Below are 277,028 nucleotides of genomic sequence, written 5' to 3' on the forward strand. Positions count from 1 at the left end.
GATCCTTAACTCAGTTAAGGGTTTGTTTAAAACAAAAGGAAAATGTACATACATTTCTTTTAAAAAGGGACTGTTAACATTTTTCCACATAAGTTTGCAGTAAATTTTATAAAGGGGAATTCTGTCATATTTGTATTTTTCTTCATCACAATAAACTCTTTTCATTCACTATGTTTTAACAGTGAAGGACTACAGCTAATATGGATTCCAATACCATTTTCTTCTAGTTTTCAAACTTTTAAGCACTGATTTACTTGTGCCTAAACAGAATGCTCCTCCAAATATCTGTAAAGCATACTGAGAAGCAAGCCTATTCAAGGCTCATCCAATTTTTCTGGCTCATCTTGATTCAGTCTCTTTCAACATTCACTCAGTTATGTCAAGTTTGAGGACTGTCCTTGATCTGCTGATTCTTACAGGAAGCAATCCCATTCCAAGCACATCTCGTTTGCTTGGCACTACCAAACCCTTATATTGCTTTAAGTTCTGATAAGAGGAAGCCATGTACCAAATTTGATGGTCCTAGCTCTGACCGTTTTGGAGGAGTTCTTGATTGAACAAAGAGACGAACTCTAAAACATACAGTACAAGATGTGGAGAGCTTGGATAGATTTCATACCCAAAGCTAATTTGAAAAACTAGTAAGCAATGGAGTCACGGTGCTTAAGACCAGAAGGGACCACTGAATGTTTTTGTCTAGCATCCTGAAGAGGATGTTGATTTCTCTCAGTCTTCACTCTTGTATTGATGATAAAGAGAAATGAAACATAATGGAAATGCCTAACAAATACACACATATATAATATTTATTTCATTTCAATTTCAGAGAAACTAAATAAAGAAATAAGTAAGTGTCATTCTCCTTCCTCTGAGAAGTTTTTGTACAAAAATTGCATCCTCCCATGGAAGTTTGTTCAATTGTGTGGAGCTGTTTGCATTAAATTTAACTTTCAAAATTGTTCCGAGAGAATCCCTTTTCCGTTTGTTTGCTGGCAAGATTTTTTATTAGTACCATTCTTTGTGGAGCTTGGGGGTTGTTTTTTAGTGTAACTTTTTAAAATGCAGGGAAAGACCAAACCAGATGAATTTCCTACCTGAAAAACGGTGGGCAATTCAGTCATAGAATCACAGAGTGTAAGGCCAGAAGGGATGATGAGCTCCTCTAATCAAGTGATCTCCAAACAGTGGGACCCACCTCCTATGGGTACATGGAGGAATGTTCGGGGTGGGGGCAGGCGAGCTCACATGGCAGTGGGGAGGGAGCACCACCCACTCCCACCCTGCCCTGAGCCCAGCTTCGATCCCAGGCTAAATCTGCACTAGATGTAGAAGTTGACCACTGATGCACAATTTTAGCGACACCATTTAGCCGCGGTCAACTTCCATGTCTGTCCACATGGCGGAAGGTTGATGGGAGTGTTTCTCCCTTCAACCTTACTTATTCCCGGCCTCTCACCAGGAGTAGAGGGTTCGACATTGACCTCTGGGAGCGTCATTTCATGCACGCGCAAAATGAATCTGAGCGTGTCGATCTTCCACCGTAGTGTGGCTCTCACCGCACCCACGGTTCCCCTCTGCCCTCCAGTGCAGCTCCTGCACCAGTTGTAACTCTGCTCCTGCCCATGGTCTACTTTCAGCCCAAGCTCCTCTGCAAAGCCAGCTGTTCAGTAGTGAGGGTCGGGGCACAAAATGATTCCATTACTGGAAAGGTGGGAAGTGCGGCAGGACAGGAAACCCTTCGACACCACTGGTCTAGTCTGAAGTCCTTCAGAGGAGAGTGCATAGAAATAATTCCTCAGTCTTAACTGTTGCAGTGACGATAAAGGAAAATAAAACATAAGAAGAGAGAAACTGCTGATGAACGCATGTGTCTCTTTAATCTGTAAGCAAACTATACATACAAATTGGTAAGTGCCATTATCCTTCCACTGCCAAGAAATGTTTTGTACCAAATCAGATTCTCATGTGAGAGCTTGTTTAAATTTTCTGGAATGTTTTTAATTTCAAATTTAACTTTTACAGTTTTGCTGCAATACTAAACATTTTATGTTTGCTCATGTAGTGTTGTTTATTCAGGTATGTGCTTTTCTTTTATGGAAGGGGTTGGTGTAATTTGTTAGAATCAGAAGAAACACTCGAATGGAGAGATTTCACACCAGAAGTGTGAAAGTCACAGGGTTTAAAAGCAGAAAGGACAGTTGGTTCCTCTCATCTTATGTCCTGAAGAGGATGATGAATTCTCTCATCCTTCACTGTTGCTCTGACAACAAGTAGAAATAAAACTTAAGAAAAGAGAAATGCCCAACAAAAATAAGTATTTATTTCTCTTTCATTTTACAGGAACAAATTCAAGAAATAGGTAAGTGCCATTATCCTTCCTCTGAAAGCAATCGTTTGTACCAACTTAGAGCCTCTTGAGGCTATTTCTTAATAGTGGATGTATTCTTTGCTTTTAAATTAAATTCAAAAATTGTTACAGAGGAAACCTTTTTGTTTGTTGCTAATTATTATTATTATTATTATTATTATTATTATTGGGTTTGATTGTTAATGTAACTCTGTAAAACGTGGGGAAAGACTAACCTGGATGAATTTCACAGCAAAATCTGTTTTGATAAATTGATAAGCAATTGAATAGTAAAGTACATAGTGGGTAAGCAAATATGGCCCAGGAAGAATTGTGGGAAGACATTGGCACACAATCAGCCCCTGAGATGATTAACGCCCCTCCACACTACCAAGTAGGCAAGTAACAAACCAGATGGTAGCTGGATGATAACCTATACCCAAAGGCTGCCAGCTCGCCTGGCTGTTAAGCATCATCATACCTGAATCAGAGTTTTTGCGCTTGAAAATAAACAGGTTAGCGTCATAGCCAGGTGAGATGTTAGGCTAATTCTTCAGTAAAGATCCATCTTGAGAGAGAGGTGCTCCTGCAACCCAGAGGAGGGTCTGATGAGCGTATAACTATCTTTTCCCCTAGTGTATACATTTGTACAATATTGAATCATTCCTGCAACACTAGTTCAGATCAGTTCGGATCTCTAATGCTGTGGTTGTTTTCAGGGTGAAGAGGATCTGTGGCAGCTGTAGAAAAAGGTAAATAAAGATCCTGTTTTGTCAGTGCCAAAAAGCAGTTCCCAGAAGGCATCGTGCCTCTTTTTCCTTGACTGTGGGAGTGCGTGTGATGGTTCAGGACAGACCTCCTTCAGGGCACGTGATTCAGGTTTGATGATGCTGAAGTGGGTTCAGTGCCTACGTCCCATCACACCATCATGAATCTGCCTCTTCTTGTATCTGTTCTCTCTGCTTCTCCACCACCTGCATCTGCACTGCATGGGCGACCGTGTCCGTGAGTGGGAGCTGTAGCAGATTCCACTCATTTACAGCTCCTGGGGGATACGCACCTCCACAGCCGCTGCTCCAGGGGTGGAGAGGAAGGGTGATTATCGCCCTGTGCGGATGTGGCCTGTCACCTCTCTGTTCTCCCCTCTGAAGAAAGCCATGAGCTCTGCAGTGACCCCACCCTGATGGGGTGAGCAGGGTCTGTGTCTGGGGGCGACCCCTGCCTCAGACTCAAGCACGGGGACACAGCCTGGATCACAGCCAGGGGCTGGCCTGGGGCCCTTATACATTCTGGGGAGCTCCTGTGAGCAGAGCTGGGAGCTTGTTTCTTTTTGCCTCTCCGCATCCACCCTGATCCCAGCCTGCACCTGTCCCTGGTACACAGAACATCCTGGTTCTGGTTAATCTGTCTCTGGTACACAGAACATCACTTTCTCCTCCCATCACTAGTGTGAACCTCTCCCTCCTTCCACCAGCCGCCTGTTCTACGCTCCCCCTCCCCCAGCAATGGTTAATTAGCCACTGGGAGAATGGGGGTGGGACCGAAGAACAATGAGCATCTATGTGCCTTGATCAACTCTGCCTGCTGCCTGACCAGCACTCCTGCCAGAGAGCAGGGTCAAGGCCCGGGAGCTTGCTGGGCTTGTTCTGCTCCACCCACCCAGCACTCCGGCCAGGGAGCGCAGTCAGGGTGAGGGATCTTGCTGGAGCGCCGGGTAGGTGCAGTGGGACATGCCTGTGCCCTGGACCCCATTCCCATGACAGAAGCATGAGGAGTCGGGGAGAGACAGCAGGCGGAGGGGGGGGAGGAGCCCCACATGTTCTGTCCCAGGGCCCCAAAAATACCTAATTTACACTTCTCCCCCAACACTTGTAGCTTCTGTCTCATTTCTTCATCACCCCTCTTCCCGTGTGTTAACCCCTCCTGCCCTGCCCGAAGCTAATGGACTCTTCTGCTGCCACTGCTGCTGAGCTGTGATATTCGGGGCAGGTTCTATCCTGGCAGTGTGTGGCCTGTTATTCCCTGAGCTGTGACATTCCCCAGCAGGCCGGGTGCAGTGGGGAGGCCCCAGAGCAAAATCCAGCCCAGGGGCAGCTGGGACACGGGGGGATTTAAGGGGTGTTGGGGAGAGGGGAGCTCTGCCAATGGTCACTGAGTTGTACCATTGGCTGGGACTCCCCGAGTCTCTGGTCTCTTCCCAGGGAGAGGTGGGGGCAGGAGGGGAAAGATCCTGAGCCACAGGCCTGGCCCAGCTGATCCTTTCACCCTGTCCCTGACCCGTCCCTGCCTGTGAGTGACTCTCCCCAGCCCTGGGCTGAGATCTCAGAGCTGTTGGGCACAGCCTGGGGGAAGGAAATTCCCTGAGTCCCTCTCCAGCTGGGTCTGATTCTCTCACTGACCCATCAAACCCTCCTCCAGGGCTGAGCTCTGCCCCTCACGCTCTGATTCTCTCTCCCCTACAGTGAATGTGACTCTGGATCCAGACACAGCTCATCCCGACCTCGTCCAGTCGGAGGGTGGGAAAAGTGTGAGATGGGAATATATATGGCAGCGACTGCCCGACAACCTGGAGAGATTCGACACTGTGCCCTGTGTGCTGGGCTGTGAGGGGTTCACCTTGGGGAGACATTGCTGGGAGGTGGAGGTGTGGGATGGGTGATTCTGGGCTGTGGGGCGGCCAGAGAGTCTCTGAGCAGGAAGTGATGGATCAGCCTCAGCCCTAAGAGTGGGGGGATCTGGGCTGTGCTGTGGTGGGGGGGTCAGTTCCAGGCTCTCACCTCCCCTGAGGACACCCCCCTGCCCCTGCGCCAGGCCCCCAGTAGTATCTGGGTGTGTCTGGACTGCGACCGGGGGCGGGTGACATTTATTGATGCTGGTGCCAAACCCCTGATCTTCACTTTCCCGCCAGGCTCCATCCCTGGGGACACAATCTAGCCCTGGTTCTGGATGTGGACAAAATCCCAGCTCCGACTGTGTCCCTGAAATTAGCCTCTCTAGCCTCACATACCCCAGTCTCTATGACCTTGGAGGATTTCCATCTACCCAGCTTCTGGCTCATCACCACTATGACCCTTTTGCAATTTGTGTATCTTTTGCTGACAGTTCTGTCGGGAGAGGCTTTACAACGTTTGGCCCCTCCACACAGAGCCAAATGTGAGGAAACCCCCTGTGACGAGACATCCCTTGTACCAGTGCTGAATAGAGGGGAATAAAAACTTCTTTCGATCTGCTGGAAATGCTTGTCCTAATGAACCCCGTTAGCCTTCTTGGCTACAAGGGCACATTATTGCCTCATATCCAGCCTCTCATCCACAGTAATCCCCAGGTCCTTTTCTGCTGCACTGCTATTTAGCCAGTCTGTCCCCAGCCTGTAACAGTGCTTGGGATTTTTCTGCCCCAAGTGCAGGACTCTGCACTTCTCCTTGTTGAACCTCATCAGTTTTCTTTTGGCCCAGTCCTCCAATTTGTCTAGGTTACTCTGGACTCTCTCCCTAATCTCCTGTTACTCATTCCAAATCTCGTGTACAGCCAGGGAAGCCCAAGAGATGCCGTCAGTGTAATTCCACCAATCCCGTGAGGAACAGCTGCCCATTGCTGCGGGGGAAGGACAAACACCCAGTAACTCATGGAAATGCTGGGTCCCAGACTGTGGCTACTTACCATCTTGTTTGTAAAGCTGGAACAATGGAATTCCCTCCACAGGGGAAAGGTATGAAGAAGGCCTTGGGATTCCTCCATCTCTGGTCTTCGGCCTGCCTTGGAAATTGCCTGAGGGCTTCATTCGCGGGGCAGCCCCCCAAGCCCAACCACTGCAGGACACTGGCTCCTGCCTCTCCTCTACCCAAGTGGGTGAGGAATGCAAGACATTTTATTTAAGGCACTTCTGGCTCTGCTATTTTGAGATTCCCCACCCCTTACCCCTGCATCTCCCAACCACCCTCATTGCAAAACTATTTCAGACTCCCCTCCCAGCTGGCTGTTCTCGGCTTTGTCATCTAGGAATGCTGCAGTGTTGAGAACAGCAGAGCTAAAGAATGAGACCACCTGTGGGTCAGATAGCCAGAGAGCAAGGGGGAAAAAACGGGGTTGGAGGGAGAGAGCGTAATCGGCACCTACGCAAAACCAACCTCTAAATCTCAACAAAAAAGCAGTCAAGTAGCACTTTAAAGACTAACAAAATAATTTATTAGGTGAGCTTTCGTGGGACACGAAAGCTCACCTAATAAATTATTTTGTTAGTCTTTAAAGTGCTACTTGACTGCTTTTTTGTTTTGATAGTATATAGACTAGCACGGCTTTCTCTCTGTTTCTAAATCTCAGTACAGCCCCTGTGAATTTGGAGCATCTGGTCACCTTGGAGGTGGGATTTAACAGCCCTATTAAGAATTAAGGCTGAGCTGGTTGGTTTGTTGCTGGTCTCTCTAAGCCAGGGGTCTGAAACCTGCATGCAGCTCTTTAAGGACTTATTTGTGGCTCCCAACACTATAATTGCAAAGCAAAAAAAAAAAAAAAAAAAACCTCAAACCCTCCTGATTATTTTTGATAAATGGTGAACGTCCTGCAGTAAACATGTCTCGCATTACAAATCATTGGATGTGGGCTAGTCTTAAAATAGGGGTTACAAAAAATATGGTTTGATGTTATCTATTAAGCATGGTCTTGTGGTCACATGCTTTGTGGCTGCTGAATTATTGAGTTTTTTACCAAATTTAAAAAATGGCTCTTTCTGCTATCGTGGTTGTCGACCTCTGGTCTAAGCCTTCTGGCTGCCCCAGCATCATCTTTTCAAATGCCAGCAACAAAGCTTGGAAATGGCTTCCCTTCAGCAAACCAAAGCCGGAGTCTCGCCCCAGCAGAGGGTGGAAGGCGCTGGCGGGGGGTTAACAAACCAATCGGCAGCCATGCTGCAAACGAACAGACCAATGGAAGAGAGGGAGCCGTGTGAGTCTGTAGCTTCACAAAACAGGCCTGTAGACCTTTGAAGACTCAGAATGATTTATGAGGTGATGAGCTGTCGTGGGACAGACCCGCTTCTTCAGATCTGGAAAATTCCCAAATAAACACTCCGAACAAAGGACCAGAGCCGAGAATCCCCCCAGCCAGAGCAGCCTTTGTGAGAACCAGGCTTTGGAAATACAGATTGTGCTTTATTTTAGTCTGTTTAGTCTGTGAATTCACCACCTCCTCTTAGACACACAGCCCCCCTCCTGCAGGCTCAGCAGCACAAGGGGCGGGGATGTCCCTGTCAAGCCCCACTGACCCTCCACACCGGCACAGGGGCTGATGGCAGGACCAGAGACCCAGCAGCACAGTTCCAATAAAATTAGGGTGACCGTGTTTCCCTATGCCAGATGTGGGATGGGGTGGCAGGGGGAGACCGCACGGGCAGATGCCCTGCAGTGGTCTCCCAAGCTGTCCTGTGGAGGGGCTGCCCAGCACAGCTGGGGCATCAGGTCCCCCTTAAAATCTGAGAGGTGGGGACAAAACACACTGACCCTCCTCTCTAACACACCCTCCTTAGCTCTATGGCAGGGCCCCAGGCTCCCTCACCTGTACTGGCGGTCAGTACATGCTGCATGTGCTATCTGGCCAGCTTCCGATTGGTTTTAGGGGAAAGGGAAGTGAATAAACAGGACAATTTGCTTTTGGACACCTGCCTAAAATATGGGACTGTCCCCGTGAAAACGGGGTGGACGGTCACATTAACTAAAACCTCCAGGGCGGAAATTCCCAGCAGACTCCTTCCTGCCCAGCAAACTTCCTGAGCCAGCTCCAGGCAGGGAAGCATTGCCAGCTGCTGCAAGCGGGGCTCCGAGTGAACTCAGGAAATTGAATCACATGCTGCTCCCCAGCCTGGAGAGAGCCCTGGCTGCAGGGAGCCCTGTAGAAAGGTTCCAGGATGAAGCTACGTGTCCGATCTGTCTGGAGGATTTCACGGCGCCGGTCACTCTGGAGCGTGGGCACAACTTCTGCCGAGGCTGGGAGGGGCCTGGCACAGCCACCTCCTACCCTCAGTGGCAAGAACCTGAGCAGCGGAGAAACCTCCAGCCCAACCGGCAGCTGGCCAATGTAGCAGACCAAGTCAAACAGCTGAGTTTGCAGGCACCCAAGGGAGCAGGCAGGGACGGGGTGTGTGGGGCGCTCCAGGAGGCTCTGAAACTGTTCTGTAAGGAGGACCAAGGCCCCCTCTGTCCGGTTTGCCACCTGTCCCGGGCTCACCGAGCTCACAGGTCAGCCCCCATAGGGGAAGCTGCCCAGGAGGGCAATGTAGGGAATTGCTGCTTTGCCTGATGGCAATAACTTTGCATTTTAATTACAGGTTGATTTCACGACCAGGTGCCTGGCGCACAGGTATCTGCAGCATTCAGCTCTGCAGAGCCAGCACCCTGTTAGCGATTGTAACCGCTGTGGCACCTCCTGCTGGTCACATGGAAATTAGTTCGTCCAGCCTCCAGAGCACCCTCTGCTGGCTGGTGTCCCACCCGCTGTTCCTTAGCCATTTATTCTCCACCTTATATCAGGATTCACATCCTTCCCTGACCACAGAGCCCTTCTCTCAAGGTACTGCCCTGACACAGTGCCCCACACTTCTGGGGTCCTCCCCTCCCACAGATTCCCAAGCCCCCTACACCCATCTTGCCTCAGTGACCCACTGCCTGTCTTCATCTAGCTTGTTACATCCAGGAAAACTGCCATCTACAAAGGCCGCTCACCATTGGGATGGGGGTTGGACCTGCTACCTTCTGCTGCCCCAGTGGCTGTAGTACCCTCAGGCCTTGTTTCAGGCCTAGCCAGAGCTCCCTGAGTCACCCTGTTTTATCCCAGCACTGCTCTGCCCATGGTACAGAACACAGCTCTATCTTTCCCCCTCCAGGTCAAGACCGAGAGTATGGGCCATCCATCTCTTTTATACAGCCCTCTTGGGCTCTGATTGGCTGTCACAATTCTTCTCCCCCCTTATTGGCTCCCAGGACAGGCCTCTCTCAGGGCTGTTTTTAACCCTTTCTCTACCAAAAAGAAACCAAGCTGTCCGGTAGCATCTTAAAGACTAGCAATTGTATTTATTAGGTAATGAGATTTTGTGGGTAAGACCCACTTTCTCAGATATTTTCTCTATCAGTATATGTACAGAGCAACCGCCCTGCCACAGATGCGCTGTAAAAAATAAATGATCTTTCAGAGTGGCTAGAAAGGCCAAAAATTAAAAAACACAAACACACACAAAAAAACGAAAAAAACCCAAAAACCTTTTAAAGATACCTGACAAGGGAAACTTTTATCTGAGAAGCCCAGCTCCCCCCTGGAGGAAGGAGGGCACTTGTTATGGAACAGAAGCTGTGAAATGATCCCCCACCTCTGCAAGGCCAGAGAAGGGGGAGTTACAAGCTATTGTTGTTATCACTGATCTGTGTCATAGAGTTAATTAGTTTTATGGGGATCGCAGCTGGTCCTGTAGCTCCCCAGTGAGCTCACTGCTCTGAACAAAACACCCTGGGGGACAATTTCTGCCCTGAGCAGGTGGTAGATAAAGTAAATCTGTGTGATGGGAAACTGAGGCAGAGAGAGGCAACGGACTTGGCCAAGGCGAGACAGCACATCGGTGGCAGAGTGGGGTATAAACTGCCACTTTTCCAAGGCCAAACACCACCACTTAACCACTAGGCTATTCTACCCTGCCCTTAATTGAACTAAGCGGTGATAAGGTGCAGCCGTTAGGAGGGAAAAACGCCTTGACAAAGGCTCCTAGCCCAGCAGGGAGAGGAGGGTCCCACCGGGATGCATGGGAGCAGCAGGTCAGGAAAGTGAGACAATGGAGCAGAAACATCTGCTGAGCTCCCATCACCTATGTGGTGAGTGCCACGCCACCAGTCCCCCATATTTCCCCAGTCCCTCCTACCATATGATGGGGTTTGGGGTGGACACCCCACTCACATCATATATGCCATCATGTGCCAACAATGCCCACAGGCTTTGTATATTGGACAGACTTCAAACTCTCTTAGACAAAGAAGTAAATGGGCATAAAACAGACATAAAAACACTCCTGGGTCACAAATCTGTCAGCCAGCACTTTAATGTGGTGGGCCATTCTGCTAATGACCTCAAAGTCTGTGTTTTACTGACAAGGACTTTTCACAGCTGTTTGAAAAGAGGGGCTGCTGAACTCTCTTTTATATTCAAATTCGACACATTAACACGTGGTTTGAACAGGGATAACAATTTTCTAGCTCATTATAGGGGCTCTTTTACATACTTTGCTTTATCTAATTCTTGGCCTCCCCCCTCCTTCTGCCCCTCTGCTCTCTGATTTGCTCACCTTGATAATAATTTTTCTGATTTGTCAACCTTGATTACTATTTTTGTTCTCTGTGCCTTAAATATTGAGTCTGTTCTGGTATGGTTATGGTCTGAAGAAGTGGGTCTGTCCCACGAAGGCTCATCACCTAATAAATTATTGTATTACCCTTTAAAGTGGTACTGGACTGCTTTTTTGTTTTCATAATATATAGACTAACTAGCATGGCTGTCTCTCTGTTACCACTCTTTCCTATGGATGGGCTGGCTCTGGGGACCTTTACCATGGACTGGGACAGTGGGACAGCTTCAAACCAGGCATCTTATGGGGTCTGCCCTGGTGCTTAGCTCAGCTCTGTTCAACCAGTGAAGTCTCCAGGGCTGAGCTCTCAGTCCAGATTTAAACCCTGGCTTGTATCCCTTAGTTTGTTAAACCTTCTCCAACATGGCTTGGTTGATTCCTCCCCGTGTGACTCCAGTGTCCTCTTATGGGCTGTACAACTAATCACTTCACAAATACCAATAAAGCCGGGTGAGAACTGAGATCACGCTCCCATTACTAACACACCTGACCCTGAATTGGTAACAAGTTGGACTACTGCACACTCCCAGTCTGAGTTAATGAGGTTTCATCTGCTTGCTGGCCTTGATGTCACAAAACGAACAGGACTACAGTCGTCTCGGGTGTGGGGTGGAAAAGCACCCAGGTCTCCACCCCTGTTGTCTGAGTAAACTCTTCCCCGATCATTTCTCTTTCCTTAGGAGAAAATCCAGGGCCCTTTGAAGACTTTGAAAGAAGAGAGAGAAAAGCTGCTGGGATTCAAAGCGGCTGGAAGGGGAAAAGCCGGGAGTACCTGGTAGGTGCCCTTTGCTATGACCAGTCTCCTGCGTGACCTTGGCGAAGGTGTGACAACGAGCTTCTCCGTGATCGTTGGAATAATTTGCCTGGGGAGGTTGTGGAATCTCCATCAGTGGAAATGTTGACGAGCAGGTTAGATAGACACCTATCGGGGTGGCTTAGACAGTGCTTGGTCCTGCAGACAGTGGACTGGACTCGACAATCCCTCGAGGTCCCGTCCAGTTCTGTGATCACGGATTGCTGGGTGAGAGACATATATAGACAAGCCCTAAGCTTCCACTGCAGGGGATGAGCTGACCTCTGGCCCTTGTGGCTTTCCCAGAAATCCCCCTTAAGAGAACCGAATGTCCCCATGAAGTGCTGGCTGCTGCGTCGGCTCCTTTTGGGCATTAACACGTTTGTTGCTTTTTTATCCCCTGGTGTTTCTGTCAGTCTCTGGCCTCCGGCTGCTGCGGTAGGAATTCCCAGAGGCCATGTGGCATGGAGTCGGGGGGGGGGAAGGGGCCCTGCACGCCATCCGTGGGCAGAAGTGACGCTCACTCAGCAGGGGAACAGCGGGTTTATTAGCTACCAGGGCGCAGCGTGGTTGTACAGAGGAGTCAGCACAGCTGGCAGAGGCAGACATTCCAGTTCATGCTGGGGAGAGGAGGCCCTGAGGGAGCTTGGCTCCTCCTTTGTCCCTCTCTCGCCCAGCCCAGACTTACCGCTTTCCAACTCCCAGTTCCAACTCAAACCCCTCAGGTTTCACCTTCCCCTTAGTCTGCAGCACAGCGGTGTCTCCTGGGGTTACCCTCAGCAGCACCCCCCACACCCACTGTGAGCCACACGTACAAGTGATGGGGTTCAGGGGTCCCTGAGCTCTGCACTCCGTCCGCAGGCAGGAGTGACTCTCACTCAGCAGGTAGAACAGGAAGTTTATTAGGAGACAGAGGCCCAGCTCAGTGCAGAGGTGTCAGTACAGCCGGCAGAGACAGTCATTCCAACCCCTCTTGGGGAGAAGAGCCCAGGGGTGCCCCATCTGGGATCTAGCTTCCCCTCTGCACAGGCTGGCTGCCTTCCCACTCTCCCCCCAGCTCCTAACTGCCGCCTCTCATTCAAAACCCAGCTCAGCTCCTCCCTGCTCTTTGTTCAGGTCAGAGGTGTTACCTGTCCGCTTCGGTTACAACCCCAGGGGGTCGCCCTTAGCCGCTGGGAGCTGCTCTGCCTGTCACACACACATCCAGGCTGAGTCTCACACACACACATCCCACTCCATCAAAACACATTTCCCCCAGTACATCCCACCATGAACAACCGAACAGGCTGACCATGGTTCTGTCTACCCTTAAATGTTTAGAGAGAGAGAGAGAGAGAGAGAGAGCGAGCTTACAGACTAACAAATTTTTGGAGCATCGGCTGTCATGCATCTGACGAAGTGGGTCTTTGCCCAGGAAAGCTGATGCTCCAAAAATCTGTTAGTCTCCAAGGTGCCACAGGCCTTCTCGTTGTTTTTCTGGATACAGACAAACACAGCGACCCCTCTGATACGTGTGTGTGTGTGTGTGTGTGTGTGTGTGTGTGTGTTTTCACAACCTTGAACCACAGAGCTACCAGGCAGTCAAATGCCAGCGTAGACAAAGCCCATTACAGGCAGGGAAGCATCTCTGCAGAGTGACCCAGGGGCCAAAGCAAGACCTTGGAGAGAATTTGCTGCCTGGTGCCCACAGGACAGTCAGATGTCAAAAATCTCAGGTTCTTTAAAGGTCTCCCTCCTGCACCCTCAGCTTCTCCGTGACAGGGCCCCAGGCTCCATCTGTGCCCCTGACCAGCCCTTCCCCTGTTTTCATACAGAAACAGACACAAACCAAGAGGCAGAAAATCGTGTCTGAATTCCAGCAGCTGCCGCAGCTCCTGGAGGAACAAGAGCGACTCCTGCTGGCCCGGCTGGAGAAGCTGGAGGAGGTGCTTGTGAGGATCCAGAACAACAACGTCCGTGAACTCTCTGCACAGATTTCCCACCTCACTGAGCTGGTTGGTGAGACGGAAGGGAAGTGCCAGAAGCCGGCGAGTGAATTCTGCAGGTGAGACAGAATAAGAATTATCCCAGAGCCCTCTGATACGTTCACATCGATGGACAACTAACTACCTCCACGTCAGTTATTCTGGCCCACAGGTGGCCGCCAATAAACTCCCCCTCACCTCCCAGCACCTCCCCACATACCACAATCAGCTGCTCCCCTGTGTGCATAAGGGAGGGGAAAGATGACGGACAGGTTGCCCTGGCTAGAGGGTGCAGAGACGGAGAAGGCACAGGAGGAGGTGTGATGCTGGGGGAAGGAGTGGATTGGTGGTGGAGCTTGGCATTCAGTGTCTCTTGGACACCTGGAAGCTGGCGCCGGGTGGTAAGAAATATCCCAGCTCCCCACACAAAGAAGGGAGACTCCTGAATCATAAGCCCTGGGGTCCAGCAGTCAGAGATCTCAGTGTGACTCGTGGTGGGCATTGCTGAGATGTGACTGTTGTGCTTTGCAGAGTTACAGACTCAGAGCCTCCAGAGATGGCAAAGTCCCATTAACTCAGGGACTCCATGGCCTTGGGGCCAGGGCAGGGTCTCTCTCCACAGGACTGAGTGCAAGCCGAGTGAGCCAATGGGGAGAGAGAGGGAGGATTTTGAAGTGAGGGGGGCTTTTTTTCATCTGTCCAGAGCAGAGAGAGGGACCAGGATGCTTAATCCTAAACGGACCTAATGAATCCAGTAAATATCCTGGCCGCAACATAATCTGGACATACAGATATGTAAGTAGAAAGGAAATGCTCAGTTAGACGCTATCAGGTTATTTTTATTTTGGGTTTGGTGTGCGACCTCTTAGGCTGGTTGATAGATATTTCCCTTGTACACTGTAACCTCTAAACTGAATCTCAGGGAAATAATGCTCTGTGCTCTAACCTTGGTTTTTAGTTGTTTGGTAACAGCGAGCAACCAAAATTGCAATTTCTTGGTATATTTTAATCTTTTATTAATAAATTGCTTTTTTTAGGCCATGATTTGATCCCTGTGTCCTAAAGAAAGGTCTGTGTATATCCATGCCTAGACCAAAAGGTCTGCTATCATACTGCAGCTTAATTTGTCCTGCACCTGGGACGGAAGAATCCCAAGCCTTGTTGTGGGCTGGGGAATCGACTGGCTAAGCAGCAGTACAGCGGAAAGGGACCTAGGGGTTACGGTGGATGAAAGGCTGGATATGAGTCAACAGTGTGCCCTTGTAGCCAGAATGCTAACGGCATATGGGGGTACATGAGGAAAAGCATTTCGAGCAGAGCTAGAGATGTTGTTGTTCCCTTCTATTTGGCATTGGTGAGGCCACATCTGGAGTACTGCACCCAGTTTTGGGTCCCCCAGGATAGAAAGGAGGTGGATGTGCTGGAGCAGGTTCAGCAGAGCGCAGCAAAAATGATTAGGGGGCTGGAGCGTGTGATCTGTGAGGAGCGGCTGAGGGATTTGGGCTTGTTTAGTTTACAGAAGAGAAGACTTAGGGGTGATTTAATAGCAGCCTTCAACTCCCTGAAAGGGGGCTCTGAAAGGGATGGAGAGAAACTCCTCTCAGTGCTGTCAGATGGCAGAAAAAGGAGCAATGTTCTCAAGTTACAGAAGCAGAGGAGAAATGGCCCCCACCGGGGTGGGGGGAGCTCTGCCCCTCACACTCTGGTTCTCTCTCCCCAGCTGGCTCCAGGCTCGGTCCATGGATGGGAAACGCGTGAGCTGGGGGGACACAGGGCTGGATCTGCGCGACACCCCAGAGAGATTTGACCCTGAGTTCTGGGTGCTGGACCGTGAGGGGTTCATCTCGGGGAGACATTTTGGGAGGTGGAGGTGGCCACAAAATTCTGGGACGTGGGGGTGGCCAGAGAGTCTGTGCAGAGGAAGGGATGGGTCAGACATAGCCCTGAGTGGGGGATCTGGGGTGTGGGGGGCAGGTTCAGGTTCTCACCTCCCGTGACCCCCCTGCCCCTGAGCCAGCCCCCTCCAGCAGGATCCGGGTGCATCTGGACCGCGACCGGGGCCAGGTGACATTTATCGATGTCCTGATCATCTCTTTCCTGCCAGGCTGCCTCTCTGGGGAGCGAATCCGACCCTGGTTCTCTGTGCTGTGGTGGGGGGTCAGGCTCCAGCTGTGTCCCTGAGCCACCAGGGGAGGACACAGAATTAATCAATCAGCATCTGGCGGGAAGCTCCATAGCATGTGGGAACGTTTTGTACCGCTCCACCAGGTTGGATCTAAGGAGAGGCTGTGGGATTTGGGCTTATTTAGTTTGCAGAAGAGAAGAGTGAGGGGGGATGGATTGCAGCCTCCAACTTCCTGAAGGGGGGGCTCGAAAGAGGATGGAGAGCGGCTGTTCTTGGAGGTGACCGACGGCAGAACAAGGAGCGATGGTCTCAAGTTACAGAGGAGGAGGAGTAGGTTGGGTATTAGGAAAAACTATTTCCCCAGGAGGGTGGTGAAGCCCTGGAATGTGTTACCTAGAGATATGATGGATTCTGCATCCCTGGAGGTTTTAAGTCCTGGCTTGACAATGTCTGAGGTGGGACAATTTAGTTGGGGTTGATCTTGCTTTTGGCAGGGGGCTGGACTCGATGACCTCCTGAGGTTCCCTTCCAGCCCTAGGATTCTATTCTTCTGTGATGCTAAGGAATGAAACCAGGACAAAGAATGGCGAAACCAGGGGTGATGAACACCAAGAAGGAGGGAAAGAAACAGGGAAGGGAAGCAAGGGGTAGAAAAATGAGTAGAACAGACTATAACAGAAAAGGGAGATGGACAAGGAACAGAGATTTCTCACACATCACTGAAACTGAGGCTGTCGCTCCTTAATTCCCTTTCTTAATGCCTGGCCATTGGTGCTTTTTAGGGCGTTCTCAGCAGCTGGGGATTTCCTTGCCATGCACAGGACTCTGTAGAATGACGAACACCTCAGCCTGTGCAGCACAGGCCTGGTCTGAAGCCTGAGGCCGAGCTAACGCTCGACAACATATGGCTAGCCTAAAGCAGTGTGAAGCTGTGCGCAAGGGGCAGGACCCCGCAGAGAGAACTTGGCACAAACAGAGTGAAAAACACTAATCGGTAACAGGCCCGTGTGCAGAACAGTAATTGGTGTCAGTCATGAGTTGAAATCACATGGGACCACCAGCTCATTAAAAAAGACCTCGGGACCCAAGCCTCACAGATACAGACTCAGGTTCAGGAGCACGTCTAAAATGACAACGTATCAGAAGGGTCTCCGTGTTAGTCTGTGGCCACAAAAATGAGAAGTCCTGTGGTACCTTATAGACTAACGCATTTTTTGGAGCATCAGCTTTTCTGGGCAAAGACCCGCTTCGTTAGATGCACGCAGCTGACATCTGACGAAGTGGGTCTTTGCCCACGAAAGCTGATGCTCCAAAAAATCTGTTAGTTTATAAGGTACCACAGGACTTCTCGCTGTTCAAATGATAGCATGATGGAGAGAGGTGAGCTAATCCAGGGGTCTGCAGCCTGCAGCTCCAGGCTTTCTAAGGACTTCTTTGTGGCTCCCGATGGTATAATTGCAAAGTGGAAAAAAACCCTCCTGATTCTCTTTGATAAGCGGTGAATGTCTAAAAGCCCCAAAATGAACCACTCAAATCTAAATAGCAAATGATAATCTGATCTCGACACACTGGATAACTGCTGCTAGTGTCCTCCAGAGAGAGAGAGAGAGAGAGAGATGGTTCGGGAATCAAAGTCAGTGGTACAAACACACACACACACACACACACATACAGTGTGAGGACATAGGCTATGCAAAAAGTTTGTGAACATCATGCAGTAAATACGTAGCACATTACAAATCACTGTGCGCGCACTGGTCTTAAAATAGGGGTTACAAAAAATACAGTTTGACGTTATGTATTAAGGATCGTCTCACATTCACATGCATTACGGCTCTTGAAGTATTGAGGTTTTTTTACCCAATTGGAAAAAAAAGGGCTCTTCTTGCTATTTTGGTTGCTGACCCCTGGGTCTAATCAAACCACGAGGTACCAGGTTGGTAACCTGACAATGGCAGCGGGTGGTAACCTGATACATACATATTAACAGGTGTGTTGTGAGCAAGACACAAGAAGTCATTCTTCTGCTCTACTCTGCACTGGTTAGGCCTCAGCTGGAGTATTGTGTCCAGTTCTGGGCACTACATTTCAAGAAAGATGTGGAGAAATTGGAGAGGGTCCAAAAAGAACAACAAGAATGATCAAAGGTCTAGAGAACATGACCTACGAAGAAAGGCTGAAAGAATCGGGCTTGTTTAGTTTGGAAAAGAGAAGATTGAGGCGGGACATGATAGCAGTTTTCAGGTATCTAAAAGGGTGTCATAAGGAGGGAGAAAATTTGTTCTTCTTGGCCTCTGAGGATAAAACAAGAGGCAATGGGCTTAAACTGCAGCAAGGGAGGTGTAGGTTGGACGTTAGGAAAAAGTTCCTAACTGTCAGGGTGGTCAAACAGTCGAATAAATTGCCAAGGGAGGTTGTGGAATCTCCATCTCAGGAGATATTTACCAACAGATTAGATGAGTGTCTATCAGGGATGGTCTGGACAGTACTTGGTCCTGCCAGGAGGGCAGGGGCTGGACTCGATGACCTCTGAAGGTCCCTTCCAGTCCTAGTGTTCTATGCTTCTGTAAGCAGTGAGGTGTGATTTGTTTGTACCTGCATATAAAGAGGTGTGTTTGAGGGGGACAGTCTTTGTCTGGGGAGAAATGGAAATCTCCCACAGACTGAGTCAGTCCGTCATGGCGGTATACACACACACTGGTTCCGTAGAGTCTACTGGCAGCTGGCCTTTGTGCTTTGCTTGACAATAAACCCAGCCCGGCGCCGTCGATCCTTATCTGGTCTGTGGTCTTTGGGGGCCCTCTCGGGGGGTCTGATGGGGGTCATTGGCCCACATCACTGAGCACACACGCAAGCAGCCTTCTGGTTATCATCATGGATGGAGCCAGGGACTGGTGAGGACACCACGGCAGTAAATCTATCAAAATGGATTAAAGGGTGTTAAGGGCCATGGACCAGGACCACCTTCAGCTGGGGACTCTGGGCTGCAGTCACTAAAGCCCCTGTGTTCCCGACTGGGAAGAGGGAGGGAAAGACGACCAATGCGAGCTGCGAGGGCGGGGGTGGGTCTTGCAGGGAGACACCCCAATCCCCTGCCCCAGTCCTACACCCCTCCTGCAGCCTAACTCCCTCCCGGACCCCCCGCAACCCAACCCTGAGTCCTCTCCCACAGCCTAACTCCTGGCCAAACCCAACACCTCCCCACTTCAACCTCCAGCCCTGAGACCAGTCCCAAACTGCAACCCCCCTGGCCTAATCTTAGAGGCATGCCCCGCCCCCAGGCTCCTGCATCCCAAATGCCTCATCACCAGCGCCATCACAGAACCTGCAACCCCCCTCAGTCAGCACCCACACCCACCCTCCAGCTTTACCCCTTCATTTTTCCTCCTCGCCACCCCACCCACGGCCTAATAGCCCCAGGCCTCCATTTGGCCCTGGCCAGGTGCTGCGGTTCTAAAAACTCCTGCCTACTGCCTTTCACTGTCCTGCTTTCCAGCCACTTACCATCAATGGAACTGTTCTCCTTGGTTCCACTGTCATGTCCCAGCTGCACAGGGTGGGGATAGAGTCCTGGGACTGGCTGCCTGATGGAGTTGTGTTTCCCGTCCCACCCACCCCACTCCCACCGCCAGGGAATATGGCATCTTGCGGAGAAGAGGTTGGGTTTTACTTAGGTGGGTCACACCCCAGCCTGTGCACAGCCCTGTCAATCAGGAATTGCTCAGCTGGGTGCTTCGGGGAAGTGGCTGGCTGCATGGGGAGCAGGCCATGAAAGGACTGAGGTGTTTGCAGTGCTGAGTGTCATGGGGCCTCATGTTTGGACAGCCACAAAAAAAAAAATATCACAGGAATAGACCCTCAGAGCTGAGCCACGTGCCTCAACACCTCGCACAGGTGCAGAGGATGGGGGGGAAGTCCTCAAAAGGTTACCTGAGTTTAAAAAGTACCCCAAAAGTTACTTAAGTAAGAGTACCCAAAAGTTACTTGAGTAAAAAGAACCCAAAACATAGCTTAAGTAAAAGTTACTTGCATTTTTAAAAAGGTGCCCAGAAAGTTACTTGAGTAAAAAATGTGTCCACAGGTTACTTAAGTAAAAGCACCCAATCATTGCTTGCATAAAAGTGCCGCTGCTTTGGGAAGAATGTACTTAAGTACAAGTCACCTGTGTCATCTGGAAAACTACTTGAGTAAAAATATATGCACATCTGTATTGTACTCAAGTACCCAGAAGTGAAAGCATCTGCAGTTTGGGTCCAGTAACTTTTGGGTACTTTTCCCACCTCTGCCCAGGGGTGAGCAAACATTTTATGTCAGGCATAACCGTAGCTGCAATTAGCAGCACTGCCAACCCCCGCCCAGCCTGCCTAATGGACTCCAAACCGATGGAAATTTCAGTTATGTTCGCATAAAAAAAAAAAAACCATGGGCAGGTGCAAAAAATAAGTCTGGAGAATATAAAAACTTCATTTATCGGTCCATAAATGTGAATACACAGATGGCAAAACAGTAACAGAGTTCGAGCTTTTTAATGAGGTGGATGAGCCTGAGACCTTCCAGCCAATCACGTTGCACCCTCCTTACGAAATTACATGCCCGCCCTTGCCCTGGGCAATGCCGGCTGCTTACAGGACAACTCACAAAAGCCAGAGCAGGGGTCGGGGGAGTCATCAGCGCCATCCAATATGATTTGCCGACAAAGGGTGGGATGTTCTAAGCCCTGCCCCCTCCCACAGACAGGAGCCTATCCCTGGGCTGCTAAGGGCAGGGAGCCATCTGAGCCAGCCAATCAGAGATGCTGACAAGGGGGCAGGGCTTAGAACACCCCGCCCCCTCTCACAGACAGGTGCATCAAGCTGGGCTGCAGGGGGCGCCTGTCTCTGCTCAGCAACCCGCAGGCGGGAACCCAGCACCTGACGTTAGGGGGCTCAGGCGCCCAAGACTGGAACGAGTCCGGTGCCTGCCTCGTGCCACGCACAACAGGGGAGGGGAGGAGGTGGCCGATTTGGTGCTGTCATCTGCCATACACCTGAGACCACCACCCTGACCCCCTGGTTACAGCCCTGAGCTGGGCCATGGGAAAGCCAGGCTCAGTTCTCCCGCCCCACTATCTGGAGTAGCCGAGGTGCCATGTTCCCAGCAGCAAAGTTGGGGCAACCCTGGGTTAATGCTACCAGCTGCTCCATCCCGGCCCCTGAGGAGGGCAGAACACCTAGAAGACGGCCTCTCCCCAGCCTGGGAAGAAGCAGGACTAGAACCCTTCTCCAGGCAAAAGGAGCAGCCCTGCAGGGAGAGAGCGCCTCTCCCTACTCCAGGGACAGAGCCCCACAAAGGGACGGGGCCGCCTGGAGGGGCAGCCACCTCTCCATTCATGTCTCTGACTGCTGCATTTCAGACCCGTAGAAAGGGGGCCTTTGTGCGATCGCTTTCCTGCCTGGCCCAGCCCTTTCCTCCATGTCTAGCTGCAGTTTCGGAAGGGTAATTTATCATATCGCAGAACTGGAAGGGACCTTGAAAGGTCACCAACTCCATCCCCCTGCACTCATGGAACGACCTATCACCATCCCTGGCAGATTTTGTTTAAATCTAACCTGCTCCTAACCCTTGAAAGGCCCCCTCAAGGGCTGCACTCACAACCCTGGGTTACAAGGCCAATGCCCTAACCGCTGAGCTATTTCCCTGGCTGGAATTCCAGACGCCCTGGAAAGGCGCCACTCTGGCTGGGCACAGATGGGCCTTTAAGACCAGCAGCTGCCAGGGCTCGGCAGGAGCGGATTAAGAACAGAAACAATTCTCTTTAATGGCACAACAGAAAGGTGGCAGGTCATTCTTATTTTAAAATGAACTGAAGTGTCATTTTACTACGCATCCTGACGAATAAGGAGCATGAATACAGTTTCCAGCATGAATATGCTTTAGAGCATAACTAATGAGGTTACATTAATATTTTAATATATTGGAGGGCCCTGGGACAACAGGGGGTCTTAACCTTTACTGCAGCCTGCACCCCTTTGGTTCTTAAAATAAGTTCATGCACCCCTTATGAAAAATGGAGGTGGAGAGAGTCTATACATGTTTAAATGCATATTAAATATATGTAAACTAGTTTCACTTTATTTCTCACCACAAATAACAGTACAGCAGGCATACAAGAGTACACAAGGACTAGCCAGAGATGCTGCAGTTTTACTGTGTCAGTAAACTGTAAGTGACGCACCAACGTTTAGCAGCTAACTGACTCAAACAAAGCCTCTGCACTGCCCCATCATCACCTGCACAGGCGTCAAGAAATACCCTGCCACGTGGCGGTACGCTGTATTTTGTAGCCAGAGGATTTCACTACAATTGGTTTAAAAACTTGAAAGTAAATTTTTGTTTGTATATTACAGGACTCGTTAAAAAAGGTATAATGTTAATAAATACACAGGTCTCAGGAAACAAAGTAGTTGTACTTACGGGCCTGTGCTTACTTTGTAGTTTTGATGATTTACCTTCTAAGAAAATCTGGCATCTCACACCCCCAGAAAGGGCATCACCGACCCCCAAGGGGTGCGTGCACCCCAGGTTAAGAACCACTGCTTTACAGCATGAATATACTTTAAAGCATAAATAATGGTTACCTTAATATTTTAATACATTGGAGGGACCTGGGACAATTCAGGGCCCCCCAGTATATGAAAATATTAATGTAACCTCATTAGTGATGCTTTAAAATCTATTCATGCTTCTTGTTACTCAGGATGCCTCATAAAATGACACCAGTTCATTTTCAAATAAAATGACCTGACATTTCTTTTGTTCCGTGACAGCAAATTGTTTAAACAACATGGAGTTAGGGAGCCGGGAGGCCCCTCATCCCTGGGGGCCCTGGAGCAGCGGTCCCTTTTGCCCTCCTGTTACTCCGCCACTAGGGCTCAGGGATCTAACCCTGGAGTCACCACTGTGGCTGCGAATCTCTTCCTGCTAGAACCGATTCCAGCGATCCATCTCTTCCAGCCAGCTCCTGGGTCTCCGAGCTTCGCCTCTGTGTGTCTGGCTTCTGTCAGACGTGCAGGCATTAAAAAAGGCCGTGAGCGTCTGGCCCAGGGGTTCCTGGCCAATATTCGGTGGCCTCGGAGAGCAGCCAGCGCTGCAGGGGGCTGTTCTTTTTCCTAAAATAATGAATTACCATTAGGGGAAAACAAAAAATATGCCCCACCCTGCCAGCTATAGATATATCCTGCATTCTTAGGCCTGCTCCAGATCTGAGGTAGTGGGTCTTACCCACGAAAGCTCCTTCCCTAATAAATGAAATTGTTAGCCTTTAAGGTGATACAGGACTGCTTGGTATTCTTCTGGAAAGCTACAGACTAACACCGCTATTAGTTGTCAGGGTTGGGAGGGAATTCTTCCGGGCTTATCCACTGCCTCCGTGGAATGGGACAGCAGAAAGATCTGAGTCCTTGCTCCCACCCACTCCACCCAGAGCCTGCCTGACCTCAGAAACTCCCTTTCTACTCTCCCCGCCATAATCCCGACGATGCTGGGCCCAGGATTCCTGAGGGGGCTCAACCCCTGTCGCAAAGTAGAGATTGTGGGGATTTTCTTCCCCTTGTTACGTTGCACGCATTTCCTACTGCCCTGTAGTATCCCTGGGTGTGGGCCTCAGTCCGCCTAGACGCTGCACCAATACCTAACAGCCGATGGGAGTTCTGAGCGGGATACTTTCTGCATGGATCACCCAGGGCCTCCCTAAACTAAGCCCAGGAGGAGGGGCCTGGCATTTTTAACTGGGCAGCTGGGAGCGGGGCAGTCTGAGCTGGCTGGGAGGAAGGGGAGAAGGCCAGGGCTCCGTCTTGGGGCCCCCCTTCTCCCCAAGACAGATTGTGCTGATGGCTTCTGGTTGCTGTGGCGACAACTCAGTTCTACGCTGTGTCCCTGTTGCCTAATGACCCTGCCGTCAGCCCCAGATACTTCAATTTCACGTCCCCCCCCACTAGGCTTGCGGAATTGAATCCCAGAAGATCAACCCTCACTTTGAGGGGTGGAGGGCTAGAAAGGAGAGATGATACAGCTCTCTGCTGCTAGGATAGAGGTCTTAGTCTCACCCTATCCCCATGAAGTAGCAGAGAAGTTAAACCTCCACATTTTACTGCCCCGCCTGTGCCTTTTTCTCCAATTGTAGCCCGCACAGGAGCAGAAGTACCAACGCTACCTGCTTTTCAGCCAGATTATCTTGAAACTATTTGGGAATGAGTCAATCTGGCTGCAAGGGGGGAAAAAATCAGATGTACCCACGGTCTGCCTACTGGTTGGCCCTCCTGTAACCACACCCCTGCTTCGGCCTCCTAGTCGGCTACCCAGTTAATGGGAAGGGAGGACAGAAAATCTGCTTCATCATGTAAAGAAATCTACCAAAACTAAAGGATCAGGCACATTACTCACCAAGTTAATGCATAATTCAGTTCTTTCCCAAATACACACTGACAGCCCATTCTTATTAATTCAACTAAGGTTTATTAAAAGAAGAAAAGACACAGAGCATTGGCTAAAAGATCATTGTACGTACAAAGCTGACCGGCATCCTTAGGTCTGTTTCACTGTAGCGATGTTGGTTTAGAATTGCATGGAGCCCTTGTCAGAGTCACGTCCTCATGCTATATTGTGTCCATATATCCAGGCAGTCCAGATGGGACTGGAGAGGTCAACTTACAACTCCAACTCCCCCTAGATAAAGCTTACAAAGGTCTAAGGTAAAAGGATCAGATCCTTCATAGACACTTCTGCAGCCTCTCAACAGCAGTGTCCTTGGGTGAATAATAAGTTTTCAAACTAACCTTCTATCTTCTAAACCTCGCAGAGAATTAAACAACATGGATTAACATAATTATCCACAAAGCAGTTCATAGTCAGTTTACCACAAAGTATACAGATATATACGTATCTAGGAGGAGTTCTTGAACAAACAGACTCACAGACGGACAGACACACTTCTAAAGTATATAGTAAGATGACATCATTACATCTAAGATTAAGCTAACCATTAAAATTTCCTTCTGACTTCTGAAGTAACAAAATACATTCCTGGACAGGAACCAGCTATAGGTAAACACAGATTACTACAATCACTATCTTCTAGGGCTTTTAGGGATTAAAAAAAAGAGCTACCACTACCAAGTTAGATATGCAGCTTCCTCTTATCATAACTCATCTCAAGGTCTGGGGTTGTTTGTGCCAGGAAAAAGGGAAGTGCTTGGAATGGAAATGTTTTCCATAACATGGAAAGGGATGGTCCAGTGACCAGAGGGGTGCTGTACTCACAGTGACCACTAGGGGCAGCAAGCCCAGAGGACACATACTGCCCAGTGACCACTGTGGTAAGGGGGGGTGGGGGGGGAGGAGAAAGCTGCTAACAGCCACCATCCACCCAGGGAGAAGGTAGAGGGGAAGGAGAACGCCCCTACCAGCTCACCCCAATGAGGCATATATATTAAATCCCAGAAGACTTACTCGGTATCACCCAGGTCCTTCAGGACAGGGGGCTCGTGGGGATGGGAGCTCACCCCTCCGCACTCCTCCAGCTGGGGACGGAGCCGACAGGATCTGTTTCTCTCCCTCCTCCTGGGGTGTGGGATGGGGCTCCTGAAGGCCTTTCTCGTTCCCCACTGTGGGGCCCAAATTACCTGATGTGTTATAATATATGATCCTGGTTGAAATTTTTCTCTCAGTCCAGGTACTTAGGGCGTCTCACACCTGTGTGAATTCTCCCAGGTAAAACAACGGACTGATCAGTTTCTGAAATTAATGCCAGTCTTAGCATTTACAGGGTCTCTACCCAGGGCAGGTAGCCTGATGTTGGGAAGGGCTGATCTGTTTTTGAAACCTTTCCCACAGGCACTCCCGAGGGTCAAATGCCTGTGTTGACAGGCTGATATGGAGCAAGAGCTGACCTGCGAATGAAACTTCTACAACAGTCCAAGCACGGATGTGATGTCCCCTGGTGTTTATGATGGCTTGACCTCTGTATGAAACTTTCCTCAGAATCCAGTCTCATATGGGGTCTCTCCCCCAAGCGGAACCTCTTATGGGTTCTAAGATTTCATCTTTCTGTGAAACTTTTCCCACAGTCCAAACACTTTTGGGGTTTCCTTCCTCTGCATTGGGCTTGATGTTTACGCAGCTCTGACCTCCTTAAGAAACTTTTCCCACAGTCTAAGCAGTTATGGAGTCTCTCTCCTCGGTGGATTCTGATGTGAAAAAAAGGGCTGACCTCCATTTGACATTGTCTCTACATACTAAGCGCTTACGGGATCTGTCTGCTGTTGTTTGATCACCTGTTGTTTAGCAACATCAGACCTTATTAATTTTTTCCAACAGTTTTAACATTTACGGGTTCTGCCTCCTATGTGGATTGCTCGATGCTGCATGAGGTCAGAATTGCGTAAGAAACTTTTCCCACAGTCTAAGCACTTCATGGGGTTTCTTTTCTTCTCTGCTGTGTGGATGTTCTGATCCGAAACAAGGACTGACCTCCATCTGAAACTATTCCCACAGTCTAAACACACATGGGGTCTGTCTGCTGAGTGGATTCCCGGATGCTTAATAAAGTCCGACCTCTCTATGAAATCCTTCCATGGTCTAAGCCCTTACGAGATCTATCTGCTGTGTGGATAGTCTGATGTTTAGCAAGATTAGCCTTCCGTATGAAGCTTTTCCCACACACTAAGCACTTATGGGGTCTCTCTCCAGTGTGGATGGCCTGATGTTTAACAAGATCAGACTTCCGTACAAAACTTTTCCCACACTCTGAGCACTTATGGGGTCTCTCACCCGTGTGGATGGCCTGATGAACAGCAAGGTCGAATCTCTGTCTAAAATCTTTCCCACACTCTAGGCATTTATAGGGTCGCTCTCCAGTGTGGATCTTTTCATGTAACTGGAGGGCTGACCTCCGTATGAAACTTTTTCCACAATCAAAACACTTATGGGGTTTGTCTCCTGTGTGGATGGCCTGGTGGTAAACGAGGACAGATTTCCGTATGAAACTTTTTCCGCAGACTAAACACTTATGGGGTTTCTCGCCAGTGTGGACACCCTGGTGTCTAACAAGATCACACTTCCGTATGAAGGTTTTCTCGCAGTCTAAGCACTTATGGGGTCGCTCTCCTGTGTGGACGGCCTGGTGAACAGCAAGGTCGAATTTCTGTCTAAAACCATCCCCACAGTCTGAGCACTTAAAAGGTCTGTCTCCTGTGTGGATTTTCTGGTGTGAAACAAGGTGAGGCTTACGTATGAAACACTTTCCGCAATCTAAACACTTAAAGGGTCTGTCTCCTGTGTGGATGGCCTGATGGTTATTGAGATCTGACCTCTGTATGAAACTTTTCCCACAGTCTAAGCACTTGTGGGGTCTCTGTCCTGTGTGGATGGCCTGATGTTTAACAAGATCAGACTTCCATTTGAAACTTTTCCCACAGTCTAAGCACGGATGGGGCCTCTCTGTTGTGTGCATTTTCTGATGCGACAAAAGGTGGGACCTCTGTATGAAACTCTTCCCACAGTCTAAACACTTATGGGGCCTGTCTGCTGTGTGGAAGGCCTGATGTTTATAGAGCTCTGACCTCTCTACGAAACTTTTCCCGCAGTCTAAGCACTTATGGGGTCTCTCTCCTGTGTGGATGGCCTGATGAAGGAGGAGGTCGAACCTCTGTCTGAAAGTTTCCGCGCAGTCCGAGCACTTGTGGGGTCTGTCTTCCGTGTGGATTTTCTGATGTGAAACAAGGGCTGACCTCTGGACGAAACTTTTCCCACAGTCTAAACACTCGTGGGGTCTCTCCCCTGTGTTAGTCACCTCGTGCGTGACAAGGTGTGACCTCCATTTGAAATTTTTCCCACTGTCAAAGAACTTCTGGGGTCTCTCTCCCACGTGGCTTCTCTCATGAGCCATCAATGCTGACTTCCCATTGAAATAGTTCTCCACCAAATGACTTCTGCCGTGGCTATTCAGGTCAGAGTGGTTATTGCTGCTTTCCCCATGGGTTAAGCCTGGAAGGGGTTGCTCTTCCGTACTTATTGTCTGAGTCGTAACAAACTCTGGTCTCAGGATGAATCCTCTCCCATAACCAAGCCACTCATGGTGGTTCTCTTCCTTGAGGCTTGTCTGCTGGGCTGAGGGATAATCGTCTTCTTCCTCACATTTAATAGATCCAGCCATTTGCTTCAAAGGGGGGTATCCCAGCAGCCTCTCTGACCTGGGCCAATTTCCCCAGGCCGCTCCCTGTTCCAACCACTGGGAAGAATCCCCTTCAGCTCTTCCCACCAAGGTCCCCTCTGGTCCCACTGCCCCAGGGACGTCCTGCTGTTCATTCCCCTCCTGCTTCTCACTCGCTCGCTCATCACCTGCTGGGAGGGAGAGACAATCCAGACAGGAGTCACTGTGCTGGGGGAAAGAGGAACAGCCCCAGGGGAAAACACAACACCCTGAAGCGTCACAGGCTGAGCAAATGGATTCTGCCTCCACTTCCCACCCGAACACTCACAGGGAAAGAAACTCCTGCAGCTCCCAGGGCAGGGAGAGCTGTGAGCAATATCTTCTCACTGCAGCCCAGCCCTGCGTGAGAGGAGGCAGAACTCAGGGCACTCACTCACCCCACAGTTTTGAGATGCTCAGCTTTTCCCTTCGTTCCCCAGATGGTTTCTGGGTCAGTCCTCACCTGTACCGGTGCCTCCTGGGATCTCTCTTTCCTCCCCAGCCTGGAGATCAGACACCCACGGCTCTTCCCCTGCTTCCAGCCGGGCGATCAGCTCCGGTTTGGGAACGGGGAACCCTGCGCAGGGGGGGAAATCAGACCAGATCAGGGGGTAGGGAGGGTCGAGAGAGCGTCTGTCACAAAGGACATTCCCTGAGTGGAACCCATCCCCAGGCTGTGCTGGGAAACCCAAGAGGGTGGGACCAGGGTCACTGAGCCCCCTGGGGAGATGCCGACATCTGGGGAGAGGAAGAGAATTCTGATGGCCTCGGTCGGCGTTCCCAGGATCTGGACAGTCTGGGGCCGTGATCATACACACAGCTTTGCAATTAAAGTCTTGCCTGCCTCTAAACCTGCAGAGCCCAGAGCCCTGCCAACGGCTGGAGCCAGGCCCAAGAAAGGTGGGGAACAGGGATTCTGCGTGCTAATGAGAAACAACAAACAAAGGAAATGCAAAGCTTCTCCGCCTAGAAACGTTAAGGGATCAGGAGAGGATGATTCAGCACGACCATGAGGTTCTGGCACCGGGTCTCACTGCTGAATGGGCGGAGACGCCAGCCACAACCACAGGACGTCTGTGCACGGTGGAACAGATTCTTACCCCTTCCACCTGACCGGGGAAGAACCTGCCCAGTGTCACACACACGCAGACCCCGCGGCTGCTAATCCCCGAGAGGCCGGGACGCCCTTACCCAGCGAGGTCACCGCCTGGTAGTTCTCCTGCATGACGGCCCTGTAGAGGGCTCTCTGAGTGGGGCCCAGCAGCGCCCCCTGCCCCGGGGGTGAAATACACAGCCACCTCCTCGAAGGTCACCGCCATCCAGGACTGCCCAGTGCTGCATCCCCCAGCCCCGCTCTGCTCTCACCAGCCATGTTACGCCCGCCCCAACCAACCGGGCCAGGGATTACCTGGGGCAGGGCAGCAGTGGGGTTAAGGGCAGCAGCATGGGGTCGCCTTCCCTCCATTTCCCACCCACCTGCACTCACGGCCACGTCACACCCTCATGGTGCACTGAGCCCCACTTCTCCACGGGTAGTTGGGAACCCCTGTGGCCACTGCCAACCGTCACACCTTGCCCCAGGTCATCCTCCCTGCTCATGGCCACGCTGCAGGGCCCCCAGGAGAAAGGAGCCTTGGGCAGCCACTGTACCTGTTCCTATGGACAGGACGGCTCTGCTGGCCCCTGAAACAAGAGTCCCTCACTAGCAGTCATGGGGAAAAACAAAAGCCACGGAGAGAGTTGGGGAAGTAGAATCGCCCCCCCGAGCCTGATCAGAGGAGCCAGAAGGCATCAGGAGGTGGGCAGAGAGATCCTGCCCTTCTCCCTCTGCGGACGGGATGAAGATCTGCTCACAGGCCTTGCACCTACTAGAATCATAGAATAAAAGAATCATAGAATGCTAGGACCGGAAGGGACCTCGAGAGGCCATCGAGTCCAGCCCCCTGCCCCAATGGCAGGACCAAGTACTGTCTAAACCATCCCTGATAAACATTTATCGAACCTGTTCTTAAATATCTCCAGAGATGGAGATTCCACAAGCTTCCTTGGCAATTTATTCCAGTGTTTGATCACCCTAACAGTTAGGAACTTTTCCTAATGTCCAGCCTAAACCACCCTTGCTGCAGTTTAAGCCCATTGCCTCTTGTTCTATCCTCAGACGCCAAGAAGAAAAGTTTTCTCCCTCCTGCTCATGACACCCTTTTAGATACCTGAATTAAATTGGAGATACACGTCTCCGAGAACTGGAAGGGACCTTGGGAGGTCACCTAGTCCAGTCCTCTGCCCTCTTGGCACCATACCTCACATCTATTTACCTCAACCCCTAGATGGCCTCCTCAAGGATTGAACTCACAACGCTGGGTTTAGCAGACCAATAATCAAACCACTGAGCTATCCCTCCCCCCAGAGCAGCACCTCTCAGGCTGTGTTCTGCCCCATGCAACAAGATGGTCCATGGAAAAGGTTTGATGCTAGCAATATTTTTCCTGCTAAAACATTAAACATGAAATTACATGCACGCCAAAAATACAAAGGTATCTGAATAGCATTTAGATTGCAGGTATATTAATATCTATAACACATTCACAATACTATCGTTATTATGCGATTCACGCCGAAACAATCTAAGTTGATTCAGATGGTTTCGGCACAAGTCGTGTTCAGAGAAATCACCGATGCGCCGGACAAAGTGGGTCTTTGCCCATGAAAGCTTGCGCACCGATAAATCTGTTTGTCTGTAAGGTGCCACAGGACTTGTCAGGTTTTTTTAGAGAAATCACAGGAGGCCACACCTGATATGAGGATTGTTCCTAATATTAAACAGCTTTGGGATCAAAACATGCCAAAACACGCTTCCCGGTGAAAAATTGTCATGTGTGACTTATTTTTATTTTCCAGTAGTTTTCTGTAAAAATAAGAAATTTATAAAAACAAAAAATTTAAAAATATTTTTCCAGCTCTAATTTGTTTTGCATTTCTTTTTCATAAAAATGTTCTTTAAGCTCAAAGGAAGGACAGTCCTTTTTTGAGCAATACTATATCATCCTTTTTTATTACTGTCCAAAAGAACAACACTAATCTTCCTTCCTTCGGCTGTTATGTTCATATTCTGGTTTGGGTTGTACTTAATCTTTAATTTTTAACCTTAACCATAGAGTTGCCAACTGATCTCCAACCAGGAGGACGTTAGTTGTTCATTCGGATGATTTTCTCTTGTTGTTTTTTGTTCTTTGTAAAATAAAATGTTTTAAAAACTGTAACTCTTTTAAATCAACTTTTGAGCATGTGGTAATTTCAGTATGAAAACCTTCACGCCCCTTCCCACAAACGTTACACTAGACAGAGGTTACGAAAGGAAGCAGATCTCTGAGCCACAGGGTGCGTCTATACTTACGGGGGAAGGGGGTGATTTTGCACATGTGGAAATGCAGCAAAATCCATCTCTCTGGGCTCAGACCTCGACCCTCGCACTCCAAGCTGGCGCAGGGAGAAAGGGATGGCGGCACAAGCCCGAAGACATCTGAGCTACACCGTGGAACAAAGTCGATCCTGATACATCGATACTAGCTACATTAATGGCGTGGCTAGAATTGCAAAACTGGGATCGACTTTGAGCCCTCGGATAGACCAGGCAACAGATGGGGACAGAATCCCGACAGCTTTCCTCTGCATTTCATAGCAACTGCTGTCTGATAGGCTCAGGTTACAGCCCTGAGAGGTTGGTCCATTTTCCCAGTACTGTCCAGAGAGGCTGGGTCCTGTTTGAGAAATTGGGGTCTGTGACTTCCCAACCATGGGCATGCTCAGAAAATCAACTCGTTTCTCACCCTGTCTCCTCCTGGCCCCCCCGTCCCCCCATCTAGCAGCTTCCTGACTCTCTCCTACCTGCCATGGCCTTTCTCCAGCTCCTGGAAAATGGGATGATCTGGAGCGAAGTCTAGACGTGTTTCCTCAGCCTGTCAGGGCAAGACGGGAAAAGAGGAGGTGTCAGAAAGGGTTGGAGTCTCGTCTCACTTTGGCCCACCCCAGCTCTCCCCCTGCAGACAGGCACTGGGTATGTCTACATTAGACAGCAGATTGACCTGGTCCTGGGCCACCTTCCAGAGTTCGATCTTGCACGCCTGGTAGATACATGCAAAATCAAATTACTAGGGGTCAGCAGTCAACCCCTGTACCTCTCGACACGGGTGAAGGCAGCCAGGTAAGCTGATTGCAGATAAATTCGTAGGATCCTAGAACACTAGGACTGGAAGGGACCTCAAGAGGTCATCGAGTCCAGTCCCCTGCCCCCTTGGCAGGACCAAGCACCAGCTAGACCACCCCCAAGAGATGTCTGTCTAACCTGCCCTTAAATATATCCAGTGATGGAATTCCACAACCTCCCCAGGCAGTTTATTCCAGGGTTTAACCACCCTGACAGTTAGGAAGGTTTTCTTAATGACCAACCTAAACCTCCCTTGCTGCAGTTTCAGCCCATTGCTCCTTGTCCTGCCCTCAGAGGCCAAGAAGAACAATTTTTCTCCCTCCTCCTTGCAATCCTCTTTAAAGTACTTGAAAACCGCTATCACGTCCCCCCTCAGTCTTCTCTTTTCTAAACTAAACATGCCCGGTTCTTTCAGTCTTCCCTCATCGCTCATGTTCTCTAGACCCTTCATCATCCTTGTTGCTCTTCTCTGGACCTTCTCCAATTTCTCCACGTCTTTCTTGAAATGTGGTGCCCAGAACTGGACACAATAGTCCAGCTGAGGCCTAATGAGTGCTGAGCAGAGCGGAAGAATTACTTCTTGTGCTTTGCTCACAACACTCCTGTTAATGCTGCCCAGAAGCATGTTTGCATTTTTTTTTTTTTGCAACAGCATCAGCCTGTTGACTCAGATTTACCTCGTGGTCCACTGTGACCCCTAAATCCCTTTCTGCAATCCACTTACCTAGTGTGGACCAGGCCGCTATGATTTGAGGACCCTGCCCAGCTGGGAAGAGACCCAGGGAATTAATTGCCCCCATGGCAGACCCCTCCCAGCAGAACTCAACCCACCAGGTCCCTCTGAGACCTCCCGTCACAGCATCTCTGAGCCCCCCACTGGGAAAAGAGCAAATCAAAGGGGCCACTTGGGGTGTTGCCCCCACAGTGTCCGTCAACCCCCCCCACCCCGGGGTCCCCTCCCCCATCCCAACAGTGCGGGGCTCCAGCTGGGTCAGCCACTGGCTTGTCCTCTCTCAGCTCACCCCTCTGCCTTGGGGGTGCAGGGCTGGATCCAGGCCGGGCTGGGAGCTGGGGACCCCCGGCCACACGTACTGCTCCTGGTGCCCCTTCCAATGTCTCCCCTGCCCCTTTTCCTCGTCTCCCCCCTGCCTGCGAGCAGCTGCGCCTGTCCCACGGACATGGGCCTTTCCTCTCATCTGGCAGATCAGCCACTGGCCCTGGCTGGGCCCATGGGGGTCACAGACACACGGGTGGAGGGCCCAGACCTAACTCACTGGCCAATCCCTGAAGGGGCCCTTTGGACAGCACCACCGTCCTGCCCAGCTCCAGCCCCTTCCCCAGGTCTCTCCATCACCTGCAGCCTCCGGCTCAGGGGCTGGGGCTGGGCAGAGCCCGGGGCTGGCACCGACCCTGGAGAACGCGCCCCCGGGGCTGGGCACAGAGGAAGCAGGACAGTTCTAAAGCCTTTCTCCGAAGACAGAGTGTGCCTCAGTTTCCCCCCCGTGTGACCCCTCGCCCCCCCGCATGCGAAGGTGGGGGATGGGGGCGTGTGGTCACCCCAAGAGGACAAGCAGCAGCCGGAGCCCTTGAGCGCCCCCTCGCCAGCCCCAGATGCTCCCTTCACTGCGGACCCCGCCCCCCCCCCCCTTCCGCGCTCCCCTCTGCCCCCAGCGCCAGGAGCGCGGCCCGTGGGCCCAGGGGCGCGGGGCCAGCGGAGCTCCCGGAGCAGCAGCCTCCGCTCCCCGCAGCGCGGCCCGGGCCCGGGGCCACAAACAGCGCGTGCGGCTGCCGGGCCCGGGGCGGGGATCGCAGCCAGCCCGGCGGGGACCACCCGGGGCCGAACCCTCCCCCTGCAGCCCGCCCGCCCGAAGGCACCGGGCACCGGGCACCGCTCCCGGGGCTGGGCCGGGGGCTCTTACCTTCCCCCCGAGCGCTGCCCGCCCTGGGCCAGGGGCAGGGGCAGGGGCTGGGCCGGGCAGGGCCCTGGCCAGGCTGGGGGCGCTGCCCGCCCGCCCGGGGAGCGGCTCCCGGGGAGCAGCGGGACTGGCCCGGCTGCGGCTGCGGCTGGAGGTTCCCCTCTCCCGGCTGCAACCAGGGCTCCGGGGCCCCGCAGCAGCCCCCGCCCGCCCGGGAGGGAGGGAGCCGGGGAGCAGAGGCCCCGCAGCGGCTGCCGCTCGCTTCCTGCGGCCGGCCGGGGGCAGCCAGCGATCGCTTCCCCCCGCGGCTCCGGCCGCCCCTGGGTCCTAGCGAGGCTCCCGCCGCGCAGAGAGAGAGACGCGCGGGGATGGGCTCCCCCTGCCTGTCTCTCGCTTCAAGCTCCGGAGGCAGCGCGAGGAGAGCGGCGGGCCCAGGGCCGCGCAGGGCGGGTGGCTCGGAGCGGGGCCCGCGACTCCCCGCTCCCCCCACCTCTTCTTTGTGCCATTGTCCAGCCCCGCGACCCCGACAACTTCAGTTCCTCGTTTAAAGCAAACACAAAAACTTGCTGTAAAAATGGTGTTCAGAATTTAGAAATAAGCACCAATAGTTTCTCCTGGCCTCGTGCAGGGGCCTGGTGCAGCCCCAGCCGCCCGCCCGCCCGAGCCCACCGGTGCCAGAGCCACCCACCGAAGCTCACCAACTCCCCGGCCCTCACCCACCCGTGTGAGCGCTGAGCCGTGTGCTACCCGGGCCTGCCCAAGCCCTCCCAGCCACCCATCCGAGGCCTTCAGCTCCCCCAAAACTAGGCACCACCAGTTCCCCACTCCTACCCCATCCTGCTGCCCTGACCCAGCCCCCCATCTTCCCCCCTCACCCCAACCCACACACACACACACACCTTTGCAGGAGGCAACCAGCTCCACATGGGCCTTAGCCGGCTGCCTGCTTTTTATAGCGGCTGCGCCGGGTCGCCCATGGAAATTGGCAAGGGCTGATAGCTGGAAGCAAAGGCCGGCTCTTTCTTGGGGGGCCTGGGTTGGTTGCACCCCCCTGGAATGTCTTTACCTCCCCCCCACAGTTTGGGAAACCATGCCCTAATCCCTGCCATGACAACAAGGTTGGGGTTAAGACCTCTGCCCATCCTGGGCCCAGCTGTAAGGACACGGCCTTTTTCTGTAACCACTTTGAAAGGCCTGTAGCCATTTGGGAAGTCTAAAGCCTCAGGCCTTCACGGCCAGCAGACGGAAAGAGCAGCAACCAGTAGCTGAGACACAGGCCGTCGTGGGCTCACCCCCCTTCTAACACAGTGTCACGCCCAGCTGTTATAGAGACCCTGTGCTGAGAGCACCCACAGGCACCAGGCAAAGAACCAGGTCCCCCGCTGGGGAAAGAAAACTGAAGTTTGACAGGGTTTGTGCGGCTGGGGGAACAGTTGGGGGTGTGGAATCCTCAGTCGGTGGTTCCGTTCCTCGCTTTCTCCCGCTTTTCGGAGGATCCCTCTGGCTCTGAGCGGTGTCTCTCTGTTGTGTCGTGAATGTGGCGAGGGGTAAAGCAATGACGGTGCTGTGCTGCGCCGGATTGGTGAAAGAATTCGGCTCCAGTACATCAGGATTGGTCAGGAAATTTGAGGCGTGTATTGGGTTAAAGTTTCGCTAGGCAGGACTCAAGTGGCACTATATAAGCTGGGACGCGAGAAGAAGACCAGCAGACTCAGGGGGAACCACAGGCCCCAGGGATGGGGCGATGGAGAAGGTGTTAGGTGCCTCCTGGATGGGCTAGAAGTTCCTCCATAGTTACAGGCTCCCCAGCCGGGACAGGTGGCCCAGCAATGGCTTTTTGAGTGACGGCTTCCTGCTTCTATCCAAACAGTTGCAGGGAGACATCCTGCAGCAGCCCTGGGCATACCAGTGCACAGGGCTGAGTAGGGGTACCCGAACCCGCAGCCCCTGCCACTCCTGCTGGCCTCAGGGAGATGCTGCTGGCAGCCCAGTGTGGTTACTGCCACCACCGCCCAGGCATCTGGCCACAGGAAGCCACACCTAACCCCTAAGCCCAGCGCCCCCAGGTCCCTATCTTGAGCCCCTCCTCACCCCCAAACCTCTTATTCCCTCACCCCCCTACCGCCTGCCCTGACTCCTGCTCCTCCAACACCGTAGCTTCATTCTGTCTGTCTCCTACCCCAACCCCAAAATAAAGTGACACCGAGTACAGTTGCAAGTGATTGAATACGCAAGTTCTTACCCAAAAACACACCGACGACCCCTTTGTATTCCCTCCACTCAGATTTATTAAAAGAAGAAAAGACGGAGAGAATTGTATAATAGATCAGCCTACGTGCAGACACAAACAGAGTCCTGCTGGCAGCGTCGCTGTCGAGTTCGTGCTTTGGAATGGCGAGGAGTCCCTTTTGGAATTCAGAGATCGGGGCAGTCCAGACAGGGTTGGAGAGCTCCGTCTCCCAGCTCCAGCTTGCCCCACATACAGCCGCAGAAGGGCTGAGAGGACAGGATCAGGTCCTAAGGAGACATTTTTGCTGACTCTCAAGACCACGATGGCCTTGGGTGAACAACTTCGGAATTAACAAAACACATTTCCTGGGCAGGAATGACAAATCAGTGGTGTAAGGTCAACAAATCACAGCCAGCTACAATCACTATCCTCTAGGGCTTTCCAGTGACTAAAAATGAATTGTGATAAGCAAGAGAATACCTTTTCCTTCCATGTCCTCTCTCCCAGAAGATTCCTCAGCTCATCATAAATCTAACCCTCCTCTCTACACCATAAAGTCACCCCAACATGGAATCTTTTCCCGCAGACAAGCACAAAGGAGGGGTCTCTCCTACATGGACAGATGGAGGTGTAACAAGGTCAGACCTCCTGAAGAAAGCTTTTCTCCCAGCCCACTCACTTCCGGAGTCTCACTCTTGTGTGGATTCTCTGATGGAAAACAAAAGGCCGATCGGTTTCTGAAATCTTTCCAGCCGTCCAAGCGCACACAGCACGGAGGGGCAACTCAGGCTATGGGGCGCCACATGAGGGGCCGCCCTTCATCTCAGTGACCGCAAGATTGTCATAACAAAGAGGGTTTCCCGGGACGGGGCAGTTTTGCTGACTGCCCTTACAGCGTGCCTAGAATTTGCAGAACGCGCTGATGGAACTGGAGCAGCGCTTCAAGGGGAGGCAGAGGGAGCCCACGGCTCTCACAACGTTGTGGGCCATCTGCAGGGACCTCACTTCCCATGCCCTCGCCTGCTGCGCTTGTCACTTTAGTGACACTGGCAGGAGGAAGACTCTGCAGACAGAAACCAGCAGAATAAGGCAACTCCATGCATGGGAAATGGTCAGCAAAAAGTCTTCTGGGTCACGTACAACCCCACTGTGACACAAGGTGAGCACCACTGAGACACACGGTCCCCCCTACTGTGCGGACTCACTGATGTTTATCCAGCTCTGACCTCTGTATCAAGCTTCTCCCATAAGCCAAGGACATTTGGAGTTTCCCTCATATATTTACATCCTGATGCTTAAGGAACCCTGACTTTTGCACGAAGCCTTTTCCACAGTCAAAGCACTGATGGGGTGTCTCTCCTGTGTGTATCGCTTGATGAGTATGAAAGGTTGACCTTCGTATGAAACATTTCCCACATTCCAAGCACTTATGGGGTCAGTCTCCTGTCTGGATTTTCTGCTCTGAAACAAGGTCGTCCATCCATATGAAACTCTTTCCTCAGTCTGAGGACTTACGGGGTCTCTCTCCGGTGTGTATGGCCTGATGATTAAAAAGGGCTGACCAGTCTGTGAAACATTTCCCACATTCCAAGCACTCATGAGATCTCTTCCTCATGTGTACCGCTTGGTGTCTCAGAAGGGTTGATCTCCGCGTAAAACATTTCCCACACTGCAAGCACTTATGGGGTTTCTCTCCTGTGTGGATGACCTGATGTGAAACAAGGGCTGATTTTATTGTGAAAGCTCTTCTGCAGATTAAGCACTTGTGGGGTCCCTCTCCTGTGTGGATGGCCTGATGGCTTTTCAGGGATGACTTCTGGGTGAAACACTTCCCACAGTCTGAGCACTTATGGGGTTTCTCTCCGGTGTGGAAGGCCTGATGATTCTGAAGGGCTGACCTTTTGGTGAAACTCTTCCCACAGTCAGAGCACTTATGGGGTCTCTCTCCAGTGTGGATGGCCTGATGATTCTGAAGGGTTGACCTCTGTGTGAAACTCTTCCCGCAGTCGGAGCACTTGTGGGGTCTCTCTCCAGTGTGGATGGCCCGGTGAGTGAGAAGGCTTGACTTCTGTATGAAACATTTCCCACATTCCAAGCACTTGTGGGGCCTGTCTCCTGTGTGGATGGCCTGATGTGAAACCACAGACGATTTCTTGGCAAAACCTTTTCCACAGATTAAGCACTTGTGGGGTCTCTCTCCAGTGTGGATGGCCTGATGCGTGACAAGGCCTGACATCGACCTGCAATTTTTCCCACAGACTAAGCACTTATAGGGTCTCTCTCCTGTGTGAGTGGCCTGATGGCCAATGAGATTTGACCTCTGTTTGAAACTCTTTCCACAGTCTGAGCATCTGTGAGGTCTCTCTGCTGAGTGGATTGCCTGATGATTTCTGAGGGACGATCTGGTTATAAAACTCTTTTCACAGTCTGAGCACTTATGGGGTCTCTCTCCGGTGTGAACTGTACGATGACTGAGACGTTGATATATGCTTCTGAAACATTCGCCGCAGTCGGAGCACTTGTGTGGTTTCTCTCCTGTGTGGACGGCCTGATGATTCCGAAGGATTGACTTCTGTGTGAAACATTTCCCGCAGACCAAGCACTTATGGGGTTTCTCTCCTGTGTGGACGGCCTGATGTGAAACAACAGATGATTTCTTGGCGAAGCCTTTTCCACAGATTAAGCACTTGTGGGGTCTCTCACCAGTGTGGACGGCCTGATGCGAAACGAGGCATGATTTCTTTATGAAACCTTTTCCACAGACTAAGCACTTGTGGGGTTTCTCTGCAATGTGAATTTTCTGGTGTGAAATAAGGATGCACCTCTGGGTGAAGCTTTTCCCACAGTCTGAGCACTTATGGGGTCTGTCTCCAGTGTGGATGGCTTGATGGTTTATGAGGTGTGACCTCTGTATGAAACTTTTCCCACAGTCTAAGCATTTATGAGGTCTCTCTCCTGTGTGGATTGTCTGATGGTATATAAGGTGGAACTTCTGTTTGAAACTCTTTCCACACTCTAAACACTTATGGGGTCTCTCTCCTGTGTGAACAGCCTGATGGTTTTTGAGGCTTGACCTGTATATGAAACCTTTTCCACAGTCTGAGCACTGATGGGGTCTCTCTCCTTTGTATCTTGTCTCATGTGTAACCACCGCTGACTTCCCAATCAAACTGTTCCTACCCTGAAGGCATTGAGGGTGTTTCTCTCCCATTTGGCTTATCCCAGCATTATGAAGATCTGAGCTATTAGTGAATCTCTCCCCAAGCTCCAAGCATTGAGGTGGTTTCTCCTCTGGACCCACTGTCAACATTGCCATCTGCTGTGGTCTCCGAATGAAGCTGTTCCCATCACCGAGCCATTCATGGCATTTCACATCCTTGGGGTTTGTCTGCTGGGCGGTGGGATCCTTGTCTCCTTCCCCAAATTTAACAGATTCATCCAGTCGGTTCAGTAAGGGGTATCCCAGAAAACCCGGCAAATTTCTCCAGGCTGCTTCGTGTTCCAGCCACTGGGAAAAATCCCCTTCAGCTCTTCCCACCAATGTCCCCTCTGGTCCCATTGCCCCAAGAACGTCCTGCTGTTCATTCTCCTCCTGCTTCTCACTCGCTCGCTCATCACCTGCTGGGAGGGAGACACAATCCAGACAGGAGTCACTGTGCTGGGGGGGAAAGAGGAACAGCACCCGGGGAAAACACAACACACTGAAGCGTCACAGGCTGAGCCAATGGATTCTGCCTCCACTTCCCGCCCAAACAGCCACAGGGAAGGAAACTCCTGCAGCTAGCAGGACGGGTGGAAAGAAATGTTCCTTCTCATCTGCTTCATCCATGGGCAGAATACATTTTTATGCACACGTAGGTATGTGCTCAATGGCACCACCAGCGGAAATACACAGCGCTGTGGGCGCTCTGCTGGTTAGCTGGGGGCATTGGGATTTCTCCTGAGTGGCCGCACAAGGTCTCAGCTTACAGGGAAAACTGGTGGAAAGCTGTGAGCGATGTCTAATCACCACAGCAGGCCCTGCAGGACAGGAGGAAGAACCGAGGGCCAAGACTGAGACTACGTTTTTGGAATCCTCATCTTTGTCCTTCATTCCCCAGATGGTTTCCGGGTCAGTCCTCACCTGTGCCAGCATCTCTTGGGTTCCCTCTTTCCTCCCCAGCCTGGAGATTGGACACCCACGGCTCTTCCCCTCGCTCCAGCCGGGCGATCAGCTCCGGTTTGGGAATGGGGAACCCTGAGCAGGGGGGAAATCAGACCAGGTCAGGGAGGGCTGAGACATCATCTGTCACAAAGGACGTTCCTTGAGTGGAACCTGTCCCCAGGCTCTGCTGGGGAATGGAGAACCCAACAGGAGTCCCCAGGGGAGAGGCCGACGTCTGGGGAAGTGAGGGGAACTTTGATGCCCAGAGTAGGAGTTCCCAGGATCTGGGCAGTCTGGGGGTTTCTGGCTACACTCATTCAGCAACACAGTTAAAGCCCTGACTCTTTCTCACCCTGCCCAGCTCAGGGCCCTGCCTGCGGCTGGAGTTAGCCCCAGGGAGGGAGCTGAACAGGGTTGTGTATGCCCGCGAGAAACAACCCTGCCAGGGCAACGCACCACTTCTGCCCCGTAACAATCAGAGGGGCGGGGATGGCTCAGCATGTTCGTCGGGCTTTGACACCAGGTCCATTGCAGAGGGAACGAAGGCACAAGTTGCTCTCACACAGTGGCTGTGCCCTACAGAACCCATTCCCCTCCCATCACCAGACCGGAGCCGGGAGCGCAGCCCCGACACGTTACAAACACCGCGAGGCCGGGACGCCCTTACCCAGCGAGGTCACCGCCTGGTAGTTCTCCTGCATGACGGCCCTGTAGAGGGCTCTCTGAGCGGGGCCCAGCAGCGCCCCCTGCCCCGGGGTGAAATACACAGCCACCTCCTCGAAGCTCACCGCCATCTGCAACGACCACAGGCCCCCGCTCAGTGCCTGCGGCACAGCCAGAATCTCACCGGCGGTGGGGAAGAAAAACTCCCAGGGAGCTCTACGAGCTGCAGAGCTTTAATATCCCACCCAGCCCGGTCAGAGCAGCCGCTGGGATTCCCGGGGGTGAGGGGAGGAGGCGAGAGCTCCTCAGAAGGGGAAAGGCTTGTCCCCTTCTAGCCAGAGACTCATGGGAAGCAGAACTATGAGCCCCACAGCTTCTCCTCCTGGGGGTCGGGCTCCAGCCTGGGAGCCTGGACTATGTTCCCAGCCCTAAGCAGGGGGCTTGAGAAGTGGGGGACTGTCTATCCTCTCACCCACCAGCCAGCTGCACTTGGAGAGCCACAGTGTAGAGTCCGAGCCTGGCTGACTCCCAAAAGACCCCCCACTTGAACCACAGCTGATCAAAAACTGGGAAAAACCAATGAAAATGCAGCGGGTGGGGGGGGACACCCCTAAACCTCTGCACTAAGCGGGACGGCATTTAAGGAAACTTCTCCAGCCTCATTTGCATCACAGATGGGACAGACCTTTGGGGGCCTAACTCACAGGGTGTGAATTCTTGGGATTGCCCATGTGTCTCGGAGTTCTGTACTTAGGCAAACCGCAAAATGCCATTGAAATATCCTTTTCCCAGGAGTCGGTAGCAGGTCCTCGGGGAGAGGTTTTTTTTAAAGGGTTGAAGCTTTATGCTGGTGTCTCCCACCTGGGAACTTCTGGCCCTCAGTCAATATTTGGGAATGAAGTTCTATACACCCGTGGGACACCAGAAGATGCTTTATGGCACTGGGTAGTGACAGAAGAGGACCCAAATCCTAACGTCCAGGGCTCTGCACATAGGAACCCGAATCTTAGCTGCCAGAACCCTACACATGGGAGCCCTAACCCTAGCTGCCAAGGTTGAAACCCACAGGAGTCCCAGCTAGGGTCCAGTGACTCTAGGCCTGGAACCAGTCCCTGCAACAGTCCTCGCTGCCAACTCTGCTCACGTGTTTACACCAGTGACGTCATCACAGGACCTAACACCAACCACATCATCAGGGCTCCTTTACCTGCACATCTACTAATATAACATCTGCCATCATGTGCCAGCAATGCCCCACTGCGATTTACATTGGCCAAACTGGACAGTCTCTCCATAAAAGAATAAATGGACATAAATCAGACATCAGGAACGGTCATGTACAGAAGCCTGTGGGGGAACATTTCAATCTCCCTGGACACTCAGTGGCCGATTTAAGGGTGACAGTCCTGAAACAAAAAAATTTCAAAAATCAAATGGAGAGAGAAGTCTCTGGGCTGCAATTTATTTGCAAATTTGACTCCATTAACCATGGATTAAACAGAGACTGGGAGTGGCTCGCAGTTTACAAAGGCAGTTTCTCTGCTCTGGGTGCTAATAGCTCCCCATTAGACTCTGACAAAGGCTCACATCCCCTGTCTGATCTGACTTGTTTTTTCCTCTTTTGATAAGTGCTGTTGATACTGGGCCATTTCCACCTTGCTGAATAGACCTTGTCAGCTCTGGCCCTCACTCTTACTGGGACCCCACTCTTTATATACCCCTCTGAAACCACCCCCCCAACTGATGCATCTGATGAAGCGGATCTTTGCCCATGAAAGCTGATGCTCCAAAATATCTGTTAGTCTATAAGGTGCCACAAGACTGTTTGTTGTTCTCGAAGCTACAGACTAACACAGCCACCTCTCTGATACCAGCTTGGGTTGTGGTTTCTATTGTTGGCAGCCTTGGGACTGGTGTTGGGGTTCCTGTGGATGGGACCATGCAGGCTAGGGTTGGGGTTCCTGCTCATGGAGCCCTGGGAGCTGGGGCTAGGGTAGGGTTCCCATGGGACCTAGCCTTGGAGTTAAACACCGGAATAAGTTACCTAGGGAGGTGGTGGAATCTCCATCACCGGAGATTTTGGAAAGCACGTTAGACAGACAGACACCTATCGGGGATGGTCCATATGGCGCTCGGCCCTGCCGGGAGGGCAGGGAACTGGACTTGATGACCTCGCGAGGTCCCTTCCGGTTCTAGTGGTCTGTGGAAAGAACGACTGGATCCCAGCTGGAGAGGGGACAAGGGACAGCGGCTCGCCGCCAGGGATGAAGGGCTGGTGGCGTTATGCAGCCATAGAAACTGGGAAGCGGATTCTTCTAGACACCGTGTGAGCATTATTAGGGGGGAAAGCGGGTTCGTTGGTCCCTGTCTCCTTTAGCAGCTCGGTAACAGCTTATCCAGGGAGAAGAGGGGCCCCGTGTGCCCTGGGAAATGGGAGCTCAGAGCTCGGGAAACGGGGGGAAGGAAAAGCCCATCTGATTCCCCCGCCCTCGGTAGCTTCCCGGGGCGGGGATCGCAGCCAGCTCGGCGGGGAGCAGCCCGCGGCCGAACCCTCCCCCTGCAGCCCGCCCGCCCGGGGGCACCGGGCACCGCTCCCGGGGCTGGGCCGGGCTGGGCCGGGCCGGGGGCTCTTACCTTCCCCCCGAGCGCTGCCCGCCCTGGGCCAGGGGCAGGGGCAGGGGCTGGGCCGGGCAGGGCCCTGGCCAGGCTGGGGGCGCTGCCCGTCCGCCCGCCCGGGGAGCGGCTCCCGGGGAGCAGCGGGACTGGCCCGGCTGCGGCTGCGGCTGGAGGTTCCCCTCTCCCGGCTGCAGCCAGGGCCCCGCGGCCCCGCAGCAGCCCCCGCCCGCCCGGGAGGGAGGGAGCCGGGGAGCAGAGGCCCCGCAGCGGCTGCCGCTCGCTTCCTGCGGCCGGCCGGGGGCAGCCAGCGATCGCTTCCCCCCGCGGCTCCGGCCGCCCCTGGGTCCTAGCGAGGCTCCGGCCCCCGCAGCGAGGGACCCACCGGGACGGGCTCCCCCTGCCTGTTGCTGTGTTACGCTCAGACGGGCCCATGAGCAGCATCTGCTCCGGGGCTTCTTTGCCAGGCGGGGCCCAGGACTCCCCGCGCACACGCCCCCCCCCGCTTGCTGTCACCCCTCGGACAAGGGGCGAAGGGGTCCCCGCTCCCGCCTGTGCTCTTTCTGCTGCGGCCCCTTCCCTGGGCAGAGCCGAGAGAGCTCCCGGAGCGGGGCCCCCCCAGCCCTGTCCGACCCCCGTGGGGCTCCTGGATGTGGTGATGCTGGCGGCTTCCCTCCCTCCCTCCCTCTCTCCCCGGGTGCCTGCTACCAGGGCTTCTCTCACCCACACACATTTCTTTATCCCTTCCCCACTCAGGGGCACACACGCCTTCACCCAGTCCCTGGGGCCCGAGGATTGAGCCTGGTGTGGGATAGCCCAGTGGGTTGAGCATTGGCCTGTTAAACCCTGTGTTGTGAGCTCAATCCTTGAGGAGGCCATCCAGGGATGGGGCTTGGTCTTGCCAAGGGGGCAGGGGACTGGCCTAGCTGACCTCCCAAGGTCCCCTCCAGGAGGCATGTATCTCTAGTTATTATTTAAACTCCCACCTTTACCCAGTTCCTAGGCCTGTGTTTCCCTGCAGGATCTGTGCCACTGAAAAAGCCTTACACAGTGAGAGTCTCATTCTCTATTTATTTGCAGCTACCAACAAGGCAGAATACAGCCTAAGCACTCAGTATTATGCTCACCAAGGCAGGCGGCCTTCCCCTGTTGGGCCAGTCAGCCTCTGGCTGCTGGTTGCTGCACCTCAGGGGCTGGGGGGGCCTTGCGAGCTGAGTCCTCCTTAAGGTGTTCCTTCTTCTTTCCTTCCTGCTTTTCCCTTCTTGGACCCCAGCTTAAGTAGTGGAGCTTGAGTCCTATTTAGCTGCACCTTGACCAATTATTTTAGTATAATTTTACTAACCAATCATAACCTACTGTAACAGAATTACCTAACCAATCACAACGCACCACCTTACCTGATTTACACCTGGCCCAATTAATTATGCAGGAGACAGGAGTAATTACAAACCAGACAGATTACACAGAAAACAGTGGGAAAGTGAAGACAATCATCATAGAATGAGGATTCTGCAACTTCAGCCATTGAGAAGTCGTTGCTTGCCAGACGCGAGGCTGTTCACTAAGGTTTCTTTACCCAACTTGAGATGTGTTTCTTTATCTGATAACAGCAGGCAGCATTCGCATGTGGTCTCCCTAACAGCCTGATGTGATACTAGTGTACTGAAGTGTAGATGGGATGGGATGTATGTGACCTGTAGCTTCACCGTTAATGGCTGTTGGAAAGTAACAGAGAGAGAGTGGTGTTAGTCTATATACTATCAAAACAAGAAAGCAGTCCTGTAGCACTTTAAAGACTAACAACATAATTTATTAGGTGCTGAGCTTTCATGGGATAGACCCACTTCTTCAGACCATAGCTGTACCAGAACAGACAGGTTGTGGGAAAAGCATTATACAGAGGTCAGAGCTGCAGGAGCAAAAATATAAACACATATTTTAAAAAAATGAATGAAAAATTAATATAATTTTCACTGTTTATTATTTATTAACAATAATAATAGTATATAATCTTGATATTAAATGCTTAAGTGCCTAATTTATTGTTATTACCTTAATTACAATGTAACCAGTAGAATTTTAACAGTTGTAAAGTTTCTTTATAATTTAAGGAGTTGAATATAAGTTATTTATTATGAGTGTACTTTATAGCTTCCAAACAACTAAAGAGAGAGCTAATAGGAAGGGTGACGTTTCACATCCCATAGCAACTTTATGTCAGAAGGAAAAGAACAAAGTTTTATCCTCAAATCTAGTTTTTGACATTTAATCTCTTTCTATATTTATTTTTGAAGAAACCCAAGGATGAGAAACTACTTTCACACATATATGTTGTGATGAAAGAATTTGACTGCTTTCTCAGGTAAATTTGAATATTCATATAACTCAAACAAAAATCAACCAAGGAGAGTTTATCAAAGCTCTCTTTTAAGGAAGAGTCACAGGAAAATTCAATTAATGAATCCACTTCTGATGCATTCAGTTGTAATATTTCTTCATTTTCGGTGTCAACAGTCCAGATATTAGTTTTCTAAGGACCGATATTTTTTTTTCAAAGGACCGGTACTGGGCTGCGAATGACACTTTGGGAAATGTTAACGTAACTACTTACATAAGGCAGGGTTAGGAGGCTATGCCTAGAGAGAGAGAGGATATCTCGCCACTCCATTGACCTTGAACTGATCTGAGGTCCCAGATTGTGATGGAAGCCAGGGATCCAGAGGGCAGGAGACAAGCAGAGCCCCAGCATGATCAGGCAGATGATGATGTCTCAATGGAACTGATGCAGACTTTACATCCAGGCATTAGTACAGTCCCTTGAGCAAGGGTAGGGGTTTTTGTAGAGACAGGACAATGGTTCAAGAAGAACACTGGATGTGTTGATGGGTAAACAGAGGTGAGACAATAGAGGCAGATCATGCCTGGCTGGGGTGATGTTCCTTGAAGGAGCTCACAATGCAACTAGGCAGTTTCAGCATTTTGGGTATCAATAGGATCCAGGACTAGAATGGGGCTGACAATGATTCATTTGGGGGTGAGCAGGCCCGGATTCATTAGCACCTGGAGCAGAGGTTTCCCATCAGGCAGTGCTTCTTTGCTTTTGGTACCCCGCAGCTCAGCGGGGTTCCTGCTTTGGAAGAGCTGTTCTCCATTTATTATGCTGATGCAGATGTCTGTCTGTTCCGTCTTCAATGCAGATGAGGCTGGGGGTGTTTCCTTAATCCAATCCCCCTTGTTGGTGGGATTTAGGGGTGTCCACCCCTGCCAGTTTCAGTGCTTTGTCTTTCATTCAAGCAGAGACATGGGGGGCGGGGTTTTGTTTTCCATGACAACAAGAAGCCCTGCATGATGCATCTGATGAAGTGGGTCTTTGCCCACGAAAGCTGATGCTCCAAAATATCTGTTAGTCTATCAGGTGCCACAGGACTTCTTGTTGCTTTTGAAGGTACAGACTAACTCGGCTACCACTCTGATACTTGCTTTCCATGAGTGTCACAACCTGGCTCCCCAGGGCACAGGGCTGATAGTTGGTCCTGTGTTACGGAGCTGTTAGGTACCACAAGCTAATGCCAGGCTCATGTTGGAGATGACCCATCACTCATAGTACGGCTGAATGATAGAGGTTTGGCCAGGCTTGGTCGTAGCAGGATCAAGCCTGAAAATGCCAGGGCTTTGAGTCTCTGTTCTGACCTGGTCCTTGGTATAGGGTTGAGAGAAGCTAAGGCAGAGAACTGAGAAACTTGTTTGTTCAGTTCTGAGCGTACTTTGAAGAAAATGCTTACGTGTAAAAAATCTTGTAAGGAGGCTCCCTAGAGGAGTTTTAATAAATTGGCTAATTGGTTATTCCCCTCCATTCGGCACTGGTGAGGCCACATCTGGAATATTGTGTCCAGTTTTGGGCCCCCCAGTATAAAAAGGATGTGGATATGCTAGAGCAGATTCAGTGAAGGGCAACCAAAACAATTAAGGGGCTGGAGCACAAGACAGATGAGGAGAGGCTGAGGGATTTGGGCTTGTTTAGTTTACAGAAGAGAAGACTGACGGGAGATTTAATAGCAGCCTTCAACTTCCTGAAAGGGAGCTCTTAAGAGGAGGGTGAGAAACTGTTCTCAGTGATGTCAGATGGCAGAACAAGGAGCAATGGTCTGAAGTTACAGAGGGAGAGGTGTAGGTTGGATATTAGGAAAAACTATTTCCCCAGGAGGGTGGTGAAGCACTGGAATGTGTTACCTAGAGAGGTGGTGAATTCTCCATCCCTCAAGGTTTTAAAGTCCCGGCTTGACGAGGTCCTGGCTGGGATGACTTAGTGGGGGTTGATCCTGCTTGAAGCAGGGGGCTGGACTAGATGACCTCCTGAGGTCCCTTCCAGCCCTGTGATTCTGTGATTCTGTGGCTAAGTACAAGTCCCTAACATCGACAAAAGGAAGGAGACAGTACTGCAGTCTGCCTCTGAGACAAGGCCTTTTGCACAATTAATTAACTGCAGGAATAAATTTGAGACCTACTTAAGAATCTTAGACTCCTACGGCTGGAAGGGAGCTCAGGAGGTCACCGAGTCCAGCCCCCTGCCCAAAGCAGGACCAACCCCAACTAAATCATCCCAACCAGGGCTTGGTCAAGCCGGGACTTCAAAACCTCCAGGGATGGAGATTCCACCACCTCTCTCAGCAACACATCCCAGTGCTTCACTATTCTCCTGGGGAAATAGTTTTTCCTCATATCCAACCTACACCTCCCCCTCTGTAACTTCAGACCAAGAAAAGGTACTTGGCGTGTGTTACTAGTTGAGGCGGGCACCCTCCTGGCTGTGTTGGCAGTGAGATAAGAGCCTGTGTCCATAAAAAAGTTTCAGCTATGAGCCCACCAAAGGAGGCCAGCATATTTGTAAACGAAAGGTGTGTTTGGAGCAATAATCTACCCACCACCCCAAGGCATAGACAAGTGTTCTGTTTGTCTTTCAGAAACGTGGGAAAACCAACCCATCCTTCACTCTTGCAAGCCTTGGGAGGCAGGCCTGTCCTCGCCTACAGACAGCCGCCAACCTGAAACAAATTCTCACCAGCAGCTATGGACCACAACACAGTAACTCTAAAGCTGGAACCAATCCCTGCAACGAACCTCACTGCCAACTCTGCTCACATATCTACACCAGGGATATCATCACAGGACCTAACATCAACCACACCATCAGGGGCTCCTTTACCTGCACATCTACTAATATAATATCTGCCATCATGTGCCAGCAATGCCCCACTGCAATTTATACTGGCCAAATTGGACAGTCTCTTTGTGAAAGAATCAATGGACATAAATCAGACATCAGGAACGGTAACAGACAAAAAGCTGTAGGAGAACATTTAATCTCCCCGGACACTCAGTAACAGATGAAAAGTAGCAGTCCTATGACAAAAAAAAACAATTCAAAAATAGACTGCAAAGAGAAATTTCAGAGCTGCAATTCATTTGTAAGTTTGATTCCATTAACCAAGGATTGAACAGAGCCTGGGAGCGTTTGGCCCATTACAAAAGTAGTTTCTCTGTTCTTGATGTTCACACCGCCACATTAACTGCTGATAATGGGCCACATCCACCCTGACTGAATAGGCCTTGTCAACTCTGGCCCGCCCCTTGACTAAGGCTTGCTCTTTAAATCCTCCTCTGCATCTGACAAAGCAGGTCTGCCCACGAAAGCTGATGCTCCAAAACATCTGTTAGTCTATAAGGTGCCACAGGACTTCTTGTTGTCTTTGAAGATACAGATTAACTCGGCTACCTCTCTGATACAGGAAAATCTGGTATTTCCTGAAGAACAACCTAAAACACCCTGGATCCTCTGCGCCTACAAACAGTGTGGTGTTGTATTTTGTGATTGTGTTTATCTTTTTTGGAAGCATTGTTCAGTTGTGTATATTGCTGAATATACATGGAGGTTCACAATACTTCAGGCCACGCAAAACCCAAACCAAGAAGAGGTAAAAGACACTGCAGGTATAAGATTCTGCCCTGAGTGTTTCAGAGTCATGGCTTCAGCTTTCCACTTTTCCGTCAAGGCCGTGTGTTATCTGATTGGTTGCTAGTAAGGAGGCATTATCAGCTACTCCTTTAACTGGCCTGACCTTTGAGGGAGGGGTTTTTCATGAGTATATTAAGCTCCAAAATATCTGTGAGTCTATAAGGTGCCAAAATACACTCACAACTTAACAAAGAAGTTTCCCTGTTCTCAGTCTTAGCCTCTCTATACCCCATACAACGTATCAGGGCAGGACTGAAACCCAGAGCCCTATCCCTTTCAGGCTGGATCCTGCTACGACCGAGGGTATGCACAACCTTAAAATGTTCCTTCCCAGCCAATAAGTCGGAGAGTTGGCTATTCAATCTCTCTCCTTACTCAGTCATACGACGACTGCTGGGCATATATGTTTAAGACAGAATATTTTCCCAACCTGCCCCTCACTGCGGGGAGCGGAGGAGAGATCTTTTTGGTGGGGGGAGTAAGGCAAGAACAAGCGGCTTATTAGGAACACAACGGAAAAGCAGCTAACACCTGCTTTGTAAAACAAACCACTCCCCACACACCGAGCTCTGCCAGGTGCTGCTAAGTTTTTGCCAGTCTGTAACTCACCCCACCCGCAGATCAGATGGGCAGGGAATGAGATGGGCTCAGATTCGGTTTCGGTCCAGCCGAAGATCCCTCACAGAGACGTCTTGTTGAGATAAACTGCGGGTCAGAGTCAAACGCCTCTACACCATCTTCTACAGGCATTACAGGTCTTATCTGCAGCCTCTGCTGTACAGCATGAGCTCCATCCTGCCACACTCATCGGAGCCAGCTGAGAACGGATTCCCCACTCCTCGGCTTATACCGTCCCTGCATTACCTGGGGTTCAGGCTGGGTGTAGGCTCTGCAGATTCGAGTCTGCTGAGGTTGGGCCCTTTGCTTTATTCAGCCTCCTGCTCCTGGTTGCTATCCCCCCCTCAGAGGAGGAGGTGGCTCAGATGTTCCCGTCCCACGTCCCAGTCCTTAACAACTAACCGCCAGAGCGTAACGGCCTCAGCTTTCTTAACTGTATCCAAGAGGCTGAGGAACAGCCCGCACCAGGCCCAGTCCCGACATTACCTGTGGCCCGAACAGGTGCTTACTGCAGCCTCCAGGAGTTCTGCAATTTCTTGTGGTGACTGCGGGAGTTGCCCCTTCTCCCACCCCACCGGGGGAGCCCCCTGGCATGATGCCCCATCGACAGGACTCCACCGGGAGGCGGCCGGCCACCGCGGAATCCCCTCCAGCAAAGCAGCCCCCAGCTCCCTCCTTACTCCGCACTCCCGGCTCGCCTCTTCCCGCACTCGGACGCTGCGATTCCGCAATTCGTGTCCAGGAGGCCGACACGTCACCTCGCAGGGCCAAGGCCAGACAGGATTCTGGGCTCGGCTTCAGCCCAGTGGACTTAATGGACTTTATCACGCTTACGACGCGGCTGAGACACGGCACTTCCCAGGGGCACACGCGCAAGCGCAAAGCACCGCAGGGCCGTGCTCGCCATGGGGCAAGAAGCCCTTTGGAACGCTCACGTCCCTTTCTGCCGTGGGGAGACCCGGTCCCAGAACACCTCAGCCCAGGGCCGTGAGGCACGTGGCTCCCGCTGCGGGAATCCGGGGCCCCTCCGAGGCTGTAAGTCCCCGGTGAGACTCACCGGGGCGGGACCTCAGAGAGATTTTCTCCCTTCGGTTTCCTGGGTGTGTGCGCCCTGGCTCAGCGCCACGTTCAGCGTTCTCACGAGGCTGAAGCCAAGAGTGCCCCGTTGCCTGGTTTCCTCGGTTCCCAGCTCAAGCGCAGCTGTCAGGGCGGGCACAGCCGGCTGGTATTTACGTTTGCAGGGCTGAGGGTGTAACAGGCCGTAACACAGGGACGGGAGCTCGGCTGCACTCCAGGAATGGAAGTTTCCGCTTTTCTGCGCGGGGGCCTGCAGGATGCTGCTCAAGGCCCGCGGACAGGCCTGCTGGCGTGTGACATGACACGCCTCCGGCCTTCTCCGCCCAGCCCCCCACGCGGTCACTATCCTCTGCATGCTGACTGCAATTGGCGCTACGGAGATAGGTTCTCTCTACCAGCGTCTCCGACAGGCGACGTGTTGTACGCACGCTGTGCCACGGTCATAGGAGAGGGGTCAGAAGGGGGTTGAGTCCCTGTCACACCCCGACTCCCCCCGGCTCTCCCCCTGCAGACAGAGGCTCTGATCCTAGGACTGCCCAGCTGGGAAGACACCCAGGGAGTTTATTACCCCCGGGGCAGGCTCCTCCCAGCAGAACTAAACCCACCAGGTCCCTCTGAGACCTCCTGCCACAGCATCTCTGAGCCCCATGCTGGGAAAAGAGCAAATCAAAGGGGCCACTTGGGGTGTTGCCCCCACAGTGTCCGTCACCCCCCTGGGTTTCCTCCCCCACCCCAGCAGTGCCGGGCTCCAGCCGGGTCAGCCACTGACTTGTCCTCTCTCACCTCCTCCAGCTGGTCCTCTGAGAGTCCCTCTGCTCAGGGGGTGCAGGGCTGGATCCGGGCCAGGCTGGGAGCTGTGGACCCCTCTCCCCACGTACTGCTCCTGCTGCCCCTTGGAGCTCGAGGAAGCAGGAGTGTTCCTGAGGTTTTCTCTCAGCACTGAGTGTGCCTCAGTTTCCCCACCTGTTCCCCAGTGAGCTCTAAGTGACCACATGGTTGCGGTTGAGAGTCCCTCTTAGGAGAGCTGGGACCAGCTGCAGGATTATTGCCTTTTCCTGTAGCCACACTGGGAAGTCTAGAGCCTAATGCCGTCATGGCCAGCAGACTGAAGGAGCACTAGCTGGGACACAGGGAGTTACAGGCTCACATTCCCTCTAAGACAGTATCGCTCCAGGCTGTTACAGAGACCCTGTGCTGAGAGCACCCACAGGCACCAGGCAAAGAACCAGGTCCCCCGCTGGGGAAAGAAAACTGAAGTTTGACAGGGTTTGCGCGGCTGTGGGAACAGTTGGGGGTGTGGAATCCTCAGTCGGTGGTTCCATTCCTCGCTTTCTCCTGCTTGTTCGTAGGATCCCCCTGGCTCTGAGCGGTGTCTCTCTGTTGTGTCGTGTATGTGGCGAGGGGTAAAGCAGTGACGGTGCTGTGCTGGGTCAGACTGGTTAGGGAATTTGGCTCCAGTACATCAGGATTGGTTAGGAAATTTGAGGTGTGTATTGGGTTAAAGTTTTGTTAGGCAGGACACAAGTGGCACTACATAAGATGGGGTGCGAGAAGAAGACCAGCAGACTCAGGGGAACCACAGGCCCCAGCGATGGGGAGGAGGTGTTAAGTGCCTCCTGGATAGGCTAAAAGCTCCTTCATAGTTACAGGCTCCCTGGCTGGTACAGTCAATCCACCCATTGATTTTTGAGTGATGTCTTCCCACTTTTATCCTAAAAGTTGCAGGGGGACGTCCTGCAGCTGCCCTGGCCATAGCAGCGCACAGGATTGCATGGGATATCCGAACGTTCAGCATGGATTCTGTCACCGGGAGCCATCGCTGTCTGACAAGTGTGTGGCCCTGCTACCAACGCCTGGGCACATGGCCCCAGGGAGCAACTATATCTCCTTGCTTACTCTCACTCTGTCTCCCACCCCACTCCCAAAATTCAAGTAAAAGCAACACTGGGTACAGCTGCAAGTTAATAAATACACTGGTTCTTACCCAAGGACACGCTGACAGCCCATTCGTCTTCCCTCAGCTCAGATTTATTAAAACAAGACAGAATTGTGTCAATGATCATTGTACGTACACACACACACAAAGTCCATTGGTCAGTTTCACTGCAGAGCTGTTGCTTTAGAATCGCAAAGCGTCCCTTTCAGAGTGCAGCTATCGGGGAAGGCCTGATGGGATTGGAGAGTTGTCTCCCAGCTCCACCCCTCACCCCCCCACATAAAGCCAAAGAAGGGCTGAGGTGACAGGATCAGGCCCAAGGACACGTTTTGCAGCCTCTCAACAACACGTGAACAGCTTATGAATTGACAAAATACATTTCTGGACAGGAACAGCAAATTAATGGTGTACACAAATCACAGCCAGCTACAATTGCTATCTTCTAGAGCTAACAGGTGGCTAAAAATTAACCATGATTAACCATGCTGTTAAGCAGCAAGAGAATACCATTTCGTAATATGAGCCCTCTCCCAAAAAGTTCCTGACTTAATCATAAATCTAACCCATTCCGCCCTACTCCAGAACATCATCCAAACATGGAATCTTTTCCCACAGACCCAGCACACAGGAGGTCTTTTTCTCCATGGACGGCCGGAGGCGTAACAAGGTCAGGCCTCCTCCTGAAAGCTTTTCTCCCAGCCCACTCACTTCCAGAGTCTCACTGTTACGGGACAAGTATCAGAGAGGTGGCCGTGTTAGTCTGTATCTTTGAGAACAACAAGAAGTCCTGTGGCACCTGCTAGACTAACAGATATTTTGAAGCATAAGCTTTCCTGGGCAAAGACCCATGCATCTGATGAAGCGGGTCTTTGCCCACAAAAGCTTATGCTCCAAAATATCTGTTAGTCTAGCAGGTGCCACAGGACTTCTTGTTGTTCATTGTTATGTGGATTCTCCGACGGAGAACAAAACACCGATTGGTTTCTGAAATGTTTCCGGCTGTCCAAGCCCTCATAGCAGGGAGGAGCGAGCCGGGGTATGGAGCACGTGGCATGAGTGGCCTCCCTTGATCTCAGTCACCACAAGACTGTCGTAAGGAAGGTTTCCCGGGATGGGGCAGTTTTGCTGACTGCCCTTAGAGCGTGCCTAGAATTTGCAGAATGCGCCGACGGAACCGGAGCAGCGCTCCGAGGGGAGGCAGAGGGAGCCCATGGCTCTGACCATGTTGTGGGCCATCGGCAGCCACCTCACGTCCCCAGCCCTCGCCTGATGTGCTTCTTGCTTTACTGACACTGGCAGGAGAAAGACTCTGCAGATGAAAACCAGCAGAATGAGGCAACCCTGTACGTGGACAACAGTCAACAAAAGTCTTGTGGGCTCATAGACAACCCCACTGGGCCACAAGCTGAACATCACGGACACATGTGGTCCCCACTCGTGTTCCTCCAGCTCTGACTTCTGTATAAAGCTTTACCCACAGACCAAGCACATATGGTGTTTCACTCATATATGTATGCCCTCATGCTTAAGCAACCCTGACTTCTCTATAAAACGTTTTCCACAGTCGAAGCACTTAAGGGGTTTTTCAGCTGTATGGATGGCCTGATGGCAAACCAGGTCTGATCTCCATTTGAAATTTTTCTTCGCTATGGGTTTTCTGATGGCTAACGAGGGCTGATCTCCATTTGAAACTTTTTCCACACTCTAAGCACTTATACGATCTTTCTGCTGTGTGGATTTTCTTGAGTGAAACAAGGTAGAACCTCCATTTGAAACTTTTCCCAGGCTAAGCACTCACGGGGTCTCTCTCCTGTGTGAATTCTCTCATGTGAAACAAGGGCTGACCTCCATATGAAACTTTTCCCACAGTCCGAGCACTTATGGGGTCTCTCCCCTGTGTGGAGCCTCTGATGTGAACCAAGGGCTGATCTCCATTTGAAACTTTTCCCACAGTCTAAACAGGTATGAGGTCTCTCTGTGGTGTGGACTGCTTGATGAATAACAAGGGCTGACTTCTGCGTAAAACATTTCCCACACTCCAAGCATTTATGGGATTTCTCTCCTGTGTGGACGGCCTGATGTGAAACAAGGGCTGATTTCTGTGTGAAACCTTTCCCGCAGATTACACACTTGTGGGGTTTCTCTCCAGTGTGGACGGCCTGATGTTGGACAAGGCCTGACCGCCATATGAAACTTTTCCCACAGTCTATGCACTTATGGGGTCTTTCTGCTGTGTGGATTTTCTCATGTGATACAAGGTAGGACCTCCATTTGAAGCTTTTCCCACACTCCAAGCATTTATGGGGTCTTTCTGCTGTGTGGATTTTCTCGTGTGAAATAAGGTAGGACCTGTGTGTAAAACTTTTCCCACAGTCTAAGCATTTATAGGGTCTCTCTCCAGTGTGGACAGCCTGATGTTTTAAAAGGCCGGACCGCAAAATGAAACTTTTCCCACACTCTACACACTTATGGGGTCTTTCTGCAGTGTGAATTTTCTCATGTGATACAAGGTAGGACCTCCATTTGAAACTTTTCCCACACTCTACGCACTTATGGGGTCTTTCTGCTGTGTGGATTTTCTTGTGTGATACAAGGTAGGACCTCCGTATGAAACTTTTTCCACAGTCTAAGCACTTATGGGGTCTCTCTCCTGTGTGGATTCTCTGATGTGAAACAAGGGCCGATCTCCATTTGAAACTTTTCCCACAGTCTAAGCAGTTATGGAGTCTCTCTCTGATATGGACTGTCTGATGAATAAGAAGGGCTGACCTCTGAATAAAACATTTCCCACATTCCAAGCATTTATGGGGTTTCTCTCCTGTGTGGATGGCCTGATGTGAAACAAGGGCTGATTTGTGCGTGAAAGCTTTTCCACAGATTAAGCACTTGTGGGGTTTCTCTCTGCCATGGATGGCCTGATGTTTAACAAGGCCTGACCTCCATTTGAAACTTTTCCCACACTCTAAGCACTTATGGGGTCTTTCTGCAGTGTGGATTTTCTCGTGTGAAACAAGGTGGGACCTCCGTATGAAACTTTTCCCACACTCTAAACACTTATGGGGTCTCTCTCTTGGGTGGACGGCCTCATGATTAATGAGAAATGAATTCTGTAAGAAACTATTTCCACCGAACACTGAGAACTTATGGAGTTTCTCTCTGGTGTGTATGGCCTGATGGGTAAGAAGGTTTGACCTGCGGGTGAAACATTTCCCACATTCCAGGCACTTATGGGGTCTCTCCCCTGTGTGGATGGTCTGATGCGAAACAAGATGATACTTACGTAGGAAACTCTTTCCACAGTCTGCACACTTATAGGGTCTCTCCCCTGTGTGGGTTTTCTGATGTGAAACAAGATGATGCTTATGTAGGAAATCTTTTCCACAGTCTGAGCACTTATGGGGCCTCTCCCCTGTGTGGATTTTCTGATGTGAAACAAGATGAGGCTTAAGGATGAAACTTTTTCCACAGTCAGTGCACGTATAGGGTCTCTCTCCTGTGTACCTTGGCTCAGGTGTAATGAGAGCTGACTTCAAATTCAAACTCTTCCCTCCCTCAAGGCACAGAGGGCGTTTATCTCCCCTTTGGCTTCTCCCGAGGTTATGAAAATCTGAGCCATCAGTGAATGTCCCCCCAAGCTCCAAGCATTGAGGTTTCTCTCTAGGACCTACTGTTGGAACTGCAATCAGGTGTGGTCTCAGAATGAAGCTGTTCCCATCACTGAGCCATTCATGGTGTTTCTCTTCCTTGTGGTTTGTCTGCTGGGCTGTGGGATCCTTGTCTCTGTCCTCACATTTAACAGATTCAGCCAGTTGCTTCAAAGAGGAGTATCCCAGCAGCTTCTCCGACCTGGGCCACTTTCCCCAGGCTGCTCCCTGTTCCCAGCACTGGGACAAATCCCCTTCAGCTCTTCTCACCAAGGTCCCCTCTGGTTCCAGTGCCCCAGGAACCTCCTGCTGTTCATTCCCCTCCTGCTTCTCACTCGCTCGCTCATCACCTGCTGGGAGGGAGACACAATCCAGACAGGAGTCACTGTGCTGGGGGAAAGAGGAACAGCCCTGCCTTGGGTGAGAAGAGGCAGAATTCAGGACACTCACTCACACCACACTTTTGGGATACTCGGCTTTTCCCTTCACTGCCCAGATGGTTTCTGGGCCAGTCCTCACCTGCGCTGGCACCTCCTGGGATCTCTCTTCCCTCCCTGGCCTGGAGATCAGACACCCACGGCTCTTCCCCTCGCTCCAGCCGGGCGATCAGCTCTGGTTTGGGAACAGGGAACCCTGCGCAGGAGGAAATCAGAGCAGGTCAGGGGGCAGGGAGAGCTGAGAGAGTGTCTGTCATTCAGTGAGTGGAACTTGTCCTGGGGATGAGCCGGGGAATGGGGAACCCAAGAAGATGGGAATGTGGTTCACTGAGCCCCCTGGGGAGGGGAATTGTGACACCCTCAGTAGGAGTTCCCAGGATCTGGGCAGTCTGGGGCTGAGCTCAGACACAGCTGTGCAGTTAAACCCCTGCCTGCTTCTCAGCCTGCAGCAGCCAAAGCCTTCCCACAGCTGGAGCTAGTCCCGAGGAGGGAGGGGAACAGGGACTCTGCGCGCCAACGAAAAACAACACAGACAGGACAGCACACGGCTTCGCCGCCGAGCAACCGAGAGCGGGCGGGTGGGGATGGTTTGGGACGTCCCTGAGGTTCTGACACCGGGTCTCACTGCTGAGCGGAGGGAGATGCCAGTCACACCCGCAGGGCGGCTGTGTGCGATGGAACCCACCTGAGCGGGGAACACCCTGCCCAGTGTCGCACACGCAGACCCCGCGGCTGCTAATCCCCGAGGGGCCGGGACGCCCTTACCCAGCGAGGTCACCGCCTGGTAGTTCTCCTGCATGACGGCCCTGTAGAGGGCTCTCTGAGCGGGGCCCAGCAGCGCCCCCTGCCCCGGGGTGAAATACACAGCCACCTCCTCGAAGCTCACCGCCATCTGCAACGACCACAGGCCCCCGCTCAGCGCCGCTGCCCCGGCCCCCGGCCACACACGAACCACCGGGAGCCCCCGGGAAGGAGAATCCCGGCCCGGCCCGGCCCGTTCCCAGCAGCCGGGGGGCGTCAGGGGTCGGGCAGAGAGACCCTCGCCCCCCTCCCCGCAGCAGAGGGGCCGGGCCGGGTCCGCTCGCTGGCGGCCGGGCGCAGGGGGGCGGCGCGGGGCCAGCGGAGCTCCCGGAGCAGCAGCTTCCGCTCCCCGCAGCGCGGCCCGGGGCCGGGGCCACAAACAGCGCGTGCGGCTGCCGGGCGCGGGGCGGGGATCGCAGCCAGCCCGGCGGGGACCACCCGGGGCCGAACCCTCCCCCTGCAGCCCGCCCGGGGGCACCGGGCACCGCTCCCGGGGCTGGGCCGGGCCGGGCCGGGGGCTCTTACCTTCCCCCCGAGCGCTGCCCGCCCTGGGCCAGGGCCAGGGGCAGGGGCTGGGCCGGGCAGGGCCCTGGCCAGGGTGGGGACTGGCCCTACTGCGGCTGCGGGGCGGGAGGGAGGGAGCCGGGGAGCAGAGGCCCCGCAGCGGCTGCCGCTCGCTTCCTGCGGCCGGCCGGGGGCAGCCAGCGATCGCTTCCCGCCGCGGCTCCGGCCGTTCCTGGGTCCTAGCGAGGAAGCCTCCGCCTAGGGAGAAACCCACCGGGATGGGCTCCCCCTGCCGGTTTCTAGCCTCAAGCTCCGAAGGGACCGTCGGGAGCATCCGGCCCAGGGTTTCTCAGCAGCACAGTTGTTCTGGGCCTCAGAGCAGCGACGCTAACTGGAGGGAATATTTTCAGGATTTTCATCGAATTTATTGTATTTGGAGGGGGAAATCGCCGCCCAATAAAGATACAACCTGAGTCTGAAACGAGTTCAGATTTTTAAGTATTACCCACACTTCTATTCCATCAGATTTCCAGTCCAGAAACCCTCCTCCTGTTACCACACCCATTCGTCAAAATATGAGTTCCCATAACCGAACCATCCATGACCCCAAGAGAAATTCAGTACTCGCTGGCTCTGTGACATTTTGGACTGTCTCTCTTTAGGATTATTTCTTATCCCTGTGATCAATATTGCATATTACTTAGAATAATAGTTTTTCCTGCATTAATATTTTTAATTCACCTGACTATTGTTATTTCTGTGGTTACACTTAAATGTGTTTATTTTTATGTGATTATATTTTTATTTATTATTATTTATCCTTTTATAAATTTTCTGAGATGGCATATATTAATTATATATTAATATACAATATATGGCTTATGCTCCAAAATATGTTAGTCTACAAGGTGTCACAGAACTTCTTGTTTTTGAACATACAGACTAAATCGGCTACTTCTCCGATATATATTAATGCTGTAACATGCGTACTATCCTGCAATTAATGCTCAATTAATTGTACCTAGGCATCCTTCAGTCTGTGTAGACTATGGATCATGCCCTTTGTAACTCCATTTGCAGCGTTGACTGTGACTGTGGAGGCCCACACGAGAGTGACAGTCCTTGTTACATCTGCTGCATATGTAGTGGGTGTCTGGCAGGTCCTTGCTGTCCTTTCTATGGGCTCGCTTCTCCTCTGCCAGATGTCTGATCTTCATCTCGCCCTTCTGAAGGCCCATGTGTAGTTCCTGCTTGCAGCTGCTGCGGTCGTCTGCCAGCTCTTCCCAGCCATCTGGGTTGATGTCTACCTCCTTAAGGTCCCTCTTACAGAGATCTTTGTAGCACAACTGGGGGCGTCTGGGAGGTCTTTTGCCAGAGGCTAGCTCGCCGTACAGGATGTCTTTTGGGATCCTTCCATCATTCATCCTGTGGACATGGCCAAGCCAGCGGAGCCACCGCTGCCTGAGGAGGGTATGCATGGCTGGAATTCCAGCTTGCTCGAGGACGGCATTGTTGGGCGCTCTGTCCTTCCATGATACCCCAAGAATGCACCTGAGGCAGCACAAGTGGAAGACATTCAGCCTCTTTTCCTGACGGGCGTACAAGGTCCAAGACTCACTGCCGTAGAGGAGGGCGCTGAGGATGCAGGCTCTGCAGACTTGCATTTTGGTGTGAGCGTACAGCTTGTTGCTATTCCACACTCTCTTGCTAAGTTAAACGTACCAACTCTCGGTTAAAGAGCTCTTGTTTTGGCAGAAATATGCTGAACAAACTGATGTGTTAAAATTCTAAATATACACAAATGATATAATTAACTTTTTTTTCCTTCTTTATAACATAAATATATCATAATAGCACCTTTGTTTTGAACGGAGGGACTTTTCTAGTCTAGGAGGGATTTTTGCATGCAAAAAGTGGGAAATTTCACACGTCTGAATTGGAATCACTGTCTCATAGTCGGCCACACCCCAGGCTTCTTGTGATCACTTGGACAAGGGGCTAAGGGGTCCCCCCTCCCTCATGATTTCTCCTTTGGCCCCTTCCCTGAGCAGCGCGGAGAAAGCTCCCCAGAGTGCAGATACCTAACTCCTGTCCTAAAACAGCACAAGGTTGGGGTTGAACCCCCTCGCCCCCTGGAATGCTGGGCCAAGCTGTATGGATATGGCCTTTTTCTGCGGCCACATTGGGAATTCTAAAGGTAACGCCCTCATGGACATCCAGATGGAAAGAGCAGCAGTCACTACTGTGAAGCAGGCTCACATTCCCTCTAAGCACAATGTCACACTGGGCTGTTAAAGGGACCCCGTCTGAATAGCGCCTGCTGTCATCCGGGAAAGAAACAGCTCTCCAAATGAGTAAAGAACACTTAAGTTTGACAGTGTTTGACCGGCTATGCAATAGCTGTGGGTGTGGAAGCCTCATTCTGTGGTTACCATCCTCATTTTCTTATTCTCTGTGGGTGTGATCTCTCTCTGGTCCTTCGGGTGTATGTCTGGGTACATCTGTTAGTTAATGAGTACTCCAGTTCTTACTCAAATACTCACAGACAGCCCATTTGTATTAGTTAAGATTTATTTAAAAAACCAAAGATCATTGCATGTGCAGACACAGAGTCCTGAGGTCAGTTTCACTGCAAAGTTGTTGCTTTAGAATTGCAAGGCGTCCTTTCCAGAATTCACATATCAGGGCTGTCCAGATGAGATTGGAGAGCTCAGCCTCCCATCTCTAACTCCTGATCCCCCACGTACAGCCGAAGAAGGTCTGCAGTCCCAAGGAGACATTTGGCACCTCTAAGTAGCACACCAAATTTGGGTGAATAATTTATGAATTAACACAATACACATCTGCACAGGAACAACATATTAGTGGCGTGAGCTCAGCAAATAACAGCTGGCTATAATTACCGTCTTCTAGGGTTGTCTAGTGATTAAAAATTAATTGTGATAAATCATGCTGTTAAGCAGCAAGAGAATACCATTCATTTCCATGACCCCTCTTCCAAAAGCTTCCTCAGTTAATCATAAATCGAACCCTCTCCTTTCTACATCATAAAGTCACCCCAACATGGAGCCTTTTCTCACAGACCAAGCATATAGGAGGGGTCTCTCCTGCATGGACGGCCTGAGGTGTAACAAGGTCGAACCTCCTGAGGAAAGCTTTTCTCCCGGCCCACTCACGTCCGGAGTCTCACTCTTGTGTGGATTCTCTGATGGAAAACAAAAGGCCGATCGGTTTCTGAAATCTTTCCAGTCGTCCAAGGGCACACAGCACGGAGGGGCAACTCAGGCTATGGGGTGCCGCATGAGGGGCCGCCCTTCATCTCAGTGACTGCTAGATTGTCATAACAAAGAAGGTTTCCCGGGATGGGGCAGTTTTGCTGACTGCCCTTACGGAGTGCCTAGAACGTGCAGAACGCGCTGACGGAACCGGAGCAGCGCTTCGAGGGGAGGCAGAGGGAGCCCACGGCTCTCACAACGTTGTGGGCCATCGGCAGGGACTTCACTTCCCGCACCCTCACCGGATGTGCTTGTGGCTTTACTGACACTGGCAAGAGAAAGACTCTGCAGACGGAAACCAGCAGAATAAGGGAACCCTGTGGGTGGGCAACGGTCAAGAAAATGTCTTTGGGGGCTTACGTACAATCCCACGGGGCCGCAAGTTGAATGCCACAAACTCACATGGTCCCTGCTCCTGTGTGGACTGACTGATGTTTATGCAGCTCTGACCTCTGTATAAAGGTTTTTCCACAGTGCAAGAACCTACAGTTTCCCTCCTATATGGACTGCCTGATGCTCTCTATAAAACTCTTCCCACAGTCTAACCAATTATGCCGTCTTTCTGCTGTGTGGATTTTCTCACGTGAAACAAGGTAAAACCCCCATTTGGATCTTTTCCCAGTCTAAGAACTTACACGGTCTCTCTCATGTGGATTCTCTGATCTCAAATCAGGGCTGTTCTCTATCTGAAACCTGTTGCACAGTCCAAACACTTATGCATTCTTTCTATTGTGTGGATTTTCCCGTGTGAAACAAGGTTGGACCTCTCCTGGAAACTTATGGGGTCTCTGTTCTGTGTGGATTACCTGATGGCTTAAGAGGGTTGATCTCTGCATGAAACTCATACCACAATCAAAGAACTTAAGGTGGTCCCTCTCCTGTGTGGATTTTCTGAGGTGAAACATCTTGCCTTCTCTAGGAAACTTTTTCCGCTGTCTGAACATTTACGGGGTCTCTCCCCAGTGTGAATTTCCTGATGCTTAAGAAGCTCAGATCTACTTAGGAAACTTTTCCCACGGTTTCAGCACTTTGTGAGGTCCCTTCCCCCGTGTGGACTACTTGATGCGTACGAAGTGTCGACTTCCGTGTAAAACATTTCCCACATTCCAAACACTTATGGGGTCTCTCTCCTGTGTGAACAGTCTGATGTGAAACAAGGGCTGATTTTTGTGTGAAAGCTTTTCCACAGATTAAGCACTTGTGGGGTTTCTCTCCAGTGTGGATGGCCTGATGTGTGACAAGGCCTGACCTCAACATGAAACTTTTCCCACAGACTAAGCACTTGTGGGGTCTTTCTCCTGTGTGGCTTCTCTGGTGTGAAACCAGGTGGCACACCCGTATGAAACTCTTTCCACAGGCTAAGCACTTATGAGGTCTATCTCCAGTGTGTAATGCTTGATGTGTGAGAAAAGTTGACCTCTCTGTGAAACTCTTTCCACAGTCTAAGCATTTATGAGGTCTCTCTCCTCTGTGAGTTGCCTGATGCTTTATAAGGTGTGATCTCCTTATGTAAGTCTTATTACAGTCTAAGCACTTATGGGGTCTCTCGCCTGTGTGGATTTTCTGATGGGAAAGAAGGACTGTCTTCTGTATGAAACTTTTTCCACACTCTAAACACTTATGGGGTCTCTCTCCTGTGTGAATGGCCTGATGTATAGTGAAGGCTGACTTTTGAATGAAACTCTTTCCACAGTCCGAGCACTTATGGGGTCTCTCTCCGGTGTGTATGGCCTGATGGGTAAGAAGGTTTGACCTCTGTGTGAAACATTTCCCACATTCCAAGCACTTATGGGGGCTGTCTCCTCTGTGGATGGCCTGATGCGAAACCAGGTGAGACTTCTGGATGAAACTCTTTCCACAGTCTGAGCACTTGTAAGGTCTTTCTCCAGTGTGAATTGCCTGATGCTTTTTGAGGCCTGACTTCTGTATGAAATCTTTCCCACAGTCTGAGCACTTATGCGGTCCCTCTCGTGTGTATCCTCTCTCTTGTTTAATCCGTGCTGACTTCCCATTCAAACTGTTCCCTTCATCCAGGTATTGAGAGCTTTTCTCTGTCCTTTGGATTCTCCCAGGGTTATTAACACCTGAGCCGTTAGTGAATCTCTCCGCAAGCTCCAAGCACTGAGGAGGTTTGTCTCCAGGGCCCACAGCTCGCTGTGGTCTCAGAATGAAGCTGTTCCCATTCCTGAGCCATTCATGGTGTTTCTCTTCCTTGGGCTTTGTCTGCTGGGCGGTGGGATCCTTGTCTCCTTCCTCACATTTCATAGGTTCAGACAGTTGCTTCCTTGAGGGGTATTCCTGCTGCATCTCTGATCTGGGCCAATTTCCCCAGGCTGCTCCCTGTTCCAAGCAGTGGGAAAAGTCCCCTTCAGCTCTTCCCACCAAGGACCCCTCTGGTTCCATTGCCCCAGGCATGTCCTGCTGTTCATTCACCTCCTGCTTCTCACTCGCTTGCTCATCACCTGCTGGGAGGGAGAGACAATCCATACAGGAGTCACTGGGCTGTGGGGAAAGAGGAACAGCCCCAGGGGAAAACACAACACCCTGAAGTGTCACAGGCTGGATTCTGCCTCTACTTCCCACAGGAACACTGACATGAAGTAAACATGGGGAGGAAACTCCCGCAGCTAGCAGGACAGGCAGAAAGAAATGTCCCTCTTCATCTTCTTCACCTGTGTGCAGAATAAATTTTTATGTGCACGAAGGTATGTGCTCATGTGTACCACAATTAGAAACACCCAGCACTGTGGGTGCCCTGCTGGTTAGTTGGGGCCATTGGAAACTCTCCTGAGCAGCTGCAGAATTGCATAGCTTACAGTGAAAACTAATGAAAAGCCGTGAGTGATGTGTGCTCACTATACCCGGCCCTGCAGGACAAGAGAAAGAACCAGGGGCCACTACGAAGACCACACTTTTGGAATACTCAACTTTTTCCTTCATTCCCCAGACGGCTTCTCTGTCCGTTACCACCTGTGCAGGTGCCTCTAAGAATGTCTCTTTCTTCCCCAGCCTGGAGATCGGACACCCACGGGTCTTCCCCTCGTTCCAGCCGGGCGATCAGCTCTGGTTTGGGAACAGGGAACCCTGCGCAGGGAGGGGAAATCAGACCAGATCGGGGGCAGGGGAAGCTGGGAAAGCGCCTGTCACAAAGGACATTCCCTGAGTGGAAACTGTCCCCGGACTGTGCTGGGGAATGTGGAACCTAAGAGGACAGGAACAGTATGACGGATCCCCCCAGGAGACAGGGATGTCTGGGGGGAGATAGGGAATTGTGACTTCCATGTTACCATTCAGAGGCCGCATTGACTCTCACACAGTTCTGCAGTTAAATCCTCCCTATTTCTACACCTGCAGAGCCCAGAGCCCTTGTCAGGGCTGGAGCAAGTCCCAAGGAGGGAGGCGAGCAGAGACTGGGTGTGCCAGTGAGAGGACAATACATGGCTTCTCCGCAGAGAAATCTTCTATGAGGGTGATTTAGCACCTCCATGAGGTTCTGACACCGGGTCTCACTGCTGAGCGGAGGGAGATGCCAGTCACACCCGCAGGGCGGCTGTGTGCGATGGAACCCACCTGAGCGGGGAACACCCTGCCCAGTGTCGCACACGGGGACCCCCCGGGCTGCAAGTCCCCGAGGGGCCGGGACGCCCTTACCCAGCGAGGTCACCGCCTGGTAGTTCTCCTGCATGACGGCCCTGTAGAGGGCTCTCTGAGCGGGGCCCAGCAGCGCCCCCTGCCCCGGGGTGAAATACACAGCCACCTCCTCGAAGCTCACCGCCATCTGCAACGACCACAGGCCCCCGCTCAGCGCCGCTGCCCCGGCCCCCGGCCACACACGAACCACCGGGAGCCCCCGGGAAGGAGAATCCCGGCCCGGCCCGGCCCGTTCCCAGCAGCCGGGGGGCGTCAGGGGTCGGGCAGAGAGACCCTCGCCCCCCTCCCCGCAGCAGATGGGCCGGGCCGGGTCCGCTCGCTGGCGGCCGGGCGCAGGGGGGCGGCGCGGGGCCAGCGGAGCTCCCGGAGCAGCAGCTTCCGCTCCCCGCAGCGCGGCCCGGGGCCGGGGCCACAAACAGCGCGTGCGGCTGCCGGGCCCGGGGCGGGGATCGCAGCCAGCCCGGCGGGGACCACCCGGGGCCGAACCCTCCCCCTGCAGCCCGCCCGAAGGCACCGGGCACCGCTCCCGGGGCTGGGCCGGGCCGGGCCGGGGGCTCTTACCTTCCCCCCGAGCGCTGCCCGCCCTGGGCCAGGGGCAGGGGCTGGGCCGGGCAGGGCCCTGGCCAGGCTGGGGGCGCTGCCCGCCCGCCCGGGGAGCGGCTCCCGGGGAGCAGCGGGACTGGCCCTGCAGCGGCTGCGGCTGCGGCTGGAGGTTCCCCTCTCCCGGCTGCAGCCAGGGCTCCGGGGCCCCGCAGCAGCCCCCGCCCGGCCGGGAGGGAGGGAACCGGGGAGCAGAGGCCCCGCAGCGGCGGCCGCTCGCTTCCTGCGGCCGGCCGGGGGCAGCCAGCGATCGCTTCCCCCCGCGGCTCCGGCCGCCCCTGGGTCCTAGCGAGGAACTCACCCTCCTCTGGGCGGGCAGCAGCCGGGCCGGGGCCGGGGGTGCCTCAGAGCGGGGCCAGGCGGGGCCCAGGACTCCCAGCGCACCCCCACCCCCCGCTTGCTGTGACCCCTCGGACAAGAGGCTAAGGGGTCCCCACTCCTCCCTGTGCTCTTTCTGCTCCGGCTCCTTCCATAGGCAGTGCGCACAGAGCTCCCGGCGTGGGGCTCCCCCAACCCCCTGAAATCCTGGGCCCCGCTGTAAGGATACGGCCGTTTCCTGTAGCCACCCGGGAAAGCCTGTAGCCATTTGGGAAGTCTAAAGCCTGAGGACTCCTTGGCCACCACGGGGAAAGAACAGCAGCCCCTAGCTGGGACACAGGGAGTCACAGGCTCACATCCCCTCCAACAGACTCACACCAGGCTGTTAGAGACCCTGACTCCTGCTGCTCACCCAGGGCCCTCTCTCCTGCCTGCCACTCCACCCCCCAAAATAAAGAGTTAAAATCCCAGGCAACACCAGGTCCATCGGCTAGTTAATAAACACACCGGTTCTTACCCCAAGACACGCTGACAGCAGATAGGTGAGATCAGACCAAATATTTATTAGAAGAAGAACGGCGGGAGAGAATTGTGCAAAAGATCCTGGGAGGCGCAGCCACAACCAGAGTCCTTTGGTCAGTTTCTCTGCAGGGTTGTGGCTTTGGAAGGACAAGGAGTCCTTTTCAGATTTCAAAGATCAGGGCACTCCAGATGGGTTTGGAAAGCTCAGCCTCCCAGCCCTGACTTCCCCCACCTCATCCAGCCAAAGAAGGGCTGAGATGACCACAGCAGGTGCCAAGGAGACAGTTTGCAGCCCCTCAACTGCACGCCGCCCTTGGGTAAACAACTTATGAATTAACAAAATATATTCATGAGTAGCAACAACACACAGGTGGTGTTGGAACATAACAGCCGGCTACAAATGAGAGCTCTAGAAGATGGGAAGTGAGGAAAGATTAATGGTGAGTATTTATGTTGTGAAGCAGCAAGACAATTCTGTTTCTTTAGGTGCCCCTTCTCCCAAAAGCTTACTCATAAATCCAACCACCTTCTCCCTACACTATAATGCCATCTAAACATGGAGCCATTTCCCATAGGCCAAGCATGTAGGAGGTGTCTCGCCTGTGTGGACGGCCGGAGGTATAACAAGGTCGGACCTCCTGAGGAAAGCTTTTCTCCTGGCCCACTCACTTCTGGAGTCTCACTCTTGTGTGGATTCTCCCACAACAAACAAAAGATTGAGGGGTTTCTGAAATCCTTCCAGCCTTCGAAGCACTCACAGCAGTAAGGGGCAATGCAGCTTATGGCGCGTGCCACCCTTCGTCTCAGTGAGCCACAAGATTGTCACAATGAAGAGGGATTCCCGGGATGGGGCGTTTTGCTGACTGCCCTTACAGCGTGCCTAGAATGTGCAGAACGCACTGACGGAACCGGAGCAGCACTTCAAGGGGAGGCAGAGGGAGCCCACGGCTCTCACAACGTTGCGGGCCATCGGCAGGGACCTCTCTTCCTGTGTCCTCACCGGATGTGCTTGTCGCTTTACTGACACTGGCAGGAGAAAGACTCTGCAGATGGAAACCAGCAGAATAAGGGAACCCTGTGGGTGGCAACGGTCAAGAAAACATCTTTGGGGGCTTATGTACAACCCCACTGGGCAGCACGTTGAACACCACAGACTTGCGTGGTCCCCGCTCCTGTATGGACTGTCTGATGTTTATCCAGCCTCTGTATGAAGCTTACCCCACCGGCTAAGCATGGATGAAGCTTTCCTCGTACATGTATTCTCTGATGATTAGGCAACCCAGCCCTCCATATAAAAGTTCTTCACAGTATGAAACTTATAGGGTCTTTTAATTGTCTGGGATGTCTCATGTCAAATCAGGACTGATCTCCATTGGAAACTTTTCTTCCATATGGATTTTCTGATGACTAACAAGGACCGATCTCCATTTGAAACTATTCCCACACACTTTACATTCATGGGGTCTTTCTGCTGTGTGGATTTTCTCATGTGAAACAAGGTTGGACCTCGACCTGAAGCTTTTCCCACAGTCTAAGCACTTATGGGGTTTCTCTCCAGTGTGGATTCTCTGATGTAAAATGAGGGCTGATCTCCACATGAAACTTTTCCCACAGTCCGAGCACTTATGGAATCTTGCTCTGGTGTGGACTGCTTGATGAGTAAGAAGAGCGGATCTCTGTGTAAAACATTTCCCACATTCCAAGCATGGATGGGATCTCTCTCCTGTGTGGACGGCCTGATGTGATATAAGAGCTGGTTTCTGTGTGAAAGCTTTTCCACAGATAAAGCACTTGTGGGGTTTCTCTGCAGTGTGGATGGCCTGATGCGTAACAAGGCCTGACCTCCACTTGAAAGTTTTCCCACAGACTAAGCACTTATGGGGTCTTCCTCCTCTGTGGATTTTCTCATGTGATAAAAGGTTAGATCTCCAGATGAAACTTTTCCCACAGTCTGAGCACTTATGGGGTTTTTCTCCTGTGTGGATTCTCTGATGGTTTATGAGGCATGACCTCTTTATGAAGCACTTTCCACAGTCTAAGCACTTATGGGGTCTCTCTCCAGTGTGTAATGCCTGATGTGTAAGAAGGGTTGACCTCTGTAAGAAACATTTCCCACATTCCAAGCACTTATGGGGTCTGTCTCCTGTGTGAATCTTCTGATGTGAAACTAGGTATGACCTCCGTAGGAAACTCTTTCCACAATCTGGGCACTTATGGGGTTTTTCTCCTGTGTGGATTCTTTGATGGTTTATGAGGTATGGCCTCTTTACAAAACTCTTTCCACAGTCTAAGCACTTATGGAGTTTCTCTCCTGTGTGGATTTTCTGATGTGAAACAAGGTTGGACACCCGTATGAAACTTTTTCCACAGTCTAAGCACTGGTGGGGTCTCTCTCCAGTGTGCGTTTCCTGATGTTTAAGAAGATCAGACCTACTTATAAAACTTTTCCCACAATCTAAGCACTTGTGAGGTCTCTCTCCGGTATGAATGGCTTGATGAGTACGAAGTGTTGATCTCTGCGTGAAAGATTTCCCACATTCCAAGCATTTATGGGGTCTTTCTCCTGTGTGGACGACCTCATGTGAAACAAGGGCTGATTTCTGTGTGAAAGCTTTTCCACAGATTAAGCACTTGTGGGGTTTTTCGCCAGTGTGGACAGCCTCATGTTTAACAAGGCATGACCTTGATATAAAACTTTTCCCACAGACAAAACACTTATGGGGTCTGTCTCCTGTGTGGATTTTCTGGTGTGAAACAAGGTTGCACGCCCGTATGAAACTCTTTCCACATTCTAAGCACTTATGGGGTCTCTCTCCAGTGTGTAATGCCTGATGAGTACGAAGGGTTGACCTCTCTGTGAAACTTTTTCCACAGTCTAAGCATTTATGAGGTCTTTCCCCTGTGTGGATGGCCTGATGGCTTATGAGGTTTGACCTCTGTATGAAACTCTTTCCACAGTCTAAGCACTTATGAGGTCTCTCTAATGTATGGGTTGCCTGATGCTTTAGAAGGTCTGAAATATTTATGTAACTCTTACCACAGTCTAAGCATGTATGGGGTCTCTCTCCTGTGTGGATTCTCTGATGCGAAACAAGGCTAGACTTCTGTATGAAACTTTTCCCACATTCTAAGCACTTATGGGGCCTCTCTCCTGTGTGAATGGCCCGATGGCCCACGAGAGCCGATTTCTGTATGAAACTCTTTCCACAGTCGGTGCACTTATGGGGTCTCTCCCCGGTGTGTATGGCCTGATGGGTAAGAAGATTTGACCTCTGTGTGAAACATTTCCCACATTCCAAGCACTTATGGGGGCTGTCCCCCGTGTGGATTCTCTGATGTGAAACAAGGTGAGACTTCTGTACAAAACTCTTTGCACAGTATAAGCACTTATGGGGTCTTTCCCCTGTGTGAATTGCCTGATGCTTTTTGAAGTCTGATCTGCGTAGGAAACCTTTTCCACATTGGGAGCATGTGTGGGATCTCTCTCCCATGTACCTTTTCTCATGGGCAACCAGTGCTGACTTCCCACTCAAAGTGTTCTCTCTCCCAAGGCATTGAGGGTGCTTTTCTCCCATTTCGCTCCTCTTGGCGTTATGAAGATCTGAGCCATTCGCGAATGTCTCCCCAAGCTCCAAGCACCAAGGAAGTTTTTCTCTAGGTCCTACTGTCTGAATTGCAATCTGCTGTGGTCTCAGAACGAAGCTGTTCCCATCACCGAGACACTCATCGTGATCCTCCTCCCTGGGGTTTGTCTGCTGGGCGGTGGGATCCTTGTCTCCTTCCCCATATTTAATAGATTCAGTCAGTTGCTTCCTTGGGGGGTTTCCCGGCAGCCTCTCCGACCTGGGCCAATTTCCCCAGGCTGCTCCCTGTTCCCACCACTGGGACAAATCCCCTTCAGCTCTTCCCACCAAGGTCCCCTCTGGTTCCATTGCCCCAGGGACGTCCTGCTGTTTATTCCCCTCCTGCTTCTTGCTCGCTCGCTCATCACCTGCAGGGAGGGAGACACAATCCAGACAGGAGTCACTGTGCTGGGGGGAAAGAGGAACAGCCCCAGGGGAAAACACAACACCCTGAAGTGTCACAGGCTGAGCAGTTGGATTGTCCCTCTGCTTCCCACCCAAACACTGACACCCAAACACTCCTAAGGTAAGAAACATGGGGAAGTAACTCCTGTAGCTGACAGGCGAGGTAGAAAATGTGGGAACGTATCTGTTGACTATACCCTGCCATGCATGAAACCAGGAAGAACTGAGGGCAACTACTGATACAACATTCTTAGAATTTCCAGCTTATCCCTTCATTCCCCGGATGGTTTCCGGGTCAGTCCTCACCTGTGCCGGCGCCTCTCAGGATCTCTCTTTCCTCCCTGGCCTGGAGATCAGACACCCACGGCTCTTCCCCTCGCTCCAGCTGGGTGATCAGCTCCGGTTTGGGAATGGGGAACCCTGCGTGCGGGGGGAATCAGACCAGATCAGGGAGCAGGGAAGGTCAAAAGAGCGTCTGTTACAAAGGACATTCTGTGAGTGGAACCTGTCCCTGAGGTGTGCTGGGGAACGGGGAACCCAAGAGGACAGGAACAGCGTCACCAAGCCCCCTTAGGGGAGGCAGATATCTGGGGAGGTGAGGGGAATTCTGATGCTCCAACAAGGTGCTCCCAGGATCTGTGATCTATTGAGACACCCAGTTCTGGAGTTATGCCCCTGCCTGTGTCTAAATTGGCACAGCCCAGATCCCTCCTCACAGCCGGTCATTGCCAGGGGCTGGGGCGAGCAGACATGGGAAACACCACTCACAGGGGCCCCCTGTGTCTTCCCCACCTTGAAATCTAGAGGGGTTCCATGAGGATCATTTCTCAGGCCCATGAAGCTTTAAAACCCATCCCAGAGAGCAGAGACTCCAGCCTCTCAGGGGGCGGCTGTGTCCCATGGAGCCTATTCCTGTCCCCTCCGTCGGACGGGGGAAAACCTGACCAGGGCCAGACATGCAGCCCAGGGGGCTTCTTTGAAACAAAGGGGCCAGGAGGCCCTTACCCAGCGAGGTCACCGCCTGGTAGTTCTCCTGCATGACGGCCCTGTAGAGGGCTCTCTGAGCGGGGCCCAGCAGCGCCCCCTGCCCCGGGGTGAAATACACAGCCACCTCCTCGAAGCTCACCGCCATCTGCAACGACCACAGGCCCCCGCTCAGCGCCGCTGCCCCGGCCCCCGGCCACACACGAACCACCGGGAGCCCCCGGGAAGGAGAATCCCGGCCCGGCCCGGCCCGTTCCCAGCAGCCGGGGGGCGTCAGGGGTCAGGCAGAGAGACCCTCGCCCCCCTCCCCGCAGCAGAGGGGCCGGGCCGGGTCCGCTCGCTGGCGGCCGGGCGCAGGGGGGCGGCGCGGGGCCAGCGGAGCTCCCGGAGCAGCAGCCTCCGCTCCCCGCAGCGCGGCCCGGGGCCACAAACAGCACGTGCGGCTGCCGGGCCCGGGGCGGGGATCGCAGCCAGCCCGGCGGGGACCACCCGGGGCCGAACCCTCCCCCTGCAGCCCGCCCGCCCGCCCGGGGGCACCGGGCACCGCTCCCGGGGCGGGGCTGGGCCGGGCCGGGCCGGGCCGGGGGCTCTTACCTTCCCCCCGAGCGCTGCCCGCCCTGGGCCAGGGGCAGGGGCAGGGGCTGGGACGGGCAGGGCCCTGGCCAGGCTGGGGGCGCTGCCCGCCCGGCCGTCCGCCCGCCAGGGAACGGCGGGATTAGCCCGGCTGCCGCTGCGGCTGGAGATTCCCCTCTCCCGGCTGCAGCCAGGGCTCCGGGGCCCCGCAGCAGCCCCCGCCCGCCCGGGAGGGAGGCGGGGAGCAGCGGCCCCGCAGCGCCGGCTGTTGCTTCCTGCGGGCGGGGCTGAACCCGCCCCTGCTCCCCAGCCCGCTGCTTCTGGGTCCTAGCGGGAAATTATCGCCACCCGCCCCCTATCCCACATTTGGCGCATGCGGCATCTCCCCCGCCGCCAGCCCCCCGCGCTCCCTCTCCTCGGGGGGCTGACGCTCCCCCAGGTCCCAGCGCGGCGCTGCCGGCCCAGAGGAGGATGAGTTCCCCGCTAGGACCCAGGGGCGGCCGGAGCCGCGGGGGGAAGCGATCGCTGGCTGCCCCCGGCCGGCCGCAGGAAGCGAGCGGCAGCCGCTGCGGGGCCTCTGCTCCCCGGCTCCCGGGCGGCAGGGCTGTGGCTGGGATGGAGCCAGCTCAGGTAAGGGCTGGTCAGGGAGCTGCTGGGATGCAGGGAGCAGACGGGGGGTGGGAAACCTGCTGATTTGCTGAGCAGGCCCCTGGGTGGGGTGTGACCGTCCCCCCATTTCACAAACAGGGACCCAGCCCCCCGAGGGCAGGGCTGGGAGAAGGGGGCAGACCCCCAGGGCTGTGACCTGGGCCCCCCAGCCAGCGGTGGCTGTGAACACAAAGGGAAGCTGCGGGGATCCTGTCCCTGTGCGTGGCTCAGAGCTCTGCATCCCACCCCCTGCTCTGGCTGGTGGGTGTGTGGTCAGAGCAGACCCGGCCCTTGTCCCTCTGCTGCGGGGAGGGGGGCGAGGGTCTCTCTGCCCGACCCCTGACGCCTCCTGGCTGCTCTGAACAGGCCGGGGATGGGATTATATTTTGCTGGATCTCCCCGTGTTTTCTTCCCATCTGTACTGGGCCTGTGGCTGGAGCTGCGGGCACTGAGCGGGGGCCTGTGGTCGTTGCAGATGGCGGTGAGCTTCGAGGAGGTGGCTGTGTATTTCACCCCGGGGCAGGGGGCGCTGCTGGGCCCCGCTCAGAGAGCCCTCTACAGGGCCGTCATGCAGGAGAACTACCAGGCGGTGACCTCGCTGGGTAAGGGCGTCCCGGCCCCTCGGGGACTAGCAGCCCGGGGGGTCTGCGTGTGCGACACTGGGCAGGTTCTTCCCTGGTCGGGTGGACGGGACAGGAATGGGTTCCATAACCCACAGCTGCGGGATGAGGGAGACTGGCATCTCTGTGCCTTCTCCGGTGGGTTGTAGAACCGCATGGACTTGCTCACTGGTCCTCCTGCAAACTCTCTGGAGGTCAAGGTGGAGAAGCCCCGTATTGCCCTATTCACCTCCCTGCTTGGGGCTAACTCCAGCTGTGAGGCAGGATCTGGGCTCTGCAGATCTACAAAGAGTCGGGGTTTTACTTCAGAGCAATTTGTGTCATCAAGGCTGTGGAGAGCACAGATCCTGTCAGAATTCCCCTCCCCTCCCCAGACCTCGGCCTCTCCCCACGGGGCTCAGTGACCTTTTCCCGTGCTCTTGGGTTCCCCATTCCCCAGCACAGCCTGCAAACTGGTTACACTCAAACAATATCCTTTGGGACAGATGCTTTCTCAGCTGTCCCTGCTGCCCTGATCTGGTCTGATTTCCCCCCATGCGCAGGGTTCCCCATTCTCAAACCGGAGCTGATCGCCCAGCTGGAGCGAGGGGAAGAGCCGTGGGTGTCCGATCTCCAGGCCGGGGCGGAAAGAGAGATCCCGAGAGGAGCTGGCGCAGGTGAGGACTGACCCGGAAACCATCTGGGGAAGGAAGGAAAAAGCTGAGAATTCCACGAATGTTATCTCAGTAATTGTCCTTGGTTGTTCCTGGTCTCATGCATGGCAGAGTATAGTCAATGGATATTCCTCGCAGTTTTCCACCTATCCTGTCAGCTGCGGGATTTACTCCTCCATGTTTCTTACCCAGTGAGTGTTTGTGGGTCAGGGTTTGGGTGGGAAGCGGAGGGATAATGCAGCTGCTCAGTCTTCGGTGTGTTGTGTTTTCCCCTGGTGCTGTTCCTAGTGACTCCTGTCTGGATTGTGTCTCCCTCCCAGCAGCTGATGAGCGAGTGAATGAGAAGGAGGAGGGGAATAAACAGCAGGACGTCCCTGGGGCAATGGAACCAGAGCAGACCTTGGTGGGAAGAGCTGAAGGGGACTTTTCCCGGTGCTGGGAACAGGGAGCAGCCTGGGGAAATTGGCCCAGGTCGGAGAGGCTGCTGGGAAACCCCCCATTGAAGCAACTGGCTGAATCTGTTAAATGTGGGGACGGAGGCAAAGATCCCACAGCCCAGCAGACAAACCCCAAGGAAGAGAAACGCTATGAATGGCTCAGTGACAGGAACAGATTCATTCTGAGACCACAGCAGACTGCAGTTCCAACAGTAGGTCCTGGAGAGAAACCTCCTCAGTGCTTGGAGCTTGGGGAGAGATTCATTGATGGCTCAGATCTCCATAACCCTGGCAGAAGTAAAAGGGGAGAGAAACAGCCTCAGTGCCTTGTGGGAGGGAACAGTTTGAATTGCAAGTCAGTCGTGATTCCACAAGAGAGACGATCTACAGGAGAGAGGCCCCATAAGTGCCTACAGTGTGATAAAACTTTCATAAAGAGATCAGCGCTGCTATATCATCAGGCAATCCACACGGGAGAAAGACCCCATAAGTGCTCAGATTGTGGAAAGAGTTTCATTCAGAAGTCTCGCCTTGTTTCACATCAGACCATCCACACAGGGGACAGCCCCCATAAGTGCTTGGAATGTGGGAAATGTTTCACACAGAGGTCAATCCTTCTTACCCATCAGGCAGTCCACACTGGAGAGAGACCCCATAAATGCTTGGACTGTGGAAAGAGTTTCATGCAAAAGTCAGTGCTCCTTAAACACCAGGCTGTCCACACAGGAGAGAGACCCCATAAGTGTTTAGAGTGTGGAAAGTGTTTCAAACAGAAGACAATCCTTGTTTCTCATCGGAAAATCCACAAAGGAGACAGACCCCATAAGTGCTTAGACTGTGATAAGAGTTACATAAAGAGATCAGATCTTATAAATCATCAGGCAAACCACACAGGTGAGAGACCTCATAAATGCTTAGACTGTGGAAAGAGTTTCATACAGAGGTCACACCTCATAAACCATCAGGCCATCCACACAGGAGAAAGACCCTATCAGTGCTCAGACTGTGGGAAAAGTTTCATTCGGCGGTTCAACCTTGTTTCACATGAGAAAATCCACACAGGAGAAAAACCCCATAAGTGCTTAGTCTGTGGGAAAAGTTTCAGAGTAAGGTCATGCCTTGTGACACATCAAGTCGTCCACACAGGAGAGAGATCCCATAAATGTTTGGAATGTGGGAAATGTTTTACACAGAGATCAACCCTTCGTACACATCAAGCTCTTCACACTGGGGAGAGACCCCATAAGTGCTTGGAGTGTGGGAAAAATTTCATAAGGAGATCTGAGCTTCTGAAACATCAGGTAATACACACCAGAGACCGACTCTATAAGTGCTTAGACTGTGGAAAAAGTTTCTTATGGAAGTCAGTTCTTGTTTCTCATCAGAAAATCCACAGAGGGGACAGCCCCCATAAGTGCTTGGAATGTGGGAAATGTTTCACACAGAAGTCTATCCTTCTTATTCATCAGGCAATACACACCGGGGAGAGACCCCATAAGTGCCAAGTCTGTGGAAAGAGTTTCCTGAAAATGTCAGCAGTCATTAAACATCAGACCATTCACACAGGAGAGAGACCCTGTAAGGGCTTAGACAGTGATAAGAGTTTCATGAAGAGATCAGCCCATATAAATCATGAGGCAGCCCACTCAGGAGAAAGACCCCATAGGTGCTCAGACTGTGGAAAAAGTTTCGTTCGGAAGTCCAGCCTTGTTTCACATCAGAATATCCACACAGGAGAAAAACCGCATAAGTGCTTAGAGTGTGGGAAATGTTTCACACAGAGGTCCACCCTTCTAACACATCAGGCAATGCACAAGGGAGAGAGACCCCATAAGTGCTCAGACTGTGGAAAGAGTTTCATAAAGAGATCAGTCCTCATAAACCATCAGGCCACACACACAGGGGAGAGACCCCATAAGTGCTCAGACTGTGGGAAAGGTTTCATACAAAAGTCTCGCCTTCTGTCACATCAGAAAATCCACACAGGAGACAGACCTCATAAGTGCTTGGAGTGCGGGAAATGTTTCACACAGAGGTCAATACTCCTTACTCATCAGGCCATACACGCTGGAGAGAGACCCCATACATGCCTAGACTGTGGCAAAAGTTTTATGCACAAGTCATCCCTCATTAAACATCAAGCCGTCCACACAGGAGAGAGACCTCATAAGTGCTTAGACTGTGACAAAAGTTACATAAAGAGATCAGAGCTTATCAACCATCAGGCAGTCCACACAGGACAGAGACCCCATAAGTGCTCTGACTGTGGAAAGAGTTTCATACAAAGATCAGCCCTCATAAACCATCAAGCAATCCACACAGGTGAGAGACCTCATACATGCTTTGAATGTGGAAAGAGTTTCATACACAGGTCTGACCTCATAAAGCATCAGGTCATCCACTCAGGAGAAAGACCCCATCAGTGCTCAGACTGTGGGAAAAGTTTCATTCGGAGGTCCAACCTTGTTTCACACCAGAAAATCCACACCGGAGACAGACCCCATAAGTGTTTTGTCTGTGGGAAAAGTTTTATATCAAGGTCATGCCTTGTTAAACACAAGGCCGTCCACACCGGAGAGAAACCCCACAAGTGCTTAAGCTGTGGAAAAGCTTTCACACAGAAATCAGTACTTGTTTCCCATCAGGCCATCCACACAGGAGAGAGACCCCATAAATGCTTGGAATGTGGGAAATGTTTTACACAGAGGTCAACCCTTCATACGCATCAGGCTGTCCACACAGGTGAGAGACCCCATAAGTGCTTGGACTGTGGGAAAAATTTCATAAGGAGATCTCAGCTTCTTAAACATCAGAAAATGCACACAGGAGACAGACTCCACCAGTGCTTAGACTGTGGTAAGAGTTTCATAAAGAGATCAGAACTCATAAATCATCAAGCTGTCCACATGGGAGAGACCCCATAAGTGCTCAGACTGGCAAAAGTTTCATGTCGAGGTCAGACTCGTGTTAGCTGTCAGGCATTCCCTGCAGAAGAAAGATCTCATAAGTGCTTAGATTGTAGAAAAAGTTTTACATGGAGGTCAGGGTTTCTGAACCATCAGGCAGTCCCTATATGAGGGAAACGTCATACGTGCCTGGAGCATGGGAAAAGCTTTATACGGAGGTCGTAGTGGGAGACTCAGTGGTGTTCCGCATGCAGCCCAATGGGGTTGTACATGAGCCCGTAAGACTTTGTTGACTGTTGCCTGCGCACAGGGTTGACTTATTCTGCTGGTTTTCATCTTCAGAGTCCTGCCAGTGTTACTAAAGCAACAAGCACATCAGGCGAGAGCACAGGAAGTGAGGGGCCTAGTGATAGCCCACAACATTGTGAAACCCTCTGCATTCCCTCAGAGTGCGCATATATCACATAAATATCTTGTGGCACCGGCTGCTGCAGAGCCCGGTGTACCCTTGAGCTGGCTTTCAGGTGACTTTGTAAAGGAGAAGCAGTTGGCATTATCTTCTGCAAATTGTAACCAAACTTGTTTTTCTGGGGGCAGGCCCACAGTCATGCAGGAGGTTGAATTAAAGTATGGAACTCCAGCTTCGTTAATACTGTAGCTTGAGTCAAGACACTTTCATTCGACCTTCCGTGCCTTCTCTGTCGCTGGTAATCAATGGGAGCAATCACTCATCCTGACTTCCATTACTCTGAAAGAGTATCACCACCAACATGGGCCCCCTGTGAGTTCATTTTCACACGTCCCTACCAGACATGTGAAATCAAACTCCGGAAGATCAACCTCGCAACCGTCGACCTTCCTGTGAGTGTTGTGTAGCCTGAGGCCTGGTCCAAAGTAGATCCCAGATACGCAATTCTAGCCACGTCATCAGCGGAGCTAGGATTGACATATCAGGATCGACTCTTTTCTTTTGTGTAGATCAGGCATCTTCAGGCGCGTGCCAATGTCCCTTACTCCATGCGATAGCACATCCTTTTCAAATACGATAGCAGGGAGTGCCATGGTTGATGGCCAAGCCCGGAGATTGATTTTGACATGCGGCAAAATCAATCCCTGGAAGATGGATCACAGCCCGACGACTGCCCCAAGTAAAGACATACCCTGTGTGGTTGGTGGTACAATAAGTCAAATTGACTTCAGTTGTACATTGTAAAGATTCACTGTGTTTTATTTTTGAATACAATTATTTGTTCTGTACCTAATTCTACATCTCTAAGTGCAGTGTTCATGATAAAGACATTGTCATATGGTACCTGCGTTCGGTGAATTAAAAAAAACCAACAACCTATTTTGCTTATTGGGTGCCAGGTTTTGGCCTTAGACACAAATACATAGTGATGATTCTATTTGGCTTTTGTGTTCCAGTTGAGATTGATGTATTTGAAAATGTGTGAAACCTCAGAAATAACGAAAGACGTGGTATTCTCTTGTCGCTTACCAGCATGATGAGTCACGGTTCATTGTTAATGACTTGAAGGCCCTAGAAGGCAGTAATTGTAGCTGGCTGTGGTTACCTATATGTGGCCCTTGTGCAGCAACGTATTTTGTTAATTCATAGAATCATAGAACACTAGGACTGGGAGGGACCTCAAGAGGCCATCGAGTCCAGCCCCCTGCCCCATGGCAGGACCAAGTACTGTCTAAACCATCCCTGACAGACATCTATCTAACTTGTTCTTAAATATCTCCAGCGATGGCGATTCCACAACCTCCCTGGGCAATTTATTCCACTGTTTGACCACCTGACAGTTAGGAACTTTTTCCTAATGTCCAACCTGAACCTCCCTTGCTGCAGTTTAAGTCCATTGCTTCTTGTTCTATCCTCAGAGGCCAACAAGAACAAGTTTTCTCCTTCCTCCTTATGACTCCCTTTTAGATACCTGAAAACCGCTATCATGTCCCCCCTCAATCTTCTCTTTTCCAAACTAAACAAGCCCAATTCTTTCAGCCTTTCTTCATAGGTCACATTCTCTAGCCCTTTGATCATTCTGGTTGCTCTTTTCTGGACCCTCTCTAGTTTCTCCACATCTTTTTTGAACTGCGGTGCCCAGAACTGGACACAATACTCCAGCTGAGGCCTAACCAGCGCAGAGTAGAGCGGGAGAATGACTTCTCGCGTCTTGTTCACAACACAGCTGTTAATGCATCCTAGGATCATGTTTGCTTTTTTTGCAACAGCATCACACTGCTGACTCATATTTAGGTTGTGGTCCACGAAAACCCCTAGATCCCTTTCTGCTGTAGTCGTTCCTAGACAGTCTCTCCCCATTCTGTATGTGTGAAACTGATTGTTCCTTCCCAAGTGGAGCACTTTGCATTTGTCCTTATTAAACTTTGTCCTGTTTACCTCAGACCATTTCTCCAATTTATCCAGATCCTTTTGAATTGTGCCCCTATCCTCCAAAGCAGTTGCAACCTCTCCTAGCTTGGTATCATCTGCAAACTTAATAAGAGTATTTTCTATGCCGATATCTAGATTGGTGATGAAGACATTGAACAGAACCGGTCCTAACACAGACCCCTGCGGAACCCCACTTGTTATACTTTTCCAGCAGGATTGAGAGACATTAAGAACTACTCTCTGGGTATGGTTATCCAGCCAGTTATGCACCCACCTTATAGTAGCCTCATCTAAATTGTATTTGCCAAGTTTTTTTATAAGAATTCACAGGGTAAAAGGGAACACTAGCATTTCAATTAAACTTGTGTGTAATGGTGTCATGGTATAGATCTGTATCTCTTCAAAGTTTGTGGTAAATCTACTCTGAACTGCTTTACAGCAGCGTTTCCCCATTTTATTTGGCCATGTAAACCTTTTAAACTTGAAAGAATTTTGTGGAACCCCATTCCCAGGCTCTGTCCCTCTTGGCCCCCAAACCCACCCCCCTTCTCCGGGTTTTACCTGCCTCAGCCCCTAAATCCACCCTCCTATCCCCAAACACTACCCCCCATCCCACAAACCCCCCCCCCACCTGAGAATTAAACCCTCTCAGCCTAACCCATCTGTGGCGCTGGCTGGGGAGCCTGTGGCAGACAATGATGTGAGCCCAGCGGAGGGAAAGGGGGCATGAAGATGTTCAGCTGGGAGGGCTGAGCTGAGCCACACCCGCCGGAGGGTATGTCCACTTGGGGAGCAGGTTGAGTGAGGGGCTTTTTGTGTCCCCCTTCCACCGCCGCTGAAATAATGCAACTCAATTCCGTTGATTTGTGGCCAGATCCCTCCCACCGCCCTGCTGGACATTAAACCAATTAAATTTCGTTCCATTATTTCAATGGTGGCAGGGCCAGCAGCCGCAAAGCAGACAGCTTTTGGAATGGGATTTTCTCACAGAACCCTATTTTCCCTGCAAGGAACTGGGGGATCCATGGAGCTGCATTTGAGACCCACTGCTTTATGCTACTCTCTGTCGTTTAATTCCCTGTGCTGTTGAGGAAACAGGTCACTTCAAAAACCAGTCGTTCGGCCAACAACTGCAAAAATGTCTCCTTGGGACTCGATTTTGTCGCCTCAGCCCTTCTTTGGCTGGGTGTGGGGTGAGTGGGAGCTGGGAGGCCGAATCTCCAATCCCACCTGAACTGCCCTGATATTTGAATTGTGAAAAGGACTCCTTGCTATTTCAAAGCAACAACTCTGCAGTGAAACTGACCGAAGGACTCTGTGTCCCTACTTACACAAGTCTGTCTGGCCTTTCTTCTTTTAATAAACCTTAGTGGGGTTAATATGAATGGGCTGTAAGTGCGCATTTGGGAAAGAACTGGAGGGTTTATTAATGAGCGGATGTACCTGGTGCTGCTTGGGTCCTTCACTCTTTATTTTTGAGGGGTACGGTGGGATGCAGGACCGAGGGCCCCGTGTGGAGGTGCAGGAGTCAGGACAGGAGGTTACATCATAGAATCGCAGAATCCTAGGGCTGGAAGGGAGCTCAGGAGTCATCTAGCCCAGCCCCCCTGCCCAAAGCAGGACCAACCCCAACTAAATCATCCCAGCCAGGGCTTTGTCAAGCCGGGACTTAAAAGCCTCTAGGGATGGAGATTCCACCACCTCTCTAGGCAACGCGTTCCAGCGCTCCACCACCCTCCTGGGGAAAGAGTTTTCCTAAAATCCAACCTACTCCTCCCCCTCTGCAACTTCAGACCATGGCTCCTTGTTCTGCCGTCCGCCACCACTGAGAACAGCCTCTCTGCAGCCTCGTTAGAGCCCCCCTGCAGGAAGGCGAAGGCTGCTGTCAGATCGCCCCCAGTCTTTTCCTGTGCAAACTAAACAAGCCCAAATCCCTCAGCCTCTCCTCATAGGTCATGTGCTCCAGCCCCTGAATCGTTTTTCATTGGCTTCCCGGTGGGCCCAGGAGTGGTGGTAGGAGATGTTCTGGGAATCCTGGGCCCAGCGTGGCCCAGGGTCGCTGTGCTGCTGAGCCGCCCTGGGCCAGACGCTCTGCAGAATCTTAATGCTACAAACGCCCAGGGGGAGCCACAGCGCTTTGGGTCCTTCCCGCAGCCGCCAATTTCTCGCTAGGACCCGGGGGCGGCCGGAGCCGCGGGGGGAAGCGATCGCTGGCTGCCCCCGGCCGGCCGCAGGAAGCGAGCGGCAGCCGCTGCGGGGCCTCTGCTCCCCGGCTCCCTCCCTCCCTCCCGGGCGGGCGGGGGCTGCTGCGGGGCCCTGGAGCCCTGGTTGCAGCCGGGAGAGGGGAACCTCCAGCCGCAGCCGCAGCCGGGCCAGTCCCGCTGCTCCCCGGGAGCCGCTCCCCGGGCGGGCAGCGCCCCCAGCCTGGCCAGGGCCCTGCCCGGCCCAGCCCCTGCCCCTGCCCCTGCCCCTGGCTTAGGGCGGGCAGCGCTCCGGGGGAAGGTAAGAGCCCCCGGCCCGGCCCGGCCCGGCCCAGCCCCGGGAGCGGTGCCCGGTGCCCCCGGGCGGGAGGGCGGGCGGGCTGCAGGGGGAGGGTTCGGCCCCGGGCTGCTCCCCGCCGAGCTGGCTGCGATCCCCGCCCCGGGCCCGGGAAGCTGCTGCCGGGGGGGGCGGGGAGCCGGTGCCGGGTTAAGTGTCGGCCCGCCGGGGTGCCCAGGCAGCCGCGGAGCAGTCACAGCTGCCCCCGGGGGTGTCCGCAGGGAACTACCCGCCCCCATCCCCGGGGGAACAGGTGGGGAAACTGAGGCACGCTCTGTGTTGAGAGAGACCCTTAGGAGCACTCTTGCTTCCTCGCAGACTAAGGGGAAGCAGGAGTAAGAAGTGGGGAGTGGGGGTCAGCTCCCAGCCCGGCCGGGATCCAGCCCTGCACCCCCTGGGCAGAGGGACTCTCAGAGGACCAGCCGGAGGAGGTGAGAGAGGACAAGCCAGTGGCTGACCCGGCTGGAGCCCGGCACTGATGGGGTGGGGGAGGAAACCCAGGGGGGTGACGGACACTGTGGGGGCAACACCCCAAGTGGCCCCTTTGATTTGCTCTTTTCCCAGCGTGGGGCTCAGAGATGCTGTGACGGGAGGTCTCAGAGGGACCTGGTGGGTTTAGTTCTGCTGGGAGGAGCCTGCCCTGGGGAGTAATTAACTCCCTGTGTTTCTTCCCAGCTGGGCAGTCCTGGGATCAGAGCCTCTGTCTGCAGGGGGAGAGCCAGGGGGAGTCGGGGTGTGACAGGGACTCAACCCCCTTCTGACCCCTCTCCTATTACCCCTCTCACCGGACAGGCTGAGCACCCACGTCTAGACTTGGCTGCAGATCGTCCCGTCTTCCCGCCACCAGAGCAGGCCCGTGGCTGGGATGGAGCCAGCACAGGTAGGGGCTGGTCAGGGAACTGCCGGGCGGTGACAGACTGTGGTAAACCTGCTGCTTTTCTGAGCAGGCCCCTGAGTGGGCGAGACCTGGCAGGGCTGGGGACGGACAGGATTCTGGGATTCGCTCCAGCGCAGAGCCGGGGTCGGGGCCGTCGGGGAGGATGGAGCCCACCTGCTGTTTATGCCAGCAGAGCTCCAGGCCTTGCCGGGGGGTGCACAACGAACTGGGAAGTCTCCCCTCTTCCTCTCTGAGGCCTGCAGCGGCGTCCCATGACGCTCTGCCCCTCGGCGTTGGCCCGGTCCCGCCCCCCCGGTGCAGCGTGCGTAAAACACGTCGCCTGTCGGAGACGCCGGTAGAGAGAACCTATCTCCGTAGCGCCAATTGCAGTCAGCTTGCAGAGGGTAGTGACCGCGTGGGGGGCTGGGCGGAGAAGGCCGGAGGCGCGTCATGTCACACGCCAGCAGGCCTGTCCGCGGGCCTTGAGCAGCATCCTGCAGGCCCCCGCGCAGAAAAGCGGAAACTTCCATTCCTGGAGTGCAGCCGAGCTCCCGTCCCTGTGTTACGGCCTGTTACACCCTCAGCCCTGCAAACGTAAACACCAGCCGGCCGTGCCCGCCCTGACAGCTGCGCTTGAGCTGGGAACCGAGGAAACCAGGCAACGGGGCACTCTTGGCTTCAGCCTCGTGAGAACGCTGAACGTGGCGCTGAGCCAGGGCGCACACACCCAGGAAACCGAAGGGAGAAAATCTCTCTGAGGTCCCGCCCCGGTGAGTCTCACCGGGGACTTACAGCCTCGGAGGGGCCCCGGATTCCCGCAGCGGGAGCCACGTGCCTCACGGCCCTGGGCTGAGGTGTTCTGGGACCGGGTCTCCCCACGGCAGAAAGGGACGTGAGCGTTCCAAAGGGCTTCTTGCCCCATGGCGAGCACGGCCCTGCGGTGCTTTGTGCTTGCGCGTGTGCCCCTGGGAAGTGCCGTGTCTCAGCCGCGTCGTAAGCGTGATAAAGTCCATTAAGTCCACTGGGCTGAAGCTGAGCCCAGAATCCTGTCTGGCCTTGGCCCTGCGAGGTGACGTGTCGGCCTCCTGGACACGAATTGCGGAATCGCAGCGTCCGAGTGCGGGAAGAGGCGAGCCGGGAGTGCGGAGTAAGGAGGGAGCTGGGGGCTGCTTTGCTGGAGGGGATTCTGGGGTGGCCGGCCGCCTCCCGGTGGAGTCCTGTTGATGGGGCATCATGCCAGGGGGCTCCCCCGGTGGGGTGGGAGAAGGGGCAACTCCCGCAGTCACCACAAGAAATTGCAGAACTCCTGGAGGCTGCAGTAAGCACCTGTTCGGGCCACAGGTAATGTCGGGACTGGGCCTGGTGCGGGCTGTTCCTCAGCCTCTTGGATACAGTTAAGAAAGCCGAGGCCGTTACGCTCTGGCGGTTAGTTGTTAAGGACTGGGACGTGGGACGGGAACATCTGAGCCACCTTCTCCTCTGAGGGGGGGATAGCAACCAGGAGCAGGAGGCTGAATAAAGCAAAGGGCCCAACCTCAGCAGACTCGAATCTGCAGAGCCTACACCCAGCCTGAACCCCAGGTAATGCAGGGACGGTATAAGCCGAGGAGTGGGGAATCCGTTCTCAGCTGGCTCCGATGAGTGTGGCAGGATGGAGCTCATGCTGTACAGCAGAGGATGCAGACAAGACCTGTAATGCCTGTAGAAGATGGTGTAGAGGCGTTTGACTCTGACCCGCAGTTTATCTCAACAAGACGTCTCTGTGAGGGATCTTCGGCTGGACCGAAACCGAATCTGAGCCCATCTCATTCCCTGCCCGTCTGATCCGCGGGTGGGGTGAGTTACAGACTGGCAAAAACTTAGCAGCACCTGGCAGAGCTCGGTGTGTGGGGAGTGGTTTGTTTTACAAAGCAGGTGTTAGCTGCTTTTCCTTTGTGTTCCTAATAAGCCGGTTGTTCTTGCCTTACTCCCCACCCCGAAAAGATCTCTCCTCCGCTCCCTGCAGTGAGGGCAGGTTGGGAAAATATTCTGTCTTAATAGTAACGCTGTCACGAGGAAGAGTGTGGCTTTGTGTTTGTGGTTTGTACTCATCTTGTTCAGTTGTGCATAACGCTAAGTGGCAATGAATGCACACGTGGGGTCACAACACTTCAGGCCAGGCAAGGCCCAGAAAAGAAAATGCGAAACCACTGTGGGCGTAAGATTCTCTTCCAAGTGTTTTAAAGCCATGATTCCGGCTTCCCGCTTCTCTGCCCAGGCGATGTGTTATCTGGTCGGTTGCTCCTTATGACGCATTATCAGCTACTTCCTGGTAAAACAGATGCCAGTAATCTACAAAAAACTGGCAGGGCCACCGTGGCATTTTAATGTCTTGCAAACCCAAATGCCTAGCAGCTGCCTGGACTGCAGTGGAAGAACAATACAATGGGGCACTCTCTGAAATGCACCCTGGCAGGCAAAGTAAAGGGAAAGTTTTGGAAGATACAGCTCAAACCTGGAGCATAAGCTTTTGTGGGCAAAACCTGCTTCACCAGGTGAAAGAGGTCTTTTGCCCGCAAAAGCTGGTGCTCCAAAATATCTGTTCATCTATCAGGTTGTTCTCAGAGATACAGACTAACATGGCCACCTCTCTGATACTAAAACCTGGGTCTCACATTAAGTTGTAATGGTGTCGTAATGCTTGGATTCTGTGCAGGAAGACCGTTCTCCAAGCCGTACTGTCAATGTGTATACCTCTCACACTGGCCACAGCTGTCTAGCATGAACTGTAACCCTGCAGGATGCCGGTAGGCCCATCACCGCGAGCCAGTATCCGCTTGCAAGCGTCAACCTTGGGGTAGCCGAACCTATGTGAACAGTTGCAGACGGCTATACCCTTGAATTTCATTGTCATTATACAAATAAAGAGGACAGCTAACAGACAAATTAATATTAGGACCTAGGTGGGAACCAGGACAATTAACCAGTGAGAGAGGAGAAGTGTGATTAGCAAAAGGCATAACAGATACGCTGCTATTTCTACACCAACTTGCAGCGTTGCTACTGTAACCCGAAGGGTGACCTTTTGCTTGTGAGAGTCGATGTACGGGATGCTGGCTCATGGTGATGAGCCCCTTGCAGGAGTGTGCGGTGTTCCCGTTGCTGCTGGACAGCTGGGGCTGGTGGCACTTGTGTAGTCCTTGATGGTCTGGCTTGGAGAACTGTTTTTCCGCAAAGAATTCAACCGTTACAGCATCATTAGTTATGCAGATGTCTTAATTGGAGAAACATGGACCTGTTTAAATGCCCTGTCCTGGAAAAGTGTTAATTATTATTAGCAAGGACTGACTGCTTTCTTTACTCCTAGCTCATTTGTCTATGAACTCAGTTTGAACCTGGTGCCTCGGACCAAGCTGTCTTAGATGTATTACAGGTTGTCGGCGTGGAAGACGTGTTTCATTTTGGCCACACCAAATTCATTTGCTTGTTCAGGTTTTAGCTGTATCTTCCATAGCCTTCCCTTTAATCTGCCTCACAAAGTACCCTTGAGAGAGGGATTTTTCATGAGGTTGATGGATTTCCATCGGACCAAGCGGGTCTTTGCCCACAAAAGCTTATGCTGCAAAATATCTGTTAGTCTGTAAGGTGCCACAGGACTTCTTGTTGTTCTCGAAGATACAGACTAACTTGGCTACCCCTCTGAGACTTGAGGGAGGGTGTCGTTAATAGACACTGCACCTGTTCATTCAGGCAGCTGCTAGGCATTTGGGTTTGCAGGAGTGAAAAATATAGTGCCGTGCCCTGCTAGATTTTATTCATAGGTTACCAATGTCTGTTTTACAGGGGGGTTCACGATAATGCCTCCTTACTAGCAACCAACCAGATAACACACGGCCTTGTCAGCAAAACGGAAAGCTGAAGCCACGACTTTAAAGTAATTGGGGCAGAATTTGATACCCACAGTGTCTTTTACCTCTTCTGGGTTTGGGTTTTGCCTGGCCTGAAGTATTGTGAACCTACATGTATATTCAGCACTATATATGCAACTGAACAGTGCTACCAATAAGATAAACACATTCATAAAATACGAAACCACACTGCTTATGGGCACAGAGGATCCAGGGTGTTTTAGGTTGTTCTTCAGGAAATACCAGTTTTTCCTGTGTGTCTGAAAGACAAAAAGAACATTTTTTCTACCCCTTGTGGGAGTGTGTAGATAATTCCTCCAAACTCTCCTTTCATGTACAAATCCGGTTGCCTGCTTGTGTGGGCCCAGTCCTGTTTTCATAGCTGAAACTTTTTTTTATGGATACAGGTTCTTATCTCACTGCCAGCATGGCGAGGAGTACCACCCACCTCACACCTCTGGGTACCTTTCCTTGGTCTCAAGCTACAGCGGGAGAGGGGGAGGTTGGATATTAGAAACAATTATTCCACTGCATGGGTGGTGAAGTGCTTGAATGCGTTACCTAGAGAGGTGGTGGAATCTCCATCCCTGGAGGTTTTTAAGTCCTGGGTTAACCAAGCCCTGGCTGGGGTGATTTCATTCAGGTTGGTCCTGCTTTGGGCAAGGGGCTGGACTCGATGGCCTCCTGAGCTCCCTTCCAGCCCCAGGATTCTTGCGTAAGTCTCAGATTTATTCCTGCAGTTAGCTCATTGTGCTAAATGCCTTGTCACAGACCAGGCAGGCTAAAGCAGTGTCTCCTTCCTGCACGGATGTTCGGAACTTGAAAGCCAATGTATTAGAAGCCCTCTCGGGGAGCCTCTTCACAGGAGTCTTCACGCTTCAACATCGTTTCCAAAAATGCACTCACCAGCTAACAGACAAGTGTCCCTGTTCTCTGCCTTAGCCTCTCTGAAACCTATACCAAGGACCAGGTCAGGACACAGGCTCGAAGCCCTGGCCTTTTCAGGCTGGATACTGCTATAACCGAGCCTGGCCAATAATCAGAGAGTTGGATACTAAACCTCTCTCCTTAGTCAGCCATACTATGACTGGGGGTCACCTCCAACAGGAGCCTGGTATTGGCATGCACGGTGAATCTACTCTTGGGTGACTGTGGCAGCTGCCCCTTCTCCCATCCCACCGGGGGATCCAGCCAGCACAATCCTGAGGTCTGCAGGAGGGCCTGCTGGTGTATCACATGGCAGTGGGGTGTGACTGTCCCCCCATTTCTCAAACAGGGCCCAGACCCCCGGGGGCAGGGCTGGGAAAACGGGGCAGACCCCCAGGGCTGTGACCGGGGCCCCCCAGCCAGCGGTGGCTGTGAACACAAAGGGAAGCTGCGGGGATCCTGTCCCTGTGTGTGGCTCAGAGCTCTGCATCCCACCTCCCGCTCTGGCTGGTGGGTGTGTGGTCAGAGCAGACCCGGCCCTTGTCCCTCTGCTGTGGGGAGGGGGGCGAGGGTCTCTCTGCCCAGCCCGTGACGCCTCCTGGCTGCTCTGAACAGGCCGGGGATGGGATTATATTTTGCTGGATCTCCCCGTGTTTTCTTCCCATCTGTACTGGGCCTGTGGCTGGAGCTGCAGGCGCTGAGCGGGGGCCTGTGGTCGTTGCAGATGGCGGTGAGCTTCGAGGAGGTGGCTGTGTATTTCACCCCGGGGCAGGGGGCGCTGCTGGGCCCCGCTCAGAGAGCCCTCTACAGGGCCGTCATGCAGGAGAACTACCAGGCGGTGACCTCGCTGGGTAAGGGCGTCCCGGCCCCTCGGGGACTAGCAGCCCGGGGGGGTCTGCGTGTGCGACACTGGGCAGGGTGTTCCCCGCTCAGGTGGGAGGGACAGGAATGGGTTCCCACGCGCCCTGCGGGTGTGACTGGCATCTCCGTCCGCTCAGCAGAGAGACCCGGTGTCAGAAGCTCCTGCCCGTGCTAAAGGATACTCGTGGAACCCCTCGGGAGTTCTCTGCGGAGAAGCCATGTGTTGTCCTGTGATTGGCACACCCAGTCTCTGCTCACCTCCCTCCTTGGGACTAGCTCTGGGCTCTGCAGGTTAAGATATTGGAAGGGTTTCACAGCAGAGCTGTGGGAGTGTCAGCACGGCCTCTGAATGCTCATGTGGGTGCCACAATTCCCCTCCTCTCCCCAGGGGGCTCAGTGATCCTGTTCCCATCTCCTTGGGTTCCTCATTCCCCAGCACAGCCCAGGAACAGGTTCCTCTCAGGGAACGTCCTTTGTGACAAACACTCTCTCAGCCCTCCCAGCCCCTGACCTGGTGTGATTTTCCCCCCCTGCGCAGGGTTCCCCATTCCCAAACCGGAGCTGATCGCCCGGCTGGAGCGAGGGGAAGAGCTGTGGGTGTCTGATCTCCAGGCCGGGGAGGAAACAGGGAACCGAAAAGACATCGGCACAGGTGAGGACTGACATAGCATCCATCTGGGGAATGATGGGAAAAGTTGAGAATTCCCAAAGGGGGGTCTCAGTAATTGACCTCAGTTCTTCCTCATATCCTGCAGGGCCCAGTGTCGTGAGCAGACATCGCTCACGGCTTCCCACCAGTTTTCCTTGTAAGCTGAGCCCTTGTGCGGCCACTCAGGAGAAATCCCAATGCCCCCAGCTAACCAGCAGAGCACCCACAGCACCGTGTATTTCTGCTGGTGGTGCACATAAGCATATACCTGTGTGCACATAAAAATTATTCTGCACATGGATGAAGAAGATGAGAAGAAACATTTCTTTCTGCGTGTCCTGTTAGCTGCAGGAGTTTCCTTCCCTGTGACCTCATGGGAAGTGGAGGCAGAATCCATTTGCTCAGCCTGTGACGCTTCAGTGTGTTGTGTTTTCCCCGGTGCTGTTCCTCTTTCCCCCCAGCACAGTGACTCCTGTCTGGATTGTGTCTCCCTCCCAGCAGGTGGTGAGCGAGCGAGTGAGAAGCAGGAGGGGAATGAACAGCAGGACGTTCCTGGGGCAATGGGACTAGAAGGGTCCTTGGTGGGAAGAGCTGAAGGGGATTTTTCCCAGCGATGGGAACAAGGAGAAGCCTGGGGAAAGTCGCCCAGGTCGGAGAGGCTGCTGGGAAACCCCCCAAGGAAGCAACTGGCTGAATCTGTTAAATGTAGGGAAGGAGACAAGGATCCAACAGCCCAGGCGACAAATTCCAAGGGAGACAAACACCACGAATGGCTCGGTGACGAGAACAGCTTCAGTCTGAGACCACTGCAGACTGCATTGCCAGCAATAGGTCCTGCAGAGAAACCTCCTCGGTGCTTGGAGCTTGGGGAGAGATTCACTGACTGCTCTGATTTTAATAATGCTGGGAGAAAACAGAAGGGAGAGAAACGCTCTCAATGCCTTGAGGGCAGGAACAGTTTGAATGGGAAGTCAGCCCTGGTTACAGATGAGACGAGGTACACAGGAGAGAGACCCCATCAGTGCTCAGACTGTGGAAAAGGTTTTCTACAGAGGTCGAGCCTGAAAATCCATCAGGCCATCCACACAGGGGAGAGACCCTATAAGTGCTCAGAGTGTGGAAAGAGTTTCATCCAGAAGTCTCGCCTTGTTTCACATCAGACCGTCCACACAGGGCACAGCCCCCATAAGTGCTTGGAATGTGGGAAATGTTTCACACAGAGGTCAAACCTTCGTATTCATCAGGCCATACACACTGGAGAGAGACCTTATAAGTGCTCCGACTGCGGGAAGGGTTTCATTCAGAGGTCAAACCTCATAAGTCATCGAGCCGTCCACACGGGACAAAGACCCCATAAGTGTTTAAAGTGTGGAAAAAGTTTCATACAAAGGTCCAGTCTCAGGAAACATCAAACAATTCATACAGGAGAGAGCCCTCATAAATGCTTAGACTGTGGAAAGAGTTTCATATATAGGTCAGACCTCAATAACCATCAGGCCGTCCACACAGGAGTCAGACCTTATAAGTGTTTAGACTGCGGAAAGAGTTTCATACAGAGGTCCCACCTCATAAACCATCAGGCCATCCACAGCGGAGAGAGACCCCATAAGTGCTCGGACTGTGGAAAAACCTTCGCCCAAAGGTCCATTCTTGTTTCACACCAGAAAATCCACTCTGGAGAAAGACCCCATAAGTGCTCAGTCTGTGGGAAAAGTTTCAAATCCAAACAATGGCTCGTTAAGCATCAGGCCATCCACACAGGATTGAAACCCCACAAGTGCTTAGTCTGTGGAAAAGCTTTCACACACAAATCAGTCCTTGTTTCCCATCAGGCCGTCCACACAGGAGAGAGATCCCACAAGTGTTTGCAGTGCGGGAAATGCTTCACACAGAGGTCAGGCCTTCATACTCATCAGGTCATCCACACCGGTGCGAGACCCCATAAGTGCCTGGACTGTGGGAAAAGTTTCACACAGAGGTCAGTCCTTCATACTCATCAGGTCATCCACACAGGGTCAAGACCCCATAAGTGTTCGGACTGTGGGAAATGTTTCAGAAGGATATACGAGCTTCTTAAACATCAGGCCATCCACACTGGAGAGAGACCCCATAAGTGCTTGGACTGTGGAAAGGGTTTCATACACAGGTGTCGCCTTGTTTCTCATCAGAAAATCCACACAGGAGACAGACCCCATAAGTGCTTAGACTGTGATAAGAGTTTCCTAAACAGATCAGCCCTCTTAAATCATCAGGCAATCCACTCAGGAGAGAGACCTCATAAATGCTTAGACTGTGGAAAGAGTTTCAAACAGAGGCCAAACCTCATAAGCCATCAGGCCATCCACACAGGAGAGAGACCCCATAAATGCGCAGACTGTGGAAAGTGTTTCAAAAACAGGTCAAACCTCATAAACCATCAGACAGTCCACACAGGAGAAAGACCCCATAAGTGTTCAGACTGTGGAAAAAGTTTCAAACAGAGGTCAAACCTCATAAACCATCAGGCAGTCCACACAGGAGAAAGACCCCATAACTGCTTAGAGTGTGGGAAAAATTTCCTAAGGAGATTTCAGCTTCTTAAACATCAGGCCATCCACACTGGAGAGAGACCCCATAAATGCTTAATCTGTGGAAAGAGTTTCATAGAGAGGTCCAACCTTATTTCACATCAGAAAATTCACACAGGAGAAAAACCCCATAAATGCTTGGTGTGTGGGAAAAGTTTCACACAGAGGTCAACCCTTCGTACTCATGAGGCCATCCACACTGGAGAGAGACCCCATAAGTGCGCACACTGTGGGAAGAGTTTCATCCGGAAGTCAGCCCTTAGTAGTCATCAGGCCATTCACACAGGGAAGAGACCCCATAAGAGCTGACTGTGGAAAAAGTTGTACATGGATGTCAGGGGTGCTTAAACATCAGGCAGTCCATATGTGATGGGAACGCCCTTGGTCTGTGGGAAAAGCCTTATACAGAGGTCAGAGCTGCAGAAACATCACTGAATCCAAACAGGAGTGGGGGGAGCATGGGAATCAGTGGTGTTCAACTTGCAGGCCAGGGGGGTTGTATGTGACCCCCAAGACTTCTTGCTGACCGTTTCCCATGCACAGAGTTGCCTTGTTCTGCTGGTTTCCGTCTGCAGAGTCTTTCTCCTGCCAGTGTCACTAAAGCAACAAGTGCATCAGGCGAGGGCATGGGAAGTGAGATCCCTGCCAACGGCCCACAACATGGTGAGAGCCGGGGGCTCCCTCTGCACTGCTCCGGTTCTGTCGGCGTGTTCTGCAAATTCTAGGCACGCTCGAAACGCAGTCAGTAAAACTGCCCCATCCCGGGAAACCCTCTTCATTATGACAATCCTACAGCTCATTGAGGTGAAGGGAAACCACTCATGCCACACGTTCCAGGACCTGGCTTGCCCCTTCCTTCTGTGAACGCTTGGATGGCTGGAAAGATTTCAGAAGCCGATTGATCTTTGGTTTCCATCAGCGTATCCACGCAAGAGAGGTTCAGGAAGTGAGCGGGCTGGGAGACAAACTTTCCTCAGGAGATCAGACCTTGTTACACCTCAGGCCGTGCATGCGGGAAAGACACCTCCTACGTGGGTGGGCTGTGGGAAGAGATTCCCTGTTTGGTTGACATTATGGTGTAGGGAGGAGGGGGTTAGATTTACGAGGAACTGAGGAAGCTTTGGAGAGAGGAGGCATGTCAAGAAATGGCATTCTGTTGCTGCTTAACGGCATGAATAATCACGATTTGTTTTTGATTACTTGACAGTCCTGGAGGACGGTAATTTTAGCAGACTGTGGTCTGTTGAGTTGACCTTCCTAGAGGTTTTTGAGTCCTGTCTTGCCGTGGTCCTGGCTGGGATGATCTAGTTGGGGTTGATCCCGCTTTGGGCAGGGGGCTAAACTTGTTGACAACCTGAGGTCCCTTCCAGCCCTAGAATTCTATATACCATGAGTACCTTGTTCCTGTCCAGCAATGTATTTTGTTAGCTCATAAATCAAAAGGAAATTCTGATACTACTAAACTTGTGTGTAACCATGTGATTGTTTAGGTGCGTATCTCTTGAAAGTTTGTCATAAACCTTCTATGAACTGCTGTACGGGGTATTATTTTCATGCCTTTCATTTAATTCCCTGTGCTGTTTAAGAAACAGAACGTTTCTTCAAAACCTGTTGAGAAGCTGCAGAAATGTCTCCTTGGGACCTGACCCTGTCCTCTCCGCTCTCCTTAAGCTTTGTGTGGGGGGAGTTGGAGCTCTCCAATCCCACCCAGACTCCCCCGATATTTGAATTCTAAAAAAGGACCCCTTGCGTTTCTAAAGCAACATCTCTACAGTGAAACAGACCAAAGGACTCTGTCCGGGTCCCTACGTACAATGGTCTTTTACACAGTTGTCTCTGTCTTTTCCTCTTTTAATAAATCTTATTTGAGTTAATAGGAATGGGTTGTCAGTGTGTCTTTGGGTAAGAACTGGAGTCGCCTTCTCCTTGACGGTCTTCATGTTTTTTTAAGTCCCGGCTTGACAAGGCCCTGGCTGGGATGACTTAGTTGGGGTTGATCCTGCTTGAAGCAGGGGGCTGGACTAGATGACCTCATGAGGTCCCTTCCAGCCCTAGGATTCTATGTCACCCTCCTGTTTGTGAGTCTGTTGATGGCTAACCAGACTGATTCTGGAGCTGCAGGCCTTATCGCAGAAGGGGCAGGTGTTGGTAGCTGTTGGAGGGGTGCAGGGTAGTTTTTGACACTCTTTTCTTCTTCTCCACCTCTCCTCATCTGCGCTGTGGAGGGACCTGTCGAATTGTGCCACCCCCTCTCAGACTGCCCCTCTCCACTGGGAACGGTCCTGAGCAAGGTTCTCCCAGATGTCAGCACCGGTGCTGAACTTGTTCACATGTGCCTTCAGCATGTCTGTGAGCGGTTCCCACTGATGGCAGGGTGGCTTAGTGCCTAGGCGCCGTTGCCAGGGTCTGGGGCCCAGGGTGTGGGTCTTCAGCCCCCTCCCAAGAGGCTAATGGATAAGTTTGGGGCGTGGCCCTGAGAATCTAGGTTCCCCTCCAGTGGGAGACGGGCTCACCCCTTTGTGCCTGGTGGAGGGGCCTGAGGCTCTTCCTGCAGGCAGACGACCAGGTGGCAGCTCTGGCTTGTGCCCTGCTGCGTCAGAGCCAGCTCCTGCCTCTTGGCTGGTCAGCCCCGAATTGGGCTGATTCCCGTCCTTTTATACTCCTCCAGCCTCACACTGGCTGCAGGCGAACTGGGGTGGGGCTGGTTGGGCCAACAGGCCTTGTTTAACCCCTGCCCTGCCTGGCCTTCCTCTCACACTCTTACAATGTCCTCATCTTGCTTCCGCTGGCCCTCAATGCTCCTCCGTCCTTCCTCCAACTCGGAAACCAGGATTTCGGGAGGCGCCAATCAGACACCCGAACCGCGTGACCAGTCCAAGGACGTTGTTGATGACTGAGAACAGCTTCCTGTTTGACTCTTCCAGGACACTCGTGTTCCTGCGCCTGTCCTCTCAGGAGATCTTTAGGATTCTCCCAAGGCAGCATGGATGATAGTGTTCAGGTGCCTTCAAGAGATGCTTGTGTGTCGTCCAGGTTTCGCACGTGTACAGCAGGGGTGGAATAACCACTGCACGGTACCCCAGGAGCTTTAGACATCCCGGTTCTCGCAGGCCCTTGGTCTCGGGCGGGCACAAGTGGAACGTGCAGAGGTCAGAGGAGGCTGGGTTAGTGGAATTCATTAACTGGCGGGTGCATCTGGGGTTGCTTTGTTCTTTAACTCTGCTTTTCGGGGCTGGGGAGGGAGGCAGGAGTCGGGGTGCAGGAACCAAGGCGGCGGGGTGTGGGAAAGGACTGGCTCAGGATAGGTAGCTAGGGGATTGGGACTAGGAGGTATGGGTGACCCCCAAGACCCTGTGCCAGGGCAGGTCCACATTAATGGCATCCACAGCATCCCAGACTGGCAGGGGCCGGTACCCTGATGCTGCCCTGGGCGGTGGTATGCCCAGGGCTGCTGGAGGACACCTCTCCGCCCTGCCCCCCAACATGCTCTTGTGGGCCAGCAGGGGGCTGGGCCAGCGAGGAGCTCCCAGCCTCTGAAGCTGCACTGCAGACACGGGGAAGCACCTACTGGGGGTGCGGGGAGAGGGGGGGCAAAGGAGGGAGGGAAGCCTAAGCCCCGGGCCAGAGCCACGTGGAGGGGCAGGGAAGCCCCTTTCCCCAGCAGGAGCCATGGGAAGCGGGGGAGGCCTCTAGCCCTGGTAGCAGGCACCCGGGGAGAGAGGGAAGCCGCCAGCATCACCACATGCAGGAGCCCCACGGGGGTCGGACAGGGCTGGGGGGGTCCCGCTCCGGGAGCTCCCTCCGCTCTGCCCAGGGAAGGGGCCGGAGCAGAAAGAGCACAGGCGGGAGCGGGGACCCCTTCGCCCCTTGTCCGAGGGGTGACAGCAAGCGGGGGGGGGGCGTGTGCGCGGGGAGTCCTGGGCCCCGCCTGGCAAAGAAGCCCCGGAGCAGATGCTGCTCATGGGCCCGTCTGAGCGTAACACAGCAACAGGCAGGGGGAGCCCGTCCCGGTGGGTCCCTCGCTGCGGGGGCCGGAGCCTCGCTAGGACCCAGGGGCGGCCGGAGCCGCGGGGGGAAGCGATCGCTGGCTGCCCCCGGCCGGCCGCAGGAAGCGAGCGGCAGCCGCTGCGGGGCCTCTGCTCCCCGGCTCCCTCCCTCCCGGCCGGGCGGGGGCTGCTGCGGGGCCCCGGAGCCCTGGCTGCAGCCGGGAGAGGGGAACCTCCAGCCGCAGCCGCAGCCGGGCCAGTCCCGCTGCTCCCCGGGAGCCGCTCCCCGGGCGGGCGGGCAGCGCCCCCAGCCTGGCCAGGGCCCTGCCCGGCCCAGCCCCTGCCCCTGCCCCTGGCCCAGGGCGGGCAGCGCTCGGGGGGAAGGTAAGAGCCCCCGGCCCGGCCCAGCCCCGGGAGCGGTGCCCGGTGCCCCCGGGCGGGCGGGCTGCAGGGGGAGGGTCCGGCCCCGGGCTGCTCCCCGCCGAGCTGGCTGCGATCCCCGCCCCGGGCCCGGCAGACGTGGGCAAGGGGGGACCCCGGGCAGAGCGGGGAGCCCGCTGCAGCGGTTGGAAGACTGGGTGTGTGTGTTGGGTGTGTACGTGTATATGCGGGTGTGTGTCTCGGGGGTGGGGGCTGTTGGCCTCAGAGGGGCTTTTCCTCCTCCCTGGGGCAGCACCGCAGCTCCCATTCCCCAGAGCTGTGTCCTTAAAGGCCCAGAGCCGGGCAGAGCCCCTCAGCAGCCCTCCCTGTGGGTCTGAATGCGGTTGTGTGTGGGCGCCCGCCTGGTGGGGGGGTGTGAGACATCACACCCCAGCCGGGGCACATCACACAATTCACTCCACCCCGGGGGTCGAGAGACTGGGCTGGGTCTCCGGGTCAGAGCTTTGGCCGAGGGTGTGGGCACTGGTGTGGGGCTGGGGATGAGGGGTCTGGGGTGCAGATAGGGCCTTACAAAGGAAGCACGGTCTGTTACCTCTGTGGTGCATAGTGATGGCCGTGGCAGTCAGTCTGCGACTGGGACAGGTACAAAGGTGTGAGGTGTAACGGGGGTAACAAAAATACATCAAGTTGGATTAATACAGTGAGGTATCCGAGGGGGAGCCGGATTTGTCTGTCGCCGCAAAACCGAGAAGTCCTGGGGTACCTTAGAGACAAACAGGTATTTTGGCCCATAAACTTCCGTGGGCAAAGACCCGCTTCATCAGATGCAATGTTTGTGGTCTTTTTGCGTGGCCTTTGCCCACGAAAGCTGATGCTCCAAAATATCTGTTAGTCTCTAAGGTGCCACAGGACTGCTTGTTGTTTTTGCAGATACAGGCTAACACGGTGGCCCCTCTGATACTTACAGATTAACAGATCTGTTAGTTCAGGGGTCTGTAAGGACTTCTTTGTAGCTCTGGACGCTATAATTGCCAAGGGAAAAAAAGAAACAGCTCCCGATTATTTTCCGTAAATGGTGAACGTCTAAACGCCCAGCAGTGAACAACTCCTATCTAAATAGCAAGCGATATGTGATCGCGAAACTTTGGATAACTCCCCATAGTGTCATTCCGGAGAGAAAATCGGGAAGACAATGGTACAAACACACACAAGTCAAGTGTGAGGAAATAGAATGGTGAAAAGTTTGTGAGCGTCCTGTGGGAAGTATGTACATAGACCCTCGATTTGCATGAGAGTTACATTCCTGGAAAACCAAGTGTAACTTGAAATTCGCGCATGTTGAGTTGGGAACGGAGAGGGCCCAGCAGCCAGGAGCAGGGGATCCCCTTGTTAAGGGGAAGAGAGCCCTGGGGTGCCACCTCTGGGTGGCGATGTGGGGATCCCCATGTTAAAAGGCTGCTGGCTGGCTGGCTGTGGGTCAGCTCAGCCGTTGGCGTCGGGACGTGCCGGGGAGGCGATCCCCCTGTCAAAGGGGAATGGATCTTCCCCTCAGTGCCATTGCCGGGGCTGGGGTCGGGCTCCCCCTGTGATGGCACTCAGGGGAAGATCTGACTGTCACAGCTCTGTTCCCGGGGGATTGCCTCCCCGCTCGCCTGTGTGGCAGCGACTGGTGCCTCTGCTTGGAGCCAGCCAGGTGCCCCTCCAATGACACTAGCATGAAAGCCACGCGGGTCGAATGGGTGTCTCTCGAGGGTTTGCTGCAGCGCACGGGCTACATGCAGGGCTGATCTTCAAGTCTCCTGCACCGTCTTGGTGTCTGTGTCCGAAGCGGCATTGGAAGTTTTCATTGGTGGCCAGCCACGGCCCCTCCGTAGCTCACCGGAGAAGGGAGGGGGTCACAGTTCGGACAGGAGGTGGGTGTGTCCCCGAGGCCCCGGTGGGGAGCTCTGAATGGAGCCCGGTAAAGCAATTCACTGGCTCTGGCCCTTGGACGCCTCTGCTCCCGATGCCTGGAGGGAAGCAGAGGGTTTAGGCACTGCTCCCGCCCCCTTGTGAAATCTCTCAGCTCCCTTTGGCCGGTTTATGGCCAGGGGTCACCCAGGTAAGTCTGGCCAGAGCCTGTGACAGGCACTCCAGACCCTCTGTCCCCCAACTCCATGGAATCCTAACCCTCTGCCCCCCACTGCAGCCATGTCCGCCATAACCCAAATCCCTGCCCCCTGCCACGCCCCACAGAATCTTAACATTCTGCCCCCCTGCATTAACCCCCATATAACTCAAACCTCCTGCACCGACGCCCCCTCCCAGACCCTGCACCCCAACCTCCTGCCCTAGATCACACCCCAACCCCCCTGCACCCCAGTTCCTTGCCCTGGCTCACAACCCCCTTCTGCCCCGGGCTGTAAGCCAGCCCTAAACCCCCTCCTGCTCCCATAGCCTGTATAACCCAACCTTCTGCTCCTCCTCCTCCCCCACACCCCCTGTCCTAGAGCCTGCACCTCAATCCCCTGCTCTAGGTTGCAGGCCAACCCACCCCCCGGGCCAGGTCCCAGCTGCCTCAGCATCAATAACCGCGGGCTCAGTGCCCGTTGGTGTCTGACGCCTCCCTCACTATTTCCTTCCGTCTCTCCCTGTCCAGTGCGGAGCGGCTCAGTTTCTGTAGACTGGCTCCGCACCAACCTACCAGATCATCTCCCCACTCTCTGGGGGCGTCTCCTCTCCTATTTGAACCGTCCGTTATGCCAGATACCAGGGGCTTGATTTTCCCTTCGTCGTTCATTCCGCAAATAGGCCCCAATAGTTGTAGCTTCCGTTTTATAACCTTCTGCAGCAGGTTCTCTTTGGCTGTATCTTCCTATAGAATTCCTCACTGGTGCCCTTCTGCAGCCATCCTAGTCTCGGAATCTTTCCAAAACGACTCCTTTCGAACGCCAATATTCTTCTTTTCGAATCTTTCCTTATCACCCGTGTCTCACTTCCCTACAACGTGCTGCTGAAGACGCACGTTTTCAAGACGTTCAGCTTCGTTCCTAAGCAAATCGCTTTGCTTTTCCGGATCTGATCCATCGCCTTCAAACTTGCTCTTGCTTTCGCTAGTCTAGTCGCTCTTTCCTTCTTACAGTCTAGATCATACGTTGAATAGTAACAGGGAGGGAGCTGTGCTAGTCTATCTACTATCAAAACAAAACAGCAGACCAGTAGCACTTTAAAGACTAATGAAATAATTTATTGGGTGATGAGCTTTTGTGGGACAGACCCACTTCTTCAGGCCTTCTTAGATCATACATTATGTGGCTCCCCGGTTATGTGAACTTCTCTACTTTTTCTAGTTCAATACTATCGACATGTATCTTCCTTTCTATTTCCTTACCTCCAAATACCATTGTTTTTGGTTTTTTGACGTTCATAAGAAGTCCATACCTCTTCCCTTCTTCACTTAGCACCTGCCCCGTTTTTGCTAGCTTCAGCTCATCTTCCTCAATGATAGCGGACCACAAGTTAAATATGAGTCAACAGTGTGATGCTGTTGCAAAAAAAAAAGCAAGCATGATTCTGGGATGCATTAACAGGTGTCTTGTGAACAAGACACGAGAAGTCATTCTCCTGCTCTACTCTGCGCTGGTTAGGCCTCAGCTGGAGTATTGTGTCCAGTTCTGGGCACTGCAGTTCCAGAAAGACGTGGAGAAATTAGAGAGGGTCCAGAAAAGAGCAACAAGAATGATCAAAGGTCTAGAGAACATGACTTATGAAAAAAGGCTGAAAGAATTGGGCTTGTTTAGTTTGGAAAAAAAGAAGATTGAGGGGAGACATGATAGCAGTTGTCAGGTATCTAAAAGGGTGTGCTAAGGAGGAGAGAGAAAACTTGTTCTTCTTGGCCTCTGAGGATAGAACAAGAAGCAATGGGCTTAAACTGCAGCAAGGGAGGTTCAGGTTGGACATTAGGAAAAAGTTCCTAACTGTCAGGGTGGTCAAACAGTGGAATAAATTGCCAAGGGAGGTTGTGGAATCTCCATCTCTGGAGATATTTAAGACCAGGTTAGATAGAAGTCTATGAGGGATGGTTTAGACAGTACTTGGTCCGGCCAGGAAGGCAGGGGGCTGGACTTGATGACCTCTCAAGGTCCCTTCCACTCCTAGCCTTCTATGATTCTATGATAACTATGTCATCTGTGAACCTCAAGTTGTTAATTATTTTCCCATGCAGAGATATCCCTTCTACCTCTTCTTTGATCTTGCCCATCGCTCGCTCCAGATGCGTGATGACACAGCTGCCTCCTGCACCCCAATTCCCTCCTCCGTCCCCTCCTGCACCCCGGTTTCCTACCTCATGCTCCCTTCTGTGCCCAACCTCCGCTCCAAACCCACCACTTCCTACGTTAATATCATGGACGCGTCCGGCCCTCGACCGCTTACGGAATTCAAGGGGTGACACCCGCCGCATCCCAGGAGTAGTGCATCGCACGCTCACCAGGGCAGGGCATGCAGGAGGACAGGACACATGGGTGATGCTGTCCTAGCTTGGCCAAGAGAAGGGCTTTATATGTGGCCGGGGAAGCGGTGCAGAACAGATCTTGTCAGCAGAGAAATTAGGAGTATTAACTCGGTCCCTCGTGAGGGGCAGCACCAGCCCTGGGCTCACCCCACCGAGGCCCCAGACAGGAGCCTGACCCACTTCCGGCCTCGGTCACGCCCAGCCCCACTGCGTTGCGATTTGTCTTCTCCCCTGGCTGGTGAGTTTGGTGGTGGCCCCCATGTATCTGTGACCCCCATGGGCCCAGCCAGGGCCAGTGGCGGATCTGCCAGATGAAAGCAAAGGCCCACGTCTGTGGGGCAGGTGCTGCTGCTCCAAAGCAGGGGTGAGACGAGGAAAAGGGGTGGAGGAGACATTGGAAGGGGCAGCAGGAGCAGTACATGGGGAGGGGGATCTCCAGCTCCCAGCCCGGCCCGGATCCAGCCCTGCACCCCCTGGGCAGAGGGACTCTGAGAGGACCAGCCGGAGGAGGTGAGAGAGGACAAGCCAGTGGCTGACCCGGCTGGAGCCTGGCACTGCTGGGGTGGGGGGAGAAACCCAGGGGGGTGACGGACACTGTGGGGGCAACAACCCAAGTGGCCCCCTTGATTTGCTCTTTTCCTAGCCTGGGGCTCAGAGATGCTGTGACGGGAGGTCTCAGAGGGACCTGGGCGGTTGAGTTCTGCTGGGAGGAGCCTGCCCTGGGGAGTAATTAACTCCCTGGGCGTCTTCCCAGCTGGGCAGAGTCCTAGGATCAGAGCCTCTGTCTGCAGTGGGGGCGTCGGGGTGTGACAGGGACTCACCCCCCTTCTGACCCCTCTCCTATTACCCCTCTCACCGGACAGGCTGAGCACCCACGTCTAGACTTGGCTCCAGATCGTCCCATCTTCCCGCAGCCAGTGCAGGGCTGTGGCTGGGATGGAGCCAGCTCAGGTAGGGGCTGGTCAGGGAGCTGCTGGGATGCAGGGAGCAGACAGGGGGGTGGGAAACCTGCTGATTTGCTGAGCAGGCCCCTGGGTGGGGTGTGACCGTCCCCCCATTTCTCAAACAGGGACCCAGCCCCCGGGGGCAGGGCTGGGAGAAGGGGGCAGACCCCCAGGGCTGTGACCTGGGCCCCCCAGCCAGCGGTGGCTGTGAACACAAAGGGAAGCTGCGGGGATCCTGTCCCTGTGCGTGGCTCAGAGCTCTGCATCCCACCCCCTGCTCTGGCTGGTGGGTGTGTGGTCAGAGCAGACCCGGCCCTTGTCCCTCTGCTGCGGGGAGGGGGGCGAGGGTCTCTCTGCCCGACCCCTGACGCCCCCCGGCTGCTGGGAACGGGCCGGGCCGGGCCGGGATTCTCCTTCCCGGGGGCTCCAGGTGGTTCGTGTGTGGCCGGGGGCCGGGGCAGCGGCGCTGAGCGGGGGCCTGTGGTCGTTGCAGATGGCGGTGAGCTTCGAGGAGGTGGCTGTGTATTTCACCCCGGGGCAGGGGGCGCTGCTGGGCCCCGCTCAGAGAGCCCTCTACAGGGCCGTCATGCAGGAGAACTACCAGGCGGTGACCTCGCTGGGTAAGGGCGTCCCGGCCTCTCGGGGATTAGCAGCCGCGGGGTCTGCGTGTGCGACACTGGGCAGGGTGTTCCCCGCTCAGGTGGGTTCCATCGCACACAGCCGCCCTGCGGGTGTGACTGGCATCTCCCTCCGCTCAGCAGTGAGACCCGGTGTCAGAACCTCAGGGACGTCCCAAACCGTCCCCACCCGCCCGCTCTCGGTTGCTCGGCGGCGAAGCCGTGTGCTGTCCTGTCTGTGTTGTTTTTCGTTGGCGCGCAGAGTCCCTGTTCCCCTCCCTCCTTGGGACTAGCTCCAGCTGTGGGAAGGCTTTGGCTGCTGCAGGCTGAGAAGCAGGCAGGGGTTTAACTGCACAGCTGTGTCTGAGCTCAGCCCCAGACTGCCCAGATCCTGGGAACTCCTTCTGAGGGTGTCACAATTCCCCTCCCCAGGGGGCTCAGTGAACCACGTTCCCATCTTCTTGGGTTCCCCATTCCCCGGCTCATCCCCAGGACAAGTTCCACTCATAGAATGACAGACACTCTCTCAGCTCTCCCTGCCCCCTGACCTGCTCTGATTTACCCCCTGCACAGGGCTCCCTGTTCCCAAACCAGAGCTGATCGCCCGGCTGGAGCGAGGGGAAGAGCCGTGGGTGTCTGATCTCCAGGCCGGGGAAGGAAGAGAGATCCCAGGAGGTGCCAGCGCAGGTGAGGACTGACCCAGAAACCATCTGGGGGGTGAAGGGAAAAGTTGAGTATCCCAAAAGTGTGGTGTGAGTGAGTGTCCTGAATTCTGCCTCCTCTCACCCAGGGCCAGGCTGTAGTCAGCAGATGCCGCTCACGGCTCTGCCTGTCCTGTGAGCTGTGGGTGCTTCATTCCCCTTTTTTCTAATCTGTGAGTGTTCGGGTGGGAAATGGAGACAGAATCCATTTGCTCAGCCTGTGACGCTTCAGGGTGTTGTGTTTTCCCCGGTGCTGTTCCTCTTTCCCCCCAGCACAGTGACTCCTGTCTGGATTGTGTCTCCCTCCTGGCAGGTGATGAGCGAGCGAGTGAGAAGCAGGAGGGGAATGAACAGCAGGACGTTCCTGGGGCAATGGAACCAGAGGGGACCTTGGTGGGAAGAGCTGAAGGGGATTTGTCCCAGTGGTGGGAACAGGGAGCAGCCTGGGGAGATTGGCCCAGGTCGGAGAGGCTGCTGGGAAACCCCCCAAGGAAGCAACTGGCTGAATCTATGAAATGTGGGGAAGGAGACAAGGATCCCACAGGCCAGCAGACAAACCCCAAGGAAGAGAAACGCCATGAATGTCTCGGAGATGGGAACGGCTTCATTCTGAGACCACAGCAGATTGCAATTCAGCCAGTAGGTCTTGGAGAGAAACCTCCTCGGTTCTTAGATCCTGGGGAGAGATTCACTAATGGTCTTCATAACCCCGGGAGAAAACAAATGAGAAAGAATCACCATGAGCCCCGCAAGGGAATGAAGCGTGGGAATCGCCGGTTAGTCCTGATGTTACCTGAGACAAGCCACGCAGGAGAGAGACCCCATAAGTGCTTAGACTGCGGGAAAGTTTTCAAACGGAAGTCACACCTTGTTTTCCATCAGTCCAGCCACACAGGAGAGAGACCCCACAAGTGCTTAGACTGCGGGAAGAGTTTTATGTGGAGATCTGAGCTTGTTAAACACCAGGCCATCCACACAGGTGCAAAACCCCATCAGTGTTCAGAGTGTGGGAAAAGTTTCACCTGGAAGTCAGCTCTGCTTTCCCATCAGGCTCTCCACACGGGAAACAGACCTTATAAGTGCTTAGACTGTGGGAAGAGTTTCACGTGGCGGTCAGCCCTTCTTTCCCACTTGGCAATCCACACAGGAGCCAGACCCCATAAGTGCTTATACTGTGGAAAGAGTTTTATACGGAGGCCCGAGCTTGTTAAACATCGGGCCATCCACACAGGAGAGAGGCCATATAAGTGCTCCGTGTGTTGGAAAAGTTTCATAAAGAGGTCAGCCCTTGCTTTACATCAGGCCAGACACACCGGGCAGAGACCCCATAAGTGCTTAGACTGTGGAAAGAGTTTTTTACGGAGGTCTGACCTTATTAACCATCAGGCCGTCCAAACAGGAGAAAGACCTCATAAGTGCTTAGACTGTGGGAAAAGTTTCAAGTGGAGGTCAACCCTTGCATCACATCAGGCCATCCACACGGGAGACAGACCCCATAAATGTTTAGACTGTGGGAAAAGTTTCCTATGGAGATCAGCCCTTCTTTCCCATCAGAACATCCACACCACAGAGAGACCCCACAAGTGCTTAGACTGTGATAAAAGTTTCAAATGGAAATCAGCCCTTGTTTCGCATCAGAGAATCCACACAGGAGAGAGGCCCCATCAGTGCTTGGACTGTGGGAAGAGTTTCATCCGGAGGTCTGGGCTTGTTAAGCACCAGGCTGTGCACACAGGAGAGAGGCAGCATAAATGTTTAGACTGTGGGAAAAGTTTCAAATGGAAGTCAGGCCTTGTTTCACATCATAAAATCCACACCGGAGATAGACCCCATCAGTGCTTAGAATGCGGAAAAAGTTTTATACGGCGGTCCGAACTTGTTAAGCATCAGGCCGTCCACACAGGAGAGAGATCCCATAAGTGCTTAGAGTGTGGGAAAAGTTTCGCGTGGAGGTCATCCCTTTGTAAACATCAGGCCGTCCACGCAGGAGACAAACGTTCAAAGTGCTCAGACCATGGAAGAAGTTTCATGTGGAAGTCAGAGCTTCTGAAACATCAACCATTGCCCACTGGAGTGTTACCCCATGTGTGACGGGACTGTGAAAAGTTTCATGCTGCAGTCAAGCCTTCTTCAACATTAGCAGTCCACAACAGCTGGGGCATCCCAGGACTGTTTGGATGGTGGCTAATATTTCAGGCATAGATTGAAACATGGGGGATCTAAACTTCTGTGACTCCTGGTGGAAAAATATTCTAAACTTCTAACCCAATTGACCCATATTCAATTTTTCAACACATATTAGACTAGTTTGTAAATGGTAGTTGAAGCCATTCTGTATTAGGTAGATTAGGACTTTGATATGTAAACATGTCCTGTTTAAAAATGGAAGAAAGTGCAATTCACACCAAAAAATGAATCCTGATTTAAAAAATTGAACTCAATGAATCACACTGTCAGACAGTAAAATACCAGTTGAAATGTGGTGGGATGTTTTTCGGTGTTTTCTAATGTACTGATTTGTATTACAGCAAAAACTGGAAAGTTGTAACTGAGGCCGGGTCTGGATTAGACCTTCAAGTCGATTGGAGATACACAATTCTAGCTCTGGCATTTGCAGAGTTAGAATGGACTTATCTACAGTTGTCTTGCCTGGCCGTGCTCACAGAGGGAGGTCGATGCCTCGAGATATTGAGAAGGACGGGGTCGACCGCCAACCCCACGTAGTTCTATTTCATGCAACCCCCCCAACTTTCCATGTAGTGAAGATGTACCCTGAGGGTTGGGGTGTCTACAGGCCCTGCTCCTCCATCCACAGTCAGGTGTGACTCTCCGCCAGCAGGTGGAAGAGAAGATTTATTCATTGTCAGGGGTACTGGATAGAACAGACTTAGCACATGTCAGTAGAATCTATTTTGGGAGAAGAGGGCCTAAGGGGGGCCAGAGTCAGGATCCTGGCCCTCTGCCTGCTTCCCTGCTTAACTCACCCAGCTACCTCCTCCCAGCTCACCAAACCAGGCTTCTCCTCCAGCCTGTCTTCTGCTTCAGGCTAACGGTGTCACACCTGGCCCCACCCACCTCCCTGCTCAGGTTGGGTAGGGGATTGGTCTTTGCATTCATGTCCCCAGCTGGCCCAGCCTCAGCAAGAGTCACACCTGGAATTCCTACCACAATCTAGGTATTGGTCCAGTGTCTTGGGAAACTGAGGCACGTGCCCAGGGTTACGATAGGATGGTAGAATTCACATGCAAAAGTGTACAGGGCTCAGTTTATATTTTTTTCCCAGCGATTTGCCCTGGAAACGTGAGAAACGAAACCGTAATTTTCAGGCCATCTCCTACCTGCGCTGTCATGCAAGCTCTGTATCACGGCAGGGTAAATTAAAAACATGCAATCTTTTTGTGACGCAGCCTCCGTCTGCTCCCCGCAGGGTGCGATTCTTTGGTTAGCCCCGTCGTCATTACATGGCGTGTCACACAGCTCTTCTGGAAGTCTGTCGGTGACTCTTAGGGGTTGTCTGGAGGACCCTATGTACACCCTAGTCCTGCCCCAACATCAGCACACATCATGGGGTGACCATCTCATTTTTCCCAGGACAGTCCCTTATGTAAGCTGTCTCACAAGACCCCCGACTTTAAGAAAAGGGGTAAATTGCCCCATAGGTTGTGGGGCTTACTCCTTTCCTCTATTTCTTCTTAGACATCATATTATCCCTCAGAGCCCTTCAGGCTGAATTGCATTCATGGGGCAGGGCAGGAGGTCCCTGTGCCACAGAATTCATTCAGAATTCAGTCCTACAATGAAACAATTTCAAAAATAAATTGGAAAGAGAAATTTCTGTGCGGCAATTCATTTACAAATGTGAGTCCATCAACCAAGGATTGAACAGAGCCTGGGAGTGGTTGGCATCTCTGCTCTTGATGTTCACACCTCCACATAAACTGCTGATAGTGGGCCATTTCCATCCTGACTGAATAGACCTTGTCAGCTCTGGCCCTCCTCTTTAATGAGACCCTCCCTTTAAATCCTCAAACCGCCCTCCACTCATGCATCTGACGAAGCGGGTCTTTGCACACGAAAGCTGATGCTCTAAAATGTTAGTCTATAAGGTGCCACAAGACTCCTTGTTGTCTTAGCAGAATTCATGTTTTTAATCACAAATAATCTTGGAAAATATTAATACAGGTGCAACCTCTCTCGTCTGGCACCCTCAGGACCTGGCCGGTGCCGGACAATGGGAGGTTAATATTGTCCTGCTTCTCTGTGGGGCAGCTGCCCCCTTCCCCGCCACCCCACAATGGAGCTCCGCGGTGGGGCAGCTGCCTCATTCCCTGCTGCCCCATGCCTGGGGGGGTTGGATCCCACTGCCAGGGAGCCCCTCCACAGGGCGGGTGCCCTGTTCCCCGGCGTGGCAGACCCCAGTGTGGGGCGGGGGCTGCGTTTCTTGCCCCCCTCATCAGCCGGGAGCCTGTAAAACTCCTGTTCCCCACACACCCCCCACGCCAGGAGGTTGCAACCCCCTGCCCCCCCCCCGGGGCTGCTGAGCCCCCATCCCCGGTGCCTCACCGTGGGGCGGCAGCTCCCCCCCATGCCTGGAAGCTGGTGCCCTGTGTTTGCCATCGGTCAACGTGGTCACCCCACGGCGCGGCTGCTCCCCCCGGCCCCAGCGCGGCGCTGCCCGCCCAGAGGAGGGTGAGTTCCCCGCTAGGACCCAGGGGCGGCCGGAGCCGCGGGGGGAAGCGATCGCTGGCTGCCCCCGGCCGGCCGCAGGAAGCGAGCGGCAGCCGCTGCGGGGCCTCTGCTCCCCGGCTCCCTCCCTCCCTCCCGGGCGGGCGAGCGGGCGGGGGCTGCTGCGGGGCCCCGGAGCCCTGGCTGCAGCCGGGAGAGGGGAACCTCCAGCCGCAGCCGCAGCCGGGCCAGTCCCGCTGCTCCCCGGGAGCCGCTCCCCGGGCGGGTGGGCGGGCAGCGCCCCCAGCCTGGCCAGGGCCCTGCCCGGCCCAGCCCCTGCCCCTGCCCCTGGCCCAGGGCGGGCAGCGCTCGGGGGGAAGGTAAGAGCCCCCGGCCCGGCCCCGGGAGCGGTGCCCGGTGCCCCCGGGCGGGCGGGCTGCAGGGGGAGGGTCCGGCCCCGGGCTGCTCCCCGCCGAGCTGGCTGCGATCCCCGCCCCGGGCCCGGGGGAGCTGCCGCCGGGGGTGCGGGGCGGTGGGAGCCGGGGTCTCGGTTCCCCCCCGCCCCCCACGTGCTGTTTGTGCTGCGGGGAGCGGCGGCTGCTGCCCCGCTGGGGTCAGGGCGAGGCCTGGCCGCACTGGGGGGGACCAGCGGATCCGGGGAGGGGGCGCCTGTTTCCGACTGGTAGGTCCCTGCTGCGAGTGGTGGGGAGAAGGATCTGTCCCTGCCCCAGCCCTGAACCCCTTCCTGGGGCTTAAGAGGCAGCGGTGCCCTCAGGGGGATCTTTGCTCCTCTCCCCTCTTGTATCGGCCCAAGGCCTTATTTCCAGGCACCCCCATAAATCTCTGGTCACCGCGGTGATTGTCTTGTTCTCCGATCATCTGCACCCCTAAAGCTTCCAGCTCTAACCCCTCACTCTGTTCCTGCCCCCTTGATTCCTCTTGGGGTCCACTCTGGCGGTTCACCCCTTTCCCCTATTTCTGGGGTTCCCACACTGTTCAGCATCAGGCTCCCCTCCTGCCCCCACCCCACCTCTTCTTTGCCATCATTCAGCTGATCTTTAACAAAAAAATTCAGTTGTCATTTGAAATAAACACACAACTGGGTGGAAAAAATGTTATTTAAAATTAAAAATAAGCACAAATAATTTCTCTCGGCCACCAGTGGTTGCCTGGGGCAGCCCCAGCGGCCTGAGCTCTGTGCCGGTCTCCAGAGCTGCCCAGGTCAGCCACCCACCCGCCTGAGACCTGTGTTGCCAGAGTGACCAGCCAGCTGTCCACTTGCCTGCCTGCCACCCAAGCCCCACGCAGCTAGGGCCAGCTGCCCACCCCTCATCCCAAGTCGCCTGAGCCCCACGCTTCTGGGGCCAGGGCCTGAGCCCTGTTCTGCTGGGCCCAGCTGCCTGGGCCCCACAAGTCCCACAAGCTGGCTGGCCACCCCAGCCCTGCGAGTTGCCCACCCGAGCGCCTCCCCTGCCTTCCTACAAAGCCAGGCACCCCCAGTCCTCCAGCTAACCCCATCCTCCTCCTCCTGCCCCCAACCCACACTCACTCTCATTTGCAGGAGGCAGCTAGCTCCACGTGGGTCTTTGCCGGCTGCCTGCTTTTTATAGCGGCTGCACCGGGTCACCCACGTAAAATGGCAGGGGCTGAGAGCCGGAAGCAAAAGCCGGATCTTTCTTCAGGTGGGGGGAATGAATGTGGGGGGGAGCTGGGTTGCCTCGCGCCTCCCTGGAAGTTCTTCACGCCCCTCCAGTTTGGGAAACCCTGCCCTATTTCCTTTTAAAAATGGGAGCCTTGTAGGCTGAACCCCATTCTCCTGGTGCGCTGCGGAATTCATGCTTTTCCTAGCAAATAATCATGGAAAATATTAATACAGGTTGAACCTCTTTCGTCCGGCTCCTTCCAGACCCGATAGGTGCCAGATGAGAGAATTTGCCAGACCCCGAGAGGTCAGCACCGACCAGCACAACGTTTTCCAAACCGTGTTCCGTGGAACACTGGCGTTCTGTCTGATGTCAGCCGGTGTTCCGTGGAAAATTTCGGTGCTCTTGACATTTTTACTTCTAATTATCAAATAAGAAACAACGCCTGCATCAAAAATACCAAGGTATTTGAATAGTGTTTAGATTGTCGGTATTTTTATGTTTATAACCCACTCAGGCTATGTCTTTTGAAAGGGGGATGCTTTTGATCACGCGTGGCTCATCTACATGGGGTCCTTTCTGAAAGGACCCCGCACACTTCCAAATCCCCTTGTTCCTATAGACGAATAGGAATAAGGGGATTTGGAAGTGTGCAGGGTCCTTTCGAAAAGGACCTCGTGTATATGAGCCGCACGCGATTGAAAGCGGCACTTTCGAAGTGCCGTGGCTGCCATTTTGCTAATGAGGTGCTGCATATTCATTGCAGTGCCTCATTAGCATATCCCCAAGTGTCTCATTAGCATCCCCCTGGCAAAAGCGGGAGGCTAGTGTAGACATAGCCTCGTGATAGTATAGTGGTTATTGAAACAGCTGCAAAAACACTCTTCCCATTCAAAAGGCATCAAAGGTTCCTTATTTTTATTTTCCAGTTGTTTCCTATAAAATAATTGATTTTTAAAAACACACAGTGTAAAACTTCTTTTCCATCCCTAATTTGTTTTGCATTTCTTTTCCATAGAAATATTTTTTAAGCTCTAAAAATTATTTGCTGCAGACCCTCTAAATGGCCCTTTAGCTCTAAGGTAGGACAGCCCTTTATTGCACAATATTGTCCTTTCTATGACTGGTTTTCACGTACCTCAAAGAGGGTTACAAGGAGGAGTGAGAAAAATTGTTCCCCTTAGCCTCTGAGAATAGAACAAGAGGCAATGGGCTTAAACTGCAGCAAGGGAAGTTTAGGTTGGACATTATGGAAAAACTTCCTCAGTGTCAGGGTGGTTAAACACTGGAATAAATTGCCTGGGGAGGCTGTGGAATCCCCCTCACTGGAAGTCTTTAAGGGCAGGTTAGAGAGGCATCTATCAGGGATGTCTAGATGGTGCTTGGTCCTGCTGGGAGGGCAGAAGGCTGGACTCATTGACCTTTCGAGGTCCCTACCAGTTCTAGTGTTCTCCGATTCTATTTTTGTACAAAAGAACGACACTAACCTTCCTTCTCTTGGTCGTTAAGATAAACGCTTTCATCTGTGGCACTCTATTATCCAGAACTCTCAAATCACCAACATGTTAACCATGAGTAAATTTTAGTTACATTTGCGTAAGTACAGTACAGTGTGAGTAAATACAACTAAATAAAACCACTCCAGTACGGCTGCATCTACACTCGAAGCATCTGTCTACAGAAGTTACTGTCGGAAGAGATGTTTCAGCAAAGCTTCTGCCAACAGATCCTGTGTATGCATAAAAATGGATCCATCTTTTGATCCACTTCTGTCCAGGAAAGGGCCCCCCGGAGCGTCTACGCTGCTTTTTTGCCGACAGTTTCTATCTACAAAATGCAGTTGGTGTGTAGATGCTCTGCGAGTTTTGGCTACAAAACCCCCATTTGGTCTAGAAATCTCTCTAGTGTAGAATGTAGGTTTGCAGTGTACAGTACTGTTGTTGGTAAATAAAGCACCCTGCCTACATTTTTGTTTGTTTCTTCATATCTCATCTTGTTTCTCTTTAGTGCTATGCATTGCTAGGGATACCTCTCTATTATCCAGAATATTTGAATATCCAGCAACCTCCCAGTCTCATGACTGCTGGATACGAATGCATTTACTTTACACTGCTGTTTTGTTTTCTGGGTTTGTACTTAATCTTTAATTTTTATCCTTAATTATAAGGTTACGAACCGTCCTCCTATCAGAAGGACGTTGGTTCTTCATTCAGATGATTTTCTCTTGTTTCATTCTTTATAAAATGAATGACATCTAAAAACCCTGCCGGACCAGTATGGGTGTGTTCCGTCAATATATTTCAAGCCCAGCAGTGTTCCATAGCCAATTTCACGTGGGAAACACTGCAAACGTATTGTTCTTGGATCTCTGTATCCAGCACCCCCGTGTGTTTTCTCCTGCCCTGCTGGTGTGTACAAGTTGACCTCCAAATAGTCACTAATGGCCAGAAGTTCCAAGGTTGGAGGCACCTAGATCAGGGAGGGGTAACCCAGACTAGTGACCCATATCAGAGGGGTATCCGTGTTAGTCTGTATCCACAAAACCAAAGCAAAATCTTGTGGTGCTTATTGGAGTTAGTAGGTGTGTGGCCAGTGAGTGGACTTGGCCTTTCTCCCTCCGCTGAGGCGGGCAAGGATCTCTCTGCCCAAACCTCGATGACTCCTGGCTGCTCTGAACAGCTGGGGATGGGATTCTACTTCTTTGGATCTCCCAGTATTTTGGCGGGATGGTGGCTGGGGCAGTGGGCACTGAGCGGGGGTCTCTTGTTGTTGCAGATGGCGGTGACCTTCGAGGAGGTGGCTGTGTATTTCACCCCGGGGCAGGGGGCGCTGCTGGGCCCCGCTCAGAGAGCCCTCTACAGGGCCGTCATGCAGGAGAACTACCAGGCGGTGACCTCACTGGGTAAGGGCGTCCAGGCCCCTCGGGGATTAGCAGCCGCGGGGTCTGCGTGTGTGACACTGGGCAGGTTCTTTCCCAGTCAGGTGGGCGGGACAGGAATGGGTTCCCTCGCACACAGCCGCCCTGTGGGTGTGACTGGCATCTCCCTCTGCTCAGCAGTGAGACCCGGTGGCAAAACTTAACGGATGTGCTGAATCATCCCCACCCGACTGCTCTAGATTTCCCGGCGGCGAAGCCGTGTATCATCCTGTCTGTGTTGTTTGTCACTGATGCACAGCGTCCCTGTTCACCTCCCTCCTTGGGACCAGCTTCAAGCATGGGCTCTGCACATTTAGAGATAGGCAAAACTTTAATTGCAGAAGCGTGTGAGTGTTAGCAAGGCTCCAGAGTGCCCAAATTCTTGGAACTCCTTGTAAGGGCATTAACATTTCTCCCCTGCCTCTCCCCAGGAGGCTCAGTGACTACGTTCCCGTCCTCTTGGGTCCCCCATTCCCCAGCGCAGCTCAGGGACAGGTTCCACTCAAGGAACGTCCTTTGTGACAGATGCTCTCTCAGCCTTCCCTGCCCCCTGATCTGGTCTGATTTCCCCCCCTGCGCAGGATTCCCCATTCCCAAACCGGAGCTGATCGCCCGACTGGAACGAGGGGAAGAGCCGTGGATGTCCGATCTCCAGGCCGGGGAAGAGGGACAGAGCCCAAGAGGCACCTGCCCAGGTGAGGACTAACAGAAATCCTTCGGCCAATGAAGGAAAAAGTTGAAGATCCCAAATATATGGTGTGTCCTCAGTTGCAGGACCTGCCTTCCTCAGGTTTCTCTACTGTCAATGTTTGGGTGAGATGTAGAGGCAGAATCCAGTGGCTCAGCCCGTGTCACTTGAGTGTGTTGTGTTTTCTCTTAGTTTTGTTCCCCTTTCTGCCCAGTACAATGACTCCTGCCTGGGTTGTCTCTCTCCCAACAGGTGATGAGACAGTGAATGAGGAGCAGGAGGGGAATCAACAACAGGACGTTCCTGGGGGAGGGGAACCAGAGAGGGCCTTGGTGGGAAGAGCTGAAGGGGATTTTTCCCAGTGCTGGGAACAGGGAGCAGCCTGGGGAGATTGGCCCAGGTCGGAGAGGCTGCTGGGATCCCCCCCAAGGAAGCAACTGGCTGAATCTGTGAAATGTGGAGAAGGAGACAAGGATCCCACAGGCCAGGAGACAAACTCCAAGGAGGAGAAACACCATGAACACCTCAGTTATGGGGAAGAATTCATTCTGAGATCGCAGCTTATGACGATTCAAACAGCAGGTACCAGAGAGAAAGCACCTCAGTGCTTGGACCGTGGGGAAAGGGCCAATAATGGCTCAGATCTTAATAACCCTGGGAGAAGCCAAATGGGAGAGAAGCCCTATCAATGCCTTGAGGGGGAGAACTGTGTGAGTTGGAAGTCAGCACTGCTTCCACATGGTACAAGCCCCAAAGGAGAGAGCCCACATAAGTGCTTGGACTGTGGGAAAAGTTTCAAACGGAGATCCACCCTTGTTTTTCATCAGGCTGTCCACACTGGCGAGAGACCCCACAAGTGCTCAGACTGCGGAAAGTATTTTCTCTGGAGGTCTGACCTTGTTAAACACCAGGCCATCCACACAGGAGACCGACCCCATAAGTGCTTAGAGTGCGGGAAAAGTTTCAGATGGAAGTCAGCTCTGGTATCACATCAGACGGCTCACACAGGAGACAGACCCCATAAGTGTTTAGACTGTGGGAAAAGTTTTATATGGAGGTCAGCCCTTGTTTTACATCAGAAAATCCACACAGGAGAGAGACCCCATCAGTGCTTAGATTGTGGGAAATGTTTCATACAGAGGTCAGAGCTTGTTAAACATCAGGCCATCCACACTGGGGAGAGACCCCACAAGTGCTTAGACTGTGGGAAAAGTTTCATAAAGAGGTCAGCCCTTGTTTTACATCAGGCCATCCACACTGGGGAGAGACCCCATAAATGCTTAGACTGTGGAAAGAGTTTTATAAGGAGGTCTGACCTCATTAACCATCAGGCCGTCCAAACAGGAGAGAGACCCCATAAGTGCTTAGAGTGTGGCAAAAGCTTCAAATGGAGATCAGCCCTGGTTTCCCATCAGACGACCCACACGGGGGAGAGACCCCATCAGTGCTTAGACTGTGGAAAAAGTTTCCTGTGGATGTCAGCCCTTCTTTCACATCAGAAAATTCACACAGTAGAGAGACCCCATCAGTGCTTGGACTGTGGAAAAAGTTTCAAATGGAAGTCAGCCCTTGTTTCACATGAGAGAATCCACACAGGAGAGAGACCCCATCAGTGCCTGGACTGTGGAAAAAGTTTTATACGGCGGCCCGACCTTGTTAGCCATCAGGCAGTGCACACAGAAGAGAGACCTCATCAGTGTTTGGACTGTGGGAAAAGTTTCAAACTGAGGTCTGCTCTTGTTTCACATGAGAAAATCCACACAGGAGAAAGACCCCACCAGTGCTTAGACTGTGGGAAAAATTTCATATGGAAGTCAGCCCTTGTTAAACATCAGGCTGTCCACAAAGGAGACAGACCCCGTAAGTACTTAGACAATGAAAAAAAATTCCTATGGAGGGCAGAGTTTCTTAAATGTCAAGCCGTCCATGCAGAAGAATTAGCCCACGTATGAATGGACTGTGAAAAATATTTCATACAGACATCAGACCTTAAACATCAGTCAGTGCACACTGGAGGGGGGACCCCATAACTGCTTGGACTATGGGGAAAATGGCACACAGAGGTCCTCTGCCATTAAACGTGGGAGAAATCACACAGGATCTAAACTTCTGTGACACATGAGCCAAAAGTGTGATGTACTTCTAGGCTAACTGACCCTGATTCAGCCTTTAAAGATATGTTAGACAAGTGTGTAAATGGTATTTGAAGCCATTCCACATTAGATTGACTAGAACTTTGTGAAGTAAACTCGTATTGTTAAAACAGGGAGAAGAGAGTAGCTGTTGATTGATCGCAATCATGATTAACTCAAAAAATCAATTATGATTTGAAATATTGATCTCATTGTTAAACAACAGAATGTCAGTTGAAATTGTATTAACTGGTTTTGGATGTTTTCTCTAAGCTTTCAAAAATTTTGATTTCTATTACAGCAAAGAATAGAGTAGTTTCTGGGGCATGGTAAAATGGTCCCACCTCCGGTCAGAGAGCCTTTGTGCTGACAAGGGAGGAGGCAGTCTCAGGAAAGGAGAACATACAAACGGAGAAGAGGAAAATGATCCCATCGTTGAGACCGTCCTGCCAGATGACAATGGGGTATTCTCTTGCACTGATGCTACCTCTGCTGGGGAGGGAACTCCAGGTCCTAGGAAGGAACAGAACGTAAGAAGGGCCAGACTGGGTCAGACCAAAGGTCCATCTAGCCCAGTGTCCTGTCTTACTGGTGCCCCAGAGGGAGCGAACAGAAAGAGTAATCATGAAAGCAATTGCTCTCGTAACGTCCATGTCCAGCCTCTGACCAACAGAGGCCAGGGACACCACTGCCACCTATCCACATATGGACCTAAGCTCCATGAATTTATCTAGTTCATTTTTGAACCCTGTTAAAGCCCTGGTCTTCACAACCACCTCTGGCCAGGAGTTCCACAGGCCATCCAGGCGCTGAATAAAGAAAAACTTCCTTTTGTTTTGCTACCCATTATCTGCATTTGGTGACCCCTAGTTCTTGTATTATGGGAACAAATAAATAACTTTTCATTATTTACTCTCTCCACACCACTCATCATTTCATAGACCTCAGTCATATCCCCTTTAGTTTCCTTTTTTCTAAGCCGAAAAGTCTCAGTCTTTTTAATCTTTTTTCCTGTGGCAACCGCTCCTAACTCTTCCTCATTTTTGTTGTTCTTTTTTGAACCTTTTCCAGTGCCGAGATACCTTTTTTTTGAGATGAGGCCACCACATCTGTAAGCAATATTCATAGAATAGAATAGAATAATAGGACTGGAAGGGACCTCGAGAGGCCATCGAGTCCAGCCCCCTGCCCTAATGGCAGGACCAAGTACTGTCTAAACCATCCCTGGCAGACATCTATCTAACCTGGTCTTAAATATCTCCAGCGATGGAGATTCCACAACCTCCCTCGGCAATTTATTCTACTGTTTGACCGCCCTGACAGTTAGGAACTTTTTCCTAATGTCCAACCTAAACCTCCCTTGCTGCAGTTTAAATCCATTGCCTCTTGTTCTATCCTCAGAGGCCAAAAAGAACAAGTTTTCTCCCTCCTCCTAATGACACCCTTTTAGATACCTGAAAACTGCTATCATGTTCCCCCTCAATCTTCTCTTTTCTAAACTAAACAAGCCCAATTCTTTCAGCCTTTCTTCATAGGTCACATTCTCTAGACCTTTCATCATTCTTGTCGTTCTTTTCTGGACCCTCTCTAATTTCTCCACATCTTTCTGGAACTGCGGTGCCCAGAACTGGACACAGTACTCCAGCTGAGGCCTAACCAGCGCAGAGTAGAGTGGAAGAATGACTTCTCATGTCTTGTTCAAGATGTGGGCGTACCATGGATTTATACAGAGGGAATAAGAGCCTCCCCATCTTACTCTCTATCCCTTTTTCAATGATTCCTAGCATTTTGTTTGCCTTTTTGACTGCTCCAGCAGATTGAGTGGATGTTTTCAGAGAATTTTCAGATAGGTACTAGTAATGGGTAGTTAGAAACATAGCTGGATTTGCAAAGAGCAGGAGAATCACATGGTGATACCTCTACCTAATGAAAAAGTTACGTATCTCTCAAAACATCTAGAAAAACTTATGTGTAGTGCTGGGGAAGAGCCAGTAATTGTGGTACACGTGGGTATCAATGATGTAGGGAAAGGTAGGAGAACAGTCCTGGGGATCAAATTGAAGTTGCTAGGTAAGAGATTGCAGTCCAGGACCTCCACGGTAGCGTTCTCTGAAGTGGTATGCAGAGGAGTGGATTAGATTTATTTATAAGAACCAGAGAAGCTTCAGGGCATGTGGAGTTTCTACGAGAAGGTTGGGCACCACCTAAACCAAGATGGAGCCACACTGCTGGCATTTCTCATGAAAAAGGTCGTAGAGAAGTTCATAAACTAAGGTCTGCAGGAAATCCAATGGGTGCAAAGGACCACGTGGGTCAGAGACATCTCAATAAATAGGTGCTATTCCCTGTCTAAACAGTCCCTATCTCAAAACTATTTCAAAATAAGCCCTAGTGTGTCCAATGGCTGTTTTGCAAAATAGGCTCTGTGTGTGTAGGTGCTGTATTTTGAAATAGCTAGTGCTATTTCGAAATGCATTTTCGTGTGTGTCAGTATTATTTTGACATAAACTATTCCAGAATAGCTTATTTTGGAATAATTCTGTTGTCTAGACGTACCCTCAGTGAATTCTTCTTGTTGGTCTTCACAGCTGGGGGAGATTCCCAAACCCGAGCCTTTCTTTTGAGGTGCAAAACCTGAAGAACAGAACAAACAGAATTAGCGATATGTCTACACTAGAGGAAAACTCGAGTGATCTTCCCGAGTTCAACTTTGCACCCTGGTAGTTTGTTAGTTCAGAAGTTAAAAGGAAATACTAATGTTTAGACTAAACTTAGGTGTAATGAGGTCATTGTATAGCTTTCTCTTTCAAGTCTGTGGTAAACTATGAACTGCTGTATGGATAATTATGTTAATCCATGTAGTTTAACTCCTTGCGATGTTTAGGAAAAAAGACTTTGCTGCAAAAAGGTCCATTAGAATGCTTTTATTCGTTAAGCTTTATTCAGGGGGAGTTGAAGCTGTAATACGGAGCTCTCCTGTGCTGTCTGTAGATTAATGCGGGGGCTACTCTGATATTTGGACACTCAACTATCACCTGAGGGGCTGATGCTGAAAAGGACTCCTTGTAATAGCTCCGCAGTGAAACTGACTTGAGGACTCTGCTTGTGTCTGTAGGTAGAATGATCCTTTAACCAATACTCCACATCTTGTCTTATTTTAATAAATCTTAGCTGACTTATTAGGAACGGGCTGTCGGTGTGTATTTGTCTGAGAACTGAAGTATTCATTGTCTGGGTTGGTAATACATCCAATCCTTTGGGATCAGTAGAATGCTTTATATTGGGGTGAGGAAACTTTTTACATAAGGCCCCACTTTTCATCCCTGTAATTATCAGCACCCCCCTCCCATCTAACATTGTACAAATTGCTGGAAATTTTGGTGATGTTCATATGAAAAAAAGTCCCTTTTGGCAGGTGTAAGACAATAAGTCTGGAGAACGTTAAAACTTTATGAACAGCAAGAAGTCCTGGGGCACGTTATAGGCTCACAGATATTTTGGAGCACAAAGCAGGTCTTTGCCCACGAAAGCCTATGCTCCAAAATCTCTGTTAGTCATTAAAGTGTTAGGGGACTTCTTGTTTGTGTTTGAAGGTACAGATTAACTTGCCGACCCCTCTAAAACTTTGTGAATCGGTCTGCAAATGTGACTACGCCCACAGAAAAACAGGAACCGATTTCAACAGTTTTAATGAGATGGATGAGCCTGAGCGCAGCAGCCGATCATGCTGAGGCCCCCGCTTATGAAATTTCATCCCTAAGGGGGCCACTCCCTGCTTTTCGCATCTCTGAGTGATAGGATGAAACAGATTTTCAGGGGATTCCCCTGGTCCTTAGTGGGGAGGGGCTAGTCCCTGTTGGGGTGATCAGGAGGCTGGGGAAGACCTCAGGAATCCCGGGCCCAGCATCCTCGGGGTTACAAGGACTAGGCTGCAGAGGGGAGTCCTGAAGGTGAGACTGGTGATGGGGGTGGGAACCAGGACTCAAAATAAGCCAGGAAAGTGCCACATGTTAGGGGGCAATTTTCCCACTTACCTCTGGGCCTGTGGATTGGTTTCTCCTGCAGCTGATTTAAGAGTTTCAGAGAAAAGTGCTCGCTCGGAGGCCACCAACCTCGTGCTCCTGAGCAGCCCCGGGCCAGAGGCTCCCCTGGGTCTCTTCTGAGCTTAACGCTGCAAACAGGCAGGGGGAGCCCATCCCGGTGGGTCCCGCTCGTTCGGATGAGTTCCCCGCTAGGACCCAGGGGCGGCCGGAGCCGCGGGGGGAAGCGATCGCTGGCTGCCCCCGGCCGGCCGCAGGAAGCGAGCGGCAGCCGCTGCGGGGCCTCTGCTCCCCGGCTCCCTCCCTCCCGGGCGGGCGGGGGCTGCTGCGGGGCCCCGGAGCCCTGGCTGCAGCCGGGAGAGGGGAACCTCCAGCCGCAGCCGCAGCCGGGCCAGTCCCGCTGCTCCCCGGGAGCCGCTCCCCGGGCGGGCGGGCAGCGCCCCCAGCCTGGCCAGGGCCCTGCCCGGCCCAGCCCCTGCCCCTGCCCCTGGGCCAGGGCGGGCAGCGCTCGCGGGGAAGGTAAGAGCCCCCGGCCCGGCCCGGCCCCGCCCCGCCCCGCCCCGCCCCGGGAGCGGTGCCCGGTGCCCCCGGGCGGGCGGGCTGCAGGGGGAGGGTTCGGCCCCGGGCTGCTCCCCGCCGAGCTGGCTGCGATCCCCGCCCCGGGCCCGGCAGACATGGCCAAGGGGGGACCCCAGGAACAGAGGGGTGGAGGGGGGAGCCAGCTGCAGCGGTTGCAAAGCTAGTGTGGTGTGGGTGTGGGTGTGTGTGTTGTGGGTGTGTGTGTGTTGTGGGTGGGTGTGTTAGGGGTGTGTGTGTGTGTCTCGGCAGTGGGGGGTGTTGGGGTGAGAGGAGCTTTTCCTGCTGCCTGGGGCAGGATCCTCGCTCCCATTTCCCCGGGCTGTGTGCTGGAAGGCCCAAACCTGCCCAGGGCCGCCCTGCTGTGCTCCCTGGGGGTCTGAGGGGGGCTCTGTGCCCCAGTGTGACGGGGAGGTGTGGCACATCACACCCCAGCTGGTGCACATCACACGATTCCCTCTCACCCATGGACAGCATGGGGGTGAGAGTCGGGGGGCGGGGCTCAAGGATGGGGGCCTGAGGGCTGTTGAGGAGTGCAGGCTCTGGGGTGAGGGGTTTGGGGTCCCCCCCAGGGAGAGAGGACCACCCCCATCTTTCTGATCGCTGCAGCCAGGGGCCAGGTGAGGGGTGTTTCTGCGTGGCCACCGCAGCCCCAGGGGGCTCAGCTCGGGGCATCTGCTCCCCAGTTGTGGATGGAGAGAGGGGTGGACAGATGGATGGATGGATAAGGGGTTGGATAGACGGAGGGCCGGGGGGGATGGATGAGGTAGGTGGGGAGGGTGGATGGATGGATGGATAAGGGGGTGGATGAGGTAGGTGGAGATGGATGCCTGAATGGATGGATAAGAGGCTGGATGAATGAATGGATGGATGAGGTAGGTGGGGAGGGTGGGTGGGTGGATGGATGGATAAGGGGGCGGTGGATGGATGGATGGATGGCTGTGAACGCAAAGGGAACCTGTGGGGATCCTGTCCCTGTGTGTGGCTCAGAGCTCTGCTTCCCACCTCCCGCTCTGGCTGGTGGGTGTGTGGTCAGAGCAGACCCGGCCCTTCTCCCTGTGCTGCAGGGAGGGGGGTGAGGGTCTCTCTGCCCAGCCCGTGACACCTCCTGGCTGCTCTGAACAGGCCGGGGATGGGATTATATTTTGCTGGATCTCCCCGTGTTTTCTTCCCATCTCTACCGGGCCTGTGGCTGGAGCTGCGGGCACTGAGCAGGGCCTGTGGTCGTTGCAGATGGCGGTGAGCTTCGAGGAGGTGGCTGTGTATTTCACCCCGGGGCAGGGGGCGCTGCTGGGCCCCACTCAGAGAGCCCTCTACAGGGCCGTCATGCAGGAGAACTACCAGGCGGTGACCTCGCTGGGTAAGGGCGTCCCGGCCTCGCGGTGTTTGTAACGTGTGGGGGCTGCGCTCCCGGCTCCGGTCTGGTGATGGGAGGGGAATGAGTTCTGTAGGGCACAGCCGCCGTGTGAGAGCAACTTGTGCCTTCGTTCCCTCTGCAATGGACCAGGTGTCAAAGTCCGACGAACATGCTGAGCCGTCCCCGCCCCTCTGATTGTTACAGGGCAGAAGTGGTGCATTGCCCTGGCAGGGTTGTTTCTCGTGGGCATACACAACCCTGTTCAGCTCCCTCCTTGGGGCTAACTCCAGCCGCAGGCAGGGCCCTGAGCTGGGCAGGGTGAGAAAGAGGCAGGGCTTTAACTGCAGAGCTGTGTGAGCGTCAGGAAGACCTTCAGAGTGCATAAATCCTGAGGCCTCCTACTGATGGTGTAAAATTCCCCATCACGCCCCAGGCGTCAGCCTCTCCCCAGGGGACTCAGTGCCCACGTTCCATCCTGTTGGGTTCCCCATTCCCCAGCAGAGCCCGGGGACAGGTTCCACTCAGGGAACATCCTTTGTGACAGATGATCTCTCAGCCCCTCCCTGACCTGGTTTGATTTCCCCCCTGCGCAGGGTTCCCCATTCCCAAACCGGAGCTGATCGCCCGGCTGGAACGAGGGGAAGAGCCGTGGGTGTCCGATCTCCAGGCTGGGGAGGAAAGAGAGATCGCGAGAGGCACCGGCGCAGGTGAGGACTGACCCAGAAACCATCTAGGGGATGAAGGGAAAAGCTGAGAATTCAGAAAATTTGGTGGCAGTAATTGGGTTCTTCCTCATATTCTGCAGGGCCCGGTGTAGTGAGCAGACATCACTCATAGCTTTGTACGTTTTCCCTGTAAGCTGAGTGCTTGTGCGGCCACTCAGGAAAGATTCCAATGCCCCCAGCGAACCAGCAGAGCGCCCACAGCGCTGTGTATTTCTGGTGGTGGTGCACATGAGCACATACCTATGTGCATATAAAATTATTCTGCACATGGATAAAAAAATTAGAGGGGACAGTGGTCACAAGGCTACTTTATGAGTCATGTGATCAACTTTACCCTTGTCTTGAGTGCTTTCCACCCATCCTGTGAGCTGTGGGAGTTCCCGTCCCTGTGAGTGTTTGGATGAGAAATGGAGAAACAATCCAACTGCAAAACTTCAGGGTGTTGTGTTTTCCCCTGGTGTGGCTCCTTTTCCTCCCCAGCACAGTGACTCCTGTCTGGATTGTGTCTCCCTCCCAGCAGGTGATGAGCGAGCGAGTGAGAAGCAGGAGGGAAATGAACAGCAGGACGTTCCTGGGGCAATGGAATCAGAGCGGACCTTGGTGGGAAGAGCTGAAGGGGATTTTTCCCAGTGCTGGGAACAGGGAAGAGCCTGGGGAAAGTGGCCCAGGTCGGAGAGGCTGCTGGGATGTCTCCCAAGGAAGCAACTGGCTGAATCTGTGAAATGTGGGGAAGCAGACAAGGATCCCACAGTCCAGCAGACAAACCCCAAGGAAGAGAAATACTACAAGCGCCTCAGTTATGAGAAAGGATTCATTCCGAGACCAGAGTTTGTTATCATTCAGACTATAATTACTGGAGAGAAACGTCTTCAGTGCTTGGATGATGGAGAAAACTCCAATAATGGCTCAGATCTTAATAGCGGCGGAAGAAACCACATGGCAGAGAAGTCCTATCAATGCCTTGAGGGTGGGAACTATTTCAGTGGCAGGCCAGCACTGATGGCACCTGAAACAAGACACGCAGGAGAGAGACCCTATAAGTGCTTAGCCTGTGGAAAAAATTACTTACGGAGGTCACATCTTGTTTCACATCAAGCCGTCCACACAGGCGAGAGACCCCATAAGTGTTTAGACTGTAGGAAAAGTTTTATACGGAGGTCTCACCTTGTTAACCATCAGGCTGTCCACAAAGGAGAGAGACCCCATAAGTGCTTGGACTGTGGGAAAAATTTTAAATGGAGGTCATCCCTTGTTTCACATCAGGCCATCCACACAGGAGACAGACCCCATAAGTGCTTAGACTGTGGGAAAAGTTATATATGGAGGTCAGCCCTGCTTTCACATCAGAAAGTCCACACAGGAGAGAGACCTTATCAGTGCACAGACTGTGGGAAAAATTTCATACAGAAGTCAGACCTCCTTGCCCATCAGAAGATCCACACAGGAGAGAAGCCCCATCTCTGCTCAAACTGTGGGAAAAGTTTCATGTGGAGGTCAGAGCTTGTTAAACATCAGGCCATCCACACAGGAGAGAGACCCCATAAGTGCGTAGTATGTGGGAAAAGCTTCCTACGGAGGTCGGCCCTTATTTTGCATGAGGCCATCCACACAGGAGAGAGACCCCATAGGTGCTTGGACTGTGGTAGAAGTTTCACGTGGAGGTCAGCCCTTGTTTTACATCAGAGAATCCACACTGGAGAGAGACCTCATCAGTGCTCAGTCTGTGGAAAATGTTTCATAGCGAGGACCCAGCTTGTCTCACATTGGGCAGTCCACACAGGAGAAAGACCCCACAAGTGTTTAGATTGTGGAAGAAGTTTCATACGGCGGTCCGAACTGGTAAAACATCAGGCCGTCCACATTGGAGAGAGACCCCACAAGTGCTCAGACTGTGGGAAAAGTTTCAAATGGAGTTCAGCCCTGGTTGCCCATAAGAAAATCCACACAGGAGAAAGACCCCATCAGTGCTCAGACTGTGGAAAAAGATACATTCGGCTGTCTGACCTTGTTAGCCATCAGGCCGTCCACTCAGAAGAGAGACCCCATAAATGCTCAGACTGTGGGAAAAGTTTCAAATGGAGATCAGCTCTTGTGTCCCATCAAAAAATCCACACAGGCGAGAGACCACATCAGTGTTTTGACTGCGGAAAAAGTTTCATATGGAGGTCTAAACTTGTTAAACATCAGGCTGTCCACACGGGAGAGAGAGCCCAGAAGTGCTCAGAGTGTGGAAAGGGTTTCATGGGGTGGTCAGAACTTCTTAAACATCAAGCGGTCCACATGGGAGAGTGACCCCCCCCCCCCATGAGTTAGTGTAGCATGACAATCGTTTCATATGGCATTCAAGCCTTCTCCATGCATCTGTCAGTCCACAACGGTGGGGTACCCTGTGTTTGGACTATGTGAAAATTTTCAACTGCAGATCAGCATTTGTTTAGATAAGCCACAGCTGGGAGAGACCCCATTTGTGCTCAGAATGTGGTTAAGATTGCACACGGAGGTCACCCGTGAACCATGGAAGAAATCACACAGGTTCTAAATGTCCAGGACACATTTTTAAAAGGGGTTCTGAAACCTCCAGGCTAATTAACCTAGATTCAACCTTTAAAGGCATGTTAGAGCAGTGTGTACATGGTATTTGAAGCCATTTTATGTTAGATAGACTAGAATTTTGAAATATCAACTTGTATCATTAAAAAGTTGCAAGAAGATGGTGCTGTTGGTTAATCACAGTTAACTTGAAAGATTTAATTGTGATTAAAAAAAACTGATGTACTGAATCAGATTGTTAAACCATAGGACACCAATTTAGATGTACTAAATGTTTTTTTGTGTTTTCAAACGCATTGATTTCTGTTACAGCAAAGAACAGACAATACACAGTGCTCAGTTTATACCGTGGAAAAATAAGTAAAAGAAATATAGCTAAAGCTTTGTTATCCAGTGTGGAGATGGAATGGGGGTTGCGAGTTACTCAAGCTTTTTCACCAAACTCAAAAATGTTAAAGACGTGACATCACCTTACTTAACACTGCACCTTTTAACTCTCTTACCGAGTACAGTACTGTGATTTACAGCTCCTCTGCTATCTCAAAACCATCAAAGAAACACAACTTCAACAAATACTGGAAAACGAGGCTGGATAGCCATCAGAATTTTTCTGCTTAACTGATGGGAGAGCTGTATTGTCCTCTGGGGCAGATGGCAGTTAACTGAGTTTTCCACATGTTAAAATGCCAGGTAAAGCTTTTCCTGTAGTCTTTTTCAATTCACCTCATACAGGTATTGTAATGCAATCTCTTTATTGAGGAAAGTATAGCTTAAAAAGTTGGTTATTTTTGTTACACAGCTTCCATCCGCTCCTTGAGGGTATTTTCTTTCGCTAGCTCAGCCATGATTACTTTGGCTGCTTGAGGGATGTCTCACAGTTTTTCCTGAAGACTGAGGACTTTGGGACAATTCTACTCAACTATAGTTATGAGATTGTGCAGTAGAGTGATTTTTTTTTTTTTTTTTTTTTTTTTTTTGTGGTCCGTGCTGAACTTCTTGTCTTGAATCTTGTGTAGGGTGTTCAATCAAACCAACATGCATTGCCTCGCTGGCCTTTCTTCATGGCATGGACCACAAGCTTAAATGAGAGTCAAAAGTGTGACGCTGTTGCAAAAAAAAGCAATCATCATTCTGGGATGCGTTAGCAGGAGTGTTATGAGAAAGACGCGAGAAGCCGTTCTTCTGCTCTACTCACAGCTGATTTGGCTTCTGTTGGAGTATTGTGTTCAGTTTTGGACATCATATTTCAAGCAAGATGTGGACAAATTGGAAAAGGTCCAGAGAAGACCAACGAGAATGATTAAAGGTTGAGAGAATATGAACTATGAGAGAAGACTGAGAGAACTGGGTTTATTTACTTTAGAAAAGAGAAGACTTAGAGGGGACAGGATAGCGGTTTTCAAGTACCTAAAAAGAGTTGCAAGGAGGAGGGAGAAAAAAACATTTTCCTTGGCCTCTGAGGACAGGACAAGAAGCAGGGGGCTTAAACTGCAGCAAGGGAAATTTAGGTTGGACATTAGGAAAAATTTCCTAACTGTCAGGGTGGTTAAACCCTGGAATAAATTGCCCAGGGAGTTTGTGGAATCTCCACCACTGGAAATGTTTAAGAGCAGTTAGACAGAACTCTATCAGGGATGGTCACGATGGTGCTCGGTCCTGCCACGAGGGCAGGCGGCTGGACTTGATAACCTCTTGAGGTCCTTTCCAGTTCTAATGTTCTATGATTCCATGTGAAGGAAAGGGACTGAGAGGGCTTTATCCTGCTCGTATCAAAGAGGGACCGGCCAGCTGCAGCCATGGGATTTAATTCATGTTTATACTCCTCGAGGAGACAGTATTGCTTTGCTCGGGAGCAAATTTCAGGAGCCCACATCTTTTGGCAGCTCCTCTTGTTCATCCTTCATTAAAAGTGCTTGTTTGATGTCATCATTTGATGACTGCAGCCCAGAGAGAAGAATCTTGCGGTTCTGAGTTCTCTGGCCATCTGTTAGCAAAAGCTCCTTGACTTTCCATCTGGAACTCAATGGCATCGTCTTTTTGTTTGGAGATATTGTTGCTGGTAAGCAGAGAATGTTCCCTCAAGGCCACCGAGAGGTAAGATTTTAAACGCTTTGCCTCATCCACGCCAGCCCATGCTGTGCCGACCAGCTTGTTCTCCAGCAACTGAGACCAGGTGACAGATTTGAGAGTGTTTTTTGGCTGTTTTCTTTTTGAGGACTGAGCTCAGCCATGCTTCAGGAGGCAGGGTCCAGGGAGAGTGTGTCAGACAGATGGTGGGAGCCATCAGGAGGTGGAGGTTGGGCAGTTGGAGGAGGAAGGATTCTACCAGGTAAAGCTAAGGAAGCTTGGAGAAGTACATAGCTGAGTTTTCCAAGACACAGGACAACTGGTCAGACAAGCTTTGCGCTGTCGAGAAGGTTGAACGTCTCTGAGGAGCAATGATATAGTTGAGACCCTCCTTCCAGATAATGTCCTTCCAGACATCGTCTTGCAGCGGTGATACTTCTCCGGGGAGAGGAAACTCCATGTATGAAGAACAGCGTTTCTTCAACTATGTTCTGCAGAACACTGGTGTTCCATGAACCACTCACAAGCGTGCCATTAGCAGCGACGTGCGGCACATGTACGTATCTTCTGTTATTAAAACCAGATTCCATGTTCTTTCTTCATCACTATGAGACCCGAGTAAACGACTGCATTTTGTTTTTGCTGTATATGTTGCTGTTGGTTTTGGTCTGACAAGTTTTTTTTTTTTTTTTTTTTTTAAAGGAAATTTTCAAAGTGGTTCCGCGGTCTGAGGCTATGTCTACACGGCACCCGAAACTTGAAATAAGATCTGCCATTTGCACTGTGCAAATGGTGTATCTTATTTCAAGTTTATTTTGAAATAGGCTATTTCAGCTTTGCGCTGTCTGAACCTCACCCGATGCTGAAATACTGCCCTGTTTCGAAACACCTCCTGCAACAAGGGCTGCAGAGATGCTGAAATAGCATGAGTTGTTTTGAAAAATATTTCAAAATAACCGGTGTGCTCCACCCCCTCAGGAGGCTGCAGAGCCCCCATCTCCGGTGCCTCACTTTGGGGCAGCAGCAAAGCAAGGTAAACAAATAACAGTTGTCAAATGTACTGATCTACTGTACAGCTGTACCTGCAGCAATGGGCTGACACAGCCAATGGGAATGCCACTGCCCCCTAGGTGAGACAAAGATGTTCCCCCAAGATATCACGTTATAGACGGGTACAAACAAAGCACGCTTTACTGCTGACTTTTCAGGTTTCCACCTTCTGATGCTACTTAGATACCCCCCATTGCCCTGTGCCTCGGGGTTTGTTTAGATCATCTCTATCCATCATGTGTCACTTTAGACCCTTTCCTGAACCTGGGTCTGTATTTGTTAGGAGGAGGTATGAAGGTCTTTTTCAATGAGCTGGTGAGACCTGGTGATTTCAGCTTATGCCAATTATTGTTCTGTCCTGGGCCAATTACCAATGAGTGATGTGTTGTCTCAGCCCTGTCTGTGCCAAGTTGTGTTTGCAGAGGCCTGCCTCTTGCTCACAGCTTAGCTTTGCCTTGAGCCATGTTTTGTTGCTCGGCCTCAGGCCTCACACAGGCCTGTGCTGTATGGGCTTAGGCCTTCCAGGTTACTACACCGAGCAGCCCTGGCATGGGACAGCAGCCCCCCATCCCCAGAGGCCTGCGTCTTGTGTTTGCCATAGGGTAATGTGGTCGCCTTAAGGTCCGCGGGAGTCTTGGACCAGCCATGGGGTTATGGGATGAGAATGGCAGGGGAGTCCTTGAGGTCGGGCAGTGCGCTGGGAGTGGGGAGCAGGACGGGGGCTACGTCTACACTACCAGATAAATGTGATTTTATTGAAATAGATTTTATAACGCTGCGTTTTATCCATTTGATTTTGGATATCCTCACTTCCCACAAAGTCCACACAAGGTTGAGTTAGTGCTGTCACATTAGAGTGGCCAAACATCGACTGTTGCAGCAATGCATTGTGGGAACCTATCCTGCAGTTCCCTCAGCCCCACATTCTGTGCCCTCCCCCCCAGAGCCAGCTGCCCCAAACCACGGGCAGCACTCACCCTGCTGCTTCCTACCGGGGTCCCCGCAGCTTGTGGGGGAGCCGGGAAACTGACCAGTACTGCTACACAAGCCAGGAGCCAGGTGCAGCCAGGAGCCAGCTGGGCGTTGGTCACTTTCCCAGCTCCTGCAAGTGGCAGGCAGCTGGGAGCCATTCTCGGCTCCCTGCCACTTGCGAGCAGCCAGGAGGTAGGCGTAGCAGTGCCCATCGGCCGCTGAAGACTAGTGAATTTGATTCAAAGACACGGTGCTTCCACGCCAGCCTTCATTCGAACTGTTAAATTCGAACTTAATGCTACACCCACCTGGATCCGATTACGTGATATCCATGTTACGTCTAGGTTAGTGCTGACTAACTGCAGCTAATCGTATTTACCTTGAAAACAGTCACTCGGTACAATCAAGCTAAGTGCCTTAAAGTTGAATTTATTTGCTAGCGTAGAGATGGCTTCGGCCTTCTGCCAAAATAGTCCAGGGGTTAGTACAGTGGCCTTGTAAACACAGGGTTGTGAGTTCAGCCCTGGAGGGACTGGGGCAGGTTAGATTCAGTTGGATAATGATGATGCTGGTCATTGCATTCCACTGGGGCCCTGTTATCAATGAGGAAAGAGCCGAGCCCTGGCGAGACCAATCCCCTGCTTCGGCGGTGCATGTTGATTAGTTTCTCCTCAAGTTAATTCAGCCCTTCCAGGAAGAGCGCCCCCCGCCCCGCGGGAGCTGCTGGGCCCAGCGCTGAGCTCCTGAGCCGGCTGCTCCCCCCGGCCCCAGCGCGGCGCTGCCCGCCCAGAGGAGGATGAGTTCCGCGCTAGGACCCAGGGGCGGCCGGAGCCGCGGGGGGAAGCGATCGCTGGCTGCCCCCGGCCGGCCGCAGGAAGCGAGCGGCAGCCGCTGCGGGGCCTCTGCTCCCCGGCTCCCTCCCTCCCGGCCGGGCGGGGGCTGCTGCGGGGCCCCGGAGCCCTGGCTGCAGCCGGGAGAGGGGAACCTCCAGCCGCAGCCGCAGCAGGGCCAGTCCCGCTGCTCCCCGGGCGGGCAGCGCCCCCAGCCTGGCCAGGGCCCTGCCCGGCCCAGCCCCTATCCCTGCCCCAGCCCAGGGCGGGCAGCGCTCGGGGGGAAGGTGAGAGCCCCCGGCCCGGCGGGGTGCAGGGCAATCGGGGCAGGTTTGCAATAGACGTGAGTGGGGGGAGCACCGGAGGTTGGGGGGCGGCTGGAAAACGAGAGCGGCCTGGCTGGGGAAGGGGGGAAAACGGGGGGCCGCGCGTGGCTGGTCGGCAACATTTTTGGGGGTGGCCAGAATGGCCAGAGCCTGCGCCCCTCCCGCAGGCAGACTCCCACCCCCCGACCTGGCTTCCCGCAGGCTGGGAGGTTGGGTGTGGGAAGAAGCGGGCGCTGGGAGGGAACGTGGGTGCAGGTGGGGGTCGGGGTGCAGGCAGTGGAGGGGAACGCGGGTGCAGGTGGGGGTCGGGGTGCAGGCACTGGGGGGGAACGTGGGTGCAGGTGGGGGTCGGGGTGCAGGCAGTGGAGGGGAACGCGGGTGCAGGTGGGGGTCGGGGTGCAGGCAGTGGAGGGGAACGTGGGTGCAGGTGGGGGTCGGGGTGCAGGCAGTGGAGGGGAACGCGGGTGCAGGTGGGGGTCGGGGTGCAGGCACTGGGGGGGAACGTGGGTGCAGGTGGGGGTCGGGGTGCAGGTACTGGGGGAAAGGTAGTTGCTAACTTTAGCCTGGAGCAGAGGGTACTGGATGGAGGCTCCGGCGGGAGCAGAGCCCACTGGGCAGCGTGGGGGAGTGCATGGGGGGTGCCACAGTTACCCGGGGGCAACCCCCTCTGGCAGTGCCTCCCATGGAAGAGGGGGGGTCTCCAGGTGCTGCTCCCCCCCTTGTGCACCCTCCCATCCCACCTGCCACCCCAGGCAATTTAAAACACCCTGGGGGCCCCATTGGCAGCTCAGTGGGGCACATCCCTGTACCAGGGCGAGGGGCCAGAGGATCCATCTCCCCTTCCCTGCTGCACCCCCAGCCTGGCTGCTTACCCTCCCCCATACACACGCCGCCTGGCATGAAGTCTGCAGCGATTGGCCGAGCGGGGCACCTCACCTCCAATAGCACAGCCCAGACGCTGCTCTGTCACCAGTCACTGGGCGGAATTCGGCAGGGCAGACTGGTGATTGGCACCAGCCATGCGCGGCCTGTTTTAAACCCCCAGGGCAGCAGGCGGGGCCAGAGGATGTGGGGGTGGGGGGCTGGCAGCGTCTGGGGGTGCTGGGTGCAGGAGCACAGGCAAGCAGCAGTGAGTTTTGATGGAGGCTGGAGAAGCCTTGCCCCAGTCTGGGGGTACCAAGGGCTAGCTGGCCTTGGCTCCGCCCCTTCCATCCTTGGCCCCGCCCCTTCAGGGTCACAGAGACCTACCCCCTCCCACCTTGCCCTGGGGTCCCTGGTAGCTGTCGGGGGGTAGGTGGAGGCATCTGCCTATTCTGAAGCTCGTGGACCACATACAGCCCGATTAGCATCCCCGCTGCGTGCTAGAATTTCTCGGTGCTTGGGTGTGCAAGGACCCCACTCTGCTTGGTAGGGTCACCCTGAGTCAGTTCCCTGGTCCCCAGGGAGTGACAGGGAGCCGGGAAACTGACCAGCACATCCATCGGAAATGCAGACGAGGTGCTGATTTACACATTGCGTGCCTCGTTTGCATAATGACGGCCACACGCTGTTCCGGAAGAGCTGTTTTCGAAAGCCAAAACAGCCGTATAGACAGAGTTCATTGTAAAGGAAACCCCGCATTCGAAAGCACCCTCCTTCCTCATGTTTTTCGCACAGAAGAGATCTTTCGAAAACGGGGTTTGCTTTTCAAAGGAACCCCATCTACACTGCTTGTTTCCCCCCCCGAAAACAGCACTTCTGCAACAGCAAGTGGCTGTCATTATGCAAATAAGGTGCATGCTATGTAAATCAGCACCTCATTTGCATTCCTGATTGGCTGTATTTGCATTCCTCTTTGGAACGGGGAATGTTGCGTTGCTGTAGCCAACATTTCGGATTAGGGCACTAATCTGATATAGGCTCTTTTGGGTGTGGACACTATTTTGGGATAAGTTTTGCTTATTCTGAGACTTCCTTGCAGCATGGACTCATGATTCTGGAATAGCTGATATTGAAACAATAACTCTGGAATAAGCTATTCTGGAATAACTCTGTAGTGTAGATATACCCTAAGAAACTGTGCCCTGCGGGAGGGAGGGAGTTTAAAAGTTTCTCGACAGGTTCAGTGCTGGTGGGAGGGGCCAGGTCTGTGTTGTGACAAAGTGACTGAGGGTTTTACCTCCTAGCCTGGTAGATCCCAGAGTGTCTGTCTGCAGGGAGCGTGCCGGGGGCAGTCGGGTGTGACAGGGACTCAGGCCCTTCTGTAACCTCCCCCATCACCTCTCTTACCCCACAGGCTGAGGAATCAAATCCACGTTTTGCTCCAGATCCTCCCATTGTCCAGCAGACAGGGAAGGGCCATGGCTGAGATGGAGCCAGCTCAGGTAGGGGATAGTCAGGGAGCTGCACGAGAGGGCGGGTTTGTGCAGGGGAGGGACAGGACAGACGTGATGAGGACAGGCTGTGAGAAACCTGCTGAGACACGTCTGGACGGGGTTCTGATCTTTACAGAGGCTGCTGTGAAATGCATAGAGTGGCGACTGGCAACCAAAAAACAGCGAGTGGGCCACATGTATGACCCTCTTCCATGGGCCGCAGCAACGCACCGGGGTTCCACCTGTCGCCCCCCCACCCCCATGCGCCTCGCACACTAGGGCACCAGCATCCCACACGTCCGACTTGAACCGCCCCCCCCCCAGCACTTTCAGAGTGCCACGAATCACCTGATTGGCTCTCTCTCCCTGCTCCAGCCCCTCCCCGCCGGAACTTGAGCAGCTGATTCTCGGTGTTCCCACTCTGGGTGGGTAGGGGGGCAGACAGGGGGCTGTGGGCTTCAGATGGAGCTCCAGTGGGCCGTATACGGCCCATATCCCGCAGGTTGCCCACTACTGATATAGAGGATAGAGCTGAGATTCCTGTCCTTTCCTGCGTCAATCTGTGTGCCCTGATTGTTACATTGTGCATCAATTATATAGGTCACTGTTTCTTAAGCTGTTTGAGACCCCTGAACACCAAACGATGATAATTTTTAGGAGGAACACCTATGAAAATGTTCTTAAAAAAAAAAAATTGTCAGCTAAAGCCTGCCACAACCCCCACCCCCGCAAAAAACCCAGCAACATAGCAGCAAAACCAAAGTGAAGTCATTTAATCAGGTATCATAGCAAGGAAGAAGGAGCGTTGTACCTGGGTTTTAATAACAGACAATATATACTTTGAATTATTTTTTCCTATGCTCGCGGCACACATGTGGAACACAGTTGAAGAAATACTGCTCTAGCTGAAAGGTCCTGAAACTATGCATGCTGACTGCCTTAGCTTGTCTCACAGGATGTGCCCAGCAGGTACCTTGTGTTACAGCCCTATCAGGCGCTAGTACTATTGATAAAACAAATCATGAACCCGAAAAGAAACGACCATGAGAAAAGCTATCTAGGCAGGTAAGCCCGTGAGCCCTACAGGCCAGTCGTTTTCAACCCGTGTGCCATGACGCATTGGCGTGACCTGAGAACTTTCCAGGTGTGCGGTGAGATTGCGTCAGTTTCCTGTTGGTGTGGCTCTTTGCACAGGGGGAGGAGGGGAAATTGACCACCCCAGCCAGCTGGGGCTCAAGCAGCAGAGGCTGCCTGAGTCCCAGCAGGTGCCGGATTCGTCAGTTCCACACCCCCCCCCGCAGCAGCTCTGCAATGCGGACTCTATAGGACCTGCTTTGCGCCACAAGGCTTCTGAAATGTTGCTTTCCTGGCCCAAACAAGCTGTTGGGGAGCCTTCCCCCACTCCTTGCAGTGACGGGGGGAGTGAGGGAAGGCAAAAGCCTGTTGGAGCTGGGACTTGGTTTAAATGCTTCATCCCTAGTACGGCATTGAGCAGATTTTGAAGATGTGCTCACTGTCCAAGACGGTGTGTTCTGTGGTGGATTTGAAACCTGAATGCATTTGATCCTTGTTGTGTGCACTCCTATGGTACAAACCTCCCTAACAAGACTGTAACCCCAGTAAATGTAAGCAGAGGTGGGGAAAGTACCCTAAAAGTTACTTGAGTAACAGTACAGTTGCTTGGGGGGGGGGAATGTACTTAAGTAGACGTCACAGGTGGCCCCCTGGAAAACTACTTGAGTAAAAGTACATGGGCAAAAACACGCGTCACATGTGTTTTGTACTCAAGTACCCAGACGTGGAAGTAGCTGCACTTTTACTCAAGTAACTTTTGGGGGTGCTTGCCCCACCTCTGAATGTGAGTCCGTAGGACATTGATGAGCAGTTGAGTCAGTGGAGAAAAGCGGGTGTGCCCTGGGATTGTCTGTCTCATCAACGTGTGCTGTGTAACTGGAAACGTTGGGAACTGCAGCTGTAGGCTACGCCTGTGGCTGGCAGATATATGGCAAAGGACAAGACTCTGCCCTCTTCCGTCTGCTGTGGGGGGCCAAGGAGCTCTCCCTTCCTGCTCCCCCCCCCCCCCCCCCCGAAGCCACTTAGCTGCTGTGCTTGAGGTAGGGGTGGGTTTCTGCTTTGCAAGGGTTCCTCCCCCAGAAATAGAGGAAGGCAGCAGGAACTGAGCAGGGGACTCTTGTTGCAGGTGGCGGTGAGCTTCGAGGAGGTGGCTGTGTATTTCACCCCGGGGCAGGGGGCACTGCTGGGCCCCGCTCAGAGAGCCCTCTACAGGGCCGTCATGCAGGAGAACTACCGGACAGTGACCTCTCTGGGTAAGGCCATCCTGCACCTTGGTTAGTAGAACCTGTGGGGTCTCTGTGTCTGAAGCTGGTCGGGTTCTTCCCTGGCCAGCTAGATTAGAGGGGGAGAGTTACATGGGTCACAACTCTGGGGTGATCTCCATGCGGGAGTCTGAGGCTGAATGGACATCTTAATTCATCTCTGTCTCTCCACTTCCAAGGGGTTGGAAGTCAGGGTTTGCCCTCCCTGGAGTACTTCTCCTTTACACGCCATTACTCCAGACATCTTGGGGCAGCGTCCATTGGTGAGGAGGGCTCTAGGTTCTGCAGGCTTGGAAATAGGCAGGAGCTCTGTGTATCAGCAAGTTCCCCACAGAACACAACTTTTCTGAGGCTTCCGAGAATGTCCTCCACCCCAGTGGTCCGCTGCTCCCAAGGGGTGTGAGTTGTCCCAGGTCCATGTAGAATCATAGCAGCCTAAGGTTGGTCGAGACCTCAGGAGGCCATTGAGTCCAGCCGCCTGGCCAGAGCAGGATCAACCCCAACTCAATCATCCCAGCCAGGGCTCGGTCAAGCCAGGACTTGAACACCTCTGGGGATGGAGATTCACCACCTCTCTAGGTAACACATTCCAGTGGTTCACCACCCTCCTGGGGAAAGAGTTTTTCCTAATATCCAACCTCCCCCTCTGTAACTTCAGACCATTGCTTCTTGTTCTGCCATCTGTCACCACTGAGAACAGCCTCTCTCCATCCGCTTTAGAGCCCCGTTTCAGGAAGCTGAAGGCTGCTACCAAATCACCCCTCAGTCTTCTCTTCTGCAAACTGAATAAGCCCAAATCCTTCAGCGTCTCCTCGCAGGTCATGTGCTCCAGCCCCTTAATCATTTTGGTTGCCCTCCGCTGGATCCTCGCCAATGCATCCGCATCCTTTCTAGGCTGAGTGTCCCAGAACTGGATGCGATATTTCAGGTGTGGCCTCACCAGTGCTGAATAAAGGGGAATAATCACTTTTCTAGCTCTGCTGGAAATGCTCCTTCTAATGCACCCCAATATGCTGTTAGCCTTCTTGTAGGATCAGGTTCAACGTCTTGTTGACAAACATTCTTCCCATATCACCAGCTACCCTGATCTGGTCTGATTTTTGCCCTCTGCATAGGATTCCCTGTTCCCAAGCCAGAGCTGATCACCCAGCTGGAACGAGGGGAAGAGCCGTGGGTCCCAGATCTCCAGGCTGACAAGGAATGGGCGTGTCTGAGAGGCCCTTGCACAGGTGAGGAACAAGGGAAGTTGAGGCAGAACCATCTGGCGTACGAAGGAAAGACATGGGACACTCAAAACGTGCTGTGAGCGAAAGTCCTTAGTTCTGCACAGTCTTACCTGGGTCAGGGCTATGCTCGAGGTGTCATAGTATTAGGGCAAATATCAACCACAGCTTCCCACGCATCCTATACACTGTCAAGAGTTTTCTCTCTGCCCTTCCACCCCTGGGAGTGGTTGGGTGCTATGTGGAGGCAGAATCCAAATGTGTCCCATCTCCACCGCAGTTTCTGTGTGTTACCCTAATTTCAGACGTGGAAAAGTACCCCCAAAGTTACTTCAGTCAAAGTGCCGCTGCGTTCACTTCTGGGTACTTGAGTACAATCAAGATGTGATGTGATGTGATGTGGTGTGTGTGTGTAGTTTTACTCAAGTAGTTTTCCCAAGGGACACCGGTGACTTGTACTTAAGCACACCTGCCCCCCTAGCAACTGTACTTTTACTCAATTAACTTTTGGAGTGCTTTTTCCACATCTGTCTGATCTACGCTAGAGACCACCCTAGGGTTACACTCGGGATTTTATTAAATGCCACTATAGTGTTAAACTAAATCCATTCCAGATGTCTGTCTGTCTGTCTTTCTCTCTCTCTCACACACACCTACTCATGCATTCATTGATTCCTCAGGCCCTCACACAGGCTAGGTTGCAAAGACAGCCAAGGCATAGTCCAGGGGTGGCCAACCTGAGCCTGAGAAGGAGCTGAAATTTACCAGTGTACATTGAAAAAGAGCCCCTGCCCTATAGCAGCAGCCCACCATCCGCAGATCAGCTCTTCTTTCTCCTCCCACTGCGATCAGCAGTGTCCCAGCCTGCGGGAGGTTCTAGAGAAGGTAGGAAACACTGCGTTAATGACCTATCACCTGGCTCCAGCCGTTCTTAGGGTGTGTCTATACTGACTCAGCGTTCGACGCGCCACGTTTGATCTTTTGGGGTTTGATTTTGCCACGTCTGTGAAGACGCGGCAAAATTGATCTCTCTGGGATCAGCTGTCGACCCTGGTTCTCCATGCTACCACGTGGCGTAAGGAACATCGTCGCTAGGCTGAAGAGCCCCGGTCTACACAAGGGCAGAAAGTTGGTTGCTAATGGCGTAGCTAGAATTGGTGTATCAGGATTGACTCCCTGCCCTGGGGTAGACCAGGCCTTGGTCTTGCTGGTTTTCTTACCAACCAGACACAGCCTTTATTCACCCTTACTCTCTTATTGTGGGCTTAGTCCAAGTTATGGAACTTAAAAACCAAGTGGCTGAAACTTACAAAGATTACAAAGCTGAAGAGTTCACAGTCTTTCAACAGGTTGCAAACTTGAAAAGCAAAGCAGCTGAAGGTGACAAAGAATGTTACTTAATGTGGATAAGTCGAAGGTAATGCACCTTGGAAAACATAACCCCAACTATACTTACAATACGATGGAGGCTAATTTAGCTATAACTAATCAGGAAAGAGATCTTGGAGTTATCATGGATAGTTCCTTGAAAACATCCACGCAGTGTGCAGAGGCTGTGAAAAAGGCAAATAGGATGTTAGGTATTATTAAGAAAGGGATGGAAAATAAAACAAGGAGTATCTTACTACCCCTGTATAAATCTGTGGTACACCCACATCTTGAATACTGTGTACAGATGTGGTCTCCTCACCTAAAAAAAAGATATCCTGGCACTGGAAAAGGTTCAGAAAAGGGCAACTAAAATGATTAGGGGTTTGGAACAGGTCCCGTATGAGGAGAAACTAAGAAGATTGGGACTTTTCAGTTTAGAAAAGAGGAGGCTGAGGGGGGACATGATAGAGGTCTATAAAATTATGACAGGTGTGGAGAGGGTGAATAAGGAGAAGTTATTTACTTGTGCCCATAACACAAAAGCTAGAGGACACCAAATGAGATCGATGGGTAGCAGGTTTAAAACTAATTAAAGAAAGTTCTTCTTCATTCAGCGCTTAGTTAACCTGTGGAACTCCTTGCTAGAGGAGGCTGTGAAGGCTGGGGCTATAACAGAATTTAAGAAAGAGCTAGATAAATTCCTGGAGGTTAGGTCCATAAGAGGCTGTTAGCCAAGGGTAGGAATGGTGTCCCTGGCCTCTGATTATCAGAGGCTGGAGATGGATGGCAGGAGACAAATCGCTTGATGATTGTCTTCGGTCCACCCCCTCTGGGGCACCTGGCACTGGGCACTGTCAGCAGACAGGCTCCTAGGCTGGATGGACCTTTGGTCTGACCCAATATGGCCGTTCTTAGGTAAGAACCAATAAACAGGATAGTAGCTCGGGCGGGGGCTTTATATAACCCTGTGTTGTGTTTTCCCTCTTTGGTGTTCCCTTTTCAGTCCTTTCTGCCCTGCAGGGGCAGTGACTTCTGTCTGGATTCACTCTCTCCCAGCAGGTGATTGGACACTGAGTGAGCTCAAGGAGGAGAATGAGCAGCTAGAAGGCTCTGGGGCAGAGGAGCCGCAAGAGACGTTTTTGAGACGAGCGGAAGGGAACGTTTCCCAGGGCTCGGAACATGGAGGTACCTGGGGAGATGGGGACAGATCAGAGATGCAGCTGGGAAACTGTCCCAGGAAGAAACTAGATGAATCTATTCAAGGTGACAGAGGATTCAACAAACCCGAGGACAGCCCAGTCCAACAGACAATTCCCAGGGAAGAGGATCTCTACAAATGCCTCGAATGTGGATGCAGCTTTCCTGAGAAGTCCCACCTTCTCACACACCAGAGACTGCACCCGGCGGGAAAACCCTATAAATGCTTGGAGTGTGGGAAAAGATTTAAGGAGAGCTCCCAGCTGATGGTTCATCAGCGAACCCACCCAGGAGAGAAGCCCTTTAAATGCTTGGAGTGTGGGAAAAGCTTCAACAAGAATTCCTATCTCCTTATACACCAGAGACTGCACACAGGAGAGAGACCTTATAAATGCCTGGAGTGCGGGAAAAGTTTCACACAGAACTCCCACCTTCTTGGACATCAACGAAGCCACAGAAGCGAAAAGCTGCATAAATGCCTGTCCTGTGGGAAAACGTTCAGTCAGCGCTCCTGCCTCACAAAACACGGGCGAATTCACACCGGAGAACGGCCTTATTCGTGCCGTCTGTGTGGGAAAAGTTTCAATTTGAAGTCTGCCCTTAATATGCACCAGAAAACTCACACGGGAGAGAAACCCTACACCTGCTTGGAATGCGGGAAATCTTTCAGGCAGCGTTCCAACCTTACTAAACACAGGCGAATCCACACCGGTGAGAGGCCCTTTACCTGTCCAGAGTGCGGGAAAAGATTTAACGAAAGGTCCCAGCTTTTGGCTCATCAGAGAATTCACACCGGCGAGAAGCCCTATCTGTGTGTAGATTGTGGGAAGAATTTCAGCCGCCTATCCAACCTGCTTTCTCACCGAAGACTGCACACGGGCGTGAAATGTTACAAATGCCGGGAATGTGGAAAGAGCTTTATCCAGAGTTCCAACCTGATTGCGCACGAGAGAACTCACCGAGGCGAGAGACCCTATAAATGTCTGGAGTGTGGGAAAAGCTTCAGAAAAAATTCATCCCTTTGCCAACATGGGCTGATCCACACCGGAGAGAAACCTTACCAGTGCCTGGACTGTGGGAAAGGTTTTATCCAGCGTTCTTCCCTCACGAAACACGGGAGAATCCACACGGGAGAAAAGCCTTATACATGCCTGGAGTGTGGGAAAAGTTTTAGTCAGAGCTCAAATCTGACAGCCCATCGGAGAACTCACACGGGAGAGAGACCTTATAAATGCCTGGTGTGTGGAAAGACTTTTAACCAGCGTTCCTGCCTTACGGAACACGAGAGAATCCACACGGGAGAGAGACCCTTTAAATGCCTAGAGTGCGGTAAGACTTTCAACCAGCGTTCCTGCCTTATTCAGCATGGGAAAACCCACACAGGAGACAGACCCTATCAATGTCCGGAGTGCGGGAAGTGTTTCAACATGAAGTCGTCCCTGAATATACATCAGAAGATCCACACGGGAGACAAACCCCATAAATGTTTGGTCTGTGGAAAAACATTCAGCCAGCGTTCCTATCTTTCTAAACACGGGAAAATCCACGCAGGAGAGACACCCAATAAGTGCCTCGAGTATGGGGAAAACGTCACGAAGAGTTCTGTGGATTGATCATGATTTAAATAGAGGGGAAAATGATTTAAATCCAGTTATCCAAAAAGCTAAGACTGACTGGGCTTAGAGTGCACTTAAATTTGGAGTAAGCCCCATTGAACTCGCTGGCAGGTCTGGTGGTAGAGAAAACCAGCAGAGAATGGGGTTCCTTTGGAAAAGCTGAGTTATACTGAAGTTAAGCTGGGAATAGACTTCCGGCATCGCTGTTATAGTCTGGGGCTGTGAAGTTCTAAAACAGGCTCAGCAACTTTTCCCAGGCGGAGGGGCTGAAATTTGATCTTTAGGCCTCTAGGTACAGGCCAAGTGCCAGTGGTACTTTTTAAAGTCACTAATACTCCTCCTGACAACAGCTTCATTCATAAATCAGCGAAGAGGCAGAGCTTTACTGCGGAGGTGGTGGTTGGTAGCATTAGCTGGCCTTTTGTTAACCCACAGGCGGCACGAGGCGGGAGGGGCAGGGCTGAGTTCCCGCCGGGCGTGCCGATGAAAATCTGCTCACATGTCCAGGGTTGATGACCCCTGTTCTAAAATAAGGGGGCTTGTGTTGTGTAATATAAAATAAGAAAACAACACTCTGTGGCAACTGGCAACTCTAGACTTCTCTTGCTGCAGCTTTCTGTATTGTACAGTTGAATGATACCGTGAACTCCTTCATCTCCGGCAGTCTATTAAACAGATCTCTCAAATAAGCGGCATTTTAACCGTAAGTACATTTTAATTACGTTTCCAGAAGTACAGTATAGTGAAAGGAAATACAGCAAAATACAGTATTAGTTTACCGTGTACAATGCTATGGTTGGTAAATAAAGTACTCTGCCTACATTTTTGTTTTGTTTCTTAGTATTTAATTGTGTTTTTCTTTAGTGCTATGCATTGCTAGGAATACCTCTCTGTTATCTAGAATATCCAACAACTTCCCAGTCCCAAGGCTGCTGGATCTGAAAGAGTTTACTGTAGATTCTAAACCTAGTTAACTAATTAGACAAGCAAGAAGGATTAAGTTAAGGTAGACTTTTTTTTTTGTTCTAGCAACATCCGACACAGCAAACAGCTTGGGAATTTACTTGCCAAATCACACTTCTACTAAAAGGCACAGAGGCTGCGTCTACACTTGCATTCCTCTTTCGAGAGAGGCGTGCAAATGAGGGAAATCGAAAATGCAAATGAGGTGCAGATTTACATATCTGGCTCCTCATTTGCATATTCTTATTTTGAAAGAGCTTTCGAAAGGAGAAGAGTGGTGTAGATGCAGCTCTTTCAAACATAAGCCCCATCTTCAAAAGAACCCTTCTTCCCTTTTTTTATGGGAAGAAGGGCTCTTTCGAAGGCGGGGTTTACTTTCGAAAGAGCTGCGTCTACACTGTGCTTCTTCTTTTGAAAGAATATGCAGATGAGGTGCCGTATATGTAAATCTGCACTGCATTTGCATTTTCTATTTCCCTCATTTGCATGCCTCTTTCGAAGGTGGAATGCAAGTGCAGGCGCAGCCAGAGTCTTGAAGAATGATGCATTGCAAAGAGAGCTATTAAGCTACTCACCAGTCGATCCACTTGACCGTATCCATATCTTTGTCATCATAATTTCTTCCCCATAAGCAGTTTTCCTTTTGATGTTTCTTCTTGTGGCTCATCCTTGCATCTTTTCCTTGCACTGCTTACACTTCACACGTGTTTCTTTTTCACCCAGGGAAGAAATTGCTTCAAAATATCCCCCGATGCCCAGAAACCAGGATAGCTTTTCTGTGGCAAAAGTGTGGCTGAATATAGGAAGCTGTGTGTGTAGTGAATAGTGGTTTCCCTTTTTCTTTCCAGTCCACGCCACTGATTTATCTAAGCTGCTTTCATTCGCTCCTGTATATTTTCTTTCTGTCTTAAGACAATATCTTAACTAACTGCTGTGCTGGGCTTGGCTAAAGTCCACTCAGACATAATCACAGGACCAAAACAGTCCCCCCCAGCTTGTCGTCTTCTTTGTACATGTTCATTTGTAGTCAGCTGAGAACTGGAAATTAAAAGCCCAGAAGTTTGAAGAAGCAAGAGCTGGTCATGAGACTGGACATCTGAATCCTTAATTTATTCTGGCGGAATAAAATCTGGACTGGATGTGAGGTAGCCAAGTTTTATTACAACCAGCTGGCGGAGTGATTCTGAACTTGGTTGAGTTTCAGAATGCACTGACAGGCATCGAGTTCTGATTATGTTGGTTATAGAGAGAGCTGATAGTCAGAAGAAAGAACAGAAGCAGGTAATAAGGAAATGAGCATCATCAGTGAGCAATCCCGATGAATTAACAGACAATCTGGAAGTGACAAAGAGTTTCCGGGCACGGTTTACAGAACATTTTATCTGCAAACAACAAGTCCTTTGAAGAGTGCAGTCCTCAACCCTGATGGCTAAAGTGATATCTTGTCTGTAATACGCTGGTCGGGAAAGCAGTGATGTCTCATCTGGCATCCTGAGGACGGACATGGTCGGTCGTGTTATCTCTACAGAATCGAAGCAAGCGGGCAATGCAGAATCAAAGCAGAAGGTAGCGTCTGAAGAGGTGGGTCTGTCCCCCGAAAGCTCATCACCTAGTAAATTATTTGGTTAGTCTTTAAAGTGCTACTGGACTGCTTTTTTGTTTTGGTAGTGAAAGAATTATGTCAGTCACCCTTTAACTATAATCTAATTACCTTCCCTGCATGGTCCCTTCCTGGAATGTGGCTGCCTTGGGAGTTATTTACACCAGCTGAGATGCCCTCCCCAGACGGCTGGGGTGGGTGGGGGATTTGCAGGCTGCATTTTGGAACTGTGGTTCTTAGCAAATATCATGGCCTACTTCAAAATTTTATCCTATAATTCTTATGAGATTTTGAGTAGCCTATTTATGGTGAGATTTAAGGGGAACTGATCGTTTTTAAATGAGCAATTTAGTATTTTATTGATTTGGAAAAAAAATCCAATTTAAATGAAACAAATCTGATTTTTTTTTCCCTTTAAAATCATCAATATTTACCCACTCTGCCCAGGAAGAAGACTATGGGGAAGGATCAGCCTCTCCCCCTTGCTGGGCAGAAGAATCCAGGCCAACGCCTCTCTCGTGAATTGTGAGCAGTGTTCGACCTACTTAACTCGTTCCCTTTTCCTTGGTGCAGGCGGGTAGCTGGTGCAGCAGTTTGCTGGGGGGTGGCTGACGTTCAGCATGCCGAGCTGGGTGTTGGATGGGGCCAGGGGCTGGAATTTAGCTTTCATTACATGCTCTGAGAGAACAAAGTAGAATTTAGCTTCTCAAACTCCCTTGTGTTAAATAATAGAGGGGAGGGGCAATAGGGCAGACCTTAGAGGTGGGGGCTCAAGGGCTGAGCCAGGGTAGTGAGTGAGGTGGGAAAGAACAGAGACAGTGGGAGCTGTACCACCCCGGCCCCCATTAACAGCCATTCGTCAGGCTACGTCTACCCTACGGCCTCCTGTGTTAATCCGACTTACAGCCACAGCACTGGTTACTGTGGCAGTGCATGTCTACACTACTACATGGGTCGGGGGGCCTACCTCCCACCAGCAGCACCTCTGCTGACCTAACGGGGGGTGTGTGGGGTAAGAGCCTGCCAGGAGCCAGGGCCATCCTTGGGCACACGCAGCAGAGTAGGGCACTTGGAAATCTGGGTCACCATTGGGACGGGAGGTAAGGGTGAGTCAGTTCCAATATTCTTCCATCCAGGGGTCAGACCAAAGGTTCATCTCACCTAGTGTCCTGCCTTCTGACAGAGGCCAAGGCAGTGAACAGAACAGGAACTCACAAAAGTTCTCCCTTTCCTGACATCCATTTCTAGCCGCTGGGGGACCTAGCCTCCATGAACTTACCCAGTTCTTTTTTGAACCCTGTTAAAGTCCTGGTCTTCACAACCTCCTCTGGCCGGGAGTTTCACAGGCCGGCCCCGTGAAGAAAAACTTCCTGTAAGTTTTAAACCTGCTACCCAGTCCTTTCACTGGGTGACCTGCAGTTCTTGTGTTACAGGAACAAGTCAGTTACTTATTCACTTTTCCCACCCCAGTCATGACTGTATAGACATCCAAGGGACAGAATAATTTTTTTTCTGTGCACCAGGGAATGGACCGATGTGCACCACCCATTGACACACAGCCTGTGGGCACTCCCCTGAGCAGCTGAGCGGCCACCCGAACACTCAGCTTACAGGGAACGCTGCTCCGTTCCCATACACCCCACGCATACTGCGCTCTGCATAGGCAGAAGCTGTACTGACAGAATCGAAGGGGCTGGTGCAGTTTATTCTGCGGAAAGAAGAGGGTACCGGGGGCGAGGGGGTCTTGAGTGGCAATTGTGAGTATCGACTGCCGGGAGGCTCCGAATCTTTTATTGCCCCATTTTCCCCCTCCCTCACCAAGCTGTGAGCCGATGTTTGTGGAGCTAAGAGCCAGTTGGCTCCAGAGGCACCAGTTTTTCATACCACACAGGACCCTGTAAATCAGGGTTTCCCACACGGGGGTGTGAAGAAATTTGGGGGGCACTTGAGGTGACCCCCCATCATTCCCCCACCCCAAGAAAGAGCAGGCGTTTGCTTCCGGAGCCGGGAGCTCTGGGGCTGGGAGCATATTAGAGCCCCTGTACCCCTCCGCTACCAGGGTGGGTCCCACACCGGGTGCCCCCGGCTCCCCTACCCCGGGGTGGCCCTGGTGGTTCTGGGGAGCCGCTGGGGCAACCCCCAGTCTGCAGAGAAACCCCCATGTCTCCCCTCCCCGGATCTGGGCCTTTCCTCGGCTTCCCCCCCCCCCCATTGATCTGCGGGGCGACCCCACAGCGCCGGGGCCTCCAGGGGGCGGCAGCTGGCGGCTGCGGCGCGGCCGGAGCCTCGCTAGGACCCAGGGGCGGCCGGAGCCGCGGGGGGAAGCGATCGCTGGCTGCCCCCGGCCGGCCGCAGGAAGCGAGCGGCAGCCGCTGCGGGGCCTCTGCTCCTCGGCTCCCTCCCTCCCGGGCGCGCGGGGGCTGCTGCGGGGCCCCGGAGCCCTGGCTGCAGCCGGGAGAGGGGAACCTCCAGCCGCAGCCGCAGCCGGGCCAGTCCCGCTGCTCCCCGCGAGCCGCTCCCCGGGCGGGCGGGCAGCGCCCCCGGCCTGGCCAGGGCCCTGCCCGGCCCAGCCCCTGCCCCTGCCCCTGGCCCAGGGCGGGCAGCGCTCGGGGGGAAGGTAAGAGCCCCCAGCCCGGCCCGGCCCGGCCCAGCCCCGGGAGCGGTGCCCGGTGCCCCCGGGCGGGCGGGCTGCAGGGGGAGGGTTCGGCCCCGGGCTGCTCCCCGCCGAGCTGGCTGCGATCCCCGCCCCGGGCCCGGCAGACGTGGCCAAGGGGGGACCCCAGGAATGGGGGGGGGGCGCAAAAACATTCCCTGAGATGGGATCAGCCGCTGCAATATTTGCAAAAGAGGCGGCGGGGGGGGTCCCCTCCTCTTCCTACCGGGATCTGCCGTTTCCCAGGGCCGCACCCCGAAAGGCTGTAGCCGGGGGACAGGCGCTGGCCAGGTTATGTCACAGCCGGCAGCAGCTGGGAGCTGTTCCCTACCTGTCAGAGACAGGAAGAGACAGGCTGCTTTTAGTCCTCCGAGAAGTGGGGAGGGAGAGATGATCTCTGCAAAGATCCAGGCCAAAGGCTTCCCCTTCCCTCCCCGCGTCCCCCTGGGGTCCCTCGATTTCTTCTATCCACAGGTGGAATAAATTTTATACCTGCACCTATGCACGTGCGGACGTGAACCACCTACACGCTCTCTCTCTCTCTCTCTCGGCTGTCTGTGGGTGCTTGGCCAGTCAGCTGGGTGGCCCCAGCCAGATGGGAGGGGAGAGACAGAAAGCATGGGACCATTGGCCCCTTGTGTAAGAAAATTCGGGATACCAGCTGCGGGGCGTGAATATGGGGCGTCTGGTCTCCCTATAATGCAGCCTGTGGGGAAGGAGCAGCCCCTGCGGGTGGGGCTGAGGGGTGTTTGGTGGGGCGGGGAGGAAACACACAGAAAGCAGCAGGTTGGGGACCCCAAGTGATGAACCTGCTGGGACATGTTGAGCCTGTGACGGATTTCCTGAAAAAGTCCCATGGGGGGGGCACATGGGAAGGGTCATTCCCCCATTTCTGACTCCGCCACGCCCCCCCATCAGGGCTGGGAAAACTGCCCGGACTCCCTGGGCCGCAGCCGGACCCCGCCGGCCAGAGGCTGCTGGGAACGGGCCGGGCTTCTCCTTCCCGGGGGCTCCCGGTGGTTCGTGTGTGGCCGGGGGCTGGGGCAGTGGCGCTGAGCGGGGGCCTGTGGTCGTTGCAGATGGCGGTGACCTTCGAGGAGGTGGCTGTGTATTTCACCCCGGGGCAGGGGGCGCTGCTGGGCCCCGCTCAGAGAGCCCTCTACAGGGCCGTCATGCAGGAGAACTACCAGGCGGTGACCTCGCTGGGTAAGGGCGTCCTGGCCCCTCGGGGATTAGATACTCTGAGCTGCGCGTCTGTCCCTGCTCAGCTGCAGGAGGGAGGAACATGTTGCATAGGGAAGTGGTTCTCGACCAGGGTCCGTGTTCTCATGGCTGGGGGGTGGCAAATGAAATTGAGCTGGGGCCACCGGACAGGACCAGCATGAGATGAGCAGTGGCCCAGAGCAGACAGCTGAAGCCCAGGACTGCAGCTAAACCTGGCCAAGGTGGCTTTGCAGGGCCGTGTTCCCATGTGGCGTGGGACCCCGGGTAAGTGCCCTGCTCCCTGGCCCTACCGCTGGCTTTGATAGGCAGAGCACTCGGTGTGGCCCAGGTGGAAGGGGGACTGTTGACAGCCCATGGGGAGGGACTCGGAGGTGAGAGCCCTGGTGGCTCCCCCGCCAGGGCTGGCCCTTCCTGCCTGCAAGGCAGCTACCAGGCCCCAGCCTAGGTAGGGGATTCCAGGAAGACACCTGGGGCTCGGTCTGCCCACTGCTGTGCATGTTGGGTGGAGGCAGAGCCGTTCGCTGCCCGTCTATTGCTGCTAGGGAAATGAGCTGGCTCGGCCTCATGCTGGTGGCCGGCGCCCGGCGCTCAGGGGGGGATGTTCAGGGCAGCCTGAGCCAGGGCTGGCCGATGTGACAAGGGGATGTGGCTGGTGTTCCCCAGCAGCAGGGGGAGGAAATGAGGAGCTGGCTTTTGGGGCCTTTTGCAGTGGGGCTCCCCAGCACCACAGCCGTCTTCGCAGGATCATCCCTAGTGGGAAGCTGAGCACACTGGGAGTGGGGCACCGGCCATCCCCCTGCTGCGGTGAAGTGGAGCACAGCCAGCTGGGGGAGCCATGGTGGAAGGGGGCAACCCCAGCTGTCGCCCTGCCCCAGGTCCCCAAAATCCCCCAGGTCCCTCCCATCCATAGGAGAGTTGAGGCGGCCGCTGCAGGGCCCCCACTCCAAAGGGCAGGGCCTGGGACAACCACCCCAAACCATCCCATCGACCAGTGTGACAAGCATACCCTAAATTAGTTTGTTCTACACAGGCCTGCATAGTCACGGTTTTATACGGGTCATCCCTTAAACATACCCACATTCGGTCGTGCAATGGAAGCCTTACGGATTGATTAATAAACATTCCTAAGGGAACAATGGGGTATATGACTTCCTCCGTAGCATCGAACAAAGTCAGAATCACCAAAGTTAGACGCTCCTCATCTTTATGATGTTGTGAATCCAATGCTGTCCACCATTCCTCGTGTTCCTGCTCAAAGGGATGTGAGTGGTCCTTCAACATTTTCTTGACCTCCAGTGGGACTGTCCTGGACAGAGTATCCCTTGCTATATCTTTGACAATGTCTCTCAGTAGTGCCTGGGCTTGGATGCATGCTAACGCTGTAGATAAATTGGATCGCGTTGTCCCAAGAGCGTTTATAATGGCGATATGATCCTGCTCTTGCAACGTCAGCCAAGATGGTAGTATCTTTGTTAAATTGACTTGAACACGACTTAATGATAAGCGCACATCATGCATAGGTTGGGAGAGAGCAGAAAAACTGTCCGACAGTTTTGCCAGTCTTTGAGCAGCTGGGATTTGATTTATGGTTGCTAATACTCCTAGTCCTGCTCCAAGACCTCCCAGCCATTTTGCTAGACTGGACGGCTCTGCCTGTCAACAGCCCGGCGGAGTCGGACCCCCTGGATGGACATGATCATTCGTGCTGGTCTCTCCGGTTCTCATGGGGTAGCAGCAGGGTGTTGCCCTGCCTGGCTTATTCCCCCGTCGCACGCCGCCTACCTTGCTCTGACTGTGGGCGGGGCTCTAGGTTCTGCCAGCTTAGAAATCAGCGGTTGTGTCACACCTGAGCTTTGTGCAGGTCACCGAGTCCCCCAGGGCATAGCTAGCCTGAGATGGTGGGCGGTGGGTGAATGACTGGCTTGTGGTGCCTGCCTCTCCCCCTACGGACCCGTTCTGCCCGAGGCCCCAGTTGTCCCTGCCTGCCAGAGCCCAGACCTCAATGGGGCTGCTAGCCACTGCCCCTCCCATTGTAACTGCTGCTCCCTGCCCCAGGCAGGTGTCCCCCCATAAGGACTGGGTTGCTGCCAGACATTGCAGTCCCTGGCCCCAGAGCATCGTAGGCTCAGACAGTCCAGCCACAGCAGAGCCAACCACCCACAGAGCAGGAATCAGGAGAGAAACTGAGGTGACGTGTGGGCAGGGCCAAACCTGGCTGATAGCAGAGGCTCAGCCCCCATGCCTCTGATACCTGCCACCTTTGCATGAGACCTCGTAGTGAGGATATAACAATCCTCCCTCACCCCCAGATTTCTGCTGCCACTGCCTGGGATCTATTCCATGTCAGGTCAGGTTAAACTCAGAGAATGTTCCTTGTGACACTCTACCAGTGTCCCCTGACCTGGTCTGATTTCCCCCCCTGCGCAGGATTCCCCATTCCCAAACCGGAGCTGATCACCCAGCTGGAGCGAGGGGAAGAGCCGTGGGTCTCAGATCTGCAAGCTGATGAGGAAAGGGAGAGCCAGAGAGGCCCCTGCCCAGGTGAGGAGTGAGGGAAACTGAGTCAGAAATATTTGGCAAGTGAAGGAAAAAGCTGAGACTCCTAAAACATGGTGAGACTGGATACACGTCACCTCAGGACAGGATGCAGAGGTAAAGTGTCTTGACGCCTTAAATGACGACTTCTTGGAGCAGCTGGTTCTGGAACCCACAAGAGGAGAGAGGCAGTTCTCAATTTAGTCCTAAGTAAAGCACAGCCTCTGGTGCAAGAGGTAAATATAACTGGACTGCTTGGAAACAGTGATCGCTATGTAATACAACTTAACATCTCTGTGGTGGGGAAAGAACTTCAGCAGCCCAGCACGGTGGCATTTAATTTCAGAAAGGGAAGCAATGTAAAAAGGAAGAGGCTAGTGAGACAGAAATGTAAAAGGTACAGGGCGAAAAGTACAGTCCCTGAAAGGTGCGTGGAATCTTTTCAAACACACCATAATAGAGGCCCAACTTGAATGTATTCCCAAATTAAAAAACACAGAAAGATAACCCGAAAAGTGCCACTGTGGCTTAACAACTAAGTAAAAGAAGCGGTGGTAGATAAAAAGGCATTGTTTAAAAAGTGGTAGTTAAATCCATGTGAGGAAAATAGAAAGGAGCAGAAACTTTGTCAGACTAAGTGAAAAAAATATAATAGGGAAAGCCGAAAAGGAGTTTGAAGAACAGCTAGCCAACAACTCACAAAATATTTGCAAAATGTTTTCCAAGTACATCAGAAGCGGGAAGCCTGCTGAATAACCGGTAGGGCCACTGGCTAATCAAGCTGCTAAAAGAGCACTCAAAGACGATAAGGTCATTGAAGAGAAACTAAATAAATTCTTTGTTGTGGTCTTCATGACCGAGGAAACTGGGGAGATTCCCACAATGGAACCATTTTTTTATGTGTCAAATCTGAGGAATTGTACCAGAGGTGTCAGTAGAGGCGGTTTCTGAAGAAATTCGTGAACTAAACAGTATCAAGTCATGGGGACCAGATGGCGTTCACCTAAGAGTTCTGAAAGAACTCAAGTGTGAAAATGTGGAACTATTAACTGTGGTTTGTAACCTGTCCTTCAAATCATCTTCTGTACCTAGTGTCTGGAAGATAGCTAATGTGATGCCAATATTTAAAAGGGGTTCTAGAGGTGATCCTGACAATTACAGACCAGTAAGTCTGACATCAATACCGGGCAAATTAGTTGAAACTATAGTAAAGAATAAAATTGTCAGACACATAGCTGAACATAATTTGTTGAGAAAAAGTCAGCATGGTTTCCATAAAGGGAACTCATGCCTTACTAATATTGACTTCTTTGAGCGGGTAAACGTGGATAAGGGGGATTCAGTGGATATAGTATACTTAGATTTCCAGAAAAAGCCTTTATGAAGGTCCCTCACCAAAGGGTCATAAGGAAAATAAGTTGCTATGGGATAAGAGGGAAGGTCCTCTCATGGATTGATAACTGGTTAAAAGGCAAGAAACAAAGGGTAGGAATAAATAGTCAGCTTTCAGAAGAGAGTTAAATAGTGGTGTTCCCCAAGGGTCAGTACTGGGACCAGTCCTATTAAATCTATAAATAATCAAGAGAAAGGGGTAAACAGTGAGATGGCAAAATGTGCTGATGATACTAAACTGCTCAAGATAATTAAAAACAAAGCAGGCTGAAGAGCTTCAAAAGAATTTCACAAAAGTAGGGCAACAAAATGGCAAGTGAATTTTGATGTTGATAAATGCAAAGTAATGCACGTTGGAAAAAAAACAATCCAAACTATACATACAAAATGATTGGAACTAATTTAGCTGTAACCACTCAATGGTAGGTGTGAAGTCATTGTGGATAGTCCTCTGAAAATATCCATTCAATGTACAGAAGCAGGCAAAAAAGCAAACAATGTTAGGAATGATTTAAAAGATAGAGAATATGGCAAAAAATATCTTATTGTCTCTATATAACTCCATGGAACACCCACATGTGTGGTTGTCTTATCTCAAAAAAAAAAAAAAAAGATCTCTTGGCTTTGGAAAAGGTTCCGAAAAGGCGAACAGAAATGGTGAAGGATTTGGAACAGGTGCTATATGAAGAAAGATTTAAACGATTGGGAATTTTCAGTTTAGAAAAGAGGAAGCAAAGGGGAGTATGATAGAGGTCTATAAAATCGTGACAGGTATGGAGAAAGTAAATAAGGAAAAGTTATTTACTCGTTCCCATAACATAAGAACTAGGCGTCACCACATGAAATTAATGGGTAGCAGGTTTAAAACAATCAAAAGGAAGTTATTCTTCATGCATGCAGTCATCCCGTGGAGCTTGTTGCCAGAGCATGATGGGAAGATCAGGACTTTGTAAGGGTTCTGAAAGGACGTAGATAAATTCATGGAGGATAGGTCCGTCAGTAGGTATCAGCCAGGATGGTATAAATGTTTGACAGAGGCTGGAAATGGGTGAGGGGTGGCGGGATCACTCAATGATTCCCTCTTCTGTTCATTCTCTCTGGGGCATATGGCATTGGCCACTGTCAGAAGGCAGGACAATGGGCTAGCTGGACCTTTGTTCTGACCAAGGAAGGCCATTCTTCTCCGTTCTGCTCCATCTTACTCAGGCCAGAGGTGTCAGTCAGCATGTATCATACCACTGAGGTAAATATCACTCATGGCTTCACACCCACCCTGTTAACTGTCAGGAATTTCCTCCATGACTTGCTTTCCCTGGACGTGATGTGGAGGCAGAATCCAAGGTCTCCGTCTCTCCAACAATTCCCATGTGATTTTTTTTTTTGCCCTCTGTGTTTTTGCCCTTTCTGTCCTTTCTCCCTGACCCAGGCAGTGACTCCTCCTGTCTGTATTCTCTGTCTTCCAGCAGATGACAGGACAATGAGTGTGAATACAGAGGACAATCAGCAGAAGGAAGGTCCTGGGGAAGTGGAACCTCTGGACCTGTTTTTGAGACGAGCTGAAGTGAATGTTTCCCAGGGCTCAGAACATGGAGATACCTGGGGAGATGGACACAGATCAGAGATGCAGCTTGGAAACTATCCAGAGAAGAAAGTGGATGAATCTCCTCAAGGTGGTGGAGGGTGCAAGGATGTCAAGGAAAGCCCAGTCCAGCAGACAAGTCACAGTGGAGACAAACCCTTCAGATGCCTGGAGTGTGGGAAAAGCTTCTGTAGTAGGAGAGACCTTATTAGACACTGGAAAACCCACCCAAAAGAGAAGTGCTATACATGCTTGGACTGTGGGAAAAACTTCAGTAAAAAGTCTAGTTTGAGTACCCACCAGAGGCTGCACACGGGAGAGAAACCCTATAAATGCCTGGAGTGTGGGCAAAGCTTTAATCGGAGGTCACAGCTTATTGCGCATGAGAGCCTGCACACAGGAGATAGACCCTATAAATGTCTGGAGTGTGGGAAAAGCTTTAACCGGAGGTCACAGCTTATTGCGCATGAGAGCCTGCACACAGGACATAGACCCTATAAATGTCTGGAGTGTGGGAAGAGTTTTAGCAGAAGTTCATGCCTTGTTAAACATGGACGAATCCACACAGGAGAGAGACCCTATAAATGCCTTGAGTGTGGGAAAGATTTTATCGCAAGTTTTTCTCTTAGCAATCATAGGAAAATCCACACAGGAGAGAGATGCTACAAATGCTCGGACTGTGGGGAAAGCTTTGATCAGCGCTCACAATTTACTAAACATAGGAAAATCCACACTGGAGAGAGACCACACAAATGCCTTGAGTGTGGGAAAAGTTTCATTCAGCTCTCCAACTTTATTAGGCATCTATGTCTGAAGACAGGAGAGAGACCCTATAAATGTCTCCAGTGTGAGAAAGATTTCATTACTGCCTCAGACCTTCTTAGACACGAGAGAACCCACATGAATGACAAACCTTGTAAATGCCTCACCTGCGGGAAAGGTTTTGTTGACACAGCAAAACTGAATAGACATCAGAAAATCCACACAGGAGAACGACCCTATAAATGCCTCAAGTGCGGGAAGAGATTTACGCAAAGTTCATCCCTTCGTAAACATGGGAGAATCCATACAGGAGAGAGACCCTATAAATGCCCAGACTGTGGGAAAAGCTTCAGCGCGAAGTCAAATTTGAATGCGCACCAGACGCTGCACATGAAAGAGAAACCCTACACATGCCTGGAGTGTGGGAAAAGTTTTAATCGGATGTCGCAGATTATAGCGCATCAGAACGCACACACAGGAGAGAGGCCCTATAAATGTCTGGAGTGTGGGAAAAGTTTTACTGTGAGCGCAAAGCTTACTAGGCATCAGAGAACCCACACGGGTGAGAAATGTTACAAATGCCTTGAATGTGGGAAAACTTTTTTGGAAAGTTCATCCCTTATGAAACATGGGCGAATCCACACTGGAGAAAGACCCTATCAATGCCCGGAGTGTGGGAAGAGTTTTATGGATAGTTCCTACCTTGTTAAACATGTGAGACTCCACACAGGAGAAAGACCCTATCAGTGCCTCGAGTGTGGGAAAAGTTTCAGTCAGAAATCAACGCTGAATGCACATCAGAAAATCCACCGGGGAGAAAAACCCCATAAGTGCACGGACTGTGGGAAAACATTCAGCTGGCACTCACAGCTTAGTCGACATGGGAGAATCCATAGAAGGGAGGGACCTGAGAAATGACTTGCCTGTGGGAAAAGCTTCCGTAAGAACTCAGAACTTACTAAGCAGATTCTGCAAGGTTGAGACCCCCTCAGAATAGCCTGACTGCAGGAAAAGATTCACTCTGACTTCACAGATCAATGACCCACAGAACATTGGCTACTCCCAGAGTACCAGGCATCTGCAAATCCATACAATGAGGAAACTGCTGAGATATTCTCTGTGTGGAAAATGTTGCAAGTTGAGCTCACAGCATGTTGGACATCAAAGACTCCTCCCCACAGCCGGGAAAAGCTCTCGGGACCGTGACGAGGTCTGGTTGCAGCAACAAACCCATTTCCTCATTCCCACATGCATCAGGGGCACTAGGCTCCAAGGAATCCAGCTGCCCAGGGCTGGGATGAGGATCCGGCGGCAGCTGGGCAAGGACCCTTTGGTTCTGCCTGGTCTGAGCAAACCTCAGGCAGAATTGGAGATGCCCCCATCAGCCGCTCCTCCCTGCTTCAGCCCTGGGTGCTGAGTTGCTGAGGCACAACTGGGGAAAGGGGGAGAGAGAAATTCCTCCAGATGCTCCCGCTGCCTGACTGAAGTTCCCTCTCTCCTCCCTTCCCAGCTGGGATCCCTCTTCCATGGAGATGAGGAAAAGGACACTTGGCCCTGACCCCACCTTTACCCTAGGTACTGTTTCCATGCGTGTATGTTTCCTAGCAACTGGGCTGGGCTCTCCCAGTCACCTGGAGATGCTTTTCTGAGGGAGGTCCCGGGTTCTGGGGCAGGGGTGGCCAACAACTTAGGGATTAAGAGTGCACAGAGCCATGTATTATATATTTTTATCTATCTGTCTCTGTACAGAGATATAACATATATATACATACATGTACAGAGACAGGTAAAAATAAATATATATGTGGTTCAAAGCCCTCCCCATCCCCCAGACCTGGGCACCCCCAGCCCTCCCCCCATCCCAGTCCGCTTCCCCTTCCCCAGGACCAGGCACCCCCAGCCCCAGCGTTCTTACTCAATGCCAGTGGCCACTGCCACCACCATGAGCTTCTCCCACCAAGCACAGAGCGGCGGACAACAATCCCAGCCTGGGGCTGATTTCATGGCTTCTAAGACCTGCGGGCAGCTCCAGAGCCGTGGGTTGGCCGCCCCTGTTCTGGGGGATGAAATATGGCATGTGCAGCTGGATGGGCTCTGGGGAGGAAATTGGGGATTGAGTGGTGGGAGCTGGGACCTGGGGTTCCCAAAGGTTTGGGGACCAGGGGCGAAGAGGCAGGAGAGAGCACGGGTAGGGAGATGCTGCCTTTCCTTACTCACCACCTCTGCTCCATCTCCTTGTCCACTCTGTGGCAGATAGCACCACTGCCAGAGCCGATTCCCACGAGGCCTTTGCTGGTACTGCAGGAGATCCTATCTCTGCCTCCTCAGCATCAGTTCTCTGAGGTTCTCTGCACTAAATCACGTGGGCAGAATTAGCCGGCCCGTCTCTTTAACCCTCCACCAGATTTCCTGGTGGAAACTGTGATGCTGGTAGACCAGGTACCAGCTCATGCTGACGCTCGAGGTGATTGCTAAATGTGTGTGTGTGTGTAGTTGGTTTTTAAACTTAAAAGGTAACTAGCATTGTTTTTACTTAACTATGTACCTCCATTGTGTTTACCCCGGGAACTCCATAGCCCATCACATGCGGAAGAAGCCTTGTGCAATGCAAATGAAGAAATTAAGCAGAAAAGAGCTCATTTCACAGCAAGAGGGTGTAGTGTGCGAGGTTGGGAGGTGAAAGATTTGATTGCATTCCTTGCTCTTGGTCATGAGAGGAGAAGCCCACGTTGGGTACAGGTGTCAGAGAGGTAGCAGTATTAGTTTGTGGCTTCAGCAACAACAAGAAGTCTTGTGTCACCTTATAGACTAACAGATATTTTGGAGCATCAGCTTTCATGGGCAAAGACCCACTTCATCACATGCAACCTCTCCAGTCCAGCACCCTCAGGACCTGACCGGAGCCAGACAAGAGAATTTGGTTGACCGCAGGAGGTGAATATTGTCTAGCACATCACCAACACTTCCACTGCTTACTGGGCTCTGAGAAGACATTTAGGGGTAAATTACAGTGAAATAACAGCCCAGAACACTGAGATTAACGACTGGCGGCTGGAAACAAACTTTATGGGACCATGGGAATGTTGGCCACACCTGTGATAAGTGGTTGTCCAGCCAACTAAAATCATGCCGGATTACAGATATTGCTGGATGAGAAAGTGCCAGGTTAAAGAGATAAACAAACAGCTTATTTTCCATGAGCAAAAGCCATGAATATGTATTCAAGGAAAGATTCATTTTTGGGCTGTCTGGGCTCATGTATCAGGTACAAAGCAGAGATCCCTGGGGGCAGTGTGGCGACACTGGGGAGACTGGCCGTTTATTACACCACTCTCACCATTTGGAATTACAAACGGTGTCTTACCCATGCATCTGTTTTCCCTGCTTTAACCTCCCACAAGCTCTCGCTTCCTTTTCTTTGCTGATGAACATTAAGTTTGTTTTCTCTGGGCTTGACTTCCTGTATTGTCTTTGGGATGGGATCTAGGTTAGGGGTCCCCAGAATTTTTCCCATGCATGGGCAGAATAAATTTTGTGTGTGTTAAGGTGTGTGGATGTTTACCACTGGTAGAAACCTGCTGGCAGTTGTAGGAGTTGTAGGCACTCTGTTAATTAGCTGGGTAGCACGTGACTTTCTCCAGGATGGCTGCCCCAGCGCTCAGCTTACAGGGCATTTGACGTAGGGTATCAATTGATGTAGAGTATGTGACCAGGAGGTGGGTTTTTTTGGGTTGGTGACCTTTCATTGCAAACTCCTGTTTGTGAGGGTGGTAAGATGGACCAAAGAGTCAAGGGGCTTTCTGTGAGTCTGGCTCAGAGTGGGATAGCCATCCAGGAGTTCACCTTTGTCCCTGGCTTGGGGAAATCTGATGCCAGATCTCCCCTCCAGCTTAGGGTGTCTGCAGAGGTCACCACTCATAACACCACTCTAGCCAGCGTGACGAACTCACCTGCGGTGTCTTATCCTCTTTCACCCGTCTGTGGGGCTAACAGGGACTTGCTCTGCCCCACTGCCCCCCTCCGCCCAGATCCCTCCCACTGGAACCAGGGGGATTCCTGACCCTGGGGCTGTGTGCTTTGTGAGGAGCTCCCAGCCTCTCCTCTGCACTTTCCTTCCCACAGGGGGTGGCTCACACAGAAGCTGTGGGCAGCTGTGGGCTGGGACTCACCAGGACTGGGCCTGGGGCAGGAGAAGACACCTGCCTTTCGCTCGCCCTTTGCCGTAAGGTAGCAGAAGTGAGATTCTCCTGCTCCTGGTGGCTTTGTTGTGCATTCAGTGGCGGCCCACTCCGGACAGTGGTGCTGGGACCGTTTTAGGGCAGGGGTGCTGAGCTGTGCCCCCAAGCCCGGTTTGCACCCCACACTGGGGTCCTACCGAGGGTTGCCAGTTCTCCCCGACTGGTTGCCATTGCCACAAATGGCACCTGGTCCATCCAGTCCAGGTCAGTGGAGGTGGCTGTGAAGTTCTGGGATGGTGACAGAACCCAGAGCCTCCAGGGCTGGGGACTGGACCCCAGGGCTGGTGGACAGTGGGAACCATGGGATGATGGGTGGTGGGACACCTGTGTTGGCAGGCGATGGGACCTCAATGGTGGCAGTAGTGGGATCCCAGGGCTGGCAGGAGGTGGAAGCCCTTGGTTGGTGGCACCCCAGAAGGTACCATGGAGGCCAGGACAAGGTGTCATCAGGACTCCAGAGGGGCTGCCCAGAGGCCGGCACACAGGACGCATGGAGCTGGCTGCAGGACTAACCCCTGGGCATGGAGAATTGGGGTGGAAAATCTGGGGGTGCTGTAGCCCCCCTGCACCCCAACTTCCCACACTTGTGACTCCAGCATTCGGTTTTAATGGCAATGCCATTGTTGCTGTTCCATGGCGTTTGGGAAGCTCCGGGAGGCAGCGGGATGTGGCATTCTGTGGGGAGGAGGTAGAGAACGGGCTGAGCTTTATATATTGAGTCATAAGAACATAAGAACATAAGAATGGCCATACTGGGTCAGACCAAAGGTCCATCAAGCCCAGCATCCCATCTGCCGACGGTGGCCAATGCCAGGCGCCCCAGAGAAGGAGAACAGAAGACAAGTGATTTATCTCCTGCCATCCATCTCCTGCCCTTGTTATGAAGGCTAGGGCACCATACTTTATCCCTGGCTAATAGCCATTTATGGACCTGACCTGCAAAAATTTATCAAGCTCTTTTTTAAACCCTAATAGAGTCCTGGCCTTCACAGCCGCCTCGGGCAAGGAGTTCCACAGGTTGACTGTGCGCTGTGTGAAGAAAAATTTCCTTTTATTAGTTTTGAACCCACTACCCATCAATTTCATTTGGTGTCCCCTAGTTCTTGTATTATGGGAAAAGGTAAATAATTTTTCTATATTCACTTTCTCCACACCATTCATGATTTTATATACCTCTATCATATCGCCCCTCAATCGCCTCTTTTCCAAACTGAAAAGTCCCAGTCTCTCTAGCCTCTCCCCATATGGGACCCTTTCCAAGCCCCTAATCATCTTAGTCGCCCTTTTCTGAACCTTTTCTAATGCCAATATATCTTTTTTGAGGTGAGGAGACCACATCTGCACACAGTACTCGAGATGTGGGCGTACCATAGTTTTATATAGGGGAAGTATGATATCTTTTGTCTTATTATCGATCCCTTTTTTAATAATTCCTAACATCCTATTTGCCTTACTAACTGCCGCTGCACACTGCGTGGATGTCTTCAGAGAACTATCCACTATAACTCCAAGATCCCTTTCCTGATCTGTCGTAGCTAAATTTGACCCCATCATGTAGTACGTGTAATTTGGGTTATTTTTTCCAATATGCATTACCTTACACTTACCCACATTAAATTTCATTTGCCATTTTGCTGCCCAATCACTCAGTTTGCTGAGATCTTTTTGTAGTTCTTCACAATCCCTTTTGGTTTTGACTGTCCTGAACAACTTGGTGTCATCTGCAAACTTTGCCACCTCACTGCTTACCTCATTTTCCAGATCATTGATGAACAAGTTGAACAGGATCGGTCCCAGGACTGAGCCCTGGGGAACACCACTAGTTACCCCCCTCCATTGTGAAAATTTACCATTTATTCCCACCCTTTGTTTTCTGTCTTTTAACCAATTCCCGATCCATGAAAGGACCTTTCCTCCTATCCCATGACCACCTAATTTACATAAAAGCCTTTGGTGTGGGACCGTGTCAAAGGCTTTCTGGAAATCTAGGTATATTATGTCCACTGGGTGCCCCTTGTCCGCATGTTTATTAACCCCTTCAAAGAATTCTAATAGATTAGACAGACACGACTTCCCTCTGCAGAAACCATGCTGACTTTTGCCCAACAATTCGTGCTCTTCTATGTGCCTTGCAATTTTACTCTTTACTAGTGTTTCTACTAATTTGCCTGGTACTGATGTTAAACTTATCGGTCTATAATTGCCAGGATCTCCTCTAGAGCCTTTTTTAAATATTGGTGTTATATTGGCCGTCTTCCAGTCATTTGGTACCAAAGTGGATTTAAAGGATAGGTTACAAACCACTGTTAATAACTCCGCAATTTCACATTTGAGTTCTTTCAGAACCCTTGGGTGAATGCCATCTGGTCCTGGAGACTTGTTACTATTCAGCTTATCAATTAATTCCAAAACCTCCTCTAATGTCACTTCAATCTGAGTGAGTTCCTCAGATTTGTCGCCTAAAAAGGCTGGCTCAGATTTAGGAACCTCTGTAACATCTTCAGCCGTGAAGACTGAAGCAAAGAAATCATTTAATCGCTCCGCAATGGCACTGTCTTCCTTGATCGCTCCTTTTATATCTTTATCATCCAAGGGCCCCACTGCTTTTTTAGCAGGCTTCCTGCTTCTAATGTATTTAAAAAACATTTTACTATTGTTTTTTGAATTTTTGGCTAGCTGTTCCTCAAACTCTTTTTTGGCTTTTCTTACTACATTATGACACTTAATTTGGGAGTGTTTATGTTCCTTTCTATTTTCCTCACTAGGATTTGACTTCCACTTTTTAAAAGCTGCCCTTTTCTCTCTCACTGCCTTTTTAACATGGCTGTTTAGCCATGGTGGTTCTTTGTTAGGTCTCTTACTGTGTTTTTTTATTTGGGGTATACATTTAAGTTGGGCCTCTAGTATGGTGTCTTTAAACAGTTTCCATGCAGCTTCCAGGGATTTTAGTTTAATTACTCTACCTTTTAGTTTCTGTTTAACTAGCTTCCTCATTTTAGTGTAATTCCCCTTTTTGAAATTAAATGCCAGAGTGTTTGACCGCTGCGGTGTTCTTCCCAACACAGGAATATTAAAAGTTATTATATTGTGGTCACTATTTCCAAGCGGTCCAGTAACAGTTACCTCTTGGACCAGATCCTGCGTTCCAGTCAAGACTAGATCGAGAATCGACTCTCCCCTTGTGGGTTCCTGTACTAGCTGCTCCAAGAAGCAGTCATTTAAGGCATCAAGAAATTTAATCTCTGAATCCCGTCCTGAGGTGACATGCACCCAATCAATATGGGGATAATTGAAATCTCCTATTATTACTGTGTTTTTTATTTTGATAGCCTCTCTAATCTCCCTCATCATTTCAGCATCACTATCACTGTCCTGGTTAGGTGGTCGGTAATATATTCCTAATGCCATATTCATATTAGAGGAATGAATTGTTATCCATAATGATTCTATGGAACATTTTGATTCCTTTAGGATTTTTACTTCATTTGATTCTATATTATCCTTCACATATAGTACCACTCCGCCACCCGCACGACCTGTTCTGTCTTTCCGATATAATTTATATCCCGGTATGATAGTGTCCCACTGATTGTCCTCATTCCACCATGTTTCTGAGATGCCTATTATGTCAACTTCCTCCTTTGATATGAGGTACTCCAGTTCACCCATCTTATTAGACAGACTCCTAGCATTAGTGTAAAAGCATGTTAGAAAACTACCACTATTTATATGTCCGCCTTTCACAGACGTGGTGGATTTTTTTATGCACGATTGTTTCACATCTGATCTTGCCCATATATTATTTCCCACATTCCCTATCTGACTAACTTCTAGGGAATCCCTGTCTATGGAGCCTCGTGTAAGAGAAGTCTCCGTCCGATCCAGGTGCTCCCCCGCACCAATCGGCTTTCCCCCACCTCTTAGTTTAAAAACTGCTCTATGTCCTTTTTAATGTTTAATGCCAGCAGTCTGGATCCACCTTGATTTAGGTGGAGCCCATCCTTCCTGTATAGGCTCCCCCTACCCCAAAAGTGTCCCCAGTTCCTAATAAACCTAAACCCCTCTTCCCTACACCATCGTCTCATCCACGCATTGAGACTCTGAAGTTCTGCCTGTCTATCTGGCCCTGCGCGTGGAACTGGAAGCATTTCAGAGAATGCCACCAAAGATGTTCTGGATTTCAGTCTCCTTCCTAGTAACCTAAATTTGGCCTCCAGAACATCTCTTCTACCCTTCCCTATGTCATTGGTACCAACATGTACCACGACGACCGGCTCCTCCCCAGCACTGCCCATAAGTCTGTCTAGATGCCTCGAGAGATCCGCAACCTTCGCACCAGGCAGGCAAGTCACCATACGGTTCTCCCGGTCATCACAAACCCAACTATCTATATTTCTAATGATGGAATCACCCGCTACTAAAACCTGCTTCTTCCTAACAGCTGGCGCTCCCTGCCCTGGAGAAGTATCCTCGGCACAAGAGGATACAACATCACCCTCTGGAAGGAGGGTCCCAACTACAGGATGGTTTCCCTCTGCTCCCCTTGACTGCTCTCCTTCCCTGAGCCTTTCATCCTCCGTAACAGCCTCAGGACTGTCAGATTGGAGGTGGGACAGCCCTACTATGTCCCGGAAAGTCTCATCCACAAACACCTCTGCCTTCCTTAGCTCCTCCAGTTCAGCCACCCTGGCCTCCAAAGCACGCACTCGGTCTCTGAGGGCCAGGAGCTCCTTGCATCGAGCGCACACATACGCCACCCGCCCACAGGGTAGGTAGTCATACATACTGCACTCAACACAATAAACAGGATAGCCCCCACTCTGCTGCTGGGCTTCTGCCTCCATTTCCTACTCTAGTTATATACGAGGGTTAATTAAATGTTTCAGATAGAGGTTGTTATAAAGGATTTAGTTTAAGGGCAACAGAAGTAAGTCACTGGCTCCCTCCAAGCTCCCCCTCTCAACTCCCCTCTCCAAACTCCCTCCTGTTAGCACGCACCCTGTTTGCCAGCACCCGGTCGCAAAGCTCCCTGGTCGCTTACTAGCAGGGTTTAAGTGCTCAGCCTCCCTGATAGCTCCTCCCTCTGCCTACAGCTCAGCCAATCAGCACACGGTGTTTCAATTCAAACCTAATCAGCTTCCAACTGCCTGCCTGCCTGCCTGCCTGAGCACACGGCCTTTCAAACAAACAAACACACACTCAGCTCAGCACTCCAAACAAACAAACTCCAAACTCCAAACAAACACACAAGCCCAAAACCTCCAAATATAAGCAGCCACTTACCCCAAGGTGCTTTAGTTTGCTCCTTCCTTCTCCTCCTCCAGGAGAGCCTCTCCAAACTCCCTCCTGTTAGCACGCACCCTGTTTGCCAGCACCCGGTCGCAAAGCTCCCTGGTCGCTTACTAGCAGGGTTTAAGTGCTCAGCCTCCCTGATAGCTCCTCCCTCTGCCTACAGCTCAGCCAATCAGCACACGGTGTTTCAATTCAAACCTAATCAGCTTCCAACTGCCTGCCTGCCTGCCTGCCTGAGCACACGGCCTTTCAAACAAACAAACACACACTCAGCTCAGCACTCCAAACAAACAAACTCCAAACTCCAAACAAACACACAAGCCCAAAACCTCCAAATATAAGCAGCCACTTACCCCAAGGTGCTTTAGTTTGCTCCTTCCTTCTCCTCCTCCAGGAGAGCCTCTCCAAACTCCCTCCTGTTAGCACGCACCCTGTTTGCCAGCACCCGGTCGCAAAGTCTGTTCTGGTAAGGCTGTAGATCTGAAGAAGTGGGTCTGTCCCAGGAAAACTCATCACCAAATAAATCATTTTGTTAGTCTTTAAAGTGCTCCATGACTGCTTTTTTGTTCGGATAGAATACAAACTAACAGGGTGACCTCTCTGTTATTATTCAGAGTGCGGGCAGGAGTTGAGCTTGCCCTACCACCTACCCCAACGTTGGCAGGCAGCACTTTAAACAGCAGATTCATGCTGCAGAGCCCACCCAACTCAAAGAGTCATAGAACACTAGGACTGGAAGGGGCCTCGAGAGGCCATGGAGTCCAGCCCCCTGCCCTCATGGTAGGACCAAGTACTGTCTAAACCATCCCTGACAGACATCTATCTAACCTGGTCTTAAATATCTCCAGAGATGGAGATTCCACAACCTCCCCAGGCAATTTATTCCAGTGTTTGACCACCCTGACAGTTAGGAACCTTTTCCTAATGTCCAACCTAAACCTCCCTTGCTGCAGTTTAAGCCCGTTGTCTCTTGTTCTGTCCTCAGAGGCCAAAAAGAACAAGTTTTCTCCCTCTTCCTTATGACACCCTTTTAGATACCTGACAACTGCTATCGTGTCCCCCCTCAATCTTTTCTTTTCCTAGCTAAACAAGCCCAATTCTTTCAGCCTTTCTTCATCAGTCACATCCTCTAGACCTTTGATCATTCTCGTTGCTCTTTTCTGGACCCTCTCTGATTTCTCCACATCTTTTTTGAACTGCGGTGCCCAGAACTGGACACAATACTCCCGCTGAGGCCTAACCAGCGCAGAGTAGAGCGGGAGAATGACTTCTCGTGTCTTGTTCACAACACACCTGTTAATGCATCCTAGAATCATGTTTGCTTTTTTTGCAACAGCATCACACTGTTGACTCATATTTAGGTTGTGGTCCACTATAACCCCTAGATCCCTTTCTGCTGTAGTCGTTTCTAGACAGTCTCTTCCCATTCTGTATGTGTGAAACGGATTGTTCCTTCCCAAGTGGAGCACTTTGTCCTTATTAAACTTCGTCCTGTTTACCTCAGACCATTTCTCCAATTTATCCACATCATTTTGAATTATGCCCCCATCTTCCAAAGCAGTTGCAACCCCTCCCAGCTTGGTAACATCTGCAAACATAGTAAGTGTACTTTCCAAGCCAATATCTAAATTGTTGATGAAGATATTGAACAGAACCAGGACTAACACAGAGCCCCTGCGGAACCCCACTTGTTATACTTTTCCGGCAGGATTGAGAACCATTAAGAACTACTCTCTGGGTATGGTTATCCAGCCATTTATGCACCCACCTTATAATAGCCTCATCTAAAAATGCATTCCCCAGACTGCCGAGGCCACCCTTTAAACTGCATGTCGACATATGGACAAGCTGCAGAACTGTGGCACTTGAAAGACCAACAAAATGATTTATTCAGTGATGCACATTCATGGGACAGACCCACTTCTTCAGATCGATTTCATTTCCAATGCAGACTGACATTTATAAATACAGAGGACCAAAAAAAAAATTGCAATAAAATCTGCAAGTGGTTCCTCGCTTTCTTAAGAGTGTGTGGCACAGCTTCTGACTATAACAAGTGAAACAGTGTAGTATGTTGATTGTTATCGGTTTTTCACTGTCAGGCCCTTGGGTCCAATGTCCATCTTTTTGCATTTGGAAAGATGATGTCTGTCTGGAGCTGAGTGAGTATTTTTCATATAGTTGATGGATCTCCATTCCAAAATGGCTAAGTGCTGCCTGTTGAATAGTAACCGAGAGGCAGCCGGGTTAGTCTGTACTCCAATAAAACAAAGCAGCAGAAATGTGGCACTTTAAAGACTATCACAATGATGAGCTTTTCGTGGGACTGACCCACTTCATCAGATCAATCTCATTTCCAATCCAGACTGACATTTATAAGTACAGAAAAAAACTGCAATAAAATCTGTTCCTTAAAAAAAAACAAAAACAAAAAAAGTGGAATGTGCTCCAGGAAGCTGAAAAAATGGATGTCCTTGTAAAAACGGGATGAAGGTCTAAAACAATAGTGATAGCCTAGTGGTTAGAGCATTGCTTTTTGTAAACGGAGGGTTACGAGTGCAATCCTTGAGGGGGATTTTTCCAGGGCTTTAGGCACGTTAGATTAAAAAAAAAATCTGTCAGGGATGGCGGTAGGTTCTGCTGTGAAACAGGGGACAGGACTTGATGACCTCTTGAAGCTGAACAAAGGGATATCCTGGTAAAAATGGGATGAGCACCTAAAACAATAGGAACAACAAGAAGTTCTGTGGCACCTTACAGACTAACAGATATTTTGGAGCATCAGCTTTCGTGGGCAAAGACCCGTTTTTGCCCACAAAAGCTGATGCTCCAAAATATCCGTTAGTCTATAAGGTGCCACAGGACTTCTTGTTGTTCTCAAAGATACAGACTAACACGGCGCCCTCTCTGATCTGTAAAACAACAAGGGTAGCTTGGTGGCTAGAGCATTGCCTTGGCAAACCCCGGGTTAGGAGTGCAGTCCTTAAGGGGGATTTTCCAGGGATGGGGGTAGGTCCTGCTGTGAGTTCAGAGCCGAGATGGCTTCTTGAGCTCCCTTCCTGCTCTGGGACACAGAAAAGACCATTGCTAAGCCAGGTGTCTGCAATACTTTGCTGCGGCTTTTAAGACTGGAAGGAGTTAAGTGCATCCGGGGAAGCTGACGCCACATACCCACAACCACCTACTGTCACGTTTTCCTCCCATCAGGCTTTGCTTCCCCGGCCCACAACTCCAGTGAGCCGCAGGAAGTGTGGGGTGGTTCACCCACAATGCATCGCTGTCAGAGTCAAAGGTGGGGGACGCGCCCCCTTAACCTCATGTGCCCCGGGGTGGGGGGAACGTGCACCCGGAGCTTTGCACAAAGCGTGGGCTAAACACTCAAAGGGAATAAACGTGCGCTGGAGCAGTGGGTCTGCCCCAGGGAAGCGCCTCACTTAGGGCATCCTTTGGTGCTGCAGGATTTCCAGGCTGGTTTGCTGGGGTAGCCTCCAGCCGCAGCCCGCGAGCTCTCCCCTTAAGAAATGCCCCCTAATTTCCTAGCCTGGCCCGGCCTTTATCCAAGGCCGGGGAAGAAAGTGTCAGGGACGGGGAAAGCGAAGGTGTCAGAGGCGCAGCCCTGCGAGTCTGTGTCTGCAAAGACACCGCGCGGCCCTGGGGCACCTGCAGGCTCACGGGTATTTTGGAGCGTAGGTTGGCCGGGGCACAGACCCGCTCTGGCGGCTGCAGCGCGGCAGGAGCCTCGCTAGGACCCAGGGGCGGCCGGAGCCGCGGGGGGAAGCGATCGCTGGCTGCCCCCGGCCGGCCGCAGGAAGCGAGCGGCAGCCGCTGCGGGGCCTCTGCTCCCCGGCTCCCTCCCTCCCGGGCGGGCGGGGGCTGCTGCGGGGCCCCGGAGCCCTGGCTGCAGCCGGGAGAGGGGACTCTCCAGCCGCAGCCGCAGCCGGGCCAGTCCCGCTGCTCCCCGCGAGCCGCTCCCCGGGCGGGCGGCGCCCCCAGCCTGGCCAGGGCCCTGCCCGGCCCAGCCCCTGCCCCTGGCCCTGGCCCAGGGCGGGCAGCGCTCGGGGGGAAGGTAAGAGCCCCCGGCCCGGCTCGGTCCCGGGAGCGGTGCCCGGTGCCCCCGGGCGGGCGGGCTGCAGGGGGAGGGTTCGGCCCCGGGCTGCTCCCCGCCGAGCTGGCTGCGATCCCGGGACCGGGGAAGCTGCCGGGGGTGGGGGAGAAGGGGGGGGCCATGGGGTGCCGGGGTAAGGCTGGGACTGGGACTGGGGAGGGGAAGGAGTCGGGGGGGTGGGGCGATACCGGCGGATCGGGCTGTGGGGGGGTTATGGGCCTGGGGGCAGGGGCTGGACTAGAAGAGAAGATGTGAGTAGGGGGCTCGGAAGGGAAGGGGGATGTGGGGTGGGGAGACTGTGGGAGTCACAAGGCCCCTCCCCCGGCCCAGGGGGCAAGAGGGGGTGAGAGGCGGCCCAGCAGCCAGTGGGGATGTGTTCCCCTGGCTGGGGGGTGACCGACGCCCGGGCCCTTGGTAAAGGGGAAGGGGGGAAGGGCGCCCCACCTCCCACCAGAAGAGGCGGAGCCGCAGACACAGGGGGTGGAGCTGGGGCAGGTCACCCGCCCCTGCCCCCCAGTCACTGGTTGGGTTGCGCGAGATTCGGTGTCCGTGCAAGGGCGGGCCTTGGGGTGGGGTTCAGCGGCTCTCTGGGGGAGCCCCCAGTGGCTCTACTCCCCGGCTGTGCCCCAGGCAGGGTCTGCAGGGAGCTCTGTGGGGCACTGAATCTGGGCTGTGGGGCCTGCGTCCAGTGGGGCACTTAGAGGGAGGTTCTGGAGATTGGGTTAGAACAGGGGGCTGAGGGTGCCTGGCTCTGGGGGATGAGAGGGGAGGGGGATGGGGCTGGGGGGGCTTGGCTGTGAGGGAGGGGAGGGGGATGTGGGGGAATGGGTCTGCCTGGCTCTGGTGGAGAAGATGGGAATGGGGGTACCTGGCTCTGGTGGAGAACTGGGGGATGGGGTCAGGGGGGGAGAGGGATGAGTTCCAGGTACTGGGTGCACTGTGAAGTTATAACAAGCGCTGACGTGTGCAGCGAGGTGACAGGTTGCTGAGCGCTGGTCTGGATGGTTTTGGTCCTGCCAGGAGGGCGGGGGCTGCGGTCGATGACCTCTCTAGCGCCCTTCCGGTCCTAGTGTTTTATGAGTCTCTGGTTCGGCACTCAGACACTCTCCCTGGGGGGCTAAAAGGGTCTCAGGGGAGGGGCCGGGTCTGTGTTGTAACACAGCGACTGCAGGTTTTACCTCCCAGCCGGGCAGAGCCCAGAGACTGTCTCTGGCGAGAGCCTGGGGGAAGTCAGGGAGGGACATGGACCCGGCCCCTTCTGTAACCTCCCCCATGCCCCTCTCACCCCCAGGCTAAGGAATCGGAGCCACGTTTCCCTCCAGGTCGTTCCGTCGCCCAGCAGCCAGGGCAGGGCCACGGCTGGGATGGAGCCGGCTCAGGTAGGGGATTGTGAGAAACATGGAGGTGGGGCTGAGGGGTGTTTGGTGTGGGGGAGGAAACACACAGAGAGCAGCAGGTTGGGGACCCCAGGTGATGACCCTGCTGGGACACATTGAACCTGTGACGGATTTCCTGAAAAGACCCATGGGGGGGGTGCATAGGAAGGGTCATTCCCCCATTTCTGACCCCCAGACGTCCCCCTGGGCAGGGCTGGGAAAACTGCCCGGACTCCCCGGGCTGCAGCCGGACCCTGCCGGCCAGAGGCTGCTGGGAAACCCGGAGGGAAGCTGTCGGGATCCCTGTCCCCGGCTCAGAGCTCAGCTCCCCGGAGCAGCCTGGGGCTGGCAGCGTGTGGGGAAGGAGCAGCCCCTGCCCGGCGCCGTGTGCTGGGGGACAAGGAGCTCTCACCTTCCCCCTCCCCCTTCTGGTGCTCAGAGCAGGGCGGGGGGGCTCTGCCTTTCTGGGCCTCCTCCCCCCTGGACAGCAGGCTGGGGCAGCGGCGCTGAGCGGGGGCCTGTGGTCGTTGCAGATGGCGGTGAGCTTCGAGGAGGTGGCTGTGTATTTCACCCCGGGGCAGGGGGCGCTGCTGGGCCCCGCTCAGAGAGCCCTCTACAGGGCCGTCATGCAGGAGAACTACCAGGCGGTGACCTCGCTGGGTAAGGGCGTCCCGGCCCCTCGGGGATTAGAAGCCAGGGGGTCTGCGTGTGCAACACTGGGCAGGGTCTGTCATACCAGGACCTGCATCCCCACCCCTGCAAACTGCAGCCCCACTTCCTATGGGTACTGACCCACTAACCTCTCCCTGATCTGCACAACTGGAACTAGGAAGCTCCATGTGGTTACTCAGGTCCTGAGTCTGGCAGCTAGTCAGGTTGGAACCTTTCTTGCTCCTTGACACCTCTCTGGCTAGTTTTAAATATAAAGAACAGGTCCTTCTTACTCCAGAGCTGGGGAGAGGCTGAGGTCCGGTCTCCTTGCCCCCGTTTTTATATTCCCAGCCAGGCCCTGATTGGCTCCCTCAAGCCTTCTTCCCATTGGCTCTTGCCAGAGGTCTCTCCAAGTCCTGTTTTAACTCTTTCTTTGGCAGCATGAGGGTCCACCTGCCCACCCCTCCAGCTTATAAAGGGGCAGAAGTGCTGTTGGGGATGATCCCCACACATAGGTAGAATCCTTGTTTCCCTCCCCTCCTTTCTTGGCAGTAGCTCTTGCTGTGAGGAAGGCTCTGGGCTCTGCTGACAGAGGCAAGGGTTTAACTCCAGAACTCTGTGTGTGTCAGCAAGGCCCCCAGAGAGAAAGAAACTGGGAACTCCTGTGAGGGTGTAATGTTTATTCTGCCCTCCCCAGATGTCGGCCACTCCACAGAGGGCTCAGTGACCCTGTTCCCATCCTTTTGGGTTCCCCATTCCCCAGCACAGCCTGGGGACAGGTTCCACTCAGGGAATGTCCTTTGTGACAGGTGCTCTCCCTGCCCCCTGACCTGGTCTGATTTCCCCCCTTGCGCAGGGTTCCCCATTCCCAAACCGGAGCTGATCACCTGGCTGGAGCGAGGGGAAGAGCCGTGGGTGTCCGATCTCCAGGCCGGGGAGGGAAGAGAGATTCCAAGAGGCACCGGCACAGGTGAGGAGTGACCCAGAAACCATCTGGGGGATGAAGGAAAAAGTTGAGCATCCCAAAACTGCAGTGTGAGTGAGCGTCCTGAGTTCTGCCTCCTCTCACTCAGGGCCGGGCTGTAGTCAGCAGGTGTCTTGCCCAAATTTCCAACCACCAGTTCCCAACTTTCTTTCTCTCTGGCTGTCTCTAACCCCACATTCCTCTTTCGAAAGCGGCGTACAAAGGAGAGGAATCAAAAATGCAAATGAGGTGCAGATTTACATATTTGGTGCCTCATTGGCATATTCTCCTTCGGAAGAGGAAAAGTGGTGTAGCTGCAGCTCTTTTCAAAGTATTCCCCCCCACCTTCAAAAGAGCCCTGCTTCCCATAAAAAATGGGGAGGGTGTTCCTATGTTTAGTTTTCCCTAGGCTGTCCCGCAGTTAAGTGAAGCATTAAAAATACATCAATCGACAGGTAATTGAGGGCCAGGTTCTACTGTTACTCATCCCATCGATTGCATAAAAATAGGAAGAAGGGTTTGTTCGAAGACGGGGTTTACTTTGGAAAGAGCTGCGTCTACATGGCTTGTCCTCTCTTTGGACAGGAGAATATGCAAATGAGGCCTCAGATATGTAAATCAGCACCTCGTTTGCATTTTCAATTTCCCTCATTTTGTGTACCCCTTTCGAAAGAGGAATGCAAGGGGAGACGCTGCCTCAGAGTGTTGGGTGGGAAGTGAAGGGTGAATCCAACTGCTCAGCCTGTGACACTTCAGTGTGTTGTGTTTTCCCCTGGGGCTGTTCCTCTTTCCCCCAGCACAGTGACACCTGTCTGGATTGTGTCTCCCTCCCGGCAGGTGATGAGCGAGTAAGTGAGAAGCAGGAGGAGAATGAACAGCAGGACGTCCCTGGGGAAACGGAACCAGAGGGGACCTTGCTGGGAGGAGCAAAAGGGGATTTTTCCCAGTGCCGGGAGCAAGGACCTGGGAACTGGGGAAATTGGTACAGGTTGGGGAAGCTGCAAGAAGACCACCCAAGGAAGAAAATAGATGAATCTGTTAAATATGAAGAAGGAGACAAGCATCCCACATCCCAGCAGACTGATCTCAAGGAAGACAAACTCTACCACTGCCTCCACTGTGGGAAAGGGTTCATTCCAAGATCATACCTTGTGGTCCCTCAGACAGTCCATGCTGGAGAGAAACCCCTGCAATGCTTGGACAGCGGAGAAAGCTTCAATAACTGCCCAGACCTTAATAACCACGGGAGCAGCCACACAGGAGAAAACCCCTCTCGATGCCCCGAGTGCAGGAACTGTTTGAATTGGACATCAGAACGGAAGATAAATCCAACAAGCCACCCAGGAGAGAGACTCCATAAGTGCTTAGAGTGTGGGAAAAGTTTCCAATGGAGGTCAGTCCTCATTCGACATCAGGCAGTCCACACAGAAGAGAGAGCCCATAAGTGCTTAGACTGTGGGGAAAGTTTCAAATGGAAGTCAACCCTTGTTCGCCATCAGGCGGCCCACACTGGAGAGAAACCTCATAAGTGCTTTGAATGTGGGAAAAGTTTCATATGGAAGTCAGATCTTGTGAAACATCAGGCCATCCACACAGGTGAGAGACCCCATGAGTGCTTGGACTGTGGGAAAAGTTTCAGACGGAGGTCAGACCTTCTTATTCATCAGACCATCCACACAGGAGAGAGACCCTACCAGTGTTTGCACTGTGAGTCAAAATTCAGGGTCAAATCAGCCCTTCGAAAACATCAGGCCAGCCACACAGGAGGTAGCCCACATAAGTGCTTAGACTGTGGAAAGAGTTTTATATGGAGGTCATCCCTTGTTAAACATCAGAGAATCCACACTGGAATGAGACCCCATGAGTGCTTAGACTGTAGAAAATGTTTTCTTTGGCAGTCGGACCTTGTTAAACATCAGGCTATTCACACAGGAGAGAGACCCCACAAGTGCTTGGACTGTGGGAAAAGTTTCACACACAGGTCATACCTCGTTAAACATCAGAGAATCCACATGGGTGAGAAACCCCACAAGTGTACATACTGTGGGAAAAGCTTCCAAGCAAGGTTACGCTGGGCAGAGCATCAGGGAGTTCACACGGGACAGAGACCCCACAAGTGCTTGGACTGCGGGAAAAGTTTTGTATACAGGTCATTCCTTGTTAAACATCAGCAAAGCCACACAGCAGCCAGACCCTACAAGTGCGTGCACTGTGGGAAAAGTTTCCGAGCCAGGTTCCACTGGGTAGAACATCAGGGAATTCACACAGGAGAGCGACCCCACAAGTGCTTGGAGTGCGGGAAAAGTTTCATATGGAAGTCAGACTTTGTTAAACATCGGAGAATCCACACCGGAGAGAGACCCTATAAGTGTCTAGGCTGTGGGAAATGTTTCATACAGAGATCAGCCCTTGTTAAACATCAGGTCATCCACACAGGAGAAAGACCCCATAAGTGTTTGGATTGTGGAAAACGTTTCACAGAGCGATCCCATCTTATAATTCATCAACGGATCCACACGGGAGAAAGACCCCACCACTGCTCAGACTGCGGGAAAAGCTTCAGAGACAAAGCATCCTTTGTTCTACATGAGAGAACCCACACTGGGGAGAAACCCCACAAGTGCTTGGATTGTGGGAAAAGTTTCCTATATAAGTCACGCCTCATTCAGCATAGAAGAATCCACACAGGAGCTAAACTTCTGTAACACTTGCCAAAAAATGGTTAAGCCACTTGTCGGTGGATTGATCCTGATTCACCCTTCAGAGGCAGAAATGTGTGTAAATAGTAATTAGGCTCCTTTCCAAATTAGATAAGCTAGAGCTTTGAAACGTAAACTTCTGTTCTTAAAAAACTGGAAGAAAACAGCACCGAGAGGCGGGCGTGTGAGTCTGTGTCTGATTGTTTCCAGATCTGAAGAAGTGGGCCTGACCCACGAGTGCTAATCACCTAATAAATTATTTTTAGTCTTTCAAGTGCTACATGACTGCTTGTTTGTTTTGGAAGAACATAGTAATTGTAATAAGTTGTGTTTACCTACATCTTGTGTGTGTCTACACTTGCAGTCCTCTTTCAAAAGAAGCATGCAAATCAGGTAAATTGAAAATGCAAATGAGGTGTAAATTTGCATATTCAGCACCTCATCTTCCCATTAAATAAAGGGAAGAAGGATTCTTTTGAAGATGGGTTTACTTTCGAACGAGCAGCCTCTGCACTGGCTTTCTTCTTTTGAAAGAAACACCTTCAAAATTAGAATATGCAAATTCTTTCTTCATTTACATTTTTATTCACCTCATTTGCATACCTCTTTTGAAAGAGGAATGCGAGTGTAGACACACCCTTTGTTAAAGCTCAACAGTGTAATCAAAGTTGTGCCTCTCTATTCCAGCACCCTCGGGACCTGCCCAGTGCCAAACGAGCAAATTTACCAGACCATGGGAGACCACTGTTGTTTGGCAGCGTTACCAACACTTCCACTGCCTACTGGGCTCTTAGAAGACATTTCGGGGTAAATTATAGCTAAAACAACAGCACAGAACCTGGAGAGCCAGGAGTGGTGGCTGGAAACTAACTTTATGGGATCACAGGAAAGTTGGCCACATCCACCTTGCTAACTAAAACCATGCCAGATTAGAGATGTTGCTGGACGAGAGAGGTTCAACTTGTCGTCTCGTAATTTGGAGACCTAAAGGACATTTAACAGCTAGATCAAACTGGTGCGTAATGTCATCCACTGCGTGTCTCTCGGAAGTGCTTCTTGGGTGATCACCTTATTTTAATGCCTGTAATTCATTACCTGTGTTCTTTAGGAAATAAGTTGACTTCAAAAGCATGTTGCTCACTCTGGTTGTAAACTTCCCTGGGAGAGCTCTGAACATATTCAATAAGGTATTTTTTAGTGATGCTTGGGACTATGGTCAATTTCAGGACTGTGGGATCCTTGTCCACTCCCTGACAGCCAATGCCCTGAGCTATTTTCTTCCCTGGGGGGTTTCCCAGCAGCCTCTCCGACCTGGGCCAATTTCCCCAGGCTGCTCCCTGTTCCCAGCATTGGGGCAAATCCCCTTCAGCTCTTCCCACCAAGGTCCCCTCTGGTTTCATTGCCCCAGGCACGTCCTACGGTTCATTCCCCTTCTGCTTCCCATTCACTTGCTCATCACCTGCTGAGAAGGAGACACAATCCAGACAGGACTTACTGTGCTGGGGGGAAAGAGGAACATCACCAGGGAAAACAACACACTGAGGTGTCACAGGCTGAGCCATTGGATTCTGCCTCCACTTCCCACCCGAACGCTCACAGAGGACTAACCGTAGGCAGGCAGGTTCTGCCACTGTGGACATTCATACCATAGATTTGGGAGTTTCAACTTTTCCCTTCATCCCCCAGATGGTTTCTGGGTCAGTCCTCACCTGGGCTGGCGCTGCTTGGGGTCTCTCTTTCCTCCCCGGCCTGGAGATCGGACACCCACGGCTCTTCCCCTCGCTCCAGCCGGGCGATCAGCTCGGGTTTGGGAATGGGGAACCCTGTGTGAGGGGAAATCAGACCAGAACGGGGGCAGGGATGGCTGAGAGAGTGTCTGTCACAATCATAGAACAATAGACCTAAAAAAGCCACCAAGTCCAGCCCCCTGCTCTAAGCAGGACCAAACCCATCAGATCAGCCCCGCCAGGGCTTTGTCGAGGCGAGACTTAGGGGATGGAGACTCCAGCACTTCCCTGGGTAGAACATTCCAATGCTTCACCACCCTCCTAGTGAAAAAGTTTTTCCTCATGTTTAACCTGGACCCCCTGCCCCGGGGTGAAATACGGCGGACCAGACAGTTGTCTGCGGGGCAGGGTGGGGCCGCCAGGAGGCAGCGTCTGCCGGCTGCAGCGCGCCCGGAGCCTCGCTAGGACCCAGGGGCGGCCGGAGCCGCGGGGGGAAGCGATCGCTGGCTGCCCCCGGCCGGCCGCAGGAAGCGAGCGGCAGCCGCTGCGGGGCCTCTGCTCCCCGGCTCCCTCCCTCCCGGGCGGGCGGGGGCTGCTGCGGGGACCCGGAGCCCTGGCTGCAGCCGGGAGAGGGGAACCTCCAGCCGCAGCCGCAGCAGGGCCAGTCCCGCTGATCCCCGGGAGCCGCTCCCCGGGCGGGCGGGCGGGCAGCGCCCCCAGCCTGGCCAGGGCCCTGCCCGGCCCAGCCCCTGCCCCTGGCCCAGGGCGGGCAGCGCTCGGGGGGAAGGTAAGAGCCCCCGGCCCGGCCCAGCCCCGGGAGCGGTGCCCGGTGCCCCCGGGCGGGCGGGCGGGCTGCAGGGGGAGGGTTCGGCCCCGGGCTGCTCCCCGCCGAGCTGGCTGCGATCCCCGCCCCGGGCCCGGGGGAGCCGCCGGGATGCGGGGCGGGCGATGGGGGCGGGGTCCAGGTTCTGGCGGACGGGCCGAGGGTGACACCGAGCGCTCGGGGGATGCGGTGAGGCCGCTGCAGCGGTGGGACGAACGTGGCGGCGTGGGGACAGAGGGGCTTTTCCTCCCGCCTTTCCCAGGATCTGCTCTCCCGTTTCCCACCCCCGGTGATCGCAGGGCCGGGCCGGGCCGGGCCAGGGCGGCGCTCCCCGCCCCCATGAGGTGCTGCCGAGCTGCTGCAGGGGACTTGATCCGGGGACCCGCTTACACCCCCCCAGCTACAACTGTCCCCCCGTTTCTCAGCATTGGAAACAATCCCACTCTCACTTCCTTCGTCTGCATTAAGCCGCCAGCCCTTCGTCCCTGGCTGTAGCCACTGGCCTCCAGCTGGGATCCGGTTGTTCTTTTGTGTCCCCCCCCAGCACCCTAGATCTTCCCCCGCCCCCCCGTCTCAGCAAACCAAAACAGATGCATATTAAATCTCCCTTAAGTCTGAGTTGAACAGTTGGGTTTAGCAAACCATAACTGATCACATCGGGAATATCAAGTGCTTAGGCTGAGAGAGAGCTGGGTCTTTCCCCTGCCTGAGGCTTGAATCAATAAGGGCTCCCAGGGGAGCCTTCGGCTGTAGCTTCATAAAACAAACCAGTAGCACTTTAAAGATGAACAAAAGAATTAATTAAGCGATCAGTTGTTGTGGGACAGACGCACTTCTGCCGAGCGATGGCATTTCCAGGCTGGACGGGCTCTTCTGTAGATCGGAAGAAGTGGGTCTGTCCCAGGACGGCTGGTCACCTAATCAATTCTTTCGTCAGTCTTTAAAGGGCTCCAGGCCTGTTTTGATTCCCAGGTGGTTTGTGAGCTGGGATTCCAGAGTGGTAGGTAGACACGGCAGAGGAACGTCCCCCAGCACAAGCACTCAGACGTGGAAGGCCCAGTGGAATGGATGCAGAATTTAGATCAGAGGTTCCCAGCCTACGGGTCGGGACCCAGCCCTGGGCTGCCATTAGATTTTCTAAGGGTTGCCGGCTGGGTGACTCCGAGCCACATGTGGCTCTTTAAGGAGCCATTTGCAGCTTCTGCCGCCACTTGGCTCCTTGTCCCTGCCCTGCTGCGCTGAAATGGAACTCAATTTCATTGGTTTAACTGCTGGCGGGAGGGATCTGGTCATCAAACCAACTAAACTGAGTCCCCTTTTGGCACGGCAGGGAGGGGAACTGCCCATGTGGCGGGTTGGGGAGGGAGTAGGAAGGGTGCGGGGGGAGTGCTGGAGGAGGCCGAAACGGCCTGGCAAAGGCTCAGCGGGGGTAGCGATGGAATTTGTGTGAGGTTAGCAGGGAGCATTTTGGGGCTGAGGGGTTTAAGCCTGGGGGTAGTTTAAGCAAGAGTTATAAAATCGTTTTTCCCCGGGGGAGCCCCTCCCTTGTCCCCTGCTTTTGAATGGCCGCGAGCCGCAGAGTCTTCCTGAGTTGCTAGGGTGGGTCACCGTCCTGAAAAGGTTGGGAGCCGCTGATCGAGATACATGCATCAGAGTCTTCACTGCAGCCTGGGGAAGGGGCTTTGGAGAGAGATGACAATGGTTCCAAGGGAGGACGTTAGATTTGTTTGTGGGGAAGCGGCTCGTTTAAGGGAATGTCCCGAAGTTGTTTTGTTTACGTGAGACAGGGAGAAGTGATTTTTGCTGCCTGCGGGCGGTGTTCCTTCCAGGGACTGTCCAGCCTGATTTTCGCCAGGACAGTCCCTTATTTAAGCTGTCTCACAGGCATCCTGACGTTTTGAAGAAAACAGGCCAACTGTCCTGTATTTTGCAGGGCTCCTGTTCCCTGGCACCTGGTGTCTTGGGGGTGGCAGCCTCTCAAGCCAGGGAGCTCCTCTTCTGGCTTCCTGTTCCCTGGAGCTCTGCACCCTGCTGCTCTGTGGGGCAGCTGCCCCATTCCCTGGAACCTCACTGTGGCAGCCCACTCATTCCCTGGTGCCATATACTTAGGGGAGGCACCTGCTGCCAGGGAGCCACTCCATGGGTCAGCCACCTTGTTGCCCAGCAGCCCAAGCCTCAGGGAGTTGGCTCCTGCTTTATTTCCTGCATCCCCCGCTGGGGGGCTTTGGAATACCCCCCACCGGGGGTTCTGAAGCCCCCATCCTTCTTCATCCCTGGAGCAGCATCCCCCATCACCAAGGAGCCTGGACATGGGACAGCTGCCCTGCCCCCCTCCCTGCAAGCTGGTGTCCCGTATTCCTCACAGGGCAACATGGTCACCCTACCCATAACGCAATGAGGCAGCTTCAGTATGTTGGGCCCCAGCAGTGGATTTACTGGATGAGGTGTTAGCCGATGGCCAGGTGAGATGCCATTTATACCATTGTCTATGGCAGAGCCCACCAGTGACCAGTCTGAAAGCAGCTGGGTATTTTGTTTTGTGTTCGGTTTGCACAGTAACAGGAGGAGTCAGGTTAGCACTTTATTAATTACTTTGCCTATTTATCTAACAAGTTAATCTCTTCCTGTTAAAATGTTTGTTTGTTTACCTAGCAAGTTAAGCTCTTGTGGTCACAATTGTTACAAGGTTTATACCTTGATTACAAATAGCTGGCATACATTCTAATTCATAGCTCTATACTTGTTCAATGTGCGCAAAAGAAATAAAAAGTAAAATACCTAGCAGGTCTTATTCTCACCCCTGCGTAACCAACGTGGCTTGGCCAGTTTTCCTCTCAGTCCCTTGGGAAGAAGTCCTTTGTCCCTTTTTCTCTAGGAGTCGGGCATCCCCGGGGACCTGGGGAGACCCCCACCCTCCTGTCTGGCAGGAAAGATGATTGGAGCTCAAATAGGGGGTCTGCCGGACCCCTCTTTTATACCCATTGGGTCACGTAGGCTTCTTCCTTGGTTTAATTGAATTAATGTGTCTGATGCTGGCTCTCACAGGGAGTTCAAGGGCGTAGTTTACACCTGTGAGGTAGAGACAATGGAGGGCATTTGTTTCTTAATGGGCAAGGAGATTTTCCTCCTGTCTGGGACAAGTGTCTTGGTGAATCAACTGATGGCAATTAGCCAAGGGTAGTCCGAGGCCTGGCTGTTAATTAGCCCATTGTTCTTGGCTTTGCTCCGGAGCTTCAAACACCGTGGCTAAGACAAGCCCATCTGCGCTCTCGGGCATTCCAGGGCTGGGCTATTCCTTTAGCCCTTTCGTGCTCTGAAGCACCTAGGGAAGGCAAGATGGAGTAGAGCAAAAGGGGGGATTCTGTCTGGCTACACGGGGTCTGATAACTGCTGAGCTGGGGGCGTACACGCCTGGCTTCGTTACCAGCTGGAGCAGGGATTTCCCAGCATGCAATGCTCCCCGGCTCTTCTGGTCCCAGAGTCCAGTGGGGTTCCCGCTTTGGATTCTCCGTCCTCCGTGCGAACGGAGATGTCTTCCTGGCCCGTCTTTGATGCACACAAGGCTGGGGAAGTTTCCTTAATGCCGTCGTGCTCAGCAGAGGGGGTTATGAGCACCCCTCCCGCCCCACTCGTGTTTTCGCTGGTTGTTCCTAGTTGTTCTGGTCAGCTGTGGTTCAGGAAGAGGTGGTGGGGCTGGATCTTTGGCGAGTCAGGCAGGAGATACTGCACCTTGGAACCCCCAGAAGACACAGCTGGTGGGTAAGAGATGGACATGCCGCCCCCTTCTCAAACAGGACATAAGCCCCCAGCCCAGGCCTGGGAACATAATCCTGGCTCCCAGGGCTGCAGCCTGACCTGAGGACCGGGAGGCAGCTGGGAAGAGGCCTTTGCTGTGATGCTGGAGAAGTTATCAAGCCCAGGGAAGGGGGCTGGACTTTATGACCTCCTGAGGTCCCTTCCAGTGCTACTATTCTGGCGTGAGCTCCATGACAAGACCCAGCCCTCCTCCATCTTCTGTGGGGGACAAGGAGCTCTCACCTTGTCCCTTGACCTCCTGAAATCCTCGTGGCTGCTCTGACGGTTATGGGTAGGATATCGCAACTCGTGGCCTTCAAGAGCTTTTAGGGTATTTTCACTCTCCTGTCTCTAGTGGGATGGCAGCTGGGACAGCTGGCACTGAGCGAGGGGTTCTTGTTGTTCTAGATGGCGGTGACCTTCGAGGAGGTGGCTGTATATTTCACCCTGGGGCAGGGGGCGCTGCTGGGACCCGCTCAGATAGCCCTCTATGAAGATGTCATGCAGGAGAACTACGAGATGGTGACCTCGCTGGGTAAGGGCGTCCCAGCCCCTCGGTTGTTAGAAGCTGTGGGACATGAATGTCTGATACTGGTCAGGTTCTTCCCCGGTCAGGTTGACCGGCCAGGAACGGGTTCCATCGCACACAGCCGCTGTGTGAAAGCAACTTGTATCTCTGTGGCCTCTCCAATGGGATGTGGCCTTGGAAAACTAACACACAAGCTCAACCATCCCCCTCCGCTCCAGTTGTCGAGGGAGCATAAGTCCTTCATTGTCCTGTCTGTGTTGTTTCACATTCAGCCACCAAATCCGTGGTCAGTTCCCTCTTCGTGCACCGCTGCAGCCGTGGGGAAGGGCTCTGGGATTTGCAGGTTCAGAAGGAGGCCGAGGTTGATCTCCAGAGCTGTGTGTCAGCACAGCTCCAGAGTAAGGGCATTAATGTTTCCTCTCCCAAGCAGGCTCCACATTCCTCAGCGCAGCCCGGGGACAGGTTCCACTCAGGGAAGGTTTTGTGTGACAGATGCTCTCTCGCCCCTCCCTGCCCCCTGACCAGCTCTGATTTCCCCCACTCTGCAGGGTTCCCCGTTCCCAAACCGGAGCTGATCGCCCAGCTGGAGCGAGGGGAAGAGCCGTGGGTGTCTGATCTCCAGGCCGGAGAGGAAAGGAAGATCCTGAAAGGATCCCACACAGGTGAGGACTGACCCAGAAACCTGGTGAACTGAATAAAAAATCTGACCATTCTTAAAATGTGGTATCAGTAATTGCCCTCGGTTCTTTCTCCTCTCAGCCAGGACAGGGCTTTCCGTCTCTGTGACTGTTTGGGTGGGAGGTGGAGGTACTGTCCAGTTACTCAGGGTTTGCAACTTTATTGTCTTGGGTTCTCCATCATTACTGTTCTTTGTCCCCAGCACAATGGCTCTTGCCTGGATTGTTTCCCTCTCTCTCCCAGCAGGTGATGACACCATGAGAGAGAACAAGGACTGGAACTGTCTGGAGGACATTCCTGGGGCAATGGAACCAGAGGGGACTTTGGTAGGAGGAGCTGAAGAGGATTTTTCCCAGTGCTGGGAGCAGGGAGCAGACTGGGAAAACTGGCCCAGGTCGGAGAGGCTGGTGGGAACCAACCCAAGGGCACAAATGGCTGAATCTGTTCCATGTGGGAAAAGATGCAAGGATCCCACTGTCCAGCAGACAAAACCCAAGGAAGAGACACCCTACCATTGCCCCCAGTGTGGGAAAGCCTTCATTCTGAGTTCGCACTTTGTTCCATCTCAAACTATCCACCTTGGAGACAAAGGGTTGGACCACGGAGAAGGCTTCAGTACTCCTGGGAGAAGCCACACGGGAGAGAAAACAATTCAGTGCCCTGAGTGCGGGAACTCTTTGAGTTGGAAGTTAGTCCTAAATACTCATCAGATAAACCACACAGGAGAGACAGCCCATCAGTGCTCAGACTGCGAAAAAGGTTTTGTACAGAGGTCAGATCTCACTAAACATCAGGCCATCCACACGGGAGAGAGACCCCGTCAATGCTTAGACTGCGGAAAGAGTTTCATATCTAAGTCAGATCGTGCTGAACATGAGGCCGTCCGCAAAGGACAGAGACCCCTTCACTGCTTGGACTGCGGGAAACATTTCCTATGTAAGTCAGATCTCACCAAACATCAGGCAATCCACACAGGAGAGAGACCCCATAAGTGCTCAGGTTGTGAAAAATGTTTCGTACGGAGGTCAGATCTCACTAAACATCAGGCAATCCACACAGGAGAGAGACCACATAAGTGCTTATGCTGCGGAAAGGGTTTCATATATAGGTCAGATCTTTCTAAACATCAAGCCATCCACACAGGAGAGAGACGCCATAAATGCTTAAACTGTGGACAGTGTTTTATTTGGAGGTCACAGCTGGTAGTACATCAGGCCATCCACACAGGCGTGCGACCCCATAAGTGCCTGGACTGTGGGAAAAGTTTTTTACAGAAGTCAGATCTCGTTAAGCATCACGCCGTCCACACGGGAGAGCGACCCCACAAGTGCTTAGACTGTGGGAAGAGTTTTCTACATAGGTCAGATCTTTCTAAACATCAGTTAATCCACACAGGTGAGAGACCCCATAAGTGCTTGGACTGTGGGAAAAGTTTTATACAGAGGTCAGATCTCGTGAAGCATCAGGCCATCCACACAGGAGAGCGACCCCATATGTGCTTGGACTGTGGGAAAAGTTTCATAGAGAGGGCAAAGCTGGCTAGACACCAGGTTGTCCACACTGGAGAGAGGCCCCACGTGTGCTTGGACTGTGGGAAAAATTTCGCCCAGAGATCATCTCTTATTAAACATCAGAGACGCCACACCTCAGCAAAACTTCTGTAATACATGGCCAGGGAGGGCTAAGCAGCTTGGAGTCTAATTAACTCTGCCTGTTTCCACACTATGGGGTAAGATCAACCTGCTCAGCGGATGTCAACCCAGGAACTCCTAGCAGGCGGTGAAAAGATTAAAGAAAGTCGGTGGGAGAAACGGTCCCGTTGGCCTTCTTTGGCAAGGACAGCCATAGCAGTCAACCACCGGTAAGCCGATTTTAGCTGTGCAATTGGCTTAGCTAAAACTGCATATCAGCGGTCGACTGCTACGTCTAGTATAGACGTAGCCGCAGATTCAACATTTAGAAATAGGTAAGAAATAGGTTACGTAAGTAGTAATTAGAGCCGTTCCAGGTTAGATACGTGAGAGGCTGCAGAAATCTATACATTCTCCTGGTACCTGAACCTTTCGTTCCAGATCTTCACAACCTTTATTTCACGTGGGGGGCCTTTGAATTGCAAGAGTGAGCTATCCAGTCCCATCTGGACAGCCTTGGTCCTGAACATTTGGACATTAGAAAATAACCTTAAGATTCTCTTCAGAAGCATTTCATTTCTCAGTTCCAATGTGTCACCTCTGCCATGAAGTCCACCTACGCTTCTGTTCACGTCTGTTCTGACCCAGTTTAACCCAGTCTCGCTCCTTTTATTCCTTAAGGAAGTTGAGTTCATGAGGATTGGCTGTAAGTGTCTATTTGGGTCAGAAATGAAGAATTCATTAACTTGGGTGGTAATGTGTCCGATCACTGGGGATCAGTAGAACCTTTTTGAAAAGAATGTGATTTTCAGGAAACCCCATCACATTTAACAGGGCTGTTTGGGAGGGTAGCCCAAGACTGGGTTGTTTTAAAGCAATTGGATTTTACTCTCAGTGTAGCTACTAAGGCTTTATAGAATCTAGTTGTTGCTAGCTTGGTGAATTGAAGTACAGGTTGAACTTCTCTGGTCCAGCAGCATCTGTGGTCAGGTAGGAGCACAGATAACTGCTGGATTAGAGAGCCCAAGTGGCCCACAGCGGGGTTGGGGCTGGCAGTAGAGTCCAACTGGGAGTGAGCAGCCTTGGTGGCTGGGGTCGGCACCCAGGGCTAGCAGGAGAGTGCAGCCAGTAGCCAGGTCAGGGCATACAGTCCGGCAGCCAGAAGGGGCTTAAGGCTGGGTCTGCTCACAATCCTCTGCAGAGTCTGGAGTCTGTGAGCATGGGAGGGTGGAATTGTCCACATCTGGTCCAATAAACCCCTTTGTTCGCAACCGGTCAGACCCCACGTGCTGGACCAGGAACGTCCAGCTTGTGTCCAGCCACTTCTAAAACCTGTCTGCCCCATCATTCAGTGCTCTCTGTAGGCTAAGCATGTGGGCGGCCGCCCAGGAGAGATTCTGGTGCCCCCCAGCAGATGAGCGAAGTGGCCCGCAGGGGGCAGCATGAGTTTCCATTGGTGGTGCACATCCACCCATACCTTGGTGCACATAACAAAATTTATTCCACACCGAAGGGAAGACATTAGCGGGAACGCAGCCATTATGTGCAGAGCAGTAGCTGTGGTAGTCTGTGGTTTCACAAATAACAAGCAGTCCTGTGGCACCTTTAGAGAATAACAAATGAATTAAAGTCCTTTCTGGTCCAGGACTTTCTGGTGCAGCAACATCCCTGGTCAGGAAGGACTGCGGATGTTGCTGGACTAATGTGCTCATGGGGCCAACAGCAGGGTTGTGGCTGGTGGCAGAGCCCAGCTGGGGATGGGGAGCTTTGGGGCAAGGAGCCTGGTGGTTGGGGTTAGCAGATGGAGAGACAAGGAGCAATGGGCTTAAACTGCAGCAAGGGAGGTTTAGGTTGGACATTAGGAAAAAGTTCCTAACTGTCAGGGTGGTCAAACAGTGGAATAAATTGCCTGGGGAGGTTGTGGCATCTCCATCACTGGAGATATTTAAGAGCAGGTTAGACAGACACCTATCAGGGATGGTCTAGAAGATGGTGCTTGTGTTACGCTTTCAAGAAGCACACGGGATCTTTTTCGAGGGATAAAACAAGAACGCCGCCTCTATTCAGAGTACAGCACCATTATATTATATGCATATAATACACATAGTTTACTTCCAGCAATATACACACGCACACTCACACTCTGTCTTGCGGTTTCTTATAGTTACGAAAGGTTGCTCTCTCCAGTCCATTGGCCAGATGAATTAGAGGTGAGCGGGGAGCCAGGTTCTGTTGAGCCGGATCAATTCTCCAATGCTGACAAGACGAGGAACCCAACCCTGTAGCGCTGCACACGTCTTTTATAGCTCTTAGTCCATAGTTCTGGTTCTGTCCCACTGCCTCAGGCACTGTGAGTCACCAGTCAATGGCGGATGGGTTTGATCCTTTCCTGCCACCCAGGTTTCTGTGTGACTCATCACCTACAGGTGGGACTTCATCTTCCTCGGGGTGGGTCACTGCTGTAGAGTCCAGTTCTCGTTGTTCTTCAGCCTCCAAGTCTTTGTTGTCCAGACAGGCAGCTCCAGAGGTGAACTCTCTAAGCATCCACATTCACACTTCCAGATGCATCTCGTGTGCCCCCATTTTCACGCAGAGACGGCTCAAGATTTACAAGTAATACGGAAAAGCATATCCCTCAGAATGGAGCCTGAGGTTCAGTATGGAGTTAGATAAAAGAGGTACAAAGCTCCTATTAAGAGATACAGGATAATACAGGGAAATACAAAGATACACGGTAATGCAAAGTGTCTATTAAAATAGACCTCCCTGTTTAGGGTTGCTACGCTCAGTCCTGTGAGGGCAGGGAACTGGACTCGATGACCTTTCGAGGTCCCTTCAAGTTCTAGTGTGCTGATTCTGTAGATTTTCGGAGGGCCATTCATAACAGGAGTGGAAGAGATTTCATTTAAAAATAATCACTGATGGTAACTTTGCAATTGATTTCAAATGTATTGTCTATGATCATTTTTATTTATCTTTTCTTTCTATCACAAACCCCCCTGGAATACTCTCACTCCCCCAGGGGTCCTACACACCCCAGGGTAGGAACCACTGTGTTGCGGGGGTGGGAATTGACTTGAGCTAACAGGGAACCTGTTGGGGTAGGGTAGAGTTAAATAAAGGTCTGGATAATTGTTCTAAAGCAATAGGGGATGGCAGGGGCAGACCCTGGCCCTACTGATTGATAGATGTGCTTGGCTACCTCTCTCCCAGGCCTCGAGCAAGCTAAGCCACTGCTGCCCCAAGAATCTAACATCAGAAGCCTTCAATCTTTTCTTCTCCCAGCTTCCCATCTTTTTAATGAACATATTCAGGGCCACACTTCTCGTTAGCTGCTGATCCCAGGAGTTTGTGCTGTGAAAACCACGTGCTTCAGCCAAAAGTGCTGTAAATGGGTGGGTGTAATAATGTTTATTAGGTGCTTATTAATATGCATTGTACAGGTGATTATACCTCTAAGGACTTAGAGGGACGTGTAATAGATAAGTGTATTTACATACTACCTTGAGGAAAAGAATGCACTTGTGGTTACCTTAGAGCTCACAGACAAATCTGGGGTCCGAGGTGGAAGAAGTACAGCTTGAACCTCTTTAATTCGGAACTCTCTCATCCAGTAACATCTGGAATCGGGCATGATTTTAGTTATCGTGGGTGTGGCCAAGTTTCCCGCGGTCCCATAAAGTCTGTTTCCAGCCATGAGTCATGGCTCTCAGTCGTCTGGGCTGTTCTTTAGCTGATATTTACCCCTCAGTGTCTTCTCAGAGCCCAGTGAGCTGTGGAAGTGTTGGTAATGTGCTAGACAATATTGACCTCCCATCGTCTGGCACCAGTCAGGGCCTGAGGCTGCCAGACCAGAGAGGTTCAATCTGTATTTGCAATAAAGAAGTCTGTTTACCCATCTGCCTCTGGGCCTTCCTGCTTTTTTCTTTCCTATAGCACTCAGATTACCTAGGGGATAAATGCAGCTCTGGGCTTTGAAGAGGCAAATGGTAAAGGCTGGAGATTCATACAGCATCCAGAGGTAGAAATGGAACCCAGGTGGCCTGGCTCCCAGCCTCTCTTGGGCTAACCTATTACACCCCAGACCCCTCCTGGGCCTGAGAAAGAAACCAGGCATGGCGGATTCCAGCTTACATTTCTCAAGGGTGAGCATCTGGCCAAGCAGTGTGGGTGGTGATGGGCAACGCTGGAAGTCCCTGATCTTTGTAACCTAGCAACCAGGTGATGCCTTTGTTCCCTGGGAAACAGAAAAAAAGAGGGGAGGTGGAGCCTGGCTGATTGGAATTGGAAGCTGGGCCTTGGGGAGCAGTTAGTCCTCAGGCTGGAGGGGACCAAAGGAGGCAGAGTCCCAGGTTTGGGGACCCCTCTCCTCTTCGGGGCCTCCTCTCCCCAATAAGGATTCGACTGACCGTTTCTGGCTATTGCACAGTCAAGCCTGTACCATGCTGTGTCCCTGTCGACTAATAAACCTTCTGGGCTACCAGAAGTCATTTCTAACTGCGGATGGGGTGCGAGGCCTGGTCACCCTCCCCAGCTCCATAACACCACCCTTCCTGGTTTTAAAGGGACGGTCCCTTAGTTAAGACCTTTTGTGGGTGTCACGACTTTTTTTATTTTAAAAAACGGACAAATTGTCCCATCTTTTCCAATCCAGGGGTCCCCCCGCTGGTCAGTCCCCAGTCAGGGCAGCCTCTTTGGGGCTGGCGGGTGAGTGCAGCAGTGGGTGGCCAGCAGGGGGCGCTCTCAGGCAGAGGCGGAAGGAGGTGCAGGCGCTGGGGGGTAGAGGCAGCCTGTGTGAGACAGAGGGGGTAAGGGCATGTGGTGTCAGTGAGGGTGTGTGCCACCTCTTGCCGTCTGCACCCCAAAGCAGTGTTTCTTAATTGGGGGGGGGGTCTGCCAGCCATTTCAAGCTACAGGGCTGAACCTCTGATCCCTGATGCCTCCTGGGGGGTTGAAATCTTGTTCCCTGATTGCCCCTCCCATGCTGAATTCCCAGCACCCCCAGGCTGACTCCCATGCACAGGGTGCCCCCCTCAATCCCCAGCACACCCCCCCCAATCCAGCCCCCTCCTACCTCCAAACCGTGAATGGTGAGGCTCAGGGTGGGCACAGCAGGGTTACCCTCTGAGCTACTCCCTGGCCATATAGCGGAGGGGTAGCCGTGTTACTCTGGATCTGTAACAGCAACGAATGGTCCGGTGGCACCTTATAGACTAACAGAAAAGTTTTGAGCATGAGCTTTCGTGAGCACAGACTCACTTCATCAGATGCTGGTCTTGGAAATCTGCAGGGCCAGGTATAAATAAGCCAGAGCGAGGGTGGGGATAACAAGGGTAGCTCAGTCAGCAAGGCTGAGGCTTACTACCAGCAGTTGATCTGGAGGTGTGAACACCAAGGGAGGGGAAGCTGCTTCTGTACTTAGCCAGCCATTCGCAGTCTTTGTTTAAGCCAGAGCTGAGGGCGTCGAATTTGCAGATGAATTGTAGCTCAACAATTTCTCTTTGGAGTCTGGTCCTGAAATTTCTTTGCTGTAGGATAGCTACTTTTAAGTCTGCTACTGTGTGGTCCGGGAGATTGAAGTGCTCTCCTATGGGTTTTTGTATATTGCCATTTCTGATGTCTGATTTGTGTGCGTTTATTCTTTTACGTAGAGACTGTCCAGTTTGTCCGATGTATATAGCAGAGGGGCATTGCTGGCACACGATGGCATAAATTATATTGGTAGATGTGCAGCTGAATGAACCGACAATGGTGTGGCCGATCTGGTTAGGTCCTGTAATGGTGTTGCTGGTGTAGATATGCGGGCAGAGCTGGCAACGAGGTTTGTTGCATGGATGGGTCCCTGAGTTAGAGTGACTGGCTATACGCTACCCCTTCCCTGCCCACACACAACACTTGGCTACTCCTCACACCCTAGGCTAACCTGCCCCCAGCCAAGAAAAACTGGCGATTTATACAAATTGGCTGATTAAATAGGAAAAAAAAAATTACAGTCCAAAAGGTTTCCTCTCGTGGGGGTCTTTAAAGGAAAAATAGACAATCTTTAAATGTGCAACCCTTTCACCAGGGAAAGTGGTCAACATTGGGCGGAGTTGTATTAAAATTCAGCAAGGCCATGTCTACACTACAGAGTTTTGGCAAGAAAAGTGGCCTTTTGTCGACAAAACTCTCGACGTGTCTACACACAAAATCAGAGGGGGAGCAGAGTTAATCTGTATCTTCAAAAACAACAAGAAGTCCTGTGGCATCTTGTAGACTAACAGATATTTTGGAGCATAAGCTTTCATGGGCAAAGACCCGCTTCCTCAGGTACATGAGCGGAGAGCTTTCAGAGGAGGATTTAAACAGGGAATGTCAGTCAAGGGGAGGGCCAGAGGTGACAAGGTCTGCTCAGTCATGGAGGATGTGGCCCATTCTTACCAGTTAATGTGGAGCTGTGAACATCAAGAGAGGAGGAATCAAGTCAGTTCAGTCAGGGGGGATGTGGCCCATTGTTAGATGCTAATATGGAGGTGTGAACATCAGGAGCCGAGAAACTGCTTTGAAATGGGCCAACCAACCAAGCACTGAACAGAGACTGGGCGTGGTTGGCCCATTACAAAAGCAGCCCTGGTAGCACAAAGGAAGCCCCGGACACAGGACCTTCCTTTCTGCAGGGGAAGGTGTCCCACAGCCCGATCGCCCCCAGAAACGTGTCCCCTGCTGCGGCCGGCTCCGGGCCCCTCTCAAGGACCAGAACCAGCTCCTCCCTGTGCTGCGGGCACTGGGGACTCCGGACAATTCCCAGGCGGCCCAGACACCCCCCGGCGTCCCCCTCCTCGGGGTCTGCCCGTCTCCTTTCTGCACCGCTGACACCGGGAGCTCTGCCCGACGCCCCTTAATGCTGGAGACACTGCCTGGGGCTGGGGGCTGCGGCGCGCCCGGAGCTTCGCTAGGACCCAGGGGCGGCCGGAGCCGCGCGGGGAAGCGATCGCTGGCTGCCCCCGGCCGGCCGCAGGAAGCGAGCGGCAGCCGCTGCGGGGCCTCTGCTCCCCGGCTCCCTCCCTCCCGGGCGGGCGGGGGCTGCTGCGGGGCCCCGGAGCCCTGGTTGCAGCCGGGAGAGGGGAACCTCCAGCCGCAGCCGCAGCCGGGCCAGTCCCGCTGCTCCCCGCGAGCCGCTCCCCGGGCGGGCGGGCAGCGCCCCCAGCCTGGCCAGGGCCCTGCCCGGCCCAGCCCCAGCCCCTGCCCCTGCCCCTGGCCCAGGGCGGGCAGCGCTCGGGGGGAAGGTAAGAGCCCCCGGCCCGGCCCGGCCCAGCCCCGGGAGCGGTGCCCGGTGCCCGGTGCCCCCGGGCGGGCTGCAGGGGGAGGGTTCGGCCCCGGGCTGCTCCCCGCCGGGCTGGCTGCGATCCCCGCCCCGGGCCCGGGAAGCTGCCGCCGGCAGTGCGGGGCGGGGGAGCCGCGCTGGGGCCGAGCTGCCGCCCCCCGAGGCCTGTGGGTGTTACACGGCTGCGTGGGGAAACCCCTCACGTGGCTTCGGGTTCTGCCCTTTGGCTGAATGATGCTGGTCCTGCGAAGGGTTTAAAGATCCGCGGGGGGGGGGGGACTCCTGCCCCCCCCCCATCTCTCGTCTCACCCCGACAGGCTGAAGCATCACGTCCGTGTTTCATTCCAGGTCCTCCCGTCTCCCAGCAGCCAGGGCAGGGCCATGGCTGGGCTGGAGCCAGCTCAGGTAGGAGCTGATCAGAGGAGACAGTGGTGGGAAACCTGCTGATGTTCTGAGGTGTACAAGGGGTTGGGGGTGGGTGGGACATTCTCCCATGGCTCAACCGGGAAACACCCCCCCGGCCAAGGGTGGGAACGTTTCCACGACTCCCTGGGCCGCAGCCGGATCCCACCGGCCAGAGGATGCTGGGAAACCCGGAGGGAAGCTGTCGGGATCCCTGTCCCCGGCTCAGAGCTCTGCTCCCCGGAGCAGCCTGGGGCTGGCGGCGTGTGGGGAAGGAGCAGCCCCTGCCCGGCGCCGTGTGCTGGGGGACAAGGAGCTCTCACCTTCCCCCTCCCCCTGCTGGTGCTTGGAGCAGGGTGTGGGGGCTCTGTCTTTCTGGGCCTCCTCCCCCCTGGACAGCAGGCCAGGGACCGGGGCAGCGGCGCTGAGCGGGGGCCTGTGGTCGTTGCAGATGGCGGTGACCTTCGAGGAGGTGGCTGTGTATTTCACCCCGGGGCAGGGGGCGCTGCTGGGCCCCGCTCAGAGAGCCCTCTACAGGGCCGTCATGCAGGAGAACTACCAGGCGGTGACCTCGCTGGGTAAGGGCGTCCCGGCCCCTCGGGGATTAGCAGCTTGAGGGTCCGAGCGTCAGGATTTTTCCTGGTTAACTCGACTGGGAGGGAAATGATTCCATACTGCAGAGCTGCGGGTGAGAGGGACTTGCATCTCCATCCCCTCGCTGGTGGGACACAGGTGTCAAACACTAATGGATGTGATAAACCAGCCCCAGGCACCCAGCTTTCAAAGAGGCACAAGTCCGTGCTTGTCCCGTCTGTGTTGGTTCTTGTTCAGCCCAAAACAATCTCCATTTGTTCGCCCTCCTCCTTGGGAACCGCTCCAGCTGTGGGGAAAGTTCTGAGCTCTGCAGGTTTAGAAAGAGGCAGCGGTTTATTTTCAGAGCTCTGGACCTGTCAGTGAGATCCCCCGGAGGGCCCAGATCCTGGGTGAAATAATTCAGCTTACCTCCTCAGCCGTCTGTGTGTGAGTGTCTCTGGACTGCACAGTTCAACTCCCCAGATGTTGGCTTCTACCCAGGGGACTCAGTGCCCACTTTCCCTTCCTCTGGGGTTCCCCATTCCCCAGCTCAGCCCGGGGACAATTTGTTCTCAGGGAATGCCCTTTGTGACAGACTCTCTCTCAACCCTCCCTGTCCCCTGATCTGTTCTGATTTCCCCCCTTGCGCAGGGTTCCCCATTCCCAAACCGGAGCTGATCACCCGGCTGGAGCGAGGGGAAGAGCCGTGGGTGTCTGATCTCCAGGCCAGGGAGGGAAGAGAGATTCCAAGAGGCACCAGCACAGGTGAGGACTGACCCAGAAACCATCTAGGGGATGAAGGAAAAAGTTGAGCATGCCAAAACTGTGGGGCGAGTTAGTGCCCTGAGTTCTGCCTCCTTTCACCCAGGGCAGATGAGCAGCTATCGCTCACAGCTATCGCTCACAACTATCATACGTTCTGTTAGCTTCAGGAGTTTTCTTCCCTGTGCATGTTCAGCTGGGATGTGAAGAGAGAATCCATTTGTTCAGCCTGTGACACTACGGTGTGTTGTGTTTTCCTTGGTGCTGTTCCTCTTTCTCCCTAGCACAGTGACTCTTGTCTGGATTGTGTCTCTCTCCCAGCAGGTGATGAGCGAGCGAGTGAGAAGCAGAAGGAGAATGAATGCCAGGAGGTGCCTGGGGAATTTGAAGCACAGGGGAGCTTAGCGGGAAGAGCTGATGGTAATCTCCCCCAGTGCAGGGAACAAGGAGAAACCTGGGGAACTTGGCACAAGTCGGAGACGCTGCTAGGAATGCCCCCAGGGATGAAAAAGGATGACTCCATAAATGGAAACAGGGATCCCACAGCCCAGAATGCAAATCCAAAGGAAGAGAAACCTTACTACTGCCTGCAGCGTGGGAGAGGATTCAGTCCAAGGTCACACTTTCTGACGCACCAGATGATCCATACTGGAGAGAAATCCATTCCTTGCTTGGACGGGACGGAAAGCTTCAGTAACTGCTCTGACCATGGGAGAAACCACACCAGAAAGGAACCCAGTAAATGCCTCGAGTGTGGGAAAAGTTTCCTGCAGAGGTCATACCTTGTTAAACATCAGGCTATGCACAGGGGAGAGAAACCCCACAAGTGCTTGGACTGTGGGAAAAGTTTCATAACTAGAACAGGTCTTGTTTATCATCAGGCAGTTCACACAGGAGAGAAACCCCACAAGTGCTTAGACTGTGGGAAAAGTTTCATACAGAAGTCAGCCCTCATTAGACATCAGGCCATTCACACAGGAGAGAGACCCTATAAGTGTTCAGAGTGTGGGAAAAGCTTCATACAGAAGTCTGTCCTTTGTTCACATCAGAAAATCCACACAGGAGACAGCCCCCATAAATGCTCAGAGTGTGGGAGAAGTTTCATACAGAGGTCTGACCTTGTCAAACATCAGGTGTTCCACACAGGAGAGAGACCCCACAAGTGCTTGGACTGTGGGAAAAGTTTCATAACTAGGTCAGGTCTTGTTTATCATCAGGCAGTTCACACGGGACAGAAACCCCACAAGTGCTTAGACTGTGGGAAATGTTTCATATGGAGGTCAGACCTCATTAATCATCAGGCAGTTCACACTGGAGTGAAACCCCATAACTGCTTGGTCTGTGGGAAAAGTTTCATCCGGAGGTCAGATGTTGTTAAACATCAGGCCGTCCACTCAGGAGAAAGACCCCATAAATGCTTGGAGTGTGGGAAAAGTTTCACACGCAGAGCAGGTCTTGTTTATCATCAGGTTGTTCACACAGGAGAAAGAGCCCACAAGTGCTTGGACTGTGGGAAAAGTTTTTTTCAGAGTTCAGCCCTTTTTGTGCATCAGGCCATCCACACAGGAGAGCGACCCCATAAGTGCTTGGAGTGCGGGAAATGTTTCATTCAGAAGTCACACCTTGTTAGACATCAGGCCATCCACACAGGAGAGCGACCCCATAAGTGCTTGGAGTGTGGGAAGTGTTTCATACATAGGTCAGATCTTGTAGCTCATCAGAGAGTCCACACAGGAGAGAGTCCCCATATGTGCTTGGACTGTGGGAAGTTTTTCGTACGGAGGTCAACCCTTGTTTTGCATCGGCGAAAACACACAGGAGAGAAACTCCATAAGTGCCTGGACTGCGGGAAAAGTTTCACCCAGAAGTCAAACCTCGTAAAACATGAGAGAACCCACAGGGCATCTAAACTTCTTTGACACAGGGACAGAAGGGGTGAAGTTCCTTGCCTGTAATTGCCTCAGATTCAACCTTTAGGGAGACATTATAAAAGGCTGTCCACCTCCTTAGATGAGCTGGAATTGGAAATGAAAGCTTGCATTCTTAAATAGTCTCGGAGGGATAGCCGTGTTAATCTATAGCACCACAAAAAAAAAAAAATCAAACAAGCAGTCCTGTAGCACCTTAAAGCCTAAGCCTCTCCCACGAGAGCTCATCACCTAATAAATTATTTTGTTAGTCTTTAAAGTGCTACTTGACTGCGTTTTTGTTCTTAAAGCCTAACAATTTCATTTATGAGGGAAGGAACTTTAAGAGCACGCCATTGGATTTACTGATGAAAAATCTTCTGCAGTGGGTTTTACCCACAAAAGTTCACTACCTCATCGATAACATTTTGTCTTTGAAATGCTATGGGACTGCTTGGTTTTTCTGGGGTTTGTTTTGTTTTGTCCTGTATTTTTGCATTCTTAAAGACTTGCAAGAAGGGAGTAACCATGTTCCTCTGCATTTACCTCTCTGTTTTAGAGGTTAATAGCCATAGGGCTTCAGTCTGTCTCTATGCTGTTAATTCAGATATCAGAATAAAATGTTAACATATGCAGAATGCTTGGGTGTAATTATCTCTTTGTATGTCTCCTTTGGTTTTGTGGTAAACAGTCTATGACCAATTTTATGGCTAATTACCTTGTTTTAACCCTAGTAATTAATTCCCAGTTCTACTTAGAAAGTAGAGGGCAACTGTAGAAGGTTACACCCAAGGACAGAGTACTTTCAAGAGGCTGCAAAAATCTGTAGAAAAACTCTTGGGATCTGATCTTTTTATCTCCTATTTTCTTAAGCTTCCTTTGGCATGGAGGGCAGGGGTAGAGTGGAAGTTGAGACCTCCAATCCCATCGGGACTACCCTGGTGTTGAACATTTGGATATTGGACTAGAAGTTGAACCTCTGTAATCCAGAACACTCTTGTCTGTCAACATCCATAATCCGGCGTGGTTTTAGTCAGCTGGACAACCACTTATCACCCTAGCTGTGTGTGTGTGTGTGTGTGTGTGTGTGTGTACAGGTACACCCAAGCTATCCATCTGTGTGTGTGTGTGCGTGCGTGTACAGGTACACCCTAGCTATCCATCTGTGTGTGAGTGTGCGCGCACACCACACTCTGCCCCAAGGGGTGAGCCGCCCCCGCCTTAAGCCCTGTGCTGAGTGATCACAGGTGGGGGAGCCCCGTGGGAGCCCTGGGCCCAGCCTTGTGGGGTTCCGGGTGAAGGGAGCTAGAGGGAGGACTCGGACCCTCGGCCTTCGTGGCTCTGCGCAGTGAGGGCCTTTCCCCGCAGTTCTCTCTTGTTTCAGGGGAAGTCCCCGAGCGGCCCCGCTCCGAGCCCCCACCCTGCGCTCCGCCCCGGCCCCGGCCCCGGCCCCGGCCCGGCTGCTCCCCCCGGCCCCAGCGCGGCGCTGCCCGCCGAGAGCAGGGTGAGTTCCTCGCTAGGACCCAGGGGCGGCCGGAGCCGCGGGGGGAAGCGATCGCTGGCTGCCCCCGGCCGGCCGCAGGAAGCGAGCGGCAGCCGCTGCGGGGCCTCTGCTCCCCGGCTCCCTCCCGGGCGGGCGGGGGCTGCTGCGGGGCCCCGGAGCCCTGGCTGCAGCCGGGAGAGGGGAACCTCCAGCCGCAGCCGCAGCCGGGCCAGTCCCGCTGCTCCCCAGGAGCCGCTCCCCGGGCGGGCGCGCAGCGCCCCCAGCCTGGCCAGGGCCCTGCCCGGCCCAGCCCCTGCCCCTGCCCCTGGCCCAGGGCGGGCAGCGCTCGGGGGGAAGGTAAGAGCCCCCGGCCCGGCCCGGCCCAGACCCGGGAGCGGTGCCCGGTGCCCCCGGGCGGGCGGGCTGCAGGGGGAGGGTTCGGCCGCGGGCTGCTCCCCGCCGAGCTGGCTGCGATCCCCGCCCCGGGCCCGGGGCAGCTGCCTGGGGAGGGGGGAGCAGAGCGGGAGGCTGAAGGGGGCTAAGGGAGGGTTGGGGGCGGGGGGATCATTCCCCCATTTCTGACCCCCAGACGCCTGGTGCTCGGAGCAGGGCGGGGGGGCTCTGCCTTTCTGGGCCTCCTCCCCCCTGGACAGCAGGCCGGGGGCCGGGGCAGCGGCGCTGAGCAGGGCCTGTGGTCGTTGCAGATGGCGGTGAGCTTCGAGGAGGTGGCTGTGTATTTCACCCCGGGGCAGGGGGCGCTGCTGGGCCCCGCTCAGAGAGCCCTCTACAGGGCCGTCATGCAGGAGAACTACCAGGCGGTGACCTCGCTGGGTAAGGGCGCCCCGGCCCCTCGGGGATTAGAAGCTGTGAGATCTGCACGTCTGTCCCTGCTCAGCTGGAGGAGAAGGGAACTAGTTGCATAATGAAGTGGTTCTCAACCAGCATCCAGCTTCATGGTGGAGAGGGGATTTACAAACGGGATTCAGACGCGGCCGCCAGACAAGACCAGCATTAGATGAGCTGGGGCCTAAGGCAGACAGCTGAAGCCCAGGGCTGCAGCTAAACCTGGCCAAGGTGGCTTTGCCCTGGGTAATTGCCCTGCTCCCTGGCCCCTACCGCTGGCTTTGATAGGCAGAACGCTTGGTGTGGCAGAGGTGAGAGGGGGACTGTTGATAGCTGGTGGAGAGGGGCTTGGAGGGGAAATCCCTGGTATCACAGGCAGCATGTCCTGCAGGCCGGGGAACATTGTGTCTGCTTGCATAGTCCTGGGTGGCCCCACCCACGTTCTGCACCAGCATGGTTAGGACTGCCACTTCATGCTCATTTGTCCTGATCCCTCTGGTTCTCAGGGAGCAGGAGCAGGGTTTTGCCCTGCCTGGGTCATTCCCCCTTAGCTCCAGCTGTCAGGAGGGCTCTAGGTTCTGCCAGCTGGGAAGTCAGCAGTAATTTCACCCCTGAGCTGTGTGTTGGTCAGCGAATCCCCCAGAGTGCAGCTCCCCTGAGACCATGGGTGGTGGGCAAATGACTGGCTTGTGGAGGCTGCCCCCCCGAACCCACCCCTTCTGCTCCAGGTCCCAGCCTGCCTTGCCCAGTGGTGCCCAGACCCCATTGGTACGGTACCACTGGCCGGTGCCCCAGGCTGGCATCCGCCACAAGGGGCAGATTCTCCCAGGCAGCGTGAATCCAGCCTATGGAGCAGGAATCAGCCGGGGAACCGGGGCAAAGTCTGGTCAGGGCCATACCTGGCTCTTTGGCCATGCCTCTGATAAGAGCCGCCCTTGCCTGAGACCCCCTCTAACACTCCCTCACCCCCAGATGTCTGCTGCTCCCAAGAGATCTGAGCTACCACAGGTCCACGTTGGGTCCAGTTAAACTGAGGAAATGTTCCTAATAACCAACATTCTCCCAGTGCGCCACAGGCCCTTACCTTGCCTGATTTTGTCGCCTGTGCAGGCTTCCCCGTTCCCAAACCGGAGCTGATCACCCGGCTGGAGCAAGGGGAAGAGCCGTGGGTCCCGGATCTCCAGGCTATCAAGGAAAGGGAAAGCCCAAAAGACTCCTGCGCAGGTGAGGAGTTAGGGGAATGGAGAAGAACGTTTGGCAAGTGAAGGAAAAATCGGGGACTCCCAAAAGCTACTGAGAGTGAGAGCCTTTGGTCTGTCCCCCCTCACCCAGACCAGGGCTACAGTCAGCAGCAGGTTTAGCATCAAGGCAGAGATCAGTCATGGCTTCCCACTTGTCCTGTTAGCTGTTGGGAATTTCCCCCTTGACCTCACCTCTCTGGAGATGTTTGGGTGGACTGTGGAGGCAGAATGCAATGTCAGTTACCGTGACTCCTGTCTGGGTTCTCTCTCTCCTACCAGGTGATAGGACAGTGAATGAGAAGAAGCAGGAGAATCAGCAGCAGGAAGGTCTGGGAAAAATGGAACCTCAGGTCACATTTTCGAGTCGAGCTGAAGGGAACATTTCCCAGGGCTCAGAACATGGAGATGAGCACAGATCAGAAATGCAGCTGGGAAATTATCCCAGGCAGAAGCTGGATGAATCCATTCAAGGTGGCGGAGGATGCAAGGATGCCAAGGAAAGCCCAGTCCCACAGACAAGTCCCAATGAAGACAAACCCTTCAAATGCCTGGAGTGTGGGAAAGGCTTCCGTATCAGTACGTACCTGATTAGACATTGGAAAATCCACACTGGAGAGAAACTCTATCAATGTTTGGATTGTGGGAAAAGCTTCAGCGAGAAGTCAAATTGGAGTACGCACCAGAGGCTGCACACGGGAGAGAAACCCTACAAATGCCTGGAGTGTGGGAAAAGCTTTAGCAAAAGGTCCTACCTTATGAAGCACGGGCGAATCCACACAGGAGAGAGGCCCTATAAATGCCTGGAGTGTGGGAAAAGTTTTATGGAAAGTTCGTACCTTATTAAACACGAGCGAATCCACACGGGAGAAAGACCCTTTCCGTGCCTCGAGTGTGGGCGAAGTTTCAGGCAGAAGTCCACCCTCAATAAACACCGGAAAATTCACACGGGAGAGAAACCCCATAAATGTGCGGACTGTGGGAAAGCTTTCCGGCGGCGCTCACACCTGACTGAACATGGCAGAATCCACGCGAAGGAGAGACCTGGTAAATGTCTTGACTGTGGGCAGAGCTTCAGTAAGAGCTCAGAGCTTACCAAGCATCAAGAAATCCACAAGGGTGAGAGACCCTCGAAATAGAATGAGTGCCGGAAAAATTTGACTTCACGCGTCAGCGACCCAGAGAATGGAGAGATTCTGCCTGTGGCTGGTCCTGAATTATCAGGCATCTGCAACGCCATACAGGGGAGAAACCTCTGAGACGTTCTGTGTGTGGAAGATGTTTCAAGTGGAGCTAAGAGCAGGTGGGACATCAGAGACTCTTCCCCACACCAGGGAAATTCTCTCAGACAATAACAGCCCCATTCCCTTCTCCCCACATGCCTCAGGGGCGTGAGGCACCCAGGGGTCCAGCTGCCCATGGCTGGGGTGAGGATTCAGCAGCAGCTGGTTAGGGCTCTCTGGCTCTGCTTGGTCTGAGCAAACCCCAGGCCGAGGAGGAGACACCCCCATCAGCCCCTTGTCCTGGCTGCAGCCCTGGCTGGGCCACAGGTGGGGGAAGGAAGAGAGAAACTCCTCTGTGTACTTTCTTTGCCTGGCTGACGCTTCTTCAAACCCCCGTCCCTTCCCAGCCACGATCCCCCGGCCCTGGAGATGAGGAGGACGCTTGGCTCTGGCCTCACCTTCACTCTTGAGAAGGTCTCCATGCCTGCGTGTTTCCCAGCATCCGGGCTGGGCTCCCCCAGCCACCTGGTGATGCTCCTTCCATCCATCTGGGAGTCTGGGTCGGAGTGGGAGTAGGAGTTAGGTCTTTCCATTTGTCCCTGGCGTGGTGAAGTCTAATTACAAAACTCACCTCCCACTTGGGGTGTCTGCTGGGTGGTTGGTCTGCCTGCATGGAGGTCAGCCCTCATAAGTGACCCACTCCAGCCAGCGGGACAAACTCATAGAATCATAGAACACTAGGACTGGAAGGGACCTCGAGAGGCCATCGAGTCCAGCCCCCTGCCCCAATGGCAGGACCAAGTACTGTCTAAACCATCCCTGACAGACATCTATCTAACCTGTTCTTAAATATCTCCAGCGATGGCGATTCCACAACCTCCCTGGGCAATTTATTCCACTGTTTGACCACCTGACAGTTAGGAACCTTTTCCTAATGTCCAACCTAAACCTCCCTTGCTGCAGTTTAAGCCCATTGCCTCTTGTTCTATCCTCAGAGGCCAAGAACAAGTTCTCTCCTTCCTCCTTATGACTCCCCTTCAGATACCTGAACACCGCTATCATGTCCCCCCTCAATCTTCTCTTTTCCAAACTAAACAAGCCCAATTCTTTCAGCCTTTCTTCATAGGTCACATTCTCTCGACCTTTAATCATTCTTGTCGCTCTTTTCTGGACCCTCTCTAGTTTCTCCACATCTTTTTTGAACTGCGGTGCCCAGAACTGGACACAATCCTCCAGCTGAGGCCTAACCAGCGCAGAGTAGAGCAGAACATCTGGAGCATCTTGTCCTCCCCCTGGCTGCTTAGCAGAGGGATCGTTAGTCCCTGGTGTGTCTATCTGGGGACAGATTATCTCATGCTGAGGTTTTCCCACATTCCTCCAGGCCAAGGGACTTAGTGTTTGTACATTTTCGCCCTTTGGGGTGAGAATTAAACAGGCGATAAAAAAAAAAGAGGGAGCCAGGACAGTAAAATATGGTTGTGATATTCTCCACCTTCCTATCACCTCTGTAGTCCTCACTGATATCGAAGTGTGATGCTGCGTATGAAGCAGGCTATGGGATCGACCAGGGGGAAGGTTCTGGGCAGCTGAAATGGATTCTTCTATGTAAATATGGATCTCAGCAATGAATATGAAGTTAAGACGTTATGTTATATGCTTGTCCGTGATATGTGCTGTAAACGGGAGAACTTCAGGGGCTGGCTAGCTCTGCAGAGACAACAGCAAAGGAGCTAACCGAGGCCAGGGTGGGTGCTGAACAGACATCACCACCCATTGTCCAGCAGAGGAATTACAAGTCAATGACTCACTTGCATCAGGCCATAAGAGGGGAATCATTCAACCTCGCCTGGGCCAGCAGGGCCCATGTGACATACCAGGTGTGTTCTCCAAGCCCATGGAGCAAGAACATAAGTGTTCCATGCTTGGTCCATCTCCTCCCGCCCACAAGCTGCAAGCAAGCAGCACAATTGGAAGAAGATTAAATCATAGCATACCAGCACGGGACAGAACCTTGCGAGCTCATCAAATCCAGTCTCCTGCCCTCACAGCAGGACCAAGCTCCATCTAGCCCAGTGTGTCTTAGACTTATTGAGACCAGATATCACCAGCCGATAATATTTTTGGGCGTCACGCTTCTGAAAATTTTCTTACCAAAAAAAAAAAAGTTGTTGACAGACCAGGAAAAGAAACAAACAAACAGCAACGTATCCCGCAAAACCAAACTGAAGTCATTTAATCAGGCAAGGAAGAAGGAACATTGTAATAACAGACAATAGATACTTGGAATTATTTTTCCAGATGTCCCCGAGTTGTTCACGGAACCCCAGTGTTCCGCGGAACATAGTTGACAAAACACTGATCTAGAGCATTCCCTCCAGACGGCTTGTCCAACCAGCCCTTCAGTATCTCCACTGATGCTCTTAAGTAGCGCCAAGATTCCAGCGGAGGAGGCTGGTCCAGGTTTCAGGGACCATCTGTCAATTAAGGCCTGCACCACCAGCCGGTGGGGAGAGAAGATGGGCTTAATCTAGAGGCCGGCTTGAGAGTTCAGCCTGTGTGTTTGTATTCTGTTTTGGCCGTGACCTCTGCCTTCCAATGCCATAAAACCCATCTTGTGTAGTCGATAGCTTGGTCCTCTCCTTTCCCATCAGCGTGCTGGCAGCGTGTGGTAAGCCAGCTTGGCCAAGGCGGGCGTAGGACTGTGGTCTCGGGATGCAGTGGCGAGCCAGGTAATAAATGTGCCAGCGTATGGTGGTGGGGATGGGGAACGGGTTGTAGGGGCCTGTGGCACCAGGAGAACGTTGGGCAGAGAGGAACAGGAAGCTTGGGGACCAGGGCAGCCCCATCCTAGAGCCAGAGGGAGACAAGGAGCCTGACAACCCAGCTGTCCACCTTTCCCTCCTCCACTGCAGCCTCCTGCATGGGTGGGGCTTGCTCTGCCCCATTCCCCAACATGGATCCCTCCCACCAAAGCCAGGAGGGAATCCCAGCTCTGGGGCTGTTCACTTTGTGAGGGGCTCCCAGCCTCTCCCCCACTTGCGGTGGTTCATGTGGGAGCGGGGAGCGGCTGTGGGCTGGGACTGACCAGGGCTGGACCCTGGGGCAGGAGAAGACACCTGCCGTTCAGTTGCCCTTTGCTGTAACATAGAAGAATTGAGTTTCTCCTACTGCCAGGGGAATTGTTGTGCATTAAATAGCAGCACATGCCAAACAATGTTGCTGAGACCATTTTAGGGCAGGGGTGCTGAGCTGTGCCCCCCCCCCAAGCCTCATTTGTGCCCCAAGCTGGGGTCCCACTGAGGGTTGCTATGGCTGAAAAGAGCACCTGGTCCATCCGGTCTGGGTGAGTTGGGAGATTAGTTACAACTGGATGTGGCTGTGGTGCTCCGGGACAGTGACAGAACCCAGAGCCTCTAGGGCTGGGGGCTGGACCCCAGGGCTGGTGGATGGTGGGAACCTCAATGGTGGCAGTTGTGGGATCCCAGGGAGTGCTGAAGCTGGTGGGACCCTGGTGGAGGTCACACAAAGACCAGGGTGAGGTGCCAGCAGGACTCCCAAGGGGCTGCCCAGAGGCCGGGACACAGGGCCTATGGAGCCAGCTGCAGGACCAACCCTTGGGCATGGAGAATTGGGGTGGAAAATGTGGCGGTTCTGCAGCCCCCCCCTGCACCCCAGCTTCCCACACCTGTGACGCCAGCATTCGGCTTGAATGGCAACGCCAGCGTTGCTGTTCCATGGCCTTTGGGAAGTGGCGGGAGGCAGCGGGATGTGGCGCTCTGTGGGGAGAAGGTGGAGAACAGGCTGGGCGTGGGTCTGGGGAAGGGGTGCAATAGCGGGGGTGGGGTGAGGGCAGAGCAGGGGCAGGAAGAGATGGAGCAGCGGCTGAGGAAAGGAGCGGAGTGGGGCCGGGCGCTGGGGCAGAGGTTGAACACCCCCCGGCTGGAGGGAAGGCCGCACCAAGGCCCTCACCTATTAAACTACGGCAATTGTCATCTTTCAGTTGTTCCCCCCGGCCCCTGGGTGCTGCGCCTCCCCCACGCCAAATTCTGCCTCAGCCCCCCACGTCCCTGGGGCAGGGAGGCTCTGGACACCGGGAGGGAATATTACAGCTGACCCATTTCCAGCTGCCTGGTCCCGGTCCCAGCCCCAGCCCAACCCACCCACGACCAACCCAGCTGCCTGGTTCCAGCCCCCCCACCCCAGGCTCCTCCTCCTCCTGGCCCCCCCAGGCACATGGTGTTACCTGGCCGCACAATCTGTGGGAGACACAACAGGAGAGGGCAGGGGTTCTGGGGTGAGGTGCACTGGCCATGTGCCCTTCTCTAGCCGGAAGGAAGGGAGAAAGAGCCCCCCCCCCCCCAAAAAAAAACCAAGGTGGCCCGGGGGCCACCAGGCATATTTACAGGCAACCATGGGGCGGGGGGGAGGTCAGGGAACCAGAGCAAGGTGGTCCCAGCTGGCTTTGCTCCATCAGCTGTGGTGCATGTAGCCCCCACCCCCACCTTCTGGCCCGTGCAGCCTGCCCAGCGTGTTTGGGGGGGGGGGGGGACCTGCCCAGTTAGCCCCCCCCACCCCACGTCATCCCCTGCTTTAAGCTCAGCTGCTGAACTGCATCAGCCATTGTTTAGGTGCGGGCGGGGGTGGGGAGGATGCCACCTGCAGCGGCAAGCACTCACGAAATGCCAGCTGCAGCAACAGGGTTCTTGGGGGGCGGGGGGGTGCAGCATGGGCTGGTAGCTCAGGGTAGGTGGCTGGGCCGTGCGGGCAGAGTTAAGGAGGCCAAGGTTGGGCCCCTGCCTGTGGCCTGAAGGTGCCGCTGGGGGTGGGGGTGGGGGGGGCGCAGACCCTGTATGTAGCCTCCAGACAGAGCTGCGAACAGAGCCCCGACCGCAGCACCAGTGGCAGCTGGTGCCCAGCCCTGGCACAGGTGGTGCAGCTGAGCCGGTAGGTGCCAGGCCGGGGCTGGCGTCCTGGAAAGGCAGGGCCAGGATCCTGCGTAAGGGGGTGGCGTGGGGAACCCCCACCAGAACTGGGGCTGCTGTAGCACATCCACCACCAGTGGGAATGTGCCATCATTTGGGAAGTCCAGCAGGAGAGGGGCCAGGTGTCTAGCGAGGTGGGGCCTGGACCAAGTGCCTTCTCCTCATCTCCAGGGCAGGGGGATCCCAGCTGGAAGCGGGGTCAGGGGTGGGGGGGCTTCCACCAGGCTGAGGGAGCTTCTGGAGGAGTTTCTCTCTCCCCCTCCCCCCGCCAGGGCTGCAGTAGAGGTGAGGGCCTGCTGGGGTGTGTCGCCTCCTTGGCCTGGGGTTTGCTCAGGCCAGTCCTCACCCCAGCCACGGGCAGCTGGATCCCTGGGAGCCCCATACCTGAGAAGTGTGACTCTACCTCCCCGGCCCAATACAGGATGGGAGGATGACCAGGTGTCCTGGCCAGAATGGGACAGATGGTCACCCAGGTGCCACTCTGCTGGCGGCTGGTTGCTCCCTGGCTGCGGGAAAGGGGCAGCTGTGGGGAGCCAGGACCGGGGTAACAGCTGCGCTAGTCCAGCTCCCAGCCAGGCAGGAGCCACGCCCGTCAGGCTCTGGTCGCCCTGTTCGAGTGAAGTTGGGAAGTCACAGCTGTGCGTAGTTTCTTGCAATGGAAATCCATGTCGCCTTCTGGTTCAAAAGGGATTCCCGGCACGGTTTCAGAAGCTTGCTAGGCCTTGCAGGTCAGTCTACTTTGATATTTACTTTGGTCCAGTGGTGGGCGACCGAAATAATTAGGGGGGCTGGAGCATGTGACCTATCAAGAAAAGTTGAGGGAATTGGGTCTGTTTAGTCTGCAGAAGAGAAGACTGAGGGGGGACTTGATAACAGCCTTCCACTCACTGAGGGGAGGCTGCAAAGAGGCTGGAGAGAGGCTGTTCACGGTGGTCACGGATGGCAGAACACGGAACAATGGTCTCAAGTTGCGGCTGGGAAGGTCCAGGTTGAACATGAGGAAAAGCTTTTTCACAAGGAGGGTGGTGAAGCATTGGAATGGTCCACCCAGGGCAGTGGTGGAGTCTCCATCCCTGGAGGTGTTTAAGTCTCGCCTGGACAAAGCCCTGGTGGGGCTGATCTGATGGGGTTTGGTCCTGCTTTGGGCAGGGGGCTGGACTTGATGGCTTCTTAGGTCTCTTCCAGCTCTATTGTTCTATGATCCCAGTTTTCTTGTTCATCTCAGTCCAGTCCCTTTCAGCCTCAGCCTGGAACAGTCTCCACAGGAGATCCACTTCCTGGACACCACGGTGCTAATATGCGATGGCCACATCAATACCACCCTGTACCATAAACCCACTGACTGCTACGCCTACCTTCATGCCTCCAGCTTCCATCCCAGACACACCACACGGTCCATTGTCTACAGCCAAGCACTAAGATATAACCGCATTTGCTCCAACCCCTCCGACAGAGACAAACACCTACAGGATCTCTGCCAAGCATTCTTGAAACCGCAACACCCACCTGAAGAAGCGAAAAAACAGATCAACAGAGCCAGACGTGTGCCACGAAGCCTCTTACTACAGGACAAGCCCAAGGGAGAAACCAACAGAACACCACTAGCCATCACCTACAGTCCTCAGCTAAAACCTCTACAGCGCATCATCAAGGATCTACAACCCATCCTGGACAAGGATCCCCCACTTTCACAGGCCTTGGGAGGCAGACCAGTCCTTGCCCACAGACAACCTGCCAACCTGAAGCAAATCCTAACCAGCAACTATACACCGCACCACAGTCACTCTAACTCAGGGACCCATCCATGCAACAAACCTCGTTGCCAGCTCTGCCCACATATCTACACCAGCAACGCCAGGGCCAGGGGCAGGGGCTGGGCCGGGCAAGGCCCTGGCCAGGCTGGGGGCGCTGCCCGCTCGCCCGCCCGGGGAGCGGCTCCTGGGGAGCAGCGGGACTGGCTCGGCTGCGGCTGGAGATTCCCCTCTCCCGGCTGCAGCCAGGGCTCCGGGGCCCCGCAGCAGCCCCCGCCCGGGAGGGAGGGAACCGGGGAGCAGAGGCCCCGCAGCGGCTGCCGCTCGCTTCCTGTGGCCGGCCGGGGGCAGCCAGCGATCGCTTCCCCGCGCGGCTCCGGCCGCCCCTGGGTCCTAGCGAAGCTCCGGGCGCGCCGCAGCCCCCAGCCCCAGGCAGTGTCTCCAGCATTAAGGGGCGTCGGGCAGAGGTCCCAGTGTCAGCGGTGCAGAAAGGAGACGGGCAGGCCCCGAGGAGGGGGGCGCCGGGGGGTGTCTGGGCCGCCTGGGAATTGTTCCGGAGTCCCCAGTGCCCGCAGCACAGGGAGGAGCTGGTTCTGGTCCTTGAGAGGGGCCCGGAGCCGGCCGCAGCAGGGGACACGTTTCTGGGGGCGATCGGGCTGTGGGACACCTTCCCCTGCAGAAAGGAAGGTCCTGTGTCCGGAGCTTCCTTTGTGCTACCAGGGCCGAGCCCCAACCAGCACCTCCAGGCCTGGCAGCTCAGAGCCTGACACCATGGGAGGGGAAGAATAGAGGCCAGCAGGCAGAGCCAACCTGCTCCTTTAGGGAGTTATCTTGACTTAAAGCCTTGTCCTCCCAGTGGAGCATAGGTCATCCACTGTCTCAGGACAAAACTTCTGACTCCAGGAATACCCCAGTTGCCCTCCCATCTCAGTCGACCTTCTCCCCGTTGTCTGAGGTCTTCCTCTCTTGTGTTTTCCTTGCAGGTTGCATGCGAGAGTTTGATGCACGATGCTGGAAGACAGTTTTCTGAGAGTGTGGACTGGCCCATCTCCACTTTCTTCTCTCCGTTTGAACCTCAAGTGGTTCTTGCCCTGCTCTGTTGCAAAGCTCCTGGTTTGTGACCAGGCTACATCTACACTTACCCAGGAAGTTGACGGCTGCTACGTGTGCCAAAAAAATCAACTTTGCAGCAGTCACCTTTCGCGGCTGTCTTCATGGCAGAAGGTCGATAGGGCTGCTCCGAGTCTGACGCTGGGCCTTGAACGCGTGAGAGAAATGGCATTCCAGCAGATCGAACCTAAATCTTGCTATTGGTAATTTTGTAAAACAATCCCAGTTAAAATACAGAAACGTTTTGGCAAAATCAGCAAACACAATTCTTTGAATTTGCCCCGTCCAGGTTTCATGGCAAAACCCTTAACAACAAAAAAAAAAACCAAACCAATTTACAGCATCCGTGTACACCGAATTGTATTAAAGATTAACTCATGGGAACTCTGTATGAAATTCCTCCAGTGAAAATGTCTGCTCTCTCCAAAGCACGATTTCTTCTTCTTTTGCAACGATGAGATCAGAGCACTGGTCCACCTAACTCACAAACAATCAGAATTTTTAGGGTAGAGGAAACAGAGAAACTCATGAAAAAATTAACAGTGGCCTTTCTTCTACAATAAAACCTCAGGTTTCCAGTAACGCTGCCACTGGCTTTGAACCCACAATCCTACATTCACTGAAATTATATTCAAAACTCTGTTGTTTACTGTATTTGTTTTGTGTGCTTAGGGATTGGCTGCAGGGAGGAAGCCTGCAATTCAGGGGGGATACACTGGGACCAGAGTGGCCCTGGAGACTAGCCAGGGGCCAGGCTAGAACTCTAGAACTGGGTGGCTTCACTTCCTTCCCAAGTGGTCCTCATCTAAGTTCTTTAGCAACTCAAGTTTAAATTTGCAAGCTCCAGTTTATGTGGTACAGAAGAGCCCTAATTGTTATTTAAACCCATTTCTAACATGAATCTATACATTGAAGAGGTGTCAATTCGCCAGCAGGCTGCTTAACCCCTTTCTGGCCCTGTGTCACAGACCCTGTATGGATTCTCCCATGCTTCATGAGGTGTGATTTCTGTTTGAAACTTTTCCCACAGTCCCAGCACTTGTGGGGTCTCTCACCTGTGTGGATTCTCAGATGTAAGACAAGGGCTGATCGGTTTGTGAAGCTTTTCCCACAGTCCGAGCACTTGTGGGGTCTCTCTCCTGTGTGGGTCTTGTGGTGAGTTAGAAGACACGACCTCTGTGAGAAAATTTCCCCGCAGTCCAAGCACTTATGGGGCCGCTCTTTTGTGAGGGCAGCCTGATGTTTAACAAGGTCTGACTTCCGTATGAAACTTTTCCCACAGTCTAAGCATCTGTGGGGTCTCTCTCCTGTGTGGATTGCCTGATGGCTAACAAGGTCTGACTTTTGTATGTAACTTTTCCCACAGTCTAAGCACTTATGGGGTCTCTCTCCTGTGTGGACAGCTTGATGTTTTGCAAAATCTGATGTCCGTATGAAGCTTTTCCCACAGTCCAAACACTTATGGGGACGCTCTGCTGTGTGGACAGCCTGATGTTTAACAAGGTCTGACTTCCGTATGAAACTTTTCCCACAGTCTAAGCATCTGTGGGGTCTCTCTCCTGTGTGGATTGCCTGATGGCTAACAAGGTCTGACTTTTGTATGTAACTTTTCCCACAGTCTAAGCACTTATGGGGTCTCTCTCCCGTGTGGAATGCCTGATGTCTAGCAAGATCCGACCTCTGTATGTAACTTTTCCCACAGTCTGAGCACTTGTGGGGTCTCTCTCCCGTGTGGATGGCCTGATGTCTAGCAAGATCTGCCCTCCGTATGAAACTCTTCCCGCAGTCTGAGCACTTATGGGGTCTCTCTCCTGTGTGGGTGGCCTGATGTGTAACAAGGTCTGACCTCTGTATGTAACTTTTCCCACAGTCTAAGCACTTATGGGGTCTCTCTCCAGTGTGGACTGCCTGATGTTTAAGAAGACCTGACCTGCGTATGAAAGTCTGCCCACATTCTAAACACTGATGCCGTCTCTTTCCTGTGTGGCCTGTTTCATGTCTGTTCAAACTGTCCCCGTCATCAAGGGAGGTGTAGGGTTTTGCTCCCATGCGGCTGTTCCCTGAATCATTCAGATCCGAGCAGTTATGGAAGCTTTCCCCCTGCTCCCAGCACTGGAGGGGTTTCTCTCCAGGATGGATTATGTGGAGTGACACAAGATGTAATCTCAGCATGAACAATTTCCCACAATGGCGGCAAGGATAGACTTTCTCTTCTTTGGAATTTTTCGGCTGGCCCGTAGGATCCTTGTCTCCTTCCCCTTTAATATATTCGGCCACTTTTTTCCTTGGGGGATGTCCCAGCTGACTCTCTGAGCTGTGACAATTTTTCCAGGTTTCTCCCTCTTCCAAGCACTGGAGGAAATTCCATTCAGGTCTTCCCACAAGGGAGGCCTGTGATTCCATTACCCCAGGTGGTTCCTGATCTTTATTCTCTTCCTGCTTTATACTCCCTGTCTCATCACCTGCTGGGAGAGAGACACAAGCCAGACAGGAGTCACTGTGCTGGGGGAAAGAGGAACAGCCCCAGGGGAAAACAACACACTGAAGTGTCACAGACTGAGCCACTGCATTCTGCCTCCACTTCCCACCCGAACGCTCACAGAGAAGGAAACTCCTGCAGCTCCCAGGGCAGGGACAGCCATGAGCGATATCTGCTGACTACAGCCCGGCCCTGGGTGAGAGGAGGCAGAGCTCAGGGCACTCACTCACCCCACAGTTTTGGGATGCTCAGCTTTTTCCTTCATCTCCCAGATGGTTTCTGGGTCAGTCCTCACCTGTACCGGTGCCTCCTGGGATCTCTCTTTCCTCCCCGGCCTGGAGATCAGACACCCACGGCTCTTCCCCTCGCTCCAGCTGGGTGATCAGCTCTGGTTTGGGAACGGGGAACCCTGCGCAGGGGGGGAAATCAGACCAGGTCAGGGGTAGGGAGGGTCAAGAGAGTGTCTGCCACAAAGGACATTCCCTGAGTGGAACCTGTCCCCCGGCTGTGCTGGGAAACCCAAGAGGATGGGAGCAGGATCACTGAGCCCCTTGGGGAGATGCTGATGTCTGGACAGGTGGCGGGAATTGTGATGCCCTCACTAGGATTTCCCAGGTAATCGGGGGCCCTCCTGACACTCACACAGCTGCGCAGTTAAGACCCTGCCTTTTTCTAAACCTGCCCAGCCCAGAGCCCTGCCCGTGGCTGGAGCTAGCCCCAACGAGGAAGGTGAGCTGGGATTCTGGGACCATCGATACAGCCAGGCCAAGGAACGAATTCTGCCCCTCTGAAGTCTGGAGGGATGGGGATGTGCTGGCTGACAAAGGAGGCTTTGACACCCTGACCCATAGGGAAGGGGACAAAGGGCAGCTGTGTGCTGGAGAACCCATTCACCTCCCATCCAAATGAGCAAGTGATCAGAAAGATACGCAGACACCCCATCTCCTCCGGCTTCCCATACCCGAGGGGCCGGGACGCCCTTACCCAGCGAGGTCACCGCCTGGTAGTTCTCCTGCATGACGGCCCTGTAGAGGGCTCTCTGAGCGGGGCCCAGCAGCGCCCCCTGCCCCGGGGTGAAATACACAGCCACCTCCTCGAAGGTCACCGCCATCTGCAACGACCACAGGCCCCCGCTCAGCGCCGCTGCCCCGGCCCCCGGCCTGCTGTCCAGGGGGGAGGAGGCCCAGAAAGGCAGAGCCCCCCCGCCCTGCTCCGAGCACCAGCAAGGGGAGGGGGAAAGGTGAGAGCTCCTTGTCCCCCGGCACACGGCGCCGGGCAGGGGCTGCTCGTTCCCCACACGCCGCCAGCCCCAGGCTGCTCCAGGGAGCAGAGCTCTGAGCAGGGGACAGGGATCCCGACAGCTTCCCTCCGGGTTTCCCAGCAGCCTCTGGCCGGCCGGGTCCGGCTGCGGCTCCGGGAGTCCGGGCAGTTTTCCCAGCCCTGCCCGGGGGGACGTCTGGGGGTCAGAAATGGGGGAATGACCCTTCCTATGCACCCCCCCCCATGGGTCTTTTCAGGAAATTCATCACAGGTTCAATGTGTCCCAGCAGGGTCATCACCTGGGGTCACCAACCTGCTGCTCTCTGTGTGTTTCCTCCCCCCACCAAACACCCCTCAGCCCCACCTCCATGTTTCTCACAATCCCCTACCTGAGCCAGCTCCATCCCAGCCGTGGCCCTGCCCTGGCTGCTGGGCGACGGGACGACCTGGAGGGAAACGTGGCTCCGATTCCTCAGGCTGGGGGCGAGAGGGGGATGGGGGAGGTTACAGAAGGGGCCGGGTCCATGTCCCTCCCTGACTTTCCCCGGGCTCTCGCCAGAGACAGAGTCTCTGGGCTCTGCCCGGCTGGGAGGTAAAACCTGCAGTCGCTGTGTTACAACACAGACCCGGCCCCTCCCCTGAGACCCTTTTAGCCCCCCAGGGAGAGAGTCTGAGCGACGAACCAGAGACTCATAAAACACTAGGACCGGAAGGGCGCTAGAGAGGTCATCGACCGCAGCCCCCGCCCTCCTGGCAGGACCAAAACCATCCAGACCAGCGCTCAGCAACCTGTCACCTCGCGGCACACGTCAGCGCTTGTTATAACTTCACGGTGCACCCAGTACCTGGAACTCACCCCCCTACCCCCATCCCCCACTTCTCCACCAGAGCCAGGTACCCCCAACCCCATCCCCCTCCCCTGCCCCAGAGCCTGGCACCCCCAGCCCCGCCCAAGCCCATCCGCTACAGCCAGGCACCCCCAGCCTCCCCAACCCTTTCTCCCTCCCCTACAGCCAGGCACCCCCAGCCCCCCACTCTGACCCAATCCACTGCCACAGAACCTCCCTCTAAGTGCCCCACGGCCCAGATTCAGAGCTCCCTGCCGACCCCGCCTAGGGCACAGCCCAGGGCTGGGGGTGCCCCCAGAGGAACTGGGCCGAAGGGTGCTGATGGGTGTGGAGACAAGAGGGGCTCCCTCCCGCGGCCCAGCGATTCCCAGGCTGGGGGGTCACCGCAGAGGACGGGGTGGAGGCGATGGCCTCTGTGCGGCAGGGGAGGCTCCCCAGGGGGCCAGGCCCAGTCCCTGCGGGGAGCACCAGGGGTGACGCTCCAAGCTCAGAGCCAGGCAGCGCCTTGTCCCCGGGAGAGCCCAGCGCCAGCGTCCGGCCTGGCCCCGCTCACAGCGGGGCAGAGCTCCCAGACCGTGCACAGGGCCTGGGCCCCGTCCCCAGGGGCGACTACCCGGACCCGGCGGGGATCGCAGCCAGCCCGGCGGGGAGCAGCCCGGGGCCGAACCCTCCCCCTGCAGCCCGCCCGCCCGGGGGCACCGGGCACCGCTCCCGGGGCTGGGCCGGGCCGGGGGCTCTTACCTTCCCCCCGAGCGCTGCCCGCCCTGGGCCAGGGGCAGGGGCTGGGGCTGGGCCGGGCAGGGCCCTGGCCAGGCTGGGGGCGCTGACCGCCCGCCCGCCCGGGGAGCGGCTCCCGGGGAGCAGCGGGACTGGCCCGGCTGCGGCTGCGGCTGGAGGTTCCCCTCTCCCGGCTGCAGCCAGGGCTCCGGGGCCCCGCAGCAGCCCCCGCCCGCCCGGGAGGGAACCGGGGAGCAGAGGCCCCGCAGCGGCTGCCGCTCGCTTCCTGCGGCCGGCTGGGGGCAGCCAGCGATCGCTTCCCCCCGCGGCTCCGGCCGCCCCCGGGTCCTAGCGAGGCACCGGGCGCGCTGCAGCCGGCAGACGCTGCCTCCTGGCGGCCCCAGGCGGCTTCTCTCAGCCCTGCACAGACGTGTCTGCCGCCGGGGCCCGGCCTGGCTTTGCTTTGGCGCCACCTATGGGCACCCGCTGCCGGCTGCGGGCGCGCTGGTCCTCAGCCGGCACCTGGGTCTCTCCTGGGCGGCTGCACAAGCCCCCAGCTGGCCGGGGCCCCTGGACTTCCCACCTCCTTATGCCCCCCGGCCCCCGTGGGTGGTCAGAGCAGCGGTCCCTGAGCCAGAGCACAGCCAGGTGCTGGCTGGGGAGCTGCAGCCAGCGCCCGCGGGGGCACCCAGGCAGGAGAGGGGCAGAGAGGATCCCGGGGTGGGGTGGGGGACCAGAGGGGGACGCCCAGGGATGGGGTCACCCGAACCAGCCGCTCCCGGGGGCAAAGCTCTGCGGCCCCATGCAGCCAGGGGTGCAGAGCCGGGAGCCCCGGGGCTGGGAGGGGATTAGATCCCGGCTGCCCCCTGTGCCCCTCCGCTACCAGAGCGGGTCGCACACCGGGTGGCCCTGGTGATATCGGAGACTCCCTGGAGGAATCCAGGCTCCGTTGAGCCTCCTCTCGGGCCCCTCCCGGGATCTGGGCGCCCCTTGTCTGGCAGGGAGCCCCCAGTGTGGACTTAGGGGTGTCTCGCTAGGACCCAGCAGCAGCGGGCTGGGAAAAGGGGCCGGGCTCAGCCCTGGTCGGAGGAAGCGAGCGGCGGCCGGTGCGGGGCCTCTGCTCCCCGGCTCCCTCCCGGGCGGGCGGGGGCTGCTGCGGGGACCCGGAGCCCTGGCTGCAGCCGGGAGAGGGGAACCTCCAGCCGCAGCCGCAGCAGGGCCAGTCCCGCTGCTCCCCGGGTGGGCGGGCGCGCAGCGCCCCCAGCCTGGCCGGGGCCCAGCCCGGCCCCTGCCCCTGGCCCAGGGCGGGCAGCGGTCGTGGGGAAGGTGAGAGCCCGGGCGGAATCGGGGTGGAAATGAACCCAGCCCCTTCTGTATCCCTACTCCCCCGGCAGGCTGGGGAAACCCATCCCGCCTTCGCTCCAGACTTTCCGGGAGGCAGAGCAGGGCCCTGGCTGGGCTGGAGCCAGCTCAGGTAGGGGCTGGGCTGGGGAGAGAGGCTGAAAGGGGAAGGGGTGAGAAACTTCCTGGTCTTTTGAGCAGGCCGCTGGGGATGGGGTAGCAGGAATATTTCCCCCATTTCTCACATAGGAAACCCCCCTCCCGCCCTGAGGAGGGCTGGGAACCTTTTCCAGGCCGGAGCTGGACTCCGCTGGCCAGAGGCTGCTGAGGAAGTGGAAGAGCTGTCGGGGTCCCCGTCTGTAGGCAGACAGCCAGCCCCCTCTCAGACCAGCGTTGCTGGGAACACAAGGGAGCCAAAACAACAGGGCACTTAACATAAATTCCAGCACAGCCTTTGAAGCTGTGAGAAGCACAGGTGTGCTGCTGCAATGTGCCTCTGGGAACATATACAACGATTAGGCTCACAGCAGACAGAGAAGCTGTGACAGACATGGCTCTTAGCCCCTACTAAATAGCGTGATGCACACACACCCACATCCTAGGTGGGAAAATATTTACCCTAATAAAAGGAATGTCCAATAGTCGAAACTTATTGTTTCTCTCCCTTGCAAGTGTAAACTACTCTTGCGAGAGCTGGTGTCGCCCAGACAGACCAGCCCCAATTTGGCATAAGAAAGGAGAAAGAGAATAAAGGAGTACAGAGGTATAAGTATGGGACCTACAGCACCATGATTTTTGAGTGCTTTTCACTATCTATCTGCTGGTCAGATAAGTGACAGCCTCCCAAGGCTTCTGCAGCTAAAAGGGTCCCTAAGCCTTGTCCCTTATTCGTCTTTCCGCGGAATTGAGTGACCGATCCTGGCTTGGCACCGCTGGAATCGAGAGATGCAAGGAGGGTAAGAAGCACCCACACCTGATCTCCTATCTTTAGTGTACACATATTTTGAAATAGAGCTCTATACTTTGTTTTCTCTCTTTGGGATCGTGGCTTCAGCTTTGTAACTTGTTTGTGTGTGTAACATCTATACATTTAAATAAGTGGGCACTAGCAATTTTGTAACCACATGATTAGAATCTAGTTTAATAAATTTTGGTAACCGTTTGTGCATAAGCCTGACTTGTTTCTCTGGTTTACTGTAAAGCAGCCAACACAATTAAAGAACCTCAGCCGTTTTGGCTATAAAGCCTGGCCAGTAGGTGAGAGTACTAAGAGCCTAGCGTTGAGTTGTGCCGCCTCCATGGGGCAAACTCTTGGGGCGCCTGTCAGTCAATCCTGACTGCCTACTGCAAAGGGGCTCTGAGATCTAGCAGTTAAAGTCACGGGTGTGGAAAGGCTCTTAGTGCTGCCATTGGGGCACCTGTCAGTCAGTGTTGACTGCCCACTGCGAAGGGGCTCTGAGCTCTAGCAGTTAAAGTCACGGGTGTTTAGGACCTTGGGGCATCCGTCAGCCTAGCCCGGGCTGCCCGCCGCGAAGGGACAGTGCGGCCTAGCGGTTAAAGTCACGGATGGTATAAAACGGGCATAGCTGGCACCTCACCAAACATCCTTGGCCATCAGCTAACACCGTCCCATGGGAAGTGTGTAGACCCTGCCTCCCTTTGTCTGCTGGGGGACAAGGCTCCTCTGTCTCGTCCCACCTCCCGGCTTCTCCGAGCACCATGGAGGTGGGATTCCGCTCGGCTGCCACCCGCAGACCTAGTGGTTTTTTCTGTTCCTGTAGCCAGCAGGCTGGGAGCCAGGGCAGCGGCGCTGAGCGGGGGCCTGTGGTCGTTGCAGATGGCGGTGACCTTCGAGGAGGTGGCTGTGTATTTCACCCCGGGGCAGGGGGCGCTGCTGGGCCCCGCTCAGAGAGCCCTCTACAGGGCCGTCATGCAGGAGAACTACCAGGCAGTGACCTCGGTGGGTAAGGGCGTCCTGGCCCCTCGGTTATCAGAAAGTGTCAGGTCCTCATGTCTGACTCTGGTCTGGCTGTTCCCTGGTCCATTTCGTGGGAGGGGACTGATTCCCATGGCTCACAGCTGCTCTGTAACAGCAACCCTCCAACAGGACGAGGGTGTCAAAACCCAAAGAACATGCTCAGCCATCCCCAGCCCTCTCGTTTTCAAAGGGACAGACGTGGTGTGTCGGAGCGTCTGTATTAGTTCTTGTTGACCTACGAAATTCCTGTTCAGGACTTACCATGGCTGTAGCTCCAGCCATGGGAAGGGCTCTGGGCTCTGCGAGTTTAGAAATCATCAGGAGTTTAACTCGTTAGCTGCCTGAGAGTCAGCAAGGCCCCAGAGTGAGGCTGTAAAATTGGCCCTTATGTCCCCAGACATCGGCCTTCTCCAAGGGGCTCAGTGCCCCTGTTTCATGCTCTTGGGTTCCCCATTCCCCAGCAGAGCCCAGGGACAGGTTCCACTCAGGGAATGTCTTTGTGGCAGATTCTCTCTCATTCCCTGCCCCCTGATCTGGTCTGGTTTCCACCCCCGTGCAGGGTTCCCCATTCCCAAACCAGAGCTGATCGCCCGGCTGGAAGGAGGTGAAGAGCCGTGGGTGTCTGATCTCCAGGCCAGGGAGGAAAGAGAGATCCCGAGAGGCACCGGCACAGGTGAGGACTGACCCTGAATCCGAGTGAAGGGAAAAGCTGAGAATTCAGAAAATGTGGTCTAAGTAGTGGCCCTCAGTTCCTCCTCCTCTCATACAGGGCCAGGTGTCACCGGCAGATTAGTCACCCAGGACAGGACTATCCTTCTCCACGCATGTTGGGTGGGTGATGGAGGCACATTCCAAGTTCAGTGTGTTGGGTTTTCCCGTGTGCTATTCCTCTTTCTCCCCAGCACAGTGACTCCCGCCTGGATTGTTTCTCCCTCTCTCCCAGCAGGTGATGACAGAATGCATGAAAACATGGACCGGAATCATCATGAGCAAGTTCCTGGGGAAGTGGAACCACAGAGATGCCTTGTGGGAAGAGCTGAAGGGAATGTTTCCCAGTGCTTGGAACAGGGAGAAGTCTGTAGAAATTGGCACAGGTCAGAGAGGCTCCTGGGAAACCCCCCAAGGGAGCAAATGGAAGATTCAGTCGTATGTGAGGAAGGACACAGGGGTCCCACTGCCCAGCAGACAAACCCCAAGGAAGAGACAGCCTCCCACTGCCCCCAGTGTGGGAAACGGTTCATTCTGAGGTCACACCTTGTTACACCTCAAACAATCCACACTGGAAACAAAGTCTCTCATGTGTTGGACCCTGAAGAAAGCGTCAGTAACATCGCAGAGTTCAGTAACCCTGGGAGAAGCCACACGGGAGAGAAACCAATTCAGTGCCCCGAGTGCGGGAACTGTTTGAATTGGAAATTACTACTAAATACACATCAGATGAGCCACACAGGGGAGAGACCCTGTAAGTGCTTGGACTGCTGGAAAAATTTCAGAAATATATCAGCCCTTTTGAAACATCAGGCAATGCACCTGGGAGAGAAGGCAGGGGTTACACAAGGACCTTCAGAAGGGCGAGATGAGGATCAGACAGCTAGCAGAGGAGAAGCGAGCGCACAGAAACCACAATAAGGACTTGCCAGACACCCACCACATCTGCAAGAGATGCAGCAAGGACTGTCACTCTCGTGTGGGTCTTCATAGTCACAGTAGATGCTGTAGATGAAGTCCTCAATTGAAACTTTACAGGGCGCGATCCATCGTCTATGCAGACTGAAGGATGCCTGCTCTTTTCTCCCTGTTTATAGATGGGCACAATATTTGCCCTTTGCTAGTCTTCTGGATTCTCTTCAGACTTTCAGGACTTTTCAAAGATGTGGGAAAAGTTTCCTAAGGAGGTCTGAGCTTGTAATACATGAAGTAATCCACTTTTCAGGGATCTCTGTGCCAGGTTCTGGGCTGCACTTCCTGAATGCCCCCTTTGCACGGTGCACAATCATGTCGGAGGGAAGCACAACAACTCCGTCTTTCCTACGGAGGGGCATAGCTTACTTTTGGGCTGTTTTATCTAACATAAAAGCTTGCAAAATCTGCTTCTTTTTTATTGCATTGAGGGCTATTTTTTATTTCAGAAGGCAGAAAAAGCATCGAAACTTTGGATAAGATTGTGAAAGGTGATAGAGGGTGATTTATATATATCCACTGAGATATACAGACCCATCTGGATCGCCCAGCTAATAAACATTGAAACATTACAACATCCCACAGAAATGACCCTTTGCAGTGTTTTTTCTCTCTTTCCTCTTCCTTCCTTCCTTCCCATTTAGCTGATTCCTCCATTTTCTCTGTTTTTTTTTCCTCTCATTAATACTCCAGAGCTGAGGAAGTGGGTAGTTCCTCTCAAAGCTCATCACCTGAATGGTAACATTGTTAGTCTTTAAGGTGCTCCAGGACCACTTGCTTTGTTTTGTGAAGACACAGACTAACACGACGACCTCTCTGAGGCTGAATCTGTACTCACCGCGCATTCGACATGGTGGGATTGATCCTCCCGAGTTTGATATTTGCCACCTCTGTGAAGAAGCAGCAGACTGATCTCTCTGGGCTCGGCCTTCGACCCCGGTTACTCCGGGCTGTTGCGTGGAGTAAGGGACATCAACATGAGTCTGAAGAGCCCTGGTCTACACCAGGGCAAGAAGTCGATCCTGATACATTGGTTCTAGCTATGCTAATGCCATAGCTAGAATTGCATATCTGGGGTCAACTTTCTACCCATGTGTAAACCTGCCCTTAGACTATTAAAACGTTGGAGAATGACCTTATGAAATGATTCTGAAAAGCACCACTGAAGCTAACCTCTGTATGTATCACGGTCTTTTAACCAAATCACCCTCTCTTGTCTTCTCTCAAGGAAGTTTAGCTAGCAAGAAGTGGCCACCGGTGAGTATTTGAGTAGGAATGAAACTGTTTGTTGGGTTACGTGTCTGATCCTTTGGATTTGGTAGAACATTTTATGTAATGAATCAGATGTTCAGGAATCTCCATCTTGTTTCATTCAGTTGTTTGGGAGACAGCCCAAGACTGGGTTCCTTCAAGACATCTGTGGTTTGCCCCTTGGTGTAGCCGGTCAGGCAGTGTTTCCCATAAGGGAGTGTTTCCCCATTTCATTCGGCCATAGCACTCTTTTAAACTCCAAAAAATTTGCAGAACCCTATTGCCAGGATCTACCACTGTTGCCCTTCAAACCCACCTACTATCTTTAGGTGTTCAGAAGAGATCTTCCGGACAGGCTTCTTATGAAAGATCTCTGGAATGCAGATGTAGCCCACCTACGTCCACACCTAAAAAGGCAGATGAGAAGAGTGATCTGCTCTGTTGAAAGAGAGCGTCCACACAGCCCCCACTCTTTCAAAAGTACTGGCCAGGGGTAGAAAAATCAGCCCCCTGAGGACTGCTCTTTCGGGAGTAAAAAGGGCCTTTGAAAGTGATTTCGAAAGGAGTGCTGCGTTCTTTTGACTTACTTTTGAAAGAGCGCTTTTTGGGTGTAGACGCTCCAGGGGCTGTTTCGAAAGAGCTCCTTTCTTTCCAAAAATCTTTTGAAAGAACTTGCTAGGGTAGACCCAGCCGGAGTGATTAAACACTGGAATAAATTGCCCAGGGAGGCTGTGCAATCCCCACCAGTGGAGATATTTCAGAGCAGGTTAGATAGACATCTATCCGGGATGGTCTAGATGGTGCTTGGTCCTTCCGAGAGGGCAGGGGACTGGACTTAATGACCTCTCAAGGTCTCTTCCGGTTGCAGTCGTCAGCTAACAGCAGATGGGACTTTGATCTTCTCTTGCTGGGGCCTCTTTCTCCTTCTCGGGTGGACTCTTTTGCAGGGCTCAGTGCCTGTTATTCTCTGGGCCTCCAGGTGCTGCTGGCCGCTGGTTGTCCAGACAGGCTGGCTTCAGGGCCTGGTTCCCCCGCGTCACACTTTCCTCACTCACACAAAAGAAAGCTCACTTCAGGGAAAGCCATTTCTTTGCCAAAGGAACAGCTGGGAGTGGCCCCGGGCTGAGTGATCACAAGACAGCTGCTGGGCCGCGGCTCGCGGGAAGTCCCTCAGGTAATCCTGGGCCCAGCGTGGTTGGGGGTATGAGGAGGAGAATGGGAAGGGAGTTCCCACCGTCACGCTCTGGGGGGCGGACCTCAGATCCTGCTGCTGTTCCATTCCACGGGGGCCGGACAGGAACCAGGGAAGGGGCCCAGCAGAGCCAGATGCTTCCCCGCTTCCCTGCGGGCAGCCACTGCCCTGTCCTCCAGTGAGCCTGGATTAGGAAAAGTCCCCCCCACCCAGAGGCGCTGGCCCCGCTCCGAGCCACCCACCCTGCGCGGCCCCGGCTCGGCTGCTCCCCCCGGCCCCAGCGCGGCGCTGCCCGCCCAGAGGAGGGTGAGTTCCTCGCTAGGACCCAGGGGCGGCCGGAGCCGCGGGGGGAAGCGATCGCTGGCTGCCCCCGGCCGGCCGCAGGAAGCGAGCGGCAGCTGCTGCGGGGCCTCTGCTCCCCGGCTCCCTCCCTCCCTCCCGGGCGGGCGGGGGCTGCTGCGGGGCCGCGGGGCCCTGGCTGCAGCCGGGAGAGGGGAACCTCCAGCCGCAGCCGCAGCCGGGCCAGTCCCGCTGCTCCCCGGGAGCCGCTCCCCGCTGGCCCAGGGCGGGCAGCGCTCGGGGGGAAGGTAAGAGCCCCCGGCCCGGCCCCGGGAGCGGTGCCCGGTGCCCCCGGGCGGGCGGGCTGCAGGGGGAGGGTTCGGCCCCGGGCTGCTCCCTGCCGAGCTGGCTGCGATCCCCGCCCCGGGCCCGGGGAAGCGGCTGCCGGGGCTGAGGCGCACGTGGGAGGCAGAGAGTGAAACCCAGGACTGGGGGAAAGGCCTCCCCGCATGGGGTGAGCCAGCTGCAGCGCTTACAGAAACAGTGTGTGTGGGGTGAGGTGGGGTGGGGGGGGGGTTGTCCCCTTCGCTTTTCATTGGTTTTTCCCAGTTCTGATCAGCTGTGGTTCAAGGGGGGTGGGTCTTTTGGGAGTCAGCCAGGCTCGGATTCTGCCCTGTGGATCCCCAGGTACCCCTGGCTGGTGGGTGAGAGGATGGGCAGCCCCCCACTTCTCAAACCAGACATGAGCCCCCGGCTCAGGCTGGGAACATAGTCCAGGCTCCCAGGGCTGGAGCCCGACCCCCAGGAGGAGAAGCTGTGGGGCTCACAGTTCTGCTTCCCATGAGTCTCTGGCTAGAAGGGGACAAGCCCTTCCCCTTCTGAGGAGCTCTCGCCTCCTCCCCTCACCCCTGGGAATCCCAGCGGCTGCTCTGACCGGGCTGGGTGGGATATTAAAGCTCTGCAGCTCGTAGAGCTTCCTGGGAGTTTTTCTTCCCCATCGCAGGTGAGATTCTGGCTGTGCCGCAGGCGCTGAGCGGGGGCCTGTGGTCGTTGCAGATGGCGGTGAGCTTCGAGGAGGTGGCTGTGTATTTCACCCCGGGGCAGGGGGCGCTGCTGGGCCCCGCTCAGAGAGCCCTCTACAGGGCCGTCATGCAGGAGAACTACCAGGCGGTGACCTCGCTGGGTAAGGGCCTCCCGGCCTCGCGGTGTTTGTAACGTGTCGGGGCTGCGCTCCCGGCTCCGGTCTGGTGATGGGAGGGGAATGGGTTCTGTAGGGCACAGCCGCCGTGTGAGAGCAACTTGTGCCTTCGTTCCCTCTCCTGTTCCCGTCCTCTTGGGTTCTGCATTCCCCAGCACAGCCCGGGGACAGGTTCCACTCGCAGAGAGTCCTTAGTGACAGCAGCTCTCTCGACTCTCCCTCCCGCCTGCGCAGGGTTCCCCACTCCTAAACCAGAGCTGATCGCCCGGCTGGAACGAGGGGAAGAGCCGTGGGTGTCCGATCTCCAGGCTGGGGAGGAAAGAGAGACCCTGAGAGGCACCGGTGCAGGTGAGGACTGAGACAGAAACCATTTGACAAACAGTGTTCCTTCTAGTTTCTTCCCCCCATGGGTAGAATAAATTTTGTTTTGTGCACCAAGTCACGTGCGGAAGTGCACCACCAGTAAGAATCGCATGCTGAGCGCTGCGGGTGCTGCGTAATTGAGTTGGGCAGCCCCTGGATCTCTCCAAGCCCTCAGTTTACAGGGATTGCGGCAAGGGAATGAAGAAAACGACTCAGAATTCCAAAAATGGGCTGTGAATAAGGGCCTCTTATCTTCCACCTCCCCTCTGGGCTGGGCTTTCCATCTCCATGACTGTTGCATGGCTGGAGAAGGCACAGACCAGTGACTTAGTCTTTGCAACTTGAGTTTGTTGGGTTTTCTCTTGGGCTTTTCTTCTTCATTCCCATCACGATGACTCCTGTTGGGATTGTCTCTCTGTCTCCCCCAACAGGTGGCAAGGCAATGAGGGAGAAGGAGGAGGGATGTCAATCTCTGGAAGCTGGTGGACAAGGGGGAGCCCGGAGGACCTCGGTAGGAAGCTCTGAAGGGAAGATTTCCCAGTGTTTGGAACAGGGAGAAGAAGCCTGGGGAAATTGGCTGGGAAGCCACCCAAGTGAGCAAGTGGAAGAGGCAGTTGTATGTGAGGAAGGACACAAGCATCCCACCGCCCAGCAGAAAACCCCCAAGGAAGAGACACCCTCCCACTGCCCCCAGTGTGGGAAAGGCTTCATTGTGAGATCACACCATGTTACACCTCAGACACTGCACCCTGGAGACAAAGCCCTTCAATGCTTGGACCCTGGGGAAGGTGTTGATAACATCTCAAACTTCAATGCCCCTAGGAGAAGCCACACGGGACAAGAAACAATTCATTGTCCCCGGTGTGGGAACTGTTGGAATTGGAAGTTAGTCCTAAATACACATCAGATGAAGCACACAGGGGAGAGAGCATGTAAATGTTCAGACTGTGAGAAAAAATACAGGAACCGATCAGCCTTTCTGAACCGGGAGGTGGTCCTCATAGGGGAGCCACCCCATAAGTGTTCAGACTGCGGAAAATGTTTCAAACGAAGGTCAAATCTCATTCAACATCAGGCCATCCACACAGGAGAAAGACCCCATCAGTGCTTGGCCTGTGGGAAGAACTTCATAAGGAGGTCAGATCTTGTGAAACATGAGGCCATCCACACAGGAGAGAAAACCCATAAGTGCTTCAATTGTGGAAAATGTTTTCTTCGCAAGTCACACCTTGTAGCTCATGAGGCCATCCACACAGGGGAGAGACCTCATCGGTGCTTGGACTGTGGGAAAAGTTTCATAAGGAGGCCTCAGCTTGTTATACATCAAGCCATCCACACAGGAGAGAGACCCCATAAGTGCTTGGACTGTGGAAAGAGTTTCACGTGGAAATCACAGCTCCTTATCCATCAGGCACTGCACACAGGAGCAAGTCCCCATAAGTGCTTGGACTGTGGGAAAAGTTTCTCACGGAAGTCTAACTTGGTTATCCATCGGACAACCCACACAGGAAAGAGAGACCCTCTCAGCACTAAAACCGTGTTAAACGTCTCATTCAGAGGTCATGCCTTGTAAGACATGAGGTAATCCACTCAGGAGTGAGACCCCACAACTACTTAGCTTGTGGGGAGAATTTCAGACGGGGGTCTGACTTTCCTGTACCTCAGGTGAGCCACATATTTGAGAAACCCCGTAAATGCTTGGACTAGGGGGAAAAAATTCAAAATGAGACCAGGCCTTGTTGAACATGAGGTAGTCCACACAGGAGAAAGTGGTGTCTTGGAGGTAGCTAGGAGTGCTGGTAGCATTGGGTTTGAGGAGCAAGTCAACACGGCAGGATAATCCTCCTGTAAGGATGCCAACACCTCAAGTGATAGGACATATGGGATTCTAGGTTGATGGATCTAGAGCAGCAGATGGTCGGGGCTCTGTGGGTATGTCCATTGGTTTTGGTCCTGAGCTGAAGCAGGGAGTTTCTTGAGCAGATGGTGTAGTTTCTTTTGGTATTCCTCCGTGGGTCAGTAATACAAACTATAAGTTTCAGCTGCACCCAGATGTTATCTCTGGAGACATTGACAAGGGAGGTAATCAGTACTCAGGTGGGTGCTGAACAGATATCACCACCCAACGTGCAGTGGAGTGTAGCCAAAATATACCCTTTTACCATGGGCATAAAGGTATAATTCTAACAATGGGTGTCAGTACAAAGTTTGCTTGAAGGTTTTGTTTCTAGTTAGCATTATAAAGTAAGTTGTTTTTCTTGTCTGCATTGCTCACTAAAACCAGCTCTACGTTAGACCTGAAAGTTGATCCTAGATATGCAATTCCAGATTTTAGGATTGTGTGGAATCAACTTATCTACAATTGACTTTTCTGGCCTTCCTCACGGAGGGAGGTCATTGGAAAAAACTCTCCCCTCGACTTCCCTTGCACCGTGAAAGAATGAGGAGTACCAGGGTTGACTGTTGAACCCTGATAGTTCGATTTCGTGCATCCCCATTGGGCGCACAAAATTCAACCCCAGAAGGTTGACCCTGACGAGGTTGATCTCCTGGTAAGTGTAGATGTACCCTAAGTTTTTTGTAAGGTTCTTCTGTTATTTCTTTAGTAACTCAATAATCCTTTCTAAAATGTAATAGTGACTGAAATTATCTGTAAAATTGTTTGGTGTGAGTGGAGGGTTCTGGTTAAGAAGAAGTGTAAAAACCATCACGAATGTCCAGATGCTCTAGAAGAAGTGAGGAACTCGGAGACAACCGAGAAGCATCCATTGTACCGCATGCTCAAAACGAATTAGCAGAATTGACTGAGCTTGGAGACCAGCAGACACCCTCAAGGGTGAGACGACACACGCGAGATAACGAAGGGAAGCCTGACAACAACCATCAAAGGACAATTGTGGAGAACTCTGAAATGAACACCTCTTAAGGATTAATGATTGACCTTGGAAAATCCAGTGATGGGAACTTACAAATATAAAGATGGAATATTTGGTGATGGAACCCTTGGTTCAGTCCTGCAGAGTGTCGGCACATCAGATCATGACCGACAAACCCAGCTCTTCACTTGTGTTCGGTGGAACTGGCCACCAGGTTGACTCAGACTGGTAACTACAAGAGTATCTGCAGGAGGTGTATGTGTGTGGATGGATGAATGAATGAATGCTTATGCTGCTTTTCATATTATATTTTCAATAAATGTGGCATGTGGCCTTTTTTCCCTAAAAAGATCCGATGTGCTTCTTATGAGCATAACAGGAGTTATAACTGGGTGCATTAGGAGAAGCATTTCCAGCAGATCTAGAGAAGTTGTCATTCCCCTCTCTTTGGCACTTTTGAGGCCACATCTGGAGTACTGCATCCAATTCTGGGCCCCCCCCCCAGTATAGAAAGGATGTGGATGCACTGGAGAGGGTTCAGCGGAAGGCAATGAAAATGATTTAGGGGCTGGAGCATGTGACCTATGAGGAGAGGCTGAGAGATTTGGGCTTCTTTAGTTTGCAGTGGAGAAGACTGAGGTGATTTGATAGCAGCCTTCAACTTCCTGAAGGGGGGCTTTAAAGAGGATGGAGAGAGACTGTTCTCAATGGTGACGGATGGCAAAACAAGGAGCAATCGTCAAGTTATAGAAGGGGAGGTGTAGGTTGGATATTGGGAAAATCTATTTCCCAGGAGGGTGGTGAAGCACTGGAATGCGTTACCTAGAGAGGTGGTGGAATCTCCATCCCCAGAGGTTTTTAAGTCCTGGCATGACAAAGCCCTGGCTGGGGTGATTTAGTTGGGGTTGATCCTGCTTGAAGCAAGGGGCTGGACTCAATGACCTCCTGAGGTCCCTTCGAGCCCAAGGATTCTGTGAACTTCATTGGACTGGTCACATGGTTCGGGTGTCTGATCAGTGCCTCCCAAAAGAAATTTTGGTTTCCAAGTTGGAGGAAGGACGGAGGAGCCTTAAGGGCCAGTGGAAGTGATATAAGGACATGTCGAAGGCCCACGTGGAATTGCATGATCCGAGCCAACACTTGGGAGAACGTTGCCCGAGACATCCCCAGTGGAGCGCAGTAATCCATGAGGGAGGGGTACAGTTTGAGAGGTCCAGCTGCAGTGCATATGAAGAGAGGGGGAGAAGAAGAACAGAGCACCAAAAAGTGCCCTGCGCCCCTCCAACAGCTACCAACACCTGCCCCTTCTGTCACAAGATCTGCGGCTCCAGAATTGCATTGGTCAGCCATCAACAGACTCACAACTAGGAGGGTGACATGAAGACGTCCGACTCGTTATTGAGTGACCGCCACGGAGAAGTAGTGCGGAAGTCTCTACAGGTAGAGGTAAAAGCCAGCTGGCTCTGAGCTAAGGTCATAGAGAAGACTCCTTTCTGTCTGTAAGCAGTCTAGGGGGAACACACTGTCTAAATCCAGGCTTGTGAGGTCAGTCCTTAAGGAGGCCATTGACAGGTATGAGGCAAATATATATTAATCTTTCAGGAATGGTGCTTGGTCCTTTTGTGGTCCTTTCCAGTTCTATGAGATGTTCATCTCCATCTATTTAGGTGTCACTCCATGGGCTAGTCAACCACACCCCTAAGGCTGTGGGTTACACATGTACTATCATTTTTTCATCATCCCACCTCTTTGCATCTGCTTTCTCCTCTCTCTGCCTTTGGTCTCTGCCTCTTACGGGAGACAAGGCCACCTTTAGCCACCAGTGCTGGTGACCTGTGACCAGAGAGGCAGCTCAGCCAATGTTTTAGCAGCCTGTGAGGTAGTGGGGAGTACATGTGTATGTAACCTTGGGGACTAGGACAGGGTGGTGTTGGGGTTTCTCTTAGTAGACAGATTTTAGATGTGATTTAAATGAAACCCTCCACACGGAGGACATGAACCTCCGACTGCACAGATCCCAGGACCCAACCAGAACCTTGCTGCAACCCCAAGACGGGAGAGTGCCACCCCCGTATGCTCTGGTCCCCGCTAAGGTCTCCTGGAAAGAAGTGGCTGGCAGAGACAATGAGACCAGGACAAGGGTTGTAGTTAAAACAAACTAAAATTTTATTTGAGGAACACCATCTAATTTGAAATGTGTCAACTCTAAACAACTAACTTATAAACTTACAATAAACATGGTGTCCTTGCTGATTCCTGACAGATGTCTTTAGATTTTATTTTACCGGAAGGCAAAAAGGTAAATTAGGATAGTGAATATGGGCAAGTATAATCAGGAATAAGGGGTTTTAGATCCCCACTGCTCCTTTTAGAAAGGAGGGGTGAGGTTGCTAGCCTCACCCTCTACTGGGGGGCAGGGTGCTAGCCTGCCCCAAAGGGTTAGGGGTAGGAGGCTGTCAGGGCTGTGCCTCTTTTTGGGGGGCCCCTGTTACTCCAGTAAGCCTAACTAGAGGATACCTGTGAGGCAATAAGCTCTTCTTCAGGTCTCTTAGGGTGAACAGTGCCTGGGGAGGCAGGGTGGCTATGCCTACACCTGCAATATTTATTTATATCTATAAATAGGGGTTAGGTAAGAGGGGGGAGGAAGCGCAAACCTTCACCATATTAGAAACAACAATTATGATAACACTACTACTATAATAAATGCTAACACTACTGTATAAATGAACAACAACAATATGAGCTATTAATTAGATGTTTTTTTAAAATAGTCAAAGTAAAATCCCAGCCTGGGCTTTTAGGCCTGGCCTCAGGCCCCCAGGTGCTGCCCCTCCCCTGGGAGGGAAGGTACACAGCAGGGCAGCTGCTACTGCTCCCTCACTGAGGATCCCAGTGTCCCAGGCTGGTCTAAGAGAAAATGTCTATGAGCTCTATGCTGGTGACACAGGCTGGTGGATAGAATTGTGTGTCAAGTCCAGTGAATTAGTCTTGTCCAATAGGTCATGTCTGATAGGTAAGTCGTCTCTGATTTAAGAGGGCAGTGTGAGGGTAGGCAGCCACACATGCAGTACCTGCCTTGCAGCAGGCCAGTTTGCCACCTGGTTCCTGTCCTCGGAAGCCATTTGTTCCTCTCTCAAAGTGCTGCGGTGTTGGTGACAAAGTTGGGAGTATTGACACTGCAGTGGACTAGCAGTGCTTTAGCTCAGCAAATTTCTAGCTCAGAAATTTCAGTTAATGAATTTCAAGCTCGGTAACTCCAGTCTTAGTGATTCCAAGTTCTTCACTCCTAAGAGCTGGCCTAAGGAACTAGTGGGCCCTTTTGTGTAGCCACACTTCCCTGTATAAGGTCCTAGAATGCTGTTTGTGTACCCAAGGGCCACAAACGGTCAGCCAAGCCCTGCTTATATAGCATGATTCTATGAATAATTCATGAGCCAATTTCCATATTTGACAGTTCTCAATCTGGTCCTCTTGGGCTTAGAAGGTTCTAGAAACCCAAACCCTCGCCCAATCAGAGGCCTGTATCCAAATCCATGCGCATTAATAATTCATGCGTTCAGGTTGCCAGGGGGAGTGAACTGACAAAAGGTGACCCTTGGTAATGCTGCTAAATGGCAGCGTGGGACACTTTAGAATCTCATGTGTCTGCGCTGATTTTTACCCAGCCAAAGGCGCGTCATCCCTGGCCCATGGGGACCGTTATGTCCAAAGGCGTTAAAAAATCCTGACGGGCGGCTTGTGACCCAGGTGACACCTCTGCCTGGCTGGTTGTGAATGAGAAGCCTGAGAGGAGGGAAGTTAGTTTGCTTGGGCTGGAGGAAAGGGACAAAGGAGGGAACCACGGCCCCGGCTCGGGGGCGCCTTCGGGGCTCTTCTCCCCAAGACGGATTGGAGTTACTGTTTTTACCAGCTGTTACTGACACCTCTGCACGGGTGACTGATAACCCCCTTCTTCTACCTGCTGAGGGGGAGTCGCTTGTGGCTGCGGATGGGGGCCAGAGCTTGGGGACCCCTGAACCCCATCACGCAGCCCAAAGTGCAGAGAAGTTTTCTAAAGTCTCGCAGGGGGCTGAGCAGCAGCAGGGGCCTGTTTCTCCTGCAAGTGAGACCCAGCCCTCCCGTGCAGGCCGCCCCTTGAGAGCTGAGAGAAGCCGCCTGGGGCCGCCAGGAGGCAGCGCTTGCCGGCTGCAGCGCGCCCGGTGCCTCGCTAGGACCCAGGGGCGGCCGGAGCCGCGGGGGGAAGCGATCGCTGGCTGCCCCCGGCCGGCCGCAGGAAGCGAGCGGCAGCCGCTGCGGGGCCTCTGCTCCCCGGCTCCCTCCCTCCCGGGCGGGCGGGGGCTGCTGCGGGGCCCCGGAGCCCTGGCTGCAGCCGGGAGAGGGGAACCTCCAGCCGCAGCCGGAGCCGGGCCAGTCCCGCTGCTCCCCGGGAGCCGCTCCCCGGGCGGGCAGCGCCCCCAGCCTGGCCAGGGCCCTGCCCGGCCCAACCCTAGCCCCTGCCCCTGCCCCTGGCCCAGGGCGGGCAGCGCTCGGGAGGAAGGTAAGAGACCCCGGCCCGGCCCAGCCCCGGGAGCGGTGCCCGGTGACCCCGGGCGGGCTACAGGGGGAGGGTCCGGCCCCGGGCTGCTCCCCGCCGGGCTGGCTGCGATCCCCGCCCTGGGCCCGGGGGAGCCGCGCTGGGTCCGGGTAGTCGCCCCTGGGGACGGGGCCCAGGCCCTGTGCACGGTCTGGGAGCTCTGCCCCGCTGTGAGCGGGGCCAGGCCGGACGCTGGCGCTGGGCTCTCCCGGGGACAAGGCGCTGCCTGGCTCTGAGCTTGGAGCGTCACCCCTGGTGCTCCCCGCAGGGACTGGGCCTGGCCCCCTGGGGAGCCTCCCCTGCCGCACAGAGGCCATCGCCTCCACCCCGTCCTCTGCGGTGACCCCCCAGCCTGGGAATCGCTGGGCCGCGGGAGGGAGCCCCTCTTGTCTCCACACCCATCAGCAGCCTTCGGCCCAGTTCCTCTGGGGGCACCCCCAGCCCTGGGCTGCCCCAGCAGCGTCCCCACACAGGAGCCTGACCCACTTCCAGCCTCAGGCAGCTCCTTTTCTGAGCTTGGTCCCTCATGTGTCCTTTCTTTTTTTTTTTGTCCCCTTTTCATCGTCAGAATAAATTTTATTCTTTGGGCCAAGGCATGAGTGGCGGTGCACCACCAGTAGAAACACATGCTGCCGGCTACGAGCACTCTGCTAATCAGCTGGACGGCACCCCAGTTCCCTCCGGGCGGCCGCCCAATCGCCCCGCGTCCAGGGAACGCCGTGTATTGTCTCCTTCCCGGGCAAACGGTTCAGCTGATATTCCCTGTTCCAGTGCTGAGCTGGAGGCTGCAGGTGAGAGGACAAACCCAGGGGAAAGGACTGGGGCAAATTAGAGGGGACGGTCACTCAGTGGTTTGAACATTGGCCTGCTAAATCCAGGGTTGTGAGCTTCATCCTTGAGGGGGGCTGTTTAGGGGTATGGGGTAGATGGTGGGGGGAAAGGGATGGTGCTTGGTCTTGCCAAGAGGGCAGAGGATTGGACTTGGTGACCTCCCAGGGTCTCTTCTAGCTCTATGGGCCGTGTATTTCCATATATTTTATTTTAGGAAAGTGAGGGTGCAGCTCAGGATCCACATGGTCAGGGGTGACAGAGGTATCTGTTAGTCTGCATCTTCACAAAACAAACCAGCAGTCCCGTAGCACTTTAAAGACTAGCGAAATAATTTATTAGCTCTCATGGGACAGGCCGACTTCTTCAGAGTGGGAAATTCTGATGAAAGTAAATAAAATGGCACAACAAAAATATAACCGAGAGTGAGGGGAAAAAAATGAAATGCCGATGGACAAATCAGCTACAAAAGACGGAAGGAGAGGGGTGGAAAAGGGGGAAGAAAATTACTTACTACAAGTGTTTATTAAGTCAAGTGACTTGCCTGGGATCGCTACCAATATCAGAGATAGGGAAACCATCTTTGCAATGAGTAGGGTAATTGCTATCTCTGTTAAGACCAAGCATCAAAGTACTGAATTTGAGTATAAACTGCAGTTCAGATGTGTCCCTTTGTAATCAGGTGTTGAAGTCTCTTTCTTTTAGGATGCAGATTTTCAGGTCTTTACAACTATGTCCTGGCTGGGCTCGATCTTTTGAGGTTCGATTTATCGTGCCTGGGGGGGGATGCGTTAAATCGAACTATCCGGGCTCGACAGTCAAACCTGGTACTTCTTATTCTCGCCAGGAGTAAGGGAAGTCGAGGGAATATTTTCTCCCGGTCATGAACAAGTGCAGGGAAGGGGTTAATCTTCTAAGGTAACCTGAATCCCAGGTGAGCCAAGGGGAGTAAGGTAATTCTGTTTAACTTGAGAACAGTAGCAGTTCCCTGGGGCTTTTGTCCCTGCATAGGGTAGGGAGAAGGACTCAGAGAGGGGAGGGCTCTGAGACAACTGAAATAAAATCTAAGTATCCTGACTGTGGCAAAATCATCCATAGAGGTGTGCGTACCAGGGAAACGTATAGTTAGATGCATTCAGGCTTCTGGTTATTTTAAATTTGGATGGGCTGTGGCTTGTTACCTTGTTTTGTTGTGGTTGCTCTGGTTTTTTTTTTTTTCCCCTCTTTTGTGTTGTTGTTTGACCTGAGATTCCCGCCTGTAATTTTTAAGCTGAATCCCAGGGAAATATTTTTCTCTGCGTGCATCCCCAGGATTTCTTCTTCTCCTGTTTTGTGAATAAATCACTTTTGTATGCAACTGATCTGATTTCTGGGTCCTGAGAAGAGTCTGGGCCTCAGATCGAATGGTCAGCTACTGAATTATGGGTTTCTGTGTCCAGCTCTCTCCTGAAGTGGGGTTTAAGAGCTTGGGGTACCCCCAGAGGAAGATGTCCAAGTGTGTCTTCTTGGGTAGGGTGTTTTTTTTCCCCCACTCAGTGGTGGCAGCAAAACTAACCCCAGGGAATCTGTGATTCTGGGAAGTTTTAAGTTAAAGGCTGTTTACAGGAAAGGTGCTTTTTTCTAAGTCTCCGAGGGGCCCCACTTTCTGTTCTCGGAGCGGGGGGGGAGCCCCAACGCTCCCGTCGACTTCCCGCCGTGAGCATGGCCAGATAAGACGATCCTAGATAGACTTGCGTATCTACGGTCAACTTTCAGGTCTAAGTGTAGGGACCTGGTGGTGAAATGGGTTTATATGGGGCAGGGCTTCCCGTCTGCTAGCAGTCCCAGAGCTGCTGCCTATGGACACGGCCAGGTCGAAATCCCTGCTGGAAGTGACAGCGGCTGATTGCTGCCATAGAGCAAAGACCACAAAAATGGGCTGGTCCCAGGCGGAGGGGAGGCGATAAAAGCGCCAGAGGGGAGACTGGAAGGGCAACAGGAGTAGGTGGGGAGCAGGGATCTCCCAGCCCTGCTCGGATCCAGCCCTGCCCCCCTGGGTGCACGGAACAGTGGGAGGAGCTGAGGATGGCCAGTTGCTGGCCCGGCTGAACACAATATGCTGGGGATTGGGGAGCGAGAGCGGGTCACACTACAATGTCCCGGGGGCTCCCCCAAAGTGGTTCATTTACTGCTGCTCTCTTGCTAGTGCCTGGCTCAGGGATGCTGGTACCGGGAGGGTCTAACGAGCCTCGGGGGGCGGGGGTGTGAAATGGACTCCAGCCCTTTCGGTAACCCCCACCCCCCGCCATCACCTCTGTCTGGCCCCCACAGGCTGAGGGATCACGCCCACGTTTCGCTCGAAGTCGTCCGTCTTTCAGGAGGCGGAGAAGGGCCATAGCTCCGAAGGAGCCAGCACAGGTAGGGGGTGGACGGGGAGGTGCTGGGCGGAGGAGGGAGAGGCTGGGAGGAGACAGGGGGATGAGAAACCTGCTGATTTTCTGATCCAGCCCACCCAGGAATTCCTCAAACAGGAATTCTTCTCCGCTCCCCGCAGGGCTGGGAACATTTCCCAGACTCCCCGGGCTGCAGCCGGACCCGAAACCCAGAGGGAAGCTGTTGGGATCCCTGTCCCCGGCTCAGAGCTCTGCTCCCTGGAGCAGCCTAGGGCTGGCGGCGTGTGGGGAACTAGCAGCCCCTGCCCAGCACCGAGCGCTGGGGGACAAGGAGCTCTCACCTTCCCCCTCTCCCTGCCGCTTCCTGGGGTGAGTCTGGTGCTCTGTTGCCCCCAGATGGAGAAGATGTTTTTTTTTTTTTTTCCCCCCCCTTTCTTGCGACAAGTGGGATGGTGCCTGGGGCAGCCGGTGCTGAGCCAGGGACTCTTCTTGTTCCAGAAGCCGGTGACCTTCGAGGATGTGGCTGTATATTTCACCCCGGGGCAGGGGGCGCTGCTGGGACCCGCTGAGAGAGCCCTCTACAGGGCCGTCATGCAGGAGAACTACCAGGCGGTGACCTCGCTGGGTGAGAGAGGCCTGGGCCCATGGGGTTTAGGCGCCGTGGGGGTCTGAGTGTCTCCGACTGGTCGTGTTCCTCCCTGCTCAATCAGACAGGAGGGGAGTAGGAGCTGTGGGAGAGCGACCTGGACGTGGTGAACCCGCCTGTAATACGGCCACGTTTGCCGCTGCAGCGCCTCCTGCTGCGCCATTGGGGAATTAGCTCCTGCCAGCTCAGGGGGGTCCGTGCACAGCGCCCCACCCGCTGGTCCCTGAGTGTTCGGTCACTGCCACGCCTGCATCCCTCCCTGACTGCAGCTCCCCCTGCCTATAACTGACGAAGCGGGTCTTTGCCACGAAAGCTGATGCTCCAAATTATCTATTAGTCTATAAGGTGCCACAGGACTGCTTGTTGTTCTCATCATTTTGGTTGCCCTCCACTGGACCCTCTCTGATGCATCCACGTCCTTTGTATCCTGGGGGGCCCAGAACTGGATGCAGTACTCCAGATGTGGCCTCACCAGTGCTGAGTAGAGGGGAATAATAACTTCTCTAGATCTGCTGGAAATGCTCCTCCTAATGCACCCCAGTGTGCCATTAGCTGTCTTGGCTACATGGGCACGCTGTTGACTCATATCCAGCCTTTCATCCACTGGAAGCCCCAAGTCCTTTTCTGCTTGGGTTCTGCGTTCCCCAGCACAGCCTGGGGACAGGTTTCACTCAAGGAACGTCCTTTGTGACAGATGCTCTCTCAGCCCTCCCTGCCCCCTTACCTGGTCTGATTTCCCCCCTGCACAGGGTTCCCCATTCCCAAACCGGAGCTGATCGCCCGGCTGGAGCGAGGGGAAGAGCCGTGGGTGTCCGATCTCCAGGCCGGGGAGGAAAGAGAGATCCTGAGAGGCGCCAGCACAGGTGAGGACTGACTCAGAAACCTTCCCACCCATGATGGAAAATGTTGAGACCCCCTAAAAAATGGTGTAAGTCCTCTCCTTTCTTCTTTCTTTCTCCCAGGGCAGGGCTGTAGTTAGCAGCTGTTTCTCACTGCTCTCCTTGTTCTGTTAGCTGTGGGACTTGCCTTCTTCGTGAATGTTTGTGTGAGACGTAGAAGCAGAATTTAGTCGCTCCGTCCGTGGAACCTCACGGTGTTGTGTTTTCCCCTGGTGTGGTCCCTTTTTCTCCCCAGCACAATGACTCCTGCTTGGCTTATCTCTCTCCCAGCAGGTGATGAGACAGTGACTGTGAAGGAGGAAGAGAATCAAGATCAGGAGGATCCTGGGACAATGGAATCGCTGGGGACCTTGGTGGGACGAGCTGGAGGGAATATTTCTCAGTTCGGGGAACCAGGAGAAACGTGGGGAAGATGGCACAGGCCAGAGACGCTGCCGGGAAGTCACTCAAGCAAGAAAGCAGATGGATCTGTTAAATGTGAGACAGGAGAAAAGGGTCCCACAGCCCAGCAGACCAATCTCGGGGAAGAAAATACCGACCGCTGCCTCCACTGTGGGAAAGGGTTATTTCCGAGAGGACACCTTGTGAGCCCCCAGATAATCCACACGGGAGAAAAACCCCTTCAAAGCTTGGACTGTGGGGAAAGCGCCAATAACTGCTCAGACCTTCAGAACCACAGGAGAAGCCACCCAGGTGAAAATCCCTCTCAATGCCCCCAGTGCGGGAACAGCTTGAATTGGACGTCAGAGCCAACTACGCATCTGACGGGCCGCTCGGGAGAGAGGCCCCACAAGTGCTCAGACTGTGGGAAAAGTTACATAACCAGGTCAGACCTTCTCAGACATCAGGTCATCCACACGGGACAGCGACCTCATAAGTGCTTGAGCTGTGGGAAAACTTTCATGCGGGCCTCAGACCTCGTTAGACATCAGGTCATCCACACAGGAGAGAGACCACATAAGTGCTTGGACTGTGGGAAAAGCTTCATACGGAGTTCAGACCTTGTTAAACATCAGAGATTCCACACAGGAGAGAGACCCCATAAGTGCTTGGAGTGTGAGAAAAGTTTCATACAGTGGTCGGACCTTCGTAGACATCAGGCCATCCACACAGGAGAGAGACCCCATAAGTGCTTGGTCTGTGGGAAAAATTTCAGGAACAAGTCAGCCCTTCGTAAACATCAGGCCATCCACACAGCAGAGAGACGACATAAGTGCTCGGATTGTGGGAAATGTTTCCTGTGGCGGTCAGCCCTTGTTCGACATCTGGACATCCACAGAGGGGAGAGACCCCATCGGTGTTCACATTGTGGAAAGAGTTTCTTACGGAAGTCGGCCCTTGTTCGACATCTGGAAACCCACACAGAAGAGAGACCCCATAAGTGCTCAGACTGTGGGAAAAATTTCCGGCAGAGATCAGCCCTAGTTAAACATCAGGCCGTCCACACAGGAGAGAGACCCCACAAATGCTTACACTGTCGAAAATGTTTCAAGTGGAGTTCAGGCCTGGTTCGGCATCAGATAATCCATACAGGAGAGAGACCCCACAAGTGCTTAGACTGTGGAAAAAGTTTTATGTGGCGGTCAGACCTTGTTAAACATCAGGCCATGCACACAAAAGAGAGACCCCATCGGTGTATGGACTGTGGGAAAACGTTCATATGGAGGGCAGACCTTGTTAAGCATCAGCGAATCCACACAGGAGACAGACCCCATAAGTGCTCAGACTGTGGGAAAAGTTTCATACGAAGGTCACAACTTGGTAAACATCAGGCCAACCACAGAGGAGAGAGACCCCATAAGTGCTTGGACTGTGGGAAAACTTTCATGTGGAGGTCAGACCTTGTTAAGCATCAGAAATTCCACACAGGAGAGAGACCCCATAAGTGCTTGGATTGTGAGAAAAGTTTCATACAGTGGTCAGACCTACATAGACACCAGGCTACCCACACAAGAGAGAGACCCCACAAGTGTTTGTACTGTAAGAAAAGTTTCAGGAACGAGTCAGCCCGTCTCAAGCATCAGGGAAGCCACACTGGAGAGAGACCACTGAACTGTGTAGTCTGTGGAAAAATGTTCATGTGGAGGTCAGACCTTGTTAACCATCAGACGTTTCATATGGGAAAGAGACCCCATAAGTGCTTACACTGTGGAAAAAAATTTGTATGGAACTCAGGCCTTGTTCTACATCGGGCACGCCACACAGGAGAGAGACCTCAGAAGTGCTTGGACTGTGGTCGATATTACATGGGAAGCTCACACCTCATTAAACATGGGAGAATCCACACAGGCTCTAAAGTTCTGTGAGACATGGCAAGAAAGGGTTACGGAATATACAAGCTGACTGGCCTTTGGAGACATGTTAGAAATGGGAGACGCCACACAGGAGAAAGTCCCTATCGATTCTTCTCCGGTCGGGTGATTGATAATTAGGGCTATTCCAATTTAGACAAAATCGAGCTTTGAAAGGGAAACTTTGGATTGTTGAAGAACTAAGGCTATGTCTACACAGCAGCTTTATTCCAGAATAAGCGATTCTGAAATAGCTTATTTCTAAATACCACTGCTGCAAACAAAAACGCACCCCGAAATAGCACATTGCTGTTTTGAAATATAGCATCTACGCCCATAGAGCCTATTTCGAAATAGAACCATTGGACAGACGATGGCTTATTTTGAAATAGGTTCTGCTCCTCGTCTTAAGAGCGCTATTAAATGGGCAGTGTTCCTCCTAGAATGAGGTTTACCACTTTGGAAATAAGCCAAGGGCTGTTTTGAAATTATTTTGAAATAGTGGTTGTGTCGTGTAGACGCTAGGATGGTTATTTTGAATAACGCGTATTGTTTTGAAATAACTTTGCTGTGTAGCTCTACCCTAAAAGAAGAACGTCATTGTAATCCTCTGTGTATTTGCATCTTGTTAGAGGTTCTGAAGTAACCAAAGCATTCCTAGCTAGGGTTGTATCCTGTCAAATCAGAGCTAGATTGGAAATTTTAATGCATAGATAAAATCTGGGTATAATAATTTCATTCTATGTCTCTGTCCGTTTCATGAAACCCTGTCTGTGAAGTGCTTTATGGATAATTAACTTATTTTAATCCATGTCATTATTTAATACTGATGTGCAGAAAAGGGCAATAAAAATAATTTGGGGTTTGGAAGGAGGACCATATCAAGGAAGATTAAAAAGTTGGGGACTTTTCAGTTTAGAAAAGAAGAGACTAAGGGGGATGTGATAGAGGGCTATAAAATCATGACGGGTGCAGGAAAAGTGAATAAGGAAAAGTTATTTACTTTTTCCCATAACAGAAGAACTAGGGGTCACCAAATGAAATTGACGGGCAGCAGGAAGGAAGTTTTTCTTTGTGTGGCACATGAGTGGCCTGGGGAACTCCTGGCCAGAGGAGGTCGTGAAGACCAGGGCTTTAACAGGGTTCGAAAAAGAACTCGATAACTTCATGGAAGTTAGGCCCGTCAATGGCTGTTAGGCAGGCTGGGTAGGAACGATGTCCCTGGCCTCTGTTTGTCAGAGGTTGGAAATGGGTCCTGGAAGAGGAAATGCTTTCGTGATTACCTGTTGGTTTCACTAGCTCTGGGACATCTGGCATTGGCCTCTGTTGGCAAACAGGATCCTGGACTAGACGGACCTTTGGTCTGACCCAATATGACCGTTCTTATGTTTAGGAAATAAGAAGTTTCTTCAAAAAACCATTGTTCCCCAAGAAATACCTGCTGGTGAGTGGGTAAAAATCATCATCATCATCATCGTCACCAGTCCGTTGACCGAGGTCGTTGGGACGCCTTCATGACAACGTTCCTTATCGTGTCTCTCCATCTTTGGTGGTCATGTGCCAGTTTTTGAGTTGTGGCAAAGCTCATCCCTGTCCATTCTTTAACGTTGTCTATCCATTGCTTTTTCTGTCTGCCACATCTCCTTTTGCCATTGACTGTGCCTTGCAGTATGGTCTTGGACAGGCCTGATGATCTTGTTGCGTGTCCATACCATCTTAGCTTGCTCTTTTTCACACTGGATAGTAGGTCGTGATGGGGTCCTATTGCTGAGGGTGAAAATATCTATATGAAAACTCCTGGTACTTGCTCCCTTTTATCTCACATCTTCTTAACCTTTATTTGCAGGGGACTTGGAGTCAAAAGCGTGAGGTCTCCAGTCCTCACTGGCTCCTCTGTTAGTGGACATTGTGCTAACAACAGCTGAAAAGTCCGTGAGGTGCTGTAGCAGCTGTTTTTTATTGCTGGTTGGGGGAATCACGGTATTAGAACAGCCATTGGCTTAGAGAGTTGTAATTTGCTGTAATTGAGCACCGTGGAGGTGGCGGCATCTCCATCCCTAGAGGTTTTTAAGACCCGGCTTGACAAATCCCTGGCTGGGATGATTTAGTTGGTTTAGCTGGTTCTGCTTTGGGCAGGAGGCAGGATTCGATGACCTCCTGAGGTCCCTGCCAGCCCTAGGATTATAGGAGAATTCTCAATGTGGTCCAGCCCCGTGACCCTGGTCACATGTTCAGAGAAGCTTTGGCGAGGGGGTAGAGTTTCATTCAGCCATTCATTAGACACCAGAGAACTCTCACAGGTGTGAGAGACTCTAGGAACAACCTGACAATGGGGAAAGCCTCATTCCGACCTCTCACATCAGCGAGTCACTCCACAGAGGAACATCGAAGGTGCGGGGGAATGTTGTTTGGTGTTCTCATTGTGGAAAATGTTCCAGGTGGAACATAGAGACTCCTCTCCACAGCAGGGAAATTCCCTGGCTAGCGCTAGGCAGGGTGACAAACCCATTTCCTCTTTAGCACATGCCTCAGGAGCATTGGGCTCACGAGGATCCAGCAGCAACTGAGCAGGAGCTGATCTGCGATATTTCGGCCGTGGGAACCCCGAGCAGAGGAGAAGTTCTAATCGTCCGCTTCTCCAGGCTTGGCACTTCGGAGGCTGAGTTCTCGGCCATGGGTAAGGGTAAACTTGTGACGTTCTAGACCACATGCTTAATGAAAATAGGCTTGTGACAGGAATGTCCTCGCTGAGGCATGCTGGGTGGCTCATGTAACATCTCATTGGAATAGCTACAGAGTAGGCTTATCTCATTCGAGTGTAGGGATCCTTTTTGTAGATGCAGATAGAAATAATGGCCTGTGTCTGTAATGTGATACTTGAGATTTTGGGTCCCCCCACTGCTTATGCTTGGGGGATTGCAGAGAAAAGATAGATGGGGCTTGGTGGCCCATTAAGTAAGTAAGTAAGCCTCTTCCTCTCTGACACCTTGGATGACCATTGACAAGCATTTGCCAATGTCCCCTGTCAATGGGTGATCTGTTCCAGGTCTGACCAGGTGTATCCCAACTTTTTAGTGTTTCTCTTGGGCGCCCTCTTTTCCTTCTTGCTTGTGGGTTCCAATTTAATGCTTGCCTTGTGATGGTGGTAGTTGATTTTCCAACGGTACCTCCAACCCATCGCCATCTTCTCTTCCTGATTTCCTCTTCAGCAGGAAGTTGGTGAGTCAGTTGGCACAGGTCTTGCTTGTGGATGGGGTATGGTCAGTGGACCCGGACGGTGTTAGAGGCAGTCGTTCATAAACATCTGGATTTTTTTTTTTTGCTGTCCTCTTTGTTGTTCTCCGAGTTTCTGCTCCATCCAGTAGGACTGATGGAGTTTAACTTTTCTGCCAAGGTGTGGCTCAACCCTTGAAGTATGGAGGCGGGTGGAGAAGGCGCGGGGAGGGGATTGAGACACATGTGACCATGCTGGAATCTGTCTTAATTCTGCACTTCTCCAGGAGTGGGTCACTCTCTGAAATGAGACTCCTGCCTCATGCAGACCCTGTTTAAGGGTGAGGAGCAGTGTTCCCTCTGTTGTTTTTTTTTTCCATCCAGGCATGGTGTTAATTTTGTTTTGTGCTCCGAGGGATGTGCTGATGTGCACCAGCAGTAGAAATGCTGCCTGGTTGTCTTCAGTTCTCCTTGGTGGCTTCACCCAAGATGACTGCTGGAGACAACTAAGATTAAACTGGTTATAGAAGGAGAGGAGTAGGTTGGATATTAGGAAAAACTACTTCCCCAGAAGGGTGGTGAAGCGCTGGAATGTGTTGCCTAGAGAGGTGGTGGATTCTGCATCCCTGAAGGTTTTTAAGTCCCAGCTTGACCAAGCCCTGGCTGGGATGACTTAGTTGGGGTTCATCCTGCTTGAAGCAGGGGGCTGGACTAGGTGACCTCCTGAGGTCCCTTCTAGCCCTGTGATTCTATGAAGGAACAGAGCTGAGGCTGGGAGTGGGTCAGGCCAGTGGAGAAGGTTATTAGCACCGCATTTAGAGTGAGAACTTACATGTAACCCATTTCTCTAGTGAGCCTAGCTTAGGTGGCTTGTCTTGTATTATTCCCAGAGCCAGCGGCTTTGCTCTGTTGATCTCCGCTTTGGCCTCTTACAATACATCTTAATAAAATGATTTTCACTGTTGAACTCAACCCACTTTGTGTCATTTCGAACAGGCTGGGGGAGGCAGGAGGCTGCATGTATCTTCCTTTACCTTGGGGAAAGAGTAACAGAGAGGTCGCCGTGTTCGTCTGTACTCCAACAAAAGAAAGCAGCAGAATTGTAGCACTTTAAAGACGAACAAAATGATTTATTCGGTGATGAGCTTTTGTGGGACAGACCCACTTCTTCAGATCAATTTCATTTCCAGTGCAGACTGGCATTTATAAGTACAGAGGACCAAAAAAAAAAAAACCAAATTGCAATAAAAACTGACCAGTCAAAAAGGATAGAAGGAAGGGGGCGAGATGGGGGGTATGTTAATTGTCCTGTCTGAGATAATTACGAGCATCAAAGGAAGGGAAGCAGTCCTTGTAATGTGTCAGGTAGTTGATGTTTCTGTTCATACCACGTGTTAATGTGTTGAATTTGAATACGTACTCTAACTCACAAATCTCGCGCTCTAGTCTGTTGTTAAATTCTTTTTGTTCCAGGACACACATTCTCAGGTCTTTAACAAAATGGCCCACTCCAGTGAAGGGTTCACTGGCCGGCTTATGCGTTTTGAGTTTCTTGATGTCTGCTCCGTCTCCATCTATTCTTTGGCAAAGGTTTTGCCCAGTTTATCCAATGTACACAGTGGCAGGGCATTGTTGGCCCATAATAGCATAGGTGGTGTTGCTGGAAGTGCATTTTGTTAGTCTTGAAAGCACTACGTTTCTGCTGCTTTGGTTTGGGGAAAGAGGTGAGCTTCATTTACACTTGGATTTGTACGCCAAGGGGGTGGTAGACATCTGTGTGCCGGAGTCGACTCCTTCACCGAGTCTCTTCTCTGTGTTTGTACCCTGCAGCTGGGGGCGGCCAGCTGTGTTCCTGGTAAGCTGAGTGCATGGACGGAGATTCAGGTGCTGTCCAGCTGATCAGCCGGCCACCTGCAGCTGGCGGCGTGTGTTTCTATGGGTGGAAAACAATGAAAGGAACCCTGGTGGCCAGGCCTGTGTACTTCGCTGGGGGAGGCTGGAAGGTCTGGCTCAGCAAAAAACAGGTAATAGTCAGGCACAGAAGACAGGCTCAGTAATGTCTAAGCACCTCCAATGACATCCCAGGGCTCCTGATCTGTCTTAAGGGGAGAAACTCCCCCAGAGGCTCCCTCTGCCTGGCTGAAGACCCCCCACCCCACCTTCTCAACCTTGCCAGGATCTCCCTGCCTTGGAGTTGAGAAGAAAGACACTTGGGCCCGGATGAGGAGGGAAAATAGAAGTCGGGGCTGAGGGCAGTGTGTCTCAACCAGTGGTGAGTACTCTTAGGGGTACCTGAGAGAAGTCGGGGGGTGGGTACTGCAACACAACCAAAATGGGGAGACAACTGAAATTTTGTTGCAAGTTTACAGCACTTTATTATTTCTGTCCTTTTGAGACCCAAAAATATCATCGCCTGCCTGGCTACGCTGAAGTTGTTTAAATAAATGTGTTGCAGTGGTAGGAAAAAAGGTGCGTCTGAAAACTGTAGGTACTAGGGGTATTTCTATTTTTATTTTTTAAGGAAGGGGTATGTCATGAAAAAGAGTTGAGGAACGCCAGCCTAGGGTATGTCTAGGCAAGGCAGAAGATCCATCTGGTCAGTTACTGTAGCTGGAATGGCAGCTCGAAGATCGACTCTCAGGTCAAGTGCAGGCCTGCCTGAAGACAACCTCAGTGGTTGTCAGTTTCAGGTGATGAGCTTTCATGAGACAGACCCACTTTCTTCAGCCCATAGCCACACCAGAACAGACTCAATATTTAAGGCACAGAGAACCAAAAATAGCAATCAGGGTTGACAAATCAGAAAAATTATCATAAAGGGGAGCAAATCAGAGAGCCAGGGGGCGGGGTGGGGTGCTATCGCGGTTCAAACCAAGTGTTAATGTGTCGAATTTGAATAAAGGCCGCTGAACTCTTATATGCAAATTATATTCAAATGATATTCAAATTTGACACTAACATGTGGTTTGAACCGGGATGGGAATTTTCTAGCTTATTATAGGAGCTGTTTTACATACTTTGCCTTATTTAATTCTTGACTCCCCCATCTTCTGCCCCTCTGCTCTCTGATTTGCCCACCTTGATTACTATTTTTGGTTCTCTCTGCCTTAAATATTGAGTCTGTTCTGGTGCGGCTCTGATCTGAAGAAGTGGGTCTGTCCCATGAAAGCTCATCACCTAATAAAAATTTTTGTTAGCCTTTAAAGTGCTCCTGGACTGCTTTTTTGTTTTGATAAATATATCACGTGGCTCTTGGTACCTAACGGGTTGGCCCCCCGCCCCGTCCCACTGCCACCCTCCGTGGGCGGAGAAGCCGGAAGGATGTGCTGGGCAGCAGTAGGACAGGAGGCAGCGGCTGAGTTGGTGGGGGGGGCGTCCCCCAGTGTGGTAGTGGCTGGCAGCTGTCCCACATATCACGCCCGCCAGTCACACGGCTGATCCGCTGGGGGGCTTGGCGCAGGGGGTGGTGGCTGCACTCTTTGTCGTGAGCCGGCCGGCCCCGCCCGTAGGGAGGATTACCTGGAACAGTAGCCTGCTCTGCTCCCAGATGCCCGCGACGGAGCTGGCTTGGCAGGTAAGGAGGGAGCGAAGGTTCGGCCCAGGCTGTGGCTTCTGTCAGCTGGTGAGTGGGGAATGAAGGCTCAGGGGAGGTGATGCCCTGCTCCAGGTAAGCCCCAGCCTGGCTGGTCGGCAGCGGGAGGGAAAGGGGCAGAGCCCCATGCCTGCGTGCTGGTGGGGGGGGAGGTGCCGTGGGTCCCATCCCCCTTCGGGATGGCAGTATAATGAGGTCCACCTGCTTGTGGGCCCCCTTCTGCTGTAAAGTGGTGCCATGGAAGGTCTTTGGTTGGCTTTAACGTTAAGAGGCTAGGATCTGATTAGCCCCATCTACACTGCTGCCGGTTCTTCTCTGGGGCCCAACCTTGGTCCATCTCTAGCTTCAGCTCACACTCAGAGCCGTCTGTAGTGCTGCTGGTCTCCCAGGCAGTACACAGACCTGCCTGGGTCAAGCACCTCTGAAGCATGACTGGATCCTAGCCAAGCAGCAGCTTTTATAGCAGCCTGCTGGGTCCTGATTGGCTGTCACCAAAACAGCCCCTCTCTCCTGCCTGGAGGACCTCTTGTCTGCTCCCCCATCCGGATGTTGCGTGGCCAGGCCTCTGGCCTCCCATAGGGGGCATCAGTCCTCCCCGTCACAGAGAGCACCGAGGCCACTGCAAACCAGCGTGACCACAACCCAGCCCATTTCTAGTAGCCACAGAACGGCAGGAGATAAAACTGCAAGTGCAGCCTTAGCCTCAGGCAGAGCTAAGTTTTTTCCAGGCTCAGTGGGACTGTTGCCTGGGTTTCTCCTGCAGGGCCACTGCAAGTGCATCCGAGCTGGGCAGCAGCTATTTCTAGGCACGATGGCTCCCTAACTAGGTGAGCAGCTGCCCACCTGAATCCAGGGGAAGTTGAGCGCCATGGGATGGGGTGGGGCGGCGGGATTCCAAGAGCCGTCATGCAACCTGGCTGGGTGTGGGGCTGTGCTGTGAGCTCACCACCCGGAGGGGTTTGCTTCTTGTCATTAGACAGCACAGCAGGCCCAGGCTCCACCCTGGGGCTCCCAGCAGGGAGGGGTTTGAGCTGCTGGGCTGGTTCAGGGTGCGAGCATGACCCTGAAGGAGGCGCTCTGTTTCCCCATCACTGTCAGCCTTGAAACAGCAGCCTGCGGGCCCAGCAATGAATTGTGGCCAGTTCCTGGTCTATCCCTGCGCCTCCCGTGGTGTCACTGAGGAGTAAGAGACCCTTGGTCCCTGTGCTTGGCGCCCACGGGCCCAGGCAGGTCTGGCCCAGACAAGGCTGAGTAATTCCCTCCTGGTGGCTTTCCCCAGCTGAATCATTGAGTTGCACTTGCTTAGCTGGTTATGTTTATTCCATGTCCAGCTAGGTGTTCATTGAATCCCAGGGTTGGAAGAGCCCTCAGGAGGTCGTCGAGTCCAGCCCCTGCGCTCAAAGCAGGCTCAAGGCATAGGGGCTCGCTCCTCATCATTCTCACAGACAGTCCCCTTCGAGCAGGGCTGGGGAGCAGGTGTGGCCTTTCCCTGCAGAGCAGTGTGGCCTAGTAGTCAGACTCAGGCCAGTTGGGGTTGGAAACAAGTCAAGAGCCTTCTTTCAGGCTGGTCTGTTTCAGGTTCATGACGCCCCCCCCCAATCCTGTCCATGAGCCGGGGTGCCATTTCGGGGGGGGGAGGGGCGCGCGGGTGGCAGGGGAGCTATCTGTGCATGCTATGATAGCGGAGCTGGGCAGTGTGTTACTGAGCATACTCGGGACAAAACCAAAGAGCGTGTGTGTGTGTGTGTGTGTGTGTTGGGGGGGGCGGGAGCGGGATTTACCTGTCTGCCTCCCCTCCCTCACAAATACAAAGCAGTCCCGTTCCCAGGGGCTACTAAGGCACATTTAAAACTGCTAGGTTGACTACAGATAATTTAGCAATCAGCTGACAGGAGCACAGTATCTAGATTAGTATAAGAAAGAAAGGCGACATCGACACTAGCGAGTTTTTTCGACGCAGACGGTGGCGGGGGGCGGTGGGGCGGTCTTTTGAAAACTCCCACAGCACCACTACACAAAAAAAAAAAAAAAAAAAGGGCGGTCTTTCGATATTAAAGTGGAAGAGTGCAGCATTTTTTCCAGAACCCATCTTCAGAAAAAAAACAAGTGTAGCTGCCCGCGGGGGCTTTTTTCGAAAGAGTGGTCCTGCATCGTTCTAGGTTTTTTCAATCCCGTTCTTTTAAAACAGTGGCCGGGGTGTGGCTGCTCTCTATCGAACGAGCAGCTCGATTTTTTTCCACCCACTTTGTGTGGGCGCAATCTTTCAAACGAAGACTTCTTTTGGAAGAGATCTTCCACAAGGCTTTTTTTTTTGAAGGATCCCTGTAGTGTAGCTGTAGCCAGAGAGAAAGAAAGACAGAAAGAGAGAGGAAAGAGAGAGAGAGTGTTAAAAATCTAAAGCAGTGGGTCTTAACCTGGGGAGGGGGGGCGTATGATGCCCTTTGTGGGGGGTGCGAGACATAGAATCATAGAACACTAGGGCTGGAAGGGACCTCGAGAGGCCATCGAGTCCAGCTCCCTGCCCCAATGGCAGGACCAAGTACTATCTAAACCATCCCTGACAGACATCTATCTAACCTGGTCTTAAATATCTCCAGCGATGGAGATTCCACAACCTCCCTTGGCAATTTATTCCAGTGTTTGATTTTTTTTTTTTTTTTTTTTTTTAAGGAAAATCCTCAAAAACACAAATTAAGCCCAGGCACCTAAGTACGACTTTGTTTTATCAACCCTACCTATTAGCACGTCGGTTCCAGTTTACTTACACAGCAAAACTCCACAACATCTCTGGGTTGTACTTGCATTTTTCTGTAAGCCTGCTGTACTCTCTGTGGTGAGTAATAACTACTTTAATTCTTGACTCTCCCCTCTTCTGCCCCTCTGCTCTCTGATTTGCTCACCTTGATGATAATTTTTCTGATTTGCCCACCTTGATTACTATTTTTGGTTCTCTGTGCCTTAAATATTGAGTCTGTTCTGGTGCGGCTCTGATCTGAAGAAGAGGGTTTGTCCCATGAAAGCTCATCACCTAATAAAAATGTTTTAGTCTTTAAAGTGCTCCTGGACTGCTTTTTTTTTTTTTTAAAGTGCAGACTGACATTTATAAGTACATAGGCCTTCCCTAGCTTCATTTTTGATAGGGGGTGTGAGAACACATTTGATTTTTGATAAGGGGTGCACGAACATATTTTTAAAGCCAAAGCGGTGCCGGCTGCAGTAAAGGTTAAGAACCACTTACAGAAGACACACAGAAAAAAGAATGTTTTACACACACACACACACACACTTGATCCACTCAGCTATAAGAGGAAATACATATACACACACACAGACACACACACTTACTCAATCCACTCAGCTATAAGAGGAAACACACACTCTCTCTCGATCCACTCAGCTATAAGAGGAACATGTTCTTATTTGCGGCAAGTCACTTCAAGGACGCTGGCTATCTTGAAAATTTGAATGAGCACTTTTACTTTCTTACAAACTCTGCAGAGAGAGAGAGATCCCGTCAGGACTCCTGGGTTCTAGCTCAGCGCCGGGAGGGGAGATGGGGTCTAACGGGTTACAGCAAGGGGCAGATAGGACTCGGTTCTAGATCAGAACATCTGGGTCCCACGCTAGGTCCTGATCGTCTTCGAGTGGTGACAAGCCTTTTGTTATCCAACTCACCAGATCAGCAAACTCCCAGCCCCAAAGGCTCTGCTGCTCCCAGCTTCTGAATTCATTGCATCACGTGCCCTGGCTGAGCTGTACTTCAGTGCTTTCTCTGGGAGTAGGGTGAGTAGGTCCCTGTTACAAGAGTCAGAGGAGAGCCGGAGCCCCTCCGCTAACACTTCTGGGGTCTCTCTCCTGTGTGAATTCGCTGATGTCTAACAAGGACCAACCTCTGAATGAAGCTTTTCCCACAGTCCAAGCACTGGTGGGGGGTCTCTCTCCTGTGTGAACCAATCAATGTTCAGCAAGATTGGACCTCCCTAAGAAACTTTTCTCACAATCTACACACTTGTGTGACCTCTCTCCTTTGTGGATGGCCTGATGTCTAGCAAGTTCTGACTTCTGTATGAAATCTTTGCCACAGTGTAAGCACTTATGGGTTCTCCTTCCAGCATGAGTCAGCTGGTGAGAGAGAAGGTCTGAACTTCTTATGAAATTCTTCCTGCAGTTCAAGCACTTATGGGGTTTGTTTCCAGTGTGGACAGCCTGATGTCTAACAAGGTCTGATCGCTGTATGTAACTTTTGCCACAGTCCAAGCATCGGTGGGGTCTCTCTCCCGTGTGGATGGCCCGATGTTTCATGAGGTCTGACTTCCGTATGAACCCTCTTCCACAGTCCGTGCACTTATGAGGTCTCTCTCCTGAGTGGATTCTCTGATGTTTAACAAGGTCCGACCTCTGTACAAAACTTTTCTCACACTGTAAGCACTGATGGGGTCGCTCTCCTGTGTGAACCGCTAGATGTTTAGCCAGGTCAGACCTTCGTAAGAAACTTTTCTCACAGTCTACGCACTTATGTGACCTCTCTCCTTTATGGATGGCCTGGTGGTAAACCAGATCTGCCCTCCGTATGTAACTTTTCTCACACTCAGAGCATTTATAGGGTCTCTCTCCAGTGTGGATTCGCTGATGGGTAACACAAGCAGCTCTGTTTCTGAAACTTTTCCCACAGTCCAAGCACTTGCAGGGCATCTCTCCTATATGGAGGGCTTGGTGGTTAATAAGATCTGACCTCTCCCTGAAATTTTTTCCACAGTCCAGGCACTTATGTGGTCGCCCAGCTGTGTGGCTGGCCTGATGTTGGACCAGGTGTGACCTCCGTATGAAGGTTTTCCCGCACTCCAGGCACATATGGGGTCTCTCCCCTGTGTGGATTCTCTGATGCATCGCAAACGCTAATTGGTCTCTGAAAATCTTCCCGCAATACAAGCACTTAAAGAGCATCTCTGCGGTATGGAGGGCCTGATGCTTAACGAGGTCCAACCGATCTATGAAATTTTTCCCACAGTCCAAGCACTTATGGAGTCTCTCTCCCGTGTGGACGGCCTGATGAGTGATGAGTCCTGACTTCCAAATGAAACAGTTCCAGCAGGCCAGGCATCGATGGGGTTTCTCTCCTGGATGGCTTCTCCAGTGGCTACGAAGGTCTGAGTTATCCCCAAAGCTTCTCCTGGGGGCCAAGCACTGAAGGGGTTTCTCTCCAGTATGGATGGTCTGATGGGCCGCAAGGTGCGAGCTCAGAATGAACCCTTTCCCACAATGGAGGCAGTAGTAGAGTGTCTCTTTCTTTGGATTCGTGTACTGGGCTGAGGGAGTCTTGTCTCCTCCCCCACACAGAACAGAATCATCCATGTTCTTCCTCAGGTTGTTTCCCTGCAGCATCTCCGATGGGGGCTGATTTCCCGGTTCCAAGCACTGGGAAAAATCCCCTTCAGCTTGTCCCACAAAGCCCCACTGTGGTTCCGTTGCCCCAAGAACGTCCTGCTGTTCATTCGCCTCCTGCTTCTCACTCGCTTGCTCATCACCTGCTGGGAGGGAGACACAATCCAGACAGGAGTCACTGTGCTGGGGGGAAAGAGGAACAGCACCAGGGGAGAACACAACACACTGAAGTGTCACAGGCTGAGCAAATGGATTCTGCCTCCACTTCCCACCCGCACACTCACAGAGAAAGAAACTCCCGCAGCTCCCAGGGCAGGGAGAGCCTTGAGTGGTATCTGCTCACTGCACCCCGGCCCTGCGTGAGAGGAGGCAGAACTCAGGGCACTCACTCACCCCACAGTTTTGGAGATTCTCAACTTTTCCCTTTGTCCCCCATCTGGTTTCTGGGTCAGTCCTCACCTGTGCCAGCAGCTCTCAGGATCTCTCTTTCCTCCCCAGCTTGGAGATCGGACACCCACGGCTCTTCCCCTCGCTCCAGCTGGGCGATCAGCTCTGGTTTGGGAACGGGAAACCCTGCACAGGGAGGAAATCAGACCAGGTCAGGGGCCAGGGAGATGCTGAGAGATTGTCTGTCGCAAAGGACATTCCCTGAGTAGAACCTGTCCCTAGGCTGTGCTGGAGAATGGGGAACCCCAGAGGACGGGGAAAGGGGCACGGAGCCCCCTGGGGAGAGACCGATGTCTGGGGAGGGGAGGGAAACTGTGATGCCCACATTAAGACTTCCCAGGATCTGGGCATTCTGGGGCCCTGCTGTTCCCCACAAAGCTCTAGATTTAAACCCCTGCCTCTGTCTAAACCTGCAGAGCTCAGAGCCCTGCCGCTGGGGCTGCTCCCTAGGAGGGAGGTAAGTGGGGATTCTGGGTGTGAATGGCCAACAATAGAGACAGGAAGAATGAATTCTGCCCCTCTGCATGCTGGGTGGGAGGGCAGGTTTAGCACGTCCAATAGGTTTTAACACCTGTAACCCACTGGAGAGGGAACAAAGACAGAAATCACTGTCACACAGCGGCCATGCGGGATGGACCCCGTTCCTGTCCGGTCGACCTGACCGCACACACAGACCCCACAGCTTCCAATCCCCGAGGGGCCGGGACGCCCTTACCCAGCGAGGTCACCGCCTGGTAGTTCTCCTGCATGACGGCCCTGTAGAGGGCTCTCTGAGCGGGGCCCAGCAGCGCCCCCTGCCCCGGGGTGAAATACACAGCCACCTCCTCGAAGGTCACCGCCATCTGCAACGACCACAGGCCCTGCTCAGCGCCCGCAGCTCCAGCCACAGGCCCAGTACAGATGGGAAGAAAACACGGGGAGATCCAGCAAAATATAATCCCATCCCCGGCCTGTTCATAGCAGCCAGGAGGCGTCACGGGCTGGGCAGAGAGACCCTCACCCCCCTCCCCGCAGCAGAGGGACAAGGGCCGGGTCTGCTCTGACCACACACCCACCAGCCAGAGCAGGGGGTGGGATGCAGAGCTCTGAGCCACGCACAGGGACAGGATCCCCGCAGCTTCCCTTTGTGTTCACAGCCACCGCTGGCTGGGGGGCCCAGGTCACAGCCCTGGGAGTCTGCCCCCTTCTCCCAGCCCTGCCCCCAGGGGGCTGGGTCCCTGTTTGTGAAATGGGGGGATGGTCACACCCCACCCAGGGGCCTGCTCAGCAAATCAGCAGGTTTCCCACCCCCCTGTCTGCTCCCTGCATCCCAGCAGCTCCCTGACCAGCCCTTACCTGAGCTGGCTCCATCCCAACCATGGCTCTTCTACCTCCCCTGAGAAGATGGGAGGATCTGGAGTCCGGAGTAAAAGGTGGACCAGATTCCTCAACCTGACAGGGCCAGAGGAACAGGTGTCAGACGGGTCAAGTTCGTTTCCCACCCGATGCCTCCCAGGCTCTCTCCCGGCAGGGCCATGCTCTGGATTGCCCTGTGCTGAGAAAAAGGTTAGTGGGTTACCACACGGGTGGGGCCTTCAGGAAACCTAACCCACCGGGGGCTATTTTTAAACTCTCCCAGTAGGGTAGACCCCCGACTTACAAGACTTTGGCTTACACGTTTCCTGCAATAATGTAAATCAAAATTGTGAGTGGCAGGGAGCTGGGACCCAGCCATCAGCCTGGCTCCTGGCTCCCCTCCGCCAGCGCTGGTCAATTTCCTGGCTCCAGCAGTGGGGGGAGCAGCTGATGTCTGGTTCCTGCACCCCGCCACTGGTGGGAGCCAGGAAACTGACCAGGGCTGCAGCAGCTGGCTCTCAGTTCTCCACCGCTCATGGGAGCAGGGAGCCAGGATCAGGGACCTGAAGGTGGCAGGGCGAAATTTGACTTACCTGTGGTTGCTCGGGAGCGCAACCTATGCAGAAGCAAGGGGTCTACTCTGAGCAGAAAGCAGAATCAAAGGAGCTCTGGGATGGGGGCAGGTGGTTGCCCCACATTCTAGTGTCTCCCCAAAACAGCGGTGGGCACTCTGCAGCCCACTGACCCCCACCTGCCCCCTCTCCTGCAGCACTTCTGGAGCAGCACAAATTGCCGGATCGGAACCGCCTTTCCAAACGCTGCCTATCAGCTGTTCACTGTGTTCCAACTCTGGGAGGTAAGGGTGGGACTCAAGTGAGCCAGGGGCACAGAGGGGGGCCACTGGGGGAACCCCAGTAGGCCACCAGCTGCTGGAGGAGAGCCACTCCTGGGGCTCACCCACTAGTCTTGCTTGTCCATCCCTGGCCTACAGCTTCCCCCTCACCCAGCCTGGTCAGCCACTGGCTTGTCCTCTTCTCAGCTCCTCTGCCTGCTCCCTGCGGAGTCCATCAGCCCAGGGGTTGCAGGGCTGGATCCGGGCCGGGCTGGGAGCTGGGGATCCCCCTCCCCACGTACTGCTCCTGCTGCCCCCTTTCCTCGTCTCCCCCCTGCCTGGGAGCAGCAGCGCCTGCCCCACGGACGTGGGCCTTTGCTTTCATCCGGCAGATCAGCCACTGGCCCTGGCTGGGCCCATGGGGGTCACAGACACACGGGGGCCCCTCCCCGCCCAGACCTAACTCACCGGCCGGTCCCTGAAGGGGCCCTTTGGACAGCACCACCGCCCTGCCCAGCTCCAGCACCTTCCCCAGGTCTCTCCATCGCCTGCAGCCTCCGGCTCAGGGCTGGGGCTGGGCAGAGCCCGGGCCTGGTTCCGACCCTGGAGAACGCGCCCCCGAGGCTGGTACCAGAGGGGCTGTAACAAAAGTCTCTCCCCTGAGGGCTAAGAACTGCCCCCCCCCCACCTCCCACCCCCCGGCAGCAGCTACCCCGGGCCTGGGGCGGGGATCGCAGCCAGCTCGGCGGGGAGCAGCCCGGGGCCGAACCCTCCCCCTGCAGCCCGCCCGGGGGCACCGGGCACCGCTCCCGGGGCCGGGCCGGGGGCTCTTACCTTCCCCCCGAGCGCTGCCCGCCCTGGGCCAGGGGCAGGGGCAGGGGCTGGGCCGGGCAGGGCCCTGGCCAGGCTGGGGGCGCTGCCCGCCCGCCCGCCCGCCCGGGGAGCGGCTCCCGGGGAGCAGCGGGACTGGCCCTGCTGCGGCTGCGGCTGGAGGTTCCCCTCTCCCGGCTGCAGCCAGGGCTCCGGGGCCCCGCAGCAGCCCCCGCCCGCTCGCCCGCCCGGGAGGGAGGGAGCCGGGGAGCAGAGGCCCCGCAGCGGCTGCCGCTCGCTTCCTGCGGCCGGCCGGGGGCAGCCAGCGATCGCTTCCCCGCGCGGCTCCGGCCGCCCCTGGGTCCTAGCGAGGAACTCACCCTCCTCTGGGCGGGCAGCAGCCGGGCCGGGGCCGCGGCGGAGCGCAGGGCGGGTGGCTCGGAGCGGGGCCGGCGCCTCTGGCTGGGGCACAGTTTAACAATGGGGCAGGCCGAAGGAAGCCCCTCACCCCCCTCTGCGGGCCTGGGGGGGCCCCGGGCGGCAGCCCTGCAATGTCGGGGCCGGTCCCAGTGTGTTCCTCAGGCCTCCCGGCCAGGCCCTGCAGGGATACGCGGGGTTGGATCCTGGCTCTGGGGCAGGGGGGGCTGTGCCGCTGGCTGTGGGTGTCAGGGCCCTTCTGGCCAGCGACAGCCTCTGCGTCAGGGTGAGGATCCCCCTCCACGTCTGGCCTCCAACGCCTCTTTGGCTAGTGGCGTCTCCCTGTGCTGGGCCCTCCGCCCGGGGTCCCAGCTGGACAGCACCAACCCCAGCTCCCCTGGGCCTCAGCACTGCTCTGCCTCCAGCTCAGCGCCTTGGGCAGCCCCCCTCTGCCTCTGGCTGGGGCTGCTCCCTTCCCAGCCCAGCTCTGCACCCTCTGGGTGCCTCCCGCCCTGGGCAGCCCCCCTCTGCCTCTGGCTGGGGCTGCTCCCTTCCCAGCCCAGCTCTGCACCCTCTGGGTGCCTCCCGCCCTGGGCAGCCCCCCTCTGCCTCTGGCTGGGGCTGCTCCCTTCCCAGCCCAGCTCTGCACCCTCCTGGGTGCCTCCCGCCCTGGGCAGCCCCCCTCTGCCTCTGGCTGGGGCTGCTCCCTTCCCAGCCCAGCTCTGCACCCTCTGGGTGCCTCCCGCCCTGGGCAGCCCCCCTCTGCCTCTGGCTGGGGCTGCTCCCTTTCCAGCCCAGCTCTGCACCCTCTGGGTGCCTCCCGCCCTGGGCAGCCCCCCTCTGCCTCTGGCTGGGGCTGCTCCCTTCCCAGCCCAGCTCTGCACCCTCTGGGTGCCTCCCGCCCTGGGCAGCCCCCCCTCTGCCTCTGGCTGGGGCTGCTCCCTTCCCAGCCCAGCTCTGCACCCTCCTGGGTGCCTCCCGCCCTGGGCTGCCCCAGCTCACACAGAGCACAAGATCCTGGGCTTCTGCGCGGGTTCCCGTTAATTTTTTTTCCATCCACGTGCAGAATATTTCTTTTTTGCTGGGCACCGAGGCGCGTACCAACGTGCACCGCCCATAGGCATACAGGCCCTCTGCCCACCAGCCGGGCGCCATTCGAATCGCGCCTGATTGGCTGCCCAAGGCGGCTCCGCTCACCGGGAACCGTTCTCCTGACTCCCTCATGGGCCAGCCTGCCTGTCAGTCAATCTGAACTGCCCCTGGGGTCCCTCCCCTTTGACCGTCTCAGGATCTTGGATCTACCGGTCTGTCTCTACTCAGGATCTTGAGTTCTCGTTGGTTCTTCCCCTCTCTTTTGCGACTGGGCGGGCCAAGCATAGGAACTCTTATTTCCGCTTCCTGGACAGGGACCCGATGTTTTTTTCTCTTCTTTTTTTTTTTTTAGGGCAAATTCTCCCCTATGTTAATCTGCCGTTTAGGGGGCTGGAGAAGAGATGGGGCGGGCTCCTCAAACATCGGAATAATAAAGACCTGCCTGGGCAGGCTGGAGAACAGATGGGGCGGGCTCTTGAAACAGCATCATAAAGAACTGTCTGAGATGGTTGGAGAACAGGTGGGGCGGGCTCTAGAAACAGCAGGATAAAGAACTGCCTAGGCAGGCCGGAGTTGGGTGGGCTCTGCCGCATGAATCTGCTGTTTAAAGCGCTGTCTGCAGATTCTGGCTAAGGTGGTAGGGCAGGATCTCGAAAGAGCAGGAACTCCCTCTTCAGAGACTGCCTCCACTCTGCCACTGACCCTAGCTGCAGTTGTGTCTTATGTTTAGGTTGCCACTTCTCTGATTGTGTTTGCCAGCTGCTGCTTCTCCTGCTTCCCTGGACACACATGGTACTAACCTGCCTCTCTCAGAGGCTCTGAAGTTCTATCCTCTTCCAGGCAGATGAAGCAGAACCCTGAAATACACTCAAGTTGCATAAATCTCGGATTAACACGACTCTGAGTGGCCGGGAGAGACCGTGGGGAACATCTGGTCCAAGACCTCAGGGCTGGTCCGTGTCCCCACTCCAGCCCCATTGACAGCAGCTGGGAAACTGACCAGGGCAGAAGCCTGGATCAGTTTCCGGGCTCCTGTAAAGAGGGGGGAGCTGGGAGCTAGCTGTGAAAAGGGGTGGGGTGGGCTCTTGAAACAGCGAGATAAAGAACTGCATGGGCCGACTGGAGGAGTCGCCGCGCAGGGTCTACAGCACAAATCTGCTGGTTAAAGCACTTCTTGGAGACGCTACCGAGGGTGGTAGGGCAAGATCTTGAAACAGCAGAGACCTACTTTGCCTCCACCCTGTCAGTGATGTTAGCTGCAGTTCTCATGTGGGCCCCCTCTGTACCCCGCTCCCATGTGCCTCTCAATGCATTCCCAGCTCCGCACTACTCACAGGACACAGGAAACTGTCCATCACTGCTCAGTTTCCCGGCTCCCCTGAGTAATGTGAAATGACTTACAAAGGAATGCAACCTTCACCTAAGTCAGGGATGGGAAGAGATGGTGGGACGGTGCTGTTTTCCTCTCCCCCCTTCATTCAGAAGAGTCATTTACAAGGCTTGATTTTAAACACAGTAAGATCCTGAGTCCTTCCCTTGTCTCTAGTGACACACAATTCTGTTGGGACAACCGGCGTCCCACAGATTTTAGCATCGGACAAGCAGTTTTCCTTCACTTCTGCAATTCACAGGCATGCTAGAGACAGTCTCTGCTGCTTGATTGCATCTGTTCTTGCTCCTTTTATAAGCACCAGCCTCATCTTATTTCATAGCTTGTCCTCTGAATGGGGTACCATCCCTCCTGTTTTAATGGGGACAATTCCCTATTTAAGCTGTCCCACCACAGGCAAATTGTCCCTCCTGTTCCCTGCCACTCGGTGTTTTGCAGCAGCAGCAGCAGCAGCTTCTGCTGCTGGGGAGCCCCACTGCAAGGCAGCTACCCCATTCCCCAGCACCCCATGGCCACAGCCCACACTGCTGGCGAGCTCTGCCAGGGAGCAGCTGCCTCATTCCCTGGCGCCCCATCCCTAGGGAAGGCAGCTCCTGTTCCTCTCCACACTGGGAGGCTGCACAGCCCCTATTCTCAGCAGCCCCCAGCCAGAAGGTTGCAGACCCTCCGAACCCCTGCTCCCCCATTGGGAGGCTGCGGAGCTCCCATCCCTCACCCTGGGGCAGCAGCCCCCATTTCTGAGGAGCCCTGACATGGGACAGCACCCCCACCTACCTCCAAGGCTGGTGGCCCATATTTGCCATGAGGCAATGTGATCACCCTAACACCCCCACAACTACGTCTGTGAGTGGCCCACAGGTTAAGCACAAACCCACGGAAATCAGACCTTATTGAGCCCCGGGTTTTCACTCTGTGGCTTTGAAAAGTCCCGTTTGCACGTTTATTTATATTTTTCACAGCCTCCGAGCCAGGGACTTGGGTTGCACGGTGGTAATATTTCCAAACCAGCCTCTCTATCACTTACGCCAGTACCTCTGCTGTCCTGTCTCTGCTCCTGAGCTCCCAGCCCTGCCCCACAGCCTGCCCCCAACTTCCCCTCCCCGCACGCCTTCTTCCCCCAGGCTCTACAACACATTCACACCTCTTCCCCACTCCTCTGCCCGGGTGAGAAGGGACTATCACAAAGAGAGAAAAACCCACAGTCCAGGGTGGGCAATAAAACGCTTTCACGTTCGTAAAATGAAATCGCAGACTCCAAGGTCCGAAAAAATCAATGTACCCGTTTTCTTCTGAAGCCACTAACTTGGCTTCACTTCTCACTGTGTCATTTGATTACAATAGTAGCAGGAAGTGTAGCACCATTATCATAAAAGAAAGACGGACCAATCTCCTTTACAAATGACCTCGATGAACCCAGGAAAAGCCAGGAATCCATTTTACCAATAGATGAGAACAGGGCTCCAAGATCTGAAAGGTCCAACTGAGGTTTGAGGTTCATAGGAATTTCCCTGGCCCTTCCCAGATCTGGGAAACTTCATTCTCCAGCTCGTCTGAGTTTGAGTTAGGATCACAGACCTCAAAACTAACAAGAAGTTCTGCGGCACCTTATAGACTGACAGATTTTTTTGGAGCTTAAGCTTTCGTGGGCCTAATCACTCTTAAAAGCTCTCATAATGCCCTGATCCATGGGCTGGATCAAGGATGGCATGGTCAGTGGCAGGAACAGCACCTTAATGTTCTCACTGAGGTCGCTAAGGCTTAGGTAGCGTCCTGGTGCATTACCAAGAAGCACTAGAGTTTTGAAAGGCAGATTTTGCCCGTTACAATAAGCCCTCAATTCCAAATTCAGCACACTGGCAACATATTCTTCAAATTCTCCCCCATGCACAAACAGCTGTTCCTTTCAATAACCCTTACATGCCCTTGGGTTTGCAGAATGATCAACCATCAACGGTTTCAGCTTGAAGTCCCCAGCTGCATTTGCCCCAAGCAGCAGGGTGTAGGGCCCCTTTGCAGCCTTGAACCCTGGGGTGGTTTTCTCTTCAGTTGATATAGAACAGGATAGAAGGAAATGCATCTGCAGGACTTTTACCAGCAGCAGCTGCTTCGCCACTCACTTTGAGGCCATGAAATCCGTGGCGTGCTTTACATCTCTCAAACCATCCGGCACTTGCCTTAAATTCTTTGACTTTGGGACGATCACATTTCACCAAGTCACAAATGCCGCGGGCCTTTGCTTGAAGAGTGGCATGTTTTCCTGATGTCGATGCTCAAGCCATGTTGTCGACGGATGTTCCATTCTCTCCAGGACAGCTGACCAATTTAGCGTTGCACAGGCAGCCGATAAACATGCAGCACTTCTGCAAGACTCCTTAACGTTCTCCACGTTGTCCTGAATTGGCTGGAGGGTTGATTCACTGAGCCCAGTAACGCCCTGAACATCCGTTGTCTTTTCGCCTCTTTGGTAGCGCTTCGCAGCTTCAAGTTTTTTCTCCAAAGTTATAGATTTTCTTTTCTTTTTGGAGGCCGAAGCAGGTGGACAATCCCCCTGTGGATTAGATGCACACGTGGTTTACAGTCACTAGTTAAGGAACGCTAAAACAAGAGCTTTAAGGATGCTGCAGTCCACAATGGTGGGCTGTGCAATTTTTGCAAAAAAAGAGGAGTCGGCTGTCCCCACCCCTTTCTTCCTCCTGCAGGGTTCCAGGGTAGGGTAGCCAGCAGGGCCATGCCACAGAGAGCCCTGCCCCTCGTTGTCTCCACAAGGCTGGAGAGGCTGCGCCCCAGCCAGCTCCAAGCTTTACTGATGCCAGGGTTCCCAGCCCTGGCAGCTCTCTGGGGATGGAGCTGCCACTGGGGTCCTCCTCGACTTGCATTAAAATGAGAGACGTGCAAGTCGAACTGGCATATCTCTGGGGTCTGCTGGATTTCTCTCTCTGCTTCCCTGACTGCTCACCTGTGTAGGAGCCTCTCTGGTGCTCCCTCTCCTTCTCAGCCTGGCGATCGGATGCCCGTGGCTCTTCCCCTCGCTCCAGCCGGGCAATCAGCTCCGGTTTGGGAATGGGGAACCCTGCGCGGGGGGTAATCAGGCAAGGTCGGTGTCATAAAGCGCCCCCAGGCTCTACCTCCAACATCTGCAGCCAGCAGGGAGAACAGATGGGTGATCAGTGACAGAGACACAGCATGGAACGGACTTGTCAGCACAGGAACCAGAAGCTGTCAGTACAATCCAGCTTGGGGCGAGGGGCCCAGAGAGGGTCAGAGCTGGGGCCCTGGTCCCCCTTCCTCCCTCTCCGGCTTAAACCAGCCAGGCCCCTCCTCCCGCCTTTGTCCTGTTTCCCAGGAAAGAAAGGCGTCACCTGGTTGCCTAGGTTACAAAGAACCTGGTGCCCCATTACCTACGCGGGAGAAGTCATCGCCCTGAAACTCCCCTCACCTCTACGCACTGACGCTGTGGCTAGGGAAACTGAGGCACGCACCCGGGGTTACTGCCGGACAGCAGGAAACGCATGCAACCGAACCGGGGGGGAAAAATCCTCACACCTCCCACTTTGGGGCACCAGGCCTGAGACGTCAGGCAACCCCCGTGTGAAGGAGAAATAACACAGGCAGGGCCACACCCCGCATCTGAGTCTGGGAAAGCTGGAGCCATGGGGATGAATTGACAACTCCATTAGGTTTCTGTCTCCTGGGGGAATGGGGACGGGAGTCCCTCACGCTGGCCCAGGGGATCACAGGCCCACAATCCAGCTGGCCAGGGAGGGATGCAACTAGGCTCAGACATGCAGAACCCCGCAGCTGCTAGTCCCCGAGGGGCCAGGACGCCCTTACCCAGCGAGGTCACCGCCTGGTAGTTCTCCTGCATGACGGCCCTGTAGAGGGCTCTCTGAGCGGGGCCCAGCAGCGCCCCCTGCCCCGGGGTGAAATACACAGCCACCTCCTCGAAGCTCACCGCCATCTGCAACGACCACAGGCCCCCGCTCAGCGCCGCTGCCCCGGCCCCCGGCCACACACGAACCACCGGGAGCGCCCGGGAAGGAGAATCCCGGCCCGGCCCGGCCCGTTCCCAGCAGCCGGGGGGCGTCAGGGGTCGGGCAGAGAGACCCTCGCCCCCCTCCCCGCAGCAGAGGGGCCGGGCCGGGTCCGCTCGCTGGCGGCCGGGCGCAGGGGGGCGGCGCGGGGCCAGCGGAGCTCCCGGGGCAGCAGCCTCCGCTCCCCGCAGCGCGGCCCGGGGCCGGGGCCACAAACAGCGCGTGCGGCTGCCGGGCCCGGGGCGGGGATCGCAGCCAGCCCGGCGGGGACCACCCGGGGCCGAACCCTCCCCCTGCAGCCCGCCCGGGGGCACCGGGCACCGCTCCCGGGGCTGGGCCGGGCCGGGGGCTCTTACCTTCCCCCCGAGCGCTGCCCGCCCTGGGCCAGGGCCAGGGCCAGGGCCAGGGGCAGGGGCAGGGGCTGGGCCGGGCAGGGCCCTGGCCAGGCTGGGGGCAGGGCCCTGGCCAGGCTGGGGGCGCTGCCCGCCCGCCCGCCCACCCGGGGAGCGGCTCCCGGGGAGCAGCGGGACTGGCCCGGCTGCGGCTGCGGCTGCGGCTGGAGGTTCCCCTCTCCCGGCTGCAGCCAGGGCTCCGGGGCCCCGCAGCAGCCCCCGCCCGCCCGGGAGGGAGGGAGCCGGGGAGCAGAGGCCCCGCAGCGGCTGCCGCTCGCTTCCTGCGGCCGGCCGGGGGCAGCCAGCGATCGCTTCCCCCCGCGGCTCCGGCCGCCCCTGGGTCCTAGCGGGGAACTTACCCTCCTCCGGGCGGGCAGCGCCGCGCTGGGGCCGGGGGGAGCAGCCGGGCCGGGGCCGGGGCCGCGCAGGGTGGGTGGCTCGGAGCGGGGCCAGCGCCTCCGGCTGGGGGCAGCTCGGACACTGTCAGACACCCCCGGGGCTGGACTGAAGAGCACTGAACACACACAGGTGCGCTGAGTCCCTCGCTCAGTTTCACAGCAGAGCCGGGGCCGGAGCCGGGGCCTGCAACCTGCTGCTCTCTGAGGACTTCCGCGTGGCTCCGGCACCACAATTCCTCTTCCTCATCAGCCAGGGGCTCCGCGCCCCTCGGTGTCCGACGCCTCCCCCGCGCTTTCCCTCCATCTTTCCTTGCCCAGTGCGGAGGGGCCCAGTTTCTGTAGACCATCTCCCCCTTCTCCGGGGGCTCTGCCTCTCCTATCCCGACCGGCCCCCACGCCGAAGCCCAGGGGCTTCATTTTTCCTTCGTGGTTCCTTCCGCAGACGCGCCCGAGCAGCTTCCCTTAACTTCCCCTGTGTCACCTTCCGCAGCAGTGAGAGGTGGCCCTGCTCGTCTGTCTTCCGACGACGCAGCACTTTGCAGACGAACAAAATGATGTCTTTGGTGACGAGCTTGCGTGGGACAGACCCACTTCTGCAGCAGGTTCTCTTTCGGCTGGAGCGTCCTCTATAATGCCTTGTTGGTGACCTGCGTGGGTCCCATTCTCAGGATCTTTCTCTAACATCTCTCGAACACCCTTAGCCTTCTCCTCCAGTGGTTCATTATCACCCGAGGTTGTTATTACCCTCCTGCTTATTTTCAATGAACAGTGACAGTCTAAAGGCCCCACACTGAGCCCAGCTCCTACCTAAATAGCAAATTATTATATTATCTCCAAAGGTTGGATAACTCCCCCTTTAATATGTGCAGCGCATTATGGGATATAACACTAGAGCTAACCTTGTTATCCCCACCCTTGCTCTGGCTTATTTATACCTGGCCCTGCAGATTTCCAAGACCAGCATCTGATGAAGCGAGTCTGTGCTCACGAAAGCTCCCACTCAAAACTTTGCTGTTAGTCTATAAGGTGCCACAGGACCCTTCGTTGCTGTTACAGATCCAGACTAACACGGCTGCCCCTCCGATACTTAACACTGGATCTGTGTTTTGATCAGGTTGCTAACAAAGTCGTGATTCTGAAAAGGAAAAAGAAGCTTGAGGGGCTCCTGCTGGGAAGGGCAACTCGCATTTTAAGAAAGAGAACAGAAGTCAAATGGGAAGTAAAACTGATGTCATTAAAGGGGGTTCAGGAGTGAAGTCAGGAAGAAAATGGTACAAACACATGAAGTGTGAGGAAATAGACTATGTTACAATTTTGTGACCGCCCTGTAGTAAACACGTCTCACATTACAAATCAGCGTATGGGCGCTGTTCTTAAAAGAGGGGTTACAAAAAGTACGGTTTGACATTATTTACTCAGGACCGTCTCATATTCACATGCGTGGCAGCTCTTGGATTATTGCCTTTACCAAATTTTACCAACATTTTATCAAAAAGTACAGTTTGCTGTTATTGAAGAAGGACGGTCTCGAATTCACACGCACGGCGGCTCTTGGATCATTGAGTCCCTTTACCAAATTTTACCAGAATTTTACCAGAAAGCACAGTTTCATGTTAATTTATTAAGGACTGTCTTGTATTCCCATACCTTGCCACTCTGGATCACTGGGTTTTGTTCTAAACTTGAAAAGAAAGGCTCTTCTAGTTGCTGACCCCTGGGCTAGAAAATTGCAAAAAAGCTTTTTTGGAATCATTTCATCACAGAGTCCTACGTCCAAACGTTCAATAGCCTGGGTGCATGCGAAGGCTCCAGCTGCAACTGGAGACAAGTCAAACTTCCCCTTCCCCTCCCCAAGAAAGCGTAAGCAGCTCTGAGAGGAAATGAGAAGGACCCCTGCAATATTTCTGCTATTTTTTTCCCTGCGCATGTGCAGAATAATTTTTTTCCACGCACAAAGACAGGCAAATGTGAACCACCTCTGGGCGCAGATGCTGGCAGCTGGGGGCGTGGTGCTCTCAGCTGGGCAGCATTTGAGTTTCTCCCCGACAGCTGCCCAAGTGCATGGTTTACAGCAGGCGTGTCCAACCTGCGGCCCGCGGGCCTCATGTGGCCCTGGACAGCTAGTAATGCGGCCCCACAAGATCGTAAACTTTTAACATTATTATGTGATTTATATACATTAACTATATTATATATTTTATATGCGGCCCAAGACAATTCCTCTTCACTCAATGCGGCCCAGGCAAGCCAAAAGGTTGGACACCCATGGTTTACAGGGAACGCTGACCCCAGAGTGTTTAATATGGCTTTCTGAATCCCCTAACCCACACGCCAACTTGGATGAGTAGGCTCTCAAAGTTCATTTCCATTTCCCTTGACGTGAGACAACTCTCCATCAAGCTGGTCATAGACACTCACACAGACATTATTATACTTCAACTAAACTTTAATATCTCCTTTTTGTCTCTGAAATAACAGAATACTGCCCTGGGCAGGTACCATTAAGTTACTCTGTTCATCTCGAACAAGATGCAGCTCCTCACTGCTGTTTCTCCCCCAAAACTTAAATAATTCAATATAATGTTTGAAAGCTCTCTCCATGGAACGGCCCTGGCAACTGTTTGCAAACTGGCTTAATCTCTCTCACGCGGTGCGTCTTCTCCACCCTCGACAGGGCAGGGCTTGCTCCACCGGGGGTTGGTTGATTGAGTCTGGGAGAGAAAGGACACACTGATGGCTCGTGGGTCTCCTCTCAGCTCTGCTAACGCCAGCAGAACGAGAGCCCCGCCTGTCGACACACTGCAGTGAAGACACCAAGGTAAAGTAGCTCTAAGTACGTTCACCACAGTGACGCTTCACATGCAGCTGAAGTTGAGTAAGGTGGATCAGTCTCTCCCCACAGCATAGACCTGCCCTGAAGACTGAATCTCGGTCAACTAGTACGAAACTCACGTAAGCCTTCCTGGCTCTGTGTCACTAAAGCTTAAATCTTGTGCGGTCTCCCGTGTTTAGTGAAGTGTGGTCTGTGTGTAGAACGTTCCCCACCACCCAAGCACCTACGGGGTCTCTCCCGTGGGAATTCTCTGATGGCTGCTCTGTTGGTGAAACCTCTTCTCACGCTCCTAGCACTTTTTGGACTTCTCTCTTGCATGGACGGCCTGATGCTTAACCAGGTCCGACCTGCGTATGAAACTTTTTTCACAGTCTGAGCACTTATGGGGTCTCTCTCCTGTGTGGATTTTCTGATGCTGAACAAGGCTTGATCTGTACACAAAAGTTTTCCCACAGTCCGAGCACTTATAGGGCCTCTCGCCTGTGTGGATGGCCTGATGTATAACCAGGTCTGCCCTCCGTCTGAAACTTTTTTCACAGTCTAAGCACTTATGGGGTCTCTCCCCTGTGTGAACTGCCTGATGTATAACCAAGTCTGCCCTCCGTATGAAGCTTTTATCACAGTCCAAGCACTTATGGGGTCTCTGTCCCGTATGGAGAGCCTGATGTCTAATGAGGTCTGACTTCCACCTGAAACTTTTCCCACAGTCTGAGCACTGATGGGGTCTCTCTCCTGTGTGAACTGCCTGATGTTGAACAAGGTTTGATCTCTGTACAAAACTTTTCCCACAGTCCAAGCACTTATGGGGTCTCTCGCCTGTGTGCGCGGCCTGATGTACAACCAGGTCAGCCCGCCGTATGAAACTTTTTTCACAGTCTGAACACTTATGGGGTCTCTCTCCTGTGTGCAGCGCCTGATGTCTAACAAGGTCTGACTTCCATGAGAAATGTTTGCCACATTCTAGGCACGTATGAGGTCTCTCCCCAGTGTGAACTGCCCGATGTTGGACGAGGTTCGATCTGTGTAAAAAAGTTTTCCCACAGTCCAAACACTTATGGGGCCGCACTCCTGCGTGGAGAGCCTGATGGATAACAAGGTCGGCCCGCCGTATGAAACTTTTTTCACAGTCAAAGCACTTATGAGGTCTCTTGCCTGTGTGGACTGCCTGATGTTGAACCAGATTTGATCTCTCTCTGAAACTTTTTAAACAGTACAAGCACTTGTGGGGTTTCTCTCCAGTGTGGACCCTCAGATGTGCTATAAGGGCAGACTTCCACCTGAAACTTTTCCCACAGGCCAGGCATTTCTGAGGTTTCTCTCTGGTCGGAATTTGGGGATCTGCACGAAGGCGAGAGTCCCCAGTGAAACTTTTCCCACACTCGAGGTACGGATAGTCTCTTTCTCCCCTGAGACTCCCAGAATGCTGAGTGAGTTGTGAGCTACTGTTAAGCCTTTCCCCACAGCCCAAGCCCTTATGGGGACCTTCCTTCGTATGGATCCGCTGATGTCTTAAAAAGGTGGTCTTCCAAGGGAAGGTTTTCCCACACTTGAGGCATTTATAGGGTCTCTCTCCTGTGTGGATTCGCCGATGGTTAGAAAGCCCCGCACTGTCACTGAAGCTTTTCCCACAGGCCAAACAGATATAGCATCTATGTCGTGTGTGCACTGCCAGGTGTTTTATAAGGTATGAACTTAGCTTGAAGGTTTTCCCACACTCCAAACATTTGTAAGATCTCTCGCCCGTGTGGACGGCCTGGTGCGTAACAAGGCCTGATCTGGTGGTGAAACCCTTCCCACAATCTAAGCACTTGTGGGGTCTCTCACCCGTGTGGACGGCCCGATGTCTAGCGAGGTGCGAGCTCTGGATGAAACATTTTCCGCAATCCAAGCACTTGTGGCGTCGCTCGCCGGTGTGGATGGCCCGGTGCTTTGTGAGATCGGACCTCCCTTTGAAACTTTTCCCACAATCCAAGCACTTGTGGCGTCGCTCGCCGGTGTGGATGGCCTGGTGCTTTGTGAGATCGGACCTCCCTTTGAAACTTTTCCCGCAGTCCGAGCACTTGTGGCCTCTCTCTCCCGTGTGACGCGTCCCAGGGGAATTTACAGCTGCCACCTGGTCCAAACAGTTCCTGCACTCGAGGTGCTGAATTGATCTCTCCCCCATGTGGTCTTTCCAATGGCTTTTATAGTCTGAACTGTTTATGATGCTCTCCCCATAGTCCAAGCACCGAAGGAGTTTCTCTCTAGTAAGGACCGGTTGAGGTGTTCCCAGGTGTGATCTCAGAATGAATCCTTTCCCACACGGGAGGCCGTGGTAGGGTTCCCCTTCCCCAGGACTTGTCTGCTGGGCTGTGGGATCCTTCTCTCTCCCCCCCCAGAGAACAGATCCATCCACTTTCTTCCTCTGGTGGTTTTCCAGCAGCATCTCTGACCTGAGCCAAGTTCCCCAGTCTGCTCCCTCTTCCCAGCACTGGGAAAAATCCCCTTCCGCTCTTCCCAACAAGGTCGCCCCTGGTTCCACTCGTCCCAGGATGTGCTGCTGTTCATTCCCTTCTTCCTCACTCACTGTCTCATCACCTGCTGGGAGACAGACAATCTTGTCAGGGTCATCGCGCTGAGGGGAAAGAGGAAACCCAACACACAGATGTTGCGAAGATGGAGCAGTCGGATTCTGCTTCCACTTCCCAGCCAAACACTCAGAGAGAAAGAGAATTGGGAAGGGAACTCCTGCAGTTCACAGGGCAGTGAGAGCTGGAGGAGCATCTGCTGATTACTGCACCGGGTGAGAGGAGGCGGAACTCAGGACACTCACTCACCCAACTTTTCCCTTCATTGCCCAGATGGTTTCTGGGTCAGTCCTCACCTGTGCTGGCGCCTCCCGGGATCTCTCTTTCCTCCCCGGCCTGGAGATCGGACACCCACGGCTCTTCCCCTCGCTCCAGCCGGGTGATCAGCTCCGGTTTGGGAATGGGGAACCCTGCGCAGGGGGGGAAATCAGAGCAGATCAGGGAGGGGCAAGAGAGTGTCTGTCACAAAGGACATTCCCTGAGTGGAACCTGTTCCTGGGCTGCGCTGGGGAACGGGGAACCCAAGAGGATGGGGACAGGTCACTGGACCCCTGAGAAGAGGCCGACGTTTGGGCAGGGGAATTGTTACACTCGCTTTAGGAGTTTCAAGGATCTGTGCAGTCTGGAGGCCTTTCTAATACCCACCCGTCTCTGGAGTTAAACCCCGGCCAATCTCTAAACCGGCAGAGCACAAAGCCCTGCCGGTGGCTGGAGCTAGTCTCAAGGAGGCAGGAGGAGAGAGATTCTGTGCGCGAATGAGAAGCAACACAGACAGGAGAACACGTGGCTACTCCCTGCTGGACAATGGGAAGGATGGGAACCAGCTGGGACGTCCGTTAGGCGTTGCCACCCAGGTCTCACTGGAGGGGGCATGGAGATAGAATCACTCGCAAAAGGCGGCCGTGCGCCATGGAACCCGTTCCCCTCCAGCGAACCGAACCGAGCAGAGAGAGCGCTGCAGATCTCACAGCTTCTAATCCCCGAGGGGCCGGGGCGCCCTTACCCAGCGAGGTCACCGCCTGGTAGTTCTCCTGCATGACGGCCCTGTAGAGGGCTCTCTGAGCGGGGCCCAGCAGCGCCCCCTGCCCCGGGGTGAAATACACAGCCACCTCCTCGAAGCTCACCGCCATCTGCAACGACCACAGGCCCCCGCTCAGCGCCGCTGCCCCGGCCCCCATCCTGCTGTCCAGGCGGGAGGAGGGCCAGAAAAGCAGAGCCCTGCCCCCTCCTTTGCACAGGGCCTGTTTCCTATTAGAGAAATGGGGCATCACACCCACCACCCATGGCCCTGTTCAGAAAAATCAGCAGAATTGTCACCCCGTCTCCTCCTGGCCTCTCCCTCCCCTGCCCAGGCCCTACCTGAGCTGGCTCCATCCCGGCCCCTTGCTCCTGATCTTCCAGGTGGCAAGGAAGTCCAGGTGGGTTGTCTCAGCTTAGACAGGGGGTGACACAGAAGGGGCTTGAGTCCCTGTTGCAGCCGGATGCCCCCCCCGCAGGGACAATCGCTTTGCAAACAGCCACGCTGGTCTCCGCCACGCTGGGGAGAAAACCAGCTCATTTACTAAAGCCCGATGACGGGATTCCCCAGGTACACCGGGCTCCGTAGCAGCTTCCCCCTCCGATCACCCTTGAGCCTAGGGAGATGGGGGTTGCTGCATCATCCCCTGAGCAGGGAGAGACACACCCCTGCGCCCTCCACTCCCCCCAGCCAGAACCGGAGCCCTCTGGAGTACCAGCTACTGCCGGAGCCTCTGCCCTGCCCTGCAGCCCCCAGGGACAGGCTGGCAGAGGCTGCTCCCATTGGCCCGTCTACACTGCCCCCCAGCCAGAACTGGTGTGACTCCGGTGTGGGGAGAGCTGAATCTCGCCCGGCCATGGGAGCAGGGCCCTGGGCAGCCCCAGCACTCAGGACACAGACCCCAGAGCTGCCTTTATGCCACTCTGGGTAGTGTGGGGGGTGGGGGGGGATGGAGGGTAAGGGGGGAAGGAGATGGAGATTTGCCTTGTAGTGTCTGAGCCCTGGGGGGCCAGTCCCCCGCCCCCACCTCTGCTGGTCTGACAAGTTAGAGGGCAATATCCCCCCTGGCTGCAGAGTGGGGAGGGGCAGCCCCTGCCCCATGGGCGGCCCTTGTGCCTCCACAGCCTCTCCCTCCCAGACCCCACCCCGCCCCACATCCCTCCCTCCCACAGCCTCTAAGTCCAGCCCTGCCCCCATGATCCCCCAACATCCCCCCCAGCCCAGGCAGACCCCTGCACCTCGTCACCCCCCTCCTGCCCCCCAACGAATCCCTCCGCCCCGGGGCGGGGATCGCAGCCAGCTCGGCGGGGAGCAGCCCGGGGCCGAACCCTCCCCCTGCAGCCCGCCCGCCCGGGGGCACCGGGCACCGCTCCCGGGGCTGGGCCGGGGGCTCTTACCTTCCCCCCGAGCGCTGCCCGCCCTGGGCCAGGGGCTGGGGCTGGGGCTGGGCCCTGGCCAGGCTGGGGGCGCTGCCCGCCCGGGGAGCGGCTCCCGGGGAGCAGCGGGACTGGCCCGGCTGCGGCTGGAGATTCCCCTCTCCCGGCTGCAGCCAGGGCTCCGGGGCCCCGCAGCAGCCCCCGCCCGCCCGGGAGGGAGGGAGCCGGGGAGCAGAGGCCCCGCAGCGGCTGCCGCTCGCTTCCTGCGGCCGGGGCTGAGCCCAGCCCCTTTTCCCAGCCCGCTGCTGCTGGGTCCTAGCAGGAAACCTTCCCACAGCTGCCACCTGCCCGGCTGTAGGGGAAGGCCCCGATTCCCCCAGCCCCCCACTGACTCCCACCCTCCCCTTCCCCAATCCCTGCACGGGCCCCCTTCCCTCGAGCGCCTGCTCCCACCCCTGCACCCCTAGATCCCATGCCTGGGACTGGGAGGTAGCTCAAAGCAAGGCCTTTAGGTAGTCCATGGCCCTGAGAACTTTGCCATGTCTCTCAGGGGCTGATCAGCCGGCAGGCCAGCCCGGGTGTCTCCTACAGGCCAGGTTGAGCCTGGAAAGCTCAGCGGCTTGAGCATTAATTAGCCTGCTAAACCCAAGGTGGTGAGCTCAATCCTCGAGGTAAGCCATTGAAGGATGGGGGTAGATAGATTATCAGGGATGGCACTTGGCACTGCCAAGAGGACAGGGGACTGGATGAGCTTGATTGCCAGAGGTCTCTAGCAGCTACATATCTCCAATTTTTAATCCTTACAGGGGCCATTTAGGGGCTGGGGCAAATGCATCTTGAAAACAAGCACGTTCAGCAGCTTGGACCAGGGCCGCAAGACACAGGTGATGATGACAGGTTTGAAGAGAAGGACAGTGGTGCTGAAGAGGAGTTGTTACAGAAAGCTCCTCAGAAGAGGATGGGTGCAGAGAGTCACCGACGAGGAATTACGTAGGGAGATGCAGGAGAAAGAGAAGCTACTGGAGAAGGTGATACAACGCAAGTTACAGCTACTCGGGCACATTTGCAGAAGGAAGGACGAATGAAAAACCAAGCCCCTGGCACGTGGTGTGATAGATGGCTCAAATAGGACAGGCAGATGCCCCCCGGAGAACAGGGAAGATCATCTGCTAAACTGGTGTGGAGCTAATCGACCACTCCGCACTGGACAGGGAAAGACGGAAGGAAATAGTGAAGGAGGCATCAGATACCAACGGGTGCTGGGCCCATGGGTGGTGGTGATAGGGTGCTGTGTGTAGGGGACTGGACCCAATGACCACTTAGGGTCCCTTCCAGTTCAATGAAAAAAAAAAACACACTCTCGGAGCAGGAGGAACGAACGTCTACTTTATTATTATCTCAACGGACAAGCAAAAGACAGGCTGCTTTCCCCAGCCCCCGCATGCACCAGCAACAGCTACACCTAGGGAGAAAAGTGCGAGGAAGCCACGAGAGATGCTGGGATCCCACCGCAACAGCGAACACCCCACGAGCCGGGACTCCAAACAACTCCAGTGGGAGGGATCAGTGTGGGGTAAGAGGGCTGAGGGTCTCTGTCATCCTCATGCAGGACACCGCAGTTGATGAGGAAAGGGTGGCCAGAAGGGCTGTCGGACACCTCATCTCCTTTAGGTGTCCACAACAGGGTCTGCCTGGCTTCCAAGCTGTCCAGGCCTTCTCACGTGTGACCAGCCTCCTCCCCTCAGCAACCAGGAGACCCTGTCCCCTCCCAACATTCCTCTGAGGCCATGGTTCCCAACCTGGGGTCTGAAGACCTCCAGAGTATTGTGGTGGGGGGGGGGTGGAGCATGAAAAAAAAAAAAGGTCCAATAAAAATGATCCCAGAAAATAAGTTTGAAGTCAATTGCAAAGACACCATCCCTGATTCTTTTAAAGGGAATCTCTTCCAATCGTGTTGAGTGTCTGGCTGTAAATCTAGGCTGTTTCCTTTTTCACTGACTGAAGTATACATGGTGGCTAGAACCGGCTTTATTGGGGGTCTGTGAATGGCTCAGGGAGTGATTGGGGGTCCGTGAATGGTGGGGTGGGTGTGTGTGTGTGTGAGAGAGTGACTGGGAGTCAGCATTAGGGAAAAGGTTGGAAACCTCTGCTCTAAGGAATAATTCACAGCATTTTACAATACAGGCACAGCCTGTCCTGCCACCCCCAGGATAATTCCCGTCCCTCCTTCCGTGCATTCACTGGTCTCTACCTCCACTGGCTCTGAGCAGCAAACCTAGCAGCTTCCCTAATCTGGTCTCCATCCCTCTCCCACTGGGGGCTGCATCTCACATCACTACAGGGATCAGGCAGTGACTTCCTTTCGGAGGGCTTCTTTTCACTTACCCAGAGAGCAATGCTCCAGAGAGAGATTTCTCAGGGTTTGATTTAGTGGGTCTAGCAAGGACCCACTAAATCAAATGCCGATGGTGCCCCCCGGAATCCATCAGGTCATGAGGTGTAAGGGAAGTTAGGAAGAGTTTTTCCCAATGGCCTCCTGCAAAAATTTGACCTAAGGTTCACTGACTCCAGCTACGCTATTCTCAAAGCTTAGAGTACTGTATCTTAGGTCAACTTTCTCCAGTAGTACTGACTGAGCTACCCTTGTTATCCCCACCCTTGCTCTGGCTTATTTATACCTGGCCCTGCAGATTTCCAAGACCAGCATCTGATGAAGTGAGTCTGTGCTCACAAAAGCTCATGCTCAAAACTTTTCTGTTAGTCTATAAGGTGCCACAGGACCCTTCGTTGCTGTTACAGGACTTCTTGTTATTCCAGAATAGTTTATTTCAAAATAAGAGGAGCCTTTCGAACAGAGCTAGAGAAGTGGTTGTTCCCCTCTGTTTGGCACTGGTGAGGCCGCATCTGGAATATTGTGTCCAGTTTTGGGCCCCCCCAGCATAAAAAGGATGTGGATGCGCTAGAGCACGTTCAGTGGAGGGCAACAAAAATGATTAAGGGGCTGGAGCACAAGACCTATGAGGAGAGGCTGAGGGATTTGGGCTTGTTTAATTTATAGAAGAGAAGAGTGAAGGGTGATTTAACAGCAGCCTTCAACTTCCTGAAAGGGGGCTCTAAGGAGGAGGGTGACAAACTCTTCTCAGTGATGTCAGATGGCAGAACAAGGAGCAATGGTCTGAAGTTAAAGAGGAAGAGGTGTAGGTTGGATATTATGAAAAAAACTCTTTCCCCAGGCGGGTGGTGAAGCACTGGAATGTGTTACCTAGAGAGGTGGTGGAATTTCCATCCCTTGAGGTTTTTAAGTCCTGACTCAACAAGGTCCTGGCTGGGATGACTTAGTGGTGGTTGATCCTGCTTGAAGCAGGGGGCTGGACTAGATGACCTCCTGAGGTCCCTTCCAGCCCTGGGATTCTGTGAAACAAGGCTGCTGTATAAACATACCCCACAACTTTAAGAAACACTGGTATAAATCTCTCCATTGCTGGGCTGCTGTGTCATGGGTGGAGCGTGATGGGGGGTGGGAGGAAGGAGGAGGGAATCCTGTTCTCTCACCCCACCCCTTCGAAACAACACAGCAGCTCATTTTCCTGCTCCTGCAGTTCCCTTTTTGGGGGCAGTGGTTTAATTCTGGCCCCTTAGGGAGAAAACATACAAACCCTCAATGCTTTTCTGCGGCACCTGGAGTAACGTGAGATGAGCTGGTAATGAGGTGGTCCAGCCCCAACAGGGGCAACTCAGAGTGGACTAGCTGTCCCCCGAGTGGGAAAGTGAGGGGTTCAGAACAGCAGGGTGAGTTTGTCACGCTGCCTAGAGAAGCTGACAACAAAGAGGGCTGAAGTCCAGGCAGAAAACCAGGCAGACATCCCAAGCCAGAAGTGTGTTCTGTAATTAGATTTCCCCAAGCCAGTGACAAATGTGGACTCCTAGATCATGTTTGGGAGATGTCTAAGTTGGCCATTAGGAAAAACTCTTTCCCCAGGAGGGTGGTGAAGCACTGGAATGTGTTACCTAGAGAGGTGGTGGAATCTCCAAGCCCTGGCTGGGATGATTTAGTTGGGGTTGATCTTGCTTTGGGCAGGGGGTTGGACTTGATGACCTCCTGGGGTCCCTTCCAGCCCTGGGATTCTTGACAAAGTCCTGGCTGGGATGATGATTTAGTTGGGACTGGCCCTGCTTTGAGCAGGAGGTTGGACTTGATGACCTCCTGAGGTCTCTTCCAACCCTAGGATTGATTCTAATCCCAGTCTGACTGTCTCCTTAAACTCTTTGGTCTCTTTTGCCACCCAGGCAAACGGGACTTGGAGATAAAAGGTCACGAACCCCAAAAATCGCATCCTGTCGAATGCGATCATTCGCTTCCCCCTCCATCAACTGGTAGCCTAGATCGTTCACCAAAGACCACGCTGGCAGCCGATTCAACAGGAAATCGATCACAAGTTCATTGGCTAAGAAAGCGAGAGGAACCAAGAGGATACAGCACGTCAAACACACACACACAGTTTCTAATCCAAACGTGGGCAGCAATGAAGTAAACTGAAAACCTTTGCAGGATACCCAGACTGTCCCTGGAGGTTTCCACTTTGTACCTGCTACAATCCCCTTGTCTCCACACAGCCTGGAGATGGAGGATCCTTCGACTCCATACTTTGTGCTTCTTCTGGACAACAGGCCGACAGGGTCACTATCCATCTTGGCTCTTCCTCTGATGACGGAGGTCCTCACACGCCCTCCTCACTTCCTTTGAAACAAGCTCTTTCCTCGTCAGGTTCTCCCATGGCATTGTACACGGGTTCATCCACGTTTATTGGCCTAACGCGTTCTACAGGGCTATATACAAGGTGAACTTCCGCTACTACAGGACACCGGGACATTGGCAGCTGAAATCGATGCAAGTAACAGCCCAGTAGTTGCCATGGAGTTCACACACCAATTACACACGTACACATTGAACCATCACGTTGAAGCATCCTCACACACAAGTGAATTGGCCGAGAGTTCTGGCACGAGCTGGCGCCGGGTCTGGTTTACATCAGGAAATCAGATGGGGGATTAAAGCGACGGGCTGGCTAATCCCGACTACATGGCCTGCTGCAGAAAGACGCTCAGAGGCTCATGTTCTAGAAGCAGAAGTGGGGGGTCTCCCAGCCTCCTGCAAAAGGCCCTGGCGGGAATCAGACCGTCACAGTGGTGCTGTCTGACTCTGGAGGGTGGTGAATGAGGAGAGGAAGGACCTCTCTGCCTCTGTGCTCCCCCTAGCTTCTTATCCCCTCATCCCCAAGCACTCGACAGCTCCAGCTCCCACAGCCTCAGCCACCAGCTCCCCTGTTTTCTACCCAGAACCCATCACCCTGGTCCTCTAATATTAGCTCTCCCCACAGCTCAGCCCCAAGAACGATCTCCCTGCAGAGAACGGCCCCGGGCCAGTGGGGGAGCCCAGCCCAGGGGCTGGTGGAAGATGAGGGCAGGTGTCTAGAGTGGCGGTGGGGCCCTGGCCCCAGTGTCTTTCTCCTCATCTCCAGGGCAGGGGGGTCCCGCCTGGGAAGGGAGACTTCAGCCAGGCAGAGGGAGCTTCTGGAGGAGTTTCTCTTTCCCCCTTCCCCCACCTGTGGTCCGTCAGCTCAACAGCTGGGGCTGATGGGGGCATCTCCTCCTCGGCCTGGGGTTTGCTCAGACCAGGCAGAGCCACAGGGTCCCTGACAAGCTGCTTCTGGATCCTCACCCCAGCCATGGGCAGCTGGATCCCTGGGACCACAACGCCTCTGAGGCGTGTGGGGATGAGGGATGGGGCTGCCACCTCGGCCAGCCCTAGTCAGGGCCCTTAGAGCATTTCCCTGCTGTGGGGAGGAGTCTCTGGTGTCCAGTGTCTCACTTGGAGCAGTTTCCACATAGAGAACATCTCAGAGGTTACTTCCCTGTGCAAATTTGGTGGTGACTGACGCTCCGGGAGCATCTATTAAACCTTCCCCCACCTTCAGGGCTTCTCTGTTGTGAGGCTCACAGGTGCATGAGTTTGCATTGGCTCTTTTCCCGCCATCAAGGTACTCTTAGCATCTCCTAGCCCTTTGTGAGTTCTCAGATGTTTAGTCAGGTATGAGCTCTTCCGGAAACATTTCCCACAGACGGGGCATTTATGAGGTTTATAGCCAGTATGGATTCTCTGATGGATAATGAGGTTGGATCGCTGAATGAAACTGTTTCCGCAGTCCAAGCACTTGTGCGGTCTCTCGCCTGTGTGAATGGCCTGGTGCCTAAGAAGAGAAGATCTGTTGGTAAAACACTTCCCACACTCCACGCAGCCGTGGGGTCTCTCTCCGGTGTGGACGGCCTGGTGCCGAACCAGGGTGGACCGCTGAATGAAACTTTTCCCACACTCCAAGCATTCGTGGGGTCTCTCCCCAGTGTGGATGGCCTGATGTCTCAGGAGGGCTGACCGGTGTGTGAAACTTTTCCCGCAGTCCAAGCACTGATGGGGTCTCTCTCCTGTGTGGATTCTTTGGTGTATAATAAGGGCCGACCGCTGGGTGAACCGTTTTCCGCAGTGCATGCATTTATTGGGCCTCTCTCCGGTGTGGATGGTGTGGTGGGTCGTGAGGGACGACTTCTGACTGAAACATTTCCCGCAATCGAGGCATTTATAGGGTCTCTCTCCCGTGTGCATCCGCCGATGTTTCGTAAGGTAGGAGTTGTTTTTGAAGCTTTTCCCACAGTCCAAGCATATATAGGGCTTCTCCCCCGTGTGGATTCTCTGGTGCGCAATAAGGTCGGAACTCAAGACAAAGCTTTTCCCGCAGAGGGCGCATTTATAGGGACTGTCTCCCGTGTGCATTGTCCGATGTTTAGTGAGATAGGAACTGTTCTTGAAGCTTTTCCCACAGTCCGGGCAGCGATAGGGCTTCTCTCCCGTGTGGATGGTCTGATGGGAAATCAGGTTTGTTCTCTGAATGAAACCTTTCCCACAGTGGAGGCATTTATGCGGTTTATTCCCGGTGTGAATTCTCAGATGGCGCAGGAGGTGCGAGCGCTGAATGAAGCTTTTCCCGCAGTCGAGGCATTTAAAGGGTCTCTCGCCGGTGTGGATGGTCTGGTGGGTGATCAGGGCGGATCGCTGCGTGAAGCTTTTGCCGCAGTCGGAGCACTTGTGGGGTTTCTCGCCCGTGTGGGTTTTCTGGTGCATCAGAAGGGTGGTCTTCTGACTGAAGCAGTTCCCACACTCCAGGCATTTATAGGGTCTGTCGCCCAGGTGGATGCGCCGATGTTTCGTCAGGTTGGAGCTGTTACTGAAGGTCTTCCCACAGTCCGAGCACTGATGGCTTCTTCCTCCTGTGTGGATGATCTGATGCGTAAGAAGGGCTGATCTCCCTGGGAAACTTTTCCCACACTCCAAACACTTATGGGGTCCCTGCCCTGCATGGGTTGCTGGATGCGTAACCAGTGTGGATGTCCAATTAACACATTTCCCGCGCCCCAGGCCTTGACAGCTTCTCTCTCCTGTTTCAGGTCTCCCACAGGTAGCAAAGTCTGAGCCACTATGGTCTGTCTGATGTGTCAGTAGGTGGGATTTCAGAACAAAACCTTTTCCCAACTGGGGGCAGATGTAGGGTTCCCCTGGCTTGCGGTTTATCTGCTGGGCTGTGGGATCCCTGTAACTTTCCCTGCATAGAACAGATTCATCCACTTTCTTCCGTGGGAGTGTTCCCAGCAGCCTCTCCGACCTGGGCCACTTTCCCCAGGCTGCTCCCTGTTCCCATTGCCGGGAAAAGTCCCCTTCAGCTCTTCCCACCAAGGTCCCCTCTGGTTCCATTGCCCCAGGAATGTCCTGCTGTTCTTTCCCCTCCTGCTTCTCATTCACTCGCTCATCACCTGCTGGGAGGGAGACACAATCCAGACAGGAGTCACTGTGCTGGGGGAAAGAGGAACAGCCCCAGGGGAAAACACAACACGCTGAAGTGTCACAGACTGAGCCACTGGATTCTGCCTCCACTTCCCACCCGAATGCTCACAGAGAAGGAAACTCCCGCAGCTTCCAGGGCAGGGAGAGCCATGAGCGATATCTGCTGACTGCAGCCCGGCCCTGGGTGAGAGGAGGCAGAGCTCAGGGCACTCACTCATCCCACAGTTTTGGGATGCTCAGCTTTTTCCTTCATCCCCCGGATAGTTTCTGGGTCAGTCCTCACCTGTACCGGTGCCTCCTGGGATCTCTCTTTCCTCCCTGGCCTGGAGATCGGACACCCACGGCTCTTCCCCTTGTTCCAGCCGGGCGATCAGCTCTGGTTTGGGACCGGGGAACCCTGCGCAGGAGGGGAAATCAGACCAGATCAGGGGGCAGGGAGAGCATCTGTCGCAAAGTATGTTCCCTGAGTGGAACCAGTCCTGGGGCTGAGCCGGGGAATGGGGAACCCAAGAGGACGGGAACAGGGTCACTCAGCCCCTTGGGGAGAGGCCAACATCTGGGGAGGGAAAGGGAACTGTGACACCCGCACTAGGAGTTCCCAGGATCTGGGCCGCGTGGGGCCCTGGCGGCATTCACACAGCTTTAGAATGAAACCCCAGCCTCTTTCTAGACCTGGCCCCAAGAGCCCACCTCATCGCTGGAGGTCATCCCAAGAGAGAGTGAGGAGGAGAGGGCTTCTGCGCGTGACCGAGAAACAACAGAGATGGGACAATGGGTGACTTCTCCACCTTGAAAGCTGGAGGGATGGGGATGGTTTAGAATGGCCATGTGGTTCTGGCACTGGGTCTCACTGCTGAGCGGGCGAGACGCCAGTCACACCCACAGGGCGGTTGTGCGTGATGGAACCCATTCCTGTCCCATCCACCTGACCGGGGAACACCCTGCCCAGTGTCGCACATGCAGACCTGGCGGCTTCTAATACCCAAGGGTCCGGAAGGCCCTTACCCAGCGAGGTCACCGCCTGGTAGTTCTCCTGCATGACGGCCCTGTAGAGGGCTCTCTGAGCGGGGCCCAGCAGCGCCCCCTGCCCCGGGGTGAAATACACAGCCACCTCCTCGAAGGTCACCGCCATCTGCAATGACGAAAGGGGGAGATACAGGATCCCACCTGCACCCAGCTCAGAGCGGCCAGGGGGTGGGAGAAAGGTGAGCGCTCCTCGTCCTTTACCTGCCAGAGTTCCTCACCGTCATGCGGAACAAAGACACTAGCAGCTTCCCTTCATGTGTCGCAGCCACCTCCGGCCCGTGGGGTCAGACTCTGGCAGCAGGAGTCTGGGAATTTTTCCCAGCCCTGCCCAAGGGGACAGAAATGGGGGGAAAGTCCCTCCCTCCAGCCCCCCACGCAGGCCAATGGGCCTTTTCAGAAAGAGAGGCCTGGGTTGATTGTGTCTCAGCAGATTTATCGCTCTGTTTCCTCCCGGCCTCCCCCTCCTGCGCCCGGCAGCTCCCGGATCAGCCCCCTACCTGCGCTGGCTCCAGCCCAGCCATGGCCCTGCCCTGGCGGCGGGAAGACGGGACGATCCGGAGCCAAGTCTAGACGTGGGTGCTCAGCCTGTCGGGGTGAAAGTTGCAGAGGGGGAGGGGTCAGAAGGCATTTCAGTCCCTGTCACTCCCCGGCTCTCCCCCTGCAGACAGAGGCTCTGATCCTAGGACTGCCCAGCTGGGGAGAAACCCAGGGAGTTAATTACCCCCCCAGGCCAGACCCCTTCCAGCAGAACTCAACCCACCAGGTCCCTCTGAGCTAGGGTGACCGCATTGCCTTAGGGCAAATACCGGGGCCTTGCCTCTGGAGATGCACTCCTATGTCAGGCCTCCTTGGCGATGGAGGCTGCTGCCCCATGGCGAGGCAGTGGGCTCCATGGGCTCCCAGTGAGGGAGAACAGAAGATGGAGGCTCGGCACCCTCATGGCAGTGGGTGGGGTGCTGAGAAAAAGAGCTTCACAGCCTCCCAGTGGTGTGGGCAATGGAACAGGGCAACAGGCCCACAGAGGAGCTTCCTTGCAGCAAAAGCCGCCTCACCAAGGCACGGGGGCGCCAGGGGACAGGGCAGCCATCCCATGGAGGGGCTCCCTGGCAGCAAGAGCTGCCTTCCCTCGGCAGGGGGCCCCAGGCAACAAAGCAGCTGCTTCGCAGCAGAGCTTACTGGCAGCAGGGGCTGGTACCGGAGGTGCCAGGGAATGAGACAACTTCTCCATTGAGGAGCACCCCTGGAGCAGGAGCTGCTGCTGTGAGGCACAGGGCAACGGGTGACAGGGCGGCCTCCCCACAGGGGAGCTCCCTGGAAGTGGGGGCGCTGCCCCAAGGCACAGGGTGCCAGAGAACTGGGCAGCTGCCCTGCAGTGGGGTCCCTGGCAGCAGAGGCTGCCGCCCTGGGACATCGGGTGCCAGGGACGGGAGCCCCACAAAAGAGGGGACGCTTTGCCCATTTTCTTAAAACGGTCAGGACACCTGTGGGAGAGCTGGGATAAGTGACTGTCCCAGGAAAAACGGTGACCCGACTCTGAACCCTCCCGTCACAGCACCTCTGAGCCCAACGCCAGGAAAAAGGCAGAATCTCAGGAGCGGCTTCGGATGACCCCTTGGGCTGCTTCCGAATGAGGGAGTTTGCCGGATCACAGGAGGTCAACGCTGAGCCTCCTGCCACCGGCCCCACTGAGCTCCTGACCCCAGAAGGGCTGCTGGCCATGATACCACCACACCAGCGGGTCTCCCAGCCATGGGTCCTCCTGCCACTAGCCACCCAGGCTCTATGGTCCAGGAACACCTGTGGTCCTACAGAACATCCTGCTGACAGCCGGGTGGAGGAGATGCAGGTGCTATTCCCAGCATGGTGGCTGGCCTCGTGGGGATGCTAGCATGGTCTCAAGCAGTAACCTTCATGGGGGGCAGGATAGCTCAGTGGCCAACATACTGGCCTTACAAACCCAGGGCTGTGAGTTTAATCCTTGAGAGGGCCTTCCGGGCAGGTTCAATTAAAAAACAAAAAATCTGCCAGGGACAGTGATAGGCCCTCCGGGGAGGGGAGGAGACTGGACTCGATGCCTCTCAATGTCCATTCCAGGTCTAGATGTGATGTGACCCTAGCTGTTGCTGGACCAGAGAGCTCTGATTTAGAGGATCAACCTACAGAAAGAAATTAGCAAAAAACTGCCCCTCAGATCAGCATAAAAGGGATATTTTAGCACATGCAAGATGGGGGATTTCTTATAGAAATTTTCAGTTGCAAAAGGTGGGGGAATCACATAGTCCAAAGAGGCAATAAATGTTATAAGATAATACAACCCTTTTATTAGATCTGTGGGTCCTTTGGAAAAACTACAGTAAACCTCAAGGGGAGACAGGAACCAAGCTGCCACTTGGTTCCTAGCCACCCTGGACTTGCAGAAGCCAGGAAACTGACCAGCTCACCAGGGCTGGTCAGTTTCCTATCTCCCAGAGTGGTGAGGAACTGGGTGGCAGCCTGGTTCCTGTCTCCCCAGTGTTTGCCACCTGGGAAACTGACCAGGCTGGTCAGTTTCTGAGGCCCTGCAAGTGTGGGGGAGATGGCAACCAGGCTGCCCTGGTTCCCGGCTCCCCTCCACTCCGGGGACCAGGAAACTGCTCCCGTTGGGGCGACAGTCCCGTGAACCCAAGACGTGCAACTTGCCTGCACGTATCGCGAGGGTTTGCTGTGATAGCAAAAGCACGAATGCAGCCTAAAGGCGCAGAAATGGAACTGCGAATCAAAGGAATGCCAAATGGGGTTTTTAAAAGCTACCCAAGCACATAACTCAGGAGTT

General features: G+C 53.4%; 16 protein-coding genes and 1 long non-coding RNA gene across 26 annotated transcripts; 9 read left to right on the forward strand and 8 right to left on the reverse strand.

Moving 5' to 3' along the window:
- Positions 1-24,076: 24,076 nt before the first annotated feature.
- LOC142024677 (uncharacterized) lies at positions 24,077-43,893 on the reverse strand. The gene is given in 13 exon segments (XM_075016830.1): positions 24,077-25,839; positions 25,842-25,905; positions 25,908-26,209; positions 26,212-27,984; positions 28,296-28,409; positions 31,227-31,357; positions 31,718-31,788; positions 33,956-34,279; positions 37,468-39,803; positions 40,306-40,419; positions 40,994-41,120; positions 42,197-42,395; positions 43,034-43,893. Coding segments are annotated over 12 exon segments (5,739 nt in total). The 5' UTR covers positions 42,230-42,395; positions 43,034-43,893; the 3' UTR covers positions 24,077-25,489.
- Positions 43,894-54,820: 10,927 nt separating this feature from the next.
- LOC142024972 (uncharacterized) lies at positions 54,821-58,609 on the reverse strand. The gene is made up of 3 exons (XM_075017370.1): positions 58,093-58,609; positions 57,410-57,523; positions 54,821-57,243 (listed from the first exon to the last, which is right to left on the reverse strand). Exons 1-3 carry the CDS (start codon positions 58,217-58,219, stop codon positions 54,959-54,961), a joined length of 2,526 nt encoding a protein of 841 aa, XP_074873471.1. The 5' UTR covers positions 58,220-58,609; the 3' UTR covers positions 54,821-54,958.
- Positions 58,610-61,191: 2,582 nt separating this feature from the next.
- Positions 61,192-66,104, reverse strand: LOC142024800 (uncharacterized). Its single transcript, XM_075017043.1, has 3 exons — positions 65,559-66,104; positions 64,836-64,991; positions 61,192-64,372 (listed from the first exon to the last, which is right to left on the reverse strand). The coding sequence occupies exons 1-3, from the start codon at positions 65,683-65,685 to the stop codon at positions 62,907-62,909; spliced, it is 1,749 nt and encodes a 582-aa protein (XP_074873144.1). The 5' UTR covers positions 65,686-66,104; the 3' UTR covers positions 61,192-62,906.
- Positions 66,105-67,021: 917 nt separating this feature from the next.
- Positions 67,022-72,843, reverse strand: LOC142024745 (uncharacterized). Its single transcript, XM_075016922.1, has 4 exons — positions 72,605-72,843; positions 72,032-72,158; positions 71,333-71,446; positions 67,022-70,989 (listed from the first exon to the last, which is right to left on the reverse strand). The coding sequence occupies exons 2-4, from the start codon at positions 72,156-72,158 to the stop codon at positions 68,345-68,347; spliced, it is 2,886 nt and encodes a 961-aa protein (XP_074873023.1). The 5' UTR covers positions 72,605-72,843; the 3' UTR covers positions 67,022-68,344.
- A 292-nt stretch (positions 72,844-73,135) lies between these two features.
- LOC142024742 (uncharacterized) lies at positions 73,136-80,254 on the forward strand. The gene is made up of 4 exons (XM_075016920.1): positions 73,136-73,213; positions 73,707-73,833; positions 74,394-74,507; positions 74,825-80,254. Exons 1-4 carry the CDS (start codon positions 73,199-73,201, stop codon positions 77,863-77,865), a joined length of 3,297 nt encoding a protein of 1,098 aa, XP_074873021.1. The 5' UTR covers positions 73,136-73,198; the 3' UTR covers positions 77,866-80,254.
- A 2,357-nt stretch (positions 80,255-82,611) lies between these two features.
- Positions 82,612-106,157, forward strand: LOC142024750 (uncharacterized). 2 transcript variants are annotated; one of them, XM_075016936.1, is made up of 6 exons: positions 82,612-82,750; positions 83,105-83,217; positions 83,579-83,666; positions 89,202-89,328; positions 89,877-89,990; positions 90,486-94,422. In XM_075016936.1, the coding sequence occupies exons 3-6, from the start codon at positions 83,652-83,654 to the stop codon at positions 92,861-92,863; spliced, it is 2,634 nt and encodes an 877-aa protein (XP_074873037.1). In that variant the 5' UTR covers positions 82,612-82,750; positions 83,105-83,217; positions 83,579-83,651; the 3' UTR covers positions 92,864-94,422. The 2 variants fall into 2 exon arrangements, with proteins under 2 accessions (XP_074873037.1, XP_074873038.1); XM_075016937.1 differs by lacking the exons at positions 82,612-82,750; positions 83,105-83,217 and adding an exon at positions 104,484-106,157 and having other exon boundaries at positions 83,637-83,666; positions 90,486-92,837.
- A 4,111-nt stretch (positions 106,158-110,268) lies between these two features.
- On the forward strand, positions 110,269-118,906 carry LOC142024781 (uncharacterized). The gene is made up of 4 exons (XM_075017000.1): positions 110,269-110,447; positions 112,759-112,885; positions 113,482-113,595; positions 113,841-118,906. Exons 2-4 carry the CDS (start codon positions 112,759-112,761, stop codon positions 115,538-115,540), a joined length of 1,941 nt encoding a protein of 646 aa, XP_074873101.1. The 5' UTR covers positions 110,269-110,447; the 3' UTR covers positions 115,541-118,906.
- On the reverse strand, positions 118,092-120,436 carry LOC142024678 (uncharacterized). The gene is made up of 2 exons (XM_075016831.1): positions 119,755-120,436; positions 118,092-118,354 (listed from the first exon to the last, which is right to left on the reverse strand). The coding sequence occupies exons 1-2, from the start codon at positions 120,434-120,436 to the stop codon at positions 118,092-118,094; spliced, it is 945 nt and encodes a 314-aa protein (XP_074872932.1).
- Positions 120,150-127,648, forward strand: LOC142024776 (uncharacterized). 2 transcript variants are annotated; one of them, XM_075016996.1, is made up of 4 exons: positions 120,150-120,279; positions 121,570-121,696; positions 122,287-122,400; positions 122,936-127,648. In XM_075016996.1, the coding sequence occupies exons 2-4, from the start codon at positions 121,570-121,572 to the stop codon at positions 124,708-124,710; spliced, it is 2,016 nt and encodes a 671-aa protein (XP_074873097.1). In that variant the 5' UTR covers positions 120,150-120,279; the 3' UTR covers positions 124,711-127,648. The 2 variants fall into 2 exon arrangements, with proteins under 2 accessions (XP_074873097.1, XP_074873098.1); XM_075016997.1 differs by having other exon boundaries at positions 122,939-127,648.
- Positions 127,649-130,043: 2,395 nt separating this feature from the next.
- Positions 130,044-156,563, forward strand: LOC142024679 (uncharacterized). Its single transcript, XM_075016832.1, is given in 10 exon segments — positions 130,044-130,174; positions 132,489-132,576; positions 134,768-134,894; positions 136,019-136,132; positions 138,554-140,298; positions 145,167-145,490; positions 146,606-146,732; positions 149,178-149,291; positions 152,141-153,982; positions 153,985-156,563. Coding segments are annotated over 9 exon segments (4,476 nt in total). The 5' UTR covers positions 130,044-130,174; positions 132,489-132,552; the 3' UTR covers positions 154,044-156,563.
- Positions 156,564-166,297: 9,734 nt separating this feature from the next.
- On the forward strand, positions 166,298-193,111 carry LOC142024680 (uncharacterized). The gene is made up of 13 exons (XM_075016834.1): positions 166,298-166,614; positions 167,945-168,032; positions 168,563-168,689; positions 169,537-169,650; positions 170,482-172,347; positions 174,460-174,857; positions 179,097-179,223; positions 179,766-179,879; positions 180,139-181,556; positions 188,143-188,791; positions 189,178-189,234; positions 190,456-190,569; positions 190,888-193,111. The coding sequence occupies exons 2-13, from the start codon at positions 168,018-168,020 to the stop codon at positions 192,483-192,485; spliced, it is 6,597 nt and encodes a 2,198-aa protein (XP_074872935.1). The 5' UTR covers positions 166,298-166,614; positions 167,945-168,017; the 3' UTR covers positions 192,486-193,111.
- Positions 193,112-193,940: 829 nt separating this feature from the next.
- On the forward strand, positions 193,941-197,296 carry LOC142024681 (uncharacterized). Its single transcript, XM_075016835.1, is given in 4 exon segments — positions 193,941-193,977; positions 194,661-194,787; positions 195,910-196,023; positions 196,320-197,296. Coding segments are annotated over 3 exon segments (1,218 nt in total). The 5' UTR covers positions 193,941-193,977.
- LOC142024752 (uncharacterized) lies at positions 194,056-238,354 on the forward strand. Of its 5 annotated transcripts, XM_075016940.1 has the most exons (7): positions 194,056-194,277; positions 227,055-227,102; positions 227,707-227,929; positions 230,277-230,363; positions 230,837-230,963; positions 231,734-231,847; positions 232,154-238,354. In XM_075016940.1, exons 3-7 carry the CDS (start codon positions 227,765-227,767, stop codon positions 234,187-234,189), a joined length of 2,529 nt encoding a protein of 842 aa, XP_074873041.1. In that variant the 5' UTR covers positions 194,056-194,277; positions 227,055-227,102; positions 227,707-227,764; the 3' UTR covers positions 234,190-238,354. The 5 variants fall into 5 exon arrangements, with proteins under 5 accessions (XP_074873041.1, XP_074873040.1, XP_074873043.1 ...); XM_075016939.1 differs by lacking the exon at positions 194,056-194,277 and having other exon boundaries at positions 226,838-227,102; XM_075016942.1 differs by lacking the exon at positions 194,056-194,277 and having other exon boundaries at positions 226,838-227,102; positions 232,157-238,354.
- On the reverse strand, positions 205,447-210,698 carry LOC142024793 (uncharacterized). 3 transcript variants are annotated; one of them, XM_075017017.1, is made up of 6 exons: positions 210,432-210,563; positions 209,232-209,319; positions 208,567-208,693; positions 207,878-207,991; positions 206,159-207,568; positions 205,447-205,580 (listed from the first exon to the last, which is right to left on the reverse strand). In XM_075017017.1, the coding sequence occupies exons 2-6, from the start codon at positions 209,244-209,246 to the stop codon at positions 205,564-205,566; spliced, it is 1,683 nt and encodes a 560-aa protein (XP_074873118.1). In that variant the 5' UTR covers positions 209,247-209,319; positions 210,432-210,563; the 3' UTR covers positions 205,447-205,563. The 3 variants fall into 3 exon arrangements, with proteins under 3 accessions (XP_074873118.1, XP_074873119.1, XP_074873117.1); XM_075017018.1 differs by lacking the exon at positions 205,447-205,580 and having other exon boundaries at positions 205,995-207,568; positions 210,432-210,698; XM_075017016.1 differs by lacking the exon at positions 205,447-205,580 and having other exon boundaries at positions 205,995-207,565.
- Positions 211,510-224,814, forward strand: LOC142024682 (uncharacterized). The gene is given in 9 exon segments (XM_075016836.1): positions 211,510-212,704; positions 213,530-213,708; positions 214,286-214,399; positions 214,673-215,337; positions 218,065-218,436; positions 219,155-219,311; positions 219,561-219,674; positions 220,121-221,199; positions 221,202-224,814. Coding segments are annotated over 9 exon segments (2,886 nt in total). The 5' UTR covers positions 211,510-212,693; the 3' UTR covers positions 221,397-224,814.
- Positions 238,355-243,173: 4,819 nt separating the features above from the next.
- Positions 243,174-274,752, reverse strand: LOC142024683 (uncharacterized). The gene is given in 19 exon segments (XM_075016837.1): positions 243,174-243,312; positions 244,325-244,910; positions 244,913-246,507; positions 246,821-246,934; positions 247,524-247,650; positions 248,144-248,208; positions 248,211-248,342; positions 249,810-250,087; positions 260,635-262,918; positions 263,202-263,315; positions 264,265-264,442; positions 265,321-265,614; positions 269,620-269,744; positions 269,886-269,956; positions 270,903-271,058; positions 271,278-273,162; positions 273,474-273,587; positions 274,196-274,322; positions 274,714-274,752. Coding segments are annotated over 18 exon segments (7,782 nt in total). The 5' UTR covers positions 274,738-274,752; the 3' UTR covers positions 243,174-243,312; positions 244,325-244,811.
- LOC142024985 (uncharacterized) lies at positions 253,945-258,084 on the reverse strand. Of its 2 annotated transcripts, none has more exons than XR_012648539.1 (4): positions 257,467-258,084; positions 256,516-256,642; positions 255,641-255,818; positions 253,945-255,232 (listed from the first exon to the last, which is right to left on the reverse strand). It is a non-coding gene; the product is annotated as an uncharacterized LOC142024985 (long non-coding RNA). The 2 variants fall into 2 exon arrangements; XR_012648538.1 differs by lacking the exon at positions 257,467-258,084 and adding an exon at positions 257,072-257,436.
- Positions 274,753-277,028: the final 2,276 nt, after the last annotated feature.

This window comes from Carettochelys insculpta, chromosome 22, assembly GCF_033958435.1.
Source record: "Carettochelys insculpta isolate YL-2023 chromosome 22, ASM3395843v1, whole genome shotgun sequence".
In the NCBI taxonomy this organism is placed as follows: Eukaryota; Metazoa; Chordata; order Testudines; family Carettochelyidae; genus Carettochelys; species Carettochelys insculpta.

Bases quoted from the DNA above. Each gene is read 5' to 3' on its own strand.
- LOC142024678 (XM_075016831.1), bottom strand. From the start codon at position 120,436: ATGTCTGCCGGGCCCGGGGCGGGGATCGCAGCCAGCTCGGCGGGGAGC. The intron at 118,355-119,754 runs GTAAGTGGGAAA...TCTGTTCTTCAG, and splicing joins ACCAATCCACAGGCCCAGAG to GTTTTGCACCTCAAAAGAAA.
- LOC142024781 (XM_075017000.1), top strand. From the start codon at position 112,759: ATGGCGGTGACCTTCGAGGAGGTGGCTGTGTATTTCACCCCGGGGCAG. The intron at 112,886-113,481 runs GTAAGGGCGTCC...CCCCCTGCGCAG, and splicing joins CCAGGCGGTGACCTCACTGG to GATTCCCCATTCCCAAACCG. The intron at 113,596-113,840 runs GTGAGGACTAAC...CTCTCCCAACAG, and splicing joins CCCAAGAGGCACCTGCCCAG to GTGATGAGACAGTGAATGAG.
- LOC142024745 (XM_075016922.1), bottom strand. From the start codon at position 72,158: ATGGCGGTGAGCTTCGAGGAGGTGGCTGTGTATTTCACCCCGGGGCAG. The intron at 71,447-72,031 runs GTAAGGGCCTCC...CCCCGCACGCAG, and splicing joins CCAGGCGGTGACCTCGCTGG to GGTTCCCCATTCCCAAACCG. The intron at 70,990-71,332 runs GTGAGGACTGAC...CCCTCCCTGCAG, and splicing joins CCTGAGAGGCGCCGGCACAG to GTGATGAGCGAGCGAGCAAG.
- LOC142024750 (XM_075016937.1), top strand. The intron at 89,991-90,485 runs GTGAGGACTGAC...TCTCCCTCCCAG, and splicing joins CCGAAAAGACATCGGCACAG to CAGGTGGTGAGCGAGCGAGT. The intron at 92,838-104,483 runs CAGGGAAGAGAC...AGACAAGCCACG, and splicing joins TAGTCATCAGGCCATTCACA to CAGGAGAGAGACCCCATAAG.
- LOC142024793 (XM_075017018.1), bottom strand. The intron at 207,992-208,566 runs GTAAGGGCGTCC...CCCCCTGCGCAG, and splicing joins CCAGGCGGTGACCTCGCTGG to GGTTCCCCGTTCCCAAACCA. The intron at 207,569-207,877 runs GTGAGGACTGAC...TCTCTCTCCCAG, and splicing joins CCCAGGAGGCACCGGTACAG to CAGGTGATGAGACAGGGAGT.
- LOC142024680 (XM_075016834.1), top strand. The intron at 174,858-179,096 runs GTAAGAGCCCCC...TTGTTGTTCTAG, and splicing joins GGGCAGCGCTCGGGGGGAAG to ATGGCGGTGACCTTCGAGGA. The intron at 179,880-180,138 runs GTGAGGACTGAC...TCTCTCTCCCAG, and splicing joins CCTGAAAGGATCCCACACAG to CAGGTGATGACACCATGAGA.
- LOC142024972 (XM_075017370.1), bottom strand. From the start codon at position 58,219: ATGGCGGTGAGCTTCGAGGAGGTGGCTGTGTATTTCACCCCGGGGCAG. The intron at 57,524-58,092 runs GTAAGGGCGTCC...CCTCCTGCGCAG, and splicing joins CCAGGCGGTGACCTCGCTGG to GGTTCCCTGTTCCCAAACCA. The intron at 57,244-57,409 runs GTGAGGACTGGC...TCTCCCTCCCAG, and splicing joins CCCAGGAGGTGCCAGCGCAG to CAGGTGATGAGCGAGCGAGT.
- LOC142024752 (XM_075016940.1), top strand. From the start codon at position 227,765: ATGCTGCCGGCTACGAGCACTCTGCTAATCAGCTGGACGGCACCCCAG. The intron at 227,930-230,276 runs GTGAGAGGACAA...TGGCCCCCACAG, and splicing joins TGCTGAGCTGGAGGCTGCAG to GCTGAGGGATCACGCCCACG. The intron at 230,964-231,733 runs GTGAGAGAGGCC...CCCCCTGCACAG, and splicing joins CCAGGCGGTGACCTCGCTGG to GGTTCCCCATTCCCAAACCG.
- LOC142024776 (XM_075016996.1), top strand. From the start codon at position 121,570: ATGGCGGTGAGCTTCGAGGAGGTGGCTGTGTATTTCACCCCGGGGCAG. The intron at 121,697-122,286 runs GTAAGGGCGTCC...CCCCCTGCGCAG, and splicing joins CCAGGCGGTGACCTCGCTGG to GGTTCCCCATTCCCAAACCG. The intron at 122,401-122,935 runs GTGAGGACTGAC...TCTCCCTCCCAG, and splicing joins CGCGAGAGGCACCGGCGCAG to CAGGTGATGAGCGAGCGAGT.
- LOC142024800 (XM_075017043.1), bottom strand. From the start codon at position 65,685: ATGGCGGTGAGCTTCGAGGAGGTGGCTGTGTATTTCACCCCGGGGCAG. The intron at 64,992-65,558 runs GTAAGGGCGTCC...CTCCCTGCGCAG, and splicing joins CCAGGCGGTGACCTCGCTGG to GGTTCCCTGTTCCCAAACCA. The intron at 64,373-64,835 runs GTTGAGTATTCC...TCTCCCTCCCAG, and splicing joins TCTGGGGAATGAAGGAAAAA to CAGGTGATGAGCAAGCGAGT.
- LOC142024742 (XM_075016920.1), top strand. The intron at 73,834-74,393 runs GTAAGGGCGTCC...CCCCATGCGCAG, and splicing joins CCAGGCGGTGACCTCGCTGG to GGTTCCCCATTCTCAAACCG. The intron at 74,508-74,824 runs GTGAGGACTGAC...TCTCCCTCCCAG, and splicing joins CCCGAGAGGAGCTGGCGCAG to CAGCTGATGAGCGAGTGAAT.